Source organism: Capricornis sumatraensis, chromosome 14 (genome assembly GCF_032405125.1).
Source record: "Capricornis sumatraensis isolate serow.1 chromosome 14, serow.2, whole genome shotgun sequence".
Lineage (NCBI taxonomy): Eukaryota > Metazoa > Chordata > Mammalia > Artiodactyla > Bovidae > Capricornis > Capricornis sumatraensis.
The window spans coordinates 60,932,010-61,220,367 of NC_091082.1; the positions used below are offsets into that span (position 1 = coordinate 60,932,010).

Genomic DNA, 288,358 nt, shown 5'->3' on the forward strand with positions numbered 1-288,358 from the left:
AGCTGAGCCACAAGGGAAGCCCAAGGATACTGGAGTGGGTAGCCTATGAATGAAAGGACTCAAATAGGATCAGAAAGTATAGGGACTTCCCTGGTGGTCCAGTGGCTAAGACTTTGCACTCCCAATGTAGGGGGCCCGGGTTCCATCCCTGGTCAGGGAACTAGATCCCACATGCTGCAATAAAGATCAAAGATCCTATGTGCCACAGTTAAGAGCTGGCACAATCAAATAAATGTATAGTGTTAGTCGCTCAGTTGGGTCTGACTCTTTGTGACCCCATGGGCTTTAGCCCACCAGGCTCCTCTGTCCACGGGATTCTCCAGGCAAGAATACTGGAGTGGTTTGCCATTTCTTTCTCTAAAATAAATGTATAAATAAATAAGTAATAAAAAAGGGGGGGAAGGTATATACATCGCATCGTCCTTCCAAAATATTAGAACAGTCCTGAAGTAAAACACTTATCCATGAAATAGAGATTAAAACATGGACATGACTGAGCAGCCAACACACACACACACATCATGAGGATAATATGCGAATGCACTCAGTTAATACATTTAACAAACTGGGAAGCATTTCCGGTACCTACAAGTGAAGATAAACTAGTTAATAATCTATTCCTTCTTTTATGGATGAGTTGTTAAATATAAAACTTAAGCTGTACATCTTTGTAAGATGTTCCATGTAAATACATTTACCAACCAGAAAATTTAACTGTGAGAATTTGCATCCTGATTTTTGGTTCGGAAATAGCTCAGTCTAAGCTATTAAGTAACATTAACATGCCAGGAGCTAAACACACACACGGAGAAATCATTAACAGCGATTGTCCATGTTTTTGATTATCCTCGCCCTTGATCTTATCTCATTCATTTGGAAAATAGGGAAGTCAGGGTGCTGCCCTAGGGCGTGACTGCTCCCAGTTTAAGCTTCCCTAAGACTTCAATGCTAAGCCGTGATCCAGCACCTTTCAAGAAAGAGACAGGTGTCTGTGTGCACGCACACATGCACACGCATGCCTCTCTTGCTGAAAAACATTGGCAATTCCCAAAGAAGCAATTTGCTGCGGTCACACCCGGCCAGGTTTTCCTGCACCACAAAGCACAGCAATTAAAACGCGTCAGGGAAGCTGCACTGGTATTTGGAAGGAGAGTTACTAATTTATGTTTACAGTTTAAAAATCCATTCATGGCCATGCACTTGAACCATTAAAGTCGTGTAATAAAAATACGGTGACTGCTTTTACTTTGCAGAAACTATCATTTCCTTAAATTTTGCAACTCACTACATTAATTGGCAAAATTGAATTCTTCTGGCATGAACAGAGATGAATGGACCTTCATTACTCAATCAAGAGAAAACCAAACACCTTGTACACAGATATTCTGACCACAGGATTTTATTGGAAACTTGCAGAAATTGTTTCTTGTGTCACTGAAGTCCAGACAAAGAAGAGAGGTTTTGCAGGGGGAAAGGCACTAAAAGAGATCAAGCACAAGGCCCTGGAGCAGATCTGTGGGATTGGGGGGCTCAGGGAGGAGGTAGGGGGAGGTAGAGAGAGGGCCAGTCCAGGACGCTCAAAAGACAGACAGAATTTTCTCTTCCCAACATGTCACTGGGTGTCAGTTGTATATCAGATGTCAGAGACGCAGAGACTATTAAATAAAGCACTTCCTTTTTTCTAGAATAGCCGTTCTGGCAAACTCCTATGAATCCTGCAAAGCCCAGGCCAAATGTTACCACCTTGGTAAAACTTTCTCCAAACTCCTAGGCTGAGTCAATGACTCTCATGCTTTGCTTGCACTTCAAGTATAGTACTTTAAATCACCTGCCTATCAACAACTCCCCCACAAGACTGGGACCTATGAGGGCAGGGACTCACAGTGTCTGTTTTCCCCAACCCTAGCACAGCCCTTGTCACACAGTAGGTGTTTGGAAGAAGGAGCAAGAAAAAGCAAAGAAGAGAGAAAAAGATTTAACAGATCCATTGTATCAGTCAGCTATTGTTATGATAATGCCATGTAACAACCCTCAAAACCAGTAACTTCACAAGAAGCATTTATTTCTCACTTGTGAATTTGGACATAGGCCGTGTTCTGATGCTGTAGCTCAGCTTAGCTTCTGGCTGCAGGTGAACTTAGGTCACGTGCATGGAGAAACAGCTTCCCAGCACATGTTACTGTCATGGCAGATAGCAGAAAGGTGAGTATTCAAGCCAATCATACCAGCCCGTTGAAAGTCTCTGTTTGAATGCTTGAATCACATCCACTAATATTTCATTGACCAAACCAAGTCACATGGCCAAGTCCAAAGTCAAATAGTTGGGGGTGGGGGGAGGTGGCGCGGTGCAGGAGAGCATTCCATTTTCTCTATTGGGATGCATAGCAAAGTCACGTGGTAACGAGTGTGGCTATTTGACACAAAGGGAGGGAATAAAGGAGCAGGAACAGTAGAGGGAAAGAGTTAGACTTCAAAATCAGACAGGTGGAAGTCGCTCAGTCATGTCCAACTCTTAGTGACCCCAGGGACTAGATGGGGTCCATGGAATCCTCCAGGCCAGAATATTGGAATGGGTAGACTTTCCCTTCTCCAGGGGATCTTTCCAATCCAGGGATCGAACTGGTGTCTCCTGCACTGTAGGTAGATTCTTTACCAGCTGAGAAGGGAAGCATCAGACTGCCTGAGTTCAAATCCTGGCTCCACCGCACTGAGATTGTAACCTTGGGGAAATGATTCAAATACTCAGTGCTTCAGCTTCCCCATCAGTCCAAGTGACATAACAAGAATATGCAATTCTGAGGGCTGCCATGAGGATTTCATGCAACAACCCATGATCTAGCCAAGGGCCCAGTGTTAGCCATTAGCCTAATCCTCTCTCTTCTCTATGCTGGATCTTCTCCCAGAAAACACCAGATGCTCCCAGCCCCCAGCCCTTACCCACACCAAGTCTTCTATGGCCAGACTCCCCAGTTTCCCCTAATTGGCCCACATATTTTAACTCATGAATTCAATTCCTTTATTAACCATAAGGAGATCTTTAGGAGCTGCTCAAAGTACCCTTGGCTCTCAGGCTCACATCAGGCACCATTGCCCGGGGCTGACATTGATGCGGGCGTCACCAAAGTCATTCTGCCCATAAAGAAGGTGTCCTGATGATCGATGGCTGCAGGCTTCTGAGCTGCAGTGCGCCTCCAGGGCAATCCATCTCTTCCTTGGAAGCTAGAATGCAGTCATGAAGATAAAGAGCTCACGGTGGGAGTCAACTTCACTCCTAAAATGAATGCACGTGGTATGTCTGTAGCTTGAGTATGTAACTGCATTGAATCGAGACAAAGACATTCAAGATAAAATGTGGGCAGGTGCCTCGCAGGTGCCACTCTTGGGTCCCATTAATTAGAATTAAAAAGTGTTGAAGCTGAACCTACCTCAGTTATCACTGGCCCAGACCTAGCTGACAATCCAGAAAACTAATTACCAGGAGAAGTGTCTATAATCACACAGCTAGTCTGGGGGCAGAAAAAAGGATTTGAATATATCTCCTTAGTACCCTTTCCCAAAAACTAGATCTCAAGAGAAAAAAAAGAAAGATTTCCTAAAATGGAGCTTTTTCCCCCAAAAGCATCCTTTCATTCAAACATTAAATATCACAGTATTTTATTAGACAGTGATGCTTAGCTTTAAAGAAGCCTCCTAACTGGAGGGCCACCCCTCCCTATGCCCACCTATGCCCTCAACTGTCACCACTGCACAGAGCCTTGCTGTATGGATATTTTATTCAGGACAAGAATATTTTTAAATTATATTAGTCACACATAGGACCGACACTGGTATCCTGGCCATGGTGATTTACTAACCACTACTTCCGAACGCGTTCTCTCCTGCTTTGTAATTCAGAAAACTAAGAACAAGCATGGTCCTAAAGGGGAGCAGTACTGATGCTATGTGACCCTGGGCAAGTCACATACCCTCTCTAACCTCAGAGTCATCCGAATAGAGGGGGAGAAATCGTTCCCAACTAGTAGGGGTTCAAGATGGCACACAGAGTGTTGAGTATGTAACAGTCCTCAGTTTAGCTGTGACTATCACCATCATCGATGTCCCTATCAGGGTCTAACACCAGGAGCAACACAGCAGGCTCTCCACTGAGGCTGGCTAACAGATGGGAAAGCCCTTCCGGGAGCAGCACAGATACTGCAGGCCTTAGTGCCAGAGCAGCTATTTTGCAGAAGACTGATCTTCCCCAGTGGCCTGAGCCAAGCCACCTCTGACCCTTCCATGGGAAGGTGCCCTCGAGTTCTCCCCAGGGTGTCCAGTTCAGCTCTATGACTGAGAGTCCAAATCCTGAGCACTCCAGGCCGCTTCCCACCACAGCGACTTGGCATTCCCTCTGCCTCTGCCCTCCCCTGGATGTTCATAGAACTAGCTCCCTCTCACCGTTCATGCTTCAGACTAAATGCTTGCCTTTGCACTTCAGCCTCTGAGCAACCTGTACACAGCAGTCCTTTCCATCCACACACATCAGCCTTCTTTCAAGCACCCTGTTTTATTTGCTGCGTAACCTTCTCAACGGGGCTTCCCAGGTGGCTCAGTGGTAAAGAATCCGCCTCCCAAAGAAGGAGACACAGGTTCAATCCCTGGGTCGGGAAGATCCCCAGGAAGAAAATAGCAACTCACTCCAGTATTCCTGCCTGGAGAATTCCAAGAACAGAGGAGCTGGGCAGGCTACAGTCCATGGTATCACAAAGGGACATGACTGAGTGACTGAACACGCATGCACGCAACCTTCTCAATATCTGAATACAGGTTTCTTTTTGGCTTCCCTGACTCAGCTGGAAGCTCCCTGAGGCCAGAGACCTTCTCTGTCCTGTATCTACTGCATTCCTCACACCTAGAAAAGTGCCTGACTCGAAGCCAAGCCTCAACCAAGAGTCACTGAATGAAACAGTGAAGTTGGGACTCGACACGGGTCTGTCAGATGCAAAGGCCGAGCACTGAACCCACCCACTCCAGTTCTTTCCCCAGCTGTTCTTACCCAGCCTCCTGCTGTGGTGATGTGCAGAACAAATTACTCCTCTCTGCTGGAAACCTATCAGGTGTCTGCAAACAGCTCCCAGGCTCCATTTTTTTTGTTTTCTCTGCAATGCCTCACCCTGCTCAGCTGTATCTCATACAGAGAGGTTTCCAGACCTGCCTCCATGTCCCTGTGTGACCTTCCACTTCCTGAGGGTCCTTCTTCTCCAATGGCACAAGGACTGAATTGATCCTAGGGGAGGTGATCTGACAGTCCCATGGGTTTATCAGTAAGGCACCTTGACATTACAGTTCTATTAATGAAACTCAAGACTGCAGCATTACTCACACTTGTAAGTCTCCTGAAAGGCTTTTATGGAGCATAGAAATTGGGTCACATACAGAAGTTAGAATCCAGCTTACAGACACTGAAAATGCAGCATCACTTTATCAGCATCACTGTCTTCCTAAAACAAAACCCTGCCAGAGGGTTTTTGTGGAAAATAAAGGGTTAAGTGACACGGATTTCTGCTTTAAAACAGATGTGTATATAACACATATATTTTTGCAGGTTTTTTTTTCTTGAAATACAACGGTAATATTAACCTTTGAAAGGAAGCAGAAAACTTAAATAATAAATGTTTCTCATCTCCCTAGCTATTCCCTTTGAAGCCCTAACTTGACAAAAACAACAAAAGAAGAGGATACTATTTCCACTGTCACCTCAATATCAAATATAATCTGTCACTCTAGCCTGCCTTTTGTCACCTTAAAATACTGATTTGTGCTCAGGAAAATTTACAGCCATTTATTTCAGTAATGCACTGAAGTTCCCAAGTGATGTTTAACTCTTAAAGATAAATCTTCCTCTCTCATTTTCAGTATCTGGTTATTTTACTCATTAATAACAGAGAGCTGTCAATTTCACTTTAAGTAGTAACCACCTTTGCCCAAAGGAGAACTAAAAATAGAAAAGGTAAGGGAAATGTAGAAGAAAGTAATTGTGAGACCCAGAAACACAACAGGGGAATGTACAGTGCTTCATCCTTGTCCTAAATATTGGATGGGAGACTTCAGAGTAAGAAAGAGAAGTACCTTCACTTCTATAAGGAAGGAATGTTGTTTTCCAGTCACTAAGTTGTATCCAACTCTTAGCAATCCCATGGACTGTAGCACACCAGGCTTCCCTTCACCATTTCCTGGAGTTTACTCAAACTCATGTCTGTTGAGTCAGTGATGCCATCCAACCGTCTCATCCTCTGTTTCCCACTTCTCCTTTGGCATTCAATCTTTCCCAGCATTGGGGTCTTTTCCAAGGAGTCAGCTCTTCGCATCAGGTGGCCAAAGTATTGGAGCTTTAACTTCAGCATCAGTCCTTCCAATGAATATTCAGGGTTGATTTCCTTTATGATTGACAGGTTTGATCTCCTTGCAGTCCAAGGGACTCTCAAGAGTCTTCTCCAGCACCACAGTTCAAAAGCATCAATACTTTGGTGCTCAGCCTTCTTTATGGTCCAACTCTCACATCCATACATGACTACTGGAAAAACCATAACTTTGACTAGACGCACCTTTGTCAGCAAAGTGATATCTCTGCTTTTCAATATACTATCTAGGTTGGTCATAACTTTTCTTCCAAGGAAGGATGCCTACAAACTAATAGTGTGGATCTCCTATGCTCCCAGTGGAGATGTACAGTGTTCGTTTGGGGTCCTGGACAGCGAGGTCATCCCTGATCTCCCCATCTGTACATCAACAGCACTGTAAATTCAGGCCATAAGGGAAGAACAAGCAGGTACCCTAATCCAGTGTCAGGGGGAATTGGTGAAATCTTCCCAGGAGAAGAGACTTCTAAGAAGAGACCAAACCTAGCAACTGCAATAGTGCATAGACGCTGGGTCAGAACCATACCCTATGAAATTGAAGGTTAAAGCAAACATTATCAAAACCAAATCACTGATCCTTTCCCCTCACCCCACACCTGCCTCTCTCAAGTCTCTACCATGTCAGACAACAGCCACTCCATCCTGCTGACCTCTGAGAGAAGACCCATAAGGCCAGCATCACCGCTTCTCTTGGTCTCACACCCCGAGATCCCATCCATCAGCAAGTCCCATCACATCTCCCTGCTGGAACCCAAGCCATGGTCACACTCACTCTTTCCAAACTGGACTCCCCGCCTGTGTCCTCTGGTCCTTCTGGTCCATAGGCAACACTGTAGCCAGAGAGGCCCTTGGACCCAAATGTCAGGGAAGCTGCTGCTCTGTGCAAGGCGTTCTCATGGCTTCCTATTTCATCCAGAAGAAAAGTCACATGCCTTCAGCAGTCTACAAGGCCCCCAATGCCCACCCCCACCCCAGAAGCTCTCTTCCTGCTCCCTCGCTCCCTTACTCTCCACTGCTTCCCCCCTGTTCACTGCCACCCTGGCATTCCTTGAGCTGTCCAGATAGTTGTCTCTACTCTGTCTGGATCAGCCCCTGAGGATCCTGACCCCCTGCACCCCTCGTGCCTCTCCCTGCTTTATTCAGCTCCTGCAGGTAAGAAAATTCTTTCAATACAATTGCAGTAGATTATCTTGCCAGAAAATTTTACTGCAGAAAAATATAGAGAGCTATAACAGTCATAAAAAGACATCAAACACTGACATATGGAACAACATGTATGAACCCTGAAAATGTGATGCTAAGTGAAAAGAAGCCAAATGCAAAGGACCAAATATCATAGGATTCCATTCATATGAAACATCCAGAATATGTATGAATATGTGGAGACAGAAAGTGGATTAACAATTGACTCTGGACTGGCAGGAGAGAAGGGGTGTGGGGAGGAGGGGGAGGAGGGAGGAGGGGAGTGATCTCAACAGTGTACGGGGTTTTGTGGGGTGATAAAAATGCTCCCAAACTGACTTGGTGATGGCCGCACAAACCTGTGGCTATACTATGAACCACTGAATTGTACACTTTAAATGGGTAAATTGTACAGAATTAAATCTCCATATACTTGTTGTTTAAAAAAAAAAAAAGAATAGGGACTTCCCTGGTAGTCCAGTGGTTAAGATTTCACCTTCCAATGCAGGGACTATGGGTTCAGTTCCTGGTCAGGGAGTTAAGATTCCACATACCTCCTGGCCAAAAACCCAAAACATAAAACAGAAACAAGATTGTCACAAATTCAATAATGACTTTAAAAAGGGTCCACAAAAAGAAAAACTTAAATAAAAATATAATGTCAGCCAGAATGACTAAAAAATCACTTTGCTATATTTGCTATACAGTTATTCTTAAAAAAAAAAAAAAGAGAACATATTAGTGAAGTTGAAGTCTCCTGAATTCATACCCTCTACCCAACTTAAATTCTGTTAAAGAAACTAATTTCTAAAGTTTTTAATTGCAGTTTTAATACAAAAGTCCAAAACCTTCTCAATCTCACCACCACTGTTCACTTTGAAATTTTAGTCCCCGTTTCCGTGGACTTACTTTGAGGGGCCTTTTCCAGTTTCAGCCGGCTTTGGGCACAGAGTAACTGAGACTGTGTGCGCAGACCACACTGGGGAGTCCGGGAGGCACTGAAAGCAAGGGCGTTTAGCTACTGCCATTCTAGATGCTCTGTTCTCATTCCTCCAGGCTGTCCACCTGGCTTGCCCACCAACCACACTAGTATAAAGTCTCTGAGAAAGTACAATGTGCTAACCATGGCAGAGGAGCCTGGTAGGCAGCAGTCCACGGGGTCGAAGAGTCGGACAACACTGAGCAGCTTTCACTTTCAACATGCTAACCAGTGTTCAAAGCAGGAAACTAGAGAGAAATAAAATGGTACAGCTTCAAAAGCACAGCCAAAAGTGAGAGGAAAAAAATTCCAAGGAAGCCCAGTTTCTAACCTGAGCTGGCAAGTCCTGGAGCGTGGGGCTGTTGCTGACTCAGGATGGAGAGCCAGCCGGGGCTGCCAGGTGTCCTTGTGCCAGAGGCCCCGAACAGCCTCCATCAGCCTCTGGGGCTGTGATCTGCTGAGTCACGTCTTCCAGGGTGACCAGCGACTGTGTGCACAAGGCCGTAAATCACAGAGAGAAGGTCACTGGAGGCTGTGCTAAGCCTCCTCTTCCTCCGCACTCAGGGCCAGACGACAGCACACCTCAAATCACAGCGGGCCAGAGCAGCTCTCTCGTCTGGTGGTACCGGAAGAGTAGCCCCCAATAAACCTCCCCTTGGAAGCGGGATGCAGAGCACTGCCATTCTAAGAGAAATGTGATCAAAAGAGGTATTAACAGGGCATTTCCAATGAGAAATAGAAATAGCAGCTTCTTCTCCCTTGGTTAGTCTAGTCATTTATTCAAAAGCTTATAAAGTGCCACGTTAGGACTCAGGAGATCAATAAATGCAGGCTTGCTGTCTGGTAGCCCAAAATCTAACATATACATGTTCCTTTCTATATGCCCAAAGGAACAGAACTTTCCTTGAAGAATATAATACGATGGAAGCTGATAATCCTTAAAGAAAAGACAGAGCCAAGTTTGGAGGTTATGGATTTCTCCCCAAAACTGTAGAAAAGACAGAGAAACTTAGGGCCCAGGGCTTCAAGGGTGAGCATCTAAACCCCTCCTCTCCTATGTCCTCTTCAAACTCACACTTGGATCCAAGTTACTTATTATGCCATTATGTGTGCCAGACCTTTCACAGTGTACCATAGATACAAGAAATGGAAAAAAACCTAGTCCCTGGTCTCAGATGGCTTGACCTAATCAGAGACTCCAACAAAAATACAAACAATTATTGCACAAGGCAGAACAGAAATATGAGGAGGGGATTATAAGACATGGTAGAAGATAACAGAATATGGTTCCCAGACTTCCAGATTTCACAGAGCAAGAGGATAGGAAAGAACTTGGAGGACATGTTCATAGATTAGAACAGGAGTCAGCAAGCTGCTGCCTATGGCTAAGTCTGGCCCATTGCCTCTTTTTATAGATAAAGCTTTATGGCAATACGGCTATACTCATTCATTTGTATATGATATCTTTAGAAAATGTAGATATTGACATTATATATCTGTTATTGTAGAGATGTTATATATAAATTATATAATTGCTTTCATTCTACAACAGCCGAATTGAGTAATTGCAACAGACACTGCCCCACAAGCCTAAAGTATTTAGTAAATACTATCAGAATCTTAACAGAAAAAGTTCGCAAACATATGCATTAGAAGATTCAATATTGAAAGCTAATCTATTCTTCTCAAATTGATCATAAATCAATAAAATTCCAATTAAACAACAAGATTTCATTGTGAACACTGACAAAATGGTTATAAAATGTATTATGGAATGCAAAGGGCCAAGAACAACTGAGGCAACCAAACTTCAAGGGATATTTTCCAACATTATCCATAGAGGAAAACAATAGAAAGGAAAAGACTAGAGATCTCTTCACAAAAACTGGAAATGCCAAGGGAACATTTCATGCAAGGATGGGCACAATAAAAGACAGAAATGGCAAGGACCTAACAGAAGCAGAAGAGATTACAAAGAGGTGACAAGAATACACAAGAAAACTAAACGAAAAAGGTCTTAATGACCCAGATAACCACAAAGATGTGGTCACTCACTTAGAACCAGACATCCTGGAGAGTTAAGTCAAGTGGACCTGAGGAAGCATTACTACAAGCAAAGCTAATGGAGGTGATAGAATTCCAGCTATTTCAAATCCTAAAAGATGATGCTATTAAAGTGCTACACTCAATATGTCAGCAAATTTGGAAAACTCAGAGTGACCACAAGACTGGAAGATGTCAGTTTTCATTCCAATTCCAAAGAAGGGCAATGTCAAAGAATGTTCAAACTACTGGACAGTTGTGCTCATTTCACATGCTAGCAAGGTAATGTTCAAAATCCTTCAAACTAGGCTTCAACAATATGTGAACCAAGAACTTCTAGATGTACAAGCTGGTATTAGGAAAAGCAAAGGAACCAGGGATCAAACTGTCAACATCTGTTTGATCATAGAGAAAGCAAAGGAATTCCAGAAAAACATCTGCTTCATTGACTATGCTAAAGCCTTTGACTGTGTGAATCACAGCAAATTGTGGAACCTTGTTAAAGAGATGGGAATACCAGACCACCTTATCTGTCTCCTGAGAAACTTGTATGCAGGCCAAGAAGCAACAGTTAGAACCAGACATGGAACAACAGACCAGTTCCAAATTGAGAAAGGAGTAAGTCAAGGTTGTATACTTTCATTCAGCTTATTTAACTTCTATGCAGAGTACATCATGTGAAATGCCAGACTGGATGAATCACGAGATGGAATAAAGATTGCAGGGAGAAATATCAACAACCTCAGATATGTAGATGGCATCCGGTCCCATCACTTCATGGGAAATAGATGGGGAAACAGTGGAAACAGTGTCATACTTTATGGTTTGGGGCTCCAAAATCACTGCAGATGGTGACTGCAGCCATGAAATTAAAAGACGCTTACTCCTTGGAAGAAAAGTTATGACCAACCTAGATAGCATATTCTAAAGCGGAGACATTACTTTGCCCACTAAGGTCCGTCTAGTCAAGGCTGTGGTTTTTCCAGTGGTCATGTATGGATGTGAGAGTTGGACTGTGAAGAAGGCTGAGTGTCAAAGAATTGATGCTTTTGAACTGTGGTGTTGGAAAAGACTCTTGAGAGTCCCTTGGACTGCAAGGAGATCCAACCAGTCCATTCTGAAGGAGATCAACCCTGGGATTTCTTTGGAAGGAATGATGCTAAAGCTGAAACACCAGTACTTTGGCCACCTCATGCGAAGAGTTGGCTCATTGGAAAAGACTCTGATGCTGGGAGGGATTGGGGGCAGGAGGAGAAGGGGACAACAGAGGATGAGATGGCTGGATGGCATCATAGACTCGATGGATGTGAGTCTGAGTGAACTCCAGGAGTTGGTGATAGGGAGGCCTGGCATGCTGCAATTCATGGGGTCGCAAAGAGTCAGACACGACTGAGTGACTGAACTGAACTGAACTGAATGGCAGAAAGTAAAGAAGAACTAAAGAATCTCTTGATAAGGGTGAATGCAAAATGTGAAAAAGCTGGCTTAAAACTCAACATTCAAAAAACTAAAATCATGGCATCTTGTCCCATCACTTCATGACAAATAGATGGGGGGAAATAGAAATAGTGACAGATTTTATTTTCTTCAGCTCCAAAATCACTGTAGATGATGACTGCAGCCATGATATTAAAAGACGCTTGCTGCTTGTAAGAAAAGCTATGACAAACCTAGACGGCATATTAAAAAGCAGAGACATCACTTTGCCAACCAAAGGTCTGTGCAGTCAAAGCTATAGTTTTTCCAGCAGTCATGTATGGACATGAGAGTTGGACCATAAAGAAGGTTGAGTGCCAATGAACTGATGCTTTTGAATTGTGGTGATGGAGAAGACTCTTGAGAGTCTTGGACTGCAAGGAGATCAAACCTGTTAATCCTAAAGGAAATCAGCCCTGAATATTTATTGGAAGGACTAATACTGAAGTGGAAGCTCCAATACTTTGACCACCTGATGTGAAGAGCTGACTCATTGAAAAAGACCCTGATGCTAGGAAAGATTGAGGGCAGGAGGAGAATGGGGGCAACAGAGGATGAGATGGTTGGATGGTATCACTGACTCAATGGAGATGAGTTTGAGCAAACTCGAAGAGATAGTGAGGAGCAGAGAGGCCTGGCATGTTGCAACCCACTAGGTCACAAACAGTCAAACACAACTTAGTGACTGAACAACAGCAGCCACTCCTTGAAGGACAAAGACCTCAGAGAATAACAGAGATGGTTCTTGTAGAGGGCTGGGCATTGGGTCTGAATGCACTGAGCATGCAGGAGTGTTAGCTTTCTCCCTTCCGGATGTGCTGTTCACATTCCTCTGAGCTGTACTTCTTAACCTGTCCACCTGGCTAGCTCATCAAGTTCACTAGTCAGATTCCAAGCAAAGTTGAAGGACTCACTCTTAGATAGTAAGACATATGTCACAGTAACTAAGATAGTATGCTGTGACAAGAATAGACGAACAGGGACTTGCCTGGTGGTCCAGTGGTTAAGAATCTGCCTTGCAATGCAGGGGACTCAGGTTCAATCCCTGGTCAGAGAACTAAGATTCTACATGCCTCCAAGCAACTAGAGAGCCTGCATGCTGCAACTAGGACCCAATGCATACTAATAAATACTAAAAAATAAATTAAAATTTTTTAAAAAAGAATAAGCAAATGGATTAACAGAACAGAATAGAAAGTCCAAAGTAGATAACACATATATGGATATTTGATTCATGGCAAAGAGAGCACTGCAGAACATGGGGGGAAGGATGATCTTTCCAATAAGTTGTGCTGGATCAATAGGATATTCATAAAGGAAAAGAAGAATCTTGACTTCTAACTCATACTATATATAAAAATCAATTTCAGGTAGGTTTTAGATCCAAATGGAAAAGGTAAGGCCTCATAGTAGGCAAAGATTTCTTAAACAGGGCAGAAAAAGCACTATCCACTAAGGAAAAGATTAATATTGTAGATTATTTTCAAATTAGAAATTTCTGCTCATCAAAAGACTCTATTAAGAGGGTGAAAGGGCAAGCTGTTGATTAGGAAAACATACCTTTGACCCAAAGACTGGTATCCAGATTATTTATAAACTCCTACAATTCAACAAGAAAAAGACAGATACTCCAATAAAGAAAAGGACAAAAGCCTCAAGCAAACACATTAAAAGAAGATATCCAAATGGCTGATTAAAAAACTGTTCACCACCATTAGTCATTAGGGAAGTGCAAATGAAAACAGCAGTGATCTACTACTCCATACCACCAGCATGACAAAAATGAAAAAGACAATATCAAATGTTGACAGAATGATGCAGAGCAACTGGAACTCTCATATACTTTTGGTGAGAGAGAAAACCAGGACAATCACCCTGTAAGATCATCAGCATCTAAAGGTGAACATAGGCACATCCAGTTCTTCTACTCCTGAAGATGTGTGTGCTCTATACATCAGAGACTTATGAGAAAGCATGGAGGCACCATTCAAAACAGTCAACAACTGGATGTAACCCAAGGGACTATCAAAAGAATAAGGGACACATTACGTGTGTGTGACATATTCACACAGCAGAATATTACATGGCAATGAAAAAGAACCAGCTATTTCTACACAGAAAAAACATGGATAAATCCCATGGTAGGTTCAGAAAAAGAAACCAGGCAGAAGAGAAATACACTCAATGATTCCATTCATGGAAATTTCAAAAACAGGCAAAACTACACTACAATGGAGAGAGGCCACTACAACATACTAAGTGGGGAGGTGACTAAAAGACATGAAGCGTCTCAGGTATGTGTAACGTCACCCTCCCTGAGTGGAGCAGTGGTTACACAGCTGTGCTCTGTTTGTGTTGATTCACTGGGCTGCACAAAACTTGACAGTCATGCACATTTCTGTGTAAGTTCTACTTCCAGTTTCAAATTCCCACTGTCCCCTGTGTAAAGAAAGGTTTGTTATTTACTTTGCTAAGTAAGTACATTAGAAAAGTCCACCATCTAATCTCGATTTTATCCCAAAAAAGGAAGGGACATTTGAATATCGAAAAGCTCACAAAGGAAAATATCAGGATAGAAGAGTCCATTAAGTAGAGTAAATCTATCTTTATGAAAGTTTTGTTAAAGTGTTAGTTGCTCAGTCAGAGTCGTGTCTGACTCTTTGCAACCCCGTGGACTGTCAGGCTCCTCTGTCCATGGAATTATCCAGGCAAGAATACTAGAGTGCATAACCATTCCCTTCTCCAGGGGATCTTCCTGACCCAAGGATCAAACCTGGGTCTCCTGCACTGCAGCCAGATTCTTTACCATCTGAGCCATGAGGCTCTAAAACCCATCCCGACTTGCATGTCCAGCCTACTCCTGACTCCCAGCCTTGACTTGTGTTCCACCTACACTCCCACAACCTCCACTTGAATGTCTAACAGATACTGTAGCCCCAACACATTCAAAACCAACCCCCGACCTTTCGCCCCAGATTTGCTCTATGCACAGCTTTCACCTTCTTTTGACAGTAACTCCACCCTCAACCGTTCACCAAAAGCCTTGAGTGACATCTGACTCTTCCCACTCATCACCTACATCTAATATATTAGAAAATTCTGTTGAAACTACCTTCCAAATATATACAGAATCCAGCCATTCTTCCTCATTTCCACTGCTACCAATCTGGCTAAAGGGAAGAGTTGTAATATACATTAATGGTATGTTACACACGTGTGCAAGTGTATGTGTGTATATACATTCAGGCACACACACATCATCATTCTTCACCTGGATTGCTCACAACTGGTTATTAGTCCTGCTGCCACTACAGAAGCCAAAGTGTTTCTCATGTCTGACTCTGTGATCCCATGGACTGTAGCCTGCCAGGCTCCATGGGATTCTCCAGGCAAGAATACTGAAGTGGTAGCCATTTCCTTCTCCAGGGAATCTTCCTGATCCAGGGATCATTGCAGGCAGATTCTTTACCATCTGAGCCACCAGGGAAGCCCAAGTGCAAGTCAGAACATGCTATTCCTCTGCTCAGAAGTCGCAGTCCTCACAGTGGTCTATAAGCCCTTCTCTTCATCCTCATCTCCCACTTCCCTGCCCCTTACTGTCCCTCAAACACATCAGGAGCCCCTTTCCTTGCTACCTGCCATTCAAGGATCACTGTGAGCTCCTAGGGCTGCCCTCAGGTCCTTGCCAGGTGGCGCCCCATAACGTGGCTGTTTGCTCTCCCCAGATAGGCAGGAGAATTAAAACAGTGTCACATAACACAATGTGATCACAGGAATGACAGTTCATCACCCTTGCCAGGTAATAGAACGTAATCAAAGGAATGACATCATACTCTTAAGCACTACCCATTGGTGGGGTAGGAATCTTGGAGTCATCTCAGAATTCTGTCTACCACAGATTTCTAGTAAATATTAGTAGCTCTATCAGCTTGCTTTGTACCAGGCTCTGTTCTATGGAATTCATACAAGTTCATGCAAGTTTTAGCCCTGTTAAAGTAGATGATAATATTATGTTTTACACATGTTACAGTTGAGGAAACTGATACTCAGGAGGATCAGGTAGCTTCCCCAGGCTCACAAAGTCAGTATTCACTGTGCAGAGTGGCATACCCATGAATACAGGAGGACAGTGGTAAGACTTGTAAGCATGAATCATTCCCTTGTTATTTTTAGCTTCCTTGTAAAATCTTAACACCACCAGATTAGTACCTAATCAAAATTATGCCTGCCTACTCACACTGGTATTTGGTGCCCCATCCAGGAACAAGTGGCAAACAAGCAAAGCTTGAAATTCATTCAGCACACTCTTGGTTGTTGCAAACCCTAGTGTTTTGGTTCTTTCTCAATCCTTAGCCTACATCAGAATCTCCAGGATGACTATTGAAACTCAATTATTGGCCCTACCCCAGCCTCTCATTCACTAGGTCTGGGTTAGGGCCCAAGAGCCTGCATTTCTAATAAGACCCCCACTGATGCTTGTCCAGGATGACTTTGAATCCCACTGCACTAGGACAGTGGTCCTTAAATCGCCCGAAGTAGGAGCTCCTGGGAGTTTTTGTTGCACAGATTGAACAGAACAGCAATGAGACCCCAATAATCAGACCATCTGGGGTGGGGCTGTGAGTCTGCATTTTCAACAACCTCCCAGTGACCATGAAAGATTCAAGTCAAAAAACCACTCCAAAAAGGAGCATGACCTCCAAGCCCTCTTGCTTGGCTGAAGTTAGGCTTAAATTGGAAAAGTTTAAGAAGTCCTAGCCAAGAGGAGACCTGAGAGCACAGCTTTGAATAGCAGTGGCTGTCATCTCCCAGGAGATCAGAAGAAAACCAGCACAATGTACAAGTCCATAAGCGATGCCTCACTGGAAAAGAAGAAGCTCTTGGGGTGATTCATGTAGCCGCACAATCAATTCCTGACCTTGCATGGCCCAGAGCTCTCTGATGATCTAACCAAACCCTCCTCCATCCACAGGGCAGCTCTGTGGAGCATCCCACTGCTGCCTGCCTTGAGCTCCATCGTGGACTGTGGGCAGCTTGGAAGTCCTACATACAGAGACCAAGTCCACAGCACAAGTTGTCCAGAAATATCCATGTCAAGACCCACCTCTCACAAGTCTTCTCTGCCTGACTAGAGAGAGGCCACACAGAGCACTTCTTGAGTTTTTATGATTGATAGCTTCTCCCTCTCTCTTGTTAAAATCTTCCCACTATTTCCAATGTTTGTGCACCTGAGTCATCAAGAACAAGAGCTTGTGTCTCTTCTGGACGCCTTGTAACACCTTGTCCTGGGGGAAAACTTAGATGCTTTTTAAAAAAAAATTTACTGAAGTATAGTTGACTTACAATGTTCATTTCTGCCATACAGAAAAGTGATTCAGTTATACATACATTCTTTTTCATGTTCTTTTCCTTTATGGTTTATCGCAGGATAAACTCCTGTGATTTGGGGCTCCAAAATCACTGCAGATGGTGATTGCAGCCATGAAATTAAGACGCTTACACCTTGGAAGGAAAGTTATGGCCAACCTAGACAGCATATTAAAAAGCAGAGATATTACTTTGCCAACAAAGGTCTGTCTAGTCAAGGCTATGGTTTTTCCAGTAGTCATGTATGGATGTGAGAGTTGGACTATAAAGAAAGTTGAGCGCTGAAGAATTAATGCTTTTGAACTATGGTGTTGGAGAAGACTCTTGAGAGTCCCTTGGACTGCAAGGAGATACAACCAGTCCATCCTAAAAGAGATCAGTCCTGGGTGTTCATTGGAAGGTCTGATGTTGAAGCTGAAACTGCAATACTTTGGCCACCTGATGCGAAGAGCTGATTCATTTGAAAAGGCCCTGATGTTAGGTAAGATTGAGTGCAGGAGAAGGGGACGACACATGGCATCATCGACTCGATGGACATGAGTTTGGGTGGGCTCTGAGAGTTGGTGTTGGACAAGGAGCGTGCTGCAGCTCTTGGGGTCACAAAGAGTCAGACATGACTGAGCGACTGAACTGAACTTATCACAGGATATTGAATATATTTCCCTCTACTATACAGGACCTTGTTGTTTATCCATCCTACATATAACAGTTTGCAATTTGCTAACCCTCAATCCCTTCCTCCCTTGTTCTCCATCCCCCTTTGGCAACCACAAGTCTCTATCCTCTATCTATGAGTCTGTCTCTGTTTCATAGATAAGTTCATTTGTGTCATATTTTAGATTCCACATATCATTGATATCACATGGCATTTGTCTTTCTCTTTCTGACTTACTTCATTCCGTATGACAATCTTAGGTCCATCCGTGTAGCTGCAAATGGCATTATTTCATTCTTTCTTTTGCAGCTGAGTAACATTCCATTGTCATTCATGCATACACCTCATCTCCTTTACCCACTCATCTGTTGATGGATATTTAGGTTGCCTCCATATCTTGGCTACTGTGAACAGTTCTGCCATGAACATGGGAGGTTTCAGTACCCTCACCTCAGCACTCCCATGATGAGTGGGTAAGGGAGAGTTCCAAATCCATTTTAAGTCAATGCTTTTCAGTCCCTCTAAGAACACAACTCCTGGACCCAGCCAGGCCCTCCTTTTGTTTCTGTGTGAGGTCCAGTCGGTAGGTAAATCTTGAATGGAATGATAGAATTTGTCTTGGACAGGATTTCATTGCCACAGATGTGAAAAACACCCATCAGCCCTTCATCAATTTGATCATGTGATTATTTCTACAATGCACATTTTCACTTCCCCCTTTAGACAAGAGGCAATCCTGTGGACCTGGTTTTAGCCTCTTCCTTCAGATCTCGGAGGAGAAGGAATTCAGCCCTGAATCTGGTCCTAGTAGTTGAGGTGACAGAAGGACATTAAATGACACTTTTTATCCTCTCAAGTGACAGTTTCCAATGGTCTTTTTAAAGCGTGTGTTCCCATACAAACTGGACAAATCACCAACTCTGCAGCCACCAAAGGGACCCAGATAAATGAGTTTTGATGAGAAACTGCACTCAGGCCTGATAGGAAGAGTGAAATTCTCTTCTGACCTGAGAACTGAGGTACTAGGTGCTCACCAAAAATTAGACTCCACCTGTGTGCTGGGCAGTGGGAGCCACACAGGAAAAAGCCAGGTGCTCCAAGCCCTCCACTCTAAGGTTGCCTATGGTTGATGACAGTGGTCTTTGTGCTACTCCAAATTCATGGTTCTCTAACACTTTCTATCAGTTTTATATATTCCCTATTGTTCCTACCTTATAGAGAACATTTTACACAAATAGCTGTGGTTCAGAGAGATTTAAAACAGTAAGAATGGGGGAGGAATAACCTGTCTGAAGTCACACTGTTTATGAATAAATAGCTGAGCAAAGTTTGAATTCAGATCTGACACCAAATAATGTCCATGTTGTTGTTGTTCAGTTGCCCAGTCGTGTCCGACTCTTTGCAACCTCATGGACTACAGCCTGCCAGGCCTTTCTGTCCCTCACCACTTCCTGAGGTTTGCCCAAGTTCACGTCCATTGCATCGGGGATGCCATCCAGCCATCTCCTCTGATATCCTCTTTTCCTTCTGCCCTCAATCTTTCCCAGCATCAGAGACTTTATCAATGAGTCAGCTGTTCGCATTAGATGACCAAAATATTGGAGTTTCAGCTTCAGCATCAGTCCTTCCAATGAGTATTCAGGGTTGATTTCCCTTAAGATTGACTGGTTTGATCTCCTTGCTGTCCAAGGCACTCTCAGGAGTCTTCTCCTGCACCACAGTTCAAATGCATCAATTCTTTGATGCTCCATCTTTCTTTATGGTCCAGCTCTCACAATCGTACATGACCACTGGGAAGACTATAGCTTTGACTATATGGACCTTTATCAGCAGAGTAATGCCTCTGCTTTTCAACACACTGTCTGAGTTTGTCATAGCTTTCCTATCAAGAAGCAAATATCTTCTGAGTTCGTGGCTGCAGTCACCATCTGCAAGATGAGGAAATTTGTCACTACTTCCACCTCTTCTCCCTCTATTTGCCATGGAGTAAGGGGGATGGATGCCATGATCTTAGTTTTTTTAGTATTTACTTTTAAGCCAGCTCTTTCATTCTCCTCCTTCACTATACTCTTGTGGAATCACCTTCAAGGGACTCCTAGGGCCAGAACCCAATTCTAATTCATGACAATCATCTGCATGTGTAATTTCTTCCCCTTTTGCAGATCAGTATCATGTCTTACAAGTTTTTTGAGGACATAGCTTTCCACTCAAAATGCTTCTGCCTGGGCCTACAGAGTGATGGATGTCATGGGATGGATTCTAAAATGAGATTTTCAAAATGTCAAAATTACTACAGCTCTCAAGAGAAGCAATGTTCTCCTTTGGTTTCAGAATGTAAGAGAACTCCAACACTTCTGAGTCAGTCAGGAAGGATTACAATCTTCCTAAATTTTTATTGGAGGATAGCTGTTTTACAATGTTGTGTTAGTTTTTGCTGTATAGCAGAGTGACTCAGCTATATGTATACATACATCCCCTATATTTTGGCTTTCCTTCCCATTTAGGTCAATACAGAGCACTGAGTAGAGTTCCCTGAGCTCTATACAGTAGGTTCACGAGTTATCTATTTTACACATAGCAGTGGATATGCATCAATTCCAATCTCCCAATCCATCCCTCCCCTCTCCCTTTCCCCCCATCCTAGTGTCCAGACATTTGGTCCTCTACATCTAAGTCTCTATTTCTATTTTTTAACTCAGATCAAGGAAGGATTATAATCTTTTCTCATTATTGAAAAGCCCCCAGACACTGGGTGGGAATTAACACCCATTTAAAGTGGCTAGTTTCACTATGGAGAACAGTGTGGAGATTCCTTTAAAAATTGCAAATAGAACTGCCTTATGACCCAGCAATCCCACTGCTGAGCATACACACTGAGGAAACCAGAATTGAAAGAGATATGTGTACCCCAATGTTCATCGCAGCACTGTTTATAATAGCCAGGACATGGAAGCAATCTAGATGTCCATCAGCAGACAAATGGATAAGAAAGCTGTGGTACATATACACAATGGAATATTACTCAGCCATTAAAAAGAATACATTTGAATCAGTTCTAATGAGATGGATGAAACTGGAGCCGATTATACAGAGTGAAGTAAGCCAGAAAGAAAAACACCAATACAGTATACTAACATATATATGGAATTTAGAAAGATGGTAATGATGACCCTGTATGTGAGACAGCAAAAGAGACACAGATGTTTAGAACGGACTTTTGGACTCTGAGGGAGAGGGAGAGGGTGGGATGATTTGGGAGAATGGCATTGAAACATGTATACTATCATGTAAGAAATGAATCACCAGTCTAGGTTCAATACAGGATACAGGATGCTTGGGGCTGGTGCACTGGGATGACCCAGACAGACGATATGGGGAGGGAGGTGGGAAGGGGGTTCAGGATTGGGAACTCATGTACACCCATGGCTGATTCATGTCAATGTATGGGAAAACCAATACAATATTGTAAAGCAAAATAAAGTAAAATTAAATTTTTTTTAAAAAGGAAAAAAATAAAAATAAAAAATGAAGTGGCTAGTTTAATGTCTGGCTATCCCAACTCACAACCATCATCTGGGTTTAAGTGAGGGCTCCACATGCCTCAACATTTGAAATGACTTCCATAGAGCCAAACCAGAAACCAGGGCCCACAGCTGCTTCTGCTCTTCCTTCGACATTCCCACCCTCATGATTTCCATCCTCCCTTATTCTCACAGGGAGAATAAAACTAAATCTTTCCAAAAGACTGACAGAACTATTCTCCTCCTCTCATAAATGCTTAATTAGTTCCACTACATTTTCAAACCAGGCTTTAATCATAAGAAGCCAAGAAAGACATTTTATCCTGAATAAGCCCAAGCATTGAATATTGATTTGAGATTCTCTGAAGAAAGTGTGGGTGGAGGAACAGGTGGGCAATAATAAATCAGGGTGCAATAAGACCATTTAGGGGGAAAGAACCTGACTGAGCTAGAACAGACCCAGGAAGATTCTCCCTCATTCATAATCTTTCCGTCCTCCAAGGATAGATTCATCCCTCCCTCTCCTCACCTGCCAGGAGGGGAAAAACTTTATGCCCCTCCTATCCCCCTGCCCCAGAAAAGAGCACACAGCCTTTTTCAGATTTACAGATACTTTATCATCAGGCATCCCAGGAGGGAGAGACACCCAAACAAAGAGCCATTAGTTGAAAATACCTGCAAGCTCCCTGGATTGTATTTAGCCTTGCAGACACATATTTTGTTGTCATCAGGAAACCAGTACAACTAAATGATGTGTCAACCAACCTCACAACAACCTCAAGGCAGAATGCTAGGATTCTTGCTCGCCTAGCATTTGCATAAGTAACTTTTACACCCAAGTGCCCATCTTTTCATTCATGGAGAGATCTCATAGGTAAAGCACCTGCTATATATCTGTTGATTTCATCTGTCTACAGATCAGAAGAACCAGAAGTACTCGTTCAAGGAGGCAGCCCAAGCAGTGGCCTTGTCCCTTCTCTCTTTGGCCTTGAAAACTTTTAAGTTCTGCTCACCTAAGTCCTTAGCAACTCTTGTCAATTACACTGTTTGGGACGAGCACAAATCCTGCCAGGACAAATTTCTGCAAGCACAACAAATTCTATGGTTCAGCATCCTGGCTGGGGATGTTTCACCACTGGAGAAATTCACGACCCTTGAAACCGATGTGCAGGCCTCACAAGTGTTGAGTCAACTGAGAAACGAGGGAAGAGAGGATGTTCTGCTTGGGTTGTGCTGAGATCTTCTATCAATGACCAACTAAGAAATGCTGTGATTCTGCCCTGGCTGTCTTCTGGCCTCCATGTGGCTCCAAGGTCTATTCCCAAGTGCTAGCGGTCACAAAGGGACTTTTGTTCAAATTGGGGACAACCAGGGTGGTGCCACCTGACAAACTGGGATTTTTAATGAACACTTAGTACCCAGGGGAGTGAGTTGTTTCAGCTGGAGCTTTCTCAGCCAAAGGGCCACTTGGGCTTACAGCAATAGGCTCTGTGCAAGAAGGCGTGTCCTCCTTTGAAAACCTCCAACTTTCTCGTGACCTTTCACACTACCCTCAAAGGCTGGTCCTTCATGCTAGAGCAGGCAGGAGAGTCTTTCTAGGCCACAGGATAACATGACGATGGGGGCTCTATTTCCCTAGCAGGCCAGCTTTCTCAACTACTCACCTGACACCTCCCTGATGGACCTAAAAATAAACTATGTCTTCATATAAAAACAAAGTCCAGAAACTCTGTCTCAAGCAAAAAAAATCTACTAGCTGCTAAAATGTGCCTGGGGCTTTCTTTCATCTAAATTATTCAATTTCTGCAGGTCAGCTGAGAGCAGAGGCCGTTTGCCTGGTCTTCTATTCCTTCTTCTTTCGTTGCTGCAAATCTGTGTTATAAATTTGCTTATGGACGTTGCTTTCTTCAGATCCCAAAGAACCTTCTAGAGAATCAACTCTACTTGAGGGTGAGCACAACCTTTGTCACAATGAACTACACAATCTTATCATCTCACTCAGTTTGAGCACTCAAACTACCATCTAAATTAAAAAAAACTGTCACCATTGGAGAAGATATTTCCAACCCCACTCAGAAACTTCTCATCGGAAGATTAAGCTTCCCCCACAATCCAACCTGAAGGCCACCTGACCAAGTCAGCTTTGCTTCTGAGAAAACATTGTGAAACTGGATGTGTGTGCTTAGTCACTCAGTCATGTCCAACTCTTTGTGACACCATGGTCTGCAGCCCTCCAGGCTACTCTGTCCATGTGATTTCCCAGGCAAGAATACTAGACTGGGAATTTCCTCCTCCAGGGGATCTTCCTGACCCAGGGACTGAACCTGCATCTCCTACACTGCAGGCAGATTCTTCACTGCTGAACCACCAGCAAATCCCGGAAACTGGATGTTATTTTTCAGTCACTCAGTCATGTCTGACTCTTTGCAACCCCATGGACTGCAGCCCACCAGGCTTCCCTATCCTTCAACAGCTCCCAGAATTTGCTCAAACTCATGTCCATTGAGTCGGTGGTGCCAGACCCAGTTTTCCCCACAGCAAATCCCTCCCATCAGGAAGCTTGCACAAGCCTCTTATCCTCATCCATCAGAGGGCAGACAGAATGAAAATCACAATCACAGAAACCAGATGAGGCCACCAAAACTTTGGTTTGTGAAAGGGCCTCTGGATGAAGACACAATACCAGTGCCTCTGGGAATTGGTTATCTTTAGCATCTCCTCCCAGAGAGGAGGGCCTGGATCTGAGGGCAGCAGGGACACAGGTTGATGTCAGCCTATGTCATTCCAGAAACCCTTGACTCCCCAGCACACACACACAGAAGCACACCAACACACATCCTTCAGAAGGCTTGCCTCAATTCTGCCACTGCTTGTGTCAGGGCTGAGCCTGGAACCCCAAGTAGGGGTCTTCTCTGCCAGTGCCTGTTGGTGTAATACTGAACTTAAGCCCATGACCCTACCCTGCCAAACTCCAGGTGCAGCTCCCAAGAGTATTCCACAGGGTTCAGTCAATCTCAGTGTGGGGAGACATAGCCAGCTGACCACTAATACTGGTGGGAGAGATAAGAAATGCACCTCCGGCCCAGAGGGGGTGCCCTGTGGTCCATTTTGTGAAAGATATGACCTCTTGGTGGGGGGGGGATTCCACTCATGAAAAACATTCTTCTTCAATGTTTCAGCCACAAACTTAGGATAGGAACACAACTTCAAGAGAGGTAGGAACAAAAGCCACCCACGCAGGACATTTCTTCCCTCTGAGTTAATGGAGCCAGGAAGCCACACACACACACAATAACTACTCCAGTCATCACCTAAGCGGATGCAGGTTTTGCTTTGCAAAACAAGCTGGTAAGTCTTCCCGACAGTCACAAGCAGCATCACATACCCTTTTGGTCAGTTTGCCTGACGGTCCCTAGGAATGAGATCTGCATCAGGAGAGAATTTTCAGGAATGCATTCGGCTCTCTCCTGTGGGTGGGACACCGCTGGCTGCAGAGGAGACATCCTCTGCAATAATGCTCAGCTTTGGTCTTGCCTGGTGCTGGTTTTGGTGATGCCAGGCTGACACAGAGCGGAACTCACAGGGTGAGTTCCCAAGACACTGTAGGGCATACATCTGGTCCAGTCACTGAAGCAAAGGGGGTGATTAGGAACAGACTTAAGGTCTGTTACTGGCTGTTGGAATGGAAGATGTTAAGAGTCAGGAGGGAGCAGAAACCGGGATCAGGTGCAAAGACAAGAAAGCCAAGACACAAAGCCTAGAATAGGCCAAAGCACACTGAAGCCTGGGGAGAGGTGGGCCAGGGCAGCGGTCCCCAAGCTTATCAGCACCAGGAACTGGTTTCGTGGAAGACAGTTTTCTCATGGACCAGGGCAGGGGTGGGGCTGGGGGAGGTGGGTTTGAGATGATTCACCTGCATTACATTCACTGTGCACATTATTTCTAATCTAATGCCATTGCTGATCTGACAGGAGGTAACAGTCTGCAGCTCAGTCTGAGGACCCCTGGGTCAGGGGAATTGAGGTCAGTTCAACTATTACAGAGAACAGTGTCCTCTGAGTAAATGCTAAGCCCAGCCTTTTGTCCCACAAGGTTTTAGAAGTGCCACCCCTGGCACTTATACCTAAGGTGTTATATCTTAACACCTTCAACTTCTGGCCTCTGAGCAGCTGCCACCGCAGGGGGTTGTGCATTTCTCTCTCCAGCCTTGAACTGATTTGGTGTATTTCTTTTCCAGGAGATATGGTGGGCTAGAAAAAATGCTACAAAACATTTGGAAACATAATGAACATCCTTATAAATACAAAGTTCAGCTTTTGGAGTCAGGGAAAACTACTGGGGTAGGCTGCCAGGTGGCTCAGATAGTAAAGAACCTACCTGAAATGCAGGAGACCTGGGTTTGAGCCCTAGGTCGGGAAGATATCCTGGAAAAGGGAATGGCAACCCACTCCAGTATTCTTCCCTGGAGAATCCCATGGACAGAGGAGCCTGGTGGGCCACTGTCCATGGGGCCACAAAGAGTTGGACATGACTGAGCGACTAACACTTTCATTTTAGACTGACAATGGAACCCTAAAAGAGCTCTAGAATTTAGAAGTGTTATTCGGAAAGACGCTCTCTGCAGATGTGATGAAGTTAAGGAACTTAGGATAAGAGAATATTCTGAATTATCCAGGTGAGCCCTAAGTGCCACCACCAATGTCCTTATAAGTGAAAGAAAGAGAAATCTCACACACAGAGAAAAGAAGGAGCGATGTACCCATGGAAACAAACATGGTAGTGATATGGCCATGATCTCAAGGAAGGTTAGCAGCCACAGGACTCTGGAAGACACAAGGAACATCTTCTCCCCTAGAGCAGGGGTCCCCAGCTTCCAGGATTTAATGCCTGATGATCTGAGGTGGAACTGATGTAATAATAATAGAAATAAAATGCACAATAAATGTAATGTGCTGGAGTCATCCCCAAACCATCCCTTCCCTATCATCCATGGAAAAACTGGACTGCATGAAACCGGTTCCTGGCACCAGAAAAGATTGGGTACTGCTGCCCTAGAGTGTGGAGGGAGCACAGCCTGGTGACACCTTGATTTCAGTCCAGTGGCGCTGATTTCAGACTCCTGGCTTCCAGAATGGTGAGAGCATAAATTTGTGTTGTTGAAGCCACTGAGTGTGTCATAATTCGTCATAGCAGCCACAGGAAATGAATACATCCAACAAACCCTCAAAGAGATGCAAAACTGAAAGCAGAGTGATGGCATGCACTGACACCTGGGCCGCTCAGAGGCCTCTGCTGGTCTTGTAAAGTGGATGCTAGAGTTGCACTGGCACATGGGGGAGGTCACACGGCCTCAGGTTATACTGATTAGAGGAGTCAGAACTACAACACCCACACACACACACATTCTCTCACACTCACTCACTCACACTCACACACACACACACCCTCACAAACCAGTCTTAAAGGACTTCACCATCAGGAAGCCTTAGAGAAATGAGGGGACTTGGATAAGGGTCCTGCACACAAGCAAAGGGAGACAGGGTCTGAGTCCTGGACTGAGGTGGGAGAGAGGGCAATCTCTTAATTGCTCATTATCCTAAAATGGCCATCAAATGGGTTTGGGTTTAAATTTATACTACTTCGAAGAATTGAGGAAATTCCCAGCTCAAAAATTCATATTACCTACAATAACATGATATCTCGCTGATAAACCCCAAACATGAGCTCAGAATCCAAACATGCAAAGTACAAGAGGTCATAAGCTATTCTGGACATGAATCAAGAGAGAAGCAGAAGAACTGTACTCAAGAATGTCAGAAATGGATTTATCAAATTCCTTTAGCAGATAAGTGTGATTTTAAATGGTTAAATATATTAAAGATAAAATCAAGAGCAAATAAGACAAGAGATCACTTTGGTAAAATGAATACCAGGAAGATTTGAAAACTACCCAAATAGAACTTCAAGAAGTTTCAGAAAAGAGAGACAGTAAATGGGGAATTCCCTGTGGACATTGCTTCCACTGGAAAAGGGAAACCAGGTTCCACCCTTTGTCGGAGAACTAGGACCCCACAAGTCACGTGGCATAGCCAAAAAGAAAGACATTAAATGAAAAATTGATTGCCTCAATTAGGCTGAAGATTAGAAGAGCCAGAAAGAAAATTAATGAACCCAGAAGATAGTGTTTAATTCATTATCCAGAATGCAGTCAAAAGACAAAAATGGAAAAGATGAAAAAGAAGTCAGATGGAGAAGTTCAACTCAGGTCTCTCAATAGTTTCTAAGATAGGCTGGGAGGATAGAAAGAATGGGAGAGAATCAGTGTTCAGAGAAACAAGTGGCTTAATATTTTCTAGAATTGAGACATCAATTTTCAGACCTGAGAAGCACAAACCCCAAAACAGGATGAATAAAATTAGATCCATTGCCAGACATGCAGTAAAACTACATAGCTTCCAGGACAAATATTTTAAAAATGAATTCATAGAAAAGGAAGATACCCTAAAAGAGAAATAGCTCCAAAATTAATATAGGTCAACAGCAACAATAGAAGCCTGAAGAATGTCATACCCAAAATGCTGAGAGAAGAATAAGCCAACCTAGATATCTATACCCAATTGGTCTAATTTAGTAACACTAGATACAGTGATACTGAAAAATGTGGAGACCCTTCTATAGTCCTTCCTGGTCCCAACCACATATGATCATCTCACCTATCACTGGCCTGGTCTCCCGAATGCAACTCTTCAAACCCTGGCTTTCTCTAGTCAATATCCCACTGCTGAACTGGCAGTAGGTGTGCTGACCATTGGAGGCTGGAAGGAGGTATGAGGGTTCTCTTTCTAGGGGACTATTTCCTTTTCTACCTGTCTCTATGCTATAGATTTCCTCTGTGCTGGTGACGGTGTGTGTCCTGCAGCATCCCAAGACACATCCCAGCTCTGCCCCATCTCTCCAGCCTCCACTCCTCTGGCTAGACCAAATCCTAGTTCTTCCATGAAGGAGGCTTCATATGGAGCACTGAGCAGGTGGTAGGCCCTGCCCTGTCCCCAAACAGATCTTTCTGTGTTCCCTGGTAGACACCTGGGTCTCCCAGAGCCCCGAGGGATGGCCCACATGTCTCTTATAACCAAAGCTGGGGAGCTCTGACTACTCTCTGGAGTCCTGTCTCCCCTGGGGTTCCCAACTAGGGCTGCAGTCACTGCAGAAATTCAGAACCCACTGCATAAATTCCTTTTTAGACTCACTTCTAACCTAGGAAACAAGGCTAAGCCACCATCTCTCCCAAAATTGGCTCTCTTCCTGCATCACATCACCCCTCTAGCTCTCTGGACCAGCAGGGAGGAAAACAACCTCCCCTCTTCTCCCTGTACTCCTGCTCTCTAACCAGCCCTCTCTTCAAGTGTCCTAACTTGTCCTCACTATGGGTAACTGATAATGACTTCAGGAAGATTGAAGAGATTTCAAGTTTCAAGAAGTCCTGAGATGCAAGTGGAGCCCAGCCTGGGTACTTGGCTATCTCATGGCTTTGTCTTCTTCCTTAGATGGGAGACCACTGGATGATGGTCCCTCTGATGTTCAAGGCTGCGTCTCCCTCCTCTCATGGCGCTGACACTGGACTCTACAGATTAAAACAAAAAGTAAATAGGGCGCTAGGGAGGACAGTTAATATAAAGGACCAATGAAAGCACATTTACCTTTCTGGGAAAAAAACAAGACTGTGTCTGTTTCATCCAGCTCAGTCCTTACATCCTTAGAAAGACAGATGAGATTGGAATTGGTCAAAAGAGTCAATGTCCAAAAGAATGATAGGTTTAAGACTATAACAAAACTATAAATGGGTTATTTGTCAAGGTCCAAATGTCACCACTATAACAGATGGAGAAGGAATGGAAAGGTGGGAATCCTAGTACATCATTGTTATATTTATTTTACACATTCACGGTTTTTTTACAGCAGGACTTTTACAATCCCTAGTCCAAACATCACATTGTTGGTTTTAAGACTTCAAGCAATCCTATTGCCTTGAGGTTTCCTATTGACTTCCCTGATATCTCAGTGCAGAAGACCCCTGTTTAATTCCTGGGTCAGGTAGATCTGCTGGAGAAGGGATAGACTGCCCACCCCAGTGTTCTTGGGCTTCCGTTGTGGCTCAGCTGGTAAAGAACCTGCCTGCAATGCAGGAGACCTGGGTTCGATCCCTGGGTTGGGAGGATCCCCTGGAGAAGGGAAAGGCTGCCCATTCCAGTATACTGGCCTGGAGAATTCCATGGACTGTATAGTCCATGAGGTCGCAAAGAGTCAGACACAACTAAGTGACTTTCACTTTCCCTTTGACCTGTATAGAAACCTTCCTCACATTTTGCTGTCTGGCAATTCCCACTGTGGGCGGGGCTTTACTCACCCACCAGCCACATCAGAGGAGGATCCTCACAGAGGAATGTGATTTTCCTTCAGAGTTTTTATACCTACAGCCATTCCATTTCATTTGGAGAAGGGCAGAGGAAGCTTGGACAGTGGAGATCAAACCAGTCAATACTAAAAAAAATCAACCCTGAATATTCATTGAAAGGACTGGTGCTGACACTGAAGCTCCAATACTTTGGGCACCTTATGCAAAGAGTCGACTCACTGGAAAAGACCCTGATGCTGGGAAAGATTGAGGCCAGGAGAAGAAGGGGACAGCAGAGGATGAAATGGTTAGATAGCATCATTGACTCAATGGACATGAGTTTGAGCAAACTCTGGGAGTTGGCAAAGGACAGGGAAACCTGGCATGCTGCCATTCGTGGTGTGGCAAAGAGCTGACATGACTTAGTGACTGAACAACAAGAGGAAGCTTGTCTGGGTGAAAGCTCTGCCCTCAATGTAAAGTTTATCTGTTAGAGCAATTGGGCCTGAAGAGGGAAATTAACTCTAAGCTTTTCAGAAGCTGGAGTAAGTAACCACATAGGACCTAATGAGAACAGGTCCAAGAATGAGATCAAGTCTGAAAACTAAGTATGCCCTGGGCAAGAAAAGGCACCTTAACAGCCGCATTCTTGGTGGGCTCTTCCCACCTAAGCTACCTTCCAATGAGAAACCCACCAGTGATTTAACTCCAGAACTTTCTAAAGAGCAAACTTGAGGGCACAGCAGGGTTTCTAATGTATTTTTCTACAAAAGGCCATTTTCCCAGTTACTCAGCTATGCCCACAAACTCACCAAACCTAGATTTGGCCCCTCTTGTCCTTCTGCACCACCATCAAGAGCAGAGAGACTGACTCACTCCTGATGCCCCCAACCTGGGCTGCTTGGGGACAGTGCACTAATGGTTCCATGATAGCTCCCAAATGCCCACTCCAGACTGGCACAACCTCACATCAAAAACTGGAATGTCTTGGACCCTACAGACTATGTTGCTTCTATTTGTTTATATTCTCTATCTGCTACCAAGTCTTCTCCAGGTTCCTAAGACTAAGATGAGGGAGGAAACATCCATAGCTCAAGTTAAGTGTATTTATTGCAATGCGAAGGGTATCTCAGAAACAAGGGCTCTGAAGTCCTGAGGCCTGGGGCAGTCCTCGGCTCCAGGAAGCTATGCAAGAGAATATAGACCGAAGTTGGGGCCTCAGTCTACGCCTCTCAGTTTACTCACATTTACTCCAGGAAAGGCAGGGGAATGGGACAGCATATAGTAGGCCTACCACTCACACCGGAAGCAGATTCTGAACTGAAATCAGAGTCCTGTTGATGAGAAAGGAAGGCCTGAAGCAGAGACTGTCAACTGGTGGCCCATGGACAGGACACAGCTGTCAGAGTCTGACCCTCTGGAATCCACAGTCTTTCATCTAGTAATACACAGTCAAGAACTGGGAGGTTTCATGGAAACATCGGGACTCTGGCTTTCTCTTGGAGAATAAGAGCTGGGACATGGCTCCCCAGAAACTGAGAAGTGGCGCCCAGCTCACCTGACTTTTCTGGCCCCTATTTCCAAAGCAAACATTTGCTTCTTGCACTGACTGTCTCTTAACTTTAAAAGGCTTCCTCCAAGATCAGATACTCCTTATTTCAACTAATACTTGAATTTTATTTATTCAGCTGCCCCTTATTAAGGCTGATCCTATACTTTATTATGTGAATGAGGACATGCTGGAGAATGAACGCAGACACTGTTGATAATTATATCAGAAAGAGAGATAGGAACTGCTCCAGGTACATTGGGTCCAATGAGACCTTTTGTAAACAAACACACTTTTGTGTGGTGGGTGGAAGTTCTCACGGACTGTTGATTCTTGACCTTAGGAGTAAAAGAAAGAGTTGTTATTCTGTGTGGGTGTGTGTGTGTGTGTGTGTGTGTGTGTGTGTGTGTGTGTGTGTGTTTTAACTGTAATGATTAGCCAAGGGATGAGTAGGAACTTTTTACAAGTCTGAAAGACATGATCATAAGGAATGTTTTAATTTAATTATAAACTGTCTCAGTAACAGCAGATGTGCTAATAAGAAACAGCAATAATGACAGTGTTATGAACTGTGTCCTCTCCAAATTCACCTGATGATGATTGTGAGTCTTGGGGAGTGATGAGGTCCTGGGGGTGGAGCCACTGTAAATGGATTAGCACCCTTCACTTTTCACTTTCACGCCCTGGAGAAGGAAATGGCAACCCAGTCCAGTGTTCTTGCCTGGAGAATCCCAGGAATGGGGGAGCCTCATGGGCTGCGGCCTCTGGGGTAACACAGAGTTGGACACGACTGAAGCGACTTAGCAGCAGCAGCAGCAGCAGCAAGAAGAGATAGGAGAACCTGCTCTCTCACTGCTCTCAACCATGTGAGGACACAATGAGAAGACAGCTGTCTGCAAACCCAGAAGAGGACTCTCACCAGACATCAGACCTGCTGGCAGCCTCATCTTGGACTCTTCAGTCCCCAGAACTGTAAGAAGAAAATGATTTTTGCTTAAGTCACCCAGTCTAGGGCATTTTGTTACAACAACCTGAGCTAAGATAGACAGCAGATGTTTATACAAAATGCATTCAGTGCCAGGCACGGTGATAAGCACATCATACATATGAACTCATTGTCAGGCCCCACAACCCTATGACGTAAACTATTGTCTTCATTTTACAGATGAGGAGATCAGAGCACAGAGAGATTAAGGTACTTGCCTAAAGTCACACAGCTAGTGAATAGCAGAACGGGGAGTTTTGAACCCAAACAATTGAGATCTTACAACCATGTGTCCCTGCCTTTGATGAGTAAGTCTCTGAAGAAACAGACCAATTAGAAACCAAGCTCTGCTTCTGATAAAACAACGGTGGGAAGACCATGCTGCTCAGAGGCTGGGGCTCTTATACAGGCTGCTTATTCCAAGCATGTACAGACCAGCTCATCTCTGTTGCTTTCTTCTCAAACAAGCACCATTGGTGGGAACCCCTGAGGTCAAGGCATGACCCAGGGGTGTCACTGACAGTAGTACTTACACCCTAAAGAGATCACCAGGATACTGAGAAAACCCTATCTTTAAACTGAAGATGGAAGGTTAGGCACAGAGGACATGCTGGAGGAAGACAGTGAGTGGCAGGTACCACCTCTTTTGTGCACCATGCCCAGCAATAAACTGCTTTCCCTTGAAGAGCCTGGGGCTGAAAGTATTCAAGATTTTTTTTTTTCCCTCTCTCTCTCTGGCTATCCCACAGTTTTGGTTGCTATCTCATGTTAGCTCCCTCAGATTGGGTGGTGGATGCGAATGTCTAGGGTATTTCTCTGCTGGGAGTTGCCGTTAGGCACGTAATCTTGGGGCGGGGGAGTTATTTATGTATGTATGTATTTTTCCTCCCGGTTATGTTGCCCTCCGAGATTCCAAGACTCTCCACAGACCCGCCGGTGAGAGGGTTTCCTCGTGTTTGGAAACCTCTCCTCTTTTAAGACTCCGCTCCTGGGCCGGACCTGCATCCCTAACTCTTTTGTCCCTCTTTTTATCTTTTATATTTTGTCCTACCTCCTTTTGAAGACAATGGGCTGCTTTGCTGGGGGCCTGATGTTCTCTGGCAGCGTTCAGAAGGTGTTTTGTGGAATTTTCTCAGCGTTCAATGTTCTTTTGATGAATTTGTTGGGGAGAAAGTGGTCTCCCCGTCCTATTCCTCTGCCATCTTAGGACTGCCCCCTGAAACTATTCAACCTGGTGGCTTCCCTGTTGGCTCTGTGGTAAAGAATCTGACAACCAATGAAGAATCCATGTCTCCAATCTCTGATCTGGGAAGATTCCTCATGCCTCAGAACAACTAGGCCCGTGTGCCACAACTACTGAGCCTGTGTTCCAGAGCCTGGGAGCTGCAAACACCAACGCCCACAGGCCCTAGAGCCTGTTCTCCATGAGAAGAGAAGCCACCTTAAGAAGAAGCCCACAGTGCAATTATGGAGTGGCCCCCCTCACTCCAGCTAGACACGAGCAGCAGTGCAGACCCAGTACAGCCAAAAATAAACAAAATTATTTTTTTTAAAGTACTCAACTTGATCATCCCAAGAGACTATTGGGATAAACCACTTTCCCCACAGCCCTTGATTCCACAAGCTCACTTGAGGGCTATGAAGAATCAGTCTTGAGAAGAAGAGTGACCATAACCATGGTTTTGCTTTGCCAGATTCCACATGCACCATTTTATTGTGCTAACAGCTTCTCACGGGGATGACAGCCATCCTATAAAAGGATTTGACTCAGCACAGACCTGTCAACGTCTTCCTGTTGAAAACACCATCTGAGCTCTGGAGGACTCCAAGGCAACGAAGATGACCTTTCCTAACCTCAGGAAGCTGAGGGTCTAATAAAGAACGCACTGATGGAACAGGAATCACAACACAACGTGCTATGAACAGTATTGTGAAAACACGGAAGACACGGGCCACTCCCACATTAAGCTACAAACTCCTGGAAAATGGAGAGTATTTATCTTTGGTACCTCTGGTTACTGCAGACTCCACATTCATTCAGCAAACATTTTCTGGCATGAATGTTCAATAAGCATTTCTGGAGATAAATTACTAGGGGAGCTGGGAAATTTGACAGAGTCTAGATAGAAGAACAGGAAAGAGTAGATACTTGGGATCCAGATGCCTTGAATTCGAATCCTGGATCAAACACTAACTTTCCTTTCCTTTATGGGCCTTCAGTTCAGTTCAGTTCAGTTCAGTTGATCAGTCATGTCCCACTCTTTGCGACCCCATGAATCGCAGCACGCCAGGCCTCCCTGTCCATCACCAACTCCCAGAGCTCACTCAAACTCACGTCCATCGAGTCGGTGATGCCATCCAGCCATCTCATCCTCGGTCGTCCCCTTCTTCTCCTGCCCCCCATCCCTCCCAGCATCAGAGTCTTTTCCAATGAGTCTACTCTTCGCATGAGGTGGCCAAAGTACTGGCGTTTCAGCTTTAGCATCATTTCTTCCAAAGAACACCCAGGACTGATCTCCTTTAGAATGGACTGGTTGGATCTCCTTGCAGTCCAAGGGAATCTCAAGAGTGTTCTCCAACACCACAGTTCAAAAGCATCAATTCTTCGGCGCTCAGCTTTCTTCACAGTCCAACTCTCACATCCATACATGACCACAGGAAAAACCATAGCCTTGACTAGATGGACATTTGTTGGCAAAGTAATGTCTCTGCTTTTGAATATGCTATCTAGGTTGGTCATAACTTTCCTTCCAAGGAGTAAGCATCTTTTAATTTCACGCCTGCAGTCACCATCTGCAGTGATCTTGGAGCCCCAAAAAATTAAGTCTGACACTGTGTCCACTGTTTCCCCATCTGTTTCCCATGAAGTGATGGGACCAGAGGCCATGATCTTCGTTTTCTGAATGTTGAGCTTGAAGCCAACTTTTTCACTCTCCTCTTTCACTTTCATCAAGAGGCTTTTTAGTTCCTCTTCACTCTCTGCCATAAGGGTGGTGTCATCTGCATATCTGAGGTTATTGGTATTTCTCCCGGCAATCTTGATTCCAGCTTGTGCTTCTTCCAGCCCAGCGTTTCTCATGATGTACTCTGCATATAAGCTAAATAAGCAGGGTGACAATATACAGCCTTGACGTATTTCTTTTCCTTTTTGGAACCAGTCTATTGGTCCATGTCCAGTTCTAACTGTTGCTTCCTGGCCTGCATATAGGTTTCTCAAGAGGCAGGTCAGGTGGTCTGGTATTCCCATCTCTTTCAGAATTTTCCACAATTTATTATGATCCACACAGTCAAAGGCTTTGGCATACTCAATAAAGCAGAAATAGATGTTTTTCTGGAACTCTCTTGCTTTTTTGATGATCCAGTGGATGTTGGTAATTTGATCTGTGGTTCCTCTGCCTTTTCTAAAACCAGTTTGAACATCAGGAAGTTCACAGTTCACGTTTTGCTGAAGCCTGGCTTGGAGAATTTTGAGCATTACTTTACTAGCATGTGAGATGAGTACAAATGTGCGGTAGTTTCAGCATTCTTTGGCATTGCCTTTCTTTGGGATTGGAATGAAAACTGACGTTTTCCAGTCCTGTGGCCACTGCTGAGTTTTCCAAATTTGCTGGCATATTGAGTGCAGCACTTTCATAGCATCATCTTTCAGGATTTATGGGCCTTAGCTTTCTCATCTATAAAATGGGGATGATTTCATTTACCTTATGAGGATGTGACAAGGATGAAACTAGATATCATGTAAGCACTTAGCATAACAACAATCCCAAAATAAGCACCCAATAAGTATCTGCTATGGCTGGATCATCAAAAAAGCAAGAGAGTTCCAGGAAAACATCGATTTCTTCTTTGTTGAGTATGCCAAAGCCTTTGACTGTGTGGATCACAATAAATTGTGGAAAATTCTGAAAGAGATAGGAATACCAGACCACCTGACCTGCCTCTTGAGAAACCTATATGTAGGCCAGGAAGCAACAGTTAGAACTGGACATGGACCAACAGAATGGTTCCAAAAAGGAAAAGGAATACGTCAAGGTTGTATATTGTCACCCTGCTTATTTAGCTTGTATGCAGAGTACATCATGAGAAACGCTGGGTTGGAAGAAACACAAGCTGGAATCAAGATTGCCGGGAGAAATATCAATAATCTCAGATATGCAGATGACACCACCCTTATGGCAGAGAGTGAAGAGGAACTAAAAAGCCTCTTGATAAAAGTGAAAGAGGAGAGTGAAAAAGTTGGCTTAAAGCTCAACTTTCAGAAAACAAAGATCATGGCCTCTGGTCCCATCACTTCATGGGAAATAGATGGGGAAACAGTGGACACAGTGTCAGACTTAATTTTTGGGGGCTCCAAGATCACTGCAGATGGTGACTGCAGGCATGAAATTAAAAGATGCTTACTCCTTGGAAGAAAAGTTATGACCATCCTAGACAGCATATTCAAAAGCAGAGACATTACTTTGCCAACAAAGGTCCATCTAGTCAAGGCTATGGTTTTTCCTGTGGTCATGTATGGATGTGAGAGTTGTACTGTGAAGAAGGCTGAGCACCAAAGAATTGATGCTTTCGAACTGTGGTGTTGGAGAACACTCTTGAGATTCCCTTGGACTGCAAGCAGATCCAACCAGTCCATTCTAAAGGAGATCAGTCCTGGGTGTTCTTTGGAAGAAATGATGCTAAAGCTGAAACGCCAGTACTTTGGCCACCTCATGCGAAGAGTAGACTCATTGGAAAAGAGACTGATGCTGGGAGGGATGAGGGGCAGGAGGAGAAGGGGATGACGGAGGATGAGATGGCTGGATGGCATCACTGACTCGATAGATGTGAGTTTGAGTGAGCTCTGGGAGTTGGTGATGGACAGGGAGGCCTGGCGTGCTGCGATTCATGGGGTCACAAAGAGTCGGACACGACTGAGCTACTGAACTGAACTGATGGTTATACTCAGTCGCCAGTAGTCACTATGGTAATTCTTTGTCGCGAATGTCAAAGCATACTATTCACACTGGAGAAACAGCCAGGCAGGTCCTAGGTGACCACCCCTTGGGGATCTAAATGGAAACTTGAAAGCTGTGTTCCCATACCCATAGATGAAAAGATAGGAAACAAGACTCTCCTTTTGGCTCATGTTTATCTGTTTAATTTTTGCAAAACCACCAACATGCTCACCTCACAGCAGATGCCATAAATCTAGTTCTCTCCTCTCTTGGTTACAACTATGGCAAGTGGCTTCCAAGTACATATAGGTTGTATACCTAGATGGACTCCTATATTGTTCAAAGGCAGGAAAGGTGGCTCAGCTGACAGCCTTCAGAAGAAACAAGGCAGTAAAGTCAAAAGATGACCAGACCCTGGCTCCAGGTACCAACCTGACTTGTCAGACAGACAGGCAGACATGACTTGCATTTATTTTGAGTTTCTGCATGGTAAGGAGCTGGGGGCTGATCCAGAACTGATGGTGCAAATAGGAAACCTTGTGGGTGACTTCTGAGCTGCAATTCAGAGGTATGCAGAACAGTAGCATCCAGGTAATCAGGTCTTGTCACCTTCGTGCCCTCTCCTCCCATCCACCCTCCCCCTTGAGCTGGGCCTGGATTCCTGCAGTGTCAGCAGGATATACTGCTCAGAATGACTTTAATCCTTCTGGTCAAGCACAGTAACCCTGTGGAAATGCTTTCCACTCAAATGGGACAGGTAGGAAATCAACCAGGATGACACAGGGGCAGCTTAGCAAGTCCCAGCAAAATATAAAGACCCCAGAAGCCCTCACCTGCAAACAACAGAATGTTAGGCTGAGGGATGAGTCAAGAGCCCTCAGCAGAGACAGAACCAAACGCCAGGGTCAGAGTGGCAACTTGGTCAAACATTTTGGGGTCCAAGGATATGCATGCTTGTGCTTAGCCATGTCCAACATTTTGCAACCCCATGGACTGTAGGCCTGGAGAAGGGCATGGCAACCCACTTCAGTATTCTTGCCTGGAGAATCCCATGGACAGAGGAGCCTGGCAGGCCATAGTACATAGGGTCACAAAGAGTCAGATTCAACTGAAGTGACTTAGCACACACACATGGACCGTAGGCCACCAGGCTCCTCTGTCATTTTCCTGACAAGAATACTGGAGTGGGTTACCATTTCCTTCTCCAGGGATCTTCCCGACTCAGGGATCAAACCTGCATTTCTTGTGTCTCCTGCATCAGCAGGCAGATTCTTTACCACTTCATCACCTGGGAAGGGGTCCAAGGAGGAGATAAAAAGGAGTTATTCAGCTACAGAGACCAGCAGTGCGCCAGCTTGAGTCTATACAGTACATCCCCGCAGAGTGTCTCCCAACATCTTCAGTAAAATGAAAGAAATAGCTGGAAGCCAGAGTGATGCAGGATACTGTGAGGTCAGTTAGTGGGAATGTGGCCTCAGGCTCCCACCTGAAGAAGGCCAGGCAGGAAGACGAGAATGGTGGCCCCATCAGTCATTCTTGCCTGGCCAGATTAACATCTCACCTGCCATTTTAGGGCCAAAGGAAAGGGGAAGAAATTTGAGTTGGGGGTTACAAAGAGAGGAGAATGTCATAGTATGACCCATTCTGAAGTGGGGTGTGAGACCATGGAGATGGAAAAGGGTGAGCAACAGCATCAAAGCCCATGAAAGATTCGAAATGCTACTCTCTCCTCCAAATCCTTCAGAAATACAGACATAGATAAAAAAAAAAAAAAAAACTCTTTGCAGAAGCCATGGGATTGCCTTTTTGGGGTACGGGCTTTGGGGTGGGCTAAGGTTTAAATCCCACCTTTGCCAACATCTAAACTCCAGTACTTTGGCCACCTCATGCAAAGAGTTGACTCATTGGAAAAGAGACTGATGCTGGGAGGGATTGGGGGCAGGAGGAGAAGGGGACGACAGAGGATGAGATGGCTGGATGGCATCACTGACTCAATGGACGGGAATTGGTGATGGACAGGGAGGCCTGGTGTGGTGTGATTCATGGGGTCGCAAAGAGTCGGACACGACTGAGCAACTGAACTGAACTGAACTGAAACTTCACCCATTAAGTAGGAAATACGCATCTCCCTGCAAGGTGGCCACGAAGAGGAGGCAGGTGTGATCTTCCCTACTATGATCAGGTGCGATGGATCTGGACACACAGTGGGAACTCTGTTCTTCCTAGGACTTTCAGATCCACTCTAAATGCTTCCGGAAGCAACAAAGATGTGTGTATGGTGCAATGGCATAGGATATGAAAAAACCAAGACACCATGTAGCACCAAAAGTGCCAGGAAGAAAGCACATGTCTGAGCCAAATTCTCAGGCCTGAGCCCTTTCACATGACCTGGTTAAGATTTTTGAAAGCTAAGAGAGTTTATGTAAAATATATAGGAATGTTTGTTCAGACACAGAAACATTTAAAAGTCACAATCTACATAATTCTCTTTTCTTCAATATGCTTTTACACTTACCGCTAACTAGATCATCATCTACTCACATAAAGGCTGTAACTTACCTTTAGACTCGGTGGTTCCTGGCATTGTTCAGAGGAAGCACATAGTAGGTACTCAGTGAATATGTGTGTCTCTCACTTGAGAACGGATGTGATGAACAGAGCCCCTATGAGCCCCTGGAGTCATGGAATCATTTTCACATTCATTTAAGATCTCATTTGTGATACCTACGGGACTACAAATGCCTTGCTTGGAGACATCTCAGTGTTTGCTCTCAACCCCCTTCACCTAACTGAGTGAGGGCTTTTGACTTGGAGGTTAATTATTTCTCCTTGCCTGTCTTCAGGGAGAGAGCTCTCCCTTGAGACTGCTGGTCATTATTATTCCATGTTGCACTGCTTGCTTGACGTAAAGGATTTCTCTTAAGGAGACAGAGAATTCCATGACCTGATTTAGGCTTGGATGCCTCCAAAAGCTTAGAGGATAAAGCCACAGGGGACAGCGCTGAGGTCTTCTAGAAATCTATCATCTGCCTTCCCACAGTAACTCCAGAGAAGCAGAAAGGTGTGTAAAACTTCAGGAAAACCTCAAGTCCTCCTCCTTATGTATAACAGCAGTGAAGGCACTTAAGCTATTGCAGGTCAAATATTCCTTGAGTATACAGAGTGGGCGACAAACCAGAATTAAACTGCCATGGGGCGGGGGTGGTGAGCAGCACGTTGATCTATAACCATGGGCAGCTATGCTTTCAGCAAACAGATATGCCTTGACCAGGCCCTGGAAGGATGCCTGCCCAGAGCCCTCCTTGTTTCCTGTGTGTGCTAAGTCGCTTCAGTCGTGTCCGACTCTTTCCAGTCTTATGGACTGTAGCCACCAGGCTCCTCTGTCATGGGATTCTCCAGGCAAGAATACTGAAGTGGGTTGCCATGCCTTCTTCCAAGGGGTCGTCCTGACCCAGGGACTGAACCCAAGTCTCTTACACCTCCTGCATTGGCAGGCGGGTTCTTTACCACTAGCAAGTACCACCTGGGAAGCCCCCACACCTCCTAGAAACATTAAAAAACACTTGACACTAAGTGTGCTGGCTAGGCACCAGGTTCCGTCCTAAGGCTTTCCGTGTGTGCATTAACATGCTGAATCTCTGCAATGACTCTGTGAGGCAGTGCCTACTATCCCCACTTTATAGGCACAGAGAAGCTAAGTAACATGCCTGAGGTCACACAGCTTCTACCAGGTGAAGCTGGGACTCAAAGCCAGGCAGTCTACCCGAGAGCCCTCATTCACTTAGTCTATGAGCTTCCACCTTGTGCAAATATATCGTATCCTTGAACACTGTTCAAGTTCACTTTCTCCATTGCACTGGGCTCCTCTGAGTTCACAGAATCTAAGGCCTGGAGGGACCAGGCAGCTCAAAGTCCAGTTCTCTTGTTTTGCAGCCGGAGACAGATTCCCAAGGGAAGGGGTAGGGGTAGGGTCTGCCGTTTCCAAGGTTGTGCCACCACTGACACCGACTCAAGCCCCAGACTCCTAAATGCAGTGCTCTCCTCACCACCTTCCAGAGGTCCACAGCACAAGTGCACGATTAACGCTTTCATATCCAGGAAACCACTGAGGAAACACATGGCCCTTTGCCCAACAGTAGGAATGAACTCCGAGAAAGCAGGCAGCCTATGTCTTATGACGCCAACACAACTGAAATCATGGATCAAGCACCAGCCTGTGGGTTCCACCACAGTGACCATTTGCACCAAGCTATTCCCCTCATTCCAGTTTTTTTTGCAGCTGATTGCACGAACTAGCAAGATGGCTGGCACAGGGTAAGGCTGCAGCCCACACCAAGTTTTCCATTCTGCTAGAAAGGTGAGGTTTCTATGAAGAGCCAAGGCTAGAGAGGAATGCCTACAGTGGAGCCCAGGGCTGGGAGACACTGCTCGGGGCAGACCCTCTTAGGAATATCTGTTACTCCAGTGGCGCTCAGAATGCCATGGCTTAACTACCACTCTTAGCAGCAGAGGTTTAGCAGCAAAGAGACAAGAGGACAGAAAGGCAACTATATTGTCTAGGGCTGGCACCTGCCCCCAAATGTTACCACAGCCCTTGTGTCATCAGACCCCTCCTGACGCACCCTCCCACATCCTCCAGGTAGCCACAAAGAAAAGAGGTGGTGAGATCAAAGGGTGCCTCACTTGCCTGTCCAGGCAGCAATTCAGTCCCCTGGCACGTCCTAGAAACTTTAAAGTGGACGTGCCTGGCAAGCATGTCACTAGCTAGCTGAACCTCACGTTCCAAATTACAGCACAACACAGGTGAGAGACACATGGGCCTCCAGCCCTGGGGCCCCTGGAGAGCACCCACTGCCCCCAGGATACGCTTCCTACCTGCTTCCATAAGTTGGCACTGCTGACCAAAGACGTGGGAGAAGGTGACCGGGCAGGCTGCGGAACTGGATGTTGCCAGCGTGGATTCCATGGCTCTCCAAGGGTCTTTGGTGTTGGTCCGCTGGCTGCGTCCAGACCCTTCAGAAACGCTGATCCGAGGATGACGTCACTGGCCCAGAACTGCAGGTCGGAGGCGACTTGTCACTTCCAAGAAAATGTCCCCGCCCCCAAAGTTTACAAGGTTCTTCCTCTCGCAGCCACCGAGTCCCTGCAGAAATGACACCCTCTGGGGTTCCGCAGAGCTTGCACAGCGAAAGGAGTTAGATGCTAAAGCAGAATCTAAGTTTTCCCTCCGTAGAAGTTGCCTCCTCTGGGCCGGGGTCGGGGTGACTGAGTCACGTGGCAGAAGCCGGGTCCGGGGAGCCGCTCAGCCCGGGGGCCACCGGGAAGAGCTCGGCCCCGGCCGCGTCCCAGCGCCGGCTGCTGCAGGAAACGCTCGGCAGGCTCCGCGGCGGCTCCTGCCAGGAGGGAGGGAGCGAGCGAGGCTGCCCCAGGCTCCCTGGGGACCCGGCCTCGCAGGCCCGCGGCTCCTGTAGCTCCGGCCCCGGTCTCCGTCCTCCCAAAGCCCGAGCGCGGCTGTCCCGGGTCCGCGCGCCCCGGGGCGGGCGGCCAGACGCAGACGAGGAGCGCGCGAGAGGCGGGCGCAGCGTGGGCACTCTGCAGCTCTGGACCACCGACGACGTGCCCGCGGCTCATCCTTCACTCCAGACGGATGCTGTTCCCTTCCTCGTCCCCCTCCTCGCCGGGCTGTGGGGAGGGGAATGAGACGTGGTTAAGAAGCCTGGTCCCACCTACGGCAGCCGGCCTTCCCCCTGCCACCCCCTTTCCATGCCCGTTACTTGGAGAGATTTGTGGATGCAGAGGGAAGTGCTAACTCAGCCCAGAGGCTCTCGGCCGCTGTAACCTCTTCGTGCCCACAGCCCAGGAAGAACCAGAACAGAACAGGAGAAGACAATGCCAGCAATAAAATCCAAAGATCAAGAAGAGAAGAGAGGGAAAATGCCATCCATCCCCCATGTCACTCCAGCGACACAGAAATGGTCCGGATGCTTCATCTTTGCCAAACCAGGCCTATTCTGTGCAGAGAGCCACCAGTCCAGTCCCCTGCCCTGACCCCCAAGGGCAGTTTCTCTGGGGAAAGGCATGGAGAAATACTTCTCCCATGGTTACAACAGCTGTTTCTGAGGGTGTTGTGTCTTTATCCTGCTATCCCATCTGCTGATCACAAAGCTGCTAACTTGTGAGACGCAGCAACATCTCCAGCCAGCATTTTGGATACTTCCACTGGGGATCTGGCTGCAACCCTGGCAGGGTGCTCACAGCACCACTTCCACCAAGAAAGAGAGAGTAACAAAGCACCAACAACAGTCAAAGCACCCATGTTTTTCCCCAAGAGGACTTTGGTTCAAAAGTTGCTTACTTTCTGTATCTCAAGAACAGAATAGCAAAGTTCCAAAGTTCCAGAAAGGCTCTCACACAGAGGCCTTTCCCATCAGAACCCTTTGTCACCAAAGATGCACTGCTCCTTGATGTTGGAACATAACCTGGCATGGTTAAGGCAAGGCAGAAGACGCCTTGAAATAATGAGTGAAATAAAGCCTACTTCATGTTTATGGTTTACAGCAGCTTGAACCATTGAGGATCCCCTTTCTCATACAGAAGAGGTTCTTCTCCAGGTCATGAAAGTATAAGACATCAGAGAACATTCTCTCTGACCACTCAGGTGTAAGACAAGCAAGGACTAAGGTCAGGAGAAGACCGGATCACTTGATAACTGCAGAAACCACACACAGGATGTGAAATGGGTTGGCTTCCCAACTCTGGGTGGCTATGGAAGTTTCAATGCATCTGAGCAATGGGCTACTATGCCACCACCAGAAAAAAAAACTCCAAGCTGAATTGGGAGGGGAGGGTGAATGCAGGGAGCACAGAGGATTTTTAGGGCAGTAAAAATTCTCTCTATGATACCATAGTGATGCATACATGTCATTGTGCTGTTGGTGTTGTTCAGTTACTAGTGAAAGTCACTCAATGTCCAACTCTTTGTGACCCCATAGACTAAACAGACCATGGAATTCTCCAGGCCAGATTACTGGAGTGGGTAGCCTTTCCCTTTTCCAGGGGATCCTCCCAACCCAGGGATTGAACCCAGGTCTCCCACATTGCAGGCAAATTCTTTACCAGCTGAGCTACAAGGGAAGCCCAAGAATAATGGAGTGGGTAGCCTATCCCTTCCTAGGGGATCTTCCCGACCCAGGAGTTGAACCAGGGTCTCCTGCACTGCAGGTGGATTCTTTACCAACTGAGCAATGAGGGAAGCCAAGTGGTATTCAGTCGCTAAGTGGTGTTCAACTCTTTGTGACCCCATACTGGAGTGAGTTGCCATTTCCTTCTCCAAGGGATCTCCCTGGACCAGAGATGGAACTCATGTCTGCTGCACTGGCAGGCAGACTTTTTACCACTGAACCACCAGGGAAGCCCCGCATGTCTTTATATATTTATTCAAACCCACAGAAGGTACAACAAGAGTGAACCCTAATGTAAACTATAAACTTTTGGTCCTGATATTGTATCAGTGTGCATCAACTGTAACAAATGTACCACTATGGGGGGGGGGGGCGGTGTTGATTATGTGGGGAGGCTGTGCATATGTGAAGTGAGGGGATATATGGCCAATTTCTGTACCTTGTTCTTAATTTTGCTGTGAACCTAAAACTGTTTTTTAAAAATAATCTTTAAAAAAAAAAATCCAAGGTAATCCTTTACATACTAATTCAACCTGCCGAAGCCCTTTGTTTGGAAAACCATGCTTTCCCCTTCTCTTCTCTGTACATCCCTTCTCACTGCTACATGGTGTTTAATATACTAAATTCCACACATTTTCTTCTGTCTGCTCCCTTAGTACCAGGTACCTGAGTTGTCTCCTATGCCCTGTAACTGTGGCCAACACAGTAATGATGCCACCTAATGGTTAGTCATCAATACATCATCCAAATCAGAACACTTTGACAGTGCATGAATGAAACCGCTGTTAGTAATTACACCAGGATAAGGGGCATAAACTGGGAGGGAGGGATCTATGCAAGAACCTCCCTGGTTTCATACCCAGGAATGGACTTACTCAAGGATACATACAAATTTTATTTCAGTCAGTGCAGCCAAGTACCACTCCAGGATGGTTCTGCCGGTTCACATGCTCACTGGGACCACACATGGGTTCCTACTTCCCCACATCTTTGCCCATTACTGTCGCTGGCAAGTATTAGGAAGTTGGGTGATCTAATGAGTATAAAGTTACAGTTCATTGATTTGACTTGATTTCCTTAATTATTAGTAAACTGTGCACTTCATGGAAAGCTTATTAACCAGAGGCTTCCTCTTCAGGAAATTGCCTGTTCACAGCCTTTGCTCATTTTTCTAGTCGTTTTCTATATTTGACTTTGTTATTGATTTGCACAGTAGGTTCCTTCACTTTGCTAGATATCCGTTTAAACTTTGCCAATATCTTTGCCCAACTGTTAAGTTTGACCACAGTGTCTTTTCTTATTGAGAAATGCTTCATTTTAATATGGTCAGATCCATGGCTCTTCTGACTTATCTGTTTTGAAGGCCTTGCTTAAGATATCCTTCCCTTCTTCTGGGCTGTGAAATCAGCCTCCTTCATGGTTCTCCCTTTTACGTTTAGTCCTTGTCTATCTGGAGAGTGCTTTTATATCTGGTATAAGGTAAGATACAGTTTTGTTTTTGTCAAGATTGTGAACAGTTTCCCCCAAACATCTTTTCCCACTCCATCTTTTCCCTGCTGCAACATCACTATTATCCATCAAATTTCTCTTTACATGAGTCTATTCCTGGGCTCTCTCCTGTCCTGTTCATTCCCCCATACTATGTTGTCAATGCTAACATTTTAGAGCTGCTGGTCTACATTTTAAGACATCTAGATTTCAATTTTTTCAGAAGTCAGACTTAGGACTTCCCTCATGGTCCAGCAGTTAAGAATCTGCCTGCCGATTCAGGGGACATGGGTTCAATCCCTGGTCCAGGAAGGTTCCACATGCCTCAGGGCAACTAAGCCTGTGCACGACAACTACTGAGCCCATGAACTGTAACTACTGAGGCCTACACGCCTAGAGCCCATGCTTTGCAACAAGAGAAGCCACCACAGTAAGAAGCCACAGTGAGCACCGCAACGAAAGAGTAGCCCTTGATGGCTGCACCTAGAGGAAAGCCCACACAGCGACCGAGACCCAGCAGCCAAAATTAAAGAAATAATTAAAAAAAAAAAAAAAGAAGTCCGATTTGCTGCTGTTGAGTCTCTGTGTCTCATGCTGGGAATAAACTGGAACAGCAGGTCCCCTTTACATGAAATCCATGCACTCCTGCTACTCAGCCCTGGTCTGCAGTCATTAACAATATTATTCTTCACAGAGATGGTTTCAGGTACCAAAAACACCTCCAAAGATAAAAGTCAAAAGCAAGCAAGCTTAGAGAAGATGGTAACTGACTTAAGGACTTTTGTTACCCCTGTGCTGATAAAGATCATTTATTGAATATCTCTTTGACACCTGACACTATGCCAGCCACAGAAACATGGAATAAAGGAAAGTCGTGGGGGGTGGAGGGGGAGGCAGGAGGAGACAGTGTGAGAAACCACTCAGAATCTCCGTGCATGTGATAAACACAAAGAATAATTAACCAACCAAGTGGGAACATATCACATTGTGAATTACGGGTCAGGAAAGGTCTTGCCATCACATACAGATACCCTCAGGGAAATCCGCATGGGAGGGAGTACTGGAGAGGTATCTAAGAAGAGATGTGGAATTGCCAGCAGGAAAAGGAAGAGATTTGGGTTGGGGGAGGGGATTTTGGCACAAACAAGTCATTTGGGCAAAACTAGTTTAAATGCCATCTTATACTGGAAATGTTTCAAAGTCCACTGAGAGCTCTTAAGATTAGGAAGGATATAAATTTGCTCTGCTTCAAATCAATGGTCCTATCGATATTCTTAAGATTTCCCCTGGCACCTTTCCAATCTATAGACTTTAAATTGTCCTCCCTCAGAGGACTCCCTGATTTTGCTCAGACTCATAGTCCCAGGGGAGTTAGAAACCAATTCTCTGACAAATCAGGGTCAGTCCATCAGTTATTATTACCCACAGCCAACCATTATAAAAAGGAAGGGCAGAACTTTCCTTGTGGTTCAGTGCTTGAGAACCCGCCTACCAACGCAGGGGACATGGGTTCAGTCCCTGGTTCAAAAAAATTCCACATGTCTTGGGGAGACTAAGCCCATGTGCCACAACTACTGAACCTATGTTCCTAGAGCCTGTGCTCTGCAGCAAAAGAAGCCACTACAATGAGAAGCCCATGCACCGTAACTAGAGAGTGAGCACCACTTGCCCCAACGTGAAGAAAGCCCATGCCACAAAATAAATAAATAAATAATTTTTTAAGGGAAGGACAATTTAGGAAAATGTGACACTGAGCTCAGAGATACTTATTTTAGGATGCTTCATGTCTCGTAGCAAAATACCATTAAGTAGAACGTGCTACATGACATGAGCCATCATATTATTAATATGAGCTCCATAGACAGTCTGATAACAGATACCAGCATGTCCCCATCCCAGAGGAGGAAATTGGGTCTTATGAAAATTCAAGTACTTTGCCCAAGATTACACAGCCAGAAAATATAGACATTAATAGGTAATCTATAAGATAAACAGTTCTACTGGTTCTCTGCTTTGTAGTAACTACTCTCTATTTCATTGAAAAGTTGTGCTGTTGGTTCTCAAAGGTCTCCATTTAACACAAGCTCCTCAGTTCAGTTCAGTCGCTCAGTCGTGTCCGACTCTTTGCAACCCCATGAATCGCAGCATGCCAGGCCTCCCTGTTCATCACCATCTCCTGGAGTTCACTCAGACTCATGTCCATCGAGTCAGTGATGCCATCCAGCCATCTCATCCTCTGTTGTCCCCTTCTCCTCCTGCCCTCAATCCCTCCCAGCATCAGAGTCTTTTCCAATGAGTCAACTCTTCGCATGAGGTGGTCAAAGTACTGGAGTTTCAGCTTCAGCATCATTCCTTCCAAAGAAATCCCAGGGTTGATCTCCTTCAGAATGGACTGGTTGGATCTCCTTGCAGTCCAAGGGACTCTCAAGATTCTTCTCCAACACCACAGTTCAAAAGCATCAATTCTTCGGTGCTCAGCCTTCTTCACAGTCCAACTCTCACATCCATACATGACCACAGGAAAAACCATAGCCTTGACTAGACAGACCTTAGTCGGAAAAGTAATGTCCCTGCTTTTGAATATGCTATCTAGGTTGGTCATAACTTTTCTTCCAAGGAGTAAGATTCTTTTAATTTCATGGCTGCAGTCACCATCTGCAGTGATTTTGGAGCCCCAAAAAAATAAAGTCTGACACTGTTTCCACTGTTTCCCCATCTATTTCCCATGAAGTGATGGGACTGGATGCCATGATCTTTGTTTTCTGAATGTTGAGCTTTAAGCCAACTTTTTCACTCTCCTCTTTCACTTTTATCAAGAGGCTTTTTAGTTCCTCTTCACTTTCTGCCATAAGGGTGGTGTCATCTGCATATCTGAGGTTATTGATATTTCTCCCAGCAATCTTGCAAGTCACAATAAATGTTTTCCCTTTTATAAAATTTTTAAACTGTTTGACTGGGTTATAATTCATGTGCCATATAATTAACCCATTTAAAGTGTACAATTCACTGGTATCCATATGTGCACAAAGATGTACAACCATCGACACAGTCGAGGTTAGAATAATTTCATGATCTCAAAAAAACAGACATTTTAGCTATCACCCTCTGCACAACTGCCCCCCCATCATAAGTCACCACTAACCTTTCTATCTCTATAAATTCCCCTATTCTGGAGACTTGAACGGAATCATAGAATATGTAGACTTCTGCACCAAAAGTCTACATCCTTCACTTAATGTATTGCTTTTAGGTTCATTGAAGTTGTAACATGTATCAGTACTTCATTCCTTCTTAGGGCTGAATAATATTCCACTGTATGGATATACCACATTTTATTTACTCATTCATCTACTGAATTACATTTGAGTTATGTCTACATTTTGGCTATTATGAAACTGCTGCTATAAACACTGTGTACAACCTTTGGTATGGACACATGTTTTCATTCCTCATAGGTATATAACTAGAAGTAGAACTGCTGAGACACATGGTAACATGTTGGAAAAAAGCACAGACACCACATTGCCAACAAAGGTCCTATAGTCAAAGCTGTGTTTTTTCTCGTATTCATGTATGGATGTGAGAGATGGACCATAAGGAAGGCTAGCACCAAAGAACTGATGCTTTCAAAGATCCCTGAGAGTCTCTTGGACTGAAAGGAGAGCAAACTAATCAATTCTAAAGGAAATATATTCATTGGAAGGGATGATGCTGGAACTGAAGCTCCAATACTTTGGCCACTTGATGCAAAAAGCCGAATCATTTGGAAGAACCCTGATGCTGGGAAGATTGAAGGCAAAAGGAGAAGGGAGCAGCAGAGGATGAGACAGTTAGGTAGCATCATTGACTCAGTGGACATGAATTTGAGCAAACTCCAAGAGATAGTGGAGGACAGAGGAGCTTGGCATGCTGCAGTCCATGAGGTTGCAAAGAGCTGGACACAACTTAGTGACTGAACAACAATGTTGAATCATTTGAGGAAATGCCAGCCTGTTTTCCAAAGTGGACATACCATTTAACATTCCTACCAGGAATGTATGAAGATCCTGAGTTCTTACTAACACCCATTATACAATCATGCTTTGATGCAGTACTAAGTTATCCTAGTAATCTAAATGGTGGCAAAGAATAAAACAGTAATTGGCTCAAAGGGGACTTAAATTTCTGAACAGACTCATTTCAAAGGATGATCTTTTCTCTTTCTATGGAAGTCACTGATGACTAAATCTGGGCCAAAAAGAGATAAAAGAGTCCCTTAATTCTGTCGTGACAGAACCTATAGAAGTAAACAACGTTTTGCTGGAGCAATACCATCATTACCATCAACTCTAGGTCTTATTTCTATAATTTCATATGTACTTTCTAGTGCTAAATCAAAAATAACCAGGTATCTCTTTCCCCGTCCTTCCTTTCTGAATAATTCCATTCAATTCAAAAGACAGGACAAGACAGAAAGAAAGAAATCCATGCCAAAGTGTAGGGGGTGGAGCTCAATGCTGAGTCAGAGCCCAAGCAAGATGAGGGAGCGTTTGTGGGGTAAGGAGAGAGGGCAGGAGGGTCAGTGGCCGAGTGAGGTGAGGAAGGCATCCACACAGAGCCGCAGCAGCAACAAAAGCCTGGTTACATACGGGGCAGGGGGAGGAGAGAGATCAAACAAACAAGTAACCACATTGAAGACAATAGGAGTCTGATTTCCTACTGTTAAAGAAGAGAGGAAAGTTAGAATAAAGTTTATGCTGTCAGATAGAAATTGTCAGTATTAGTATTAATTCATGAGTAATGCTATTATACATGTATGTGTGTGCGTGTGCATGTGTGTGTGTGTAAAGGAAGAGGGGACTTCCCAGGTAGCACAGTGGTAAAGAATCTGCCTGCTAATGTAGGAGACGCAAGAGACGCAGGTTTGATCCCTGGGTTGGAAAGATTCCCTGGAGCAGGAAATGGCAACCCACTCCAGTATTCTTTCCTGGAAAATTTCATAGACAGAGGAGCCTGGCAGTCCATGGGATCACAATGAGCTGGACACAACTGAGCGATTGAGCACACACACAAAGGAGGAAAGGGTTTCCCCAGTGGCTCATTGGGTAAAGAATTGGCCTGCAATGTAGGAGATGCAGGTTTGATCCCTGAGTCAGGACGATCCCCTGGAGCAGGGCATGGCAACCCACTTCAGTATTCATGCCTGGAGAATCCTGTGGACAGAGGAGCCTGGCGGGCTACAGTCCATAGCGTCACAAAGAGTCAGACACGACTGAAGCGACTGAGTACACACACAAAGGAGAAGCGGGACACAGAGGATGCAATGGTTGGATGGCATCAACAATTCAATGGACATGAATCTGAGCAAACTCCAGGAGACAGTGGAGGACAGGGAAGTCTGGCATGCTACAGTCCATGGGGTTATAAACAGTCAGACATGACTTAGTGACTGAACAACAATAATACATATATATATGTATATGTATATACACACACATACACATATGTATATAAAAACAGATAAATCTAGATTTAGATGTGTGCATATATGTAGTATGTCAGTTTATATATATGCTATATTCCTTAATTCTGTTCACTAGAAAGGCCTGGGAGCAGTGACACTCCATAAAAACCAAGATGTAGGCTCTAAACATCATTCTTCCCTATAAAATATCAGGGCTGGGTGCTTCCAGGGCTGGGGCAAGGAAAACATAGAAAAGTTTGACATTGTGTTCATCTAGAAATTAAGGAAAAGCTCAAAGATGGAAGGAAAGATTCGAAAAAGAAACATAAGTCAGTTTAAAGGGGCTCTCACTGGCCAGCGAGATAATGGAGATAAGGACAATTTGAGCATTAAAAAAAAGATAATAATGAAGTTAACTCCACTGCACAGAAATCTAAGAGTCCATACAGGTAAACAGATGGATAAACAAATACACACTTACACAAATACATTTATAGAAAGATAGGTAAAAGAGAAAGCTCTTCTTTATGGCAGAATAGCAACCAATAAATGTATTCAAGATGATGTAATTGGAAAAGTGCCATTTGACCGACATTCATAGCTATAATTCAGGAAAGTAACATCAATGACTGCAAAAACTAGTGGATAAAAATTTGATGCAAAACAATAGACTTATAGTCCCAAACTATGTCCCCATAACACATTTATTACTTGCAAAGAGAAAAAAAAGGAGGGGCCTTACATTGGGGAAAATCTAATTATGAAATCATCTTAATCAAGTGACCAAAGTTCACCTTATTAGTAAGCCAAAATCACGTACCATTCAAGAGGATGCAATGGACAAACTCAGCATCACATCTGCAATAATACCAACAAAGATACATCACATGAATCTAAACATGAGGAAATCAGAGAAAATGAGAAACTGCCCTGTAATCTTCAAACCAGTCAATCCTAAAGGAAATCAACTGTGAATATTCACTGGAAAGACTGATGCTGAAGCTGAGGTTCCAACGCTAAGAGCTTAGGGATGTGAAGAGCTGACTCATTAGAAAAGACTCTGATGCTGGCAAAGACTGAAGGCAAAAGGAGAAGGAGAAGGCAGAGGGTGAGATGGCTAGTAGCATCACCAACTCAATGGACATGAAGCTGAGAAAACTCCAGGAGATAGTGAAGGACAGGGGACACTGGCATGCTGTAGTCCATGGGGTTGCAAAGAGTTGGGCACGACTTAGCAACTAAATAGCAATAACAATCTTCAAAAGCAGCAATGTCACAAAAGGAAAACCTGATGAATTATTCCAGATGGAAAGCAACTAAGGAGGTGAGGCCACCAAATGCAACCTGGATACTGAATTATTCTAATAAAACTTGAGTGCAGTCTATAGATTATATGGTAATGATGGATCAATGTTAATTTCATGTGCTTTATGGCTATACTATGGTTCAATGAGAATATCCTTGACAGGTAGGAAGTACACTCTAAAGTATTTGGGAGTGATGGAGCATGATGTCTGCTACATACTCCCAAATGGAGTGTGAGGGAAAAGTTCTCTGTACTATTCTTGCAGCTTTTTTGTAGGTTTGAGAAAAATAGCAGACATCATAAAGACATGTTCAAAAAGCAAGGAAAAGAGATCATAGAAAGAGAACCACAGGTAATCCAGATAAGTCCAGCATCAGATACAAACCATAACAAGTTTGCTCAATATGGAGAGAGAAATGGGATGATGTGAAGAATTTTGGCAGAGAAATGGAAACTACAAAAAGGTACTAAATGGAAAAAGGAAGTAACTGAATTGATATTGGAAACAGGTAGAAAGAATTAGTGAACTGGAAAAAACAGAAGAAAATCAGAATGATGGATAGAGGAAACAAAAGGATGAGAAAGATGGAGGAAAGAATGAGACACGGGGATTCAGTTACAAGGTCTAACATGGGCTCAACTGTTATGCAAGAGAGAGAGGAAAGGGAATAGAAGTGCTCAGAAGAGATCATTGACAATATTTGAAAAAGCTGACAAAACTGAAATTTGAAAAGCTCAATGATCCCTAAGCAGGATAAATAAAAAGAAAACCACATGTAGGCATGTCACAGGAATGCACTGAAAACCAGCAACAGAGAAAGTCTTAAAAGCAGCTGGAGCAGGTCAAGAAAGATCAAATAACGTCGAAAGATGTGGTACAGACCTGCATCTGCCTTTAACACAAACTAGGTACAGATGAACCTATTTGCAGGGCAGGAATAGAGATGCAGATATAGAGAACAGACATGCAAACACTGTGGGGGAAGGGGGAGGGTGGGATGCATTGCGAGCATAGCATTGACATATATGCATATATATATGTAACCACGCGTAAGACAGATAGCTAGTGGGAACCTGCTGTCCAGCACAGGGAGCTCAGCTCGGTGCTCTGGGATGGGGGAGGGAGAGAAGCTCAAGAGGAAGGGGACATATGTATACATATAGCTGATTTACTTTGTTGTACAGCAGAAACTAACACAACATTGTAAAGCAATTATACTCCAATTTCAAAAAAAAAAAAGAATCCAGGGAAGCCCGGAGCTAATGGCATGATGACTCCAAAGTGGCAAAAGAAGATACTTGTCACAGGGAGTTCTACACTCACTGAAAATATCCTTCAAGAATGAAAGGGAAATAAAGACATCTTCAGATCAAAGAAATTTAGGAATATTTAACATCAGAAGACCTGGTTTGAAAAAAAAAAATATTAAGAGAAGTTTCTTCAGGAAAAAGAAAAGGAATTCTCAGAGCTGTAGGAATGAATAAAAAGCAATGAAGAGATTAATTGTAGCTAAGTCTACAATTAAGTAAAGTATAAATTAACATTAACATCTAGTCTTTTCCATTCTACCGATTTCCTCTATTTCTTTGCATTGTTCACTTAAGAAGCCTTTTTTTAATCTCTCCTTGCTGTTCTCTGGAACTCTGCATTCAGTAAGGTATATCTTTCCATTTCTTCTTTGCCTTTTGCTTCTCTTCTTTTCTCAACTATTTGTAAGGCCTCCTCAGGCAACCACCTTGCCTTCTTGCATTTCTTTTTCTTGGGGAAAAGGCAGAAGAACCAGAGATCAAATTGTCAACATTCGTTGGATCATAGAAAAAGCAAAAGAATTCCAAAAAAAACCATCTTGTCCGCTTCATTGATATGCTAAAGCCTTTGACTGTGTGGATCACAACAAACTGTAGGATATTCTTAAAGAGATGGAAATACCAGACCACATTATCTGCCTCTTGAGAACCTATATGGAGGTCAAGAAGCAACAGTTAGAACCAGACATAGCACAATGGACTGGTTCCAAATGGGGAAAGGAGTACATCAAGGCTGTATATTGTCACCCTGCTTATTTAACTTCCATGCAGAGCATATCATACGAAATGTCAGGCTGGATGACTCACAAGCTGGAATCAAGATTGCCAGGATTCATCTTGATGTTTGACAGAAAACAATAATATTCGGTAAAGCAATTATCCTTCCGGAGAAGGCAATGGAAACCCACTCCAGTACTCTTGCCTGGAAAATCCCATGAATGGAAGAGCCTGGTAGGCTGTAGTCCATGGGGTTGCTAAGAGTCAGACACCACTGAGTGACTTCACTTTCACTTTTCACTTTCATGCATTGGAGAAGGAAATGGCAACCCACTCCAGTGTTCTTGCCTGGAGAATCCCAGGGACAGGGGAGCCTGATGGGCTGCTGTCTATGGGGTCGAATAGGGTCGGACACGACTGAAGCGACTTAGCAGCAGCAGCAGTAGGAATTATCCTTCAATTAAAAAATAAATTTAAAAGAAAGATTGCCAGGAGAAATATTAATAACCTCAGATATGCAGAGGATAAACACCTTAATGGCAGAAAGTTAAGAGGCACTAAAGAGCCTCTTGATGAAGGTGAAAGAGGAGAGTGAAAAAGATGGCTTAAAACTCAACATTCAAAATACAAAGATAATGGCATCCAATCCTATCAATTCATGGCAAATAGATAGGGTAAAAGTGGAAATGTATCTAATTTCATTTTCTTGGGCTCCAAGATCACTGCAGATGGTGACTTCAGCCACAGAATTAAAAGACACTTGCTTCTTGAAAACACAGCTATGACAAACCTAGACAGCATATTAAACAGCAGAGACATGACTTTGTCGACAAAAGTCCATGTAGTCAAAGCTATGGTTTTTCTAATAGTCATGGATGGATATAAGAGTTGGACCATAAAGAAGGCTGAGCACCAAAGAATTGATGATTTCAAACTGTGGTGTTGGAGAAGACTTGAGAGTCCCTTGGACAGCAAGCAGATCAAACCAGTCAATTGGAAAGGAAATCAACCATGAATATTCATTGGAAAGACTGATGCTGAAGCTGAAGCTCCAATAATTTGGCCACCTGATATGAAGAGCTAACTCATTGGAAAAGACCCTGATTCTGGGAATGATTGAGGGCAAGAGGAGAAGGAGGTGACAGAGGATGAGATGGTTGGATGGCATCACTGACTCAATGGACATGAGTTTGAGCAAACTCCAGGAGATAGTAAAGGACAGGAAAGCCTGGTATTCTGCAGTTCACGAGGCTGCAAAGAGTCGGACATGACTGAGTGACTGAACAACAACAATCTTAGCATGTAATATCATACAAATTTATAATGATTAATGATTAGGAATAATTTATTATATATTAATATATTAAAATGCACAATAGGGTTTTAAATATACAGTGACATAAAATACAGAGCAAAACAGCTTAGAAGCTGAGACAGTGTACAATGTCTGGATGGGAGGGGGGTTTGCAGAAGAATGGATACATGTTATGTATGGCTAAGTCACTCTGCTCTGCCTCTGAAACTATCACATCATCATTAATCAGCTATATTCCAATATAAAATAAAAGTTTTAATTTAAAAAAAAAGGGAGGAGAAGTTGAGATAGGGTAAACAGAAAGTTCTAAGATTCTTCCTTGCATTTTCCAAGAAAAAAAGTAGGATTATTAATTTCTATAGCCAAGAAAGTATGTTGTGACCCATAGTATAACTACTGAAAGTATGTAGAGTAAAAGAGCAGACAGGCAGACTAATAGAGGGGGGAAATGAGCATGAAAATAATCAACCCAGAAGATGTCAGGGAAAAAAAGAAACTGAAAAGAAGGCTGGTGTATCTCTATTGTTGTATTTGTTTAGTCGCTAAGTAGTGTCTGACTCTCTTGTGACCCCATGGACTGTAGCCTGCCAGCATTCTCTGTCCATGGGATTTTCCAGGCAAGAATACTGGAGTGGGTTACCATTTCCTTCTCCAGGGGATCTTCCTGACCCAGAAGTCAAACCTGAGTCTCCTGCATTGGCAAGCAGATTCTTTACCACTGAGCCACCTGGAAAGCCCGTATCTCTGTTACTATCAGTCAAAATAGACTCAAAGAACAAATAAGCAGATCTAGCAACCAAAAATGTCTTAACATAATAAGAAAATAAGCTATTCAAGAAGCCTCAAAACATAATGCAAAGAACTGACGATCTGTAAGGAAAATTTTAAAAACATACAATGAGTAAAAAATAGAAAAAGTAAACAAAAAGGAGAAAATACAGAAAAACTGAACATAATTAACACATTGACCAATGGATGTATACAGATCATGAAACCCAACAACTGCCAAATATACATCCTTTTTTTAAAAAAAATGTGGAACATCACAAAATTTTTCCCTACACCAGACTTTATTTCAATTCTCAAAAAAATGTCAAAGGAATAAAAAGAAAGCTCTTCCTTTATCTGAGAAAGAGCATTAAAAATCCCATGGAGAGGGATGAAGAGTCAGAACACAGAGGATTTTCAGGGCAATAAAAGTAGTCTTCAAGACACTGTAATAGCAAATATATATCATTAAAACATTGTCCAAATCTATAGAAGTTACAACACTAAGAGTGAGCCTTGATGTAAACTATGGACTCTGGATGATAACGACATGATGTCAGTGTAGGTTCATCAGTTGTAACAAATATACTGCTATGGTGCAGGATGTTGATAATAGAGACTATATGTGGCGGGGGGCGGCACATAGGGCACACGGAAAGTCTCTGTAACTTCCTGTCAGTTTTGCTGTGAACCTAAAACTGCTCTAAAATAAAAAGTTGATTACGTAAAAAAATCTAAGCAGTCTCCTCCCAGCCAGGATATGGACTGAAATAGCCAAATAAATAAATAAAAGGCCACAAATTCAACTCAGAAAAAAAGCCCATAGAAAACATTATTCAAAATGGCAAAATATTGATGATCAAGAATGAAAGAATGGCCACTATATCACTTTTACTCAACATTACACTCTAAGTAAAAAAAAGAGATTTTTTTTACAGAAATGACTCCAAAACGAACACATGGAATATACACAGGATTGAAAGTGAACTAATGCAAGGAGATGTGGAGGAGTCTCAAGGTTGAAAAAGGGAAAGCCAGATATAATTACATGGGTGATACCATTTAGTTTCATCTTGTGGGGCTCATAGTCATAAGGGGTCGGGATAGCAGTCATTTTTAGGGAAAAGGGAGAAGGGGTGATTGAGAGGAAACCCCAGTGGAAGGACTCAAGAGTATTTGCAGAGCTCTCTCAATACAGGAGCATCATCTTAGAATCTGTGTTTTTGCTATAATGTTGTTGTTGTTGTCACACCTCAATAAAAGTCACTTTTGAAAGTTTGGGTGGATACACACCAAACTTAACAACTCTTACCCTACAGCAGCAGGAATACAGAAGGGGCTATTGTTTTAACTTCAGAGTCTCTAGAACTAGGTTGTCCAGTTGTAATTTTAGATATAAACATTGAGTTGGGGCACTGCATTAGCTTTCACCAAGAGTTTCACTGTTACTATTAAAAGAAAAAGCTTCCCATTGGAGAAGTGAGATTTTAAATGAAAGTGAACACTGCTTTATCTCAAGGACGTCCTTGTTTCCTCTTGTTCTACTTAATCTTCTTCCCGAGTATAAAAAAAAAATTCCAGTGTCAGTTCCTAGGAAGTCTTTTGCCTGGTTTTCAGATCTTTTTTGACCCATCTCCTAGAGTAATGAAAATAAAAACAAAAATAAACAAATTGGACCTAATTAAACTTAAAAGTGTTTGCACAGCAAAGAAAACCGTACGACAAAAAGACAGTGCTCAGAATGAGAGAAAATATTTGCAAATGAAGCAACTGACAAGGCATTAATCTCCAAAATATACAAACATGAAGCTCAATATATTAAAACAAACAAACAAACAATCCAATCACAAAATGGATGGAAGACCTAAATAGACATTTTTCCAAAGAAGAAGCACTGGCAAGGACAGGCCCTCAAACATCCATGGACGAATGGACAGTCTGAGATTTGATGGGTTTGGGGGCTACTTCCCAGGTGGCTCAGTGGGAAAGAATCTGCCTGCAGTGCAAGAGACACGGGTTCCATCCCTGGTTCGAGAAGATCCACTAGAGGAAGAAATGGCAATCCACTCCAGTATTCCTGCCTGGAGAATGCTATGGACAGAGGAGCCTGGCAGGCTACAGTCCGTGGGGTCACAAAGAGTCAGACACAACTGAGCAACCCATACTTTCACTCACTTCACTTTGTTTTGCCAGGGATGGATTTTTCTAAGGAGCTGGTGGGGAGCCCAGCATCCTGTCTGGGTTTAGTTTCCTCAGTTCTATATCACTGTGGCGATCATGTTGTTTATAATCTGAATGGGGGCACTTGCAGGTGAAAGGGGGTGCTAGTAACAGCTATACTGGCAATCAGACATAAACCAGGACCATTCTGGGCAAATAGGAATGTAAGGTTACAAGCTAGCTTAGGACTGAGAATTCATTGGAGAAAGAACTCTCAAAACTTAAAGCAAGGCTCCTCTGGGATTAAAACTGTGCTGTCAGCCTTGTTATTAAAACATGGTAATTGTGTTCTCTTACTTTCGACACAATGGCTAATGCTATTAGTGCTGCAATAGAAACCTGTGCTAAATGCATCTTTTATGAGACAGCCAGCCTTTTGCGTTTTCCCTACCTTATTTGCTGGGTGCCAAAAACCATTTCTGGGAGGAAGACTGCCTGGGGCATGTCTCGCCAACCTCACACAGGCAGACCAAGACCTAACCTTGTTCCTCTCTGAGGCTCCCCAAAGTCAATATGTGGGTCAAAATTCTGGACTGTTAAAGGCCAGGAGCCCCCAGGGCTTGCTGTAGGAGCTTAAGAAACATTTAGGAGTTGCATGGCACAGAGGTCTTTCTGGTCCCTCCTATTTGCTATGTCCCCTCCAAACATTCTGCTTTTGCACCTGCTGTTCTCTCCACCTGAGATGCCCCTTCTTCTCTGAGTTTACTCCTTCTGTCCCCCGCTCTCAGCTCTGATGTCACAGATTCATAGGAGACACTGCTGATCACCCAAGCAGGTCTAGTTCTGTGTCTGTTACACAGAACCTGGTCCTTCTTTGAGGACACAGACAGATCTTACTTCCTCCAGGGCCAGTGTGAGGGTGAAGCATATGCAGCACTCACCTCAGGTGCAAAAGTTAAGATGGCACCAAAAAACTCAATAGTCAAGACAAAAATGAACTATTTTTTTTTAATTAAAGCAATGTAAAAAAAGAAAAAGAAAGAAAAAAGTCACCATGAATGCAATACCAAAATCTTAAACAAAGGCAAGATCACAAGGCAAAGCTTGTGAAAGTACAGATTTGTTGTTCAGTTAACAAGTTGTGTCCAACTCTTTGTAACCCCATGGACTATAGCACACCAGGCTCCTCTGTCCTCCACTATCTCCCAGAGTTTGCTCTAATTCATGTCCATTGAGTCGGTGATGCTATCTAACTATCTCATTCTCTGTCGCCCCCTTCTCCACCTGCATTCAATCTTTCCCAGCATCAGGGTCTTTTCCAATGAGTTGGCACTTCACATCAGGTGACCAAAGTATTGGAGCTTCAGCATCAGTTCTTCCAAAGAATATTCAGGGTTGATTTCCTTTAAGATTGTTTGGACTTCCCTGTAGCTCAAATGGTAAACAATTTGCCTGCAATACATGACACCAGGCTTAGACCCCTGGGTCAGGAAGATCCTCTAGAGAAGGCAACAGCAATTCACTACAGTATTCTTGCCTGGAGAAATCCCAAGGACAGAGATGCCTGGCGGGCTACAGTCCGTGGGATCGCAAAGAGTTGGATACGACTGAGCGACTAACACATACAAGATTAACTAGTTTGATCTCCTTGCTGTCCAAGGGACTCTCAAGAGTCTTCTCCAACACCACAGTGTGAAAGCATCAATTCTTTGGCACTCAGCGTTCTTCATGGTGCAACTCTCATATCCATGCATGACTACTGGAAAAATCATAGCTTTGACTAGACAGACTTAGTCAGCAAAGTGGTGTCTCTGCTTTTTAAATACACTGCTGGATCCCATTCCCTGAATTTCAGATTCAGGAGGTCTGAGGTAGGAGCTGAGAATTTGCATTTCTAACAGGTTACCAGTAGATGCTGAAGCTGCTGATCTGGGGAACACATGTTGAGGACCACCGATTGAGTCTATTCACCCTACTTCCTACCTCCACCCCACATCAAAATGAAGAAAAATCATTCCATGATGAAAGCAGAAATGGGCAGAAAAGCAGCCCCTGCCCTACAAAATAAATCAATGTGTGGCTATCTAACCCCCCTGTGGTTGGCTAAGTAATGCCCCCACAAGGACTCCATATCCTAATTCCCATAACCTGAGAGCATGTGACCTTATATGACATAAAGGATTTTGCAGATGTGATTAGGTTAAAGATCTTGACATGGCGGCGGCGGGGGGGGGGGGGGGGGGGGCACTGTGGTCCCCATATAACCACAAGCATCTTAATTTAAAAAGGCAATATGGGGACTTTTCTGGTGGTCCAGTGGCTAGGACTCCATGCTTTCACTGCACAGCACCCAGGTTTGATCCCTGGTCTGGGAACTAGGTCCCACATGCATGTCGCGACTAAGAGTCCCCATGCGACAGTGAAGATCCCGCGAGACACAACTAACACCCAGTGCAACATACAATGGACTGTTTACTTAGCCATAAAATGGAATGAATTTGAGTCTGTTGTAGTCAGCGAGATGAACCAAGAATGTGTCAAATGGAGTGAAGTAAGTCAGAAAGAGAAAAACAAATATAGTAGATTAAAGACACGACTTGGCAACTGAAAAACAACAACAAAACAGAAGGCAATATGATAACAGAAAGAGATTGGAGTGACGTACTTTGAAGACAGAGCAAACGGTCACAAACCATGGAACATGGTCAAGGCAATGGACTCTCCCCTAGAGCCTCCAGAAGCAATGAAGCCCAGCTGACACCCTGACTTTAGCCCCGTAAAACTATTTGTACTTCTGTCATCTATAACAGTAAGAGAATAAACGTGTGTTACTCTAAGCCACTAAGTGTATGGTAATTTGTTACAGCAGCCAGAGGGAACCAATACAATCCCATCATGTTTTACACAGAATACCTGGGGGCAAAGTGAAACAGACCACTGCAAACTGGGCCATGAGGGACAAGGAGAGACTCACAAAAGTCACAACGCAGCCCTAGGCAGACACCTCTGCTACTGAAGGAAATGGGTACAATGTGTTTGGGTGGGTAACTAGTTGAGTTTGCTACAACTCAACATGCAGAAGAGGGAACTTCCCTGGTGGTCCAGCAGTTAACAATCTATCTTCCAATGCAAGGGACTCAGGTCCCATCCCTGGCAAGGGAAGTAAGATCCCACATGTCACAGGGCAACTAAGATCCAACACAGCCAAGTAAATTAGTTAAATTTAAAAAAAACTTTTTTCTTTAGGTAGATATATTCCTAAGTATTTTATTCTTTTCGTTGCAATGCTGAATGGAATTGTTTCCTTAATTTCTTTTTCTACTTTCTCATTATTAGTGTATAGGAAGGCAAGGGATTTCTGTGTGTTGATTTTATATCCTGCAACTTTACTATATTCATTGATTAGCTCTAGTAATTTTCTGGTGGAGTCTTTAGGGTTTTCTATGTAGAGGATCATGTCATCTGCAAACAGTGAGAGTTTTACTTCTTCTTTTCCAATTTGGATTCCTTTTCTTTTTTTTTTTTTTCTGCTCTGATTGCTGTGACCAAAACTTCCAGAACTATGTTGAATAGTATTGGTGAAAGTGGGCACCCTTGTCTTGTTCCTGACTTTAGGGGAAATGCTTTCAATTTTTCACCATTGAGGATAATGTTTGCTGTGGGTTTGTCATATATAGCTTTTATTATGTTGAGGTATGTTCCTTCTATTCCTGCTTTCTGGAGAGTTTTTATCATAAATGGATGTTGAATTTTGTCAAAGGCCTTCTCTTCATCTATTGAGATAATCATATGGCTTTTATTTTTCAATTTGTTAATGTGGTGAGTTACATTGATTGATTTGCAGATATTGAAGAATCCTTGCATCCCTGGGATAAAGCCCACTTGGTCATGGTGTATGATCTTTTTAATGTGTTGTTGGATTCTGATTGCTAGAATTTTGTTTAGGATTTTTGCATCTATGTTCATCAGTGATATTGGCCTATAGTTTTCTTTTTTTGACTACAAAAAAAACCTTTGTCAGGTTTTGGTATTAGGGTGATGGTGGCCTCATAGAATGAGTTTGGAAGTTGACCTTCCTCTGCAATTTTCTGGAAGAGTTTGAGTAGGATAGGTGATAGCTCTTCTCAAAATTTTTGGTAGAATTCACTTGTGAAGCCGTCTGGACCTGGGCTTTTGTTAGCTGGAAGATTTCTGATTACAGTTTCAATTTCCGTGCTTGTGATGGGTCTGTTAAGATTTTCTATTTCTTCCTGGTTCAGTTTTGGAATATTGTACTTTTCTAAGAATTTGTCCATTTCTTCCACATTGTCCATTTTATTGGCATATAATTGCTGATAGTAGTTTCTTATGATCCTTTGTATTTCTGTGTTGTCTGTTGTGATCTCTCCATTTTCATTTCTAATTTTATTGATTTGATTTTTCTCTCTTTGCTTCTTGATGAGTCTGGCTAATGGTTTGTCAATTTTATTTATCCTTTCAAAGAACCAGCTTTTGGCTTTGTTGATTTTTGCTATGGTCTCTTTTGTTTCTTTGCATTTATTTCTGCCCTAATTTTTAAGATTTCTTTCCTTCTACTAACTCTGGGGTTCTCCAATTCTTCCTTTTCTAGTTGCTTTCGGTGTAGAGTTAGGTTATTTATTTGACTTTTTTCTTGTTTCTTGAGGTATGCCTGTATTGCTATGAACTTTCCTCTTAGCACTGCTTTTATAGTGTCCCACAGGTTTTGGGTTGTTGTGTTTTCATTTTCATTAGTTTCTATGCATATATATATATAGAAAACTATAAAACACTGGTGAAAGAAATCAAAGAGGACACTAATAGATGGAGAAATATACCATGTTCATGGATCGGAAGAATCAATATAGTGAAAATGAGTATACTACCCAAAGCAACTTACAAATTCAATGCAATCCCTATCAAGCTACCAGTGATATTTTTCACAGAACTAGAACAAATAATTTCAAGATTTGTATGGAAATACAAAAAACCTCGAATAGCTAAAGCAATCTTGAGAAAGAAGAATGGAACTGGAGGAATCAACCTGCCTGACTTCAGGCTCTACTACAAAGCCACAGTCATCAAGACAGTATGGTACTGGCACAAAGACAGACATGTAGATCAATGGAACAAAATAGAAAGCCCAGAGATAAATCCATGCACTTATGGACACCTTATCTCTGACAAAAGAGGCAAGAATATACAATGGAGTAAAGACAATCTCTTTAACAAGTGGTGCTTGGAAAACTGGTCAACCACTTGTAAAAGAATGAAACTAGATCACTTTCTAACACCGCACACAAAAATAAACTCAAAATGGATTAAAGATCTAAATGTAAGACCAGAAACTATAAAACTCCTAGAGGAGAACATAGGCAAAACACTCTCCGGCATACATCACAGCAGGATCCTCTATGATCCACCTCCCAGAATTCTGGAAATAAAAGCAAAAATAAACAAATGGGATCTAATTAAAATTAAAAGCTTCTGCACAACAAAGGAAACTATAAGCCAGGTGAAAAGACAGCCTTCTGAATGGGAGAAAATAATAGCAAATGAAACAACTGACAAACAACTAATCTCAAAAATATACAAGCAACTTATGCAACTCAATTCCAGAAAAATAAACGACCCAGTCAAAAAATGGGCCAAAGAACTAAATAGACATTTCTCCAAAGAAGACATACGGATGGCTAACAAACACATGAAAAGATGCTCAACATCACTCATTATTAGAGAAATGCAAATCAAAACCACAATGAGGTACCACTTCACACCAGTCAGAATGTCTGCGATCCAAAAGTCTGCAAGCAATAAATGCTGGAGAGGGGGTGGAGAAAAGGGAACCCTACTACACTGTTGGTGGGAATGCAAACTAGTACAGCCACTATGGAGAACAGTGGGGAGATTCCTTAAAAAATTGCAAATAGAACTACCTTATGACCCAGCAATCCCACTGCTGGGCATACACACCGAGGAAACCAGAATTGAAAGAGACACATGTACCCCAATGTTCATCACAGCACTGTTTATAATAGCCAGGACATGGAAACAACCTAGATGTCCATCAGCAGACAAATGGATAAGAAAGCTGTGGTACATATACACAATGGAGTATTACTCAGCCATTAAAAAGAATACATTTGAATCAGTTCTGATGAGATGGATGAAACTGGAGCCGATTATACAGAGTGAAGTAAGCCAGAAAGAAAAACACCAATACAGTATACTAACACATATATATGGAATTTAGAAAGATGGCAATGATGACCCTCTATGCAAGACAGCAAAAAAGACACAGATGTGTATAGCAGACTTTTGGACTCAGAGGGAGAGGGAGAGGGCGGGATGATTTGGGAGAATGGCATTGAAACATGTATACTATCATGTAAGAATCGAATCACCAGTCTATGTCTGATGCAGGATACAGCATGGCTTGGGGCTGGTGCTCGGGGATGACCCAGAGAGATGTTATGGGGAGGGAGGTGGGAGAGGGGGTTCATGTTTGGGAATGCATGTACACCTGTGGTGGATTTATGTCAATGTATGGCAAAACCAATACAGTATTGTAAAGTAAAATAAAGTAAAAATAAAAAAATTTTTTTAATAAAAGGAAAGAAAATAAATAAATAAACTTTTTTAACATGCAGAAGAGAGGTGACCACCAGTGACAGTAACTCATGCTGGCATGAATGTTTCAGGCAGGAATGGGGGTAAGAGGTGATATTAGCTAGAAAAAGAGAGTCCTCTCTTGTCACCCAATAATTGATCCCCCTGCAGAGAGGACAACCACTTCCCCACCTTGTTGATTTGCAGTTTCTCATTGCTATGGGCTTAAGTGTACACCCCAAATTCACATGCTGAAGCCCTAAACCCCCATGTGACCACATTCAATGGCATGATCTTTAAGGAGGCAATACAGTTAAATGAGGGCATAAGGGTGGGGCCCTGAGTCACAGGACTGGTGTCCTTAGAGAAGAGGAGGAGACACCAGAGGAGCGTGTACAGAAGACAGGCCATGAGAGGACACAGCGAGAAGCTGGCCACCTGCAAGCCAGGAGGAAAGGTTGCAGAATCAACCCCACTCTCGCCCTGATCTTGGACTTCTGGCCTCCAAATCAGAGAAAGGAATTTTGCCACTTAAGCCACCCACTCTGCAGTGCTTTGTTATGACAGCCTGGCCACTGACATGCTCATTTAATTCAACTCTCGCATCTAAAAAAAAAAAAAAAAAAAACTTTCTTTTTAAAAAAATTTTATTTATTTACAGCTGCATGCAGGCTTTCTCTACTTGCAGCAAGAGGGGCTACTCTCTCTCTAGTTGTGGTGCCCCATCTTCTCATTGCAGTGGCTTCTCTCATTGTGGAGCACAGGCTCTAAGACCTGTGGGCTTCAGTAGCTGTGGCGTTCAGTCTTAGTTGCCCTGCAGCATGTGGAATCTCCTGGGACCAAGGATTGAACCCATGTCGCCTCTATTGGCAGGTGGAATCCTTACCACTGGACCACCAGGGAAGTCCCAACCCTCTCATTTTATAGGGGCAACCATGTCTGAGAGCCAGGAATGGGCTCTAGGAGAGCTCAGCCTCAAATCCTAGCCATGCTGGGGTCTGTCTACCTCCCCTATGCAGCCGAGGGTCACAGTCACCGTAGGTCATGGATGCTAGTTAGCCAATCACCTGCAGGCATCACCTGGGCTTCTGCTGGAGTTGGTGCTATGCTGCTGCTTCTGCTGCTAAGTCGCTTCGGTCGTGTCCAACTCTGTGTGACCCCATAGACGGCAGCCCACCAGGTTCCCCCGTCCCTGGGATTCTCCAGGCAAGAACACTGGAGTGGGTTGCCATTTCCTTCTCCAGTGCGTGAAAGTGAAAAGTGAAAGGGCTATAGCAGGTCTTATTTTTTATCTCTGTGTTTGCTGTCTGAATTCAGACTACAGTGGACTGGCCAGTGTTCCCCTCGCCTCCCCACAGCTCCCACGGGCATTAGCATGGAAGAACCATCCTCATAATGATGAGAGGAGGAGAAAACAAACTCATCAGCTTAATCAGAGAAATACAGTATGCAGGCCAAGTGCTAATTCATCACAGCACCGCCAACAAGAGACATTTGCTCAGCTTTCATTAGCCCAATGATCACAATACAGGAGCAATTGAGCATAAGAGGCAAAGAATGATAATTCCTTCCAAGGAGCCCCTGGGTGACAGTGGCTTTTTCATATGAATAAAGAGGAGCTGATTAATCAAAGATGGTGAATAAAGGCTGCTCGCTATCTGCCCAGACACAGCAAGATGGAAATTCGATAATGTCCCTGCCCCTTTCTGACTTTCGGACCCCTCTCACTTCAGGATGAAATGCGACAAGAGTGAGGTTTTTTCATGAGGCAGCTGCTCAGCCATCTCAGCTTCATTTCTTTTCCTAAATAATCAATACGCACGGATCGCAGCTGCTATAAACGTCAAGCCACAATTTGTGGCAAACATCGGCTCAAATCAGTTCAGGCAGCTTCTGACCGAAGACCTCCCCCACTGCAGCCAGGGCAGAATAATAAAGAACTCTCCAGACTGTGACGGCATTTTTCTTTCTATCCAGTCTCAGTGCAAGAGGCTCAAGATTTTTTTTTTTTTAATCCTGCAGACTCCGTGGGAAGGAGGGAGTTATGGTCTGAGATTTTCTGAAATGTTCAGTTGACCTTGGGAAGCTGAAGGACTTAAAGGGGATGGGAAATCGTGGACCCTGATCTTTAAAAGCTGAACTCCTTGGGCAAAATGATCCATCACTCCCCGAGACCAACAGGCAAGAGCCATTATTTCGTGGAGGAGGTAATTCCCTGTGTCTGGGCCCCTACTGCTTCCCAGGTGGCTCAGTGGTAAAAAAAAGAAAAAAAAAATTTTTTTTTTAATCTGCCTGCCAATGCAGGAGATGCAGGTTCAATCCCTAGGTCAGGAAGATTTTCTGGAGGAGGAAATGGCAACCCACTCCAGTATTCTTACCTGGAGAATTCCACAGACAGAGGAGCCTCGCAGGCTGTAGTCCATGGGGTCCTGAAGAGTCGGACATGACTGACCATGCATGTTCACACTGGGCCTCTGCATCTGCAATTCCCTTACCTTGTGATGGTTTCCTTCCTGCCTGCCCTGTGCTTAACTTTACTAGTTACCCTGGTTTCAGCTTGTTTCTTCCTCCAGGAAGTCTTCCCTGACTTCCACGGCTGAGTTGAGCATTTTCCATTGTGTTCCTTTAGTTCACGGCACAATAGGGAATCTCATTTCCACTTGCCCAGTGACACTTAAACCTTATTCCAGTAGCAGAAACAATGTCCTCTAGAAGGTCTCCTCCATCACTACACACATCCTCCATGGGCTGTCCAGTCCAGAGACCTGTCCACTTTAGCCAATGGGGTGGACACAGGACCAAAGACAAGTCAAATTCTCATGCCAAGCCAACCTGATATTGATCAAGGTAAGGAAAACAGTGAGAATCAAAGGCATCAACCCTGGAAAAGACCGTCTGTGTTTCCTATTCCTTAGATCCCTCTAGCTGCTTCCCATTTCTGTCCTTCCCAAGACTGGCTGTTCAGTTTCTTGTTCAGACCTGTGAACCTTCCCATAGCCTCCCAGTGCACACTGTCTTTGGCTGAGGTTAGCCAGAGTTGGCTTCTGTTAACCAGAAGCCCTGAGGTTCTCTAACATCCCAACCCTCCCTCTGCAGCTACTGACAGAGATCAGTGGCTGTCACTCATCTTCATACCCTCTGCAACGAACACAGGATCTGGTGCCTGGCAACTGCTCACTGGTTTACTGAGTGGAAACTCCTTGTGCTGATCACTCAGTAATGCTGCTTTGATCTGCTGTGTCAAGAGCTGTCAATCTGACACACAACACACACTGATGAATCTGCTTAGGGATGTGAGTGCTGGGAGACAAATGTGATAGACCAGAAAGACATCAGGCCTCCAGCCACATGGACCTGAATTTAGAAGCCAACTCCAGAATTCGTTAGATATTACTCAAAAGCACAGAATTCACCTCTTTGTCTCTGCATCCACAGCATTGTACCTGGCACCTGGGCAGGTGCTCAGGATGTGAGAAATAACAACATCTAACAACACATCACATAAGCCAGTCTTACCTTCAGCATCCTTAGAGGAAGATCATGTAATTTCCCTCTCTGGACTCTTGAGATTTAAACATGTTTAAGTGTTTAAACAGGTTAAACATGTAACACGGTTAGTGGTCATTATGTATCAACTTCCCCTCTGGTCAGGGCGTGTCCAACCTTCCATGTTTTCCCTAAGGCATAACCATGCTGTGCAAGAAGAGACTTAGTTTAACTCTGCTGTCCCCACGTCCTCCATCCCAGTTATGTAAGTCTAGAGTCTGTAGGGAGGAAAGACTTCTTCCCTCTACCCTCCAAGGTTTCCCAATGGGGCTTGCAAATTAAGACCAAGAAGATGTTGATTAACAACAGAAAAATAAATAGAAGTTTCTTAACAGCACACCTGATCATGGGAGAAAGTCAATGACCAGGATCTCAAAGGGGTGGTTAGAACTTAGGGCTTCTATAGCATCTTAACATGGAGAAGGCAATGGCACCCCACTCCAGTACTCTTGCCTAGAGAATCCCATGGACAGAGGATCCTGGTAGGCTGCAGTCAATGGGGTCACGAAGAGTCGGACACAACTGAGTGACTTCACTTTCACTTTTCACTCTCATGCATTGGAGAAGGAAATGGCAACCCACTCCTGTGTTCTTGCCTGGAGAATCCCAGGGATAGCAGAGTCTGGTGGGCTGCCATCTATGGGGTCGCACAGAGTTGGACACAACTAAAGCAGCAGCAGCAGCAGCATCTTACATTTGTCAAGAAGTGACAAGACAAAGGAAATGGGTTTAGTGGTGGCAAACTGTGGAAAGGTAAATATATAGGGGAAAATAATGAAGGATAAGGGTTGATTTAGTAAGGTTTGCTAGGTAGATTCCTCTGGTGCCATCTCTGGACCAAAGAGAGTTAAGAGTTGTCCTGAGTGATTAAGAACAGTAGAAAGGAGAAGGCAGAGGATTTGTCTTATGTTAGCTTCCTCTCATTAAGTCAAAGTGGTACATTTTAAGGTTGTGCACTCTGAACCCTTTGTGTCATACACAGAAGCTATGGCCTAGGATGGGAAAAAAAAGTTAAAGCGTTGGTCACTCAGTCATGTCTGACTCTTTTTGACTCCATGGACATTAGCCTGCCAGGCTCCTTTGTCCATGGGATTCTCCAGGCAAGAATACTGGAGTGGGAAGTCCTCTTCTCCCGGGGATATTCTCGACCCAGAGTTCAAACCCAGGTCTCTTGCATTGCAGGTGGATTCTTCACTGTCTGAGCCACCAGGGAAGCCCGTGACCTAGGGTAGCAGTTATCTAATGACAGCTCTCCAGAACATGATCACCAGGACTCATGTGAAAGCAAATACAGTGTGATGTAAAGAACATTCCAGAAAAATGCAAATATGCACATATTTACTTCAAATGATCTGGATCTGTACTTAGCTGCCCTGTTAATCTGCTCTCTGAAAACTCTCCCATATCTCCTCCCACCTCCCAGAAGAGCTTAGGAAGTCATGTCTGTCTGGAAGAGCAAACACTCTTCTTTATCTATATCAAGTCTGCAAAGTTTGTTTGTTTGTTTGTTTGTTTTGCAAAGTCCCAGATAATAACTAACCTCCAACCTGGTAATACCAGACCACCTTACCTGCCTCCTGAGAAACCTGCATGCTGGTCAAGAAGCAAAAGTTAGAGCTAGACATGGAACAACAGACTGGTTCCAAATAGGGAAACGAGTATTTCAAGGCTGTATATTGTCACCCTGCTTATTTAACTTATATACAGAGTTCAGTTCAGTTGCTCAGCCATGTCCAACTCTTTGCAACCCCATGAATCACTGCACACCAGGCCTCCCTGTCCATCACCAACTCCCAGAGTTCACTCAAACTCACATCCATCAAGTTGGTGATGCCATCCAGCCATCTCATCCTCCATTGTCCCCTTCTCCTCCTGCCCCCAATCCCACCCAGCATCAGAGTCTTTTCCAATGAGTCAACTCTTCGCACGAGGTGGCCAAAGTATTGGAGTTTCAGCTTCAGCATCAGCCCTTCCAATGAATACCCAGGACTGATGTCCATTAGGATGGACTGGTTGGATCTCCTTGCAGTCCAAGGGACTCTCAAGAGTCTTCTCCAACACCACAATTCAAAAGCATCAATTCCTCAGCACTCAGCTTTCTTCACAGTCCAACTGTCACATCCATACATGACCACTGGAAAAGCCATAACCTTGACTAGGCAGACCTTAGTCAGCAAAGTAATGTCTCAGCTTTTGAATATGCTATCTAGGTTGGTCATAACTTTCCTGCCAAGGAGTAAGCGTCTTTTAATTTCATGGCTGCAGTCACCATCTGCAGTGATTTTGGAGCCCCAAAAAATTAAGTCTGACACTGTTTCCCCATCTGTTTCCCAGGAAGTGATGGGACCAGATGCCAGGATCTTCGTTTTCTGAAAGTTGAGCTTTAAGCCAGCTTTTTCACTCTCCTCTTTTACTTTCATCAAGAGGCTTTTTAGTTCCTCTTCACTTTCTGCCATAAGGGTGGTGTCATCTGCATATCTGAGGTTACTGATATTTCTCCCAGCAATCTTGATTCCAGCTTGTGCTTCATCCAGCCCAGCATTTCTCATGATGTACTCTGCATAGAATTTAAATAAGCAGGGTGACAATATACAGCCTTGACGTACTCCTTTTCCTATTTGGAACCAGTCTGTTGGTCCATGTCCAGTTCTAACTGTTGCTCCCTGACCTGCATATAGGTTTCTCAAGAGGCAGGTCAGGTGGTCTGGTATTCCCATCTCTTTCAGAATTTTCCACGGTTTATTGTGATCCACACAGTCAAAGGCTTTGGCATAGTCAATAAAGCAGAAATAGATGTTTTTCTGGAACTCTCTTGCTTTTTCGATGATCCAGCAGATACTGTCAGAGTACATCATGCAAAATGCCAGGCTGGATGAAGCACAAGCTGGTATCAAGATTGCCGGGAGAAATATCAATAACCTTAGATAAACAGATGACATACCCTTATGGCAGAAAGTGAAGAAGAACTAAAGAGCCTCTTGATGAAAGTAATAGAGGAGAGTGAAAAAGCTGGCTTAAAACTCAACATTCAAAAAACTAAGATCAAGGCCTCTGGTCCCCTCACTTCATGGCAAATAGGTGGGGAAACAATGGAAACAGTGAGAGACTTTATTTTTCTGGGCTCCAAAATCACTCTAGATGGTTACTGCAGCCAGCAAATTAAAAGATGTTTGCTCCTTGGTAGAAAAGCTATGACAAACCTAGACAGCATATTAAAAAGCAGAAACGTTACTTTGCCAACAAAGGCCCGTCTATGGTTTTTCCAGTAGTCATGTACAGATGTGAGAGTTGGACTATAAAGAAAACTGAGCACTGAAAAATTGATGCTTTTGAACTGTGGTGTTGGAGAAGACTCCTGATTGCCCCTTGGACTGCAAGGAGATCAAACCAGTCGATCCTAAGGGAGATCAACCCTGAATATTCATTGGAAGGACTGAAGCTGAAGTTGAAACTCCAATACTTTCACCACCTGAAGCAAAGAATTGACTCATTGGAAGAGACCCTGATGCTGGGAAAGATTGAAGGCAGGAGGAGAAGGGGGTGGCAGAGGATGACATGGTTAGATGGCATCACTGACTGGATGGACATGCGTTTGAGCAAGCTCTGGGAGATGGTGATGGATAGGGAAGCCTGGCATGCTGCAGTCTATGGGGCTGCAAAGAGTCAGACATGACTGAACAACTGAACTGAAGTGAACCTGGTGGCTCAGACAGTAAAGAATCTCCCTGTGATGCAGGAGACAAGGTTCTATCCCTGGGTCAGGAAGATCCCCTGGAGAAGAGCATGGCAACCCACTCCAGTATTCTTGCCTGGAGAATTCCATGAACAGAGGAGCCATGGGGTCATAAAGTGTTGGACATGATTGAGCAACTAACATTTGTACTAGATAGTAAATACTTTAGGCTCTGTAAGCCACACAGCCTCTGTCATTGCAAGCTACTCATCTCTGACCTGGTATAGTGAAAGCTACAATGGATGTGACTGTGTTCCAGTAAGACATTTTCATAGGCACTGGAATCTATATTTCATATAATTATCAGGTATCGCAAAGTATTCTCCCTCTGATTTTTTTTCATCCATTTAAAAATGCAAAAACTATTCTAGCTCAAGAGCTGTGGGTTGTATTTGCCCTGCAGGCCAACATCTGCCAGCCTCACCTAAATGAAGGCTTAGCTCATCCTTGACACAGGGTGGCCATCATTAGCTGCTCACTCCCCTTTCCAGCCACAGCACTCTCAGGAGCCTGCACCCCAGGAAAAAACCTGCAGGGAAACCAGAGAGGAAGTCTACAGGGAATAGAAGGAGCAGAGGCCATGGGGAAACCTGTGGAAGTAGACCCAGGACAGAAGTCAATTACTCCTGCTTGCTAATTTGTCTAGCCCTGGGCAATTCAGTTACACTGCCTAAGCTTTGGCTTTCTGTTACATGAAATGGATCTATTCCACCTCGTGAGACTGTGAGGATTGTGTGAAATAAGCTACTCAAAGCATTTCACACAGCCTGGCACCCAGCAAGAGCTTAATGGAGGCTGGTCCCCCATAGGGAATGAAGGAGACATTCCCATTTTTTCAAATGCCAATTAGCCTGAAGAATGTCCACACATTTACAGAATGTATGTATGTACATACATTCAGAACAAGCTTGCTGAGCCCTGATAAAGAATTGTGTTTGATCTCCTGGGTAAGAATGACCTCCTAAGCTATTCTGGAAGGTGGGAGATGAGCCCATTTTTCGAAGGCAGATCAACAGGGCAACAAGCATGTACTAGCTGGCAGGGGTGGGAGGGGAGTGGGGAGAGGCTCTACTGACTTTGTCCTTTGGCAGCAGGAACTCAGCCCAGCTTTCCCCTGATACCCTTTTTCTGTTCATCCTGCTCACTAGTAAGGCTTAGCTCTGCTGCTAAATTGCAAGCAATCCCCTTGCAATTTAGCTGCCCTTTTCAAAGGTCTGGATCTACAAACTGCAGCCCAGGTCTTTCTGCCACACAGAGCAAGAGAGCCTCTAACCTTCAGGAATAAGTGCAACTGGGGGCCTGGAACAATACAGCTGGTTCATCTAGATAATTCTCAAAATGACTATCAGTAATTCCAACCTTCAAGAACCTCAACAAATTCTGCTGCCCTTCGCAAGTAACCCATGGGGTCGGCAGAGACTGTGGGCCTGATTTCTCCCTCTGTCCAGTCCATCGTCCTCCCTCCAACAGAGGTGGACCCCAGAGTGCACCCTAATGAGCTCCCTGAACAAGAACTCTGGCTCCAAGTCTGCTTCCTGGAGAACCCAGACAGTGACAGGAGCACAGTCAGCTCCAGGGTCAAATTCCCTGGCCAGACCGTGGGCTGGACCACTTGTGTGAAACTCTTCCCAAGTCTCAACTTCTCACCTAGAAAATAATCTGTGCCTTTTAATGCGCGTCTGTGCTCAGTCGCTTCCGTTGTGTCCAACTCTGCATGACACCACGGACTGTAGCCCACCAGGCTCCTGTGTCCATGGGATCCTCCAGACAAGAGTACTAGAGTGGGTTGCCATGCCTTCCCCCAGGGGATCTTCCCCGCCCAGGGATCAAACCTGGGTCTCCTGCATTGCAGGCAGATTCTTTACCACTGAGCTACCAGGGAAGCCCATGCCTTTTAATGGGATACGGATAAAATAAACATGCAAGGCACATAGTATACCTCCTAGATTCATCCTTGGAGATGAGAAGTCTCATAGACATGCTAGAAGCCAAACAGGAAAGACTCTGAAAAAGCCAAAGGGATCAGAATACGCCACCCCAAATAAGTCGTATTTAATTGATCTCATGCAGGGCCCTGTAGGACTCCAGGGCTCAAGGCTTTTGTGTCTCTCATTTCTTTGATTATAGGAAACAGTCTTCATTCAGCCTCCTTGACTTTCCCTGAGTTCCAATGGGCTGATTCAAGCCATTGGTAATTAGGGAAGGGAGAGGATGCATGACCAGGGACAAAGAGCAGCCTTGGGGCAAGGTCCTGTTTCACCATCAAAGGATACGCACAACAGAATCTCTGAGCTGCTCTGCAGAAACTGAAACCCCCTCCAGATGGAAGAACTTAATGATTAACAGTGATATGCTGCTCACAAGCATGTGGACCCCAGACCAGTTGGACTAAATGCTGATGATGTCAACTTCTTACCTCACCACCAACACATTAGAAGAATGTCCACAAGCTGCTTATGCCCTCTTTGAACAATAAAAGTTCTTACTATTTCCCCAAAGTTGGGATACACAGTTTTGAGGGTATTAGCCTGCTGTGGCCCCCTTTTTGCCTGGCAAAGTAATAAAACTATCCATTTCTGTTGTTGTCCAGTCACTCAGCTGTGACTGATTCTTTGTGACCCCATGGATTGCAGCACGCCATGCTTCCCTGTCCTTCACTATTTCCTGGAGTTTGCTCAAACTCGTGTCCATTGAGTTGGTGATGCCATCTAACCATCTCATCCTCTGTTGTCCCCTTCTCCTTCTGTCCTCAGTCTTTCCCAGCATCATGGTCTTTTCTAATGAATCAGCTCTTCACATCAGGTGTCCAAAGTATTGGCACTTCAGCTTCAACATCAGTCCTTCCAATGAAAATTCAGGGTTGATTTCTTTTAGGATTGACTGGTTTAATCTTCTTGATGTCCAAGGGACTCCTTTTCTACTTCACCCAAAACTCTATCTCTGAGATTCCATTAGGCACCAGTGTTCAGAGAAGCTGAGCTTTCAGCATCAGCCTCCCCCTATCTGTTGAAGCAAACTCCCCCCTTTGCAAAGGAGTTCCTCTCCCACTTCTCATATTAGAAAGGGCAAAACTACTACTAATCATTTTTTTCTAAGGTAAGAAGTAGATTTAGAGAGATACACATTCCAGACATAGAATGTGGCCCATCTCAAAAGACACCTTTTGAACAATTGTGTTTGTTTTGGCCGTGCAGCATGCAGGGTCTTAGTTCCCCTATCAGGGATCAAACCCAGGCCTCCCTCAGAAGAAGCACAGAGTCTTAACTACTAAACCATCAGGGAAGTCCTTCAGTAGGCAGAATCTTCTGAACCAGAACCACTCCCAATCACCAGAGAGGACTCTAGACTCTTACCAGCCCAGAGATGGCACCAGAGGAATATGCATAACCATTGCTAAAATAACAATTACCTTCCATTGTTTTCCCACATCTATTTACCTTCCAACAATTGACTACCCATTTTCCTTTGCCTTGTCACTTCTCCATGAATGTATCACTTTTTGTTAAAATGATATATAAGCCTCCAGTTTGCAACATCTATTTGGGGTTTTCACTGAATTTCCATATGGGAAATAAATAAATAAATCTTTTTCTCCTGTTAATCTTTTGTCAGCTTAATTTGCAAGGCTCCAGTCACTGAACCTAAAAGGGTAGAGGACAAAGTTTTTTACTATCCAACAACAGCATGGAAAAATAGGGCACATGGACCATAAAACAGGCACATGTAGCTTGTTCATTCTTTTCTACGGTTTGAGGTCTGCTTCTGAGCAGCTATAGGTCAGTGTATATAAAAAGAAATAACCCAGTTATAACACACATTTATTTTCTCTAGTGCCTTGCACAAGCCCAGGCACATATATTTGAGTGTGGACGTTCAAATATCCAATGGATAGATAATTAACTGAGGAGATGGGACAGAGGGGAGGATATGGCTAAGATTAATTCATTCCAATACTTGAACCTTTACTCTTTGCCAGGCATTTTTCACAGTACTTGGAGATACAGCTGTTAACCAGATGACCTATGCCCTCACAGAGCTCAGTCTAATAGAGTCTATATGGATTAAACAGGCAGTCACAAAAGCATAATTGCCAAGAGCCAAGTGCCATACAGAAAAATCAAGGGTAGGATGAGATCAACAGGGGGACTCGATTTAGACAAAGGGATCAGAGAAATGTTTAAGTCATTACTTTTTTTTTAATTAATGTATTTTTTATTGAAGGATAATTGCTTTATAGAATTTTGCTGTTTCCTGTCAAACCTCAACATGAATCAGCCCTAGGTATACATATACCCCCTCCCTTTTGAAACTCCCTCCCCATCCCACCCCTCTAGGTTGATACAGAACCCCTGTTTGAGCTTCCTGAGCCATACAGCAAATTCCTGTTGGCTATCTATTTTACATATGGTAATGTAAGTTTCTATGTTATTCTTTCCATACATCTCACCCTCTCCTCCCCTCTTCCCATGTCCATAAGTCTATTCTCTGTTTCTCCACTGCTGCCCTGTAAATAAATTCTTCAATATCATTTTTCTAGATTCTGTATCATATATATGTGTTCAGTTCAGTCACTCAGTCATGTCCAACTCTTTGCGACCTCATGAATCGCAGCACGCCAGGCCTCTCTGTCCATCACCAACTCCCAGAGTTCACTCAGACTCACATCCATCGAGTCGGTGATGCCATCCAGCCATCTCATCCTCAGTCGTCCCCTTCTCCTCCCGCCCCCAATCCCTCCCAGCATCAGAGTCGTTTCCAATGAGTCAACTCTTCACATGAGGTGGCCAAAGTATTGGAGTTTCAGCTTCAGCATCATTCCTTCCAAAGAAATCCCAGGACTGATCTCCTTTAGAATGGACTGGTTGGATCTTCTTGCAGTCCAAGGGACTCTCAAGAGTCTTCTCCAACACCACAGTTCAAAAGCATCAGTTCTTCAGTGCTCAGCTTTCTTCACAGTCCAACTCTCACATCCATACATGACCACTGGAAAAGCCATAGTCTTGACTAGACGGACCTTGTTAGCAATGTAATGTCTCTGCTTTTGAATATGCTATCTAGGTTGGTCATAACTTTCCTGCCAAGGAGTAAGCGTCTTTTAATTTCATGGCTGCAGTCACCATCTGCAGTGATTTTGGAGCCCAGAAAAATAAAGTCTGACACTGTTTCCACTGCTTCCCCATCTGTTTCCCATGAAGTGATGGGACTGGATGCCAGGATCTTTGTTTTCTGAATGTTGAGCTTTAAGCCAACTTTTTCACTCTCCTCTTTCACTTTCTTCAAGAGGCTTTTTAATTCCTCTTCACTTTCTGCCATAAGGGTGGTGTCATCTGCATATCTGAGGTTACTGATATTTCTCCCAGCAATCTTGATTCCAGCTTGTGCTTCTTCCAGCCCAGCGTTTCTCATGATGTGCTTTGCATAGAAGTTAAATAAGCAGGGTGACAATATACAGCCTTGACGTACTCCTTTTCCTATTTGGAACCAGTCTGTTGGTCCATGTCCAGTTCTGACTGTTGCTTTCTGACCTGCATATAGGTTTCTCAAGTTGGGTGCATAGATATTTACAATTGTTATGTCTTCCTCTTGGATTGATCCCTTGATCATTATTTAGTGTCCTTCCTTATCTCTTGTAGTCTTTATTTTAAGGTCTATTTTGTCTGATATGAGGATTGCTATTCTAGCTTTCTTTTGCTTCCCATTTGCATGGAATATATTTTTTCCATCCTCTCACTTTCAGCCTGTCTGTGTCTGGAGGTCTGAAGTGGGTTTCTTGTAGACAGCATATATATGGGTGTTGTTTTTGTATCCATTCAGCCAGTTTGTGTCTTTTGGTTGCAGTATTTAATCTATTTACATTTAAAGTAATTATTGATATATATGTCCCTATTGCCATTTTCTAATTGTTTGGAGTTGGTTTTGTAGATCTGTTTTCTTCTGTTGTATTTCTTGACTATATAAGTCAGTTTAACATTTGTTGTAAAGGTGGTTTGGTGGTACTGAATTCTGTTAACTTTTGCTTGTCTGAAAAGCTTTTAATTTCTCCACCAATTTTGAATGAGATCCTTGCTGGGTACAGTAATCTTGGTCGTAGATTTTCCTCTTTGAGTACTTTAAATATATACTGCCATTTCCTTCTGGCTTGCAGAGTTTCTGCTGAAAGATCAGCTGTTAACCATTTAGGGTTTCCTTTGTATGTTACTTGTTGCTTCTCCCTTACTGCTTTTAATATTCTTTGTGTTTAGTCTTTGTTAGTTTGACTAGTATGTGTCTTGGCATGTTTCTCCTTGGGTTTATCCTGTATGGGACTCTTCATGCCTCTTGGACTTGACTATTTCCTCTCCATGTTGGAGAATTTTTCAACTATAATCTCTTCAAAAATTTTCTCATACCCTTTCTTTTTCTCTTCTTCTCCTGGGACCCCTTTAATTCAAATGTTGGTGCATTTGATATGGTCCCAGAGGTCTCAGACTGTCCTCAGCTCTCTTCATTTTTTTTTACTTTATTCTGCTCTTCAGAAGTTATATCCACCATTTTATCTTCCAGCTCACTGATTGTTCTTCTGCTTCAGATATTGTTATTGATTCTCTCTCGAGTATTTTTAACTTCAGTAATTGTGTTGTCTCTGTATGCTTATTCTTTAGTTCCTCTAGGTCTTTGTTGATTCTTACGTTTTCTCCATTTTTGTTATCAAGGTTTTTGATCATCTTTACTATGATTATTCTGAATTATTTTTCAGGTAATTTTCTATTTCCTCTTCATTTATTTGGACTTCTGTATTTCTAGTTTGTTCCTTCATTTGTGCGGTATTTCTCTGCTTTTTCTTTCTTTCCTTTTTAGTTACTATGTTTGAGGTCTCCTTTTCCCAGGCTTTAAGGAAAGTTTAATAATTTCCTTGAAGAAGGTTGAATTCTTTCTTCCTTTTGGTTTCTGCGCTCCTAAGATTGGTCCAGTGGTTTGTGCGAGCTTCATATAATGTGAGATTTGTGCTGAGTTTTTGTTTGTTTTTCCTCTGTTGGGCAAGGTTGAGTGAGGTGGTACTCCTGTCTGCTGATGATTTGGTTTGTATTTTTGTGTTGTTTGTTGTTTAGATAAGGCATCCTGCACAGGGTGCTACTGGTGGTTGGGTGATTCCAGGTCTTGTATTCAAGTGGTTTCCTTTGTGTGAGTTCTCAGTATTTGATACTCCCCAGGATTAGTTCTCTGGTGGTCTAGGGTCTTGGAGTCAGTGTTCCCACTCCAAAGACTCAGGGCTTGATCTCTGGTCAGGAACAAAGATTTCACAAGTGGTGTGTTATGGAATTAAGTGAGATTAAGACAACTATCCAAAAATGAGAAACAAAAGATGAACCCCAGACAAATGGCAGTTACAAAACTAGGCAAATAATAATTAAAATATTGGAATATACACATATATACCCATGAGCAAAGTGAAAACACCCCAACAAAAATAAAGTACAGTAGACTGATCTGGCAAACAAAGGAAATCAAAAATCATGTTTACCATTTAAGAACAAAAGTAACTTAAGCACAAACTGGAAAACAAAACTAAAGCAAGGTGCCGAGTAGGGAAGCAATGAAAACAAAACTTAACAAATATGTTGAGAGGAAAGAAAAGGAAGAAAGAATAGATACACAAAGTTAAATAGAGTTAGATGAAGAAGATTTATATACATTAAAGATTAACTGCAAGGGGGAAAGAATAGTAGGAAAGGCAAGCAAAAGAATAAATGCAGAAAAAAATATACCCAGCTTTAAAAAATTAAGAATTAAAATTATAAAAAAGAGAAAAAAAATAGAAGAAAGAAAAAGGAGGGGAAAAAGGAAAACTACACAGAACTTCAAAAGCCCAATGTAGAGGCAGAGGTTTATAACAACAATAGAAAGTGTGACTGAATATACACATATACAGCCACAAACAAAATCAAAACAGTCCAACAAAAAATAAAGTACAATAGATTGACCTGGTGAACAAAGGAACCCAAAAATTTTATCTACCAGAACAAAACTAATTAAAGCACAAAGTGGAAAACAAAACTAAAACAAGGTGCCAATTGGGGAATAAAGCAATGAAAATAAAGCTAACAAATATGTTGAGAGGAAATGAAAGAAAGAAAAGAAAGACTAGATATGCAAAGTTAAACAGAGGTAGATAAAGATTTATATATGTCAAAGGTTAACTGCAAGGGGGAAAGAACAGTAGGAAAAGCAAACAAAGGAATAAATGTAGAAAAAGTAATAATAGGTTTAAAAAATTAAAATTAAAAAAAAAGAAAAGAAAAAAATAGAGGAAAACTCCACAGAACTGCCAAACCCCAACATAGACGCAGAAGTTTATGACAACAATAAAAATTGTGACTGAGGTTGGGGGGCAGGGTGGAGCTCAAAAGCTTAATTGGATTTCTTAGTGCCAATAAAATCAACAACTACAACAGAGGGGGAAAAAAGAAAAAGAAAAAAATCCAAACGAATTTACAGAACAAGTCAAAAAGTAAGAATAATAAATGTTTTTCTTGAGTCACTGCTGTCAGAGTCCTTTGCCTCGCTGGGAGTCACAGTCCACCTCACTTCCCTAGGATGCCCTCCAGCACTGTGCTGATGCCTAGACCTGCTGTGGGGGCTGCTCAGATTCTAATCTGGTCCTACTACTGTGTGTTCTTGCCTCCAATGTCCACAGCTATCAGAGCTAGTGTGTTTTCATTTGTGGGAGCTCTCAATGCCTTTCATACATTCCATAGACAGAGTCTGCCTAGTTGATCATGTGGATTTAATCTCCAGCTTGTACGGCTGGTGGGATGGTTTTGGTTTTTCTTCTTTAGCCACACTGCCCCTGGGTTTCAATTGTGGTTTTATTTCCACCTCTGCACGTGGGTTGTCCACTGGGGTGTGCTCCTGAGGCTGCCCTGGAGGACTTGGGTTTGCCCCTGTGAGGGCCAGGTGTGGAGGTGGTGCAGCTGCTTAGGTAGCAGGGGTCTGGCAGCACCAGGTACTCAGGGGGACTGGCGGCTAGGGTAGTAGGAAATAGAGTGCTCTAGAAGGGTATAGGAACCAGTATTGGCCAATACGCTCCAGTATTCTTGCCTAGAGAACCCCCTCTGACAGAAAAGACTGGCAGGCCATAGTCTACAGGGTCCCAAAGTGTTGGACAGGACCAAAGTGACTCTGCATGCATAGACAGAAAACTTTTTCTTTTGCCTGTGGAAGCCCTGCCCCGGTGAGAGTTGAGCATGAACGTGGTGCAGCTGCTTGGCTTGCAGGGATCCTGATGGTGCCAAGTGTGCAGGGACACAGACTGCCTCTGCCGCAGGAGTTATGGCCCTATCAGAGTCTTTTCTCAAGACTCTTAAGTCATTTCTTAAATGTTTAGGGCTTCCCTTGTAGCTCAGCTGGTAAAGAATCCACCTGCAATGCGAGAGACCTGGGTTTGATCCCTGGATTGAGAAGATCCTCTGGAGAAGGGAAAGGCTACCCACTCCAGTATTCTGGCCTGGAGAATTCCATGGACTGTATAGTCCATGGGGTCTCAAAGAGTCAGACATGGCGGAGCAACATTCACTTTCACTTACAAGAGCGCAACATATAAGCAAACACCTAACTGATGGGTAAATTAACCAGTAACAGTGTAGGGATGGGTGCGGGGGGCAGTGAAGGGGAAGAATGGCAGGGCACGCTATAAGGAAAGAACACAGCAAGTGTGACCCAGGCACTGAAAAGCCATCACTGTGGCTGGGGCACAAGACGATGCTGGCACAGAGACAGAGGCCAGACCACATGGGTGCTCGTGGTCCACAGGCTTTGGAGTTTCCTCTTGTGCCCAGTGGGCAGGCGTGGGAAGGGTGCAGGCCAAGGAATGTCCTCATTTAAGTTTCAGAGAGACATTGTCTGCAGAAGAGAGGTTGGGCCACAGCAGGGCAGAAGATGGAGCAGGGAGGACCTTTTGGCTGTTTTAATCAGGGGACGGTAGCTTGGACCATGGTGATTTGCAGAGAGAGAGAAAGGCAGATGGAGGAAGATATGTTTCAGAAGCAGAATGAAAGGAGGTGAAGAAAGAATATTAGAACGGCTTTCAGGCTTACCCAGCAGGCAAGTGAGAGGATGTATGAGCTATTCAGTGAGGCGGGAACAGTTGGAGGAGGAGTTCGTACACTGGGTTGAACCATGTGCGCTCAGTCGTGTCCGACTCTTTATTGCCCCACAGACCATAGACCACCAGGCTCCTCTGTCTGCAATATTTCTCAGGCAAGAATACTGGAGTGGGTTGCCATTCCCTTCTCCAGGGTATCTTCCTGACCCAGGGATAGAACTCAGGTCTCCCACATTACAGGTGGTTTCTTTACCACTTGAGCCACCAGGGAAGCCCACATTGAACCATATCCCGCCTCAATCCATGTCCACCGGGATCCATGAATGTGACCTTATTTGGGAATAGGATTTTTGCAGATGTACTAAAGTTAAGATGAGATCATACTAGATTAGGGTGGGCCACATCTACATTGCAAACTGACACTAACTCAAGAGCAGGGCCCTCGGGCCACCCATGCCATGGTGATGGGCATGGACTCTCTACAGCTGGGGCGGGCAGCCATCAGAGAACAAACCAGAAATGAATGCGACACGGTCAGACTTGCATTTGGACGGCTACATGCAAAGAACATTTGAGTTCTTTTCATTTAATGCCTTCTCCGTTGACCTTCTTTTCTGATGTACTATGTGGGACCACAGGTGGGCCCCAGATTCCTTTTCTTCCTACTGCGGCTTTAAGTTTAGCACAACAGTCCCAACATTATTACTTAGCATTTGCCCCCAAATAACCCTTATCAGTCACCTAACACTTAATCACTTAACAGAGCATAAAATACCAGTTCCTGGGAGTCATGTTAAGTGTAGGAATTGGCTGAACCTTCACTGCACTGGTGGCTTCTCCCATGACTTTAAGCACCACAATTTATAGGGTGATAAATAAAAAGGCATCAGTTTTACCCACCATGGAATTAGACATGGTCCTCAGTCCAGGATTAGGGGCCAAACAACTCACTTAGAAACACCACAAATGTACTGTGGCTGGGTGTATCTAGAGTCAAAGTGTTTCATAAAAGCAAGCAATTGCATACAAACAAGCTCAATAACACCCAGATTCTCTGAAGATGAGCCTGCTGCCTAGCTTTAAAAAAAAAAAAAGGATATGTACTAAAAGATCCACTTTTAACAGCTTTTTTGGAGATATCATTCAACTGCCAAATTCACCCATTTACAGTATAGAATCCAATGGCTTTTCATAAATTTAGAGTTATGTGACCATCATCACTGTCTAAAAGGTCATTTTTAAGAAGCTCAGAATTCAGAAAACAAGGAAATCTTTGGGGGTATTTTGGACCACTGTGAGCTCCTGAAAAACACAGATCATTCCTCTAAAAAGTAAATGTATGTGCACAGAAGTATTTTACACACAGCTTCAGCAAATTCTTCTCCATCCCCACCACCTAGAGCTGGCTAAATCCTTAACCAAACCACAGCACAGCCATATCTCTGAGATTCTGCAGGTTTGGTTCCTGATCACTGCCATAGAGTGAATATCACAATAAATTGAGTCGCATGAATTTTCTGGTTTCCTAGTGTGTGTATATAAAAGACATGTTTATGTTAGACCATAGTCAATTAAGTATACAATAGCACGATATCTAAAAAAAAAAACAATGTATATACCTTAATTAAAAAATAATATTGCTTAAGAAAATGCTAACCATCATCCGATTCTTCAGCAAGTACCATCATCTGATCTTTCAGCAAGTTGTAATCTTAGAACCACCAAAATGTGACATAGAGACACAAAGTGAGCAAGTAGTGTTGGAAAAATGAAGCCCACAAAGCTCAATGCAGGGTTGCCACAAACCTTCCCTTTGTTAAAAAAAAAAATATATATATATATATATATCTGCAAAGCACAATAAAGGGAAGCTCAGTAAAGGTAGGTGTCCCTATAATAGGCAAAGTGACGTCATGTTCATTTTTACATGACATTGCCTCTCCACTCCCACAGTAAGGACCTCCTTGAAGAAGAGTACTCAGACTTGAATGGGCCACCTGAGAATGGACTGGCCACAAGGACTCCCTCCCCAGCCCCACATTTAAGCCCCAGTGCTTTGACTTCAGTGTCAACAGACTGCTCTCGGGTCAAGAACATACAAAATATTCTCCATGGCCATCCTCACTAAACTGCTATCAGCCAAAGACATGCAGGTTATTTACTCCCCTGACATTATAGTTAAGCCAAGGGTACAGGAGCAAGCTGGGAGTCTAGACTCCAAGATTCTCAAACTTTTAGGATGCAGTAAACAGAATTCACTTGGGAGCCAAGAGACACATTTCATCTATGGATCTTTAAGTGCCAGACACAGAGCCTGCCACACATTCTGGCTGGTAAACAAAGGGAATTTATTGGAAAGAACCTGAGAATTTGCAGAACTCATACTAAAGGTGGGGAGACCTGGAATGGAAATCAGCAGCATGGTGGGCTTGCCCCATGTTGGCTGTCTATAGACTCCAACTTCCTTTCTTATTCTGGGGAAATTCCCATCATCTGTAGTACTATTGTCTCAGAAGCCCAAAGGAGGCTCTTTCTTTTTCTCCCTCAGCCCCTGGCAATCAGAAGGTAGGCAAGTGATCCAAGGTTGGCAAACCCCACACTCCCAACAGAGACTGAATCTGGAGAGAGTAGTAGAGACAAAGAGACAATTAAGAATAATTCCTGAGAAGCTATAGGGGGAGGGAAACTGAAAGCTGAACTAGGCAGTGTGGGTTGGGGGAGAGAGGAGGCAGAGATATGAGCCTGGGGGAGGGTGCGGTCTAACACCCAGGAGACCTAGACTGTGGAGGGATGACTGGAGCCAGCTCAAAGGTGGCACAGCCTTTCCCACGAGGGTCCCATAGAGTGGCCATCCAGCACCAGGCCAAGTCTGGCCTCTCCGTCTCCCAGGCATGCGTCAGGATCTGAAGCACTTTCTTGACTTCCGGGCAGCCCGCAGGGCCCCTGGGTCCATGCTGCTGGACCCTGCACTCCTACTAACCCAGGAGCACCAGAATCTTCCAACCCTGGAAATGAACTGACGTCTAAATGTGAAGTTTGACCCAAAGACAATAAAACTAATTTGGGACTACAAGAAAAATGCTACCTATGGAGAATATGTGTTGATTCACAAGGAGAAGAGGCAAATTGAGAAAAAACTCAAAGACAAGGAATATCAGTGCACCTTTCCAGACTGTTCTCTCCACAGGTGAGTCACGCTCCCTGTTGAAGTAAATATCAACCAAAGACAGCTTTCAGAAATGCTGGTCTACACTAACGCAGTTGGAGAGGCACAGCTACCCAAAAGTTCTCCTGTCTTATCTACAATGTGGATTTCATGAAATGCACCTGGGTCAAAAGCCAGGCAGGCCCCGATGATGTCCAGTATTTCTTGTATACACGAGAGTCAAAGAAAAAATCGAAACAGAATGTCCTCATTACCTGAAAGACTCAGGGACTCACGTGGGATGTCACCTCCGAGAGCTCTCAGGATTAATTTTGTATAGTTACTTCCTGGTTAACGGTACCAGCCAAGAAACAAGAATCCAATTCTCTGATTCAGTTCTGTTGTTAAAGGAAATAGAGCAGTACAACCCACCTGACAATATCACTATCCATTGCAATGGATCACACTGCCTCAGCTGGTGGGGAAAGCCCAGGACTCGACAGACACAGTCCAATAGGGAATTCTGGCACCAGCTGGACATTCAGAGACAGCATGATACCAGCAGCAGTAGAAATTCACTGATTGTGACTTGGGGAATAGATACAACTCCCTGAAACCAGGGTTCAAAGCAAAACTTACTGAGAAGATAAGGGCAGCAGATGCCCAGAAAATCCACTGGGGTGCCTGGAGCCAGCCCACTGAGTTCGGCTCTGAAGAACCAGAATCCAGCTGGGTGCACATCTATGTACTGGTTGTCCTGGGGACTCTTGTCTGTGGCCTGAACCTCAGCTGCCTTTTCCAAAGGTTCCTAGGGATGAATAGGTTATTTCTGCTGGTTCCACAGATCAAAGACAAATTGAACAATAACCATCAAATCGACCATGAGGTCCTCTGGGAGACGTTTACACATGAAACAAAGAAGAGGTCTTAACTGTGGAAGAAGTCACAGAAGCCCCAGTGAAACTGTGAATTCTGGGCATCTCCATACCTAGAACTTTCTAGAAGCTGTTAGGTTTAAAAAAATTTTTTTTAGTGTTTCTTAAATGTTTTGTTTACTGCTTCAAATGTAGCTTTTGAAAAGTTTTGTGAGCATTTTAATAGCATTCTATTTTTTCTTACAGGGCTTCCCAGGAGGCTCCATGGTAAAGAACCTGCCTGCCAATGCAAGAAATGCAGATTTTATCCCTGGATCTGGAAGATCCCCTGGAGAAGGAAATGGCAACCCACTCCAGTATTCTTGCCTGGAGAATCCCATGGACAGAGGAACCTGGCGGGCTACAGTTCATGGGGTTGCAGAGTCGGACACCACTTAGCGATTAAACAACAAATAGGAGGAGGGGGGTGGGGAAGAGGGATGGGTAACCTGATAACACAGCGGCATATCTTACTCAGCAGCTGCCAACATGCTCGGTGGACTGTTTCTACTGAAACATTATTTTCATGCTTCTTCTTCCTTAACCCTACAAACAGCCTTGGTCCATGCCCATGTTCCAAGTCTGGTTCTCCAGCCTCCCACCAATGTAAGGTGCCTTATCCTTCCAAGAGCTATCTTGCAGCCAAAACTCTAATTGGTACAAAAACATATATGACATCTGCAGGGATCTGGAAGCAAAACCTGGGAGAGCCTTCTCAAGGCCCAAGTGTCTGCTCAAGGAACACCAGCTGAGATGTATGACTGCCAACCTTTTTTGTTTCCCCCTGGTGCTTTTTTCACTCTCTCAGAATTCAAAGTCTCAGACAAGGGCATCTGACGGGCAAAGCTTGGGTCCCCATCAGCGACTAAACAGTATGCAGACAACTGACTCAACCTGTCCTAACTAAACCTCTCAGGTGGGGAACATGTGCCCTCAGAGCATCAAGACATCATCAGAGGGGAAATGGATGCTGAGCTAGAAAAAAATGCTGGGTTCTACTCCACACCATGAAGATTCACTGTCTGAAAGACTGTGAAGCCATCATTTTCAAATCACTGTGGATGGTAACTGCAGCCATGAAAATCAAAAATGCTTGCTCCTTGGAAGGAAAGCTATGACAAACCTAGACAGAGTAATAAAAGGCAGAGACATCACTTTGCTGACTAAGGTCCATCTATTCAAAGCTATGGTTTTTCCAGTAGTCATGTACAGATGTGAGAATTGGACCATAAAGAAGGCTGAGCCCAAAGAACTGATGCTTTTGAATTGTGGTGCTGGGGAAGACTCTCGAGAGTCCCTTGGACTGCAAGGAGACCAATCTTAAAGGAAACAAACCCTGAATATTTATTGGAAGGACTGCTGCTGAAGCTGAAGCTCCAATACTTTGGTCACCTGATGTGAAGAACAGACTCACTGGAAAAGACCCTGATGTTAGGAAAAGGAAGACAGCCAAAGGAGAAGGGAACGACAGAGGGTGAGATGGTTAGACAGCATCATTGACTCAATAGACATGAATCAGAACAAACTCCAGAAGATAGTGGAGGACAGAGGAGCCGGGTGTGCTGCAGTCTATGGGGCTGAAAAGAGTCAGACATGATTTAGCAACTGAACAACAACAACATAGGCTCCAAGAATCGAGAGATGCTATTTCCTCCAGGTGTCTCTGGATTGAACGTATGTTTATATAACTACAGGATGTAAAAACTGATCTCACATGTGAAAAGGACTCCAGACATCCATTGCATCCTTTGCTAGAAACAGGTTCCCAGGGATCTGGTTGGAAAAAGCAAAACCTAGTAGAGGTAGAATTCCCTAATCCATCCCTGCCTCATCTTTTACTTCTCCCACATCAGAACTTTTCACTCTTCCTCCAACATAGAGTGGTGCCTTCTCCGTAGAGATGACATGTGACTTGCTACCAGACACTGTGCAAAGCTGTTTTCTAAATGCCTGTCATTTCTTCTTTTTCAAGCCATCTTCACTTATTTGCTTAGCTTGGAATTGTAAGGATGAGGTGTTTCCTTCTGGTTAAAGTAGTAGTTTAAATGTGAGAGACATGCATTTATGTCGGTTCCTTCCCAAAACTCCAATAGAATTATAAAGTAATTTATTTTTAATGTAGAAACCCACAGGGGCAGAGGAGGCATGCGATAGAAGACAAAAAAATATCACACTTCAGAAGCAGGAAGAATGATGTACAAAGATAATTATCTGTCTTAAGGCAGGGAAAGCTGAAAATGGGGTGCCTGCAGTGTAGATAGTGGGGAGGAGTGTAGCCTGCAGTGTAGGTTACAGTCCAGGCCATGGAAATCCAGAACCTCAGGTCCTGGAGGTACAAGGCTTCTCTGAAAGGAGGGCTGGGAAACAGGGAGTTGGGCTGGAAGTCTGTAAGAAACACTTTGATTGTCCCCATTCCTTTCTGTTATGCAGCAGAAAATGTCAAGTACACTCCCGGGAGCAGTTGAACCACAAAGTCCCTGGACTCAAGAATGTCAATCACGGCTAAGGGTGAGAACAAAGACTGTAATGAAAACAGGGAGGTTAAGAGAAAATCTGTACAAGGGGACTTTGCAGTGGTCCAGTGGCTCAGACTCCATGTTCCCAATGCATGGGGCCTGGGTTCCATCCCTGATTAGGGAACGAGATCCTACAGACAGTTCAGTTCAGTCATTTAGTGGTGTCCAACTCTGTGACCCCATGGACTGCAGGACGCCAGGCCTCCCTATCTGTCACCAACTCCCAGAGCTTACTCAAACTCATGGCCATCGAGTTGGTGATGCCATCCAACCATCTCATCCTCTGTCATCCCCTTGTCTTCCTGCCTTCAGTCTTTCCCAGCATCAGGGTCTTTTCCAATGAGTCAGTTCTTCACATCAAGTGGCCAAAGTATTGGATTTTCAGCTTCAGTATCAGTCCTTTCAATGAACATTCAGGACTGATTTCCTTTATGATTGACTGGTTTGATCTCCTTGCAGTCCAAGGGACTCTCAAAGAGTTTTCTCCAACACCACAGTTCAAAAGCATCAATTCTTGAGTGCTCAGCTTTCTTTACGGTCCAGCTCTCACATCCATACATGACTACTGGAAAAACCATAGCTTTGACTAGACAGACGTGCCACAGCTAAAAGATCCCACAGGCCACAGCTAAGACCCACCGTAGCCAAATAGACAAATATAAATAAATAAACACTTAAATAAATAAATCTGCATGTGGTATGTCTCCACTCAGCCCTCAGTGCTGGCAATTTGATCACCCTGACACATCCTCTTCCTGGGATTCTCCTCAGAAAATTAGTCATCACAAAGGAAAACCTATAGACAGAAGCACTCAAGAGTCCCTGCAGAACCCCTTCCAAAAACTGTGAAAGGCCAACAAGCAGACAGACGTGCCCCCATGCACATAGAGCTTCCAGCCAGCTGGAGAGCATCACCCGATTATGACAAGACTGCTCAGAACCTGCTGATCCTTGAGGCAGGACTCTAGTCCCCAACCACAGTGGGCTCTGGAGCCAAAGGCCTGAGTTCCAATCCCAGCCTGGCCCCTCGTCAGCTGTGAGACTTAGACAAATGACTTTTAGGTCGCTTCACAATACCTACCTCCCGGGTGGAGGATTCAGGAAGAGAACGCTTGTACAACTATTTGAAACAGTGCCCGGAATATGAAAGAACTACATAATGTCTAAATAAACTTGAGACAGCAGTTCTGTAGAAACTCAATGTGTTATGCATGGTTGCAAAAAAATGTTAATTAGAGATGATTTTGTACCCATGAAACTATGGGGTACTTAAGCAGAGGAATAGAAAAAGTGTATAGCTCTTAAGAATTTGAAGTGACTAAAGTTGAAAACAAACAGGTGAGCAGCAGTACCAATAAAGTAATGGAAAATATAGAAGAATCAAGATCAACATTTTTCATAAAAAGAAAACTAGACATTTAATCCAGGAGCTAAACGTTAAAACAACAGAAGTTCTGGAAAGAGGAAAAAAATGTTTTTATAATTTTAAAATAATTTTTTTAATAGGAAACTTTCAGGACTTCCCTGGTGGTCCAGTGGTTAAGATTTTGCCTTCCAATGCAGGGGTGTGGGTTCAACCCCTGGTCAGGGAGCTAAGATCTCACATGCCTCAAGGCCAGAAAATCAGAACATTAACAACAGAAGTGATATTGTAAGACATTCAATGAAGATTTTAATAAAAGGAGTCCATATCAAAAAAATTCTTTAAAAAAAATTGGAAAGTTTCGAGCTCCCAACAGAGTACCCACCAGGTAAACAAAGGAAAAGGGGAGCCAGGCCTAGAAGCACTGTGCCATTTCTGAATATTAGGGATAAAGATCAGATAAAATTCTGAAAACAAAAAAAGGTATTAAAAATCAGAATAGCATCAAGTAACTTGATACAGGATTAAGCATCAGGTACATGAAGAGGTGCTCAAACCACTACTCATCAGGAAGATGTAAATCAAGACCAAGAGGAGACATTACCTCATGCCTGTTAGAATCAGTTCAGTCACTCAGTGTGTCCAACTCCTTGTGACCCCGTGGACTGCAGCACACCAGGCTTCCCTGTCCACCACCAGCTCCTGGAACCTGCTCAAACTCGTGTCCATCGAGTCAGTGATGCCATCCAACCATCTCATCCTCTGTCATCCCCTTTTCCACCCGCCTTCAATCTTTCCCAGCATCAGGGTCTTTTCCAATGAGTCAGTTCTTCACATCAGGTGGCCAAAGTACTGGAGTTTCATCTTCAGCATCAGTCCTTTCAATGAATATTTAGGACTGATTTCATTTAAGATTGACTGGTTTGATCTCCGTGCAGTCCAAGGGACTCTCAAGAGTCTCCTCCAATACCACAGTTCAAAAGCATCAATTCTTGAGCACTCAGCTTTCTTTACGGTCAAACTCTCACATCCATACATGACTACTGGAAAAACCATAGCTTTGACTAGACGCACCTTTGTTGGCAAAGTGATGTCACCGCTTTTTAATATGCTGTCTAGGTTGGTCATAGCTTTTCTTCCAAAGAGCAAGCGTCATTTAATTTCCTGGCTGCAGTCACCATCTGCAGTGATTTTGGAGCCCCCCAAAATAACGTCTGTCACTGTTTCCATTGTTTCCCCATCTATTTGCCATGAAGTGATGGGACCAGAGGCCATGATCTTAGTTTTCTGAATGTTGAGTTTTAAACCAACTATATGATTGCAGTCACATGTAGAATCTGAAAAAGGTGAAATCACAGACACAGAGAACAGACTGATGGTGCCAGAGGTGAGAGATGGGCAAAATGGGTGAGAGTGAAAGTAAAAGTGAAGTCGCTCAGTCGTGTCCAAGTCTTTGCAACCCCATGGACTGTAGCCACCAGGCTCCTCCATCCATGGGATTCTCCAGGCAAGAGTACTGGAGGGGGGTGCCATTTCCTTCTCCAGGGGATCTTCCCAATCCAGGGATCCAACCTGGGTCTCCTGCATTGGAGGCAGATTCTTTACCATCTGAGCCACCAGGTGAAGGTGGTTAAAAGGTTAAAAAACTTCCGGTTATAAGATATATGTTTGCAGGATATAATGTATACCATGGTGACTACAGTTGAAAATACTGTTGATAATACTATATCATATTGAAAGCTGCTGAGAAAGCAAATCAAAGTTCTCGTCACAAGAAAAGTTTTTTTATCATTATGTGAGGTGATAACGTTAAATTGATTGTGGTAACCATTTTGCAATATATATATTTTCCAAATATATATGCATGCATGCTAAGTCACTTCAGTGGAGTCTGACTATGTGCAACCCTATGGAATGTAGCCCACCAGCCTCCATTGTCCATGGGATTCTCCAGGCAAGAATACTGGAGTGGGTCGCCATGCCCTCCTGCAGGGGATCTTCCTGACCCAGGGATCCAACCCCCATCTACTATGTCTCCTGCACTGGCAGACAAGTTCTTTACCACTTGTGCCACTTGGGAAGCCCCTCCAAATATATGTACATATTGCCAAATAACCCATGTCTCTTACCTCTCCTGCATTGGCAGGTAGATTCTTTACCACTAGGGCCACTTGGGAAGCCCAAATATTTGTGTGTGTGTGTGTGTGTGTGTATGAAAGTGAAAGTGTTAGTTGCTCAGTGGTGTCCAACTCTTTGTGACCCCATGAACTGTAGCCTGCCAGGTTCCTCTGTCCATGGGATTCTCCAGGCTAGAATACTGACATGGGTTGCCATTTCCTTCTCCAGGGGATCTTCCTGACCCAGGTATGGAACCCAGGTCTCTTGCATTGCAGATAGATTCTTTACCCTCTGAGCCACCAGGAAAGCCCCCATATAAATGTACATAAGGAATTCCCTGGTGCACTGCTACAGGCTGGGTTCAATCCCTGGTCAAGGAATTAAGATCCCACAAGCCACATAGTGCAACCATATAAAAATAAATATCATACAGGTATAATCATGGTGTATACCTAAAACTAATACAATGTTATATGTCAATAAAACTGAAAAAAATAAACCTCAACACATGTAAGAGAACTGAAATTATATGTCATGTATTCTCTGACCAAATGGAATCAAACCAGAAATCAGTGATAGGAGATAACAGAATTCCAAGGACTTGGAAATTATGCAACACATTTCTAAATAACTCATGGGTCAAGGAGTAAGTCTCAAGAGAAATCAAAAATATATTAAATTGAGTGAAAATGAAAATACAACCCATCAAAGTTTCTGGGACACAGCTATCACTGAGAGGGAAATTTATAGCACTAAAAACATACATTGGAAAAGAGGAAAAGTTTATAATCAGTGATCTAAGTTCTCAGCTCAAAAACCTAGAAAAAGATCAAACTAAGTCAAGAACAAAAGTGGAGGGAAGGAGACACTAAGGAGCAGAAATCAATGAAACTGAAGAGAAAAATATGGAAAACTGATGCAACAAACAGGTTGTTCTTAGAAAAGATGGATAGAATTGATAAACTTCCAGCAAGATAGACAAAGAAGAAAATAAAAACAGTATCAGGAATGAGATGGGGATCAAAAGGTTAATAAGGGACACCTGTATACACATAAATTTGACAACTTCAAGAAACTGATTCACTTCATTGAAAAACACAAATTATAACAACTCACCAAATATGAAAAAGGTAATTTGAATAATTCTGTAGCTATTAAGGAAATTGAATTCATAATGCAAAAACTCCTGAAGAAAGAGATTCCCAGGTCCAGATGGTTTTGCTTGAGAATTACACCAAATATTTAGAGAAGAATGAATTTCAATGTCATACAAAGAATAAAAAGCATTCAGATAAGAGGAAATAAAATGGTCTCTATCTGCAGATGATGATTGTCTATGTAGAAAATTCCAAGGAATCTGCCCAAAACTCTTAGACTAGTGAGTTTATCAGTCACAAGATACAAGATCTATACACACAAATCAATCATATTTCTTACACTTGTAAGGAACACAAAGTTAAAATATACAATACTATTTTACAATCATTCAAAACAAAATATTAGATAAAATCTAACAATTCATGTTCAGAGCTTTCATGCTGAAAACTACACAATAGTTAGTGCAGTTAACTAACAGATAAAAGCAATCAAAGGATATCTAAATAAATGGAGAGACATATGTTCATAATTGGAATATTCAGCACAGTAAAAATGTCAAGTCTCTCCAGATGGATATATAGGTTTAAAATAATTCATATAAAAGTTTCAGCAAAGTTTTTTTTGTAGGTATAAACAAGATTATTCTCAAATTCTAAAATTATATGGAAAGGCAAAGGAACTATAATAGATAAACAATTTGAGGGGCAAAGCATAAAGCTAGAGGAATTAGTCTCTACCTAATTTCAAAACTAATTGTAATTAGTTGCAATTAATCAAAATTGGATATTGGCACACAGTCAATTGCCCATATGAAGACAAGAAAAAGATAACACATAGATTGATGGAACAGAGAATCCAGAAATAGGCTTACTCTTACAAATATGCCCAATTGATTTTTGATAAAATGCAAAAGCCATTCAGTGGAGGAAATCACAGCATTTTTTAACAAACATGCTAAAGGAAGTGGATATTCAAAGGAGGGGGTGAACACCCTTGGCCTAACTCTCACATACTATATAAAAATTAATTCAAGGACTACCCTGGTGGTCCAGTGGTTAAGACCCCATGCTTCCAATGCATGGGGCACAGGTTTGATGCTCCTGGTTGGAAAAGTTCCACATGCCACACGGTGAGGCAAAAAAAAAAAAAAAAAAAAAAAAAATTAATTCAAAATGGATCACCAGCTTAAATGCAACATATGAAACTATGAAAAACTTAATAAAGAAAATATAATAATGTTTTAACATAGTCAGTAATAACATAGTATCTGTGTATGGTGACAGATGGTAACTAGACTTATTGTGATCATTTTGTACTGTTTAGAAGTACTGAATTACTATGTTGTGTACCAGAAATTAACATACAGTTGTAGGTCAACTATGCTTCAAAAACAAACAAAATCATAGAAGAAGAGATCAGATTTGTGGTTACCAGAGGCAGGGGTGAGGAGAGGAAGCATTGGGTGGAGGTGGTCAAAAGGTACAGACTTTATAAATCAGTAGTAGGGATGTGATGTACAACATGACTAACATAATAAACATTGTTGTATATTATGGGGTTCCCAGGTGGTGCTAGTGGTAAAGAACCCACCTGCCAATAAAGGAGACCTGAGACTTGGGTTCCATCCCTGGGCTGGGAAGATCCCTTGGAGGAGGAAATGGTAACCCACTCCAGTATTCGTGCCTGGAAAATCCCATGGTCAGAGGAGCCTGGCCAGCTACAGTCCAGAGGGTCACAAAGAGTTGGACATGACTGAAGCGACTTTGCACGCATGCACGTTATATATTATAGAAGAAAGTTAACAGAGTAAATTCCAAGAGTTCTCATCACACACACAAAAAAGTTTAAATTTTATATCTATATGAGATAATGGATGTTCACAAAACTTATTGTGGTCATCATATCATGATGTATGTAGGTCAAATCACTATGCTGTACACCTTAAATTTCTATAGTGCTATATTTCAATTTATCTCAATAAAATTGGGAGGAAAATAAAAATTAAGAAAGCAGGAGAAATTCTTAGAATCTAGGGCAAAGAGTTTTGACATCAAATTCATGATCCATGAAAGGATAAATTGGTGAGTCGAATTTCATCAAAATTAAAAACTTTCATTTTGTGAAAATCTCTGTTAAAAGGACAAAACGACAAGCTTCAGAGTAGAAGAAAATATTTGCAAGTACAAATTCAACAAAGGACTACAGTCTAGAGTTTATAAAGAACTCTCAAAACTCAATAGCAAAAACCAAACAATCCAGTTAGAACCTGGGCAAAGACATGAGCAGACATTTCAAAGAGGATATATAAATAGCAAATAAACACATGAAAAGATTTGCATCAATAGCCATCAGGGAAATGCAAATCAAAGCCACAATGGCAAAAATAGTGACAACACCACATACCATTCAAAGCAGATCACTCCTACACTAGGAAACATTCCACTTTGGAAGATTTGGAAGATTTGGCAATTTCTTAAAAACAAAAGTAGGCCAGGAACTCAACAGTTGCACTCCCAAGAATTTACCCCAAAGAAATGAAAACCACATTCACATAAATACCTGTACACAACAGTTTCTAGAAGCGTTATTCATCATAGTCCCAAACTGGACATAACCCAGATGCATTTCAGTGTGTGAGTGGTTCTACAAACAGTGATACATCCATACCATGAAACCCTATTCAGCAGTAAGAAGGAACAAACTACTGATTCACCCAACAACCTGGATTAATCTCCAGAGAATCAAGCTGGATGAAAAAAACTGATTCTCAACGGGTATATACTGTAAATAAATGAGTATATAAATGACTCCATTTATAGAACATTCTTGAAATGACAAAGATGGAAAACAAGGTCATTCTCTGGGCTGTGTAATTGTTGCAGGGAAGGGCCAATTCTGACTCCATGTTATATCTGTTTCTTTTACTTTAACTTTGCTTCCCAAAACAAAGTTCACTACAAGGATACTGTTTGTACTCAATGGTCTGCCTCAGGGAATGCTCCCCCATTGCCTGAATATTAAACCAAAGTGCCTTTGTTCAGGAGCCTGTTCACTTGTGGATGGCTACAAGAAGGAAGAAATTAACACATCCCCTTCCCAAGGTTTGCCATTCTAGGAGATATTTGCAAGGTTAATAGCCTTTTTACTTTATTTCCTCATCTCCCACAATCTCTGTTCTATAAAAGACCCTGGCATCCTGACCCTGATGAGACGGTTTCTTTTGAGACATTAGTCCGCCATCTTCTCAGTCTGCTGGCTTTCTGAATTAAGTTGTATTTCTTGCCTCAACATCGCATCTTGGATTTATTGGCCTTTCGTGCAGGCGAGCAGAGCAAGCCTGGACTCGATGATATAAATATTACACCATAGTTACCACTGAGGGAAATTGGGCAAAGGATACTTGGAGTCTTTGTATTATTTTCCTACAACTACACATGTCTCAGCAATTAATCTCAAAATAAAGTTTAACTAAAAATGAACTGAACCCCATGGGACTTCCTTTGTGCTTCCAATGCAGGGAGCCAAGGGGCCCCAGTTCAATCACTGGCCAGGGAACCAAGATCCCACAAGCTGTAAGGCATGGCCAAAACACTTAACAACAACAAATACAAGGAGGTCATCACTATGAAAGCCAGGACAATGGTTACGTTTGGAGGGAAAGAGGGCAGCTGGGATTGGGACTGGGTGGCTAGCAAAGTTCCATTCCTGTCCTGGATGGTAGTTAGGGGGGAATTTATATTATTCACCAAACTATACATTGTTCTGTGTGTTTTTTTTTTTTTTTGCATTTGTGTTTTGTTTTATAGTAAATTAAAAAAATAAAAGATAACAGCTTCTTTGTCTGGTTGCTGATCCAGAAGTTACTAAATGTGGGAGAGGTGGCCTAGCCAATCTGCTATCAACAGGCAATGGGAACAAATAATAAGCATGCATCATCAGCCATGAGTGGCTTCCCAAGTGGCTCAGTAGTAAAGAATTTGCCTGCCAATGCAGGAGACGCAAGAGATGTGTGTTTGATCCCTGGATAAGGAAGATCCCTTGGAGTAGGAAATGACAACCCAATACAGTATTTTTGCCTGGAAAATCCCACGGACTGAGAAGCCTGGTGGGCTATAGTCCATAGGGTCGCAAAGAGTCGGACATGACTAAGCAACAGGATACAGCAAGCATCAGCCACTAAGGGTTTGTTTGTTGTGCTTAGTCGCTCAGTCATGGCCGACTCTTCGTGACCCAATGGACTGCAGCCTGACCACGGGCATTCTCCAGGCAAGAGTACTAGAGTGAGTTGCCATCCCCTCCTCCAGGGGATCTTCCCAACCCAGGGATCGAACCCTCGTCTCCTGCTTTGCAGGCAGATTGTTCACCATCTGAGCCACCAAAGCCCAAGGGTTTGTTACCATGACATAAATAACCCTGAGTGATGTGCCCATAGTGGGAGCGTGCACAGGTAAAAGTTTCTGGACTTCAGGACTTAGGTATGGGTTACAAACAGTGAAGCTGGCAAGGAACAAGCCATGCACCCTTGGGGAGGGCTTGGCGAGATTAATACACCAAAGCCTCAGATTAATGTTCTCTGCACACCCTGAGGCCCACACTGACTCTACACTCAGCTCTCTCTTCTGTGGACTACAGTCATTTCCACTGTACAGAGGAGACAGGCACAGAGGGGTTCAATGACTTATCAAGGTCACAGAGCTCGTTGGTGGCACAGCTGGTTACCTAATGTGTTTACATAAAAACTTGAAGGATTAGGTACTAAAGAGCCCATCAGTGACAGGATTTCTTGGAATTTTCTCTAGTTTTTCTCAAGTTACTAGTATAATTTCCAGTTAAGAAATAAAAAATTTCTGGTGGCTCAGTGGTAAAGAACCCACCTACCAATGCAGGAGACACGGGTTGAATCCCTAATCTGGGAAGATCCCACATGCCATGCAGCAGCTAAGCCCACGCGCCGCAATTATTGAGCCTGTGTCCTACAGCCTGGGAGCCACCACTACGGAAACCTACAGGCCCCAGAGCCCACCCTCTGCAACAAGAGAAGCCACCGCAATGAGAAGACTGCACCACAACTAGAGATTAGCCCCTGCTGGCCGAAACCAGAGTGAAAAAGCCCGTGCAGCAACTAAGAGCCAGCACAGCCAAAAATAGAAATAAATAAAATTATCATTATCTAATTAAAAATTCAGGACTTCCCTGGCAGTCCAATGGCTAAGACTGTGCTTCTACTGCAGGGAGCAGGGTTTGATCTCTGGTTGGGGAACTGAGATCCTGCATGCTGCATGATGTGGCCAAAACAATAAATAAAAATAAAATTGCAAATTCTGTGTTTAAGGAATCACACAAGCATTGACACTGTGCCTTGGTGTAAGGTAGCACACACAGGTTAAGCATTCACTAGGAGCTGGGCACACCTCAGGCCTGAGACGTCCCAGAGGGATGGAGGGCCCACAGTACAGGCTGCCCTTTCCTGGACTTCCATGTGAGCATCTGTGAGCACCACACCCCTGCCTTCTATCTCTCTGCGCCTTAATCCTGCCAGGAGCACCTAACAACAGCACTTAAGTGAGATGGAGCAGACACAGACCACACAACAGCTGGTGTGGACGGGCTCACTTAGCTTTGCCCAGGGAGGGGCAGGGGGCCTACATCTGCAGAAGCCCTTCCCTGCCCATGAATGATGGCATTTGGTAACATGCTGCCAGCTGAAGCCCAAACTGCTCCACTTCCTTGCGCCTCTGTCAAGGAATATTTCCTATTAGAAGGTGAGTTGGTTTAAAAAAAATAAATATTTACACATAAAGCAAAGGTCAGAGCCACAACTCTAAGAAGTAGGCAGACGTCAAGAGCCACTTAAACACTCTTTAGAGTCCTCAAGGCCCCACTTGACATTTGGTGACCTTCGCATCCAAGGCTCAAGCTGTAATTAAGAGCGGGGGTAGCCCCTGCCCCGGCAGCTGGGCTGAGAGCCAGGGCTGGCTGACAAGCGCATGGTGACCAGCTGGAACCCCCGGCCAGATGACTCAGAAGGCAAGGGCATCATGGAGGGCCTCAGCCTGATGAACAGGCTTGCCCGGTTTAGCAAACAAGAACAGAGAACACTCAGTTCTACATTTTCATTTCAGATCAACAACATAAAAATTTTTTGTAGAAGTAGGCCTCCTGCAATATTTGGGTAGTTACACTTCAAAAAGTCACTCCTTATTTATCTGAAATTCAAACATAACTGGACAGGCTGGATCTTATCTGCCAACCCTACCTCTGAAGCAATGATATTTAAAAGAAAAATCTCCTTATTTTCCCCTCTTCCCACAGAAGCAGGCCATGGTATAGAATCAGGCAGAATGTTCCACCCACCTTAGAGGCTGCAAACCAGCCTTTTCACACACCTGGTTTCTATTCCCAGCTCATCAAGGGCTCCTCTAAGGACACTTTACCCCAGCAATACCTCTCAATGGATCCCCAGTGAATCCTAGGGGCTTACATAGGATAGGCTTACATCATAGTCAACAAGGAGATAGACAGGTAAGGTCCCACTGCCCTCATGGTGCTGACACTCTAGAGAAGCTGAGAAACTAGAGCATCTCAGGCAGTGGAAAAAAGACCAAATGACTGAGCAGTCAGGGAAGGAAGCTGCAGGGAAGATATTTAGGCTGACAGCCATATGGCTACTGGAGGGAAAATCAATGCTGACAGAAAGATTTGTATGTGCAAAGGTCCTGTGGCAGAGGAGAGCTTATAGAGTCCAGGAGCAAACTGAAAACTGCTATGGCTGGAAGAGACAGCAGGGAAAGGGAGAGCCTTGTGCAGGGGGAGGCTGGGGCCAGAGGGCTTTCTGAACTAGAAAGGAGTTGGGGTTTATTCTAAGTGTTCAAAAATCCTTGGCGGGGTGGGGGGGGGGGGCGGTGTTTTAGAGGGACATGATGGAATTCAGAGTGGTAAGCACAGCCCAGAGAACACACACAGTATCACAGGCTGCCAGAACAGGGCTAGGAGAAGTCAGGTAAGGCGTTTAGGGTGTAAAATCTAAGGAGACTTGTGCTCTCAGAGCCCACCAGCGCCCCTCCCCAAGACCCTGCATGGAAGTCCATAACCAGGGAGCACCTGACCGGGAGTGACGTCCCCAGCCTCACCCTACAGTAAACCTGCCGGTTATCTGACCAGCCACTGGAGTAGGAGGGCAGACCAGCAAGACAAGAGACAAACTTAATTTGCAACAGGTTGCAGGGTCCGTTTCCCACCTGGCTGGGCGCGTCCTGCCCCGTCCCCATGAGCAGGGGCGTAAATCGGGGCACACCGGGGCCAGGGCGCCTTCTAGGGCACCGTCTCCAGCATCTGGGGGTCAGCGTTATCAGCCCAACCGCGGGGAGGCAAGGCTGCGGGGCCTTCTGAAATTTCTAGACCCCGGGCCTCTTGGACTTCTGTTCCCAGGGCCCAGCAGATCAGGGGGAGCTGGGCGTCTCCCCAGACCACTGCTTCTCTGCCGTCGCCTCACACTGAGGAAGGGGTGCCAAACCTCTGTCTTCGGAGCAGGGAGCTTAGGAACTTCTCTTGAGCCCCTTGGCCAAGCAGCTCTGTGGCCTCGCAGGTCCTTTGACCTTAATCAGCGGTAACTGGAAGCACTTGGCTCCCCGGGCCCTGAGCCGCGACGCGAGGAGGGCCCCCTCTGCTGGCGGCCGTCAGCATCGCAGCCTCGGGGGCGCTCTCGGTCGCGGTTGCCGGCTCCCACCTCGCGATCGCGCAGACCCGGGCGACCCGCTTCCAGGCGCTTCCAGCCCTCGCCAGAGTCCACCACCATCCCGGAGCGTCTGAGTCTAACTCATCCTGGGAATTCCAGACAGTTCTCATCCCTCGTGCGGCAGCCGAAGGCGGCCGCGCGATTCCCTGTTTCCTGATTCTGTCCCCAGCCACGCTCTGCTGTTGTTTCTCACCGGACATGGGTGGACGGCCAGTTCCAACGCGATCTGCAAAGCTCCTAGAGGGAGTCCACTTCTGGAGCAGGTCTTCCTTCTCCCAGCAGCGTCAGGTACAGCCTGATGCTCCAGGAAATGATCAGAGATTGATGCTGGTTGATGTGAATTTGAGGCCCCGGTGGCGCCCGAGTCCCCGTTCTGGCTGAGGCTATGACCCTAGTCCTTGACCTCTGTGCCATTAAACTTGGTGGGACACACAGAACTTGCTGCCAGTGCAGGAGGCCCAGACCCATCTGGGCATTCTGATTCAGGGGATGTGGGGGATGGAGGCTGAGACCCTCTTGTTTATCAGCCAGGTGATCCTGGAGGTGAGTACATTAACTGACCTTAAAGAGACACAGTGTAGCTGATTTATACCTATTAGAACACAGGAAGGTGGGTACAGTGGTCAGTCCCTCGTACAGCAAACAAGGGACAAAACTGAAGTCAGTGACTAACCCAAGGCCACACGGCCAGTAAGGAGCAGAGCTGAGATTTAACCCAGCCTGGTGACCTCTGAGCCTATGCTTCTAAACCCTCACTTCCTATGACCACATGCCTGGGGTGGAGCAAAGTTCCACAGCTGATTGCTATGTTGTGGGGGTTGGGTGGGACCAACCTCCATAGCTCCGATTCCACCTGCAGGTGTCCTGGGGAAGGGTGGTGGGAGGAGCAGTAAGGAGAGAGTGAGGAACGGTGAACGTTGGGCCTGCAGGGCCTGCGTCCATTTCCTGATCTACACCTGCCAGCTGTGTGACCGTGGGCAAATAGCCTAACGTGAACCTCCGTGTCTTCATCTGTGAACTGGCTATTGAGGGACCACGCGGTTGGGTAAGTGACAGGAGAGGGGAAGAGCAGGGCAAGTCTGGCACGTGACAGTGAATAGTGCCTGTGGGTGACAGCCCTGCGCTGAGAGTCGGAGGCTGGCTTAGATCCCAGCTGACACTGAACAGGTATGAACTGAGTGAGTTGCTTGCTTTCAGGGTTACATTTGGTACGAGACCCTAGACCTGCCCCATCCATGTCAAGGTTTACTAGAATGAGAGGAACTATGTGTGTGAGGGTATGTGATGGAGCTGAAAAGTAGTCCATTAATGAATTCTGTTGTTATTCCTTATTGCGAGGCTACTTGCAATTACTAAGAAACCATGAATCTTTCTAAGGCCTAATGTGAAGATTAGGTAAGGAGAATAGTCAGGGTCTGCAAGAGTCCTCCTCCTCCTCCAGGAAGCCCTCCTTAATGCCCCAGGTTGCATGAGGAGTCCCACCTCTATGCGCCAAAGCACCCAAGGCTGAGCTCGGCACCAGCCCCTTTCCTGTTAAAACTGCGTCCTTTCTCTGCATCTAGTCCCCTGCCCCCTTCCCCACGACCGCTGTGAGTCCTCCCTTAGCCAGGCCTGTGGGAAATTTCTCTCTGGTGGTCCAGCCGAGGGGTCAGCCAAGGTGGAGAAGCCTGCGTGCATAGATTTCACCTCACTGGGAGGTTCCACTGTTTGCTTTCTAGATAAGTTTCTTTCAGAAAATGAAAAGTCATGTGTGAGGGTTACTTTGTGTCAACTTGAGCAAGCCGTGGGGTGCCTGGATGAAACATTGTTTCTGAGTATGTCTGTGAGGGTGTTTGTGGGTGAGATTAGCACTGGAATCCCTGGACTCTGTAAGGACTCAGTAAAGTAGGTCACCCTCCCTGGTGTAAGTGGGCTCATACAATCAATCCATTGAGGGTTTGAATGGGACAAAAGGCAGAGGAAGGAGAAATTCACCTTTTTGTCCTGACTCACTGCTTGAACTGGGGACATCTCATCTCCTGTGCTTGAACTGGGATTCACACCATCAGCTCTCCAGGTCCTCGGGCTTTGGGAGAGATGCTTGAACTGGGATACACACCATCAGCTCTCCAGGTCCTCGGGCTTTGGGAGAGATGCTTGAACTGGGATTCACACCATCAGCTCTCCATGTCCTCAGGCTTTGGGACTAAGAATAAATTACACCAGCAGCTGTCCTGGGTCTCCTGCTTGCAGGTGGTAGATCATAGGATTTCTCAGCCTCCCTAATCCTTTGGGCTCCTGATGCAAAGAACTGACTCATTGGAAAAGACCCTGATTCTGCGAAAGACTGAAGGCAGGAGAAGGGGATGACAGAGGATGAGGTGGTTGGATGGCATCACTGACTCGATGGACATGAATTTGAGCAAGCTCTGAGAGTTGGTGATGCTGCAGTCCATGGAGTCGCAAAGAGTTGGACACCACTGAGTGACTGAACTGATCTTGTGAGCCAATTCCCATAGTTAATGGTGTCACACACCCCACTGGTTCTGTTTCTCTAGAAAAGTCTAATTTCACATCTTTTTAGAGAAAGTGTTTAAGTGAAAAGGCAGAAATCGAGGCTCTTCCTCCTACTCCTCTGCAGTATTGGGGCATGGGCAAAGACCATATGGGGACTGACCTCCTACCATTTACCCACCCCAAACCCCAAATAAGCACCAAACCCAAGATGCTTCTCTCTCACCTTCTATCAAAATTCCCATCCTCTCAAGGCCCTGTTAAACTCTGCTAGGATGGTTAGCTCTTCGAAAGAATTCATTTGTATTCACACCCATGAAGATGGCAAAAGTTAAAAAGACAATGACAAAGCCTAGGGAGACTGTGGAGAAATTGGAATCCTGATACTGCTGGTGGGAATGTAAAATAATGCAGCCACTTTGCAGAAGTTTGGCAGTTCCTCAAAATGTTAAGTATAGATTTACCATATGACCCACCAATTCCTTCCCAGCAATATACTTAAAAAAAAAAAAAAATCCACACAAAAACCTTTTTTATAAACGTTCATAGCAGCATTCTTCTTAATATCCCCAAAGTGGAAATGACACAAAAATCTATCAACCGAAGAATGGATAAATAAAATATGGCATATCCATACAATGGCGTATTTGGCCACAGAAAGGAATGAAGTCTCAAGACATGCCACAACCTGGATGAACATCGAGAATAAGCAAAGTGAAAGAAGCTGGTCACAAAGACCACTTTTTGTATGATTCTATTTACATGAAATATTCAGAATAGGTAAATCTGCAGGGAGAGAAAGCAGATTTGTGGTTGCCTGGAGCTAAGGGCTTGGAAATAAGAAAGTGACTGCTATTGGGTGTGGGGTTTCTTTTGAGGGGGGTGATAGAAAATATTCTAAAACTGATGATGGTGATGGCTGCACAACTCTGTGGATATACTAAAAATGATGTATATACATAAACGGATAAATTGTATGGTATGTGAATCTGAGCTCAATGAGGCTGCTTAAAGAAAAGAATATATCTGCAATCACAGGAAGCCTTTTTAGTCTCAGCCATGTGGCTTATTAACTCACTGGCTGGCAGGTGGGAGAGGGCCAGGAATGTAGAGTGAGCTTGCTCACCAGCTGGGGGTATTTCCATGGAGAGCTTCCTGGAAATCTTAGGTTTATCTCATGGCTAGAATGGAACCTTCGAGGACCCCCCAGCCCACTCCCACCCCTCAGACACAGAGAACTCCAAGTACCAGAACCAAAATGATCACACCCACGCCTGTTCCTCACAATCTCGCCTCACATTTTTATTGTTAAATTTTCTTCACATGGCAGATAAATTAACTTTCATTGTTAATTTTCTTCACATGTCCTCTTCTGCAATCCAAACCCACGCTTCAAGACCATCACTGACCAGGAAACACCGCTTTTTAAAAAACAAAAAGACCAACCCACCCACCCCCATTTTCATGATTGGAACATTCGTGACAGTTCTCCTGATAGTCTGAGGGTCACAGGCTGACCAGCACGTTTGCACATGCAAAAAAAATGAGTGCCCCCCAGCCCTCCCACCACATTTTCCGGAATTTTCCACCGGCTGAAGGCGACTTTCCAAGCTTTGGGTTCATGGGCCTTCCTCGCTGCTGAAAGGAAAAACAAACCCTCAAGAACTGAGAGGCTGGGGTACAGTTCACGAGTGTCAACATGGAGGGGACAAAATCGTATCATCAGGATAAAGAACGGCCGCAGATTTTCATGCTCATGAGGGTTAATTTTAGGAGCGGGCCAAAGGATTCCAGTTTGTGAGAATTTAAAACAAATCACGGTCTGTAGCTGGGTGGGTGGGAAGAAGGATGGGCACAAGCCAACGATCAGCACTTTTCTGCCCACGTGAGGCTCTCACGAAACTTTCCTCCAGGACCGTTATCAGACCCCATGCTGCAGCCAGCCGACGGATTCATTAAATAACACAAGTTATAAAACTTTAAAAATGGGGCATTTACAGTCAGGGACATAAATACGTGCTTTTAAAAGTGTCTACATACATATTTACAGAGTTGCAAGATCAACCATAATAGCCCTGAAAAAAGTCCCTTTTTTTTTTTGCATGACCATTCCTGCATACTCTAAAGGGTCCCCTCTTTCCACTTTGGGTCTGGCGCATCACCATCAAAAATGGGGCTGAGAAGACAGCGCCAAAGTGGTCTCAGACATCCTTGTCTGGGGTCTGCCCCAAAGGCACAAAACCCAAGACCCTCACTGAACTGGGTCCAAACTCCTAGCTCAGCTCACCCGTTTCTCCGAGACATGGACTGCTCCATCAGAGATGAAGCCAGCTCCGTTGTTCCCTGGCAGGCGATGGACAGTCTCCGGAAATCTCTTCCCCCACCCCCACCCCCAAGCTTTTAAATCGTCCAACTTATTTTTCATTTCCCAGTTTCTGTTTGTTTCCCTTTTCAGCCTATTTGAGAAGCTCAGATACTACAGATGTTGATGGTCCCACCAAATGAGGCAAAGAAGTACACGAGGAGCTCACCCCCTGCCCTGACCAGATCCCTTCCCGTCCTCTGCCTCTCCCATGGGAAGAGTCTGATCTATAAATGGAGATCAAGACTTTCTCCTGGACGCACAGGGCTGACGGATGAGAATGGCAAATCTGGAAATGACTCAAGAGCCAGCGGCTCAGATTGCTCAGGCAGAGAGAAAAGTCTTCCAAGTGCAAGGGCCAAGGGGGATGATCAGCGAGGCTCCGAAGTGTCTACAGGCTACAGATTCCCAGAGACATTAGGGGTGGGGGAAAGCGGGGGTGGGGGAGGTGGTGGGGGGGACCGTGGAAGATGGGGCAGGAGCAGGGCTGGCCAGAAAGGGAACTTGGCCTCCTCCTGAAGGCCTTGCTTGGACAGGACTGGAGCTGACCCCTGGGGCCAGACCCAAGTCCCCGCCGTGGCAAAAGACAACCGGAGAAGCAAAAAGCAGGATCAAGGAGCTCTTGAAAAATTGCATAGTAGGAGGGGCCCTTCCCAACAGGAAGGCTGAGCTGCAGGTCACAGCCCGGGGACAGCACCTGAGTGTCATCCTCGGTGCCGAGTGACCTACCCTCCAGCCTCCCTGGGGTTCAGGACCCTCGTCTGAAGACCACAGGCACACGCATACGCACACACACATATACACATGCACTCCTCTCTCGCAGGCTCATGGATCTGGAATAGGTCGGTACTTCCTGCAGGGCAGAAGGCCAGTCCCTTTGGCTTCACTGACTCCAGGTCACTTCAGGTGCTGAGGAGAAAAAGAGAAGAGAAATAACAATGACGGCTACGTATTCAAGTGCCTACCTCTTTGAGCATGGTCCCTCTACTGAATTTTTCTAGTTAAATTAATTTCGGAAGTATACCACCTATACAGAAAGAGCGCGGCTTGATGAACTGTTAGTGAACACACCCGTGTGACCAGCACCCAGATGGAGAAACAGAACATGACCAAACTCCCACCAGCCCCACCCAGGCACCTCTTGAGGATACCCACCCACCCTCACCCCCTAGAATAACCACTCTCCTGACCTAATTACCATAGACGGCTTTCACCTGTCTTTATTTATTTACTTATTTTGGCTATTTATTTCTTCACTTATTTTTGAGTCTTCAGTGCTGCAAGCAGGCTTCCTCTAGTTGCAGGGAGCAGGGCCTACTCTCCAGCTGCCGTGTGCAGGCTCCTCATTGCGGTGGCTTCTCTTGTTGAGGAGCCTGGGCTTAGGCGACCCTCAGCACGTGGAATCTTCGGGGACCAGGGATCAAACCCATTTCCCCTGAATCGGCACTTGGATTCTTAACCACTGGGCCACCAGGGAAGCCGTAACCCATTTTTTTACTTAAATAAATGGAATCAATTGGGACATGTGCCTTTTGGGTCTGGCTCCCGCTAGTGTTTTGGAGATGCACCCCCCGGAGGATGCACACGCTCATCGAGCATGTGGCCCTGGTTCTTTCAGTCTATGCTATGGGTTCTAGTACAAGGTCAGGGCACTTGCATCTGCCTAGTCCACTGCCCATGCACAGAAGGGTGGTTTCTAGTCTGGGGCCGTCATGAGTAATGTCGCTAGAACATTCTTACATGTGTCTAGAAGACATGTATGGTGCACATGTGTACATATTTATACCAAGAGGAAGTGCTGGGCAGTAGGGTGTACATATATAACATATGAACATAGGGTACACATGTGTATACACTTTGCTGAGTGTACCCCTAGCAATATAACTGCTGGGCCCTGGGGAAGGCATAGCTACAGCATCCGCAGATACTGCCAGACAGTTTTCCAAAGTAATTACACTGTCACTTCATTCATGCTAATACACTAAACAACCCTGGTGGCAGGTGACACAGATCCCCATTTCAATGGAAGAGACAGGCTCAGAGAGAAGGAAACTTTACAAGGTCAGTCTGATGAACAGAGATAGGGTCAAGCCCCGTCCCGAGCCTGTGTGTGCCCTGTGTCCTGAGGGAGTGGCTTACGCCTCATCCTGCCTCCAAGAAGACCCGGGTTACGGTACTTGGCACAGAAAGCCAGGCCCATGAGTGACTGTTTAATGATGTTTGTTGCCCAGGGTTGACAATGAGCCTGGAGTTGGGCTAGGCCAAGTTCAGGGGCTCAGGTCTCTCATCCAGTGGAACTGGTCATCATTTACTATTACTACTACAGGTACTATCTACTATTGCTATTACTACTACTACTACTAACATAATCATTCAGTGAAAAGAATAATAATTACATCACTGATTTGTGGGAGACTTACTACATACCAGGCATACTAAGAGCTTTTCACGCGCTAACCTTTGTAGTCCTGACAATATAACCGTGAGAGGGGCATGCTCATCCCTTGCTATCCACAGGGGACTGGCTTCAGCACCCCCACTGATGTGTGGCGTGGTTAGTCGTGTCCAACTCTTTGAGACCCTATGGACTGTAGCCCACCAGTCTTCTCTGTCCATGGGATTCTCCAGGCAAGAATACTGGAATTGATTGCCATTCCCTCCTCCAGGGAATCTTCCCGACCCAGGGATTGAACCCATGTCTCCTGCATCTCCTGCATTGGCAGGTGGGTTCTTTTCACTGAGCCACCTGGGAAGCCCTCAGAACCCCCAAGGATACCAAAATCCACAGATGCTCAAGTCCCTTATATATAGTGGTGTAGTGTGGAATTTCATTAACCCAATTTACAGATGGGCAAATTGAAACAAGGAGAAGTGAAGTACCTGCCAGGATTATTGGAATGGTGATTCAACTCCATGAAGTGTGCTCCTATGTCAATTTCAACTCCCCGCAACCTCAGACCCTCTGACAGGGCTGTAAACAGAGCTGCTCCTGGTGGAGCTAGGTGCCTTAGAGAGAGGGAGCCTCCTTCCGGGTGGAGGCCGGCATGAGCCCTGCGCATCTGAGCAGGAGCAGCAGGAGGAAAGGAAGGCAGCCCAGCGTGCAGCAGCCTGCATTCCCCCCTGGCCAGGGGTGGCTCTTTTATGTGAGTTTCCTGTGGGTTGTCAGGTGGGATCCATACAAGAAGCCATCTTGCTAGCCCCCGACCTGAAAGGCAGCCCTCCAGGGAGGAGACCCCAGCAGCAGACTGGACCCTTGGGACTGGAGCTGAAGGACAGCTGGCTGAGGCTATGCCAGAGGGAAGTTCACCTCTCACAGAGAGCCTCCACCATCCATTCCCAGGACCGCATGGGAGGGCCAGCATCAGGACGCCTGCCCCAAGGCCAGCCAGTCTTAGCTAAAGGAGCGATGACAACCAAGAGGAGCATCATATGTTGACCAGACCAGTGAGAGGTGCCAGTCCCTGTCCCAGACAGCCGCTCCTAGTCCCTGCCCTGGACAGCCAGCCCCTCCTAGACCCTCGGGCACAAGTCTGGCTGGTGCCTAGGACTAGAAACAGACAGAGGTGAAATAGGGTGTACGATGGGAGTTTCACGCTGGACTAGGCAATGTGGCACTTTGTTACACGTAAGAGTGAAAGTGCAGGGCTTTGCCTGAGACATCAGGAGGGCACGAAGAGGAGGCAGTGGAAGGCAGGTGCTGGAGAAAAGCCAGGCTGCTCGGTGCTGGCCCCTCACTTGGGTCAGGCTGTCCAGTAGGCTGGTCACAGAGCCTCTACCCGGGTGAGGGCAGGAGGATGAACGGCAGTCCTGGGCTCTCTGAGGACATTATCATTTTCCTCAGGACAAAGTTCAGGGCATGTACACTGGGCACAGGCCACAAAGTCCATGGTCCATCTGGGCATCAGAAGACTGACCCCAGGGCTGCCACTTGCCCCTCTCTCTCAGCTTCCCCTCTCGATAAATAGAGGGTGCTGGCCTACACATCCCTTCCTGTACTAAAATCCTTTGCCATGGCATCTCAAAACATCATTCTGGAACTGTGTTAAATAGTGCTATGGACTGGATTGTGCCCCCACTCCAATATCCACCACCTGCCCACAATTGTACTCCTACACCCAATGTGATGGCATTTGGAGGTGGGGCCTCTGGGAGGTGACTAGGTTTAGATGAGGTCATGAGGGTGGGGCTTTCATGATGGGATTAGTGCCCTTGTAAGAAAAGATGCCAGGGCTTCTTCCCTCTGCCATGTGAGAACACAGCCAGAAAGTATCATCTGCAGGCCAGGAAGAGAGATCTCATTAGAGCCTGATGATTCTGGTACCCCTATCTTGGCCTTCCAGCCCCAGAAGTGTGAGAAGTAAATATCTATTAAGCCCCCTAGTCTGTGGTATTTTGCTGTGGTAGCCCAAGCAAACTAAGACAAATAGTTAAGTAAGATTTTTTTTAAGTCATTTTTTAAGTGCGCAAAGACCTAAACAGGCATTTCTCCAAAGACATACAGATGGCTAATAAACACATGAAAAGATGCTCAACACCTCTCATTATTAGAGAAATGCAAATCAAAACTACAATGAGATATCACCTCACACAGCTCAGAGTGGCCATCCTCAGAAAATCCACAAACAACAGTGCTGGAGAGAGTGTGGAGAAAAGGGAACCCTCTTGCACTGTTGGTGGGAATGTAAACTGATACAGCCACTATGGAAGACAGTATGGAGATTCCTTTAAAAAACTAGGAATAAAGCTATCATAACAACCCAGCAATCCCACTACTAGGTATATATATACCAGAGGAAACCAAAATTGAAAAAGATACTTGTGTCCCTTTGTTCACTCCAGCACTATTGACAATAGTTAGGCCATGGAAGCAACCTAGATGTCCATCAACAGATGAATGGATAAAGAAGCTGCGGTATATACATACAATGGAATATTACTCAGTCTTAAAAAGGAACACATTTGAGTCAGTTCTAATAAAGTGGATGAACCTAGAGCCTATTAAACAGCGTGAAGTAAGTCAGAAAGAGAAAAACAAATAATTTATATTAACGCATATATATGGAATCTAGAAAGATGGTCCTGATGAACCTATTTTCAGGGCAGCAATGGAGATGCAGACAGAGAGAACTGACTTATAGACACAGGAGGGAGAGAGGAAGGAGAGGGTGGTACAAATAGAAACAGTAGCATGGAAACATATACACTGCTGCTGCTGCTGCTGCTAAGTCACTTCAGTCATGTCCAACTCTGTGCAACCCGATAGATGGCAGCCCACCAGGCTCCTCCATCCCTGGGATTCTCCAAGCAAGAACACTGGAGTGGGTTGCCATTTCCTTCTCCAATGCATGAAAGTGAAGAATGAAGGTGAAGTCGCTCAGTCATGTCCAACTCTTCATGACCCCATGGACTGCAGCCTACCAGGCTCCTCCGTCCATGGGATTTTCCAAGCAAGAGCATTGGAGTGGGGTGCGGCTGCTTTCTCCAAACATATACACTACCATGTGTAAAATGGATAGCCAATGGGAATTTGTTGTATGATTCAGGGAACCCAAACCAGGACTCTTAACAACCTAAAGGGGTGGGAAGAGGTGGGAGGTGGAAGGGAGATTTAAGAAGGAGGGGACATAGGTGTGCCTAGGATTGATTCATGCTGAAATATGGCAGAAATCAAGGCAATATTGTAAAGCAATTATCCTTCAATTAAAAATAAAAATTTTAAAATAATAAGTTATACATACTTAATATTGTTACTTAGTTGCTAAGTCATGTCTGACTTTGCGACCCCATGCACTGTAGCCCACCAGGCTCCTCAGTCCATGGGATTTCCCAGGCAAGAATACTGGAGTGGGTTATCACTTCCTTCTCCAGGGAATCTTCCTGACATACTTATTTAAAAATTTAAAACAGAAGACGTCTAAAATTAGGGAAAAAAATAAGATTTTAAGGAGCAAGGTTCAGTCCCGTTGAAATTAAACTGTTGAGTTCTGAGCATTCACTGTTGGTGAGTAAACAGAAGGAGCTGTGAGCTGCAGAGGCAAATAAAATTGGGCTTCTAGGCATCCAAGCACCCGGCTTGGGAAGCTGCACTCATTTGAAACTAAGTGGAAAAGAACACACCTGTCTAGGGTCTCACACGGGCCCCAGGGGAGGGCCTGAACCTGCAAGGCCTGCTTAAGGTTGAGACTGCAGTAGCTGACAGAAACGCCCTAGTCTGTGCAGAAATCACTCCAGCCGCACCTGACCCTCCCTCTGGCTGCAAAGAACACCTTCTTTGAGCTGAAAGCCACTTTCAGCCAGCCCACCAGCATGAAAGTCCACACAGCTGCCACAGGGGTGATCCCAGGACACGCGTGGGACCAGAGTGGGAACTGCTCAGTCCGCACTGCCTGGCTGTTCTCCAGAGCACTCTAGCCAAACCTCTCCTCTCGGGGCCCCATTCTTCCCTCTGCAAAGCGGGTGTGAGGATGGTCTCCTGGGCCACCCAGTCCTGAGCAGCATCCATCGCACCGTTCCTCCACTGCACTCCTGACTCAACTCAACTCCCATCTCAGGAGCTGGGTCCCAAGAGGCAGGCTCAGTGTCAGCTCCACAGACAGGCTCTCAGGGGGAAGTGGGTTTTACATCCAGTCCCCTCCTGAATGAACTCCCAGAGAAATAAGGCCAGAAACTCCACCTGCTGAGGGAGGGAGAAGGGAGCGAGCCATGGGGAGGGGAGAGGCGGAGGGGGGAAGGCTCAGCACAGAAGACCCCAGAGCTTCAAAACTCAGCCCCTCTTGCCTTAAACAACTGCACTCTCATTCCAAACAACCCTGGTCACATTAGGCAGGCATCCCCGAACCTGAGTGGGTCCCAGAACTTCAGGGCCACCTGCTAATGCAGATTCCCAGGCCCTGCTCACCAGAGCGCTCATTTAATGAATTGGAGTGGTACCCTGGGGACTGTATTTTTAACCAGTGCCCCAATCATTTGGGCTTCCTGGGTGGCGCTAGGGGTAAAGAACCTGCTTGCCAATGCAGGAGACTTATGAGACATGGGTTCAATCCTCAGGTCAGCAAGATCCCCTGGAGGAGGGCATGGCAATGCACTCCAGTATTCTTGCCTGGAAAAATCCCATGGACAGAGGAGCCTGGCAGGGGTAAGGTCCATAGAGTTGCAAAGAGTCAGACATGACTGAAGCGACAGCATACTCGCCCCAGTCGTACTTGAAATGCTGGTCTTGGGACACAATGGAAGAAGATATGCCATGTCACCAGCAGAGAAACCCAAGCCAGCTCGAGGTCAGTAGCAAAGCCCAGTCCCTCAAGAGGAAAAGTCCAGCTTCCATGAATGAATTCAGGTTTCATCATCAGAAAATCTAGACGGAGGCTTCTGGTTCAACATAAATCTCAGTTTTATATTTTATGAATTAATATTACTTCCACTTTCAAAAACATGATGGAATAGCCTTTTCTGGGCTGAAAGCCACTGAAGGTTTCAAGTGTTGAATACGATCACTAATACTTAGACTTACCTGGTGTTTATTCTGTGCCAGGCAAGGTTCTAAGTGCTTTCATACATTTGACACTTGCAATTCTCACAATCCTATGAAATAGGTACTATTGTCATCCCCATTTTATAGATGTGGAAAATGAGGCTCAGAGAGAGAGAGAGAGAGAGTAGCGTGCTGAGGTCCCACAGCCCATAAGCGACAGAACTGGGATTGAACCAGGTGGTCCAGGGTCCACACTCTCACCCAGTCCCAGTAGGAAGGCCTCCTGCCCCACTGAGCACACAGCACAGTGCTCCAGGAGTCATCACGCCGATCCCCCTATCTCCTGCCCAGCCCACCCCCAAGCCCCGCCCCCAGCCCCTAGAGCCCCAGGAGGCAGCCCCACCCTCTGAGTACCTGTCAGGGAGCAGGCAAAGCACCTACTCTTTGAAGAGGGATCCCTGGAGCTGGGCTGCAGCTGTGGCCTTGACATTCCTATACTGTCTGGTGATGTATGGGGCGGCTGGCGGAGGACATCGGGATGCCAGGCGGAGACTGTAGCTGTGTGGGGAGAGGAATAACACACAGCGTCACCAGGGGCCCAGCCCAGTGGGTGTCCCAGGCAGCACCTGGAGGGCCTTGGTGCTGATGCCCTCTCCGGGCACCTTCAGGCCAATGGGAGGTGAGCTTTAACAACCACCAAGCTCCATCTACCTGCTTCCCTCCACTGGGAGGCATGGGCCGGGAGAAGCATCTAACTGCCAGGTTCTGAGATACTGCACAGGGCAGGCCCACCCTGAGGACCCCCGCTGGATGGGCAGGTGAGCCAGGAATGGACACTTGCTGTGCAGATGGCAGCTTGACCACTTCCCTACCTGTTTCATGGGCATTGCTCTCCCCGCAAAAAGCATCTGGGTATCCTTTGGTACCAAGCTACAACCATTGCCTGCAGAAAGGAGAGGAGGGAGGGCTGGGTCCCCTCCAGGCCATTAACTCTGCACCTGGCAGCCATCCCAGTCTCACTGTGTCAAGAACGTTTGTGTCAGGAGTCTCAGAGGGGGTGTAAACCAGGATCCCTTGACACCGTTTGGTCCTATTCGCTTACAGCCCTTCAAATAGGATTTCTTTTTCAGGAAAGCATTATCATTATTATTATTTTAAATAGCTAATGCAGAGACTTCCCTGGTAGCTCAGTAAGTAAGACTCTGTGCTTCCACTGCAGGAGGCACCAGTTCAATCCCTGGCTGGGAAACTAAGATCCTTCATGCTATGCAGCATGACCAAAAAACTAATAATAAAAATTAAAACCCAAATACTCTATTAAAAAAAAAAAGGTAACCAAGACCATTATTCCTCCCCTTCCTTCATCCACCTAACTCATACTCATCTTCCAAATCCTAGCTGGAACACCACCTCCCCCAGGAAGCCTTCCTTCCCTAATTCTTGGATGGGATGTCCCTCTCGTGGGTTCCCACCGCCCCTCCTATTTTTTCATCACAGCACTTGTTATACTGAGTCACAGTCACAGAATCATGTGTCAGATTCCCTCAGGAGCTACGCAGTCTCATGGTCGGGGCCCTTGTCTTGTTCATTGCTGCATCCTCAGTTTAGCATCACAAAAACAAATATTTGTTGAACAAGAGCTACACAAGGACTTCCCTGATGGTCCAGTGGTTAAGAATCCACTTGCCAATGCAGGGGACATGGGTTTGATCCCTGGTTCAGGAAGATCCCACAGACCACAAGGCAATTCAACCCGTGAGCCACAACTACTGAGCCCACGTGCCTAGAGCCTGTGCTCCACAAGGGAAGCCATTGCAGTGAGAAGCCTGCGCACCTCAACAAAGAGTAGCCCCTTATCCGCTGCAACTAGAGAAAGCCTGTGTGCAGCAATGAAGACTCGGTGCAGCCAAAAAAAGAACGACACATGCGGTGCCCAGAATTGTGCTGTTTTACGTGTATCAAGTGTCTTACTCTTCATACATGGGGGATACTCTATTGACTCTCATTTACAGATGGGTAAATGGAGGCACAGAGTGGTCAAGTAACTTGTTCTGGGTCCCAAGTCTGCCCCTCTGGGTAGAAGAATGGAAGTGAGGTGGGTGTGCTGTTCTCTTCCAGGCATTGGCCAAGGCCTGCTCTGCTGGACAGGGCCGAGCTAGGAATGAGGTCCATCTCAAAGGTGAAACATCAGGGTTTCGATTAGAGGTTCTCAGCCAGGGCACAGATTTGGCAATGTCTGGAGACATTTGGGGTCGTCACATCTGAGGGCAGGGATACTGCCACCCAGCATCTGGTAGGCGGGGCCAGGGATGCTAAACTAAACATCCTAAAATGCACAGGATGCCCCCACAACAATTGATCTGCTCAGATATTAAAAGCACCACGATCTGTCAAGAATGCGTACTCAGTCTCTCAGTCACGTCCAACTCTGTGTGACCCCATGGACTGTAGCCCACCAGGCTTATCTGTCCATGGGATTTTCCCAGGCAAGAATAGTGGAGTGGGTTGCCGTTTCCTCCTCCAGGGGTGCTTCCCGACCCAGAGATCAAACTGGAGTCTCCTGTGTCTCCTGCATTGGCAGGCAGGTTCTTTACCACTGAGCCACCTGTGAAGCTCTCCCAGAATAGAAGAACGTATAAACAGCCCAACAAAGAAGTTGTCTGAGGAAGACTTCTGTCCCTTCCACAAACCAGACCCCCTCTGAGGACCAAGCTTGCAGGTGTGGCTCAGGGCTGCCCCTGTTTCAACTCCTCCCCTGCACTGTGCCATCCAGCCTGAGCAAGATTTAAGGCAGAAAACAGAGACTCCATGCTCAGCAGCAAGCCTGTGCCCCAGATAGACCAAAAGGTCCATGAGGGGGCTTGTGGAGGGCACCCCAGGTTGACAAGACCCCTCGGCCAGCTGACCCAGCGCTGGGAAGGGACAGTCAGCTGCCAGGCTGCCTGGAAACACGGATGACCTGCAGAACCTTGTCCAGCCAAAGAATAAGGGACAGTCTTGGCACGTGGCAGGTACCCCACACTGTCCCTTCTCTGGGGCAATGTCTCCAGAGGAATAGAGCAGGACAAATGGCAGCTTTGGGGACAACAGGCTAGCATCCTCAATTTGCAGTTCCTTCCTCTCACTGTCACCATCATCACACATCTATCAAACACTCAGAAACCTAACCAGTCAGGGACTTCCCTGGTGGTCCACTGGTTAAGAATCTGCTCACCAGAGTCCCCTGAAGCCTGTCCCCGGGCCCGTGACATCAGATCTCTGAGGTGGCCTCAGGCAAGCAGCGTCTTTTAAGATCCACAGGGGTCTCAATGGGGGTGGGGGGCGGGCTGGGTACCAGGGCCCTGCAGACGGTCCGGGGCTGGCCCCCTGAGTTCTCAGCCCACACAACCCTCACCTCCAAGGGTGGCTCCATGTTATCTGGAGATAGTGGTGAGTGCGGGCCTAGGACTACAGAACCAGGCTGGGTCTGCTCATCACTGCAGCCTTAACACCTAGTTCTGAGTGTATGGACAGCAGACCCTCAAAACATACTGAATGAAGGAGTGAGTGACAGACTTAGAACATCTGGTCGCCAGGGGGAAGGGACAGTTAGGAAGTCTGGGATCGACATGTACACAATGCTACATTTAAAATGGACAGCTACAAGGATCTGCTGCACAGCACAGGAAACCCTCTCAATGTTATGTGGCAGCCTGGATGGAAGGGGAGTTTGGGGGACAATGGCTACATGTCTATGTATGGTTGAGTCCATCTACTGTGTACCACAGCATTGCTAATTGGCTATACCCTGATACAAAATTAAAAAGTTAAAAAAAACAAAGCAGTGAGTGATCCTAGACCCTAGACATCCCCCACACAGGCATTTCAGACACAGAAATCTGTGCACATTCAGTGCAGAAGCCAGAACCTTGGTTAGTGGGCCCCTCGAGCATCCCGCCTCAGAACCTTGTAAGATGGGTGACGCTCATCATCCAGAACCCAAGGCACCCAGAAAGGGCAGGATGACCACTTCTTTGCTGTCGGAACCACCCCTTCCCTGGGCTGAAGGCACCGGAAGGGCAGGGTTGCCCCGCTTGGCTCTTGACGGTGTCATTTCTGTTTCCAGTGGTCCATTCCTGCAGACCCTCCCAGAACGCTTCCTCCAGCAGTAACGGGGCTCTCTGTCTCTCCTCCAAGTTCTTGTTCAAGGGCCTCCTTCTCATTGCACCTCCTTCCCAAACACTCTATTTGAACTGCTCTGCCCTGACACTCCAAGCCTCCAGTCCATTTTTCTTTCTTTACTGTATTCACCACACCAACATGCTTCGTGTCTAACTGCCATTTGCTTTCTGGCTCCATTGCAGGCGTTTTGTTCCTGATGGACCCACATCTAAACCTGTGCCTAGCACACAGTAGGGGGCCTTTCATTTTTTGCTGGATGGATGGCATGTCTGCTACCTGCTAAGTGTTTTGCCAAGAAAGCTCTGGTAAATGGTGTACACTGAGGTCTTCACCTGGTCATGGTCTATGTGTGACTCAGTGATGCCTAAAGGGGAAAGCACTTGTTTCCAGAGGGAGACTGATGCCACGTGCGAGGTGGCTGAGACTTGTTCTCTCTCAACCCCCAGTGGCTTCTGGTGAAGGAGGCAGCAGATACCCTGAACCACACATGAGAAACAGAAAGAGCAGGAGGGAAGACCAGGGTCAGGAAGAAGATGAGGAAAGGTGATGTGGAAAAGGCCCCAGAGCAGGTCCCAAGCAGAGAGAGTGGTGCAAGGACATCGTGACGATCTAACAGGGTTGGTCTGTCCGCATGGGGTGTCTGCACGAGCTGATGATTCACAGGCGAAGCAGGGCAGCACCTTAGCTGGTCTTCCTAGAGCTTGAACTCGCTGGGCTCTGGGGACCTGGGGAGAAGGTGATGTCAAGGAGTAGGGCCCATACCTGATCTCTCATCTGGGGGCAGAGGGAAATGAAGGAGCAACAGCAGAAACCAAGGCGTGCCTAATGAAAATGAGCTAAAGCTGCCAATCACGGAACAGATCATTTAAGGACATGAAAAGGCAATTCACAGAGAAGTCCAGAGCTGATGAATATGCAAAGATGCCCGGATGCCCTGCAACTGTCCAGGAAGAGTAGTTAACACAAGAGGCCACCCTCCCAGGTCAGACTGGGGACAGGTGCCATATGGGTGGTGCCTGCTGGTGAGGGAAGGTGAGAAGGATGAGGGCTGCCCCCAGGTTCCCTGATACCTGGGGAGGCTGAGCCCACCTGCCCCCATCTCCCGAGAGCACCTCCTCACTCGGCCGGAAGGTCAGAGAGGGAAGAGGGGGCGGAGGGGAGGATCTTATAGGCCTGGGTAAGTTGGGAGCCAGACTATCCCTCTGGACAGCAAGTGACGTGACCCAATGTGGCCACTGTGTTGGACACAGAAGGATAAGGAAGAACAGAGCTGGGAGACCAGTTAGTCCAGCAAGATGGTGGCCAAGGACATTGAGAAGAGAGCAGTGGATCTGGGTTATATTTTGGAGCTGGATGTGGGGGATGGGGCACGTGGATGAGAGTTTAAACAAATTCCAGGGTGGGTAGTTTGTTTAACTGAAAAGGGGAAGACAAGAGAAAACTTCGTCGGGAGCAATGTTTTGAAAGGATCACCTTTGCAACGTTCACTAGACACCCAAAGAAGACCTCAAAGAGGGTGAGTTAAATGAAACTAATGAGCTTGGGGTGGGTCAGCATTTAGGTGGATTGGACAGGCTCAGGGGAGGGGAGAGCCATCCCCTCTCTAGACAAATTCCAGGGTAGGGATGCAGGGACTCAGGATGGGATGTGAAGGAGCAGGGGACGGCCGTCAGAGTGGTGTCCAAGTCAACATGTATTTCAAGGAGGAAGAAGAATTAAAGGTGTCCAACTCTACGGACGTGTCAAGGAAGATAGAGAACCGATCGCGGCATTTGTTGCCCAGAGGCTGCGGGTAACCTTAGTAACAGCAACTTCCAGGACATGGTGGAGACAAATACCTGAGAGAAGTGAGCTCAAGAGAGATGGGGAGGAGAGGAACTGAGGCAGGGGCCCAGAGTCCCACCAAGGAGTTTCCAGGTCAAGGGAGAGGCTGCCGGTTCCGGGACAGCCTCTCCGGATCTCTGGGATCCCCACCGTGCTCCCCACCAGGCTGCCTGGCCCTTCTGAGCAGAGATCCCTGCCTGCATCTCCCTGTTTGCCTCTTCCGCCTGCATGAGTCAGGTCAGGAGGGATCTCTCGGGACACAACCCCCAGAGCTGGCTGGCCACGCAGCCGCCGCGGAGTCTTACATAACCCTCCGTAAATTCTCAGAGAGTGATTCATCTCAAGTCAGCGTCTGACGTTCAGCACTTTTGCAGGCAGCGAGGGAGAGGCAAAGGGTGTGCGAGCCGATGCCCAGGTGAGATAAACTGAGATGACGTTGTCGACATTCCCTGGAGGTGGGGGAAGCCTCAATAGATGGGAGCCGAGGGAGCCACTTCCGGCTTCCTGGTACCCACCACTTCCGGGAATGGTTAGCATCCGAAGCAGGCTCCACCTTCCGCTCCAGGGAGGCCCCGCCCACTCGAATGGGACCGCCCCCAGCTTGAGAGTCAAGGGTGGGAGTAGAGGAACAGTCCTGGGATGCCGGAGCCTGAACTTCAGTCCTTGAACCACCACCCAAAACTTGCTATGTGACCTCTGGAAATGCCTCTACCTCTGTGAACCATGGCAGTCTTGCTTGTAAAATGAGGATGTCAAACAAGGGGAAAAGGTAACTGTGTATTTACTGAGTGCCTACTATGCCCTGGTCTTCTCCAGGAGCATAAAGTCTCTTGGACTGCACGGAGATCAAACCAGTCCATCCTAAAGAAAATCTATCCTGAATATTCACTGGAAGGACTGACTGATGCTGAAGCTGAAGCTCTAATACTTTGGCCACCTGACATGAAGAACTGACTCATTGGAAAAGACCCTGATGTTGGGAAAGATTGAAGGCAGGAGGAAATAACAGAGGACAAAGTGGCTGGATGGCATCACCGACTCAATGGACATGAGTTTAAACAAGCTCCAGGAGATGGTGAAGGACAGGGAAGCCTGGCCTGCTGCAGTCCATGGGGTAGCAGAGTCGGACATGACTGGGCGGCTGAACGACAACAACTATGCCCCAGGAGTTACTGTAGGGCCTTCATTCTCGGATGGGATGGTGATGACCTGCATCTCAGAGAGGAGGAGACAGAGGCTCGAGAGAGGTGAAGAGGCCCCACAAACATGCTCGCTCGGCCAAAAGGGGTACAGTCAAGCTCTGAAGCCAAGACCACCTGACACCAAAGCTTGGGCCCCTTTCCAGACACAGTCCTTGTAGTGACAGGGGTCAAAGAGCTCTTTTCAATATTCCAAAGGGCCTGAAGGAGTAACCCTCTGCACACTGAACAGCCACGTGGCCACCCACAAAGCCAGAAGGCAGCTCTGGGTGGAATCAAGTGAGCTCAGAGGAGCCCTGGCAGCGGGTCTCAGACTCCAATACTGGAGACAAGAAAACAGTCTTGGTGCCTGCCCCTCTCCTCAGTCTTACGGATTCTGATTTAGCTGGTCTGGAGTGCAGGCACAGAGGATTTTAAAAGCCAGTTGTTGAGAGCCTCAGTCTGAATCCATCTATTCAAAGTGTGGTCCTCAGACCAGCATCGGTAGTCTCTGGGAGCTTGTTAGAAAGACAGCTACTCAGCCCTCATCTGACCTTCGAGTCAGAATCTAGACTAAAAAAAAATTATTTATTTTGGCCACGCTGCTCAGCCTGTGGGATCTTAGTTCCCTGACCAGGGATGGAACCTGTGCCCTCTGCCGTGGAAATGCAGAGTCTTAACCACTGGACTGCTAGGGAAGTCCCAGAACCTACATTTTAAATAAGATCCCTGGAAAGGCACCTGTGTGCTGAAACTGGGGGAGCATGGGGCTGGGGGAAACCCCTGCAGGCGGCGTGCTCGGTGGTGGTCTAGTTCTGAAATCTGGGGCAGGACCCAGTGCTGAGGGCACAGTTGCAAAGGAGCAGCTCCTTGTAGCTCCTTGTAGGTCACAGAGAGGTGCAAATAGGATGGAAAGAGGGAAAGTCAGGAAGGCAGGCAGGATTCTCAGAGATCTGACCCCAGCACTGAAGTCTGCCTCTCCACAGGCAGCTCCCCTCCCTCTCATCAGCCCTGAGGGTGGCCATGGGCGGCCATGGGCTGGGGCTGGCTCCAAAAGACCACGCCTGGGTCTTGAGGCTTTTAAGCCAGGTTCTTGGGTCTTCAGGCTTCTCTGGTGAAGAACTGCCTGCAATTCAGGAGACCCAGGTTCGATTCCTGGATCAGGAAGATCCCCTGGAGAAGGAAATGGCAACCCACTCCAGTATTCCTCCCTGGGAAATCCCATGGACAGAGGAGCCTGGCAAGCTACGGTCCATGGGGTCACAAAGAGTTGGATACGACTGGGCAACTGACACTTGCACTTCATTTTCTTAGATCTGCAGAGGCCATATGTTCCCCAACCCTGATGGACTTTAACTCCAAACACCAAGCACATGACAGCTCATAACACAAGCCGGTCAATAGGAGGCTGGCCCAGCCAGCAATGGCCCCTGCCAAAGGAAGTTTCCTGGCTGGGAGATCCTGGCCGTGGCTGCCTCTGGTCCTGCCAGGATAGGCGAAGGGCAGGGGATCCCAGAGGCCAAGTCAGCAGCCCATCACTCTCAGATGAGGACAATGAACCAGAGCAAGATGGTAGCCTGTTCAAGGTCACCCAGCAAGCTCTTCTTGGGAAGGAGTGAGGGGGCATGCCTGGTCGCACTGCTTTGTAGGGGACAATGAGGAAGGGCAGCATGAGGCCCTGATGGACTTGGGCAAAAGCAACCGTGGGGGGCAGGCGGCCTCCTCGGCATGGCCCAGATGAGGGCACTCCCAGCTTTGTCGTTGCCTCCACCCACCTGCGGCCCCCTGGGGACTCAATCCCGGATAGTACAGAGAGTCTGTGCACTTCTCACCCACCTGCCCACCTGCCACCAGGAGGTGTTCAGAGACGGTTCCCTAAACAATAAAAGCAGACCAGGAGCTGGCTCCCCATGCAGTCCAACCCTAACTGGGCCTGGTTGTGTCACTCCAAGACCCAATCATCAAAGGCAGTGTCTTCCCAGAAGGTTGCTCTCACCACCCTACTCAAACCAGGGTCCCCAACACACCCTCTCCACACTTCACTCGGAGCAGTGGGTCATGTCTGAAGGATGTCACACTTGCAGGAGATGTCACGGTCTGTGAGGTGCGAGCTGTGGATGAGCAGCCCAGACAGGAGGGAGAGTGGAGCAGACCCCTTGGCGCTCAGCTCTGACCCCTGGCTGCATCTCTGCCGCTCACTGCCTTTTTTTTTTTTTCCTGGAACCACTCGGTTCAAGCCCAGATGCTGGCCCTTCTCTTCTCTAGATGAGCCAAAACAGTCTGCTTTCTTCAAAAGGAAACTTGTAAGAACGGGAGGGAAGCCAAAAAGAAAACAGGAACAAATGCAAGTGTGACGAGACTGACGGATGCATAGAAAACAGATTCCCAATTTGGGACAGAAACGGGCTCCCATGAGGTCCAGATGGGAACGCTCTTTGAAACTGTAAAATTCTATAAGGACACTAAAATTTAATTATTACAAACACTCCATCTTTTAAAGTTGTCTAAGACCAAAGAAGTTAAAAAGATTAAGTCAACTCCAGGGATAAACCCTTGCATGATCTGGAGTTGTTGGAACTGAGAGTCCTGATCACAGGATTTCTAGAACTTGATGCCTGCTGCCTGTCCGAGGATATCAATGAGAAGAGGGGGCTGCCTTGATGGAAAGCCTTGTGGGATCTCAGGGGCTATTTGCTACCCAAGGCATCTTGACCAGCCTGCCCTGGGAGGCATGGGCGTGCCTGGCTGGCAGGGCATCCCAGACACAGGGCTGGCACAACCAGGGGAAAGACACGCTTGCTATGTGCCTGAACCAGATGTGAGTCAGTGGGTGATGATGCTGCCCAAAGGGCAGGGGTGCTGTGGGCCTGCAGGCATCCTCCTCAAGGGTGAAGGGGACTGGACGGAGGCTGCCCCTACGCCTTCTCCCCATCTCTGCCCTGAGATCCCCAAGGCCTACATCCTGAATCCCAGCTGACCTCAAAGAGGGGGTCCAGTGGCCAGGGTTGGGACAGTTCACCCTTTTTTATTTTTTACAGAGCAGGAAATGGAGGTGATGATGATAAATGACTTGGACACAGGCCGTTGACTCCTCTCTGAGCTGCTTGGGCCTTACTAGGATCTTGCACTCCATTTGGTTTGGGAACTGCTCACTTGTGGAGGGCTCCCTCCCTACAGGGGACAGGCATAAGGCATCACCCAGACACTCCTGAGGAGCCCACAGTCTCATGCTTGCAGACGGGGAATGAAATACCTCCTGATTTTCCTTTCTCCTGATCAGCATCTCCCAAACTGAGGTTCAGTGGAACAGGTTTGCCCAGATGCTTCCCAGGTTCTCATTACCCATGCTCATTACAGCAGCCAGCATGTCCATGCTGACTGCATGCTGCACGCAGTGCCCGTGGCCTGACATGGAATAACAAATGCAGTCTCCACGAGAGGCCTGTGAGGTGAGTACTGCCTCAGTGTATGAGTGAGGAACAAAGGCACTGAGGCGTTCGGCACCTTGCCCAGCAACACACAACTGGCTGGCGAGAAGCAGACGTGGGATTGAAGTCAGCCATTTACTCCAGAGCACGGGGTCACGGAGTCAAACAGACATGTCTATGCAGGATTTCTGAGTTTTTCACATGCCCACAGGCAGTGTAGGTTCCCAAGAGGAGGATGCAGGCTGTCGTTCACCCCAAAAGTATGTTCTTCATTTATCTGATAACTATGTATTGACTGACTGCTCTGTGCAGGCCTGGCGTTGGGGGCACAGTGGAGTGCCAGGCAGACATGAATTCTGAAGGCACAATGACTGCAAGGGGATGGTTTGGGTTATGGTGAACCTCAGAGGGTACCCTGTAAGCACTCCAAAGTTTGGGGTGTGTGTGTGTGTGTGTGTGTGTGTGTGTTTAATTGAGCCTTTTTAGACAGAAAATTTCTAAGATTGGCCACATGAAGCAACGCGTCCTGAATCTGAGTTCTTATTCTCTTTGGGAGCCAGATTTTCAACTCTGCACATGTACACACGGCATCATGTGCCATCATGGAGAGGTGTCCTCTGGGCCTATGAAGGGGAGGGAGCCTTGTCCACACACGAAACAAGACCGAGCATCCTCATGATTATCAGCACTGATCCATCAAGCATCTATTATATACCAGACCCCATGCCGGGCAGGGTTAGAGCAGTAAAGTGAACAGACCTGGTGTCTAGAACACTGGGGTGTGTGACCTGGAAGAAGGTCGTTACTTGCATAATACAAAAGCAAATATAAAATTACAAAGTGCGATTAGCAGGAAGGAGCAAAAAGAGAGGATACGAGAGCTCAGACAAGGGACCCGACTGCAGAAACACTGTGTGTTGGGTGGCGGTGCTCTGCATGTCCCCCCAATAGTTTCTGTTGACTGAGCCTTGGGTTCCGTGGAATGTACAGGGCACATTCCAGGACTGGCTTCACTTTACCATGCTGTCCTTTGCTTTGCTTCATTTGGAGGTGGGAGGGGAGGGAAGGGAAAATAAAGCAAAAAACGTGTAACTTACTTTACCCCAGCAAGAAGAGAGACAGGGTTTCTAGAAGGGATCATTTCTGTCTCTGAAGGCCACTCCTGGGGACAGAGAGGGGATTGTTACTTTGTTACTACCTACCCTCCTATCCTCAGTTTCCTGCCTGAGTCTCAAAGCAAGTTTTACACCAGGGGATTTGGGCAGTTTGCAGATGGGAAAAGGACTGGGGTAAGAGCTCATGAAGTCTGTTCATCAGGCCTTTTCTGAACCGTGAACTACAGATCTGGGATCTCTTGCTTGTTACAGGAAGCTGGTTTGAGAGTTCTGTGAGCAGCCCTGCATTTTCCTGGGGTCCCCGTGGCTTGCTGCAGATGGTTTCTCAGGTGGAAACAGTCCACCTCCCTGGAGCAGTGGCAGCAAAGTTGGGGTGACTGTGGCTGGTGTGTCTACCTGGACGAGGCTAGGGGCCATGCCCACCACCACCACGGGCCCCAAAATGTTCTACGATGGTGAAGAGGAGAACCACTTAGGAGTGCAAAGCAGAGAGCACCTACTCAAGTCCAGGAGAGGAGCCTGTGGCCCATGAAGGTCCCCTGCATCAGACGGCACAGCAGGCCCAACTCCCCCAGCCTCAGTTCTGGGCTCCTTTTTAACTGTTCTCACTCCCTGGGGATGCCAGCTTCATGGTTTTCAGTTTCATGGGTACTCTTGAGGACTCTCAAATTTATTAATACAGTTCCAGCTGGGTCCCTTCCTCTAAAACACAAACCTGTGTATTCAACTCCCCTCACCTTGAGTGTCTAATGGCATCTCAAACTTAACATGCCCCTAAACTGAATTCCCAGCACACATGTACCCCACAAACAGGCTCTGTCACCTAATCACTGAATGGCAACTCTATCCCTCTGGATGCAGAGGCAGAAACACCTGTCATCATCCTTGACTTCTCTTTCGTCCAGTCCTCAGCAAATCTTGAGGCTCTGCCCTCAGAAGATATCCAGAATTCCACTGCACTCCCCACCTCCACTGCTACATTCCAGTCCAACCACCACTGTTTCTTACCTGTGTTATTGTGCGCACCTGCTAGTATTTCTATTATTGGCCCCTTTCAGCCTATTCTTAACACATCAGCCAGAGTGATTCTTTCAAAAAGCAAGTCATATCATCTGACTCTTCCCTTCAAAACCTTTCAATGACTCCCACTCACTCAGAATAAAAGCAAAATCTTCCCAAGAACTGCATGAGCCAATATGAATTGGCCCCTGGTTACCTCCCTGTACTCCTCTCCTGGTCCTCCCTGTGACCTGGTCCCCTGAGCACAAATGCTGCTACCTCAGGACCCTTGCACTTGCTGTCCCCTCTGCCAAGGGCTTTCCTGCCCTATGTCCACAGGCGTCGTTTCCCTTCTCCCTCCCTACCCCCTCTTCTCTGCATTTACATGGTAGCCCTCATTTCACTTAATACTCTGCTCCCCTTTCCATTTCACTTTTCCCCACAGCACTCATCAGCTGTCACTCTATACAGGTACTTGCTTGTTCACCGTCTGTCTCTCCCAGTGGGACGGGAGTTCCATGAGGGTGGGGAATTTTGTCAGTTCTGCTCACTAGGACATCCTCCTGGAACAGTGCCCAACGCGTGGCAGCAGGCATTGGCCCTGCATTCTTGAGTGAGTGTATGAATCAATGAATGAATGAAGGGCCAAGGTCTACCATCTTTCTTAACTAAACCACACCGATAATGCATCACACAGTTATTGTTCTCCACTTGCTGCTTCAAGTGGAGCAAGAACTTAAGAAATTTTTAAGAGCAACTTGAGTGCAAAATGTTTCTGTCTTTATGTGAATTTTTCAACGTTTCTCACCCACATCTAATTGGATGGTAGGTTTTTAAGCAAAACCACGAGCCTTTCTCAGCATCCGAATTTGCTTTTCATAAAAAAAAAACAAAACTCTATGTTCATATTTCATAGGCTTGGATACTATTTAATTCAATCATATACATCCAATAATACTGGCATATTTATTACTATGTTTATTATAACCACAATTGTTGTTGTTGAGTGGTTTTAGTCACTCAAGTCATGTCTGACTCTTTGCGGCCCCATGGACTGTAGCCTGCCAGGCTCTTCTGTCCATGGGACTTCCCAGGCAATACTGGAGTGGGTTGCCATTTCCTCCTCCACGGGATCGTTCTGACCCAGGGACTGAACCCGCCACTCCTGCTGCATCTCCTGCTTCGCAGGCAGATTCCTTAACGCTGAGCCACCGGGGAAGCCATACACATGATTATGTTTGTATTATTATAAAACATTGTTAAAATAGTGGCATAAACAGGTTTGGAGACAAATAAAGCTGACTCCTGGCTCCATTTAAAGCTGGGCATCCAAGGGCATGGTGCTCCCTGTGTCACCAGGGGAGTGAGGAGCATCCATTCACATGCCGGGTTGGTTAAAAGAAAACCAACTGAGCCTCGGCTCTTATCTCATTTTATCCACAGCTGGGATCCTAACAGCAGTTCAGAAAGATGTCTGGCACCATCCCACCCTCTGGCTCCTGTCTCTGCAAAGTGCACCCACTCCAATGATTCCTTAGGTCACGGTGAACATGTGACTTGATGACCTGCAAATGAGAGACCTCTGTGCTGCCCTCCTCAAGGGCTTGTGTGCAGCCCTCTGACTCCATTGGCTGGATCCCATTACACAGAAGCTCTGGCTCACGGGTGAGATGGAGAAACAGCCCAGGTGAGAGGTGCTCTGAGTCCAGTCTGGGCAATAGCTTTGTTTGGCACAGCCCTGTCAAGTGAGTGTGGCATCGTGAAACCAAACAGCGTTTAGGCTCTCGGAGGGAGGAGGCGTTCCTCATTTTGAGCAATAATAACAAAACATGCAAGAGAAGCCATCCACGGCCATGTACTGTAGAGGCTCTACTTGAGAGGGACTCCTTGGTAGATATCCAAAGTAAAACCGGAGACAGGGAGGAGGACCTTGTTTTGGGGCTTCCCTGGTGGCTCAGCGGTAAAGAACTCGCCTGCCAATGCAGGAAACACAGGTTCATTCCCTTGGTCAGGAAGATCCATGGGAGAAGGAAATGGCAACCCGCTCCTGTATTCTTGCCTGGGAAATCCCATGGACCGAGGAGCCTGGTGGACTACAGTCCCTGGGGTCACAAAAGAACCAGACATGACTTAGCGACTGAATAACAACAACACTAAGTACCTACTGTGTGCTGGGTGTTGCAGTAGGTGCAGGGTGGAGTGAACACCGCACCAGCAGGGCTCTGTGTGATACCTAATGACCTAAGGTCATATATTCCCCTCAAAAAGATACACGAAAAGCAACAATGAGCAAGGCATGGGATCCTCAAGAGTCACCTCGGCTCTGACCCTCAGAAGTGACCCTAATTCTCAGGTGGCCCTGGCTCATCTGTCACAGGGTGTTTTATTATATAAGCATTCAGAGATGAAAAATGTCATGAATATATCAAAAAGACTGCAAAAGCAAAGGAAAATAATTAAAAATGAAAACCAGAAGCAAACAAAATGATGAGATGTGGTGATATCATGTCATTCTTTTCCCCGCTTTACAAGACCCAGAGGGGAACTCTGAAGTCTGGGTAAGACTCACTGGAGAAGTTGATAAAAATGAAGACTTCAAAGACCCACCACCCCACCCCCACCAAAGATGGTGGTTTAGTATGTCTGGAATTCTTAATAAGCCTCCTAGGTGGTTTTCTGATGCAGGTGGTCCCCTAAGTGAACATCCCGGTGAAATAATCCAAACTAGGTGCCCTTCACACAGCTGGAAACACAGGAAATTTACCACCTCAGGCTGAAATTAACCAGACAATACCTACCAGACCAGCAAACTACTCTCCCCTCTAAGCACCTGCCCAGCCAGATTCAGAACTTCACCTAATGGAACACCTGCCACTGGCCAGCACCAATGGGCTAAACAACTAAAATTTCTTCATTTTTAAGGCTATAAATAATTAACACTAGTGTTAATTATTGTGATGAAGTAACTTCACAGAACCAACAAATCAACTACAGTATCTGATGCCAGTCTATTGAGGTACATCAAAGGAACTGGCCCCTCCGTGAAGGCCAAGTTAACCCAGGCTTCCTCTCACCAAACTCACTGGTTAAAATTCATTCAAAGGAGTCTAAACGTGAATGAAGGAGGTAGGAGGAGACAACACCTATAAGCCCATGCATTGATTATAAGAGAAACTCTGAAAAACTTCTGGAGGAATATCATGAATTAAAGAGGAAAAGCCAGTCCACGGGCAGGGCCAGCAGCCTGGGCGGCAAGTTCTGGGACGGAACGAATATCCAGGCGTTTCCTTACAGATTCAATCACCTGTGAGCACTTGGCACCAAATAGAACATTTATCCCAAACAGAGATCACAGGACAGAGGCACTGGGTAAGGATCACGGTGCAGGGACTGCCCTGGTGGTCCAGTTTGGTTAAAACTCTGCTTCCAGTGTAGGGAGCCTGAGTTCAATCCCTCGGCAGGGAACTAAGAATTCACATACCACAGGAATGGCCAAAAAAAAGATGTACCTTTAATGCAGAATTAAGGTGCTTCTCCTGTGACAAACTTTTGCTGAGGAACTAATTGTGTGCCCTGTCACCAGAACATTCCTTTGATTCTCTCCACGTGTAGAACATGTGCTTTCGTGAGCTTAAAAGCAAGCAAGCAGTCTACTGTTCAAGTTCAGTGTGTTTTACACTCAACGCTCCCCTCTCTGCAGTGCACTTTGCTTACTAGGGAGGTCCCTGGGTGTTCTCAGGTCCTAAGCGCCTCTTTAGAGGATTCCCAGGTGATGCTAGTGGTAAAGAACCCGCCTGCCAATGCAAGAGATGCAAGAGACGCAGATTCTATCCCTAGGTCAGAAAGATCCTTCTGGAGTAGGAAGTGGCAACCCACTCCAGTGTTCTTGCCTGGGAAATCCTGTGGACAGGAGTGTTCATGGCTACAGTCCATGAGGTCGCCAAGAGTCAGACAAGACTGAGCACACACAACCTCCTTATTTACATACCACATCAGCAGGGCCCCTGTCCGACTTCCCAGCCCACGATGATCAGACACTATTTAAAGGCTGCCAGGGAGTACAGACGATATTCACAAACAGGTGAAAAAGTAGATGGTGAGAGGTACAACCTTCTCCAAAAATACTTGAGCCACATACATCTCAAGCTTCTGGGTCCTGCACACCCGAACTCTGAGGGTGTCACTTCATCACCACAAAATACAAGGTGCTAGTCACCTTGAGCCTTCCAGGAAAGGTGAAATGATGTTCCGGGCAACTTTTAAAAGTGAGGAAAGTAGTAGCTTCATTAGACCTGACAGCAAAACGCCTGTGCATAGAGTCATCCACCTTCCTGTGTCCAAGACGGACACCGGGCACTCGGCCCGGCCCGGATCCCTGAGCGTGACCCTGCCTGGAATCCTGCTCATGGCACCCCTGGCAGCTGCTCCCCTTGCACAGATGGAAACCCCAAACCCACTTGCCAACCATGGCTTGGAAAGACTCCTATGAAAACAGGAAAAAAAAAAAAAACCAACTAAAAAGTTGATGCCAGGGAGCAAGGTTTAATCCTCTGGTGCCTCGATCTGCTCATCCTCTAACAAAGCTGGCAGACGAGGTGGCTCCTCACACCCAAGCTGGCTGAGACTGCTCAGCGTGGTCTCCAGAGAACATACAAATCGGACTTGACCAGGAAGGACCAACCACCTGCCAGTGCAGGAGACACTGGAGATTCAGGTTTGGTCCCTGGGTTGGGAAGATCCCCTGGCAGAGGGCACGGCGATCCACTCCAGTGTTCTTGCCTGGAGAATCCCATGGACAGAGGAGCCTGGCGGGCTACAGTCCATAGGGTCTCAGAGTCTGACATGACTGAGCACACACACAGAAAAGACCAAGACTTTCGTTCACCTCAAGCACAAGTTTTAATTCCTTCAAATTAGCTGGTGCTTCTTGTCCACACCTGGGCAGCTGGGTACTAACAAGCCACATAACCTCTGTGCTGGAGGTTCCCATCTGTAAAATGGGAAATATAAATGTATTTCATAGTGTTGGTACAATGATTAAATGGGGCAGTATGTGTAAAGCCCTGAAAACAGTGGACATCAAGTGCTTTGAAACATCAGTGACCATCCCTCTCATTTCAGTGAACTGGGGTCCCTTCGTTAAATTTTCATGGTTTCACAGAGCTAATGAAGTGTTTTCTTCCAAACTCAGCTTTTAAAAATTTACACTTTAACTTTGAAATTCAAAACCGACAGAAAATAAGTTACACAGGGTGATGACAATTTTTTTCTCTCACTATGATCTGAAACATGATTTCATTTTATGGCTCATTATCTGATGGGAGAAAGGGAAGCAGCTACAGTCAGGAGAAGGGGGTGACAGAGGACAAGATGGTTGGATGACATCATCAACTCAATGGACACGAGTCTGAGCAAGCTCTGGGAGTTGGTAATGGACAGGGATGCCTGGCGTGTTGCAGTCCATGGGGCCGCAAAGTGTCCGACACGACTGAGCGACTGAACAACAGTCAGTTCGTGAAGTACAGGCCTGCTTAAGGCACAGCAAAGGGCCCCAGGGTGACGGGCAGCAGAAGCCAGGGTGACAGCCACTTGAGCTCCTTGTCTGGTGGAGGCAAGATATGATGAAGGAAGGTTCTGGCCACCACGACCCGTGCGGCCATGGAACCTCATCGTTGGCCAAAGTCCAGCCCTTTGCACCTGAGCACCAGCCTCAACCGTGAGTCAGATTCAAATTGAGATTCCAGAGGTAAGAGCAACCCACACAAGGGCAGGCACACCTGTGATCTTCACAACCATCCTTCCTGGTCAGATGGACTGTTATTGCTATTTACAGAAAGGAAAGCTGGGGCTCAGAGGTTAAGGAACTCGCCTAAGGCTAACAGAGCTAATAAGGGGACGAAGCCAGGATCAAACATTTTATTCATTTGACAAACATTTATTGAGCAGCTGCTACCTGGCAGGCAGTGTGGGAGATGCTGGAGATGCATCAGTGAACACACTGAAGCACCTGCTCAGGGAGAACTTTCATTCTAGGAGGGGGCACATTTAGTAAACCAAGCTAACAAATCAAGAAAAGAATGTATGAATGAGCGAAGGGCCTCTGAGAACAGAAGAGCAGAGGGAGGAGACGGAGGGACGAGGGCAGTACTTCAGGTCGGGATGGACAGGTGATAAACATCTCCGGGTCTGGGCCCAGTCAGTGTCCTTAGCTACATCCCAGTGCCTGAAATGAAGTCACAGCAAAACCCTGAGGGGCCCTGGGAGGCCAGGCATCCAGAGCTCCCTGGGTACCTCTGCATCCTCAGGTGCTCCAGGCTCATTCGCTGTGCCTGGGGGCCCAGATGGAGAGCTAGGACCATCTGAGGATCTTTGGGAGTGTTTCTCTGAAACAACTATATGATAAGCTGAGGTTCGTCAGTTTCCATAAAGAAATCTCTTTTTCTTCCCAGGCCTTGGAAAGCATGAGCAGTTTCTTCAGCAACTTGTTCCGAGTTCCTCAGCAGTCATCACCTGCCACGTTCCGGCTCTTTCCACCAAGGACGGTCACTACATCCCATCCGTTTCCTCAGTGGGGCCTCCCCAGCTCTATCATTGTGAGGACTCAAGTCATCATTGAGCGACAGTGGTCACCACCACCACCAGAGCCGTGAGCCTCATAGGAAGACATGCCACCTCCTCGGGCCCAGCCACTCACAGACCAGGCCCCGGGCTCAGCCAGCGGCCTGTCCTACCCGTGACACGTGGAACCCAGGGAATTAGCAGCCAGATAGCTAGGCATTCAAGGCCAATGTTTATTTCCGGCATGCTCCCCAACTTCTCCCCAGCAGAACCCCTGTGGATGATGGCATCAGCGCCAGTCACTTGGGGAATGCAGTGGTTACAAAGGACGTGTGTGCTCAGCCATGTCCGACTCTTTGCAACCCCATGGCCTGTAGCCCACCAGGCTCCTCTGTCCATGGGATTCTCCAGGCAACAGCACTGAAGCAGGTTGCCATTTCCTCCTCCAGGGGAACTTCCTGACGCAGGGATCGAACTCATGTCGCCTGAGTCTCCTGCACTTGGAGGCAGATTCTTTACCACTGCACCACCTGGGAAGCCCATTTACGTAAAACCCCAGTGAATTTGATGGTTTCACACAGCAGCAAAGAGCTGGAACCAGCGGGGTTCGGAATCGTTTACTGCAGTGGGGCAGAATGCAGGTGATGTGGTCCTTGTCAGACTTGATCGATTTCTCTGTAAATGAGGGCAACTGTTCTTCCTCAGGTGGTGGGAGAGCTTCCTGGGAGTCAGTGCCCGGAGGGAAGGAACAGCCAGGAATACCCTCAGCTCCTCCATGGTGTCCAGTTACACCCTAAGGGTCCTCTGAAAACTGCTGTATATGGGACAAAGTTTGTCAGATCTACTGACCAACACCTTCCTGATCAGACTGACCGTGAAAGCTGTTTTCTGAATGGCTGGCTGACTGAATCACTACAGGAAAATGTGCCTGAATTCACAAGCCCAATAATAGCTTTGGAAATAGAAGCCATCTGAAAATGTCCCTAAACTTGAGCTGGGCTGGCAAGAATTGGATGTGATTATAAAAAGCAAGTGAGAAGAGAATGTTACTGCAAGGAAAATTGAATCCACATGAGTTTTAAATAACTTCATTCCAATAGAGAATGTTAAAATGTTATATTTTTGGCAAGTATTAAGTTCTGACACAAATGCAATTTTCAATTTAAATTCTACTTTAACTTAAAAAAAAAAAAAAAGGCCAGAATTGTATCCTAAAGCCTAACCTCCCTTCTATTATTAACTTATGTGTGAAACTAACTCTAGGTCATTTAAAAATGTTTCCCGCTTAAAATTTACACTTAGATTTAATGCTAAGACTCAAGAGGTCATCTAAACATAACACTGTCATACAGTAGGCTCTTGTCTAAACACTGACATGGAAATATGCTTAAATATGTTCTGATTCAGGACATAAAGCAATACTTTCAACTCTATCTGTAGCTTTCTGTCAATATTGAAATGACACCCTACTGAGTAACCCGGGTAGCATCTATCAAGGAATTTTCAAAAACGTCGGCTCTTTGTTTGGCATCCTGCTGTGGGTTATAAGCTGGACCTGTGAAGGCATATTCAGGCATGAACTTATTCCATTCAAAGCTTCTATGTTCTCTGGACCATCCGCCTAAACTTCAGGTTGCTTTCTGTAAGAGACAGTTGAAACAGAATTCAGCTGGCCCAAATAAGGCAGAAAACAGAAGCTCATACAAATCCTATCACCCCAGTGGTTCAGCAAGTTTAATAAAAGTGTTCCCAAGTCCTTTAATGGTTCACAACCGAATGTCATTATTGCAACAGCTGATAATTTACTGTAGCGTCACAACGTTTTCTTTTTTCCCCAATTCTTTTTAATCCAGAAAGTAAATAAACCCTACACACCCTTCAAGCTCCAATATTTTAAAAATAACTTTTGACAAAAACTTAACCTTTCGTTTTGCACTCAATAGAGGCTTCCCTGGTGGCTCAGAGGTTAAAGCATCTGCCTCTAATGCAGGAGACCCGGGTTCAATCCCTGGGTTGGGAAGATCCCCTGGAGAAGGAAATGGCACCCCACTCCAGTAATCTTGCCTGGAGAATCCCATGGACGGAGGAGCCTGGTGGGCTACAGTCCGTGGGGTCACAAAGAGTCGGACACGACTGAGCGACTTCACTTTCTTTCTTTGCACTCAATGGACAATGTGCTGACATGGCAAGGGAAGCCCCAAGCAACTCTGATTCTGGCCAAACGGGTCAAGGTTCTCACATGACATCTGAGAATACTCATGGTGAACCCGGGGACCCTGGTTTAGAACCACTTCCAAAATCAAAGAACATTATTATTATTAAACAGTTTTGTCGACTAATCAGACTGATTTAAAAAGCCAACTGGGGTCCTCTGGTGGCTCATCGGTAAATAATCCATCTACAATTCAGATGTGACTTTGATCCCTGGGTCAGGAAGACTCTGTTGAAGGAAATGGCAACCCACTCCAGTATTCTAGCCTGGGAAATCCCATGGACAGAGGAGCCTGGCGGGCTACATACAGTTCATGGGGTTGCAAAGAGTCAGACACGACTTAGCAACTAAACCACCACCATGAAGCCAAGTGGACCTGAAAGCTCTACGATGGAGGAAGAAGCATGGCCCATGGTTAAAAAAGTGAAACCACATGTGTTCCCATGAGCGGTTCCATACTATCAAGTCTTGCTGCACCAGGAAGAAGCCTTACCCAGAAGGGATGGTTCTACCTGCTCACTGATGCTTGAAAAGCCCTCACTAGAGACACTAGCAAGTCCTGTATTCTACATTCAGAGAAAATGAAGCTTAAAAAAAAAAACAACTATAAATCAACAGGAAGGTGTTAAGCTTGGAGGCAGTTCAAATCCTAGCTTTCCACCTGTGAGCTGTGTGACCTCTGAACAAAAATCACTCTCCGTTCCTGGTGTCTGTTCCCCCATCTGTAAATGATACCCACCTCATGGGGTTCTTGTGAAGTTTGGGAAATGCTCTGCACAGCAGTTCGCACAAAGCAAGCACCTGGAAACTGTCAGCTTCACCGCAGGGCTTATCAGACCACCTCCATCACCTTCTGGAGAGGAAGAGGCACGAGGGAGGGAAGTGGGAGAACAGAGGGGCACTGGTGTGGCTGGAGGCAGGGAATGGATGGCAGCGGGTGGCATGGAGCCATGCTGGGTGGCCCTCAAACAGGACTCTGGGTGGGCATTTGCCTGAAGGGATGAGCAGCTTCACATTGTCCTTATCACACACTCCCTCAAACCTCAGGTTCTGTTCCATTCAACGTTTGTTTTTTGAATACTAGACATTTTCGTCTATAAAGAATTTCAACGGTGATACAGATGTCATTATTTTCATCAATATGTATTTCTTTTTTAAATCCCACAGCACTGCCGTATTTAAGGCCTTACATCCTGCAGGCAAACTCCCAGGAAACGGTCAAGGCACCAAGAAGGTGGGGCCCCAAGAGGGGCCTCTGAGCAACACGCTCAGCAAGAAACTGCACAACAGCCTGACCATTCCTTTTCCCCTGGGGACCTATCACCTCTGTCTCCTGCAGGCATATAGCCCAGGCTCAAGACCAGACCCCCAGCTTTCAGAAAACGTCAACAATGCTGTTAGCACCTATTCTGCCAATGTTGAGAACACACGAGTACTTCAGCAATTAAGAGCTGCTGCTGCTGCCAAGTCGCTTCAGTCCTGTCCTACTCTGTGCGACCCCATAAACGGCAGCCCACCAGGCTCCTTCCCTGGGATTCTCCAGGCATGAACACTGGAGTGGGTTGCCATTTCCCTCTCCAATGCATAAAAGTGAAAAGTGAAAGTGAAGTCGCTCAGTCGTTTCCGACTCTTCACGACCCCATGGTCTGCAACCTAGCAGGCTCCTCCGTCCATGGGATTCTCCCAAGGCAAGACTACTGGAGTGGGGTGCCAGAGCTACACAGTCATTATTTTTCCCATATAAACTCTGAAATTCTTCAGTGTGCACTGAAGTCACCTGGGATGATGACCTGACACACTACCCAGGACCCACCCCAAGGAGGTCTCACTTTACTTAAAAGGCTGGTTTTAGGTCCTTGGAGCTGGGAGCTTGAGTGCCACCTCTGTGTTAAGTTTGAGAAGTGCTGAGCTGGGGCCTGATAACCATCTGGAGGCTCCTGAACACACTCCCCTAAGTAGTGCTGTATCAGGACGTTCACAGAGACTGGACCCCAAAAGGGCAGCAGCAGCAGGGTTCATGCAGCCAGGGAGAGAGGAGGCCATGGCAATGTCTCTAAAAATGAATGACAGAAATGGCAGACCATTTTCCTCAATTCTCAGCCTCATCTCTGGACTACTTTAACTGTGGCTTTTATATCCAAGTCAACCTTTCCTTGGGGCTTCCCTGGTGGTTCAGACGGTAAAGAATCTGTCTGCCATGCAGGAGACCTGGGTTTGATCCCTGGGTTGGGAAGATCCCTTGAAGAAGGGAATGGCAACCCACTCCAGTATTCTTGCCTGGAGAATCCAATGGACAGAGGAGCCTGGCAGGCTACAGTCCATGGGGTCGCAGAGTTGGACAGACTGAGCTACCAACACTTTCTTCACTTTACAGCCTTTCCTCACCCATTTGTACTCTAACCCACTTTCAAGGCAAAGCGTCCTTTATAAGTGTTTCTAATGGTAAGTCCATCAATTCAAAGTGAGGCCAGATAGCAAGCCAAAATACACAGAAATAAAATAACGAATGTATTTGCTGTTGTTCAATCACTAAGTCATGTCTGACTCTTTGCGACCCAATGGACTGCAGCACACCAGGCTCCTCTGTCTTCCAGTATTTCCCCAAATTCATGTCCATTGAGTCGGTGATGCTATCTAACCATCTCATCGAATGCACTGAGATTAATTTTAGAAGAGTTGCTTTAACGTATTAAAAGTTTCCAGTTATCTAAATATCCACACTCAAATATTAAGGCAGAAGCATCTTCTTGGCCTCCGAGCCTTGGGAGAACTATGACGAAGTGAGAGAGGTTCTGAAGTAGTAAAAACTGGAGAAAGGCATCACATGAAAGCTGCACAAAAGTGGGGATTTTTGTCCACTGATGTAAACTGGACAAAATGTGTATCTAGAACACAGCCTGGTACTCAATAATTTACTGTGATTTTTGTAAAAAACTGTGCTAGAAAGTACTGCTGCTGCTGCTAAGTCACTTCAGTCATGTCCGATTCTGTGTGACCCCATAGACAGCAGCCCACCAGGCTCCCCCGTCCTTGGGATTCTCTAGGTAAGAACACTGGAGTGGGTTGCCATTTCCTTCTCCAATGCATGAAAATGAAAAGTGAAAGTGAAGTCGCTCAGTCGTGTCTGACTCTTAGCAACCCCATGGACTGCAGCCTACCAGGCACCTCCATCCACGGGATTTTCCAGGCAAGAGTACTGGAGTGGGGTGCCATTGCCTTCTCCGAGAAAGTACTGGTAACATCCAAATTAAAAGAGCCAGCCTAGACACTGCCAGATGCTCCCAAACAGCTGCAGGGACATAAGGTTTTAGTTAATAGCTTAAAAAAATTTTCAACTCCACAAAGAGTTAAACCCTAAGCCATTCTTGTGGAGGGACCTGAGTGCCTTCTTGGGGACCCTCACTTGATTAAGTATCTGAGTATTCCCACATCCAGGGGGACGTGACAGCCCTCACCCGGCTCTTTCAGAGCCGATGGGAAATATGTAAGCATACACAGCCTGGAAGGAGTTCCTGCTAGAAGGAAAACTCGGGAGACCATCTTGCCCACTCCCCACTCTGGGCAAGGCAAAATACTTGCCCAAGGCTAAGCCACCAAGGAGGGGGATGGAGGTGGTTTTTGCCAGGGGCCTAGAGGGACACCCACTCCCAGCTCCCAGAGCAGCACCCCTTCCAGCTCACAGCACCTGGGGCTCCTCCTTGGGTTCTGGGCTCAGCTTCTAGAGCATTTACAGGGGTAATGCTGAAAGCCGCTTCGCACCTCCGCCTCTTCCTTCCACACACCTGCCTCCTAAGCCTTTTGGGGTTTTCTAAGCTGGGAATCCTTAAGCCACAAGTGTGAACATCTCACTGAGGGAGGCTGATCACACCTTCAGCTTTACCACCCTTTCCTGAACAGCAAGGACACAAGCAGATAAAAAGTATCAGGACAAGTACTCCCATGGAGGACTTTATGAAACTGCCTGTTTCGGTCATTTTTAATCTTAAAAAAAAAAAAAAAAACCAGCAATTTCATAGCAACCTAATACAAATGTTACAACTTCTTTGTTTCATTCTTTGCGGATCCATAAAAATAAGTCTCCAGACTAGAGTGAACTGTCCACAAGTATACAAAGGAAGCTGACACTCCATGTGGGCGATTATTTCACTCTTACCAAAGTTAAGTTCTGTCTATGCACTTAGCACCAGCGGCTGGCTGCATGTCTACCCTTGAGGTGGTATAAAAGCGACATGAATTCACAAATATTCAGTCAATGCCAAGCAGAGACAAGTGGGAGGAGGTCGGCTGGGGGGCTCAGCACTGCGCTTCAGCGATGCAGCCTGTGAGCGCCCCTCCTACTTGCACCTTCATTTTCCCCCTTAACTGACCCCAATGATGTACAAAATGCAGTCCTTTCACAGCTTTCAGAAAGTTTTTTATTGGTTACAATGATATAAAAAGCATCATCTGAATTCCCCTCATCATGAAGTGCTTGCTAGCAACAGCATAAAAAAACCTTTCCATACATTTGACAAGCTCAAATGATTTATTTCATGCTGGAAGGGGAAAACATAGCAAACACCACTCTTGTCTATAATTATTAACCTCTCTCTCTCTCTCAAGGCTACATTGGTTAAAATCAAAGGACAACCCCTTTTGTATGTCATTTTGTAAATTTTAATGTTTTCTTTAGAATAGTCTTTTATATCACTCTCCAACAAGAATAAAATTACTAACAGCAAACTTCAATACAAGAACACTCTCCAGATTAACAACTCAAACAAAAATGTAAAATGTAAATCACATATAATACAATTGAAGCGTCCAAAACAATTTAAATAATTTTAAATATTTTATTTTTAAACTGCTACAAATGCTTTATACAATATTTCAACATAAAGTCCCCATAACAGAAATGTAACAAAATGGGAATGATAGTGAAAGGGTTAAAGTGGCACAAATTCACCAAACAAGTATTAAACTACAAATTTTAAGAGGTAGATTACTTTTAAAGTTGAGAACAACAAAAGAAAACATGAATAAAACCTAGCCATTTTCCACCAACTCAATCATTCATCGGGGGAAGGCAGATAATTCATGGAGAAACGATACCTATACACTCAGAAACAGGCCAATTTGTTGGGCTTTTTAAATCTCTATTAGAGACTGAAGTGTAAAACCTGATATGTAAATTCATTTACACTTACGTGTAGACAGACATCTGCACAAGCCTGCGATGTATCCTGCACACTGACATACAGCTACCATTTCCAACAATATAACAGTTATAAATTAGTGCCAGATAATAATCTGAGACGATCATGTCCATTGGGACATATAAACATGACACTGGAAGAGGCAGAGAAAAGAGTCCATATTCAATCTGGTTTCCTCTCCATTATGCTGGCAATCGGCTTGTGATTAAAAAACGACAAACAAACAAGGAGACAGGCTAAGAAAGAAGCTCAATGCCTCTGTCTACAATTCACTTAAAGGAAAGGCATCAAGAGCTGGTGTGTGTGACCAGAACATTATAAGACGAGTGCATCCAATCTGCCACCCCTGAAATCTACACTCGACTACTGATCAAACAGAGAACTTGCTTTGCAAGGTCAGGTTCAAATCGTTCCTTTCTTTGCTATGTGACAAAAACCAGGGCCACACTCAGGTCTGAGTTACCAGTCCCGGGGACCAGGAGCTGGGTCAGCCAGCCTGTCTCACAGTGCCCTCCGCTGTGCATCTCAAGCATCTGTGAGCCCAGCCTGTGGGTTGGGTTCCAGCAAAGAAGTGCATGCCTGATTCTACCCACGGTAACAAGAAGCCCACTGGCAATCAGCTGTGTGTTAGGATTTTTGAGTCAGCTTCAACTGGTCTCAGAAGCTTGGTAGATTTCGTATCCTTTGCCGTAGTGCTTATCCTAAGTTGAGCATGCAAGGTATTTAGTCAATTATTAAGGTTTGTTCTGTTTGGGGGGACTTTTCTACAGGAAGTTCCTAGAAAATAAGAAAACTGAAGATAAATGACACGACACAACCTTCTATGAACTGACCAAGATTAAGAAAAGGCAGGGAGACCGTGGGACAAATGTGAAGACAGCAATAGGACGACTAGGGAGGTCTGCAGGGACGTGCTGGGATGTGAGAAATCAGCACCGTTTTCCTCTTTTAATCACTTTCATGGTAAATGGAAAAACTTGGTCTGGAATTTTATTTTACTTCTCCATCACTTATTTACATGTCCTTAACTGGCTGCAATGGGAACATAGTATTAAAAAAAAAAAAAAGTTGCTCTAAAAGCAGTACTGAGAATGTAAAAATGCCTTGGGACTCACAAAGACTCAAGATGGGTAAGAAGGGAGCAGAAAATATACCTCTTTCCTTGTCTTTTTTTGTCTTACAGCCTGGGGAAATGAGCTCTCAGCAACAGCTCTAAACGCAGTTCCACTGACAAGCCACCAGTGGGTTGTCCCGACCAGCGAAGGTGAGCCCAGTAAAGGGTTTGCTGGATTAAGAGCTGTAACAGGAGAATCTAGACAGCAGTATGCCTCTGCAGCTTTGTCCTAAGAAAAGGATTTGGAGCACATGCCTCTTTCACACCCTGAATGGCACAATGGCTTGTGCTCCAGGAAATGACCGAACGGCAAATTCTGCTGAGCCCTCAGTGTGGGATGGAAAACTGACGTCGTTCTCACGGCTGACTGCAAGTGTATACTTGAAAATCTGTGGAATTCTAAACTGGTATTTGAATGTAAAAAGCCTGTGCATTGAGGACCAGCCCTTAATCACAGTTATGAAGAAACACACACAGGAAAAGGGTGTGCTGCCAGTTCCGGGGTAAGTCCTTGAATGTGCAATGGGGAGAGCACAGCAAAAACACTGAAAACAGAATGAAAGCGGGTATTTCCAAACTTGCAACACAAAATCCCCCCTGAATAAAATTTCAAAGTAGAAATACACTGAAAAGGAAAGACGTCTAGTAAACTCCCTGCCAGTGTAGGGCAACAAGCATGAACGGAGGAGAGGCTCTGCTAGGAGCCCGGGGCTGGCACAGAGGGACCATTACATCTTTCAGGCCTGCGCCGAGTGCCCCGGCGTTACACCAACTTCACCACAAGGCACCGAGACGACCACAGCTCTCGAAAGAAACACCCCCTCTTCTGCCCAGACAATCAAAATATGGTGTCCCACTGAATGGTCATTTTGTAGTTCCCCAAACACTTTACGATCGCTCGTAAGTGGCCCCTGTGGAAGACACGTGTCCTTCAGGGGTGTCCGCAGCGCAGCTCCTGTGTCTCACACAAGCTGCGGCCACTTTCACGGGAGCCCGCAGCCACCATACACAGCCAGAACAACTTACCCACTCTTATCTGATTCTTGTTTCCTTTTAGGTCAGATTTCATGCCAGTCATGTTAACTCACAAACAAAGCAAAATAATTAAAACTAACTGGAGCAAAGAACAGAGACACAATTTTATTAGGCACTTCGGTCCTCTGCAGTCTTTAAGGGTCCTTCAAAACCACTGGATGAACCTCACTCAGGTTTCCTTGACACAATATTAATTTTTCCATATCAATTTTACCTTTGAACTGTATAAATGGGATCCAATACAAAATAAGTGACTCTTTCAGATACTATTGGAGACAAAGAGGAATACAGAGTACATTCTAAAGCATCAACCACTTGGGAAACGTTTTTTAGTACAGTCTGAGAAAATGACAGCATGTTTGGGGTTCTTTAACCTTGGAAAGCACAGCTCAAGAACGTCCTGTTGTTGTTGAACTTCCAGAACACAGACTGAGTACAAGGAGGTACACAGTGAAGCTGCTACCGGCAGGCAGTGTGGACAGCTCATCAACAGGTGTTTACTTTCGCTGGGACTAACTAAGCTCCAAGATGCTGTATACGCACATGCCAGAGTCAGACACCAGATGCTGAGTGAGAGCTACAGGAACTATTATGAAGAAGCTTAACAAAAAAAAAATCTGATCCTTTATTCCTACAGTCCCTCATTCCAGTCTGCCCTCCGCTAACGATCCTTCTCTCCATCTTCAGCCATCACTTACGGCACCAGCACCAAGAACTCTGCCTCATCGACTGTGTGGTGGTTAACAGCATCTCTGAACCCCTTGTGACCTCTCCAGACAGCAGTCATCCTTCGACCCCCACCCCCCTGCAGTTAACTCTGCTTCTGTTCGCTTAAAATACCAAAGGATTCTGAGACACAAAGTTACAGCCAACAGCCTAGAGTCATGCAGCTCACTCTGAAAGGACAGGATTTCTCAACACTTCACAGAAATTCTAGCTGATGATGAAGAATTTCACCGGAGACGGACCTGCAGGCTTTATGCAGGAAGCAGCAGGAATACCAAAAGTACACTCCACTCACAGGTGAAGTAACTTAGAAAGTTTAAGAAGTCAATGTAACAAACTTAACTCCTGCCCTAGAACACAGAATAAACAGAGAAATCACCTTAGATCTAATGAGGTCTGACGTCACACTGGGGAAACAAAGGCACTGACAAGTGGGGTGACTTGCCCTGGGTCCCCACCCACACCTGGAAGAACCACAGGGTCTGGCCTCAGCATGCACTCTCTACTCATACCCCCTGGCTGTGGGAAACTGGCTGTTTACCACCCTATGCTTGGAGACATGAGCCAGTGGGGGTTGGGGGGGACAGGAGAAGACACGGGCATGCAGCATTTTAAAAGGAATAGGGGTACCGTGTTTTGATTTATTTTGACTAAGAGGCAAGTTTTTAAAATTGAAACACAATAAAAGAAAGCATGAGTAATAAAAAGCAGTCTCAGTTGCTACAACCACTCTTTAAGTCACAGAAATATTAGATCAAATTGTAATATGGTTTTAATGAACTCTGCCAATACATCAGAATATAAGACATCTATGATGGGAAAGTTAATACAAGTGACATTGGGATACTACCCAAGATATAAAGGAAGTTTGAGAGAATTTCACCATTTCATAGTAGGGTACTTTGGGGAGCTTTTCATGGCTTCAAATCCAGTTCATAACTGGCCTTATTAAGAAATGGTACCACTTCCGTGAGTCCTACATGTGAAATAAAAGCTATGTGTCCATCTTTGCAGCAGCCAAAGCACTGACCCTCCTCCATGTCTGCCTACACCTTAAGCAACAGCTATTTCCTTTAAATGCTTATGTCAAACTCGTGCAGGAAAAAGGAAAAGGAGCCATTGGGCAAGTGTTTTCTTCCAACCGTCTTTCCCCCCTTGCTCTTGAGCTCTGAACTCCTCTGACCCTGGAGCTCTGCTTACCTGAGGTCCTTCAGCTCCTGCTTGCCACTCCCGTCCTCCTTCCTGTTCTCACTGGGGTCGGCAGAAGCCGCCAGCTGCAGGCTTCGGGTGATCGGCCCCCCACTCCGTTCTCTGGATTTTACACTGAACCTGTCTGTCCGTTTCTTACTGGCCAAGGCCGACTTGCTCTGTAAGACGGCTCTGCTTTTCTGCGCCCGCACGTGCAGGCTCCTCGACGTCTTGCCTGAGAGGGGAGCTGCATGGTTCCTGGCTGCAGCTTTGGGCTTCTTGCTCTCGCTGTGAGTCATTTTGGCCATTCGTATGGGGCTCGAGTTCCTTAAAGAGGAGCTTGGTTTTTTGGACTTGACCGAAGCGGCGAATTTAACGTTCTGCTTGGACCTGAAGGACGAGGCGGGTGGTGGGACCTGTGAGGGGCCCGAGCTGCGAGCTCTGGTCTTGCCCAGAGGTGCCTGCATGCTCTGCATTTTGATCTCGGCGTCTGCTGTCCGTCTGCGGTGGCTGCTGCTGTTGTTTCTGTCACTCCCGGCAGGTGACGGGTGCCCCCCTTTCTTGGAAGAGTGGGAAAGTTTTTTTTTGGAAGGAGAAAGAGGTTTTTTGGGACAGCTGAAAGCAGCATGCTTGTTCAGGCTCCCGATGTACGTGAACTCTCTGTGGCAGTATGGGCAGACGTGCGAGGACGACTCGGGAGTGGTTTTTAGGTCAGCCTTTTGCTTTGCGGACTTGTTTTTCTGTAGGATTGCTTTCTGGACGAGCTGGTTCTTTTTCTTCAACGCGTTTAACTTGAGCTTATTCGAGGACATTTTGCTGAGCTCCACACTAAAGTTCAGTCTTTTGGGCTGGCCCATTCGTCTGAAGGCGTTTTTCCCAGAGTTGTCCAGAACCACCACGCCATTTTTGGGTTGCACAGTCTGCTTCAGTGGGACCGGGTTTTTCTTGGGGGTATACCTCTTCTTGTCACTCGCAGAGGCACATGCCAGGATGTGTTTGTGCAGTTCAGGCATGTTGTCCACGCCTTTCCCGCACTTGGTGCAGCGGATGGCGGTGGTAAATGTCTGTGGGATGTTGTGCGTAGTGAAGTTTGTGGCCGTCACACCAATGCCCAGGGGGCTGCGGTGATGGTACTGAAATGGGGGTGGTTTAAAGCTTGGATAATGTTGGTTGAGACCCAATCGAACATCTGGATCCTTTGTTTTTATTCCGGAAGCCATTATTTTGATGGTCGTGTAAAGCTCTTCGGAAGAATCGTTCAACTCCTCTTCTTCTTTAGACGCTTCTAGAGGGTCTTCTGGCAAACTCTGCATGTGCTCAACATGGGCCTTGCTGGGATCCGTAAAGTTCTGGGGCCTCAGGGTGCCGCTTTCAAACTCATGGTGCGTGCACACCTTATCCGGGTGGAGATCTCGCTGGTGCTGCTGCAGATTGCACAAGAATGCAAACTCCTTTTTACAAACTGAACACACAAAGATATTCCCAACGCCGTGAAGCATAAAGCGATGTTCTGACAAATCAGTTTTCACCTTGAAGAGCTGCACACAAAATTCACATTTGAAGGGCCATTCCTCAGCGTGAATGGATAAATGTTTGGTTAGATCCTTAATGGAAAGAAAAGGTGATTCACAGACGTTGCAGACAAAGTTTCTGTTGAATGTCTCCTGGACGATCTCCTGCTCAGCGGCGGATGGGGCTTCCTCCCTGGCTTTCAGGTCTTCACTCTCTAGTTCCTCCTGCTTAAAAGATATCATGGGGAGAGAGGTTTCCAGATTATCCCCAGAGGAAACCACGGATGACACTGCTGAGAGAGGAGGCGGTGAAGGGGAAGAGGAGGAGGAGGAAGATGAGAAGGAAGAGGAGGAAGAGGAGGAGGAAGATGAGGAGAGTGTTGGAGGCCCCGGTGAAGCACCGGACATCACAGGCTCCACGGAGGGAATGGGGGACGGTGAGGGGGACACCGTCGGGGAGAGAATTGGAAGTGGGGACTGTGCGGTGGCATTCGAGAGTGGGGAGGGACACGGGTGGGGGGACGTCCCAGCAGAGGGGGCTGGAAGAACGACAGTAGGAAGCAGCGGAGGGGGCGGAGTGGCAACCGTTAACACAGGGGGACAGGGCGGAGGAGAGGAGGGGGTGGTGGGGGTCAAGAGAGGCGGCAGCCGCCCGCAAGAGAGGGAAGGTGGTTGCAGGGCAGGTGACAGTGAGGCAACGTCAGGAGGAGACTCGACAACAGTGGCAGACGAGCTGGAGTTGAGACCAAGGTCAGGGTCTGGCTGAGGATCTAGTTTACAAGGACTGGCGCTTCCGGATGCCTCTGGAGCGTTTTCCACAGGGAGGTCGACACCGTTGTATTCGTTGAGAAGGACCTTCTGCAGCATGCAGGTGGTGGGTTTCCTTTTCTTCACAGCACTGCAGGATGGCTGCAGCACATGGTTTTCTTTGAATTCCTTGCCTTCAGAGTCACCACAGGGCTTTTTATGCACACTGAGATCTAACACAGCTTCCCACTGGACCGGAGCCTTGCCTGGCCCCTCAGCCTTCTGTTTCACACCACTGGACAAATCCAGTGGCTGCTGGTTGCACACACTGCTAAAAGTAGAGCTAGCTGCCCATTCGTTAGACACCTTATATTCATCAAAGCCTGGCGGGCTCCCAGTTTCTCTCTCATCTCTCCCAGACAAACTCCATGCTGGTGAGTTGCTGTGACTCTCTAATTTGGGTTTTTTGGAGCTTAGAACTGCCTCAGTCCACACGGCTTTCCCATCTCCTGGTTTTCCAAAGTCTCGCAGGGCAGGGCTGTGCTGGGGAGAGCTGGGGGGAGAGCTGGTTCGCCTCTTAAACCTGCTTGAAGTCACAGGTAGCATCGACGCAGGAGCAGACACGCAGACAGGGCCTAATTTGGGTATCTCAGCGGCTGAAATCCCTGCAGGAGGAGTTAATTTATCCTGGGTCTGAAGAAGCTGTTTGAGCTTTGATGACAAATACACGCTTTTCTCTTTGTGGAAAGACACCGCCTCTGTGGTTGATATGCTGAGAGGCAGACTCAAGGAACACGAAGGTGTGGCAGGATCAGACTCAGTCTCGGCTTTAATTTTGGGTAACGCAGGTGGACTAGCAGTCCTCCGTTTCTTGGACTCGCTGTTTGTGCTGCTGGAAGGCTCTTTAGGGAGATCATCGGTTATAGGGACCTGCGTGGTCTTTATGTTCTGAGTTATTTCCACTGTGACTGGAGTGAGCAGACAGTTTATTCCGTACAAGTCTGCCGAATTGGATTCCATCTCAATAACGTCACAGTTACTGGTGCTGCTGCTGGTCTGAATTTTACCATCAATGTAGTAATTTAGGTTCTCAGAGATATTGCTGGAAATATCCATGATGTACACATCATCCGCCTCCCCTTCCTCCTCTGGGTCTGTGCTGGGGACATAGACACTCGGGGCGGGAGGGGCCTGCTCTGCTGGGGGCTGTGGCTCTTCCAGGAGGCCCCCTTTCCGCCGCACCCCCTTGGGAATCAGGTGCCTCTCGTGAACTCTGCGCTGATGCCGTCTCATATTCGTGTGAGTGCCAAAAACCTTCTTACAGTACTTGCACGGGTGAAGCTCTTTAGCTTCGCCATTCTCTTCTACGATGGAAGGAGTCACTGAGTCCTGGGACACCTTCTCTGAACTCAAGGTCAGGCCATCCTGCCCAAGACCGGGGGACTGTGTGTCATCCTGGGGAGGAGCATCGTCGCTGGGCGCCTTGCTGCCGGCCGGGTCTTCGAGCTTTCGCTTCAGCCCGGCCTCGTGGCGCCGCTCGTGGCGCCGCCGGTTGATCTGTGTGCCGAAGGCCTTCCCGCAGTACTTGCACTTGAAGGCGTGGCTGGCCGTGGACATGTGGATGTGCGTGTGCCGCTCCAGCCCCTGCTTGGTCGTGAACTTCCTCTCGCAGTGCTGACATGGGAACAGAAACGTTTCAAACACGTCCCCGTTGGCCTCTTCTCTGGCTCTGGGAGTTTTCACAACAGGGGCTGCCTCCGCAGAGCCTCCAAGAGTTTCCTTTGAAACAGTTTTTGGTTCTTCTAACAAATCCTCAGGCTTCTCATCACACCGGATCTCCGGCTCTCTCAGGGAACTTTCATTTGGCACATCAGCTGCTTCGTCCCCATCTTCTTCCAGCTCCTCCTCTTCCTCCTCCTCCTCCTCCTCCACCACCTCATTCGCCTCACAGAGCGCTGCTTCCTGCTCTGCGTCTGGTCCTGTCTGGGGCTCGTGGGCAGGGGGAGGGAGGGCGAACTCCGGAGGCACATCCTGGCTCACGATCTCCTGAGGGACGGCTGGTTGCTCGGTGGCGGAAGCGGAAGGCTTCTCGTCTTCGTCTTTGGGGCCTGGAAAGCACAGGGAGACAGAAGTAAGGTTAAACACTAGCCACTGGTGACCAGCTTTCATTATCCATGTTACTTTCTTTATCATCTAAAATGCGTGAGAGAGATCGTAGCAATAGACCACTCTACATTCTCATTTAAGAAGTTATACTGGATATAAATCCATTTCATTCATTCAACAAACAACTGCAGTGCACCAGGAAGCTCAGTGGGCAGTGAGGGAGGCTTCAATCTGAGCAATAAATGCCCAAAGGAACTCACGCTCTTCTGTGTTTCCTCACACAGATATAAACATGCTTTTGTTTACAGAGACTGTACTGCTTAAAACTGTGTTGGGAACAGCTGATACTGATATCTGACTAGTCATGAGTTCTAATTTTTCATGATTCCAAACTGAAACAAGAAAACGGCTGAACATACTACCAGGTAATATTCTTAGTGGTCTGCCTTGAATGTAACTGATTTGTTCCCTTCTTCTTTACCAAAACTATATGTCGAGAGCTACAACATTTTCCAAAATTATGTGATCTACATTCTTCATGTAAAAGGAACTTTGGAGACCATCTCTTCTGAGCCTTATTAAATTAGCATGGACCAGAGATCTCTTCAAGAAAACTGGAAATAGCAAGGGAATATTTCATGCAAGGATAGGCATGATAAACTGTAAGGACCTAAGAGAAGGAGAAGACATTAAGAAGAGGTGGCAAGAATACTAATGACCCAGAATAATCGGGATGGTATGGTCACTAACCTTGAACCGGACATCCTAGAGTGTGAACTTCAGGTGGGCCTTAGGAACCATTACTATGAATGAAGTGAGTAGAAGTGATGAAATTCCAGATGAGCTATTTGAAATCCTAAAAGATGATGCTGTGAAAAGTGCTGCACTCAATATGCCAGCAAATTTGGAAAACTCAGCAGTGGCCACAGGACTGAAAAAGGTCAGTTTTTATTTCAATCCCAAAGAAGAGCAATGCCAAAGAATGTTCAAACTACCGTACAAATGCACTCGTTTCACATGCTAGCAGAGTAATGCTCGAAATTCTTCAAGCTAGGCTTTAGCAGCACGTGAACAGAGGACTTCAGATGTACAAGCTGGGTTTAGAAAAGGCAGAGGAAACAGAGATCAAATTGTCAACATCTGCAATATCATAGAGAAAGCAAGGGAATTCTAGAAAAACATGTACTTCTGCTTCATTGACTACTTGAAAGCCTTCTGACTGTGTGGATCACAACAAATCACGGAAAATACTTGAAGAGATAGGAATACCAAACCACCTTACCTGTCTCCTAAGAAACCTGTATGCAGGTCAACATGCAACAGTTAAAACTGGACATGGAACATGGACTGGTTCAAAACTGAGAAAGGAGTATGTTAAGGCTGTATAGGGCTTCCCTTGTGACTCAGCTGGTCAAGAATCCACCTGTAATGTGGGAGACCTGGGGTCGATCCCTGGGTTGGGAAGATCCCCTGGAGAAGAGAAAGGCTACCCACTCCAGTATTCTGGCCTGGAGAATTTCAAGGTCTGTATAGTCCACGGGGTCACAAAGAGTCAGACACGACTAAGCGACTTTCACTTCACTTCATTCAAGGCTGTATATTGTTACCCTGCTCATTTAACTTCTATGCAGAGTACATCATGCGAAATACTGGGCCAAACTGACTTACAAGCTGGAATCAAGACTGCTGGGAGAAATATCAATAAGTTCAGATACGCAGATGATATCCTAATGGCAGAAAGGAAAGAGAAACTACAGAGCCTCTTGAAAAGGGTGAAAGAGGAGAGTGAAAAAGCTGGCTTAAAACTCAAACATTCAAAAAACAAAGATCAGGGCATCCAGTCCCATCACTTCATGGCAAATAGATGGGGAAACAGTGACAGACTATTTTCTTGGGCTCCAAAATCACTGTGGATGGTGACACAGACACAAAAGATGCTTGCTCCTTTGAAGAAAAGCTATGACAAACCGAGACAGCACATTAAAAAGCAGAGACATCACTTTGCTGACAAAGGTCTGTAGAGTCAAAGCTATGGTTTTTCCAGCAGTCATATATGGACGTGAGAGTTGGGTTTTAAGAAGACTGAGGACTGAAGAATTGATGCTTTCCAAGTGTGGTGCTGGAGAAGACTCTTGAGAGTCCCTTGGACCGCAGGGAGATAAACCAGTTGATGCTAAAGGATATCAAGCCTGAATATTCATTGGAAGGACTATTACTGAAGCTCCAATATTCTGGCCACCTGATACGAGGAGCCTACTCACTGGAAAAGACCCTGATGCTAGGGAAAGATTGAGGGCAGGAGAAGGGGATGACAGAGGATGAGAAGGTTAGATGGCATCGCCAACTCAACAGACATGAGTTTGAGCAAACTCTGGAAGATAGTGAAGGACAGGGAAGCCTGGCGTGCTGCAGTCCATGGGGTTGCAAAGGGTCAGACAGGACTTAGCAACTGAACAATAACAATAGGTGTGCCTCCGAGAATAAAAAAGAAATCTGAAGTCACTTCCGAGTCCCAATGCCCAAGAGGAGCCCAGTCTAGCCCAACCTGAGATTAATGGTACAAGGTGGTCAGGGAAGGACTCACCAGCAAGATAGGCGAGTAGAGATCTAACGAAAATCAGTCACACAGATACTTGGTGGAAGGAAGTCCTCTGGATAGAGGAAATGGCAAATGTGCAAGCTGTGAGTCAATAACATGTTAGATGTGTTCAAGAACTGGCCAGGAAGTTGGAGGGGGGTGGGCACAGGGAGAGAAGGAGGAGAGCAGGAGAGAATATCAGCTCATGCAGAGACTTATAGGCTGCTGACCTTTATTCTAAGGGGAAACAAGAAGCCAACAGAGAAACAGAAGAGCAACTGAAATAGAGGAGGGTCACTCTCGGTGCTACATAAAGACAGAAAACTGTAGGCGGACAGGGAGATGAGAGGGGCTGAGCACACCCTCCAGGAGAGGGGCCGGGGGAGACCGGAGCGGCCTGAAGATAGTGGGGAGAGGCCAGAGCCTGGATGCTCCCTGGAGAGGAAGCTAACAAGCTGAGTGTGTTGGCTGACTATGGTATGGGACAGGGGCAGGGCAGGGTAGGGGCCGGTGGTAGTAGGAGAAGGGTCAAAGAGATTCCACAGCAACTGCTGTTAGCCTATTCACTAGACTGAGGGAAAAGCAAGTTTGGTCTGTGTGCGTTTGTTTGTATTGGGGGGAAATGAGAGTTTACTTTGGATGTGTTGAAGTCTGAGGAGCCTGATAAGACATCCAAGTAAAGATCTTAAGTAGCTAGATATGACTCTCCTCAAACTAGAAAACTGCAGTTGGAGCAGGGACCTGGAAGAGGTCACCTGCAAAGCAAATGAAGACAGGGGAATGGCTGTGTCCTCCAGTTGATTCCAGTACCCAGGGGTCAGAGGAATGGCCAGGGAGGATCTGGAGAGCCAAGAGAGGGGCAGCCCTTAAACTGAGGAGGGTGTAATCAGTTGTATCCAGAACTGCTAAAAGGCTGAGGAAGATAGGGCTGAAAACTGAACATGCAATCTGGCCAGGTAGGGGTGTGATGACGGTAACAACAGTTTTGGTGGAGCAATGGACAAATGCCTACTGAAGGTCAGGAGACACAGGAAGAAGAGACAGGGAGACTGGAAGCAACTCTTTCAAGTTCAGCTGTAGAGGAAAGCAGAGGAATGAGGGAGTGGCTGGAAGGGAATCCAGGGACAGCACAGGCCTCTGAGACAGGAGCTATCACAGAGCATTTAATGCTGGTGGGGACAGCCCACGGCACTGCTCTCTCTGCAGGACCACCTAAGTCTCTGCTGAATTACATCTGTTTTTACTGTAGGTGCTTAAGAGTTATGAAAGGTTCTGTAGAAGAAACAGAGCTTGCTCTGACTTCTCCTGTTTCTATTAACTGGCTCTTCCTTCATTCACTGGACAAAACGTCAGTACCAGGTGAGTAAGGCCTCCAAGATCCTCATCCTTCCAGAGCTCTACTTTACCAGGAGTTAAGCAGGCAGGCAACACCACTCCAATGAATTAATGGTTAAGCCCATGGAAGTACATGGTTAACAATGATTAAGGACAGAAACACAAGGGAGGAAGTTTCTGGTGGCTTTGTTAATCAATCACGGGGAGGCTGCAAGGACAGAAGAGGAAAACAAAGCAGGAGCCATCAAACACGCAGCGCAGTGTAAATCAGTGTGGACTGAGCTGGAGGCGGTGGGGAGCCAGTAAGATATTTTAAGGCAGAAGAGTGCCATTTGGGAGACGTGGCTGCAGTATGTATTAAGGGACTGGGAAGAGGTAGAAACCAACACCAATGCAGTGGCATTAGGAGGGAAATGCTGGCTGCCTACACTGAGAGATGGCAATGGAAAAATGCAGAAGAGGCAGGAAAAAAAGTGGCCAGAGCAAGATAAGACACCAGAGTCCGGTTAACAGACTTTGTGATTGCCTGGATACACGGGACAAGGGAGGCTTTTAAAAGGCCAACCTTTCCAAACTTGGAGCATATGAGGTATTAACACAAGCAACGATTCTGTCCTGGCCCTCCCCCTGCTTCCTAAGAAGGTCTATCACTTTTTCCTACCTACCACCTCATCCACTAGCAATGAGGTTTCTGCCTCTACATACACTCCAGCCTTTTCTCCTCCAGATGCATTTCTTACATTGCATGAGTCTTCCACAAATTGGGAACCCAGTCATCTGATGGTGGTTCCCAGGAGCTAACTCCCTTTTCAAATACATTTTCAACAGAGACCAAGTACATCACTTAAAAAAAAAAAAAAAAAAAAACAACCTAAATGAGAAAACAGAAATGAAAATAACATCTCTAAGGCTCAAAAATGTCTTTACAGAATTTATCTTCAGCCAAAATCCATAGCTTCTTTGAATGGAAATATTCTACGATTGGTAAATACTCCAGATTGAAAGCTGTCCAAAGCAGTATGAGCCGAAATGTGCACAGCTCTATGAACCCAACTGTGTCCACACACTCACTGATATCTGCCGAGTTTAAGCCTAAAGGATGGCCTGGGAAACAAGAGAAGAGTCTGGCCACTTGCTCCACACACCAACCACTTTTTGAGGGCCAAGCAGAACACGCGCAAGATGCTGACAAACACCAATCAAATACTGACCAGCTGTTCCGCAAACAGGTAGACACTAAGTATCTTTTTTTCCACAGGACCTGAACTTGAATCAGGAAAAAAAATTAACTGTTCTGAACTGCTGAAGGGGAGAGGGTTCTGTTGGATTGTACTTTAATTCTGCCACTACCAGTAGTAAGGTTCTTTGGTCTTTTTGTTGTTGTTCCAACAAATGTCGTAGCAAACCTGCTATCAGCTGGCAGATCTGTTTTATAGGACTCTAGGAAGTGAATTTGTTCTTGCTTCCTAAAATGCTGCAGAAAATTATAATCCTTTAAGAATGTCATCCCCACAAACAGTGCTAATAAAAAGATTATAAAAGGCATCTACAGTATTTTTTTTTCTCTACAAATGTTTTTTGAAAGAGTCATAGTCTGTATTTTGAAATCAGCCTATTTGGGTCACTATGAACTCTTGAGCAAGCTCAGTCTCTGTATGATTTTGCCACGTAACAATGTAAGACCACATCGTTCCCCACCCCCGCTTCTACTGGCCAGAGTGTCAGTGTGGTATCTCAACTGCATCAGGCAGAGGGCAACCCACCTTCCTGAGCAACTTCAGTCCCTGTCTCTGGGAATTCTTACATCATGCAGGGCGTAGAGTATTAATTTTTAGGAAGAGCTCTAAAGAAGAAAATTTTGTAGGGAGAAATACAAAGAGATAAGGCAGAAATTTAAATTCTAAGCAAAAAGAGAAACACTTCATTCTCTATCCTTTTCATTCTAACACATACAACCCAAGGTGTTTGATATTTTCAAGTAAGTTTTTAACTGAAATACCAACTATTAAGAAGAATATTGCAAGATAAGATGTTCACAAAATAAATACACCGCTGTGCTCACCCCAACACTGTGATCGACCGGCACCCCAGAAGGCTCCTCCTGTCCCTGCCAGTCTGACCTCTGTCATCACAGATTTGTTCTAGTGGTTCTGAACTTTATGAATTATTTATAAATACAGTCACATAGTACGTTTCATTTCACTTCGTTTCATTTTATTTTAACCAGGGAATAACTTCATCTTGAACAAGGAAGGCTCAGCTTGCCATATTAAATGTAGGCGGCTTTCTTGCTGTTTAACCCTTTACAGTTCTTGGATGATTCTGAGAAGGGCACTGCAGGGAGATATAAAGTCAAAGCAGCTGGTGGGCAAACACGCCCGCATCCTACAGGTCCAACTCCAAGCTTACCTTCCGCAGAATCTCTCATATTTGCAGGGCTGGGATCTGGCTCACTTGTCTTCAGCTGTACGTCTTCAGTTTTGTTTGCTTTGTTTTTACTTTCTTGGGATTTTTTCTTCCCTGAAACACAATATTTATTTATTTGTTTGCTTGTCTGTTTGTTCATTTGGTCACTCACTATTATCCTGAATTTTTGGAGGCAACTACTAATTCAAACTATTTCTAGGTAATTATCACCTCAGATTCCTGAAGAAAGAAACAGATGATGACTATGAATACCTCTGTTATGTCAAAGAAAACAGAAACCCACAAATTCTGTATTTTTGAGAATCTTGGGTAATGGTTCCCTTTATAACAGCTATCAAACTAATATGTAATATATTCCAGAAGAGTTAACAACACTGAATGTCCAAGGAAAATTAGAGAAGAGTACTAAATTTCAACACCACACAAACAACAGGAACTGGCCAAAGTCTAGTTATTTGTAAGAAGCACATGAGAGAAAAGACTATCCAGACTTGTCAAAGTAAAGCAACTGAAGCAGAGATGTTGCTGAACAGCAAGGGATACCATACCCATACACCACGGCTCAAATATCAAATGCAGAGTAATTCTGAATAGTTCACTGTCCGCCAGCACGGCCTTCTCAGAGTCTGGAGGGACTCAACTCTAGGTTCAGCACAATTCAGTATTTCATTAACAACTCAAAGAATGGAAGTCAGGAAATGCTAGCTGCATTCCAAGTAGCAAGAGAGTTCAAAAGATAACATCAAAATGCAACAAATTTCTGATGAGTTGGAACAATAAACTAAAGTCACCAAGATGTTCAACATGGACAAACATTTCCCTATAGAACTACTATGAAAAAAAAGTGAAAGTAAAGTCGCTTGTCCGACTCTTTGCGACCCTGGACTATAGCCTGCAAGGCTCCTCCGCCCAAGGGATTTTCCAAGCAAGAATACTGGAGTGGGTTGCCATTTTCTCTACAGAAGTACTAATGCTGAAGGTTTGGAAGCTCCGCCTCTCTGGGATTTAATCAGAATTTGTGGCCCTGTTCCATTTTTTAAATTCTACATTTCTTGCTCCTGGGAGCTTTTGTTTTTCAGTTTTCAGATTCAGAATAAGTTCCACCCACCTTCCTCTAAACTTTCTTTCTCTTTCTGCAACGCTTCCCCCAACCAGGCCTCAACAGCTCCTGGAACTGTCTTTTCTCTTCAGAACAAGGCTCTTGACACCTTCATCTCTGATTTAGTAAATGACTAGAAACTAGAAACCATTCATAGCTTCTGGAAAATGGTATTCCCCTTAACACTAGTGTAGAGAATCACTACAGAGGAGAGTGACTAATTAAAACATAGAGCACAAATGAAATGAGGTCAGAGACACAAAATATCACCACTACAAAGATCATGATTAAAAACAGAAACATCAACTACAATACAAATACTAACCATCAAAAACACCTCCGTATTTTGACAGATATTTAAGAGATGCAACAAGAAAAAAAGTATAAGATACTTAACAATCAGCCATTTGATTTGTTAGTCTTAAAAAACAAAATACCATTTTAAATCCCTAACTCTTCAGCTTGTAAAAAAAACTGAAGATGTCTCCTGCAATTATATAAAACCTTCACTCAAATTCCTAGTAACACATCACTCCATTCATTTCTAAAGGCAGCTGAAGTTGAACCCGCGACATTAGCGTGTACTTCACTGGAACCACACTCCGGTGGAAAGAAGAGCTGAGAAGTCTGTGTGTAGCTGGCTAATTCATGTCTCCAGGTGGAAGTGTGATGAATCAATCCCTTCTGCAAGGGGCAAGGATATGAACACACCTTTTCATCTGGTTAGAAGTAACCTCTTCTTTCGAGTCTTTCACCCTTTGCCAACTTAACAGCACTTAGTCTAAGTCTGGTGATGACAAAGGCTCTTGAGAACCCAGGTGTGTTTAAAGGAATATGGATCCAACCAGTTTTTTTATCCTCACTACGGTATACGCCGTGCTGTTTGTGTGTTGTGCCTGGCCCGCATCAGACTACTGGCAGCAAACAAGGCAAACACAAATGATTACTTGGCTATGAATGTAACTGGTCTAGTAACTGCAGTACCAGTCTGAAGGGGTTCAGGGAAAGGGTTCCCAGTGCCTGCAGACGCCTGATTCAAAAGTTATATTCAGAATGCGTTTTCCCTGAATCAAAATCCTCAAATAATTATAAGACATCAGTACTACCTCATGTTCTTCAAACATGCTAAACAATAAAACCCTTTTCTACCAACCTTACTTTCTACTTTAGACAAGTATGAATAAATAAAAAAGGAGGTCTAAACTCCACCTCTTATGAATAAACCTTTAAGTCACACTATAAAATTTAATGGAACAGGTGTCAACTTGTACTACAATTTCTTAAAAAACAATGCAGAAAATTTTCTGAAACCTATCAAGTGCTATATGAAACCAGTTTAAAAAAAAAAAAAAAAAAGGCAAACTGACCTATATGTACAGACTACTAAAATAGTAAAACTTCTAGATTTATATAAAGGAAACCACAGCTTTAATAATACCATTCATTAGTATGTACCCAGAATGAAAGTACATAGCTAAGTACATAGTTTCCTGCCTAAAAGAATATTAGAACACTTAGCTCATACTGAACTTCAAATATCTTAGTTTTAGACTCTCCTAATCAGTGAGCAGCTATGCCATCACCAAACTACCCCACTCCTCTCTCCATTGCCCCCACCCCTTGCTGCCCCTGTTATCCTATTTAAAAACCATGACCAGGAAACCCTGTTCTGCCTGGTGAAGAGAAGCCACATGCGGTAGGGATAGTCTATTTGGAGAGCAAACGAGAGCACCCACCAGGCTTGCAGCAAGCCCCTCAACCGCAGCACAACTGACACATGGGGTCAGACTGCTCTCTGTTGTGGGGCTGTCTGAAATATCACAGGACATTTAGAAGCATCACTGACCTCCACCCATTCGATGCCAACAGTGTGCCCCTACATCTGTCTGTGACAAGCCAAAGTCTCCAGATACCGCGGAAGCCTCACCCAAAAGAGAATGTCTCTCTAGGTTAAGAGCCACTGGGCTAAACCAATATGGGGTTCCACAGTCTGTGTATTTCTTAAAATTTTTGAAGTATTTGATAATACTAACAAACCAACTCTAAAAACTAAGCAATGGAACAATTAAACTTACCTCTTAAGTGCCTCTGGTGAACACTGGTAGACTTAATTTATGATAGACACCAGTCTACCATGAATCTAATCATCACTAATTAATGGAACTGAGATAATCTCATACATAAAATGATTTTCTCAGTCTTTATCAGAATCCTCTAATGCTCAAGGTACTTCCCATTAGGACCAAGACTAGAGATGAAGGGGCTATTGAAATCCCCCGTCCTACCTGCTATTTCTGTGCTAGAACTGAAGACCACAGTCCCCTGGGAACTACCCAGTCTATGATAGTAGAGCAGTCTGACCCTGGGAATCCTGACTCACTCTTAGGTACGCCCAGTGTCACTCACAAATACCCTAACAGCACCTGGTGGAACCTACTCCATTTCCTCAAATCAATACATTTCTCCCCCATACCTGGTTTTTGTTCTACATGTAATCAAATTAAAAGTAAACAAAAACAACTTCTAACTGGAAACAACCTGTAAGGACTTCTGCGAAGGGAGGGGCATGTGTTAGTTCTTGTCTGTAAGGCAGGAAGCGCCTGGGAAATGGTCCGGCAGAGCTGCTGGGAGCCTGGTAAGTACACGTGTGCACTTACCCTCAGGTTCCTGAAGGGTCCTACATAGAGGCTCTGCCAGCTGCGTGCTCCACTTGGTCTAAACAAGAAAGATACAGGAATGAAAACACAAGGAAAGTGGAATGGAGACAGTGACACAGAACATGACGAAGGACAGGACAAAACATTATGTATGTAAGGAAAAGAAATACACAAAGATGAAGAAAACTGAATGAAACAGAAGGAAAACAGCAGTCACCCCCTACATCGAGGCTTCCCTCCAACCCCCCCACAAATAATAGTCTTTGTGTTCTCAGTGGGGGATAGGATGTGGTATACTTACTTCCAGCCTATCCCATGCTCATGACTGATGTCCCTACTACTTAAGTACTGTTCTGCCAGAAGACTCAAAGTCCTAACCTATGTTTCTCATTTTAGAGAGACACCCAAGGACCACCGTCATGAAGTCAACTGCCTGAGATGACAGAACTAAATCGCCTCTCGAGTCAGAACTAAAACCCAAGGCTGACGGTACCAAAAGTGCTCTACTAACTAAACTATTAATACACTTATTTCTTACAACCCATAATGGCATAATACAAATATCTTATTCTTTACACACCACTTTACATCCATTATTTCACCCACTTTCAAGTGCAGATGAAAGCAAACAAATATAAAGACTTCCACTACATTTATAGAAAAGGAACCATCAAATTGGAATGCAGATATTTTCCATTTCCATTTTATGTTATGCCAGAAACAAGTATCAGTCAACAGCACAGAACCCCAATCTAAGCAAATACATTAAATATCAATAAAGCTGGATTTTCTAGAGAAACAGCTGCCATGGAGAGAAATTCTACATTTGCATCAACTACATGTTAAAGACAACATGTAGCATTAAGCTGCTGGTGCCTGCAATGTAAGGTGCAAAACCAAAACTGCCTAAAGCACCACGTGAATAATTTAAGTTCTTGTCTATAGTCTACTCTTCTGATGAACTAGACAACAAGGGTATTCTAAAGAATAATGTCTCAGTTAAAAATGTTCAGGCATCAGAGAGATGCAAAATTCTATAAGGCTTGCTCAAGTTACATTAAAAATTCATCACAATAGTGAAGGCTCATGCATTTGGTGATTTAAATGAATTAAATTTAGAACCATATGTAACTCTACGTGCACTGCCTGCCTCCTCACTGGGGAGCTACCCAACTCTGATGCATAAAATCAGACAGAATTCAGTATCAGTGTGCTGAAGCAGGGCCAGCACATCCTTGTTTGGAGAGCTCACCCTCTTATTCAGACACAGAGACGATTCCAAACCAGGCAAGACTCGATCTGTGAGGTGAGACCCACAATCGCACCATGAAAGATCAGCTAGCCCAAAGGGGCTGGGCTGGCCTGAACAGGGAGCAACCGTGACCACCACCACCTTACCACCATAGGGTGGGCATGACTGCCACCTCCAGTTCCTCACTCACACAGCCCTTCACCCCTGCTGCCGCAACTCCACCTGGATGGCTACCTCTAATCCTGAAATCACAAAACCCCAAAGTTCTTCACTTGCCTCCCAATCTCTTCTCATCATCTAACAGTTTGATGGCCTTTACAGCTTAAAATTCCTCTCCTGGGCCTTATGCCATTACCAGACTGTCCTCCTCCACTAACCATTCTCTGGCAAAAACCTTCCTCTTCCTCCTGCCCACAGGACACCTGATGATGATGCTTTCACACACGGCTGGATCAAGGCTTTGATAAAGTATCCAGCTAAGCAGAGGATGCAGATCTTAGAGAACAGATGGGGAATAATGGAATTAATGGGCTACCTTAAAAGGTAAGTGAGAGAAGAACCCTAAGACTTGGAGAAGGAGCCGTGAAGAAGGTTTAACCAAACTTCGCAAATACACTTCTCTGAGCTTTACTTCATTACAAGAATTGCCCAAAATCTCACTGCAAGTTTGTAGTAGATTTGGGACTTTTATTCTCATCCAATTCACTATTCTATCCACTGTGTTCTAACAGCCTTCTTAGTGACACTCTGTGGGTTCCAATTTCACCCTTAAAAAGAATTAAGAGTACCATCTGTGTTTCAGGCAAGTTTGAGAAATTCATCATGAACAAAGTCATTACACATCTTTTCCAATTTTTGAAAGGCAAAGGAGGGGTTTTCACAACAGCAGGTCCAAAATAAGGTGAAAAGCCTAACTGGGGAAAAGGCATAAAGTTCATGTTAAATGACATGGGATTTAAAACAAAAAAACCCACAAACAAACAAAATCTCTAACAGATCAGGTAGTAACCAAGGGGAACCAATGGATAACAGCAAAACTGTTAGCTTAAAGTATGGCCAAAACAGTACTCTGTGTGAACTGCTAAAGGGTGGGCAGTCTTAGGCCTCAGCACATCTGGCAGTGGTTTAACATTCTGCAGTGGGTGTGATGAGTAGGGAGAAGAGAAGCTAGAAATGGTTACATAAAGCTAGGTTTTCCACAAGGAATAAACAGGTCATTTCAATATCCTTCATGTATTCTTAAAATAAACAAAAAATACTGAATTTGCTACCCTGGAAGTCATCAGAAGGAAACCTGAGGATTGATGCGAGAAACTGCAACCAGAAAGGCTTCCCTGTGTAAGGTCAACAGCATCCCTATACGTAACACAAGAAAGTGTTTATCAGATGACCGCAAGTGGCCATTACAACTGGCCAAGGTAAGATCGGTGGGCAAAAAAGCCACTTGTGGCCTTAGCTCCATCAGGCCATGGTGTTTCAAAGAGCAGTAAGATGCAACAACAGTTGGTTTTTACAGAAGTGATGTATAATGTTACACATTTTCTAAAGATTTCTTTTGCACAAAAAATAACTTTGAAATACACCTGGTAGTAAAAATTCTGTTATGCTGCTTGGGCAAAATTTCAAATCTTTTTCTGTAAACTTCTCACTAAGAGCTGTCTGTAACTCTGGAGGCAAATTATAAAAATAAAACCTCTCCAGTTTTAAGTTGCTCATGGCATTAAAATAGGACTCCAGGCTTTGCTTCAACAGAAACAATGGAACAAAGTTCTGGATTTTTCAGCACTGCAGATCACAGTATAAATTCCTGGAATGCTTGCAGCCCGAGAGAGGGATGGGGGGGCAGGGCGGGGTGCACAGTCTTTGCTGTTGTGGAGCTCTGGCTCCCCATCTCTTCCAAATGTTAGGCTGATGGAAGAACAGCAAAGATCACATCTGAAGGGAGCTTCTAATTTCTCTTTTTAAGAAAAGGCTTTTAGTGGCTTTGGCTGGCCAATTTCAAATATTAGAAATGGATTCCCAAATAAACATTAGTAAATTCAAATTAAGAAAGCTTTAAATTTCCTTACACTCCTGGGAACCTCAAAAAAGTCTTGTGGCATAAACAAAATGATCTCAGAGACTAACTAAATACCTCTGAAACTTAAACAAGCTGCTAGCCTGTTCTGTTTTATAATCATTTTAATTTCTCAAGTTCTTTTCAGGGATTTTCATTAGCCTTTGTCTTACAGAAGGAAAAAAGGTATCTAAAGCCTGAAAATGAAAGTCGCTCAGTAGTGACCAACTCTTTGCGACCCCACAGACTGCAGTCCATCAGCCTCCTCCGTCCATGGGATTTTCCAGGCAAGGAGGCTGGAGTGGGTTGCCATTTCCTTCTCCAGAGGATCTTTCCAACTCAGGGATGGAACCCCGGTCTTCTGCACTGCAGGCAAATTCTTTACCAACTGAGCTACTGGGGAAGCCCACCAAAAAAGTGAACTGCCAACTTAGAGCAAGGAACTGACTTTACGTTCAGGTATAAGTCCCCCGTGGCAAAACAAATCAGGCCTGGGAGCTGTGCAAGGAGGTGGTGTGCTACAAGTGCCTGGCAACCCTAAAACAGAAGGGACAGCCACGCCCTTGAGAACTGATTAGTCTTAATGAAAAGGAAAGTCTATTTTTCCCTCTCAACGCCCAATGTAAGTTTTACAATGCTATATCCTGATGAATTAATTACAAAACTTGGTTTAAAAATATTTTCAGCAAGTAAAATCTAGATCTAAATCTGAATCAACACAATTGCAGTATTTGAAATTCATTCTTTACATTTGTCTACAAAAATGCTCAGAGGAACAATGGTCAAGCCACATCACTAATTAATAAAATCAGGCTACAATTCACCCACAGATATAAACCAAAAGGATCTGCATTAAGATGTTGATAGGTGGCTCCCAGTGATGAGATTATTGATGAAGGTATGGTACCCATTTCTCCATCTGTTTGTATTTTCTAATTTTTCTAGATAAACATTTCAATACATGATGCAAAAATAAAGATTTTTTTTTTTAATGAAATACCGACAAAAGCAAAAGTAATGAGACAACTGAAAAATGTTTCTTTTGGTTGAGATTAACACAGGCGGTTCTACATCAGTACAATCTGGCACTGTGCTGCACAGCAAAAGCCCGCAGTGTCTCTCTTCCCCGTTTCCCACCTCACACACCAGCATAATGTCCAGAAAAATGTGCTCTTCCCGGAAAAACCAAATTCACAACAGAGACATAGTAACAAAGATTTAAAGGATGTTTAAAATACATCTGACCCTTTAACAATGCTGTGTGTATGTGTGTGTTCAGGGCGTTGACCCTTTATGAAATAGAAAATTTGTGTGTAGCTTAAAGCTGGCCCTCCACATGTGTGATTCCTCCATAGCTGCTTTTTTGCATCCTGGGATTCAGCCAACCCTAGGTCACTGAGTACTGTACTATTCATTACTGACAAAAATTCACCTGTAAGTGGAACCCACAGTGGTCTTCAAGGGTCAACTGAATGCCCAAGCATTCACATTATCACTGTGAGCCTTTTGGTATATATCCTTCAACTCTCTTTCCCATGCATCACGTAACTTCAAACAAAAAATTGATTTGTCTCCTCTTTTTGACAGCCATACTATTTGTTTCGGTGCACTTGGGTATCACACCCATAACTATCTGAATCAAAAATCTAAACAACCATGCTGAGCGCCTCCCAGGTATAAGCTAAGGACCAATGTTTTAGCGGTCGACTAGGATAATCATGAGAGTCGTCTTTGCTACCTTTTATTTTGCTTCTCTGAAAATGTAAAATTTAGGCAATGGCATTTGAATATGACATGTTTTGGTAAAGGTTTTAGGAAATTTGTTTATAAACACAAAAGAATGTACAGATACTACTCTGCTGAATCACCGAGCTCCACCATGAAATGAGACACTTTCACACCAGTGCAATGTTTAAGACCTTTTGTCACTACTGCTAGATGAGCCCATTCCCTTCTATTCAACACTCGGTCGTCCTCCAGCCCCTCTCATGCCTGCAGATGCACCTTTCTCAGAGTTCCCGGCTGACACCTCTCTGCTCCCACTGAAAAAAAGCTAGGAGTTCTCAGGGGCTCAGCTATATATGTGGTCCAGCAAAAGTTCACCCCTCTGGCAAACTCAAAACTGCCCGGGTTGTCTTTCAGATTTAAGAAGCATGGAAGGAACTCAATGTATTCTCTTCACAAAGCAATTATTTTTTTAAATCACAAGTTACATATAAATTCAACTCCACACTTTTCTTTTACTGACCTCTACCTAAAAGCAAAATCCTACTAGCCTACTCAGGGCTTCCCAGGTGGCACTGGTGTAAAGAACCCACCTGCCAATGCAGGAGCCTCAAAGACAAGGTTCAATCCCTGGGTTGGGAAGATCCCCTGGAGAGGGCATGCAACCCACTCCAGTCTTCTTGCCTGGAGAATCCCACAGACAGAGGAGCCTGGTGGGCTACAGTTCATAGGGTCACAAAGAGTCAGACATAACTGACGCAACTTAGCACGCACTACCCTATTTAACAACTTACCTCATTCTCAAATGTATTAGCCTATTATCAGACTACTAAATCTTTCCCCTACATAACTGTAAAGTTTCTAGAATGATCAAATGAAAGTTTGATCATTTTTCTTGGGTGCCTATTATCCACAAGACACTTTGTTAAGAGGGAATACGTATTTTTGTTGTTTGGTAGCTCAGTTGTGTCTGACTTTTTTTGCAGCCCCATGGACTACAGCCTGCCAGGCTCCTCTGTGCATGGGATTTCCCAGGCAAGAATACTGGAGTGGGTTGCCATTTCCTTCTCCAGGGGATCTTCCCAATCCAGAGATTGAACCTACATCTGATTAGCAGGCAGATTTTTTACTGATAGGCAGGCAGATTCTTTACCACTGTGCTACCTGGGAAGTCCACAGGGAATACATATACGTCTGCCCCAAAGATATTTAAAATGGAAGTTATATGTCTAACTTTGTGAAAAGCAAGTCCCCTTGCAGAAAGGCCCAACTAATGTCAATAAATAGATACTTTCTAGTGGAAAAAAATGTTTCAGAAAAATATGGATTTCCTTAAAAATAAGAAGGGAATGAAGGAAAAACGAAGCAGGAAGGAAGGATGGGGTTGGTGGAGGGGTGTTATTTGGAGGTGGGAGGAGGGTGATATAAATAGCCATCTGGCCAGGTAAAGTGAGGAGGCTCAAGGAATTGCTAATAACCCAGCTGCAAGCTCAGGTCCTCCCTTACAACCTGGGTGGGAACACAGGCTCCAGGACTGAGATGACATCAGAAACACTAAATCGTACTCGGTGCCAGCCTCCAAGGACTTTCCCACAGGGTTCCATGTTGATGCTGCTCTCTTTTGCCAATGCAGGGGGTAAAACAATGCCCCCTGACAACAAAGAAGTCTGGGAGGAAGAGCTCACAAAAGACAAGGATTTGAAACACAGCTGCCTCCTAGGCCAGTGTCCATGCTGGGAAAAGGGGTCTCACTTTCAATCCAGTCACTCATTCCATCTGCCCCCCTAAAAGGTTCCTGTGTCCCCAAGGTCACACATCTTCCCTGCAGAGATGACCTCAAATAAGTGAGATCAGACTGGGCTCTCCCCGTCTCCTTCCCTGGTGTTGGGGTGGTATTCTGAATAAAACAGGACAAGAACCACACAAAAACGGGAATTCATAAAACTGCAACTATACTGTGCAGCCATGGGCCATGATTTGACTAATGATTTGATGTAATCGTGTTCAAGGCAGAGGAGAACTAACTGTGATACATACTGATGGCTACCTGATGCCATCTTAGGGGAGGGAACGTGAGATAATGTGCATCAAGAACTTTGCACGGTGCTTGACAAAGACTCAGTAAATGGAATCAATTGTAAGGATTATCCACAGTAGATTCTCCTAAACAAATTACAGAAACCCCGTGCCTACAAGTCTAAATTGCCAGCATATGTTCCTTCTTATGAAGACAATAACATTCTGCTTCCCTAACAAATCCAAATTCATCCATTTGTTTTGCTCATTTGTTCTACATTGATTCACAGGATCCCACCCAGATATCATTACGGAAATGTACAAGTCCAATGAGGACAGACGTTTAATTCAGAGGAGACAGAATTAACCAAACACTAACATCCCTATCAATACACATAAATCTCTAACAGCAGAAGTTGTGGAAGTCTATAACCCACTGATTTTACTGCTTCTAAAAAACACTCTGTGCTTAATTTTTTAACTAAGCATACTAGTGCACTTAACATTTCTAATCTCTTCGAAAAGAAACCTCAGACCTCTCTGATAATCAGATAGCACCTAAGGCTCCCCCATAGTCATGAACAGTCATAAACACAACTGGGGCTCAGGGACACCTGTGTTACTACATATTTAAATTGTGAGTCTGTAAATTTGTCTATTGACAGACTAAAAAGAACCCAGACTGCTGAGACAATACTAATAAATACTGCAAGATAATCAGGACATTTAGTAACTATAACACATAATAGATAAAACTGACATTCTCAACTTAAATAGTAACTTCTAAGAAAATGTCTCTTTCACTTTTGTTTTTGCTTGAATTCATATCCAGCAACATGTAAAATGACAAGATTTCCTATGCTGTCATATATAGCACTGAAATAGCTCCAACACACTCACCTTCAAAACTATCTGGCAATTTACTCTAAGGAAATGTATCCAAAATTCATCTAAAATCTCATCTGCAGAAAATAAGATTTTAACAGTAGAGTTACCAGTGATCTGGATCACAAGAAGGTAAGATAGACAAACAGGAAGACAGTGAGCCCCTCATCTGCGCAGCAAGCAAACAGTGAGATATTTACTTCTGCCTGTGTAATAAATCAAATTCCCAGAGTTCTCTAATTCACACTATTTGGGGTAACTAGTAAACAAGACAGCATGCAAAACAGAAGCAGTCTCTACCACCTGAGGAATTCTCTAGTGTCCCTTTGTGTATCTACTTGCAGATCCAAAGAAGCTCCTTACTCTCACTTAATTTGTAATCTACTTCATTCTGTGTCGCCAAAGAAAAATATATGGATTTAATTTTAAAGAGCATGTTAGAAGATGTTGAAACTGTCCATTTTTTAAAATCCAGAAGTACCACCATAGGCCAAGGAATAAGCAGCACTTCCACAGAGCTGATTCTGCCACTGCCCATGCCCACCAATTACAATGGCATCGACCAAAATCAGTGCACCACCCATGTTCCTGGGAGGCTCTCACTTACTGCTCACAGTAACTCTACACGGTAGGTGTGACCTCATTTTACAGACAGGTAAACTGAAGATTAAAATGTGTAGAGTAATCTGTCCAAGGTCACACTGCTGTTAACTGGTGGATCTAAGGTCTGGATCTGGCCTTGTAACCCCAAGGCTATGTTGTAGAAAGCCACAATGAAATCCACACATTGTACATCTCCCAGAACTCAGAGGTTTAGCCGCATCGGCAAATTTTCCCTTCTTGTCTCCACTCAACACATAGAAGTCAGGTTCCTTTTAAACACGTTATCCATTGGCAAAGTACTTATCCAGTTGTATTTGATATGGAAGCAACAGTGAAGGCTGAGCAACACACCTAATGTGCTTTAACACAGAAAGAAGTTGGGGGGAATGTTAAACAATCTATTGTGAAAACAGTTTAACAATTTCACCAACATTTTTTCAATGTTAGCAAATCTGGCCCCACTCCAGTACTCCTGCCTGGAAAATCCCATGGACGGTGGAGCCTGGTAGGCTGCAGTCCATGGGGTTGCTAGGAGTCGGACACAACTGAAGCGACTTAGCAGCAGCAGCAGCAGCAGCAGCAAATTTGGAAAACTCAACATTGGCCACAGGACTGGAGGTCAGTTGGATGGATGACCCAAAAGCTGCAATCAAGATTGCTGGGAGAAATATCAATAATCTCAGATACGTAGATGATACCACCCTATTGGCAGAAGTGAAGAGAATCTAAACAGTATCTTGATGAGGGTGAAACGGGAGAGTGAAGAAGCTGAATTAAAACTCAACATTCAAAAAACTAAGATCACTGCATCCAGCCCTCTCATTTCATGGCAAACAGATGGGGGAAAAATGGCAACAGTGGCAGATTTTATTTTCTTGGGCTCCAAAATCACTGCAGACAGTGACTACAGCCATGTAATCAGAAGAATTTTGCTCCTTGGAAGAAAAGCTACGACAAACCTAGACAGCATATCAAAAAGCAGAGACATCACTTTGCCGACAAAGGTCCGTATGGTCAAAGCTATGGTTTTTCCAATAGTTATGTATGGATGTGAGAGCTGGACCATAAAGAAGGTTGAGCCCCAAACAACTGATGCTTTCGAGGTGTGGTTCTAGAGAAGACTCTTGAGAGTCCCTTGGACTGCAAGATCAAACCAGTCAATCCTAAAGGAAATCAACCCTGAATATTCACTGGAAGGACTGATGATGAAGCTCTAATATTCTGGCCACCTGATGCGAAGAGACAACTCACTGGTAAAGACCCTGATGCTGGGAAAGACTGAAGGCAGGAGACGAGGACAACAGAGGATGAGATGGCTGGATGGCATCACTGACTCAATGGACATCAGTTTCAGCAAGCTCTGGGAAACGCTGAGGGACTGGGAAGCCTGGTGTGCTGCAGTCCATGAGGTTGCAGAGTCAGACACCACTTGGCAACTGAATTTTTTGACAACTGCCCAGGAGATTTAGAAGACCTCACTTTTCTAAAACTGAAGAGGGTCATAAATAGTGTTAGTTAAGGATCACTCTTTCTTGATTCAATATTTTCCACACTCTAATTCAACCATGAATTTAATTTGCTTTGGCATACAGACAGTAATTTACATTATTTTCCAGTCTGAATCACTAAATTTATAATTTTGATGGAGTCAAAACTGAAAATAGACGTTATTAAATAAGCTTCATAAATAATTAAGCTTAATAAATAATAAATAAATAAAATAAAGTGAAAGTGGAGAGTGAAAAAGTTGGCTTAAAGCTCAACATTCAGAAAACGAAGATCATGGCATCCAGTCCCATCACTTCATGGCAAATAGATGGGGAAACAGGGAAAACAGATGGGGAAACAGTGGATACAGTGTCAGACTTTATTTTGGGGGGCTCCAAAATCACTGCAGATGGTGACTGCAGCCATGAAATTAAAAGACGCTTACTCCTTGGAAGAAAAGTTATGACCAACCTAGATAGCATATTCAAAGGCAGAGACATTACTTTGTCGACTAAGGTCCGTCTAGTCAAGGGTATGGTTTTTCCAGTAGTCATGTATGGATGTGAGAGTTGGACTGTGAAGAAGGCTGAGCGCCGAAGAATTGATGCTTTTGAATTGTGGTGTTGGACAAGACTCTTGAGAGTCCCTTGGACTGCAAGGAGATCCAACCAGTCCATTCTGAAGGAGATCAACCCTGGGATTTCTTTGGAAGGAATGATGCTGAAGCTGAAACTCCAGTACTCTGGCCACCTCATGTGAAGAGTTGACTCACTGGAAAAGACTCTGATGCTGGGAGGGACTGTGGGCAGGAGGAGAAGGGGACAACAGAGGATGAGATGGCTGGATGGCATCACCGACTCGATGGACGTGAGTCTGAGTGAACGCTGGGAGTTGGTGATGACAGGGAGGCCTGGCGTGCTGCGATTCATGGGGTCGTCAAGAGTCGGACACGACTGAGTGACTGAACTGAACTGAAATAAGCTTGACACTCAGATTTGATCTTGTTATCAAATACTTCCAGGTAAAGAAAAGATACATCCTGAATAATGTATTTTAGCAACTAATATAACTCCTAAAGGGCAGTCCAAGTGGCCCTAGTGGTAAAGAACCCACCTGCCAGTGCAGGAAACATAAAGAGACGTGGGTTCAATCCCTGGGTCAGGAAGATCCCCTGGAGGAGAGCATGGCAACCCACTCCAGTATTCCTGCCTGGAGAACCCTATAACAGAGGAGTCTGGTGGGCTAAAATCTATAAGGTCACAAAGAGTCAGACACAACTGAAGCAACTTAGCGTGCAGCACAGCTCCTAAAAACAAGCAAATCTGTAATCTTAAACCCCTTGTTCAGAAATCCAACCAAGATTGAGACTGCTTTTTATTATTTGTCTGGATGACAGTGAGAAGGGAAGCTGCAATTTCACTTCCAGTGTTAATCCTACAAAAATTACAATCCATATGTGTAAACAGACAAAAATCAGAACTGCCAACTAATGAGCACTGTGCTGGCGGCAGCACAAATCTGGTGGAGAACACGGGTTTCCACTGATGCCACCACGAACATCTTCACCAAGCAGGGACCAAGGCAGAAGGTGGAGCGCAGTGACTTCCCATTCCTCATTGGAACCTGAGACTTTCTGCTTTACTGCACAGAAAAACGGGCTGTGAAAACCTCATAGGTTAAAAACAAAAATACAGCCAAACAGAAAGGCATATTCTATACCTCAAACCGGCAAGAGAATGAAAATTGAAACTAAGAAGCCAAATGGTAGAAAAATAACAAAAGGCACAGTTACAGTTAAGTCGCTCAGTCGTTCCGACTCTTTGCAACCCCATGGACTGTAGCCTACCAGGATCCTCCGTCCATGGGATTCTCCAGGCAAGAATACTGGAGTGGGCTGCCATTTCCTTCTCCAGGGGATCTTCCCGACCCAGGGATCAAACCCAGGTCTCCCGCATTAGAGGCAGACACTTTAACCTCTTAGCCACCAGGGAAGAGCAACAAAAGGCACAGAAATTTCAATTCCAAACTGTCCTGGAACTTCAAACAGTACGCATAATTTGGTTTTGGGGTTCTAAACAAGGGTGAACAAACCAGTTTGCCTTCATTTTTGTGGCATGTGGTAGCTCAGGAAACATACAAAAGACTGCACCAAGAGGTAGGATTATAAGCACAACAGGAAAAGATTGTTTATCACTGTAGCTTTAATAGAAATAAGGGGGAGGAGGAATTTTAGCCTAAGGAGTATATACTGCTTTTCTTTTTTTTTTTTTACTTTATTTTATTTTACAATACTGTATTGGTTTTGCCATACATTGACATGAATCCACCACGGGTGTACATGCGTTCCCAAACATGAACCCCCCTCCCACCTCCCTCCCCATAACATCTCTCTGGGTCATCACCGTGCACCAGCCCCAAGCATGCTGTATCCTGCGTCGGACATAGACTGGCGATTCGATTCTTACTTTTCTTTTTAACCAAAGCAAAGACAATCCTCTACAACTCTACTTAAGGGGTAACACACAGCTATCACATTAAGGGTGAAATCAGATTCTGGTCATTCAGATAATGATTAAACTAATAAGGACATATAAAAATTCCTTAAAGTATCAAAATAGCAAGGATTTGGGATATCATAATCTTACTTTGGAAGGTGACATTTTTATATATCACACACAATGCTGTTATTTTATTAGAATAAACTTTTACCTCTGAAACTATTCAAATATTCTTTGTGATATTAAAATATATTAAATTTAATAACAATTAAAATAACTACACCATCCTACAATGAAAAACTTCTATCAAAAAATATTTTTAAATTTCAGGGTCATGACCACAAAAATGGGAAGAGGAAATAAGTAGCTACAATAAGAGCTTCAGAATACTGAGCATGGTCTAGCCTCTTACCCATAATCCCTCAGGACTTTTCTTAATATATGTGTCAATTTTAAACCTTTTAAACAATGTTACCTCCCCTTAATTTTTAGAGAAAATTAAACAAGAAAGAAAAATGCTTAAGAAATATGAAAAAATGAAAGCTCAGATTAGTAAGCAGCAGCTCACATACAGTGCGTATGAGGGTGTTATGGACTTACTAAATCTCTACAGAACAACTAAATATAAATTACAAATCCAAGAAGCATTAAGTTGTAAACATGCACACACATTCTAAAGACTCTACTGTGGGATACACATGATGACGCATCACTCCTGCCCCACGTGAGGAGGATTCGGGAGTGCACACAGACAGGTTGGGGCAACTCCTCTCTCCTTCTTGTCTCCTTTCTTGCCTTTCCTCTGAAATGAGTCAAGTCCTTAGAACAGGAACAGCTTTATCAGCAAACAAAACCTCGTAAGAAGCTACTGCTTCAAACAGTTCAGATGAATTCTTCTTAAAGGAAAAGGTAAAAAATAAAAAATCTACCCCCATCAGAAGGAAATGGCAACCCACACCCAGTTATTTTTGCCTGGAAAATCCCATGGACAGAGGAGGCCGGCAGGCTATCGTCCAGGGGTGGCAAAGAGTCGGACACAGCTGTGTGAACATGAGAGCGCGCACACACGCACACACACATTCTGATAAAACAAACAAAGACCCTCTTTACTGGTGTCACAGCATAAGAGTGAAAGAAACTAACAAGCATATTTTAACTCAATTATCCAGTAAACAAATCAGAATTACACTGAAAATCAGTTTTTAGACTTTTAAAACTAGTATACTAATTAAAACATGTTCATGATCTATAACATTCAGCTTAAGGGAACTTCTAAAGTTGTTTTCTATTCAGTGGAAATCAGTCATTCTCAGCAAGAGAACACTTAGCAGAGCAGGACGCTAAACATCACTGGCTTCTTAAAAACGACCAACAAAACAAGATGGAAGAACTCCACAATCCTAGACACAATGCCTCTGCCATCCGCACTGCAGAGGGAGTCAAGCCAAGACAATGTCTCACTCGGTTCCTGTGGTTTCAAAACTGATTTCAAAAATAAAACACAACTTAAGAGAAATGAAATAGTCATAAGAAGTTCAAACCAGCAAATTTGTCATTAAAAGAACACTTAACAGACAAGAACTAGAAAGGGATTAAAATTTGATCTGTTAGTTTTTTCAAAAACTGTTTGAGATGCTCAAAGGAATACAATAAATCTATTTAATCCATAAACCCCAAAGCAAAAAATAACTGAAGGCATTAGTTTTCACCATAACTTAGCTTTCTAACACAAAAGATTTCACTTAATCACACTGCCTTATTATTTAAGATTAAGGTGTGCAATTTTGAAGAGAGCAGTGAAAATTCGTCTTGGCTAATTAGCAAATTCTTATAAAACACTGCTACTTATTCCGTGTAGGCATCCTGCTTAGAAACATTAAGGAACAAAAACTAGGTTTAAGCAAAGTGGAGCCAATGAATTCAGTAGCTGGGTGAACTTGGGGAAATCACAGATGTCCTCATTCACGAAGGAGAAGAATGACTCCCCACGCTGCAGGGCTACGAGCAGGATGAGCAACGACGTGTATGAAGCACCGAGCGCAGTGCTGGGCAGACGAGAACCATGCTGTCACTCCCACCATCAGGAGAAAGCAGCAGCTCGTCACGTGATGACATGGTGTGCACAGTGTCAAATCCTGAGATACATCTCTATCAAAACGCAGTGTAATGAATGAATTCAGCCAGGAACTCCCGTAACATCTGACACTGGTTTAATCTAAGTGGTAAATGGCAACCCACTCCAGCGTTCTTGCCTGGATAATCCCAGGGACGGGGAGCCTGGTGGGTGGCCGACTATGGGGTCAACTATGCCGTCTATAGTCACGACTGAAGCGACTTAGAAGCAGCAGCAGCAATAAAGAAAAGCGGTTGCTTTCAGTATTTATCTTCTTCACTTTGAGAAACAACAGTAATGTTTTCAAATAACTCCTGTTTCTCCAAGTCTCTCCAAGTCATTCAACTTCCTAAACTATGCCAACCAAATTATTAACATTAATAAAAGCAAATTTGAGAACTGTCCTCAGCAGCATGTAGCAGATACTGTGAATGCCAGCAAGAGCACCATGCGAGCCCATCTGAAGCTGCAACTCCCAGTCTACCACCCAGCCTTTAACTGTAAGAAATGTCTATTAATTTTTAACCAGCTGGAGGGCATTCCTGGGAGTATTTATTCCATTCCTCAGTTCTTTAGAAGCAACTTCAAATATAAAACTATATATACTCTCTCAGTAATTCTATGAACATGAAGTTCATGTAGTGTTAACAGCCCATCTGTAAACAGGAATGTAAAACTGCCTAAGGAAATACTCGGTTAAGTTTTAAAAAACAGTAATGAATCCGTAATGTAAAAAGAACCCAGTATTCTTGCCTAGGCAAAGCACAGCAAATTGTTCTTTACTTTTGATACTTTCAAGTTACAATTGAATTTTTAAAAATCAACTACTGGAACTTTCTACATTCAAGTCTTTTCACCTTTTAGAAAACTTAATCATAATTAATTCTTTTTCTTCCCCTGTATGAGGCAAGTCTCACCTTCTGTTTCCATATGGACAGAAGAACCAGAATAACAACCTTACACAGAGCATAGCAATGTTTCCTAACACATTCAATTACGCTATATATTAGGATTTTTCCAATGCAGTTGAAACTCTGCAAAATGCTTTTAAAAATTTTAGTTAATCCTCAAATTTCCTATGAACAAAGTTATACACAGTAAGAATCAAGGGCACAAAAATACCAACCAACTTATCTCCCTAAATTTAGAGCAATTCAATAGCAGCAGAAGTAGAATTAGAAATAGAAAAAATTCCCTGAATCTTAACTGTTGAAAAAAATACAGAAACTGCACTGAGCTTTTAAAAACAGACCCCCGCAAAAATAGCAAGATCAACTCACCAGGCAACCATCAAAGGCAGGTCACCCAGTGCTGAGCAAAGGCATCATTCAGCTGGAGGCAGTGAGTTCCCCTGGGGACCAACCAGGACGCTGCTCACTTGAGTTCGAGGGGACAAGCTCACAAGCCATGGAACGTCTAATGCTAGGGCCCTATCTCCACAGAATCATAGCCACTTTCAAGTGGCCCACGCCCTGCTCCAACACTTACAACAAGACCAAGGGATGAGTGCACTGTAAGTGGGCACAGAACCTGCCCACCAGACCCCAGAAAGCTCAGGGCCCATCTGTCATCGTCCTCAGGCACCATGGCCACGCCTCTGTCATTCAGCCACCACCTTTCAGCTTTGGCCAAGGAGCCTCAAACAGAGTTGTTTGGCTGCTAGGGCAGGGCAGGTCAAGACATCAAATGTCACTGAAGCCCACCTGTTCTCTGCTCACTAAATGTATTCTCTAATTTTAACTTTAAACAGAACCAATGCGATCACTTCTACTGCTGCTGTCCCCAACATGTTGTTGCTGTTTAGTCACTCAGTTGCTCCCGCCTCTTTACAACCCCACAGACTGTAGCCCACTAGGATCCTCTGTCCCTGGGATTCTCCAGGCAAGAATACTGGAGTGGGTTGCTGTTCCCTTCTCCACCTCCACGTGTAGAACTGGACAAAAAGCAGAGTATTGCGCAGAACCATGTGGAAACCAGGTTTTATGGAAAACTTGGCTTCAAGTTCTGCCTCTGACATTCATTGGCAGAGAGGGCTTGGACAAGTTATCCACTCTCACTGGGTGTCCATTTCCTCACCTGGAGCCTTACCACGCAGAAGCAGAGGCTATGAGCTCTAGAGCCCTGGAACCACAGCTGCCGAGTCCACGCCCTCTAGAGGCTATGCTCCACAAGAGACGCCACCACCACGAGAAGCCCGCACACACCACAACTAGAGAGCAGCCCGCTCACCGCAACTAGAGAAAGTCCGCTCAGCAACAAAGACCCAGCATAGCCAATCAAGCAATCATTCAATCAAATTATTTTAAAAAGAAGCAGAGGCTAAATGGGATCACCCACAAGAGTGCTCAGTACCCCTCAGCCCTTCTCGGAGCTCATTCCTCCTTCCAGCTTCAGCACCATACAGCCCATGTGGCTCCAACTCTCCATCAGAGCTTCCTGATCCACCTCTGTTTCTACCTGCTGTTCAGCCCAGCTGTGTGACCTCTCATGTCCCTGTGAATTTCCTTCCCCAACTCATTCCCTCTTCCCCTCCTCAGTGTTCTTCACAGGAGCCCTCCCCACAGGGCTCAGCTATTCGACCAGAAGGCAACATCACCTCCTCTCCCAAAGGACTCTTGGCAATCCCCACCCTATCCTGGAGCCTGAACACACATCAGCCAGAACACCTGGTTCTGGTGTTCTGACCTGCACTGAACTCCCACAGGACAGGCAACACACTCCTCCTTAGACTTTCACACTCATCCCTCTAATCTCCCCTAACAATCCAGCACTATGTGCAGTGCTGGTAGGAAAGGGGCCAGTATGTCCCCCTGCAAAACTGAGTTTCACACAAAGACCCACGTGGCTTTCTAGATGGCTCTCCCTATACCACACATCTCCCCAGCAATAAAGCGCCCACAGAGCTAAAAGAACACCCAGCTTGGTCCCTCTTCCTGCAGCTCTCAGTCCCGAGACGTGACAGGGCCCGTCTCTATGTCAATCAAGTCACAGCCTCTGACAGGCTACCCCTGGCCAACCACCCCCAGTGACATACCTAACAACCCTGACACACATACTTTATTAACTTTACAAGACTTTTCTTGTTCATCTGTTGGCTGGTTGTCCCTGCACTCCCCAGAGTGTAAATTCCCTGAAAGCAGGAATGTGGGTTGTTTTTAGTTCTCTGCTACAGTTCTGGCACCTAGAAGTGTCTGACACAGAAAATATCAATACTTGTTAAATAACAAGGTGTGTGTGTGCGCCAGGCGGGGGCGGGGGGAATACCTCCAGGACTTTTATGTGAACAATTTAAATTATGGAAAGAGATGAAACATTTTCTTAAGTTGGTTATAATTGAACTGTCCTGTGGTGACTATAAGTCTTTTAAATAAATACTAAAAATAAGCTGATCTCAGGATCTCGGGGACTATTTAAAGTTTTTAGAAAAGATTATGTGACCCTGTTAAGTTATCTGATGGAACTGTGCTCTTTATAGTCATTAATGTTTTTGTTATAAACTTTGTCTTAACTGTCTAGCTATCAGCAATAAAACTACTTGATGCTATAAATAACTCTTCTAATTTCCTCCTCCTAATTTGCTATGAACTGGAAAGTCAACAGGTTAGAATAAGGCCTAAAATTAGAGTGAAGCGGCCTACAGTGCAGCCCTGCCATGGGAGGGGAGACGGAAGACCCCCAGCTTCCTTTGAGCTTTCACAGGTGCTCCATAAACACTGACAGATTAAATGACTCACAATTCTGTAGCTCCTCAAGAACCACATAAGTAACTGTCAGCCACATTTTGTCAGTGGCACTTGCTGGTACCATGGACCCACAGGCTGCACAGAGCTGTTCTTTTCTATTATCTCTCTGGCTCCTGACAGCAATCCAGTGAGGTTATGTAGCACAAGGGCCATTCCACATTATGACAACTATTTTTAAATCTATGGAAACTGTACCCCCAGACATGGTTTGCCCAGTCAAACACCTGGTAAAAACCCGAGTTCTGTGTTCTTCATTCCTTCCACTAAGCCCAGGGGCATTAAGACACTGCTGTTTCTTTAGAGTAAAAAGAACTACGGGTAAGGCTCTGATGCAGCAGAGACATTCTGCTGTTACATTTTGTATTTTAAAAAGAACATTTGCCAACACCATTTACTGCTAGCAAGCACATTCAACCCCTCATTTTTCACCGTAGCTAACAAGGAACAGAAATCAACACGTTAAAGACTTCTAAATTTGGCCTGTGTTACCTCACAGATCAGTCTTGCCGTGGAGCAAATAATAACAACCTGAAACATCCAACACTGGAAACCCTCCCTTCCTCTCCACTTGAAAAGTTTCAACCTATTCAAGGAACTTCTCATGTTCAATCCCATTACAGGGGCTACTCAGACATGTAAGTTAGGCTTATTTACAAAGGATAGAATTCATAATTCCAGTTCAAAGTGCCTAACATATGTACGTCTCTGGCCACTAGCAAAACGGCATGCTCCCTGGTCAGAGACAATATGAACTGTGTTCTCATAGCACTATGTTCCCTTCCTTCATTACAGGTTTGTGTGAGTCTTTGTTTGCCCATCAACAAATATTTATTGAGGGCCTGTTCCATGCCAACCATCTAGGCACTGATCAGCAACTTACTGATTGAACGTTTGTCTGCTCCCCTGTCTCCACAGGTGCCAGGAAAAAGGCTACTGCTGCTGTTTTGCTCACAGATTGCCCTGTGTGACCTCGCAGAGTGACTGGCACATGGCGGGGGCTTAGCAGACATTAGTTCAATGAGTGACTGAGACACAGAGAGGGAGAGAAGAGAAGGGGCCGCTTTGTATGTAAAGGAATCGGGGCTTTTTACTGCCCAGAACACGCTTCATGATCCACCAGCGATCTGATGAACTCTGAAAGGCACCACATGCAATGCACAGCTGTAGGCATAGCAGCTGTCATGCAAAGGAGCAGAGGCTCAGAACTGCGAAGAATTCAGCCCTTTGTTTCTCTCTGCCTGCCTCCTGACCTAAATGAAGTTAGGTCCATGGTCCATCTACCTGTCAGCTGCCTGTCTTCAACATCTGGCTTTCAGAAATACTAAGTTAATATATCTACTTAATGAAATTTATGTTGATTTATTCTCTGACATCACTGCCTGAAAAGGTATTTAAATGTCTGAGGTCATTTAAATTAGACCTAAAAAGAACTAAGTTAATATAAAAAGCTTCTCCATTTCAGGTCTTTGTAAGCCATAAATTAGCTTTACAGAGAGTAACAAAAACGTTTTGACTATTTAATAAATCATAAAGAGCAAACAGGACTCCTTACCGGTAAGCTGTTCAAAACAGTTAAGTTTTGAGAGTGAGGTTCATGTACTTATTTTAACTAAAACTTAAGATTCAGTGGGTTATACACAGCTTAGAGTAGTTATAAATAATAGGGTAATGAGAAATATGAACTACTGAACTCAATACAAAAACCCATCAATATGGACAGGTATAAAAATGAAGATGTGTAACTTCACATACCACTAACAAAAGTTTACTTTCAGTTTTTTCCTCCACATTCAAATTTTAAAAATTAAGAAAAAAGAAAAGAAAAAGGTAATAAAATGTTCTAAACCTGCACACCAAAGTACACTGAACAGAGAAAAGCCTTAGAATGAAGTTGTTATTAACCTATGACTATATTTAAATATGAGTTAATTAGGCTTAGTAACAGAGTTAAGATCTCCTGCCCGCCAAACTCCAGCCCCTGCAAATCACAACTTACCTGGAAAGGCTGGTGACATTAATTATACACAAAATAAACATTAAATAAAGGAACAATCTGAATTACCTGAAGAGTTTGCAAACAATTACACACTAGGCCTAGTATCAACAAAAATCTCAGCACTCACATAAAACAGTAGACAACAGTAAAAACACCTGGCAAATTTTCTAGACCATGATCATCTGATTCATGATCAAAGCACTTAATGATCAAAAACTATTAAGAGACAAGGTTAAACAGAGAACATGTAGTCAGGAGAAGGCCCAACAAACTGCCCTGGACGGATTATTGACTATACTGTGAAATACAAAGAATATGTAATAGAACAATCAGAATGGATTTCTTGCCTACATTTTTAAATATTATTTTTACATTCTTCCAAAATCAAGTTTACACTATGAGTTCATTTACAGTATGACTTCCACCATTCACTCTTCAGTGTTCTAAGTAAAGGACCGGACTCAAGTTCAGATGGCTACACAAATTTACTTGAGATGTAAAGCGACCCCCCAAAAAAAACGCCAAAAAGAAAAAATTTTTCCTATTACTGACAAACTACCATACTGTGCCTTGGCATACATTCAAACTGGGCTCTATGAAAGACTCACGAATTAATATTAAAATTCTCCATTAAAAGGAGAAAAGAAAGTGTAGAATGCCAGCTGGAAATATGATATATCCAACCAAAATACTTCCCTCCCAGAAATTATCCCCCGCCTTCTATTTAAGTGTGACTACGCTTTACCTTTTGTTTGAAAACCAAATAAAACTATTGGAGTTGAGTCAAAAGTAACACCGTTCAACTTCCATTTTGTTAAAGGCCTAATTTCAACAAGATCTGTGCTAAAATCTTTAGAGTGCTGCAGTCGTGCGCAGCGCGGTCTTGCGCGGCGTGGAGTGGCCTAGGGCCCGGCCCGGGGAGGACTAGGGGTCGGAGTGGCAGTGCCTTGTTCCGGCCGGGTTGGAGTGGGGTGGCCGGGACGGCAATGCGCGGCCCGTGGAGGAGTGGGGGCCGGGGTGGTGAGAGCGTCCTCTCCCTGCCCCGGGAGGCCAGCGCATCGGCCGCAGCGCGTCTGGCCCTCCTGAACAGTCCGGGAGGATGGGCACGAGGCCGCCGAATCTGCAGACCTGGAAATGTCACTCTCAGAACACATTCTGTGACGCGTCGCTGGCGAATAGCACAAAAAGCTAAGAATATATCGGGCATGCATGGCTTGGAGGGACCGGTCGCCGCTCCCACCCCCAAGTCCCGCGACCCGGGCTGTGGGAGAGGGAAATGACAACCGGCCCCGGCTCCCTCTCCGCGCGCGTCCGCTCACTTTTCCGCGCCGGCTCCTCGGCCCCAAGTTAGCTAAGAGTCCGAGCGCGGCGTCCGGCGCCGTGATTCAGCAGCGCCGGGGGGGCCGACACCAGGTCCGGAAAAGGTCATGGAGAGCCGCGGGCGCCTCCCGCGCCCAGATTCGGAACGCGCGGGAGCCAGGACAGCGGCGGGCTCCTACCTTTCCTGCTTTTCGGGGAGCTCCGCTTGCTCCGGGCGCTGGCTCGCTCTTCCTCAATCGCAGCTGCTATCTCGGGGTTGTCTTCCCCATTGTACCAGACCAGGAGCTCCTCGCCCGGCGCGATTGGCTGCGGGAAGAGAAGAGACAGGCGACGGCCCAATCAGAGCGGCGTTTGTTGGCGGGGCGGGGCGGGGCGGGGCAGGCGGGCGGCGCTCTTGACCGGGCGGCGCGCCGGAGGCCAACCCGGCAGGAAGGGCTCCTCCGCTTCGGCGGCAGCGAGCCGGGCGGCAAGGGAAGGGACCCTCTGCTGGAGGGAGGACCTCACTTCCTGGCCGCCTCCTCCCCCGAAGTCCGTCCGGTGGAGGTCGGGATCTGATAGGACCGGTTTAAACTTAAAACTGCTTTATGCTTCGGAATCTTACTGTTATAAGCCTCAAGACTACTCACGCAGAAAGAAAAAAAAACACCACGGAACCATATTGCCCATGAAATCGAAGCTGATGAGAAAATGTAAAGTGTAGTTTAAAAGAACCGGGCAGTCTGGAAAGAGAAGTGCTGAAAACTAATTATCAGCGCAGGTTTCAAGAGTCCAAGATTAAGTTAAGCATAAGAACCACACGCCGCTGCATACTTATAAACGCAAAGCTAATTATATCACAGAGATGCTAAAAGAGGCGGTGCGGAGGACGTGAGCGCCCTGGCAGCGCGTTATCTCTGCGCTGCTGCCAACCTGCTCCGGTCCTTGGAGGATTCGCTGCCTTACCCTCTGAGTCTACAAGACAACTTCGAAATTTAGAAGGAAATACCTGTAAATACTTCACGTGTCAGCTCCTAAAACATTCTTAAAGCCATGTATACACCATCATGCGGATTTTACCTAGAGAATAAGATCTTGAAGAAAAGATAATACTGAGTGGAAAGATTACACTCCTAAATAAAACTGAAGCAAATGGCTTATTGGTTTCTCTCACAATGACTCATCTGTCAAAAAGTTCTAAGTGTATCAAAACAAGTAATATTCCACCTATAACCCCGTGAATAAAATAAAAATCCATGAGTCCAAACTGATATGAACGAACAGTCAAGTAAATAAGGAAAGCTCTTCCTTCAGTAGATCCCAACTAATCAATGAAAAAGAAGTAATGGAATTAGAAAATCACAACTAGACATTCATGACAGTAATAACTGATTCAAGCAAGAATCATCAATAGATGCTAAAACTAGTAGATGAAAGTTTGAGCAATAATATAGTATTTGCATGATCTCAAAATATCTTCCCATAAAACATTAATTACCAAGTGAAAAACAGTATAATAAGTCAACATCACATGCCTCCTGATACGATGCACAGGAAAGAACACAGCATCATCTCTGGAGATTTATTTCTGCCCCAAATACATAAATGTGAATTAATCATAATGAAGCTTAACAGAAGGCCAAACTGTGGGGACAGTCTACAAAATTACTGATCAGTTCTCTCAAAACTGAAAGGTTATAAAAAACAAAGACTAGGTGCTGTCCAAACTAAGGAGACTAATGAAACATTACAACTGAATGCCATGGAGTTTTCTTCGCCTAAAAAGACATGATTGGAACAATTAACAAAATTTGAATAAAGTGTGAAAGTGTGTTATTTTCTCAGTCATATCCAACTTTTTGGGACACCATCCACTGTAGCCCTCCAGGCACCTCTCTCCATGGAATTCTCCAGGCACGGATACTGAAAGTGGATAGCCATTCCCTTCTCCAGGGGATCTTCCCCATCCAGGAATCAAACCTGGATCTCCCACATTGCAGGCAGATTCATACTGGAGTGTACAGATTAGCTAATAAAATACTGTGCTAGTGTAAGCATCCTGATTTTGATCACTGCACTATACTTACAAAAGAGGACTGGATACGCTCGTTTTAGGGGCAGGAGAAATTCCATCTAAGATGTCAGCTTAGAAACAACATAGTTCTTCAACATACCTTCTATTCTAGATAAAGCCTTTGAAAGTAAATATTTTGTTTCATTCTTTGCAGAACTCAGTGCTTATGTTATCCAAATTTTAAAATATTCTAAATTCTTTAAGATAAAAGAACAAGCCACTGTTTCCTTTATTTCCCCAAGGATGGCTAAAACCTGCTGTTTTTGTCTTTAAACCAATGTGTTTTCCTTTCTTGAATCAGTTATACCTAAACCAAAAAACTAACACATGTATAATATTATATAAAACATATAAAATTTTAATGCATTAAAATATCCATTACAGATGCCTTTTGGAACCCTTATGAAATAACCTGTTTCTGTTGAAGGAATGAGCTTCTATAAATCAACTAATTCTAGTTCCAAGTGTATAGTATGCTTCTCTATGTTTTTATTACAAGTCACATATTTATGAAATGGTGAAGTTATATATATATATATAATCACTTGAAGTGATTAGAGTTTGCAGAAATATGTAGTGTTAAATAAAACCAAAGTAAAAAAGAACATGAAAAGGAGTGAGGAAAAATCTATCACCCATTTATTCCTAAACAAAACAATATAACCAGAACACTGGCTAGAAGAACCCACCAGACATCTTCAAGATTCCTCCTCGACTCAGCCCAAGTGTTCACATTTATTCCACTTCAACCTTCTGCAGAGTACCAACTGTACTAGCAACGGGAAGTTGATAAAGAGCACAAACTCTCTACTTAGGAGGGTACTCTTTTGTAGATGCTAAAAACACAAAATATCTCAATATCTGTCTTTACCACTAATACAAAATTTCTAAATGGTTAATGAGCTGGTGAGCAGCTAGATTAGGAGCAACCCAATTTGTTACCTATTGAACACCCTTCAAAATTGTAGTCACTGAGACAGCCATTACTTTACTGAGCTATATGCTTCCCAACTTAGTAAGACAGCTACACAAACAAGCGTTTATGAAGGGGAAAATAATACACCTTTTAAAATCAACAATTACTTGCGTCTCCATCGTACTGTTTATTTCTTCTGCACTGCTAAGCACATTTAAAGTTTTGTAAGAAAATTTACGTCCCTAGACACGGGAAATATAAACCCACATTTTAAAACATAAAGTCATGTTGATGTATGGCAAAACCAATACAATATTGTAAAGTAAAAAAAAATAATATAATAAATAAAATGAAATAAAAAAACATAAAGTCAAAAGTCCAAACAAACTTTTAAAAAAATTATTTTGATATTTAACCAAAAAACAACAACAAAAAGATTTAAACTTGTCCTTTGGGTTCTAACAGGTTCTATAAGAGTGCTTATAGAACTAAGCACTCTCTCTTCTCTAAATATTAGTAAATATAAACTCAAAATGTTACCAGGGCAATTAGCTACAGGCAATAATTTCCAATATTCCTGACAGTAGGGCAAATTAAGAGAAATACTCCAGAATCATGAGAACACACAAATGCTTACCCACCTACAATCTTATCCTGAAGCATGATCTTTTAAAAAGTCAACAGTCAGACAGACTCAACTCTCAAATGGGTGAACAGAACTGAAGACTAAAACTAGTTTCCATACAAGCCAGAAGCCCCACCCCTGATCTGATCCTGCCCTATCTCACTAGCCTCATCCACCATTCCTCTCCTCTCTCCATCTCCTCTCCTCTTTCCTTTCTTTATAAAAAAGAAGGAAAGAAAGAAAAACCAAACAACCGCTGGGCCCCCATCTAGCTTACTCCCACTTCAATACCTCTGCTTCTACCAGAGCCCCTCTTCTTGAAATGCTCTTCCTGTAGAAATTTTCTCATGGCTGGCTCCATCTCATGGCAGCATGGGGAGGGAGGAAGTGTGTCCACATTTGCTCTTTCCTGACCTACCAGAGCTAAAGCACCTCCCTGACCATCTGGTCACTCCATCATATTATATTATCTTCAATGCATGTATTGTTCTTGGAAGTTACCTTGTTTATTTGTTCACTTGTTTATTATCTGCCACCTCCTCCATGAACTGGAAGCTCCATGAGACCAGAGACCTTGTCTCTTCAGTTCATTACTACAGAAGAATACCTACTATGTAGCAGACACTCAGCATTTGCAGAATTAATGCAGACATAGAGGCAAACAATAGAATAGGAAAGACTACAGATCTTTCCAAGAAAATTGGAGATACCAAGGGAACTTTCATGCAAGGAGGGCACAATAAAGGACAGACATGGCAAGGACCTAACAGAAGCAGAAGAGAGTAAGAGGAGGTGGCAAGAATACACAGAACTGTACAGAAAAGGTCTTCATGACCTGGATAACTGTGATGATGCGGTCACTGCCTGGAGTGTGAAGTCAAGTGGGCCTTATGAAGCATTACTATGAACAAAGCTAGTGGAGGTAATGCAATTCCAGCTGAGATTTTTCAAATCCTGAAAGATGATGCTGTTGAGGAGATGCACTCAATATGGCAGCAAATTTTGAAAATTCAGCAACAGCCACAAAGAAGGGCAATACCAAACAATGTTCCAGCTACTGTTCAACTGCACTCATTTCACAGGCTAGCAAGGTAATGCTCAAAATCCTTCAAGCTAGGCTTCAGCAGTATGTGAACCAAGAACTTCCAGATGTATAAGCTGGGTTTCAAAGAAGCAGAAGAAACAGAGATCAAATTCCAACATTTGATGGAGCATGGAAAAAGCAAGGGGATTCCAGAAAACCATGTACTGCTTCAGTATGTTAAAGCCTTTGACTGTGTGGATCACAACAAACTGTAGAAAACTCTAAAAGAAATGGGAGTACCAGACCACCTTACCTGTTTCCTGAGAAACCTGTATGCGGGTCAAGAAGCACCAGTTAGAACCACATATGGAACAATCAACCGGTTCCAAATTGGGAAAGGAATACAACAAGGCTATATATTGTCATCCTGTTTATTTAATTTCGATGCAGAGTACATCATGCAAAATGCTGGGCTGGATGACACACAAGCTGTAATCAAGACTGCTGAGAGAAATATCAACAATCTCAGATAAGCAGATGATACAACCCTAATGGCAGAAAGTGAAGATGGAACTAAAGCCTCTTGATGAGGGTGAAAGAGTAGAGTGAAAAAGTTGGCCTGGAACTACATTCAAAAAACAAAGATCATGGCACTGGATTTCATCATGTCATGGCAAATAGAAGGGGGAAAAGTGGAAGCAGTGACAGATTTTATTTTCCTGGACCCCAAGGTCACTGCAGACAATGACTGCAGCCATGAAATTAAAACTCTTGCTCCTTAGAAGAAGAGCTATGACAAACCTAGACTGCATATTAAGAAGCAGAGACATCACTTTTTCAACAAAGGTCCACATAGCCAAGGCTATGGTTTTTCCAGCAGTCATGTACAGATGTGAGAGTTGGACCATAAAGAAGGCTGAGCAACAAAGAACTGATGCTTTCAAACTGTGCTGCTAGAGAAGACTCTTGAGAGTCCCTTGGACAGCAAGGAGATCAAACCAGTCAATCCTAAAGGAAATGAACTCTGAATATGCATCAGAAGGACTGATGCTAAAGCTGAAGTTTCAATACTTTGGCCACGTGATAAGAAGAGCTGACTCATTGGAAAAGACCCTGATGCTGGAAAAGACTGAGGGCAGGAAGAGAAGGAGGCAACAGGAAGAGATCGTTGGATGGCATCACTGATTCAATGGACATTAGTTTGAGCAAACTCTGGGAGATAGTAAAGGACAGGGAAGCCTGGCATGCCGAAGGCCATGGGAATGCAGAGTTGGGACACAACTTAAGAGACTGAACAACAACAATGAAAAACTGATGAATAGGTGAATGAATGAAGAGCAGGCTGACAATCCACAGGAATTTAAAACAGTTTTTAATCAGATTACAAACAAAACCAGTGTTGAGATTTCTCAACTATCCAGTTGATAGCTGAGAAGGTGATACAGAGCCCAGAAGAATATCATCACATGTAAGTTATTTACAAAACCTAACCCAAGCTGGTTTTAGAAAAGGCAGAGGAACCAGAGATCTAATTGCCAACATCCGCTGGATCTCGAAAAAGCAAGCGAGTTCCAGAAAAACATCTATTTCTGCTTTATTGACTATGTCAAAGCCTTTGACTGTGTGGATCACAATAACTGTGGAAAATTCTGAAAGAGATGCGAATACCAGACTACCTGACCTGCCTCTTGAGAAACCTATATGCAGGTCAGGAAGCAACAGTTAGAACTGGACATGAAACAACAGACTGGTTCCAAATAGGAAAAGGGGTACGTCAAGGCTGTATACTGTCACCCTGCTTATTTAACTTCTATGCATACTACATCATGAGAAACGCTGGGCTGAAGAAACACAAGCTGGAATCAAGATTGCCAGGAGAAATATCAATAACCTCAGATATGCAGATGACACCACCCTTATGACAGAAAGTGAAGAGGAACTAAAAAGCCTCTTGATGAAAGTGAAAGAGGAGAGTGAAAAAGTTGGCTTAAAGCTCAACATTCAGAAAACGAAGATCCTGGCATCTGGTCCCATCACTTCATGGGAAACAGATGGGGAAACAGTGGAAACAGTGTCAGACTTTATTTTGGGGGGCTCCAAAATCACTGCAGATGGTGATTGCAGCCATGAAATTAAAAGACGCTTACTCCTTGGAAGGAAAGTTATGACCAACCTAGATGGCATATTCAAAAGCACAGATATTACTTTGCCAACAAAGGTCCATCTAGTCAAGGCTATGATTTTTCCAGTGGTCATGTATAGATGTGAGAGCTGGACTGTGAAGAAAGCTGAGGGCTGAAGAATTTGATACTTTTGAACTGTGCTGTTGGAGAAGACTCTTGAGAGTCCCTTGGACTGCAAGGAGATACAACCAGTCCATTCTAAAGGAGATCAGTCCTGGGTGTTCTTTGGAAGGACTGATGCTGAAGCTGAAACTCCAGTACTTTGGCTACCTCATGCGAAGAGTTCACTCATTGGAAAAGACTGTAATGCTGGGAGGGATTGGGGGAAGGAGTAGAAGGGGACGACAGAGAATGAGATGGCTGGGTGGCATCACTGACTCGATGGACGTGAGTTTGAGTGAACTCTGGGAGTTGGTAATGGACAGGGAGGCCTGGCGTGCTGTAATTCATGGGGTCGCAAAGAGTTGGACACGACTGAGCGACTGAACTGAACTGAACCCATACAAAGCTTAACCTCACAGAATATAATCACTAGTAAAAGAATCTAAAACGCCTGATGCATACTTGAGCAAAATCAAAGGTCAAGATTGGAGGAGGTCTACAAAGATTAAAGCTCCGTTACTTCCAACAAAGAAAAGTAAAAATGATAGTACAGGTAGTCAGTAACACTTTGAGTACTTAGGTTAGACAAGGAACTCTTCACAGAATCTTGCACATGTTGGTTTGTTTAATTTTCATGACTGTATTATTAATGTTCAGCTTCCCCGGTAGCTCAGATGGTAAAGAATCCGCCTGCAATGCAGGAGACCTGGGTTCGATCCCTGGATCAGGAAGATCCCCAAGAGAAGGAAATAGAAACCCACTCCAGTATTCTTGCCTGGAAAATCTCATAGGCAGACGAAGCCTGGTGAGCTACAGTCCATAGGGTCAAAAAAGAGTCAGACATGACTTAGTAACTAAACAACAATAACAACACTATTAATTTTACTATTACCTCCATTTTTACAGATGAGAAAATTAAGACAGAAGGTATAACTTCTCATGCTTCCCTGTCTTCTTCCCTGTGTTTCTCTTGAAGGCAAAATCTGCTCACAAGTCAGTCTGCTCCAGAGTCCCTATTCCTATTCATGACACTACTGTGCCTTGCCAAAAATAACAGCTACTATTTATTTAGTACTTATCACATGCTAGAACTCTACCCACAATCACCTATGCAATCCTCTTGATAACCCTCTGAGGTCAATATATAATTATCTGTATCGTACAAAGAAGGAAACTGAGGCACAGAAAGTGACTTGCCTAAGGTTGCACATCTGGTAAAATCACAGTGACTTGCCTTGGGTCACAGAGCAAGTGAGGATTTAATCCAGGAGTCTGGCTCCAGAGTTCACTCCCAAACACTATTCTCCCTTGCTTCTCAGCGGTTCTTGGCTTTGCCATCAGAGATGAACACACCTCAACTTCAAGTCTGATGAAAGCATTGCCAAGTGTCCCAGCATCTCCCTGGGCTCTCTCTGCCCTGGAACCTCATTTCCACTCCCTTGACTGTCTCATATGCACACCTCATTGGTATCTTCTCTCCACCAGGATTCTCCTCACTGATGTAATCAGATGTAACTTCCACTTTAAATAAATTTGAGAAACAGAATGAATTCTTGGATCAAAGTGTGAACCCAATCTCAGACTCCAGTGTAACAAAACTGTACAGTAATGCCTACTAGGAAATCACGCCAGAAAAATCATCCAGCAGAAAGAAAATGGGAAAGAAGGTTACAGAAGTTTTAAATAAGAAAGTACTACAAAGAAATATTTCCTGCAGGAACTAGAAGCAAGAACGTGCGTTTGGATGAGAAAAAGGACAAACCAACTGGCTAAATCCGACAGGGAAAAATACAAAGGAAAGCAAAGGAAAACTAAACAGCTCTAAGATAATTTGCCAAGTTCTACTGCGAGATACAGTCAAAACTCAGCATGCTGCAAAGATGACCATCATCTTAAATGCTTACTCATCAAAGAGTTTTCAGCTCCATGGAGATTAAGTTTTTTCAAGGACCGGCCCGCAATCTATGTCATTTTTAATGAAAGTAAGTGAATAAAGGAAAACCTGCCTTGTAGCAATTTTAGCAACCATATCTAACCCAGAAAGCAAAGAGCAACAATCCTCTCTCTTTAGAGCTTCAAGACTTGGCCTTTGGGAACATTTCCCTGTATGGTGAGTGCAGATTTGCCTTCCAGGAGAACATGGAAATGAGGGAGACAGATGAGGGCTTGCTTGTTGCAGAGATAACAACCCTTCCAAATTCTAACTTCCCTGAATGTACTCAGTGACCCCTGACCGCACCATAAACTCCAAAAAATGATTTTCCTCTTTTTTTCCTTTAGCAGAAGTAAGAAACATGTTCTGTGTAATTTTCATTCTGAATAAAATTCATGGAAAAGATGGGGCTTCCCTGGTGGCTCAGTGGTAAAGAATCTGCTTGCCAAGGCAGGAGACACAGGTTCAGTCCCTGATCTGGGAAGATCCCACATGCCATGGAGCAACTAAGCCCACGTGCCACAACCATTAAGCCTGTGCTCCAGAACCCAGGAGCCGCAACTACTGAGCCCACATGCTGCAACTACAGAAGTCTGCGTGTGCTACAGCCCATCCTCTGCAGCAAGAGAAGCCACACAGTGAAAAGCCTACAGTGCAACTAGAGAGCAGCCCCACTCATGTGACGAAAGAAAAGCTTGAGCAGCGACAAAGACCCAGCACAGCCAAAAATAATAAATAAATACACTCATATTAAAAACATTTAGGCAAAAGAAAAGCTAATCCAAAGCTACATTAGACTGAAGACTAAGAATGTGTTTTCTGTTAACACAGAACCACCAGAGCTGTTGAGTTTTGTACAGTTAGATAAAGTGGACCGTCAAGACAGTTCCCAGTGCATTTGTGTCTTAAGAGGAGAGAAGTATCTGCCACATACATGCTTAACTCATCAGTATCAATAAAGATGCCGTATGTAATTACTTAGCACAATCTTCATGCTTTAGTGCCCTTCCTCACATAAGCAGTGGCAACTGTATAATTAAAACACAGACCTTTCAGGGTGGTGAATCCCTTTCAAATATAACCCTTTCAAAGTCTGCAAAGTCGTCACTGATAGCCGTGACTAAGGACAGCATTTGAAGAAATGCATGTAGAGTATCTAACAGCAGACTAATTCTAACACTCTTACCTTTAAAGTTTTATAGTAAATGGCCCTGTTGATTTCCAGTGGAAATAAATTTTGCTCTTCTCCTGAGCAAGCCCAATTCACATAGCGCAGCCAGTTCCCCTTCTCTGGATCGGTGGCATCAATGCACATCCATCCCAAATTTGGGTAATAGACCTTGGATGGGGGAAAAGGACAGCTGTTAAAATAGGGGTATCTTTTAAATGTTTCCATTTTCAATTTTTAAGACAATTCCTGCTCATTATATGGAAGTACTCCATAAAGCATTTCACATCAACAGAATAAGCAGCATAAAAAAGGAAATAAAAATGAAAGCTGAGGTCCAAAATGATATAATCCTCATTAGTTATTTTTCTATTTGGGTGTAATTTTTTTCTGTTAAACTTTATGTGCTATATAATAAATGTGCTTGATGGTCTCCAAATCCTTCGCAAACACGAACACGAGGCCTAATGATAGCTCTCCTCCCCATAGAACAGAGAAGTGCAAGACTGCAGCAGTGCTCCTCAGCACCCAAACGCCCTGAGCCTCCTGGGCTGTTCAGCAATTCCAGAGTGGGGGTCCAGTCCTGCTGGGGTCCACAGCTCAGCAGGTGCCTTTGCTGCAGTGCTGACAGAAACTTCAGTAAGGAAGCATGCAGTGTGAACCTCCCTCCATGTGGGTGATAGGGCATGATGCTTTTTCTGCAGACTCTGTTGACCTTAAACACTTCTCTACACAGAGAATCTGTATTCTGGGAAATATCAGTTTCCTTCTGAAACAAGACCAAAATCCTGACCTGTCTCTGAGGAGTCAGATCAACTCCACACTTGCAAGACAGAAGCCCTCCCTGATTATCCACTCTCCATCAACTCCTCCTCCTAGAGGCCTCTGGCTCTCATGCCTTCATTTAAAGAGAGTATACTGAGCAGCTGTTTCTTACTTTGTAGATACATACATACATACATACATCTATGTTCTACTTTCCCAAATTTAGACTGTAAAACACTTGATTAGGCACTGAAATAGAATCAACTGGTGACAGTCTATCAAAAACAAAGCAAAAGAAATGAGTCTTCCACTTTCTCCTTTGGAAGAAAGGAGAGAATCTTGATGCTTCCATTTCTTTCCTACAGTCAAGACCCTCACTGCTCACGTCTTCTTTTCACATTAAACATTGTTTGTTTACTGCAGGTTTCTTTCCTTCAGGAACAAAGCCTCCACTCTTGGCTCTTCTGGGCATGCCTGTGTCTCCCAGCCCAGGACTGCCAGGGCGGTGCCCACCTTACTGGCCCATGAACACCACTTTCTTCCTGCTAGGGGTTACACATCTGGCATAATGCTGCATGCTTTCCATATTATCTCATTTAACCTTATGCATCAGGTTATTACCCCTTTTTGCCACATGTGGCAATTAAGGATCAAAGATTATATAACTTTCCCAAAGTCACTCACTTAGTTGAGTACTAAAGATGATCTTAATCCCAGTGCTGCTTGACCTCTTTTTATCAGTCCCTTCCTTGACCATCCCAGCTAAAACTATGAAGCCTTGTCTTCCCATCAGCACCCCCAGTTATCTAGTCATCTCCTGATTTATTTGTCTTCATGGTACTTATGCTCTTATTTTCCTACTTAGTAACTGTTTCCCCACACCAGAGTATCAGCTCCATGAGAAAACATCTGAGTCTTTGCATTCACTGTAGTACCTGTAAGACTTTGCCCAGTGCCTGGCAGAGAGTAGGCTCTCAACAAATAACTATGAAATTAATGAAATGATATTATCATACACAAATGTATAACTGTCATCATTTAATGAGCACCTACCATGTGACAGGGATCATGCTACAAAGTGCTTTGCAGTTAACTTTATTTACTCCCCACTAAGTATCAAGGACAGTATTTTCACTATCCTGTAAGAACCCACAGTCAGTTTATTTAGCAGCTGGTTGTTTACTATAACATCTCTCTGCACCACCTGAAAAGAGGCTATACAGGTCCCATCGGACTCCTTTTCAAACTCACTGTCACACTCACTCTTGGCTCACTCACACATGAGCAGGCACACACACACTCTTCACCCTTGAAAACAAAGAGGAAGTGCAGCCCCACGTGGTATGTGTGGAAGAGACAGAATCACAACACAAAATTTAAACTTCACACACCAAAATAATTTAAGGTGCTTTACTTTAAAATGCTTATGAGATACTTTTGCCAAGTTTGCCAGTATGATAAAATAACAAAAATGGGAATATTTAGTTGGTCTTTTAAGAGTGTCAGTCCATACTGTTTACTTTTTAGTAACTTAGGGAGGAAAAGGCTTGTTTTGATTTATCATAGGAGACAGCAGAGTTCCCACACACTCCCACGCACATACTGACACAGCTACAAACACTGCAGAGATGGTGCTGGAAAATCCCACACAGTTAAAGGCAGCTGGAGAGAAGTAACAAGAGTCTACCTACCACCTGGAGGATAACAGTAAGACTGTCCCGGAATTTCCTGGCTCGCAGATCAATAATGACCCTTGCAAAGAGCAAGGTGTTCCACTTGAGTAAAATTTTTATGTAGAGCTCATTTTGTTACAAAAGAGACTAAGGAATCTACTAAGTCACACTTAAACTAAAATGCTCAATTTTATGGCCAAAATCTCAAGGAAAAAAAGTAAATTTACCTAATAATCAAAAATAAGTAATTTTTTAAATTCGCAAAATGGTTAAAAATTGTTTTTTAAGGAGGAAAAAAAAACACACAGAATTAGAAAGCAGACGTTCTCCCAAAATGCTAATCATAGAATAAACTGGAATCTTTTTTTGGATCAAACTAAGCAATACTGACTAAAGAACTTTAAAATGCACATGCTTTAATCAGCATATACACTTGTAGGAATTTATTCTCATGAGATATTGGGCAATCACACCAAGAGGTATGTACAAAGATGTCCACAGGAGTGCGGTTTACCATAGACTCACTGTCAAACGGAGAACACCACAGATTTGTTCAGTACGGTAATATCAGAATATAGTGGAATAACAGACAGACCTTAGAAAATACTGTTGTATGAATGACTAACTGACTGATATGGAAACTTTTACTTCCTGTAATCTTTGTATTTCTTAAGAATTTTCTCAGTAGTAAACATACATTAGCTCTATAATTAGGAGAAAAAGATGACCAGAAGATGTAGAAATATAATCAGTAGAAAAGACAGTCATAATACACTGATGATTGAATAAAGCCATTTATAAAAAGTATGGCTTAAACATATGAATATATGAAGAGAAAAATGATCTGAAATCTAAATGCATGAACATGTTAATAATGGTTTCCTCGGAAAATGGGATTCTTCATACTTTTCATTTTCCCTCTTCTGCTTATCTGAATTTTCTACCTTCTCTCCACTAATTTAGTATAATCTCTAAGTAAAAAGGGAAGAGGGTGGGGAGAGCAGGCTAGGAAGGCAGCCAAGCTCTGCTGAATGCTAGGCTCACACTCCCATCCTCTTCCCATCACTGTCACCATCATCATCACACACACATCTTTAAAAAAATATGTAGCCTTCTCATTTTCACTGAGTTTCACCTGTAATTGGAACTGGGATGAAAATGTGTTTTCACGCAATTTCTACCATAGCTGGAATTCCAACTGGTTTCCAACCAGAGTTAACTTCAGTGACTGATACACAGAACCATATCTCTAAAATGTGACAGAATTACGCTCAATATACGTGCAAGTTACGAGACTGCACATGTACCACCACACTATGAAGTCAGGGTGGGGAAAGACAGGGAGAATGAGACTCCTGTCCTTTCAGGCAGAGACAGTGCCAAGACAGGTCCAATTCACACCCCAGCTCTAACTCAACAATGTTACATAACAAATCTATTTCCACATCCTTATTAGGACCGAGAAATACTCAGCTGACTTGATCCTAAGGAGAGATACTTCCATATAATCAATAGCTTTTCCGCTGTAAACAGTCTCTGTTTACAAAGCAAAGAAAGTGAAAGTTGAAAGTGAAGTCGCACAGTCATGTCCGACTCTTTGCAACCCTATGGACTGTAGCCTACCAGGCTTCTCTGTCCATGGGATTTTCCAGGCAAGAGTACTGGAGTGAGTTGCCATTTCCTTCTCCAGGGGATATTCCCAACCCAGGGATCGAACCCATGTGTCCTGCATTGCAGGCAGATTCTTTACCACTGAGCCATTTAAAAATTTCATATAACCCTAGAAATCGTACTCAAAATGTTCTGTGTTTATGTACATTTGTATATTTGCTGGGGAGATTTTCAAAGGGGTCCACAACATGCCGAAGACTAAGACTCTCCAGGTAGACTCTGCTAGTGGCAAGATCACTGAACAGGCAGCATGAAACCTGGGCATCCTGACTGACAGCTTCAGAACCCCAGGCAGGCCAACTGCTGTCGGATCCGTCATCTGTGGAAAGATTTAGGGTGTTTCTAGTATTCTTTATTTCACAAAAAAAAATCCCCACAGGGTACTGTCATTCGTCTATATAATACCACAAGTATTATATGCCAAGCTCAGTGCTCCAGAACTGAGGACAGTGCCTGTCACATGGTAAGCTTAACAGAGGGGTTAAATAAGTAAATAAACTCTCAATTTTCTCCTTGTACCATTAACACGCTGTCAATCGAGTAACAAGTTCACTTATTCAGAAAGATGGCTTAATTCTCTGTACTTCAATGTCCCCACCCTCCTGAAGGTACTAAGAGAAGAAGAAGACTGGTGCAGCAGTTTCTGTGACAAACAACTCTATGGCTAGCCCACTTTTAAGTAACAGCTTCAAAATCTTTGCACTTCTATTAACCACACTGCTTCACAGCAAACCTAAGATCCCAGACATCACCACAGACACTCCCTCTCTCTTACACACACAGACAAGGGCTCAGCAGACTTTCTACAAAGGGCCAGGAAATATTTTCAGCTTTACAAACCATACGGTCTCAGTCACAACTGCTCAACTTGGCCACTACAGGGCAAAAGCAGCCACAATCAATATGTAAACAAATGAACATTACTGTGTTTCAACAAAACTTTATTGATGAACTGAAGTTTGAATTTCCTATACTTTTCATGTGTCACAAAACACTTGATCTTTGTTTAAAGCACTTGAAAATGTAAAAACCATTCTCAGCTCTTGGACTGCAAAAACAGATGGCAGGTTGGACTTCCCCCATGAGCTACGTCTTTTCTTAGGACATTCTGCATGGTGTAGAAGTTGGAAAGGAACAGTAAGAGCTGAGCAGTACTTTCTGACAAAAGGGTCTACAGAATCAGCTGGTTGACTTCTCTACTCTTTTATGGTTGTGTCCATTTTTAAATCAGAAATACTTTGAAATTAGAAGAACTGAGATAGCAAAAATTATGAAATGTGCTTGTTAGTAGCTGATCATAACAGTGCTGAATGATAAAAAGTTTGTTTTCACTTCTGAAAAAAAAACTATTCAATATTAAAGTCTCATTATACAGAAATAAATTCTCTATCAATTTTAATTGAAATGCAATTCTACTTCTTCTCTCTACCCTCTGGACTCAAAATTTGTTGCCTGAATAGTAACATACAAATGGAAGCAGTGGACTATCAGTTTTAATCGATAAGAAAGAGGGGGAAAATCTATCAAAAAACATCAACAATATTGGTTTTAAAAAGCTAGGAAGGAATATTCACCCCTGGTGGCTATATGAATTAGTGCAATCCCTTTGGAGGTCTGTTAGGAAATTTTACCAAAACTTAAAATGTACATAACTTTTGACTCAACAATTATACTTCTAGGAATTTATCTTAAGAAGATAACCAGACAAGTGAGCAAATACGTATATACAGTTAATTTGATATTTGGAAGAATTTGGGTTTCTTTTTTAATATTATGGAAGTAGAGATGACTTACAGTGCTGTGTTCATTTCTGCTGGTACAGCAAAGTGATTCAATTATATACATAAGTATATTCTTTTTCATTATACTGAATATAGTGCCCTCTCCCATACAGTAAGTGTACCTTGTTCTCTGATCCTATACTAGCATCTGCGAATCCCAAACTCCCAATCCTTCTCTTCCAAAGAATTATTAATATCATGCAAAGACTAAAACTACTTAAATGTCCACTGGTTTAACAGTGGAAGGATACAATGGAATTCTAGGTAGCTATAAGAAATAATGACGTGGATAAGCATTTGAAGTGGGATATACATTTGACATGTACACATCTACAACATATTAAGATAAAAAAGCATGTTACAAAACTGCATACATATACTGTTTGATCTCAACTGTGTATGAAATGTCTAGATATAGTGTTTGTATAGGTAGCTGTGTGAGAGAGACAGAAGAGAAACAAGAGGCAAAGAAACAGTTAAAAGAATGCATGTCATGGTGCTGACTGGTGATTTTTACTTTCTCATTTATAATTTTCTGTTTATATTATTTTGCAATGACCATGTATTACTTTCATAATTTAAAAAAGACTTATTAGAAGGTACAACACCATGAGTGGCCCCTAATGTAAACCGTGGACTCTGGGCAATAATGGTGTGTCCGCTGTAACAAATACCCCATTCTGGTGGAAATGAAGCCAGTGAGGGAAGCTGTGTATGCATGTCTCATGGAGGTTGGGGCAGGGGGCAGAAGGAGATATAGAAACTCAACTTTCTGCTCAATTTTCCTGTTAACCTAAAGTGCTCTAAAAACTAAGTGAAAGTGAAGTCGCTCAGTCGTGTCCGACTCTTTGCAACCCGTGGACTGTAGCCCACCAAGCTCCTCCGTCCATGGGTTTCTCCAGGCAAGAATACTGGAGTGGGTTGCCATTTCCTTCTCCAGAGGATCTTCCCAACCCAGGGATTGAACCCAGGTCTCCCACATTGCAGGCAGACACTTTAACAAGACTATTCTTAAAAATACATATTAAAACATGCAAACAATTCAAAAGTTCTGTTCATTAGAAACAATCTGAGCCCCACAGAAGTGAATGTGAAAGGCTTCAGAATACTGCACGTTGCTCAGTGTGTGTGTGTGTGTGTGTGTGCACGCGCGTGCGTGCATGCATGTGTGTGTGTGTGTGTGTGTGTGTGTGTGTGTGTGTGTGTGGCGGGGGGGGGGGGGGGGTGGTACATGAAGTCCAGTGTTTGGCCTGCCAGCAATTCCCCACCAGGAACTGACTACAGAGTACTCTCCTCTTTCCAGAACCTGACTGTTCCATGCATTCACCCTGAGGATACTCTCCTGTTTCTCTCCTGTTATTTCTGATATAATGGCATGCTTTCAGTGGAAACTTAGAGGACTGAAGGCTGCATAAGATAGTCAAGGGCTCAAGAAAAGCAATTTAACACTTTCTCATAGATTAGCTTTAAAATGGAGTTCTAGTGGAGGCGAAAGACCAGGTTGCTAAAAGATAAACTGGTCTTAAGGGGCTGTAATGGACGAACAAATGCCAAGTGAGATTTTAATGATAAGCAGTATCTGTGACATTAAGAGGAGGCATTCTGATGCAAGTCAGAGGATAACACCAAAGTTAGAATAAGTTAACGGGGAAACACTCAATTTTACCTGGATTTTTATTTTCTTTATAAGAAATATGTACATTATAATTTTTGCTTCCTACACTTTGCCAAATACATACTTCCACATGTGTATGTCAAATATATCTACTTCTATTTTAACAGAGCAAAAAGGTTTAGAGGTTTCTATATGGAATATAGACCTCAGAGTTGAAACCACTTGAATGACATCCAGATTTTTTTTTTAATTGCAGGGAAGAAAATCCAGCCTTGACAAGAACTAAATCTTTAAACCTGACTAACAAGAACTGGCCGTGTTATAAGGATTCCCACTATGGCAGAACATAAGGAGAAGTATCTTAAATTAACAATGGGTTGTTAATAGGAAAAACTGAATCTCTAATATCTAATACATCATGGCTCCAAATTATACTTTTTAAACAAGCTACTACGAATTCATACTTAAAGAATTTCAAGGCAAATGAAACCTAATTAACAAAAGGTACTATCAGTAACTTATATAAAATGCCCAACAATATCAAATTGTTATGTTGAGTAAAGCAGGTACCACAAACTTAGGTTTAATATTAATGACATTTGTTCAACCTTAGATACACACAGAACTAGAGTACATGTTTTCTGGTTCCTCACCAGGATTAATGCTAACCTGATAAAGCATGTCTGTTGGTTTCCCTTGTGAAACTTCTAAAATTAAAAATACAGTTTATTTTGGAACATAATTTTGTGGTTCAGACATTTTTAAGCATTTAGCCATTATCTTGAATAATTAAATTTTTTTTTTGGTTGGGCATTTTTTCCACAAATACAGCACCCTTTTAACTTGAAAGTTGTGAAATAACAAAGTTAATTACTCCCATGGTAAATCATCATTTCCTAAGTCCCCTTAGGAAATATCACTATATTTATTATAAGGGATTCAGAGAAACTCTCAAAATTACTGAGAGAAACTGTTAGAATTCTCAAGGCAAGAGACACTGTTCACAGCACTGAGAAAAAGAGCAACATACCACAGACGGACAAACACCACAGAACTTCTTGACTGAAACTCCCCAGACATTTCCCAGGCGAATTTTATTTTTAGGCTTTTATATGTTTACATGTTAAACAGATGTGATTTCCACCTAAGACAATCTGACAGGAATGCTTTTCCTCACCACCAAAAAAACTTCTCTGGCTGGGAGTCATGCCACTGAGTTCCACAAGAACCTGAGGAGTTTCATGGAGGCTGCTGACCTGAATTAGATTTAATAGAAATGCTTAATTCACAGGCAACTCTTTAAGAAACAATAATAAGATATTTTATCTTCACAGCTTTCTTTATGAGATTATTTTTTATTCTCCCCATTTTTAAATGGAGGGTTTTAGGGCCCAAAGCTTAAGGGCCCTACCCAGGTCACAAAGGCAGGATTTGAACCCTGGCTCAGTCTGTCAAAGAATCCAGCTGTAATGCAGGAGACGGACTGCAACACAGCCAACCTAGGTTCGATCCAACCGAGTTCGACCCCTGAATGGGGAAGATACCCTGGAGAAGGAAACGGCAACCCATTCCAGTATTCTTGCCTGGGAAATTTCACGGACAGAGGAGCCTGGCAGGTCCATGAGGTCGCAAGAGTCGGACACAATTTCGTGACTACACCAGCGCCACCAAACCAATGAAGCATTTCTAACTGCCTACTGTCAGGCAGCAGGACACACGGACACGTGGTTCTGCTCTGACAACACCCTCCACACGTGTGCCCACAAAGGGAGCCACTCCCTCTGGTCTACACAGCTTCCCTGCATAAGGAGTGTGTGACCGCTCCCCATCTTCCAGGATCATTGAGAGAATGTGAAACAAACAGAATGAAAGCCTTTCTAAAAAGTCAGAGCACTATACAAACACGGCTTCTCAGGTGGCTCAGTAGTAAAGAATCGCCTGCCAATGCGGAGACACAGGTTCGATTCCTGGGTCAGGGAAACTCCCTGAAGAAGGAAATGTCAACCCACTCCAGTATTCTCACCTGGGAAATCCCATGGACAGAGAAGCCTGGTGGGCTACAGTCCATGAGGAAGCAAAAGAGCTGGACGCTACTTAGGGACTAAACAACAACAACTATATAAATACACAGTGTCCTAAGTATGTCCAACTCTGAATGTTTCAGCAACACAGAGATTCCTTTCTAAATGACAGAAAAGATCCTAACTGTACTTTATTGATATTAGCGGCCACCTTGGTGTGTCTTTTACTGGCGTTCGTCTGCAAGCCTATAAGTGGCAGACCAAACTCTCAGCTGCAAAGCAAAGCAAAGCAACCTGAACGAGGCAAATAAAACGCCAATTTGACATTTATTGTTGAAGACAGCAAAGCACTTTCAAACTACAAATGTGAACAGCAATCTGTATCCAAGGAAACACATTTTCTATTAAAAATATTCTTTATTTTAAAGAACATGTTAAGCTGACTGATTAATTTCAGAAGGTCAAATCCTGAGAAGATAAATCCTTTAAAATAAATTGTTTCAAATCCTTTAAAAATGTACTGAACTCTGATAAGCAAAGGACAAGGAGCATTTCTTACCTCCCACATGTATACATTATTCTTAACCTGAGATCTTTTTTTCTTGTCACCAATAAATGGCCCAAACTTTTTGCCTTTTAAAATTGGTTTAGTGGCCCAAACACCTAGAAAATAAAACCAACAGTTTCACAATGCATTGTGGTTAAAGACTAAAGCACTAAAAGCAATTCAGTTTCACAAAATACTGAAAAGACTAGTCACCCTAAAAGCAAGACAATGTTAACTGAGATCACAGAAAATCAAATTAAATCAAGTATTCAAAGGGGATTTTTATTTTTCTTCTTAACAGTCTTCTGTATTCTCCTAATAGCCTGTAAAGAATCTATATTGTTTTATAAGTAGGAAAGATTATCTTACGGTTTTTTTTTAATCTTTACATGTAAAATTACCCAGATAGCATAATCACAAACACTTGGAGAAGAGATAATCACAACAATTAAGAGAAAAAAATATCGAATGCAGTAAAAATGCAAAGTTCCTCTTTCTCCTTTTCTACAGATTTCAAATTCTCAAAAAAAAAAGAAAGAAAGAAAGAAAAAACACCCTTAAATGGTTAGAAACATAGTGTCCTATAGTAAACGTTTTTGAAGTTTCTTTGCTCTCTGCTCTGTTTCCTGAAAGCTTAAACAACTCACTCTTCAGAGTTTAAACCAACCAAGACGTATGCTGCTTTGTGGTATTCTCAGGGCTATTTCTATCGTCTTCACAGTGACCGTAAGGCAAACAAGATGCAGAAGCAGTGGGTAAAACAGCAGGAGACACCCGTCGATGGACCCAGTGCCACCGCAGCTCTTACTGACAGCACTGCTCTGAACATGCTCCCTTGCCTTTTGGGCTCAGTTTCCTCATGTACAGATGAAAGCTGTGGTCTCAGCCAGTGGCTCAGCCATGATGAACTAATTCCACCACCTGTCAATCTGCTATGAATCCCATTTGATATCCCAGCTAATAACTAATTAGTGGAGAGATAAAATCAACCACTTTCATGAACAAATTACTCACTGAATAATTCTCAGCGAGAATTAGGAAAAGCATTTATTAAAAATTTATTCACACATATATATCAGAATATCAGAAGAACACCTTTAAAAAAAGAAAACAGGACATAAACATGATTTCTTCTAAGACTGTACTCTAACTTTTGTAACTTATTTCCTTAGCCTTCTATCTAAAGATTAGAACACAAAAACAAGACTCAATACAAAAAAGCTTGGCTATATTCAACAAGAAATTCTAGGAAGAAGCGCTGGGACATGCTCATCATTCAAATACCCATTGAGGCCCATGAAGAGCATCAGTTACTGGAGGCATAAAGATAAATAAGAAATGAAGGCACTCACGATCAATACAAGTGATGGATATGAAAACAAATACAAAATAATGAAATAAATATAATACCATCATCACACAAATCACAGTGAAATCAGAGGCGGAAGCAATACATTCTGTGGGAAGAAGAGCCCTGGGGAGACTCAGAGGAAGGGGCTGCTCAGGCTGAGTCACGAAGGAGGGTGGGTGTGTGCGAAGGTGTTCCTGTCCACCCTGGATTCTTAACTGGAAAACAAACTCTTCAAAACAAGCCAAGAGTATATATGTGTTGCTTTTGGAGTGAGCTCCCCACCTGAGAAGCCCCCAGAGGAAGCCTGGCCACAGCCCGCTCTCCCTGCCCTCTCCTCCCCTGACCCTAGCACTCACCAATCCGAGTTTTGTCAACAGCAGATGGGAAAAGCCTCACTTCCTCCGGAAGTCCTCGAAGCACATGTTCAGGTACCTCGGCCAGGGTCTCCGTGGTTGCCACAGGCTCAGCTGCGTGCTGCAAGTTAAGAAACAGAAGGATAATACCAAAAAGAAGAAAACCCAGTTCTGTTTTGACTTTTTTTTCTGGTCCAATAAACAAATATGCAAAAATGTAAGTGAAAGCTAAAGCTGGCAAGCCAGACTAAAACGATGATGTCAAGCATTTCAGAAGGTGCTTTTTTGCTTGTTTGTGAGTCTCCAAAGGAAACCACTGTAACCTTCAAGCACGTCTGTGTTCATTTCGTTTGCTCCAGCCACCTGTGACCATTTTAAAAATATGTAAACCTTCGGCACCATACTGTTTTAATCTCCCACAGAATCTGGTAGCAAATTACAATTAAATCAAAGACTACCATCAGCATCTTAGGATGTTAAAAAAAAAATTAACACTCCCTATTTAAGTGAACACTTTTGGCACATGCTGTAAAGGCCATGCCAGCCAACTGGACCCCCATCCCATCCACGCTTTCATTCCTCCACCAACAAAAGCTTGACAATTTCCAGCAAGAACACTACAATTTATTTTGGGCCCTCCACGGAAGTGTGACCTTTCCAGGAAACAGTACTATATCACCGTATACCAAGTAACTAAACAGCAACACCTCCTCAAAATTACAGTCTCAGAGAAATAGAGAATTTAGAAATTACTAAGTATATGCGAAAATTCATTGTAAACATTATATAAAATTTCTATTAGATTTGTATCTGAAGGAATGGAAAAAATATAGAAATCTAAGGGAATAGAAAGGGGAGCACCAAGTCAACTCATGGATCATGACTGTTATTCTAAAACTAACTTTCAAATCAAAGGAAAATCAGGTGGCTATTAACTGGCACCACATAGACCCTAAAGAATTGACGTACAGATCACGACCCTGCTAAGAATGATAGGTTTTGTAGTCTGAATGTTCTTTATTTTACTTCGCAAAGGGAAATATTTCTGAAGGACTTTCAAAGGGACCAACATAGGCAAACAGCAAAGTGGAAGTTTAAGTCACTCAGTCATGTACGACTCCTTGCAACTCCAGGGACTATTGCCTGCCAGGCTCCTCTGTCCATGGGATTCTCCAGGCAAGAATACTGCAGTGGGTTGCCATTCCCTTGTCCAGAGGATCTTCCCAATCCAGGGACCAAACCCGGATCTCCTGTATCACAGGCAGGTTCTTTCCTGTCTCTCTGTGCCAGCAGGGAAGCAGCAAACTCCAAGATAAAATGATTAATTTTCCCACAATGACGATCTTGTAGTTTTAAGAATGTTTTGTGCCAAGAAGAGAGTATCATTCAAATTTCTATACTCCTAGCATTTCAACTTAAAAAAAATATCAACAGGCTGCTTGGAAAGAAGTAGATCCCACAACAACAAGCAAGTCATTGTGAAAGTCTGCTGCTGCTGCTGCTAAGTCGCTTCAATCGTGTCCGACTCTGTGCGACCCCATAGACGGCAGCCCATCAGGCTCCCCCGTCCCTGGGATTCTCCAGGCAAGAACACTGGAGTGGGTTGCCATTTCCTTCTCCAATGCATGAAAGTGAAAAGTGAAAGTGAAGTCGCTCAGTCCTGTCCGACTCTTAGTGACTCCATGGACTGTAGCCCACCAGGCTCCTCCATCCATGGGATTTCCCAGGCAAGAGTACTGGAGTGGGGTGCCATTGCCTTCTCCAGTGAAAGTCTACTCTGCTATTTTGAGTTGGAATGTACAAAAGTGGGCACATAAGGCCTGGGGATTGTTCCCTGGACAGGGCAGATGTGACGGTGTGTGTACTCCAGAAGCACACACACTTCCATCCTGCTTGATTAGGCCTTGGTCCTGACAGTATCACCAAGCACAAGTTCAACACCTTCTTAAACATGCGAATATCAAAACTGCCCCAGAAAATGATCTTATGGTATTTTTTAGTAGCTAAAGTGTGAATAAATTTAGCACACACATTTCTCACTTCTAAATACAGTACTCTCATTTTTTAAAAATTTTAATCTATAAACCAGAATTCTGGAAATGTGACTAAATTTTTCAAAAGACGGAAAAGGTATTACATTGGTAACTGATATCCAAGCTACATAATAATTATTTTTAACTTGGATAAATTAAACAGTATTAATAGGCCATAGCCACAGTCATTAGCACATAGCCAGTTAGTATGGTAAGTGGGAATTTCCTTCCTCTTTTTCAGAGTGAACCCTAGAAAAGATTCTAAAGGATGTGACACCATCTGACCTTCCCAGGAACTTTGAAAAGACAGTGTGTCAGCTAACTCCAACTGATACTTCCAGGCACTATTACGATAGCTACTCAAAGACTTAATGTGTACTGGAACTTCCTTGGGCCTCAGTGCAAGGCACTGTGCTAACCATCTTGTGTGTAAGACAGTTTACTCCAGACAGCCCAACAGGAAGGCCCTGTTAGTGCCTCCTCCCAGCTCCCTGCCCCACTACCACACACACACAGAAGAGGAAATTGAGGCTTAGGGAAGTGGCCCAAGCTGCCCAAGGATAGGAACTGAGTCTCTGTCTATCCCCAGAGCCCAAGCCCATAACCACTGTGGTGTTTACAGTTAAAATTCTGCTAGATCGGCTTTGAGGTCCTAATGTAAAACATGGTGACTCTGGTTGATAGCACTGTATTACAGAACTGAAAATGCTAAGAGAGTAGAACTTAAATGCTCCCTCCTCCTCCCTAAAAGAAAGAAAAAGAGAAATATGCAAGCTGATGGGTGTGTTAATTAACTGGACAGTAGGAATCCTTTCACAATGTGTAGGTATATCAAACCACCACAATGTACACACAGTTTAAGTATCTTACAGTTTTGTCAATTATACCTCAGCAAAGCAAAGAGTTCAAAAGGAAAAGATTCTGTTGAAATACAATCTAACAGTTCAAAAGGAAAAGATTCTGTTGAAATACAATCTAACAACTTCTGCCCTAAAATCTCCAAATTTCCACAGAAATGTCAACAGGAGATGGTAACGTAAGGCAGGAATGGTCATCCCCACAGGAAATTTGTAACTTGAGTCTAAGTTGGAGACCATCTATATTAAAATTTCTGAGACACCTGGGAATATAAAGGATGTCAGCAGAAGTACCATAGGAAAAAGAAACAAGAAAAATTCCCATATACATACTTACTTGCCTTTAGCAAATCCATGATTTTTAATTTGGGCTCCTTTAGTTAGAAGAGGAATGCTTTTTTCCTGTTTTAGTATCCTTCACACTACAACAGGGCTCAACTAAAACCCGAGGACCTCCTTCCAGACAATGGCCAGCTCCAGGGCCTTCCTCTCACCTCTCCAGCTGTCAGAACCTCCACTGTGATGCCTACTGCTGGAAACTGCAGGGAACATTTTTTAGGAAGTCAGAAGTAGAGGTAGGACGGCTTGCCTAAACAGAACCATCCTCTCTCCTTCCTTATTTTTCCTTCATAGCTCTTATCACAATTTTAAATAATTGCTTGTATAATTATGTTTACTGTACCTCCCCCATCAGACTGCAAGGAAGACAGATGGCATCCACCTTACTCCATGCTCCATTTTCAATACTCAGCAGCAGACCTGAAACATTTGTCACTTATATACTTGAATGAATAAGTGATTCTTGCAAGTAAACTTAAACTTTTTAGAAAAAAGAAGGCTGGGAAAGCACAGCTGAGTCATCTATCTGAAAGTATTTTCTCTATGCATCCCTGAATTTGAGATAGGTATTTCTGGGTCAATGTAAGGATTCTTTTTCAGAAAATGTGGCATGCTCTCAATTTCAAGCAATCATTTGACAGGTAAACCTTTGGAACAAAAGCATATTTAAAAGAAAATTTTACTTCTCAACATATCCATAATTGGGAAACTGGGGTTTTATATATATATATTACATGTAATACTATAATCCAAACAGGGTAACCTTGGTTCGTACACTAAAGAATCACAGGCCTGGGACTACGTCTCAGGTTGATTTTCTCTAAAAGAAACTGAAGCGTCTCGATTTATTACAAGATTTCTGAGTCCGTTCTGTGGGCCAGGTAATGTTTTAAGCATCACACATACCTCAATACTGTGTCACTCTAGCGAAGAAGATGGACAAAATTAAACAAAGATATACAGTGCTTGGTAGCTATTGATGCTCTGAAGAGAAATCAAGAATGAGAACAGGACACAGTGAAGGGAGAAAGGAAAAGGTGTATTTCAGACAAAGTGCTCACGGGAGACCTCTCGAGAAGCAAGAAGGAAATTGGGTGACAACATGCAGGAAAAACAGGCCAGAAGAGGACCTTGCTGAGACAGGAATAAGTGTGGTGAATTCAGGGATCAGACAGGCAAAGAGACCGACATGTCCAGAGCTGTGGCGGGGGAGGGACGCAGGGTAATGCCACTAGAGAGACATGAACCACACAGAATGAGAGGGGCAGAGGCCAGGCTGCACACTCCTCCCTCCAGACGGGCCAGCAGCCTCCCAGAGGCCCATCTCTGCTGTCCCAGAATCAAATTCAATTCAGTTCAGTCGCTCAGTCGTGTCCAACTCCTTGCCACCCCATGGACTGCAACATACCAGGCCTCACTGTCTATCACCTACTCTCAGAGCTTACTCAAACTCATATCCATTGAGTCAGTGATGCCATCCAACCATCTTATCCTCTGTCATCCCCTTCTCCTCCCAATCTTTCCCAGCATCAGGGTCTTTTCAAATGAGTCAGTTTTTTGCATCAGGTGGCCAAAGTATTGGAGTTTCAGATTCAGCATCAGTCCTTTCAATGAATATTCAGTACTGATTTCCTTTAGGATGGACTAGTTGGATCTCCTTGCAGTCCAAGGGACTCTCAAGAGTCTTCTCCAACAGCACAGTTCAAAAGCATCAATTCTTCAGTGCTCAGCTTTCTTTACAGTCCACCTCACATTCATACATGACCACTGGAAAAACCATAGCTGTGAGTAGACAGATCCTTGTTGGCAAAGTAATGTCTCTGCTTTTTAATATGCTGTCTAGGTTGGTCATAGTTTTTCTTCCAAGGAACAAGCATCTTTTAATTTCATGGCTGCAGTCACCATCTGCAGTGATTCTGGAGCCCAGAAAAATAAAGTCAGCCACTGTTTCCCCATCTATTTGCCATGAAGTGCGCAAAGAGTTGGACACGACTGAGCGACTGAACTGAACTGAACTGATGGGACCAGATGCCAAGATCTTACTTTTCTAAAGGTTGAGTTTTAAGCCAACTTTTTCACTCTCCTCTTTCACTTTCATCAAGAGGCTCTTTCAGTTCAGTTCAGTTCAGTTCAGTTGCTCAGTCTTGTCTGACTCTTTGTGACCCCATGAATTGCAGCATGTCAGGCCTCCCTGTCCATCACCATCTCCAGGAGTTCACTCAGACTCACGTCCATTGAGTCGGTGATGCCATCCAGCCATCTCATCCTCTGTCGTCCCCTTCTCCTCCTGCCCCCAATCCCTCCCAGCATCAGAGTCTTTTCCAATGAGTCAACTCTTCTCATGAGGTGGCCAAAGTACTGGAGTTTCAGCTTTGGCATCATTCCTTCCGAAGAAATCCCAGGGCTGATCTCCTTCAGAATGGACTGGTTGGATCTCCTTGCAGTCCAAGGGACTCTCAAGAGTCTTCTCCAACACCACAGTTCAAAAGCATCAATTCTTCGGCGCTCAGCCTTCTTCACAGTCCAACTCTCACATCCATACATGACCACTGGAAAAACCATAGCCTTGACTAGACGGACCTTAGTCGGCAAAGTAATATCTCTGCTAGTTCTTCACTTTCTGTCATAAGGGTGCTGTCATCTGCATATCTGAGGTTACTGATATTTCTCCCAGCAATGCTGATTCCAGTTTGTGCTTTATCCAGTCCAGCATTTCTCATGATGTGCTCTGCATAGAAGTTAAATGAGCAGGACGACAATATACAGCCTTGCTGTACTCCTTTCCTGATTTGGAACCAGTCTGTTGTTTTATGACCAGTTCTAACTGTTGCTTCTTCACCTGCATACAGATTTCTCAGGAGGCAGGTTAAGATGGTCTGGTATTCCCATCTCTCAAAGAATTTTCCAGTTTGCTGTGATCCACACAGTCAAAGGCTTTGGTATAGTCAATAAAGCAGAAATAGATGTTTTTCTGGAACTCTCTTGCTTTTTTGATGATCCAACAGATATTGGCAATTTGATCTCTGGTTCCTCTGCCTTTTCTAAATCCAGCTTGAACATCTGGAAGTTCACAGTTCACGTACTGTTGAAGCCTTGCTTGGAAAATCTTGAGCATCACTTTGCTAGTATGTGAAATGAGTGCAATTGTGTGGTAGTTTGAGCATTCTTTGGCACTGTCTTTCTTTGGGATTGGAATGAAAACTGACCTTTTCCAGTCCTGTGGCCACTGCTGAGTTTTCCAATGTTCTGGTATACTGAGTGCAGCACTTTCACAGCAACATCTTGTAGGATTTGAAATAGCCCAGAATCAAGGCCCAGGCCCATTTCAAAGATTTCTGAAACTGATCACTGTGACAAGTACAGTAGAAACTATGAGGAGTCTCTATTTACCTGTTATGTAACAAAAAGTGTAAGAACTCTTGAATTCCCTACTTAGCGAAACAAGTTATCAGTGAACTGATCTGGAATGGTAGTATCAGATTTAACATAGTAAGATTAAGTTAGTAAGCTATGTAGTTATTAACTATTAACTGATCTCCTTAATTCTATGTCACAAATTCCTATCTCAAAGTGAAAGAAAGTCAGTATCCCCTCTCTGCCCCAATCAATGGCCACAAGCATCCTGCCCATCACTCGGTCACTAACAAACACCCCCCGAGTGCTGGCACATCCTGGCAGGTAAGACACAACGGTTAACACAGCTGACCCAGCCCTCCTCCTCAAGACCACCAGCAGAGGGACTGCTCCTGCTCTGCTTCCTAACACAAAAAACCTTACAGGTATTTGGAGTCTCCAGTTTTGACTTTGCTGCAGAGCCTCTCAAAGGTCCTCTATGCTTTCCTGTGATACTCATCCTCTGAACAAGGGTGACCTTCCAAGCTGAATGGCGGAAGCTCAGGGAACAGGACTCTCGCGCCTTCCTCTGGGCCAAGCTCTGTGCTACCAAGCACTTTCCACACATGGCCTCAGAGAGTCCTCACCATATTCACAGCAAACACTGACAGTACTTAAGGTACTAACCAGGCACAATTCCAAGCTCTTTCTGCAGCACCTCATGTAATCTTTACACTACCACCCAGCGGTGGGTCCTGTTATAACCACATTTTACAGATGAAACTGAAACCTGCCTGTGCTCACAGCCAGTAAGTGGCAAAGCTAGGATTCAAACCCGAACAGTCGGCTTCAGGGGCAAGACTCTCAAACACCATGCCTCAGAGGAGCCCGGTCGAGTAATTTTCCCATATCAGAGAGTCATGGAGCCAAAGTAAACCCATACAGGAGTCCACATTTTCACTACTAAACCATCACTGCAACCCAGAGATGCCTGGAAAGTCCCTTTCGGGCATTCATACGGTCAGGGCCATTTTTATAATCATACTAAGATGCCACCTGCCTTTTTGACTCTCAGGTGTGTACAGGGGAGTTTTCTGGAGCCTTTGACATATGATGATGTCATCATTCCACTGGCTAATGGAATGTGTGATTGTTTAACCTTGTGTTTTCAATATTCTGAGTCATGAATAAGGCCTATAGTCTGACTAATATCATCGGACCATGTTGATTTCCTGGTGTTGATACTGCACTGGAGTAAAAACGTTACCATCAGGGGAAGCTGAGTGCAAAGGATCACACAAGGCTCTACTATTAATACTTTTACAATTTCCTGTGAATCTATTTCTCCCTAAAACCTGTTTCAATTTCACGGGAAATATCTAAATACATAATTGACGTAAACAAAAATCTTGAGGATGGCTGGACTAAGGAAGACCACCCCTGACCTTCTGGCACATCCTAGCTCAGGACCAAGAGGCAGAGAACAGGAGTGTGTGGTGACAAGAGGATCAAGGGAGGAGGCCGGAGCCACACAGTCAGGCCCCCTCACCCCCACAGCTTCCTAAGTACGATGGGAGGGGCTGTTCCCCTACAGGCACAAGGGTTCGGCTTTTTTTAAGGGTTTCATGGCTAATCACTAAAGAACAACAAGTAAAAGAGACTAGAACAAACTGAGATATATTAAAGGCAACAGCTTTTTGTCCCATTTGGGCTCCTGTAAGAATGGACAAGGAAAACAGAGTTCTTACCTTCTGCTTTTAAGCCCCAGATGGTGGGACTGCTACCATCTCAGCAATGCTTGGGGATTCCCAAACAAGTGTGTGTGTGTCTGTGTCTGTGTCTGTGTGTATGTGTGTGTGTGTGGGTCTGTGTGATGGTGGGGCTGCTGCGATCTCAGCAAAGGCCTGGGGATTCCCAAGGGAGTGTGTGTGTGTGTGTACACTGTATGCCCCTCCCCATCCAGAGGAAGCCTGTCCCCACAGTCCTACCCAGCAGGGTCCCTATCAGGCCTGCTTCCCACTCTTGCCTTTCACTGCACACTACACTCTGACACACTTACAGTCTGGCCTGGTTGATGGTCTCTCTAGCAAACAGGTCCCAGACACACTGGGCAGGTCTGTTTCACTTGCCTCACACCCAGAGCCCAGCACAGATGCCTAGCTCAGAGCAGTGGTCACTGAGAGCGATCAAACAAACAAGCGTCTGACAGTCAAGTGCCAGGAGGTACCGGAGCCATGATGGCTTTAAGAGGAGATGGATTCAGCTGGTAACGGAGTCCAAGGAAGTGGATGAGACCAGGAAGCAGAGAGCAAGAGAATGGTGAGGACCAGCCCTCAGGACACCACTGTTTCAGGGTCAAAGGAGCAGAGGAGACCTAGACGAAGACATCCCAGAGGCAGGAGGGGCACCAGGAGCATGGTGTCAGAAAGGCCAGGAAAAGGTTCAGGGAACGGAGGGAGGTCAACAGTCAAACACTGCTGGTGAGCCTTTAAAATCTGCTGATCCCTCCCTCCAATGCCCGCTGCCCACCCGTTAAACCTGAAATAGCACAGCAATTCCCATTTTTCCAACAGATGTCCAATTGGTGCCCCTCGTGCCAGCACCAGCTACCCTAGGAACCGAAGAAAGCAACAAGGAGGAGGCGGGGTCCTGCCTATTTGCTAATGCAGGAGACTGATGGGGAGTTCCCACTGGGACCAGTGAAAGAAGACTGTGATTATCAGAGATAAGGAGGGAACTCTGTTTTAGTTAGGGTAGCTGGGGGTGAGGCAGGCACATCTCAGAGAAGATGATAGAGACTTGGTCTTGAAAGATGAGAGTGAGCCATGTGGGAGGACTAAGCGTTCCAGAGAAACATCCTGAGGAGACAAAAGCTTTGGCAAGTTTACGAACCAAAAGAGGTCAGGTCAGAGTGAGCCAGGAGAAAGCAGAGGCGGCCGCCACCAGGTGCTGCAGCACCTTCACCACCAAGCCTCAGAGACCAGCCTTTGGAGGGCGTGGGGCACTGCAGGGTTTGGAGCAGGGGCGTGACAAGATGTGATAAAGCCTCAGTGCTTCACATTTATTACTTGCTTACTCTTGCCCACAATCACATGGGATGGGAACCACTGCTATCCCTATTTAGCAGGTGAGAACAAACACCGAGAAGGCAGCGACTTGCCCAGGTTCACACAGCTGGAGAGGCAAAGCCAGGACTGAAGGAGAAATATGAGTCACAAGACAGCAAAGGTGACGCAGAGCTCAGCTGCCCTGTAACCTTCTCTAACGAAGCAGTAACATCTGAACAAGAAGAAAGGTAAGCCTCCTGCCATAGTGCCCTCCACAGTTATGTAAGGAAATGCTGTTCGAGTTGCTAATTTCTTTTTCAAATTTCAGAAATAACCTAACATTTGCTAACCAAAAGACAATGTCCTGGATTTTATAAAAATTGCTATTTACCTAGTAGAATACATGATTCAAAATGAGATTTAAGAGCTGTCATTATTCAATACGTTAGTTTCCTAAACTACACGTTCTCTAATTGAGGTTCAAGTTATAACAGATTGGAATCACTTTACTTGGAAAGCTTTTTTAAGTCTTTAACATCAAATTGGTATTTAGAGTTACCTACAGAAAATAAAATTCTATATTAATGATATGCTACAACAGCAAAAGTGGTTTTGATGTTTTATACCATACATTTTTAGGATTACAAAAAAAGCAGGAGAGACACTGAAAATGAAAGATAGCAGCCATCCCATAGTTTCACCAAATCTTTAGAAATATTACAAACAGATTTCTCTAGATGGTTAGATGGTCTCCCATAAAAGATTTCCTGTAAAAGGAATAAATAAACCATTAATATGCAGAACCAATGGATCAATCTCAAAAACATATGCTGGCCAAAGGGAGATAAACACAAAGGAACACATACTATATGATTTCATTTACCTGAAAGTCTTGAACAGAAAAGACCAAGCCACAGGGACAGAAAGCAAGCTAGTGGTCACCTGGGGTGGAGGCTGAGGGGTGCAGAGCAGCAAGAAGGAACTTTTGAGGATGATGGAAATGCCCTATATATTGAGAGTGGTGGGTAGTGCCATGAGTGTGAACATTTGTCAACACTCTTTTGAATGAGTCTATTTTACTATATGTAAATTATACCTCAAAGTTGATTTTAAAGTAAAATAACTAAGTGAATCCTACACTCTCTCTTTAAATCATGCTAAAATGAAACTTGCTCCTTGGAAGGAAAGCTATGACAAACTTAGACAGCCTATGAAAAAGCAAAGACATCACCTTGCCCATAAAGGTCCATATAGTCAAAATTTTGGTTTTTTCAGTAGTCATGAACGGATGTAATAGTTAGACCATAAAGAAGACTGAGCGCCGAAGAACTGATGCTTTCGAACTGTGGTGCTGGAGAAGACTCTTTTGAGAGTCTCTTGGACTGCAAGGAGATCAAACCAGTCAATCCTAAAGGAAATCAACCCTAAATATTCATTGGAAGGACTACTGCTGAAGCTGAAGCTTCAATACTTTGGACACCTGATGAGAAGAGCCAACTCACTGGAAAAGACCCTGATGCTGGGAAAGATTGAAGGCAAAAGGAGACAGAAGCGGCAGAGGATGAGATGGTTTGATAGCACCACCAACTTAATGCACATGAATTGAGCAAATTCCAGGAGACAGAGGAGTCTGGTGTGCTGCAGTCCATGGGATCACAGAGTCAGATGTGACTTAGTGACTAAACAACAACAAAAATGAAAGTTTAATGCTCCAAGAAAATAAAGAACAAAAATGTCAATGCCATTGAAAAAATTCTTCAAGGTTTTTCTTTAACCCAAGTCAAACATTATTTTGCTCAAAAACCTCCACAAATGTCCCATCTCCCTAAGCAAAGCCCACTCTGGTCCTCACAGTGACCACAGGTCTGATCCAATACCACATGTGGCCTGGAACCAGTCTGCTCCACCTGCTCTCCACAGTCTCAGATACAGACAGTGGGTTTAGCACATAGCAGAGCAGTGGCACTGGCTGCTATTACATAAGACTGCATGTGACATCTCATACTAACGTCTTCATTTTTAAGAGTATAAGAAGAAATTTAATTTCACTTAAATTTCTATCAGTAACTCCTTTTATACCCTTCACCCAGAGACTGATTGCAAGTCACTGTATCAGTTTGAACCTATTTAATTAAAGCACCTCGTTTCTTAAATATTGATTTGACCAAAACCAGCACTGGGGTGGAGGTGGGGGGTGGGGGGGGCAACAGCAGTAGGTGACAGGAGAGTTCAGATTCAATATCCCTTAAGTACACAACATAGTATATTCACAATACAATACATATTCCTGCACAGCAGACTAATACTAATCACCACAGCAATTGTTGTCACCAGCAAAAACATCTGAATCAGAGAGTATTAAAACACTCAAATTCCATGAAAATTCTTCTTTGTTTAGACTTGCAAACAATATTCTTGGTTACTGTTCTAGATGCTGGGGAAAAAAAAAAATAAAACAAGCTTCAGTCTCCTGAAATAGCATTAAATTGTACTTGGTTAAGGAATGAGTGAAACTGCAGAAAGGATAAGCAGATAAGACAAAGAACAAGAAAATCACATACACCATCTTTGCAAGAGAACAGCAGTCAAACAGTTCCAAAAACACATTAAAAAGTGCCCTCTTTCAGAAGGCTGGCAGGTCCATTAGGCTGTCCAGCTGAAGAAACTGTCCTCAAGTATGGTGTTAATAGTGAACAAACATATTAGCACACTCTTGCCCACTAACAATCTCATCTCCCTAAGGCAGGAAAAGTGACATTCTACAAAACCGGAAATCAGAGTATGTCTCTGTCCAGTGGCTTCCCATGGCATTTATTTTTTTAATGCATTTATTTTTGGTTGCACTGGGTCTTTGTTGCTGCGTGCAGGCTTCTCGCTGTCGTTAACTTCTCTTATTGCGGAGCAGGGGCTCTAGCTGTATGGGCTCAGCAGCTATGGTTCCTGGACTCCAAAGCACAGGTTCAGTGGTTGTGGCACGTGGGCTTAGTTGCTCTGATGCATGTGGCTTCCTGAACCAGAGAGCGAACCCATGTCTCCTGCACTGGGAGGCACATTCCCATCTATTGTGCCACCAGGGAAGGCTCCTCCATTGCATTCAGAATAAAAGATAACTTCTCATGGCCCTTAAAAGTGAAGTGAAAGCGTTAGTCGCTCAGTCATCTTTGACTCTTTGCGACCCCATGGCCTGGAGCCCACCAGACTTCTCTGTCCATGGAATTCTCCAGGCAAGAATACTGGAGTGGGTTACCATGCCCTTCTCCAGGGGATCTTCCTGTCCCAGGGATTGAACCCAGGTCTCTTGCATTGCAGGCACATTCTTTACCATTTGAGAATACCCAGGAAGACCTACAAAACTGGCCCTCACCTCTCACATCAACTTCATCCTATCCAGAGTCCCTAAGGCTCACCAAGCACCAGCCCCGGCTGCTCTCTGTTCCTTGAACCAGCAAGCTCATTCTCACCTCACAGTCTATGCACTCACTATTTCTTCACACTGCCAATAATTTTCTTTCCCCAGAGCTACACACATCTGGTTCCTGGTTATTACTTGAGTCTCTGTTCTATTTTTAATCAGTTCTTCAGAACAGCCTTCCCTGACCATGTAATCCAGAGAACCTTCCCCCATCTTCACCCATCATTCTTTATCACATTACCTTATTTCACCGTCTTCACAGCAATTTTCACTATCTGAAATTATCTTGTTTGTCATCCTGCGTTTTAACTGTCTCCCTCTAAGAGAAGGTAAGTTACAAAGCACAGCCCTTGCCTGTCTAGTTCCCTGCAGACAGAATTCACAACACATGGGATCCAGTCTATGCAGGACAAAAGAGGGGACGAGAGAACATTCAAAACAGCTAAAGTAATGCACTCTGGATCTTTCCATTATTCTGACAGCTTATTACAATTCTAAGAGTTGGATCTGCAGCATCAGTGATTAAAAGCTTATTTCAGTATGAAAATTTTAGAACAAGTTTGGAAGGCTAAATTGCTTTGCTACTCATTACTGACAATACCATGGATGATTGATCAATATATTAAGTTGCTGCCAGTGGCTCAGCAGTACAGAATCCACCTGAAATGCAGGAGATGCGGCAGAAGCCACAGGTTAGGTCCCTGGGTCAGGAAGATCCCTTGGAGAAGGAAATGGTAACCCAGTCCAGTATTCTTGCCTCGAAAATCCCATGGACAGAGTAGACTGGCATCATGGGATCGCAAAGAGTTGGACATGACAGCAACTAAAACAATGGCAAATCATAAATCTATTATACTGACAAAGTTTCATATATTCATAGCAATGAGTTATATAATGGTTCTTAAAAAAAACCTGTGTGACTCAATAAGTTAGTCATCAAGACACCTGTATTAAACCATTAGGGCTTAAAACTACACAACGTTATACATCAAAATATCTTGATAAAGCAGGGGAAAATCATTGGGCTCTACCTAAATAGTACAGTTCTCTTCTCCTAAACACCTGATGGGTTTGCACTGCTTTCCCCTCTTGAGTTTTAAATTAGATGTAGCCATAGGAGTAACTTTGGCCAATTATGTAAAAGACATGTGTACTGACACAAAGCCTCCGTCATCCTTGGTTCTTAAGCAACTATTAATACAATGGTAGATCCACACTGGATGTTAGCAAGAACAAGAAATCAGTTGCTGTATAAGATGCTGAGATTTTGGAGCTGCCTGTCTGTAAGTACTGCATAACACAGCTCATCCTGACCAGTACAGCAGTATAGCGTGGGAATCAAGAAACTGGGCTGTGGAATCTGACCAGCCTGGGTGTGACACAGAGCTCTGTCACTTACTATTTGAGAGATCATGGGCCTCTGGCCTTAATGTCTTCATCCATAAAATACTTATCATACCTACTCTTCACAGAGAGTTAGACACGAGTTGGACACAACTTGGTGACCAAACCACCACACTCTTCATACAGTGGCTGCAAAGACTTGAGTTAAGAGAATATATATGTAACACACACTACAGTGCCTGGCATGTTGATTCAGTACTCACTAGACAGCAAGTGGCATTAAACTTTAGCACATCTACTTTAAGCCACTATGAACATATTTACATTATGGGACTTGGTGGCCCTGATGTTCTATAAAGTAAAGCATTCTAAACTCTGGGACAGCCAATTATAAAGTTCTGGTTTCTCCTAGAAAAATCTAGGAAAAGATAAGAATTGTGGAACATCTCAGTTAACAGGGATGGGTGTGGAATGATAGTGAAGCAAGCAAAAGATATCTATGATTTGAAAGTAGAAAGAAAAGAAAATGGAGAGTGAGGGGAGATGGTACAGTGTCTGGAAAGGCTGGGTTCTAAATTAGGAAGATAAGGGACACTAAGAAAAGGTTAAGTGCTGAGAACAGACAGAAAGAGAAAATAAGCAAAGAGCATGTGGGCCTAGAGCTTTGTGGATCCCAGGGCTGAAGGGGGAGATACAGCCTGGCCTGCTACACCCGCAACGCCTTGGAACAGTGATTGATAAGACAGCAGTTCAAATCGCTGCTTCAACAGTCAGTGCTTAAAATGCCAGAAGGCTTTGGACTCTGCGGTTTCTTCTAAAGGACTTATTTGTAAACAGTATGGTATGCTGACTCCCAGGATCCTTCAGTCCCTAAAACTCAGCTGTCAGGCATGTATAAATGACAGACTACATGATATTGTCTTAGAAACTTAGATACCAACCATAAGATTCACCAAAGCAATGCTGACCAGGCCTTAGAGAGAAATATCTAACCCTAAAGTCATCATCAAGATTTTCATTAAAAATTAACCCTGTTCAAGTTAAAACTTGCTTAATATCTAAATTTTTGTGTAGTTGTTTTGAGGCTTTTCAGGCACTTACTGCTCAATTTCACTGGCTGAAAATAAAAATAAACACAAGAGGGAAAAACAGCAAATGTCCTCAAACAATTCATAATTTTTAAAAATCAAGGAGATGGGACAGTTGTTGAAAAATACTCACAGATTGTATGTCATGATATAATAATCAGGTCTCAGTATCATAAGACTAATACTCTTCAAAGAATAAAAATATAACTAAAGATGCTGAAAATTTTACTATAAAAAGTGGACATTTTTATAATCCAAATAAAAGTTTCATCACTACCAGACCACTAAAGTTACACCCAAATCAGAAATGTGCTAGCCGTTAGAAACATAAGAGGACCCTTTCCCACTGAAATTTGGCATCAAAGGGAGTCCTCTGCAAGAAACCGTAAAAGAGCCAAAAAAAGAACTGGTTATTGCTCCAACTCTTTGAATGTCATGTGGACTTTCCTTAAATACAAGTTCTTCTGATATAACTGCAATATTAAAGCAAAAGTGTGAGGTGTCAAACAGGTCTAAATATACTTGAAATAAAATATTACTAGCTTAGTACAGTTAGCCACCTGAAATAAATGACAATGAAGAGTGATGCAACCTAAGCGATGTCAATATTTAGATTCCACTTTGGAACCTTTCACCATCATTCCAGTCCAGAATCAAGACTCCTCTAACAATAGCTCTGAGACAGTAGAAAAGCAAGTTCCATGAGGAGACAAGATCAGCATTAAGACTCAATCTTAAAAGAGGAAAATAAATGAACTTTATGACATGTATATGCACATAACTTTGATGGACAGTGACTATGAAAAAATCCATTCTATTCTCTTTTTCCCTCCCCCATCTCACCATTTCAAAAATAATTTGCCTTCAAAAGCATGTCAGTAAATCTGCAAGCTTTAAGAATAATAGAAACCATGTGCCCCATGTGTTCGCCAGATTCATTTTTTATGATGTATGGTCCTCTGCATTAAAATCAACAAATTTTTGATAAAGTAATGAAAATAAATCAAAAGAATCCATTCCAAAAACTTCACATCTCTCAATCTCAACAGAGGACTGAATGTATTAAACCTGGTCACCTAATGAAATTGGACTTGTGATCTCCAGCAAGAGGCACCTGTAAAGAATAAAAAAGGTGTCTGAAGTTTCAGTTGATAAAGATATTTGTCAGTTGAAAAATGTTTTCAAGCCTGAGAGTTTTAAGCTAAGTACCAAAAATTACAGACTTCTCATATTTAAGTTCTTTCCTTCGTATTAAAAAAAAAAAGTTTTATAAAGATGTCAAGAGAGAACGCTTCTAATATCCATACATTCCTGTGACTGCAAGTGAAAAGATATTAAGACTAGAAAACAAGAATCCTACCTTAGAATATATAAAATCTACATAATTGGTTCTACTTATCAGAACACCCTTAAGGCTACAGAATTATTTAATCTCCAGGTAATCCCACACCCTCCTGTAAGGAGAAACATATCTTATGTTTCAATATCCATCCTCTTGTTTTTATTCTAAATTGGTTTTTAACGGACAGAAGGCTTAAAGTTGCCCATTCAGTTTTGGTCTCTAAAAATAACTTTCAATTTTCTCCTTGCAACCAACGAGTTATTACAAAATAAAAAGCACTAAAAATGGAAGCTTAATAAGCTTCAAAACAGAAACAAAATAACACCAGAGAAAGCAAAAAAAAAAAGTAAGCCTGAACTGAGGTCCCTAAGAATGCCACAGAAACGCCAACTCACGCCAAGACAATGCACACTCCATTCCATGAACAAACACACACTATGAAAATGACGAACTAATGAATGGTATTAAGCAACAGAAAGGAAAATCTAGGAGGAATGAAGGTGTGTGTTACTATCTTTTAAAAATTAAGAACTGGTCTAACATCTAGATAATGTATTCGTATAAATTCTTATTTTTAAACTCACCTGATTCATTTTCAATTCCTGTTGTGTTCTGAAAAGATACACACAACAAAGAAACTTCTTTGATTACATGAGCCCTAAAAAGAAAAACAGACAATTGTGATATGTACCTGCCTACAAATTTACAGTGATTTAAAACCACATACAGAACTGTAGAGTCTGCTCAAAGGACTATTCATAAAGCAACTCCGTGCTAGATCAACTTCAATCTACGCTAAGAACTTACTTTGCAGATTTATTATCTACAATAAAATAGATGTCTTACTATCCTTTACTGGGGCTTCATTGTACTCTACAATTGAAAGCAGACTCATTAGAACGACATCAGATTTTTGCTTTGGAACTGAAGCATACCTCAGAAGAAATAAATTAGCTTTGTTAGCAGAAACACAAAGCAGTGCTGAGTAATTTATTAAGCAATGTAAAGGTTCTTCTTTGACTTACATCAATACTGTGTTGAATACAAACACAATTAGACCCCTATACATTATTTTGTTTTTCAAGTTCCTGAAGCAGAAAGGGTGAGTTTACTAACATTTCCATGGAGATTTCTCTTTGAGAAGAAGAATGGAAACCTTGTAGTAAAATGCAAATATTTTAGTAAAAGCTGTTTGGAAAGAACTACAATTACTCCTTTAAAATTTTTCTTCAATTTATTCATAGTATAGGAATGGGAAGACAGAATTATTTCTTGCAAATGCAAATGACATCCTTGTTTCTAAAGAACAATCTCTGAAGATGGTCCTTTCTGCAACCTTCTCTCTTAGGAGTCATTCATAATCTATGGAAATCATGAAAGTAGCACTGCCACTGTAATATTCTTGTTTTCATCATGCATATATACACATCATTAAATAGAATTCTATTTCTTCACGGATTTACCTACATTCATGTTTCTTTCCTAGACGCACAAGACTCATGTTGCACTTCATGTTCTAACTGCTAATACCCCAGGAAATTATAACTTAGGGACATTCTTCATCCTAAAACATACTGCCTGGCCCCTATCACCAAGAACAGTGCTTTGACATTTCTCCCGGTTTCACTAATAAGGATTATTTCAGATTTTTCTCCTTGAGGTCTTTAACCACACTCACCTGAATACCTTTAACAGTCAAAGGCACTCTATTTAAGTTAAGGCCTAGTCACCTGAACTAGTTTTTATTCATAACTGGCACAGGTAATGTATTTGACAACTTGCAATTTGTTAGAAAGCTCAGTGCTAGCCAAATCAATACACACTCTGCAGAAGTAAATACGCAGTGAATATGATTTCAGAAAACTGGTAATTAACCCATGAAGTTCATTCCTTTAACTTTATAATATTCAGCATCTTTCTCACATACATTTAACATGTCCTTCCTTAGCATACATATTCTTCACTGAAATTAAGCCTTTTCTATTATGGCTATACAGTTCCACCAGGAGGGCCCTGGTGACACCTGAGGCACCCAGGAGTGAAAGAAATGGCAGGGATTTCATCTACCCTCTCACTACACTTTTATAAATGGATTTACCAACACTGGCCATGAAGACTAGCTTTCCGGGGGAAGGAAAATACCCCTGTAGTAAAATGCAAATGTTTTAATAAGAAAGATCTTTGGAAAGATGTTTTACCATTTCCTTTGCTCTGTCTTTTCCTTCTTCCAAGAATCATTGATTATCATTAGGAAGCTTCCTCTAAGACAACCAGGCTCTGGGCTACCGTCACAAACCAGCTCAGTTAATTTTCACAAGGTTAGTTTCTCAACTAATGACAAAGAATCAAGGAAGCTAAAATTACTCGGTAACTTTTGTTTCCGCTATGGCTTCTGAACCATATTTCACCAGCTTTTTTATTCCTGCCTCACCTTGCACCTACTATATCCCAAGCTCTACTTTTGAGCAGTGAGCAGATCCCTGCCCTCTAACAAATAAGCAAGCAAAATGTGTAGTATGTCAGATAATCAAAGTACTTTTGAGAAAAACAGGCACCTGGAGAGGGAGACAGGAATTATCATCTCTATCGCAACACCGGCCAGTTAATCCATCACATGGTCAGAGAAGGCCTCACTGAGAAAGCAGAAAGTGAGGAGCTGAGAGTCAACAAGGGATGGAGGAGAAGCATCATAAGAAGTAAGACTGTACACAGCAGACAAGAGGCCAAGTGCAGGACACAATGGTACAGAGTGGGGTGGAGAACAGGAGAGACAGATTTAAGCATAAACTTTGCAAGGTAAGCACTGTTCACCAGAATGGCTACAGCTTTTTCATCCAGAGATGGAAAGCCACTGGGAGGCTTACGGTGGCAGAAGCGACCTAGCGTGACTTAGATTTAAAAGGAGACTGTAAGGGAGTAGGGTGGAAGCAAGCAGACCTCTTAGGAGGCTAATGTCCCCATTTAGGCAAGAGATGATGGGGCCTTGGCCCACATAGGAGAGATGGGACAAGTCAGCAAATCCTGATCTATTTTTAAAATAGAGTCCCCAGGATTTGCTGCCAGATTTGATGCTATGTATGGGAAGAAAAAAAAAAGAGGAAGTCAAAGATGACACCAGGGTTTTCACCCTAAGGACATGGAAGGATAGAGCAGCCATTTTCTGAGATGCTATCTCCTTCTTTCCATCTGCTTTTCACTTATTTTCCCTCTTTATTTAATAAATTTTCCCTCCCTTTTCCTCCCCTTCCATAGTTGCCAGCTCACAGGCACAAACCAAACAACTCAGATACTGTGACATCTAAAAATGAAGAGCTAAAATATTAAAGTACTTAAAACATCTTACTCTTTCATTTATTTCCATGAATCTCAATTTTTTAATGAAAAACTTGTAATTCAGATTGTTACATGAGTTAATAATAATCTGACTTTCTACACTGTCTGTTTCCTCTCTGTCCAAATTAGACGGCATTCATCCTTTCTTCCAGAGAAGGCAATGGCAACCCACTCCAGTACTCTTGCCTGGAAAATCCCATGGATGGAGGAGACTGATGGGCTGCAGTCCATGGGGTCACTAAGAGTCAGACACAACTGAGGGGCTTCACTTTCACTTTTCACTTTCATGCACTGGAGAAGGAAATGGCAACCCACTCCAGTGTTCTTGCCTGGAGAATCCCAGGGACGGAGGAGCCTGGTGGGCTGCCGTCTATGGGGTCACACAGAGTCGGACACGACTAAAGCAACTTAGCAGCAGCAGCAGTATCCTTTCTTCAGGCTTCCCTGGTGGCTCAATGGTAAAGAACCAGCCTACCAATGCAGGAGACGCGGGTTTGATCCCTGGGTCGGGAAGATCCCCTGGAGAAGGAAATGGCAACCCACTCCAGTATTCTTACCTGGGAAATCCCATGAACAGAGGAGCCTGGTGGGCTACAGTTCATGGGGTCGCAAAGAGTCAGACACAACTTAGCAACTAAACAGCAGCAACAACATCATTTCTTTCCAAAAACTAGAAGGACCTTAACATCTTTAAAGGCTCACTATTTATTCTTGATGCTGTATGCTTGGACCCTCCTCTCTATCACTTCTAATCCTAATTGCTAAAAACAAGACCCTCTTTTTTTTTCCTTTCTCTCTCTTGACTCACAATATTATCAGATTATATATCTAAAATATTTTACAATAATCAAAAACATCACAAATCTAACATAGACTTCTCAAATTATATTTTAAATTAGGATATTAAACTATACTAAAAACAAGAGATGTTACAAGAAAAGAATTAAGATTTTGGCAGTGTCTCTCAACACAGGACCATTGCATTTTGAGCTGAGTACTCACTCCAGTGCGGGACTGTCCCTTTCATTAAGGCCACTTAGCTCTGCACTGTGAAATCAATGCCAGCAGCTCCCTCTGAGCATCTTGTCAACCAAAACTACCCACACACATATCCCCAGATCCCCTTCTGGTGGAGAACCTCTGAACTGTAGTAATCACGTACTAGCTGCACTATGATAATACATTTTAAAACAACTATAGATTCTAAACTTTGTTATTGGAATAACTTCCTTAAGATTCCTCCAGGATTGCAAAACCCCTATGGAAGTGCATGGCAGTTCTACGTAACTTTTACATTCAGTGTTGACTTTAACAGCACTGATTTATATACCCACCTTTCTAACACAGTTATCTCAGGGTCTGTGTTTTATCAAACATGGTAACTTGAAGTATCAATCATACCAGTGTAACGGCCGAGAGGAATCTTTTCACACCTACCACTGAAACTGAGGAAGTCTATCAAACTTTAAATAAAATGCTTAATAATTAAGTTCCTCCAATTTTCCAGTGGCAAATAATGAAAAACTTAAAATCCTGGACTTTTCTGACCATAGATTCTTAGTTTCTTGTTTGGATTTCTATGCCTGACCAAACCTTCTTTAAAATGTCTACATTTCCTTCCATTCTACCTGCTGATGTCTTTCAGATAAACTACATTAGACAGATTCACAAATTTAGAGCATGTGCATTTCTATCACCAAATATACCTCACTAACAGCACATACTCTTAGAAAACTAAAAGTTTGATCTTGATTTTACTGATCCAAGGTTTTAATAACATACATGTACTTAACTTTTCAAGATACTGCTTCCAAATTCTAGGACAAATCATCTGTACAAATATTTAATTTAGTAATATCATAAAGATGATTTAACTATATCAGTATGATCAATATGAATACAGCAACAATAAAATAATTAGGAGGGTCTTTATTCAAATACTGGTCCCTTAGAAGGTCAAGACAATCTGAACAACTATTAAGCTGATGTCATCTGACACGGCAGCCAGAGACCAGAAAATCTAGAAATATGCAGAAAACCCCATACAAACAGGCAGTTTCAGGGTCAGACCATCCCTGCAGGCCCAGCCATACTTCTATCACATCATCTGAGATAAGGCAGATCAAACAAAAGACAGACACAGACTAACATTAATGCAATACATATAACACATCAAACTGTCGTATCTGTCCTTTGTAGACTTGTGAAGCCTACAAAACAATATGAAAAGCCTTTAAAGAAAAAGCAATAGCAGATTCTTTAAGACTAGTCTAAGTCTGAGAGGAAGGGCAAAGAATTAGGAAAATAAATATTTGATTTGCACATTCACTATGTGCACGCTAAGTCACTTCAGTTGTGTCCGACTCTTTGCGATCCCACTTTATAGCCTGCCAGGCTCCTCTGCCAATGGGATTCTCCAGGCAAGAACACCGAAGTGGGTTGTCATGCCCTCCTCCAGGGGACGTTCCCTACCCAGGGACTGAAACGGTGTCTCTTATGTCTCCTACATTGCAGGAGGGCTCTTTACCACTAGCACCACCTGGAAAGTTACTGATATTCAGTTCAGTTCAGTCACTCAGTCCTGTCCAACTCTTTGCAACTCCATGAACTGCAACACACCTGGCAACTCCTGGAGCTTGCTCAAACTCATGTCCATCAAGTTAGCGATGCCATCCAACCATCTCATTCTCTGTCATCCCCTTCTCCTCCTGCCTTCAATTTTTCCCAGCATAAGGGTCTTTTCTTTTGACTCAATTTAGGTTTTGGGGCGGTGCTATTTGGAAAATAAACTATTCGCTTAGAGGCCACTAATGTTATAATTATTTTCTTAGATTACAAATTCCACATTGTAACATAAAGATTGGAAAAGATCAGTCTTTATTCCAATCTCAAAGAAAGAAAATGCCAAAAAATGTTCAAACTACCATACAATTGTGCTCATTTCACATGACAGCAACTAACCAGTTATGACCAACCTAGACAGCATATTAAAAAGTCTGTCTAGTCAAAGCTATGGTTCTTCCAGTAGTCATGTATGGATGTGAGAGTTGGACCATAAATAAAGCTGACGCTGAAGAATTGATGCTTTTGAGCTGTGGTGTTGGAGAAGACTCTTGAGAGTCCCTTGGACTGCAAGGAGATCCAACCAGTCCATCCTAAAGGAGATCAGTCCTGGGTGTTCATTGGAAGGACTGAAGCTGAATCTCCAGTATTTTGGCCACTTGATGGGAAGAGCTGACTCATAAAGATCCTGATGCTGGGAAAGATTGAGGCAGGAAGAGAAGGGGGCGAGAGAGGATGAGATGATTGGATGGTATCATTGACTCAATGGACATGAATATGAGCAAACTCCAGGAGATAGTGAAGGACAGGGAAGCCTGGCATGCTACAGTCCAAGACGGTCAGACACAACCTAGTGACTGAACAACAACAAGATCAAGACTGAGAAGAAACTAACTAACTGGACAAATAGTAAAACAGAAATAAGATAACTGGCATGACTGCAGCAAAATTTTAAAAATCAAAAATACATTGAAAACATGGACCAAAACAAAAAGTTTTAAAAATATCACTGTGTAAAAGAAGTCTTGGAATGTTTATGACCTACATAAGAAAAGAAAAATAATTCTAAAACTAATCACTACATAAAGTAGATCTCTCATGGTAAATGAATATCACTGTGGCAAACACCGAGATGATCAACCTTTTAGCAGAGTAGATTTGCAGATTTACACTGTAAATCTTAACTTTCTCTGACCAAAGATTCTTGCAGTCCCCAGAAACTTTTAGAAAAATAATTAAAATATCCAAAGCATGCCAACTTTGCCTGCCAACAGCAGGCAGTTTTCATTAACAAACACAGCTAATGCACTATCAAAAACTACCATTCACAATTCCTACCAGAAGAATGGAATCACCAAGTTACAATCTATAAACTCCAGCTATCAAAATGAAAACATCTAGCATCCAATCTTGGGGATTAAGAAGAATCACATAATTCATAAATGCTGAATCTGCCTAGGAATTTGCTAAATGAAGTCATTCAGTTTCCTTTTCTAAAATTATACATAAAATATCACTGAAATAATCATCCAGAACATTTAGTTTCACACTGAAAAATATACCCCCAACTTTCCTTTAAAACTACAGGCTATGTCACCAAACTAAATAAGCTAAAGTGAAAAATCAAAACTGGTATGTCTATCACTTTCATTAGGGGGTGTGTGTGTGTGAAGAGAAAAAAACAGATTTGAGAATACAGCAAAGATTTGGCAACCCTTTGGTGAGTGAAGTTAAAGTCACTCAGTCGTGTCCAACTCTTTGTGACCTCATGGACTATACAATCCATGGAATTCTCCAGGCCAGAATACTACAGTGGGTAGTCTTTCCCTTCTCCAGGGGATGTTCCCAACCCAGGAATCAAACTCAGGTTTCCCGCAGTGCAGGCGGATTCTTTACCAGCTGAGCCACCAGGGAAGCCCAAGAATACTGCAATGGGTAGCCTTTCCCTTCTCCAGAGGATCTTCCAGATCCAGGAATCGAACCAGGGTCTCCTGCATTTCAGGTGGATTATTTACCAACTGAGCTATCAGGTAATAACCCTTTGGTAAATCGGACAATATGAACTCTTACAGCTTAAAACTCCTCATGCCTCTCGCCCTCCAGAATGACTTCTAGCCAAGGCAAAAGCAACAGTATAACAGCACATCAAGAGAGGAATTTCCCAAACTCAAGTATGTATTAAGAGATATAAAGAACTTAATGCTCACAAATAAATCAGTAATTTATCCTATTTCAATAAATTGGTTTCCTCAGTGATACCCTGAAAACCACAGACAAATATCCCAGGGCCTGATTCCCCAAATTCATAGAGCAGAGTGTCTTGACACCAACCTAAATAAGGAGGCAGAGTTTAGAGAATTTACTCCAGGTAGAACTTGACGGGCTCCCTGGTAGCTCAGATGGTGAAGAATCTGCCGACAATGCAAGAGACCTGGGTTCAATTCCTGGTTTGGGAAGATCCCCTGGAGAAGGCAATGGCAACCCACTCCAGTATTCTCGCCTGGGAAAGTACAGGAACACTGGAGCCTGGTGGGCTACAGTCCACAGAGAGCAAAGAGTCAGACACGACTGAGCAACTAACACAACACAGGAGAACTTGACATTGACAACGCAGTTCCCCTAAAAGTGAGAGGAAGACGAGGTCTGCTGTTTCGAATGGCTTCAGAGCCACAGAGCTCTGATGGGATGAGGTTGATCACTTTTGTCTGAAATATCTCTAAGTTAAACAACACCATAGCAGAATGTTTAATAAGAGACCAGCAGATAACTAGGAGAGTAATATGAATGCAAATTTAGATTATGGCAGTCTAGGGGCCTTTTCTTCCCCTAGAATATCTCTCCATTACTTGAAAAAAAAAATTTTTTAATATAAGGGAAAATTTTCAAGAAACACCTCTCCAAGCATTCACTAATAAAGAGCTAACAATAAATGTACAGCAAGTGCTGATTATTTATCATTTACCTGGTGATGTTAGGGACGGCTATCACACACACTCTCTTACTCTAAAGTGAAAGTGAAAGGGCTTCCCTGGTGGCTCAGCTGGTAAAGAATCCACCTGCAATGTGGGAGACCTGGGTTCGATCCCTGGGTTGGGAAGATCCCCTGGAGAAGGGAAAGGCTACCCACTCCAGTATCCTGGCCTGGAGAATTCCACGGATTGTACAGTGCATGCAGTAGCGAAGAGTCGGACATGACTGAGCAACTTTCACTTTCTTATAATTCTGATTAAATGTATACACCTACGTCATTTTATTATGCTGAACATATAATTTACTACATCAAAACTTTTAGGTTTTGTTTTGGGTTTCTACAAAAATTCTACAAGTGCTTTCTAGCCAGTCCCTGCTGTCTGATGAGAACTATGCACAGATTCAAGATCATTATTATAATTCCCATCTCTCTGCTGAAAATTATAACTAACCAACTGTTGACTATGTATTCTCCATATATTCTGCAAAACAGCATTAAACTCCAAGAATTTCCTATAAAATGATGCTTTTGTAACATCTTCCCATGTTAGTTGCATTAAAAACTTTAAATTATTATACAAGGAAAATTAAGCTGATTCTTTTCTCACATCCAAGCTTCCAACTCAAACACAGACTTTCTACAAGGAGTTGCCCCATGACAGCTCACTTCACAATTCCCCAAATAAAATGTACTCTCAATTAACCCCTTTGAGTTACTATTCTTCCACTGGAGTTCCCAAAGCAGATGTAACTGATGTGATTAAACATTAAAAATTAAGGGACTTTCAGGAACCCTGCAAAATACTTGTGAATTTTCTGTAAAGGGGACGAAAGCTTCAGTACTGTGAGGAAATGGTCTTACCACTCAATATGCATCTTTTCAAACCTGAGCGTCAATATAGCCATCTTACAAGCGGCTGCTCAGAGGCTTTCTGGTTTCTCCTATACAATAAAGTATATAGGAAAACTCACCCTCCACAAACTACACATAAATGACAAGGAGACTTCTGAAACTCGTAAGTGAACAACCTATAGCAAAATTACAAGTTACACCAGATAAGAGTAACAACTATATTTTGCTAATATGCCAGGGTCAACAGTCAGTGCATTTCTTGAGATTTTCTCCCAGGAGTTTATTATTATTTTGGTAGGGAGCAACTCTTCTACTTTAAATGAGACCTGAAGTTTGGAGTCTATCCTCTAAATATGTAACTATTTCTAGTCTCAACAGCATTTTAAAGTAACAGCAACACCTACAGTTTGCAGGGGCTTCCCCGGTGGCTCAGTGGTAAAGAATCCTCCTGCCAATGCAGGAGACCTGGGTTTGATTCCTGGGTTGGGAAGATCCCCTGAAGAAGGAAATGGCAACCCACTCCAGTATTTTTGCCTGAGAAATCCCACAGAGGAGCCTGGCAGGCTACAGTTCACGGGGTCCCAAAAGAGTTGGACACAACTTAGCAACTAAACAACAAAAACTGTTTGCAAAGTAATGTTTGTATAGAACAGCCTTTTGGACTCTGTGGGAGAGGGTGAGGGTGGGATGATTTGGGAGAATGGCATTGAAACATGCATATTATCATATGTGAAACAGATCGCCAGTCCAGGTTCGATAGACAGGATGCTCAGGGCTGGTGCACTGGGATGACCCAGAGGGACAGTATGGGGAGGGAGGTGGGAGGGGGGTTCAAGATGGGGAACACGTGTACACCCATGGTGGATTCATGTCGATGTATGGCAAAACCAATACATTATCGTAAAGTAATTAGCCTCCAATTAAAATAAATAAATTAAAAAAAAAAAGAAGTCCTTATACATATATGAATTTTTATTGTTTAAAGGAAAGTATGTTTCCTCAACTTCTCCACGACTCAGTAACTGAACAACACATTTTCTCAAAATAAATAATTAGTGGTTCTGATTTCAAGGTAAAGAGGAATGACTCAACATATGACACAGAGGATGAAGGACCACCTCTTGGTGCCATCAGCTGGAGTAAGCCAGGCAGTGCCCCTCAAGTCGGGGTGTGTGCCGAGCCCACAGCTTTGTCCCACTGCAGACGCAACAGTTCTTGGGGCATCTGTTGTTGTTGTTCAGTCGCTCAGTCCTGTCTGACTCTTTGTGACCCCATGGACGCCAGCACGCCAGGCTTCCCTGTCCTACACCATCTCCCGGAGTTTGCTCAAATCATGTCCACTGAGTCAGTAATGCCATCCAACCATCTCGTCCTCTGCGTCCCCTTCTCCTCCTGCCTTCAATCTTTCCCAGCATAAAAGGTGGTGTCTGAGTTCCAGGTTAATAGTAAACCTGATATGTAGGAAATGTTCCTCAAAGATAGTGAAGAAGTCAGTATCCACCCAGTCCCCTCCTGACACAAATCCGGAGGGTCTTTAGAGAAAGATGGAAACAAGGATTTTCTTAAAAACAGAGCCAGTGAACACGTGTGGGCAGGAGGAGCCCAGGGAAACAGCCTGCTTCCAGGGCTGCCCATCAGGAGGGCAGCTTTGCCCTGGGATGGGTAACACGCCCCAGAAAAGTTTGAGAACTGCCACAAACCAAGTGAGGCCTAACAATATAGGAAGGTTAAACTGACAGGTTAAGAGTGAAGAGGAAGGAGAGGAAAGGGCAGCCAGAAAGACTGGGGCCAGGCAAGCCGGCTAAGAATCTGGATGATAAGCAATAAACCTTTGAAACCCTCATGATAGCAGAAAAGAAATGAAAAATGTGAGTAACACTGCAGAGGAAGAATGAACAGAATGTGTTTTCAAACCTAACAGGAGGTAAAAAGAGATGGTGAAGATGAGCTCAACAAAATCTGGAATGTGACTGACACGAAGAATGAGTGTATTTTAAAGACAGATAAGCCAGGACTACAGGTAGCGTTTAAGTGGAAGGTGGTAAGTTCCATTTTAGAGACTCTGAGAAGAGGGGCCAGACAGCCATGGAAAACCGCATCCATTAAATGGGGAAAAAAGTCCCAGCACAGACTGTCTTCAAGGAGGGGGACTGAGATTTAGAAGTCTTCAGCCACAAGGGGGTGCCTAGGGACAGAGGAAAGTGTGTTAGTCTAGTCGCTGAGTCGTGCTGCCCTCCAGGCTCCTCTGTCCATAGAATTCTCCAGGCAGGAATACTGCAGTGGGTAGCTATTCCCTTCTCCAGGGGATCTTCCTGACCCAGGGATTGAACCTGGGTCTCCTGCATTGCAGGCAGATTCTTTACCTTCTGAGCCACCAGGGGAAGACCCAGAGACAGAGGAAATCCCAAGGGAAAAAATACCCAGCAAGAGTATAGAAGACAAAGGACTGGGCTTTGTGAAAGGCATGGAGGAAAGTAGGAAAAAAGTTTCCCCTTTCACCATGTTCAGTAGAGGGAGGATGGGATAAGCAAAAAAACTTTAGGACTCAGAAATAACCTGGAAGGATTTCTCTTCCAAGAAATCCTTGTGCCACATTAGCCTTTAATGGGCTTCCCTGGTGGTTCAGTGGTAAAGAATCCGCCTGCCAATGCAGGAGATGTGGGCTGGATTCCTGGGTGGGGAACACTCCCTGGACAAGGAAATGGCAACCCACTCCAGGGTTCTCGCCTGGGAAATGCCATGGACAGAGGGGCCTGGCGGGCTACAGTCCACACGTTGCAAAAGAGTCAGAAGTGACTTAGAGACTAAAGAACAACATCCCTCAATACCTATTTTAAAAAAAAAATTAAGCAAAATGCTAGTATTGTTTTTGAAAAACCTAAAGAATCTCAAATTGCTTGCTCACATGTTCATCTGTTCATCTTAAAATATCCGGATAAAAGATGGAGGTAATCACTGTACTCACTTTTCAAATACAAAGAGGAGAGAGAGGGTAACTGTCCTACCCCTCCCACTGCCAGAAATAATGCCGCCCCTGAACATAGCTGGGATATAGTTCGTTCTGTATATCGAGGCAGCACTCTATTATCAGAGAACTGCACTGACACAAAATTCATCTCCCAAATCAAGGCGACTGAGCTGCTCAACAACCTCAGGTAGCAGAGCTTCACACATCTGTCCTAAGACTCCTTCCTTTTTAAAATTCCTTCTTTTAGGTACTTTAATATTAGGCCTTTCAGGATGATGGCAAAGTCCCGAGAATAAAGCTCATGGACTGGGAAATATTTAGGATCTAGTTTTCATAATGATCCTCCAATGTATGCTTAATTTACGTGGTCTTAAAAAGACCTTATGAAATGGGCAGCATTCATACTTGTATATAATAAGAGCTGGTGAATCTCACAACTCTTTTCAAATATTGATGGCATCATTTAAATTACTTGAAAATGCCACAGAATTTTCCCACCAGAATTTAACATAGTCTTAGTGGAACTACATACAAGCACATGTAAAATCTGTAGGTGTTACCAATTTCCAGACAGGCTGCCCATTGTAATCAAACTAACAGTTGCATTTTGCTTTCCATATTTCAGGCAAGCTATGCCAAGAAATAATTTAGCTCTTTCAAAGCAAAGCCTATCATATGATTTATTGCAAGAGGTACAAAATATCCTTTTCACTGAAATGGCTGGCAAATATATAAGTATTCAGTTGCATGTTCCAAAGGACTAATAAATGAAAACAGAGTAGATGACATGAACCAAGACTCTAAGAAAAAACATTATACTGTACTGAGAAAAATATTATAAGCATATTTCACTCCAAATGAACCAGATTTATTACATACAATAACTCTAATTCATGCTTCAGGGAAGTGGAGGTAGGGAAAGAAAGGCATTCTCTTTAAGAAAGAATAGTTAAATGACATAAGCATTCATTCCAGTGAATGAATGTGATTCTGTACATTCAGACATTCTGTCATTCAGAAAACAACTCCATTACCAAATGTGGTTCAAGAGCGCCTCTCTTTTTTTCAGTGAGTTCTAACACTATTATTATTATTACTATTATTACAACTTATTAAAGGTTACTTATGCCACGATAAAAATTCAATCTATACTATCTATTCTTTTAAAGAATTCAAATAAAGATCTGACAACTTACGTTTTTCCCCCCAGGGGAAGGTGCAGGTTTGTCACAAATATCAATAACCTATCTTTAAGTTATAAAGTAATAAACTTAGCTAAACACTGCAAAAATCAATTTTATTTCTTCAGGACAAATTTTTCACTTTCAGTTCATAACCCTGAATTGTTTTTTTGTTTTGTTCTTTTTAAAAAAAGGAAATTTTAGAAAAAATTAGTTAGGCTTTTTCCTGCAATATTCAAGGGGCTGCTTCACAAAGTTCCATTTTCTAGAAGAAAAGACCACTGTTTTTGTGCTATTCAGTATAACAGAGCACAAGCTTAAATTATTCACCATGTTTCAAGTCTATGAAAATTTAAAGTTCATAATCATTTAAGCTACATACTGGGAATGCTGATCCTATATCAGGAAAACTTCATAGTTTCTGTGTTACCTCAAGTTCCTTTATCTCTTGCCATGAAAGGGGCACCAAAGCAAAACTGCCGAAAGTGACCATTCAACAAAGTCATAAAATTGGGAGTGCCCTAGTGGTACAATGGTTAAGACTGTGCATTGCCAATGTAGGAGGCACGGGTTTGATCCCTCACGGAGGAATAAGGATCCTACATGCCATGCAGCACGGCCAAAAGATTTTTTAAAAAAAATTAAATGGACAAAGTCATAAAGCCAATCTCAGGAAAAGAATTTCCACCAGTAACAAGCCTGTTCCCTGGCTTCAAGGGGAACTTCACATAAACCAGTGGCATATATTCTTACAGTTCTTTGACTAAAGAGATTCCATAAACCGCTTCTATGATTCAACCATCCAGTGAGATGGGCCTTCCTTTAAAGCAGTGGCTAAAAACTGGGGTAGCTCTAAAGGGACATCTTGCAATGTCTGGAGGGTTTATGGATTATCACAACTTGGGCGGCGGGGGTGCCACTGGCATCTGGTGGGCAAAGGTCAGGGACGCTGCCAGATATCCTACAGGGTACAGGACAGTTCCCACGACAAAGAATGATCCCGCCCCACAACCATGTTGAGGTTAAGAAACCTTGTTTCAATGAGATCTAAGTACTACTTTCAGTCACCCTATGAAGATGATATTATTGGCTATAAGTATAAGCATCTAATTTCAAAAGGAGAGGGCCAGAACAGTATCCCAGACCTCTAAGCAAACGCTCGGAGGAGCGAAGGCATAGCTGATGAGCTCTAGGCAAACTGCACAGCCCTGGACAGATGTCAGCAGGATCAGCAGTCACCCACGGGTAACGTCCCCATCACCTGGAAACTCCCTGGATCTACATGTTGCCACACAAGCTTGACAATTTCCCCCCCACTGTCCACCTACTCCCTCTTTGCTCCCCACTACGGAGTTTTCTAAGGCAGCCCACGGGCTTTTTTTTTTCTACTGCTCGAGGATTAAAAATAGCATGAAAAGCAAGTCAGAAGACATGAAAATAGTAAATAACCTAAGGTGCTTTCCATCCCGGAAAGTCTATGATTTAAAAGGTTTGTAAATCAGATCTGGAACTTGAAAAGAGATGGGCAGCTTAAACAGTTCCATGAATAAACAAACATCTAAGGTAAAATAATCATCAAAAGAATATTCGTGCAGATATATGTCTCTAACTGCACAGACCCAGATGAAGGAGAATAAAACGGAGCTGAAATGGAGCGCTATTTCTTCAAACTGCACTGGCAGGAAAAATGAGTCTTTAGAGGCTAAAAAACAGAATTTATATTTTTCACGTATCTTAAAAGATGACAGGGCTTGAAAATCCACAATAGAAAAAACTTTTAAACAAATCTTAAAGAAAGAAAATCTCAAGCTGTTGAAACCTTATTGATCAATACGGAATTGATAAATAAATTATAGACCACCCTATACAATGTGGCCATTAAAAATCACATTGAAGATTTAGTGGCATGGATATATGCTCACAATATCATAAAAGAAGAGATTATAAACAATATATAGCATATGATATCTATCCCGTACAAAGTGCAAACATATAGAAGCGAATAAATATAAACAAGGAAAGAAAATATACACACGCACACCGAGAGACAGTAAGGAGGAGGTCTGCCAAAATGTTCACAGTGGTTATCTGACTGGGAAGGGAATGGTCTATTTCTATTCCTTCTTTGTGTTTTTCTCCATTTTCAAACTCTCCTAGAGTGAGAATCTTTTGTTCCGTTTTGTACTTACAAAACTAACACGTTATTACAGATTTACGCCCAATTGTTTCAGGAACTGTCCACAAAATGAGAAAAAACAAATGTGAACCTGCCGACTTTTCAATGAAAAAAAAACCATCTTCAGAATCAACAAAAACGAACCTCTACTGAGCGCTTTGATTATGCACGTGGTGATTTTCTAAGCACTTCAAATATATTAACTTATTTAAACCAAACCGAATTAGATGTGTAAAAAGAGCCCTGGAATACTAGAAGCTGTGGACAAACGTCAGTCCCACTATGAATTTCAGTCTCAGTTTCCAATGCTTGAAATGAGGGAGCTGGACTATCTTTAAAGATTCTCTCAAGGCTATACTGAGATTCTATGTGTAAACAATGTGGGCAAATGAGTGTTTGTAAGGAACCCTACAGGAGAATGAAAGGGCAGCTGCATGCCACCTCAAAAACAAGACCCTACTAAAAAGGCATATACAATATGTCTCTCAGTTCCTCCTCCTTAATATCTGTACAGCACATTTCATAACATGTTTTTAAAAAAAATGTTTAAAGGCCTACATTTCCCCAACATACTTCCATGCAACTGATCAAATCGAGATGAAGTCTGGTATCTTAAGAGAACCACTGAAAGGGTCTGTTTGTTGTTAAAAGACTGTGACTGCTTTTAACAATAATCCTGTAGTAAACAAAAACTTTAATATTTTAATCGCCTTCTGGGTAGGGCCATTTTAGTGTCTGATCAGAGGGATTTAAAAGACTTAACTGGGATTCACCAAAACGCGTTCTGAAATAAAACCAAAACCCCAACACAACGCTCAATGGAAGATGAGGGGCCAGCATGCGTGTCCTTTCTCTGGGGAAATTACAGCTGCGTAGTGGAGGTACTGTGGACTCTCCGGGTCGACGTGGGATTGTTTCCGAAGCTCGTGTCTGGACACATGGTGGCCAGGGGTTTACGCGTGGGTCGGGAGCCACCACGGAGGTGAGGGTAAAGACGCTGACCTGCTTGGTCTACTTCGTGTCTCTCCTGCCACCATCAAAAATAGGTTCGTGGGCATCTTTGGTAACAAAATGCGTAAGAGAGAAATGCGCTGTCTGTTAAACACAAAAACACCGGTGGGTCTGTGATGGGATTATCGCGGGAGAACGTTTCCGAGCTTAAACTACACTTTGTGGATTTAGGAAACACAAAGACGCGAAACACTGAACAAATTCAGAATGCAAGTGTGAGAGACACGTTCGGCTGGAACACACAAAAAGAAGAACAAGATCACTTGAAATTGGAACGGCCCTGGGACCGGTGGGCACCCTCGCGGGCCCAGGACCGGGATCCCGCTGGAGTCGCAGCCGCCCGCCCGGCGCCGCCGCCCGGCAGCCCACCCGCGTACTCCCCGCGGGGCGCGCGGCTAGCCAACGGCGACAAAGCGGACCCCACAACTTCCCCGCGCCGGGGCCCAAGGCCGGGCCCGGGTGCTCGGCGCGGGAGGGACGGACTCCGGCCGCCCGCGGGCCGCGCCTCATAGCGGGGGGCCCCGCGAGCGCGGGACGCTGAGACCTCGAAGGGGGCGCGCCCGCCGGCCCGCCTGGCCCTGCGCGCCCGAGTCCCCGGCGGGTCGCTCCCGCCGCCGCCGCCGCCTCGCTCCTCGCGGACAGAGACTGGAGTCCCGGCGCGGAGCCCGCCGCCGTCCCGGAAACCACCCGCCCTGGCTGCTTCTTACCTGGCTGCGCCCGCCGCGCCCCGCGTCTCAGAGCGCCGAGAGCCGCCGCCCGAACCGCCGCCACCGCTCCGCCCGCCCCGGCGCCCGCGGCCGCGCCACCGCCATCTTGGCTCCGGTCGGAAGTGACGTCGGGCGGCGCCGGCCGCGCGACCTCCGGGACCCGCGCCGTCGCCAAGGGCCGCGACCCCCGACTGCGCAGACCCCCGACGCGCCTCCAGCGGAGGACCCCGACCCCGGCCTCACACGCCCGGAGGGCCCCGACCCGGGCCGCCCTGGCTCCGAGGTGTGTTCGCCCGGGATCCCCGACTTCGGTTCTTGCTGGCACGACGACCGGGACTGCTCACGTCCCGACACGCGGCCGTCCTCACAGGGACCCCGAGGACCCCGGCGGCCAGGCCTGGGCTTGCCACCACCAGTCTGCCTGCACCAAAGGGTTGGGATTCTGCGCAATCGAAAGTTACTACGAGAACCTGGAGGGAAAAAGAAAATGGCTTCATCACTAAGTCCCTGTCAAATGAGGAAACATAGACCCCTTTCTTCACTCCTGTCTAAAGGACCAGTCTAGCCTACCCCCAAAAGATCCAGCTCCAAGGGGAGGATGCAGCTGGGTTTATTTATCCCTTCGTTACAAAAGAGTATTTCTTGCCTGCTGGCCATGTGGCTAGCAGTGTGCTACGTGCTGGGAGTAATGCACAGACATGACATTGGCCTTGTCCTGCGGAACTTAACTATTTACAAATGAGGAAGTAGACAGCCAGGATGATAATGAATGAATGCTCTCATGGAGATGAGCCTAGTTGAGTCGGAGGTGTCTATTATAGATATCCGAGGAGGGACATCTAGCAGGAAGTCGTCGGCAAGGAGTCCGAAGTGAGGGAGAAAGCTGCAGGCTGAAGATGAGATAGAAAGGTGGGTTATATCCCATATGGATAGTATTTAAGGCCATGACGACTTGAAGATAAAGCCCTGAGAACGGAATCAGGAAGAATCTAAATGAAATGGGCGGCATAAGGCGCCTGTGGAAAGGACCCACCCAAAGGAGGAGACACACTAAATTATATGCAGTTGGTCTCTCTTTGGAAACTTCTGAAGGAGCCTACAAATCTGTTTATGTAACTAGGGTTTAATTTTAAGAAAACATGATGAGTCAACGTGCATTATCATCCTATTGTGAAGGGATGATGCTAACGACTTAGTCTAGTATAGTGAACAAATCAAGATAATAACCTCATCAGATAAATAAGTGAGGGAGACTCCACCACCCATATTCTTCCCATAATCAAAACACCAGTATCCAAATAAACCTAAAAAATAAAATAAAATAAAAGCTATGTGCCATCTGGCATTCAAAAGAGTGCAAAAGAAAATAAAGGAACATATAAGTTAAAAGTGACACAGTGAGCCAGAAGGTGTATTAGGAAGCAACATGCCAAGAGATGGTGGAAAATGGAAAAGAGTGGTTGTCCTCCTTGCCATTCATTTAAATGGGTGTTTTAGTTTCCTGTTGCTCTTGCAGCAAATTATTGCAAACTGGGTGGCTTAAAACACCAGAAATACATTCTCTCACAGTTCTAGAGGCCAAAAGTCTAAAATCAGTATCACTGAGCCAAAATCAAGACATCAACAAGACTACTCTCCCTCTAGAGGCCCTAGGGGAGAATCTTGCCTCTTGCAGCTTCTAGCAACTGCCAGCATTCCTAGACTTGTGGCTACATCAGTCTTCAAGATCAGCATCTTTAACACTGTGCTCCATCCTCTCTTCACCTCCTCTGTGTGCAGTTGAATTTCCCTCTGCCCTCCTAAGGATACATGTAATTGCATTTGGGACCCACCCAAGTAACCCAATATAATCTCATCTCAAAATCTCTCACTTAATCACAAAATCCTCTTTCCATGGTGGACTAGGACATGAAAATATCTTTGTTGTTGTTTTTGAGTCAGTAAGCCCACCAGGCTCTTCTGTCCATGGGATTTCCCAGGCATTCCCAAGAATACTGGAGTGGATTCCCATTTCCTTCTCTAGGGGATCTTCTCCACCCAGGGATCAAACCCAAGTCTCCTGCACAGGCAGGTGTATTCTTAACACTGAGCCACCTGGGAAGCTCAAATTCGTATTCTGGGGACATTATTTAGCCTGCTAAATTGAGTCTATCTTTAGCACTTCTTAATTCCACCTCTTCTTCAGCCATTGTGTATTTTTTATCTGCACATGTCTCTTGAACATTTTATATTTTTCAATTTGTGCTACGTCTCAGGAAAAATAATAAATATTTTCTCAATTTAATCCAAAAAATATATGAACTGTTGATAATACAGTGTGATTTCATGAGTGTTCATTATCTGTCTGATATCACTCTTTTGCCTCTTTGAAAAGGTTTTAAAAGGCAAAAATATTGCTAAAGGAAGAAGGAAGGATTTTAAGACATTTCATCACATCTCATGGGCCATTTCTGTATCAAGGGATGGAAATGTAAAATGCAGACTTTGGATCTACAACACGAATGAAACTCCATTCTACACAGATACATCTAGCACAGGTCCTGGCTAGTTTTGTACCATGGCATGCACAACCATTATAGAGGACAGTCGTCATTTGTCATCCCAGTACCCAGAACTGTGTCTAGCACATAACAAATGCTGCTGCTGCTGCTAAGTCGCTTCAGGCGTGTCCGACTCAGTGCAACCCCATAGACGGCAGCCCACCAGGCTCCCCCGTCCCTGGGATTCTCCAGGCAAGAGTACTGGAGTGGGTTGCCATTTCTTTCTCCAGTGCATGAAAGTGAAAAGTGAAAGTGAAGTCACTCAGTCGTGTCCGACTCTTAGCAACCCCATGGACTACAGCCCACCAGGCTCCTCTGTCCATGGGATTCTCCAGGCAAGAGTACTGGAGTGGAGTGCCATTGCCTTCTCCGAGAAGAAATGCTATACAGAGCCTTTTAATGGGGAAAAAAAAGTCTTCTCCCTGCTTCTTCGGATGTGGCTGGATTTCAGCAAATATGTGTGGACCAAAGACACTGTGCTTTGGAAAGACAGCACATGGTTACAATAGGAGCCACAGAGCTCCTGCTAAGCATCCAGCCCGGAGACCTACAGCAGTGCTCCTAAAAAGATGAAAGACCTTACTGCCAAGGTTAAAGAACTTATAGCACATTGCCAATGGGAAAGTCAGTGGACTTCAGATTACCTGGATGATAACAATGGTAACTCTCCACTGGCTTCCATTCTGGGTATTTTACATGGACTCTCTCATTCATCCTCATAGCAACCGTATGTGATAAGCACTGTCCTCACTTTACAGATGAGGAAATGGAGGCCAGGAAAGCTTAGAAACAACTAGGTTTGGGGGGAGAGGGGTGATTGGTGTGTTTGCTTTTAAATATTATTTTTGGCTGCATTGGGTCTTAATTGCAACACGTGGGATCTTCTTGCAGCCTGTGTAGTTGTGGCATGTGACCTAGTTGCCCCAAGGTATGTGGGATCTTAGATCCCTGACTAAGGATAGAACCCACATCCCCAGCATTGGGAGCATTCTTCACCACTGGACCACCAGGGAAGTCCTCAGAACCAGGTTTTGAACCTAGACAGCTTAGCTCCCTACTAAGCTATCTAACAAATTAACTTACTCCCCTCAACTAAAAGAAACTTGAGAACTGCTCTAGGCAACTCTGTCACTACATGCTCTCAACTGTTTATTCCCAAGATAGTTGGGGTAGTAGTTGGGAAGTATTTTTTTAAATACCTGTATAAAGTGAAAAGTGAAAGTTGCTCAACTGTGTCCAACTCTTTGCGACCCCATGGACTATATAGTCCATGAAATTCTCCAGGCCAGAATATTGGAGTGGGTAGCCTTTCCCTTCTCCAGGGTATCTTCCCAACTCAGGGATCGAACCCCGGTCTCCCACATTACAAGCAGGTTCTTTACCAGCTGAGCCACCTGCATAAAGAGACCATTCTAAATACTCTCCCTGGACTATCAGAGAAGAACATGAGCAGATAAAGGATGAAGTGTCTAATGGCAATGACATCAAATGAACTCATGTTTTGTTCAAATAATACATCACTTACTTTTTTTTTCTTTTAGAAATACTGAGCCCCCTTTCCTCCTGACTGCAAGTTGTGTTGAATGAGATCCAGAGTCTCTTCTCCCAGTTTCTTCACCTCACCCTCTCTACTCATCATCTCTCTGCCAAGTCACTTACCCAAACAAGGAATGACGTCTGAACAAGCACACCAGCAGCCAGAAGATTTGAAGCTTGGATTCTGGGTTCAGATTAAAGATAAATGAATGAAGTTCAAAGATGGAAACTCTAGGGACTAAAGAGACAAGTTATTGCATGATGGACACTTTTGGCTGCACATTTTCAATGAAAAGACTTGTGCAGCCTCCAGATATACAGAGGAATCTTAACAGTGGTGAGATGTAATGGGAAGAAGGGGAAAGGCGGGGACCTTTATGAGGGTTAATTGGTGCGTGAACTTGATACTATGTTTTTGTAATCCTCACGACAGCAGCAACAGTGGCTGCTGCTTTTCAAGTGAAGACAATAAAGCACAGGCTGTAAGGGGCACAGTGGTGGAGAGGCAGAATTCAAGGACTTGTCCAGGGTCAAAGTCCACAATTGCTCTACTGGCCAGACCGCTTCCCAGGCATCAAGGTGCTCTTAGCAATACACTTTCTAGGCACTAGGAAGAGCACAGAGGTACACCAACCTGCACACCAAGAACTTAGGATCTAGTGGAGCAGACTGGACTTGCTTACAAAAGTGCAGCAGGGCACAGTGTAAGTCTAGAACAGACCAGATTGGGCACATTCAAGGTGGTATGGCCATAGACTAAGACGAGAACAGCATCCTGTTGCTCTGTATGTGTTCCATGAGGGTTTGCTCCCCACTGCTTTTTTAAATATTTCAATATTACTTTAAGGCAACCTACTGAATGTGAGAAAATATATCTGATAAAGGGTTAATATCCAAAATACATAAAGAACTCATACAACTCAATAGCAAAAAAAAAAAAAAAACCATCTGATTTAAAAAATGGGCAGAGGATCTGAATAGACACTTTTCGAAAGACGTATCAATGGACAACAGGCACATGAAAAGGTGCTCAACATCATTAATCATAAGGAAAATGAAAATCAAAACCACAACGAGACATCACCTCATACCTATGGTGGCTACTATCAAAAAGACAAGAAATAGCAAATGTCGGCAAGGATGTAAAGAAAAGGAAACTCGTGCACTATTGGTGTTAATGTAAATTGATACAACCGCTGTGGGAAAGGCACATGGAGTTTTCTCAAAAAATTAAAAACAGAACTACCATATGATCCAGCAATTCCACTTCTGTCTTTTTATCTGAGAAAATGAAAACACTAACTCAAGAAGATATATGTACCCCCATATTCATTGCAGCATTGTTTATTGTTTATAATAGCCAAGATACAAAAGCAACCCAAGTGCCCATAAATAGATGAATGGATAAAGAAATGCAATAGACACACACAAACAAAATGGAATACTACTCAGCCATAAAAAATGAAATCTTATCATTTATGACAGTATGGATGGGCCTCAAGGACATTAAGTGAAGTAAGAGAAAGATAAATATCATACTATCTCATTTATATGTGGAATCTAAAAAATAAAACAGCAACAACATCAGAAAAGCTAAGAGATTATAGATACAGAGAACAGAGGTGGGAGTGAGGGGTGGGCAAAATGGATGAAGGTAGTTCAAAGGTATAAGATTCCAGTCATCAAATAAGTCACAGGCATGAAATGTACAGCATGGCAACTATAGTTAATAATACAATATTGCAGATTTGAAAATTGCTAAGAAAAAATCTTGTAAGTTCTCATCCCAAGAAAAAAAATTTATGTATGTGTGATGACAGATGTTAACTAGACTCATTATAGTGGTTTTGTAATATAACTAATATTAAATGCTTTTTATTTTTTATTTTATTTATTTACTTTCTGGCTGCACCTTGCAGCTTGTGAGATCTTAGTTCCCCAACCAGGTATTGATCCTGCAACCCCTGCATTGGAAACGGAATCTTAACCAGTGGACCCCTAGGGAAGTCCCTCAAGTCACTTTTTTTTTAAAGGGTGGAATGTTGGGGAGGGGCTGCACAAAAGTGAATGAATTATTATTTTGTACAGTTGTGGTTTGTCTAGTAGCCTTTTCTGGATTGGAACAGCAGCAAAGAATTATATAGAAAGAAGAGAAAGAAAATCAACTACAACATGCTAATATTTCTAAAAATTCATGACCCCTAAAATAAATGTAATCCATCCTCTAAAAAGATTCAGAATACTGTATCTAGATTTTTCATCACATCTCTTATACCACATTTTTAGAACCAAACACATTAATAAATCTGTTAAAAAGTACTGAATTTCCCACACAGAAGTCCCTAAGTAGCAGCATTCACTCCTATTTCAGAACCACTTGTGTAACAAGCTCAAAGCCAGTGTAGTTTTGTTCTAGAGAATACAAAGGGAAGTTTATTAAAGACTTCATCTTCCTTGAAGGCAGAATTAATTCACTGATACACCACCATGAGAGCATGAATAAAACATATAGGTTGGCAACAAAGACATAAAGTGAAAATCTTTTTCAGCAGGAAATAGCAAGCAGTATGAGAAGGAATAGAAAATAAATCAGGTAGAGAAATATGCAGATAGCCCTGAGGAGGTAAAGCCTTGACTTGCATTTGTTTCTGCAGATTGGAAACTCTTGTGTCCCTTTCCAGGGTGTCCACAGACAGGACAGCCTGTCCTACCTACCCAGACAGAGCTCATTCATCATCAACCTGAGCAATGTGTCGCACTAATTTCCCACTTCTCACCATCCACACCTACATCCTGGAAACTCTTTGCTCTCTGTTTTCCTTCACCTTGATTTTCATCTAGAATTCACTCTTCACCTCTTCTCTCTTCAGCATTTTGATGAAATCCCCACTTAGGAGTTACGTTTGATTCCTAGAGCTGCCTTAACAGAGTATCACAAAACAGGATGGCTTAAGACAATAGAAACGTATCCTCATATTTCTGGAGGCTACTGCTGTTGTTCAGTCACTAAATCATGTCTGACCCTTTGAGACCCCATGGACTGCAGTGTGCCAGGCTTCCCTGTCCTTCTCTATCCATGCCTTGCCTAGATTCTGGTGGTTTCCTTGTCGTTCCCTGGCAGGGAGGATACATCTTTCCGAATCTCTCATCTTCACATGGTCACGTTCCCTCTGTCTCTCTGTGTGTTCATATGGCCTTCTAGTGAGAATTCTAGTCATTGGCTTTCGACACACCCTAGTCCAATAACATCACTGACTCAACGGACATGAGTCTGAGCAAACTCTGGGAGATGGTGAAGGACAGGGAAGCCTGGTGTGATACTGGCAGAGAGTCAGACACAGCTTAGTAACTGAACAACAAGAAATCTAATATGACTTCATCTTAACAAATTACATCTGTAAACCCAGTATTTACAAATAAGATCACATGGATCTGGGTGTAAATGAATTTTGGGGAGGGGGGACACTATTAAACCCAGTATAGGAGTAGAGCCCATATTGATGGTTTCATCTTTATATGAATCCACACAATCACTGTCAGCAATTAATCAAATGCTAGTGGTACGAATGCATGAGTATATTTTAAGTCCCGAACATATTCTACACCCCATAGAGTGAAAACAAGGTTGCACATACCTACATTATCTGCACAGTGGTAGACACTTGTTCCTTCAATAAATAATATAGATTGATAAAAACCTATGCACTGTCTTGTAATTTAAACGTGAACTGTGAAATAGAAGCACATTAGCCATTGTCAGTTCAGTCTCTCAGTCGTGTCCAACTCTGCAACCCCATGGACTGCAGCACTCCAGACTTCCCTGTCCATCACCAACTCCCGGAGTTTACTCAAACTCATGTTCATTGAGTTGGTGATGCCATCCAACCATCTCATCCTCTGTCATCCCCTTTTCCTCCTGCCTTCAATCTTTCCCAGCATCAGGGTCTTTTCAAATGAGTCAGTTCTTAACATCAAGTGAAGAACTGATTGGAGTCAGTATTGGAGTTTCAGCTTCAGCATCAGTCCCACCAATGAACACCCAGGACTGATCTCCTTTAGGATAGACTGGTTGGATCTCCTTGTAGTCCAAGGGACTCTCAAGAGTCTTCTCCAACACCACAATTCAAAAGCTCAGTGCTCAGCTTTCTTTATAGTCCAGTTCTCACATCCATACATGACTACTGGAAAACCATAGCCTTGACTAGATGGACCTTTGTTGGCAAAGTAATGTCTCTGCTTTTTAATATGCGGTCTAGATTGGTCATAACTTTTTTTCCAAGGAGCAAGCATCTTTTAATTTCATGACTTCAGTCACCATCTGCAGTAATTTTGGAGCCCAAGAAAATAAAGTCTGACACTGTTTCCATTGTTTCCCTATCTATTTGCCATGAAGTGATGGGACCAGATGCCATGATCTTAGTTTTCTGAAAAGTGAAAGTGAAGTCACTCAGTCATGTTTGACTGTTTGTGACCCCATGGACTGTAGCCTACCAGGCTCCTCTGTCCATGGGATTTTCCAGGCAAGAATACTGGAGTGGGTTGCCATTGAAGGTTGAGTTGTAAGCCAGCTTTTTTACTCTCCTCCTTCACTTTCATCAAGAGGCTCTTTAGTTCTTCACTTTCTGCCATAAGCGGGGTGTCATCTGCATATCTGAGTTTATTGATATTTCTCCTGGCAATCTTGATTCCAGTTTGTGCTTCATCCATCCTGGCATTTTGCATGATGTACTCTGCATATAAGTTAAATAAGCAAGGTGACAATATACAGCCTTGACGTACTGCTTTCTCGATTTGGAACCAGTCTTTTCCATTTCCAGTTTTAATTGTTGCTTCTTCACCTGCATATAGATTTCTCAAGAAGCAGGTAAGGTGGTCTGGTATTCCCAAATCTTTCAGAATTTTCCATAGTTTGTTGTGATCCACACAGTCAAAGGCTTTGGCATAATCAATAAAACAGAAGTAGATGTTTTACTGGAACTTCCTTGCTTTTTCGATGATCCAAGGGACGTTGGCAACTTGATCTCTGGTTCCTCTGCCTTTTCTAAATCTAGCTTGAACATCTGGAAGTTTACGGTTCACCTACTGTTGAAGCCTGGCTTGGAGAATTTTGAGTATTACTTTGCTAGTATGTGAGATGAATGCAATTGTACAGTAGTTTGAACGTTCTTTGGCATCATCTTTCTTAGGGATTGGAATGAAAACTGACCTTTTCCAGTCCTGTAGCCACTGTTGAATTTTCCAAATGTGCTGGCATATTGAGTGCAGCACTTTAACAGCATCATCTTTTCAGATTTGAAATAGCTCAACTGGAATTCCATCACCTCCACTAGCCATGTTAGCGAGACCATCTTAGCAAGAACTCTAGGCCTGTGCTGTAAATTCATTTTTCTTCCAGTTTAATTTGACTGTTTGCCTCCTCCACCCCTCCCAAACATTTAAACTTTGTTGTCATCCCCAGATTCTTTGGCTAACAATAGAAGTAATGATACCTTCCCAAAGCTTCCCAAACAGGTTCAGGAGGCATGGCATTCCTTTGTCACAGAGATCATCATTTAATATAAAGCATTCATACACAGGTCACAGCTGAAAACAACACCTGTTGATACCCGCCAGGGCTGAGACACCTGAGCCTGAGCCCCTATTCAGAACCTACCCTTTGTCCAAGTTATGATTAACTTTCATTAATTGTGGAGTAGTGGTTTTGCCCTAAGTGGATGTCTGGAGATAAATGGGGTTGTTATATCTGAACTGGAGGTGCTAGTGGACTCTAGTGGCAGAGGACAGTGTGTGTCTGTGTGTGTCTGTGCGTCTGTATGTGTCTGTGTCTCTGTGTGTCTGTGTGTTCGTGGCTCAGTCGTGTCAAACTGTTTGCAACCCTGTAGACTGTAGCCCTCCAGGCTCCTCTTCCAGGGGATTTCCCAGGCAAGAATACTGGAGTGGGTGGCCATTTCCTTCTCCAGGGATTTCTTTCCCAACCCAGGAAGGCTGCTCAACATTCTACCATATACAGAACAGCCCCCTCCATGACAAAGAACTGTTTTGGCCCCAAATGTCCAAATGCTGACAAACCCTACTGTAGATTATTTTGCTTTTTTCCAGTCTCACCATTAGACACGTGCCTGTCCAATTGAAGTGAGTGAGTGAGTGAAAGTCACTCAGTAGTGTCCGACTCGTTGCGACTATACAGTCCATGGAATTCTCCAGGCCAGAATACTGGAGTGGGTAGCCTTTCCCTTCTCCAGGGGAACTCCCCAACCCAGGGATCGAACCCAGGTCTCTGGCATTGCAGGCGGATTGTTTACCAGCTGAGCCACAAGGGAAGCCCCTTTGAAGTACAAAGCAGTAACTCATTAAGGAAAAAAAGTATTTTTCAACTTGTTTTTCCTTACCTTCCCCATCTTAATTTTTAGATATTTTCCCCCCGATGTCCTTCCCCTGCCATGAAATTTTAATATCATAGCTATACCTTATATCTGGGGGCTTCCCAGGTGGCGCTTGCGGTAAAGAACTCACCTGCCAATGCAAGAGACAAAAGAGGCTTGAGTTCGATCCTGGGTCGGGAAGATCTGTACAACTGAGATTTTTACACTCTGGTGAAATACCATGGCTGTAGTCACTTACAAGCAAACTAATATTGTAACAGGGAATAAATCAATATTTTATGAAGGTTTTAAACAGTTTTTTTAATTGTGGTAAAATACACATAATATAAAAGCTACCATCTTAGCCATTTTTAAGTGTACAGTTCAGTAGTGTTAAGGTTTCTTTTTGTAACTCACTTATTTCACTTAGCATAATAGTCAAAAGACTGTATTTTTGCCATTGAATGATCTTGGCACCCTTGTTGAAAATAATTTGACTTTATATGCACCCATTTACTTCTGGGCTTATAAATGGCTTTTAAATATAAATTTAGCTCCTATATTTCTTCTTAAATATATTTGTTTCAGACTTTGAAAAGTTCTTGGTGTTTTGTTTTTAGAATGTACGGCCAAGAATTTTTAAATGTTTTATGGCTTAGATTTTTGTATCTCCCAAGAAACCAATTTTTGCCCCTACTTAGAATGTATGAACCCAAATCAATTTCATTCTGAATAAGGGAGAAAAAAATTGATTGGCACAAAGGTTGAATACACTGATCAAAATAGGGATGTTGTATCCATAACATATCATTCCCCCTATAATTTTTAATAATGAACGCTGTTCATGCCAAGTGTATTTCCATTATAAGATCAGGACTATGCTTAACAGAGCCAAAGAGGAATCTTGCCCAAAACCAGCTGGAACCCTCTAACAATGGGAAAAAACTGAGCTCATACTGTTGCTACTTGAACTAAAGATATCAGCAAACTCAGATTCCACTTGGACTAAAGAGGGACCTTGCCTATTTCCATATGTATTTCATGATGCAGTATATAAAGATGGCAATATGGAAAGTTTAATATTAACAATATTTGAGAACAAATGTCAAAAAAAATTAACTAGTAAGACTGAAACCTCTTAACATCTTTTTATGCCAGTCAGGGTTATATCTACTTTCAGAGACAGCAAGCACCCAATGCCTGAGAAAGCCACACACCCTGGGCAATGTTTATGGAATGTTTTCTACTCCTGATAGGATTAAAAGTAACAGTCATTCCTATGAATTGCTTCTTATTTACTCAGGTGACGTTGCAAATTGCAATACCCCAACCATGTTTTATAATTCATTGTGGTGAAATATGGCAATTATAGTTACAGCCAAGCAAGGAAATATTTTACTCCTTACACGCTCCTGGAGATGGTGAAGCACAGGGAAGCTTGGCATGCTGCAGTCCATGGGGTCGGAGAGTCGGACATGACTGAGCAACTGAACAACAACAAAACTAATCTTTTATGTAGGATTATGAAAGGCTCTTCAATGTAAAGCTGGTTCCGGTGTTTCTTTTTAAAATACTTGATTCAGTATTAGAAAACTATTTTAGTGTTCTGTTTTTGTTTTTAAGAATTCACGGTTAAGAATCTTTGAGTGTGTATGACTTCTTAAAAGTCATACACATTCTTAAAGTTTGGTGCATAATATCTTTGGGTCTTATTTTTATACCTGTGATATTAAGGAGCTAGACCAAACCCCTAGGAGTCCTTCTAGTTCTAACATCTGTTATTCCGATTGTTTATATAAATAACTGCAGAAAAGCTTCATAATTGAAAGCTTCATAATTGACAAGAGGGATATTTTGGGTTAAAAATAGAGTAGTTGGGATATCTCTTACTTTGTAAAAAACACTCCAAAAATACACATAAAAAAAAAACTAGTTAAGTAAAAATCATATGCAATTCACTTTTTATTATGGGCGACATACAGAGGGTGAACAAACATATGCAAAACAAAGAAAGCCATTCAGAAAGCCACCTGGGAAGCCCCCATAAAAAATCCACCAACAATAAATGCTGGAGAGGGTGTGGAGAAAAGGGGACCCTCCTACACTGTTAGTGGGAACGTAAATTGGTACAGCCACTATGGAGAACATTATTGCTACTGCTGCTAAGTCGCTTCAGTCATTGTGTCCCACTCTTTGCAACCCTGTGGACTGTAGCCTTCCAGGCTTCTCTATCCATGGGATTCTTCAGGTACAAATATTGGAGTGGGTTGCCATGTCCTCTTCCACGGGATCTTCCCGAACTTGAGATAGGGATCAAATCCACATCTTTTATACCTCCTGCACTGGCAGACAGGTTCTTTACCTGTGGAAGCCCAGACCACCAGGGAAGTCCCTTAATGCTAATCTCATCCAAAACACCCTCCAACTTGATACATACAATTAATCATCACAAAGATATAGTAATACTGTGAAATGGCATCTGATCATGCTTAATATAATGGAAATGTAGCATTGGTACTAAGCATATTACAATAATATTAGGTAACAGTACAGCTAGAATGTGAAGAGCCTCTTGATAAAAGTGAAAGAGGAGAGTGAAAAAGTTGGCTTAAAGCTCAACATTCAGAAAACTAAGATCATGGCATCTGGTCCCATCACTTCATGGCAAATACATTGGGGAAACAGTGGAAACAGTGGCTGACTTTATTTTGGGGGTGCTCCAAAATCACTGCAGATGGTGATTGCAGCCATGAAATTAAAAGACACTTACTCCTTGGAAGGAAAGTTATGACCAACCTAGACAGCATATTAGAAAGCAGAGACATTACTTTGTCAACAAACGTCCATCTAGTCAAGGCTATGGTTTTTCCAGTAGTCATGTATGGATGTAAGAGTTGGATTATAAAGAAAGCTGAGCCCCGAAGAATTGATGCTTTTAAGCTGTGGTGTTGGAGAAGACTCTTGAGAGTCCCTTGGACTGCAAGGAGATCCAACCAGTCCATCCTAAAGGAGATCAGTCCTGGGTGTTCATTGGTGGGACTGATGTTGAAGCTGAAACTCCAATACTTTGGCCACCTGATGCAAAGAGCTGACTCATTTGAACAGACCCTGATGCTGGGAAAGATTGAAAGCAGGAGGAGAAGGGGATGACAGAGGATGAGACGGTTGGATGGTATCACCAACTCAATGGACATGAGTTTGGGTGAACTCCGGGAGTTGGTGATGGACAGGGAGGCCTGGTATGCTGCAGTTCATGGGGTCACAAAGAGTCGGACACGACTGAGCGACTGAACTAAACTGAACAGCTAAAATTTTTTCTTTTTCCTTTCAGTGATTTTTATATTGGAGGCCATGCTTTCAGATAAACTTGGTTTTTCACAGACCTGCAATATTTCTCCTTAAAGTGTAGCATGAAATGCTTGCTGTTGAATCTTCTGCACTTGGTTTCACTTTGTTCTTTATCCGTGCATGTGAACTTCTAAGTGAGGATTATTTTATGAAAAGGAAAAAAATGTGTTAAATCAAAGAAAAGGCAAGCTTCATCATGTTTATACCTCTTTTAGCATTTTCACGTGTTTAGCTACAGATTAACGTGTGCGACTCAGACAAGTCTTGATGTGAAGTTTGCGAAAATTTGTTATTGCTTTGGAATATTTTAAACACACATTAATTTATTTTTTATTATAAACATCCTTAAAGACTATTTTCAACAAGTAGGAAGAAATGTATTTCTACCAAAGCACTTACAAATTCCTAGAGGAAAGTTCTTTTTTTTGCAGCAGGCGTGTGCACACACACAGCATTTATTAGGAAAAATATTATATGAGATTGTATCTAAAAGCAAAAACAAGAATACAAATAAATACAGCAGCAATTGTAAAATTATTTACTCTTAAGTAACTTTTTTCTCTCGAAACTCCACAGGTACAGAACCTGATGTACCTTACCCTGTTTTTCCTTTCACTTTGCCTTATTTGTCTGAGTTTATCCCCCTGTTCACATTTAGATTAACAGAGCCAGAATCAAGACAAAGTTGCTAACTATATCACTAAACTGACCAGATGTCGAAGTGAGGTTTAGTTAGTGCAGATTCATCCATTCACTCAGCGTCAATTTCATGAGAGCAAGACAGACCCTGGTCCTGGCTCTATGGGATAGGAATTCACAGTCAGTGGATTAAGGCACAGTCTGCTCTCCCTGAAAGTGAGGATCACTAACTAACCTTGCAGCCTTGTCTTTATTCCCTCTGACTTATCCCTACCCCCACCCCAATACTGCTTTCCTTCCCAGCTCTTCTTCTCCCAAGAAAGCCCTCTCCTGTGGGTCCACGTGTTCACATCCTATTCTGTCTTCACCTGCCTCTTTGTCAGCCATTCCCTGGTCCTTCCTCATCCCATGGTCGAGAGAAATCCCGCCCCTCCCACCTCCATCTCTAAACTCCCTGGACTTCCTAGGGCTCATGGTCTGCTTTTATCGCATTTACACCTTCCTACCTCGTAATCCTAATTATCAGTATACATGTCATTCTGTCTCGCTAGACTATTAATTATCTCAGGACAGGGTCCAGGGCTAAGTTTAGTTCTGTCACAACACCTGTCTCACAGTACCCTGCATACAATAGATGCTACTGATGGGATTAGTAAATTACCCTCATTTAGTCAGATCTGAAAGTGAATTTGGGTGTAAACACCAACTTTCCAGTTCTGTAAAGGTTTTCAAGGACAACTTTCATCCTGTCTTAAATCTTAGATATTTAAGGATCTAATTAAATATCTAAGATTGATTAACCATATCTCAATCACATGTGAAAGCCTGGATCCAGAACCTTGAGCTGAAAGGGTGAGGAGCAAGCTTTTTGGGTCCCTACCTTCTCCAGACCCATCCAACCTTCACAGAGACAATAATGAAATGGCTATTAGCCTGGATGGTTATCTTCCTTGTGTGCAGAAATCCACCCCTCCCAACCCTCTCCTTCACATCTCAAAATGTCCCTTCCTCTGCTCTGCTCTCGCGGGCATCTGCTCCCATCTCCCCATCCAGCCTTAGCTCCCTGCAGATGCAGACATAGTGAGCACCCTTGTGTTAGCATGCGTCCTCCAGTTACTTGGTATATATGTCAGTCTGTCCCCAGGAAGCTATTAGAAGCAGGAGGGTAAGGACTGTGAGTTACTTACATCTGTAATATGGAGAGCCGGCTCTAGTTCTCAGGGCTGTTTTGGACTCTGCACTTAGCTAGTCCTGGGTTTGCATCCTACCTCCACCACTAATTGGCTGGATGATCTTGTACAAACCACTCAACTTTTCTAGGCCTAGGTAAATAACAAGAATAATACCAAAGGTATACTCGTAATAATGATAAACTTGCCCCACAGGGGGTAGTGAAGACAGAGATAACGTATATGAAGCATTTGTCACCACGCCTGTCATATACTAGCAAGGTGCTCACCTAACAGAGATACCCTTTCTATCTCCTCTGTATCTGTCACTGTGCCTTACCTATAGTAGGTACTCAAGCATGTTTGTAGAATGAATAAATGAAAGATGACATGATGAGTTCAGTGTAGTGTGAAAATGAACCTGAAGAGTGTCCCTCACTCTGATGCAGAGAAAAACTAGATGAGGCTGAAGTTGACATTACACCTTTCCAAGGTAATAAAAATAAGGGAAACAATTTATTCTTATTCTCTCAGAATTTCAGAGAGAAAAGTATTTGAAGATAAAATTCATTTAAAAAAAATCTTAACAATCAAACTCAAATGGCTCATTTGAAATTGAACGTGAAAGTGAAAATCTCTCAGTTGTTGTATCTAACTCTTTGTGACCCCATGGACTATACAGTCCATGGAATCCTCCAGGCCAGAGTACTGGAGTGGGTAGCCTTTCCCTTCTCCTCTTTACCAGCTGAGCCACAAGGGAAGCCCAAAGTGTCATTTAATGTCCCTAATATGACCTATTCCTCGTCTTTTAAAAATAGAAGACTCATTTCTTTGGCTGCAGTGGGTCTTTGTTGCTGCATGAGGGCTTTTTCCAGCAGTGGTGAGTGGGGGCTATTCTTTGCTGTGGTGTGTAGCTTCTCACTGCAGTGGCTTCTCTTGTTGCAGAGCACGAGCTCTAGCCACGTGGGCTTAGAAGTTGCGGCTCTAGGGCTCTAGAGTGTGGGCTCAGTTGTTGTGGCCAGACATAGATCAATAAAATGGAACTGAGAGTCCAGAAATAAGCCCATATATTTATGGTTAATTGATTTTTGATGCAGGTGCCAAGCAATACAATAGGGACAGAATAGTCTTTTCAACAAATGGTGCTGGAACAGCGAATGTGTGCTTAGTCGCTCAGTCATGTCTGACTCTTAGTGGTCCCTTGGACTATAGCCCACTAGGCTCCTCTGCCCATGGAATTTTCCAGGCAAGAATACTGGGGTGTCATTTCCTACTCCAGGGGATTTTCCTGACCCAGGAATCAAATCCACATATCTTGCATCTCCTGCATTGGCAGGCGGGTTCTTTATCACTAGGGCCACTTGGGAAGCCCAGTACAACTGAAAAGCCACAGGCTAAAGACAGAAGTTGAACCCCTATCTCTCTCACCAAACACAAAAATCAGCTCAAAATGGATCAAATGATCAAATATCTAAATGTAAGAGCTAAAATTGTAAAGGTTTTAGAAGAAAATGTAAGAATAAATTTTCATGAAATGAAACTTGAGTAGATGGTTTTTTAGACATGACAGCAAAAGAAACTAAAGGAAAAAAAAAAGATAACTTGGACTACATCAAAATTTAAAACTTGTGTCCATCAAAAGCACACTGTCAGGAAAGTGCAAAGGCAACTCAGACAATGGGAGAAAATATCTGCAAATCATATATCTGGTAAGGGTCTAGAATCCAGAAATGTATACTCAACAATAAAGAGAAAAATAGCCCAATTTCTCAAAAAGGCAAAAGACTTCAAGAAACTTTTCTCCAAACAAGACTTCTAAATGGTCAATAAGCCATGAAAAGCTGTTCTACCTAATTAGTCATAGGGAAATGCAAATCAAAACCCCAGTGAGATACTACTTTATACTCACTAGAATGGCTATCATCAAAAAGAGAGACAATAACAAGTGTTGGCAGGGAGCAATTAGATCAATGGAAACCTTCATACACTGTTGGTGGGACTTGAAAATGGTGCTGCAGCTTTGGAAAACTGTTTGTCAATTCCTCAAAAGTTAAACACAGAGTTACGATAGGACCCATCAATTCCACTCTTAGATATATATCCAAGAGAATTGAAAACATATGTCCACACAACAATTTGTACACAAATAATCAATACAGCATTGTGTGTAATATCCAAAAGTGCAAACCACCCATCAAGTAATGAACGAGTAAACAAAATGTGTTGTAATTCATACAATGGAATATTGTTTAGTCATAAAACAGAATGAAGCCATTGATGAAACTTGAAAATATTAGATGAAAGAAGTCAGACACCAAAGGCCACATTTGTGTGCTTTCATTTATAATATATATTCAGAATAGGTAAATCAAATTCATAACACAGAAATCTGATTAATGTTTGTTAGGGGGAGAGAGAAATGGGGAGTGATTGCAAATAAAAATGGGATTTCTTTTGGGGGTGATGAAAAATTTCTGGAATTTGATAATGATGATGATTGTACAACTTTGTAAATATGCTAAAAATCACTGAATTCTGAACTTTAAAGAAGTACAGTATGTGAATTATATCTCAAGTTTTCAGTTGTAAAGACAGTCAGATGTCTGTCGTTGACTTACATACTTTGAGCATAGTGTGCAATAAAATGAACAGGAAGTACTCTGGAATACACCAAGAGCAAACGTTTCCCAGACAACTCTGAAAAGAATGCTAAATGAATACATTTCTTTGATCTGCAGAGTGTCAAAATGGCAAGATAATAAAGGCTGCTCTTTCTTTCCTCCCAAAACCAACCTTGGAGAAACCATTGAAAAATGAACAAGCCACAGAGATGTGGCTTCCATAAAGTAAGAACAGAAAATAGTAACAAAAGGTTGGAAACTCTGGCTAAAACCTGTCTTGATGTGATTGTGGGTATATGTGATTCTGGGTGGTGGAAGCTGCAGTGTCACTAAGGGGTCAGGTGGGAGGAAAGATTTCAAAGTTCTGTTCTCAATTCTTCCCCAAAATGCTCTTAAACAATGATTATCTCCCTTTCCCTGTGGAAATTCTGGGTCACTGGTGTTTGAGAGTACCACAAGTCCCTGCTGGGCTGAGGCATTGATGTATATGATATGTATGCATATATATGTAATACATACAGATATTTATACATCTTGAATTTATTAATTGCACTTTTTGAATTTTCAGATCTTTGCTTAGCATAATATATAGTGAAAGAGAAGGGACCAAAGAAAAAAAAAGAACACACCATCTTTTTCTTGCATATTTTCCAGTACATATGGAAAAAATACCCAAAAAAGTAGACCATGAATTAGGCCATAAAAGAACCCTCAATAAATTCCAGAGGAACCAAGATCACATACACCATATTGACCAAGTTCTTCAGCCATAATGCAATTAGAATTTCAGAATGCAGTATGACTACAAAAATACCATATGTCTGGAAAACTGTATCTTAAAACACTCTATGGGATAGGATGCAGAAGAAATGAAAAAGGGAAATGAAGAAATTCTTAGAACTGGATGATAACGAAAACAGTTCTCCATAAACTTGATAATCCAATAAAGACCATTTCTATCATGATTGGTGCTGTGCTTAAGTAGAATATTCCACAAGCTGGAACCTCTTACCTGAAGATGAAATGACATGGTCTTTAACATTAAGTTCATAAGGGATTTGGATTTATAAGGAGACCAAACTGTGGGCCATTTCTATTTCTTTGGTCACCACTTCCTATACAATATTACAAACCTCTGTCCATAGTTTTTCAGGCACTCTGTCTTCCAGATCTAATCCCTTGAATCTATTCATCGCCTCCAACATATAATCATAAGGAATTTGACTTAGGCCACACCTGAATGACCTAGTGATTTTCCCTACTGTCTTCAATTTAAGCATGAATTTTGTAACAAGGAGCTCCAGTTCTTGTTTTTGCTGACTGTATAGTTTCTCCATCTTTGACTGCAAAAAACGGTAATCAATCTGATTTCGATATTGACCATCAAAGAAGGAAACCCAGGTTTGATCCCTGGGTCTAGAAGATCCACTGGAGAAGGGAATGGCTGCCTCTCCAGTATTCTTGCCTGGAGAATTCCATGGACAGAGGAGCCTAGCATGCTACAGTCCATGGGGTTGCTAAGAATCGGACATGACGGAGCAACTGAAAAACAACAAAAATCTGGTGCACGTGGTTCAAAAGTTAAGTATTTGCTTTTTTCCCCTGAAAAAAACAATACTTTTCTATACTCACTAAAGAAATAACTCATTGATGTGTTGTTGAAAATAATCTTAATATCACACCCAAATGCTTCAGGCAACAGGAAGAAATGGTTGCTATGCCAACAGCAACTGAAAAGGGGACAGGAATTCACACTCGGCTCCTTCCCAAGCGGAAATGGAAATCTTCCAGAATGAATGTGACATTCTGGTTGTGGCAGCCTGGGAATGAGCCCTGGAAAGTAGCTTTCCTGGGAGACCTGCTGGTGATTTCTGGTCCTTGTTCTAGTTTGTTCATTACACTCCGAGTGAGTCACCCACTGCCATTCTCAATAATGCAAACTATTCGTGGGAAACTTCTCATTTAGTGTATGAACTGGACAAGTGTTATTTTTCTCTGCCAGACATTAGGCCCCACTTTTGATATTAATTTGCTGTTGTTGTTCAGTTGCTCAGTTGTGTCCAATTCTTTGCAACCACATGGACTGCAGCACACCAGGTCTCCCTATCCTTCACCATCTCTTGGAGCTTGCTCAAACTCATATCCTAAATTTTGTGTGGAAAATTTCCCTTCCTTGTTCCCAGACCACGTCATTCATGTGGCTGCCGTACTAAGTTTGAAGGATGGTGAGGAATCTAGGCATGCCCAGTGGGTTCCTGCATTTCCTGGGACAGACATTGTTTTAGATCTAGGAGGATGAGTCTGTCATGGATCTGCCCTTCAGGAGACTTTTCTAAGGTTTATTTCTTTAAAAAAAAAAAATTGGTTTTTGGCCTACAATGCAGCATGTGGAATCTTAATTCACTGACCAGGGAGCGAACCTGTGGTCCCTGAAGTGTAAGTGCAGGGTCTTAACCACTGGAGAAGTTCCCTTTTTTGGGGCAAAATTTTTGTTGAAGGAGATATTTTCTGTCCTTTTGGAAACATAGACAATAAGGTATGTCTGTTAATATATTATGCATATATCATGTGATACCTTACATAATAAGGTATGTATGTCTAGAGTAGCTTGGGGTCATATTTATTGCCACATGGACAGAGGGCCTAGAATTAAGGTAACACAGGAAAAATAAAACCAAAAAGAAAAATGGAGTCAACAGGTGAAGAGGGACTCATTCTTGACTACTTCATTAAGGCACCTAGATCCAGTCATTCCTAAAACTGGAATATCTCTGAACTTTCTGATAATGCAAGCCAATAAATTGTTTTTAGATTAAGCTAATTTGGGATTTATCACTGGCAAGAGAAAGTTGTTGTTCAGTCACTCAGTCGTATCTGACTCTTAGCAGCCCATGAACTGTAGCACACCAGGCCTCCCGGTCCTTCACTATCTCCTGGAGCTTGCTTGAACTCATATTCATTGTCTTGGCTTTACCACTGGCCAATAAAGCAACTAATGAAAAATAGAAAAACAGAAACCTGTTGAATTTGGAGCCAGACTTTTGGCTCAACCTACCCATCATTAACACACTATGGATACCTTCTTAAAAGAAGGGACAGCACTATTCTATTCACTGATATAAACAATTCTTCTTCTCTTTTCTTTTTTTGGTTGTGCTGAGTCTTTGTTGCTGCACACTGACTTTCTCTAGTTTCAGAGATTGGGGACTGCTACTACAGGCTTCTCATTGCAGTGGCTTCTCTTGTGGAGCACCGGCTCTAGGGCATGAGAGCTTGGTAGTTGCAGTGCATGGATTTAGCTGCTCTGCGGCATGTTGAATCTTCCCGGACCAGGGATCGAAGCCACGTCCCCTGCAGGCAAATTCTTAACCACTGTGGCACCAAAGAAGTGCAAAAACAAGTATTATTCTTAATTTTAGAAATGTGCTTTATTTTGTTTACAACATAAATAACTATAATAAAATTTAAAATAGGCTGAATTTAAAAATAAATTTGGAGAGCTGTCTGTACACCAAAAAGCCATTAAACATCCTACAGGTGCTGCTAGTTTGAGAAACCCAGGCTGACGTTTTCCCCTTGTGTCCCATCCCCTTCCACAGTGGATTTATAACATTCCAGTTCTAATTGGAAGTATGTCTTTTGGACACCTTTTCAGGACACCTGTTGAAAAAAATTTTAACAGGATGAGACTTTTGTGTAAACACGTTGGTCCTTTTGCTGGTTTATGGGCAAATATTTTGGTTGCTCTTCTGTACTTCCATCTTGAAATTGGTCATAGGTCACACTCTGCTCCTCTGAGGAGGGTGTTATAAAGAAAAGACTACAGGACTTAGGAAAGGAACTGAGAACACGTGTATTAAAAACTGAGCAACTTTGTATGCACAGGTGACTTCTGGAAGGGAGAGACCAGATTACATATCAATATTTACATGGAAAGAGTAAAAGTACCATCACACTTAATGAGAATTTTAAACCTCTTCTTGCTATCACTCTCATTTGCACTTGAAAAGAGCTGTCAGTCAGAATTTTTTTTTCCCCTTTGGTTACCGGAGAGATGATTCTCTTGGAAGGATATATATTTCTTTTTTAGGCTGCAACATGCTTTGCAACTTAAAAGTGCTCATCTTCTTGAAATCATGTGGGCTTCAATTTTCAAGCCTTGAATTAGAGGGATATTGCCCTGGATAAAAATATATCCACGGGAAAGGATTATTTGCAATTCAGAAATGTTAGCCTTGTTCGTTTGGTGGAAGCCAAGTAAGTTGGGACTGATATGGTAATCTAGTTTATAGTTTTTTTAAAACCATATTTGTCTTGGTTAAAGTAATGCAAAGATGAGCCCTTTCCCTGACAGCTCAGCAGGTCTCCCAAGCTGTGACTGCCAAAATGGTAGAGACTGACAAAAAAGGAGAAAATCAATTCTATTGCACAGTGAAACCTATTGCTGAGGTTTCTCATTAAAAAAGAAAGGAAAGAACAAGTGAACCCCAGGACTCCTGAACACATCTGTAAGGTGTGAAAAGCAGCAAGGAATCTAAAATCAAACTGAATTTAGATTTCTAAGAGAAGCCCACACCCCACCTCCCCACCAACCCAGGGTTAAGATATTTAACTTGCCTATTAGCAGAATTGCCATGCTCTTTCTTGTCTTTGCTTTAACATCGACCATCAGATATATATATATATATTTTTCCCCCCAGGGGTATGCTTGGTATTTCAGTTCTGAATTTAGTTTGCCTTGGCTTTGCCAGCTCCTTTTGGCAGGCGGCAGTCACAGGTGGCTGGGTGCCTGAAGCACCAAGCCTTCCCACCTGGCCCTCCTCCCTAGGTTTCCATTATGGACTCCTTGGTTAGCTCTCAGGCTGAACAGCCCCAGATTCTGTGCCTAAGTCACATTTGCTTTGCTCTCTGAGTTCCCAAACATGGTGCAGCACTGATAATAACCTCTGCTCTCAGCTGTCCTGAAAAAGGAAAGGGACAAACATTGGGGATCCCTGCCTCCCCATCACTCTGGGGCCGGGGTGCTCCTATTTCCTACCCAACCTCTTGTTGGTGTGCACACTGGGAAATGATGCCCAACACCCCTCCACTCGGCTCCACATGGTGGGCATGGACAAAGATTTCCTTCAGGCACCATCTGCATCACAGCCCCCTCCCTGTCTAGTCAAGGGAACGGTTTTGCTTTTGTTTTTTTAATGCATTTATTTTTATTTTATTTTTGGCTATGCTGGGTCTTCATTGCTGCACAGGCTTTTCTCTAGTTGTGGCAAGTGGGGATGCCTCTTCCTCGCAGTGCAAAGGGTTCTCATTTAGGTGGCTTCTCTTGTGAAGCGTGGGCTTTAGCACACGCAGACTTCCGTAGTTGCAGTGTGCGGGCTCAGTAGTTGCAGCTCCCCAGGTTCTAGAGCACAGCCAGGCTCAATAGTTGTGGCACTTGGATTTAGTTGCTCTGTGGCACGTGGGATCTTTCCAGACCGGGGATTGAACCAGTGTCTCCCGCAATGACAGGCAGATTCTTTACCACTGAGCAACCTGGGAAGTCCCAAGGGGTCAGTTTTGAGTGCTCTAATTTCACGGCTCTTTGAACTAAAAGGGTGATGTGATATAGTGGAAAGATGGTGGTTTTTGTGAGGTTTCACCCAATTTTGTGACTTTAAGCTACTTAACCACAGTTCCCAGTTGGCAAGATCTTTGTGAGGACCGAGAATAATGTATTCAAGGCTTCAGGGACCTGGTGGTACTCAGACTAGAGGGTCAATTTCTTTCTTTTTTAAATTATTTTTTCATTGAAGGATAATTGCTTTACAGAATTTTGTTGTTTTCTGTCAAACCTCAACATGAAACAGCCATAGGTATACATATATGCCCTCCCTTTTGAAACTTCTTCCCATCTCCCTCCACATCCCACGCCTTTAGGTTGATACAGAACCCCTGTTTGAGTTTCCTGAGCCATACAGAAAATTCCCATTGGCTATCTATTTTATATATGGCAATGTAAATTTCCATGTTACTCTTTCCATACATTTCACCCTCTCCTCCCCTCTCCCCATGATAAGTTTATTCTCTGTATCTGTTTCTCTATTGCTGCCCTGTAAATAAATTCTTCAGTACCATTTTTCTAGATTCTGTATATATGCTTTAGAATACAATATTTATCTTCCTCTTTCTGACTTACTTCACTCCGTGTAATAGGTTCTAGGTTCATCCACCTCATCAGAACTGACTCAAATGCATTCCTTTTCATGGCTGAGTAATATTCCATTGTGTACATGTACCACAACTTCTTTATCCATTCATCTGTCAGTGGACATCTAGGTATTTTTGATTCATATTCTAGCTATTGTAAACAGTGCTGCAATGAATAATGGGATACATGTGTCTTTTCCAATTTTGCTTTCCTCAGGGTAAATGCCTAGGAGTGGGATTGCTGGGTCATATGGTGGTTTTATTCCTAGTTTTTTAAGGAATCTCTGTACCATGTTCCATAGTGGCTGTACCAGTTTACATTCCCACCAGCAGTGCAAGAACATTTCCTTTACACCCTCCCCAGTGTTTATTGTTTGTAGACTTTTTGATGAGGGCCATTCTAACTGGTGTGCAGTGATATCTGATTGTAGTTTTGATTTGCATTTCTCTAATAATGAGTGATGTTGAGCATCTTTTCATGTGTTAGTTAGCCATATGTATGTCTTCTTTGGAGAAACGTCTGTTTAGGTTTTTTCCCCACTTTTTGATTGGGTTGTTTGTTTTTCTGGTATTGAGTTGTATAAGCTGCTTGTGTATTTTGGAAATTAATCCTTTGTCAGCTGTTTCATTTGCTATTGTTTTCTCCCATTCTGAGGGTTGTCTTTTCACCTTGCTTATAGTTTCCTTTGGTGTGCAAAAGCTTTTAAGTTTAATCAGGTCCCACTTGTTTACTTTTGCTTTTATTTCCATTACTCTAGGAGGTGGGTCATAGAGAATCTTAATTTATGTCATTGAGTGTTCTGCCTATGTTTTCCTCTAAGAGTTTTATCTTTTCTGGTCTTACATTTAGCTCTTTGATCCATTTTGAGTTTATCTTTGTGTATGAAGTTAGGAAGTGTTCTAATTTCATTCTTTTATGTGTATCTGTCCAGTTTTCCCAGCATCATTTATTAAAGAGGCTGTTTTGCCCCATTGTATATTCTTGCCTCCTTTGCCAAAAATAAGGTACCTATAGGTGCATGGATTTATTTCTGGGCTTTCTATCTTGTTCCATTGGTCTATATTTCTGTTTTTGTGCCAGTACCATACTGTCTTGATGACTGTAGCTTTGAAGCATAATCTGAAGTAAGGAAGGTTGATTCCTCCAGCTCCATTCTTCTTTCTCAAGACTGCCTTGGCTATTTGAGGTCATTTGTGTTTTCATATGAATTGAGGGATTTTTTGTTCCAGTTCTGTGAAAAATGTCATTGGTAATTTGATAGGGATCACACTGAATCTGTAGATTGTGTTTGGTAGTACAGTCATTTTCACAGTATTGATTCTTCCTACCCAGGAACATGGAATATCCCTCCATCTGTTTATGTTGTCTTTGATTTATTTTATTAGTGTCTTATAATATTCTGTGTACAGTTCTTTTGTCTCCTTAGGTAAGCTTATTCCTAGATATTTAATTATTTTTGTTACAATGGTGAAAGGGATTAATTCCTTAATTTCTCTTTCTGATTTTTCTTTGTTAGTATATAGAGATGCAAGTGATTTCTGTATATTGATTTTGTATCCTGCAACTCTGTTAAATTAACTGATTACCTTTAGCAATTTTCTGATACTATCTTTAGGGTTTTCTCTGTACACTATCATGTCATCTACAAACAGTGAGAGCTGTACTTCCGTATCTGGATCCTTTTATTTCTTTTACTTCTCTGATTTCTGTACCTAGGACTTCCAGAACTATGTTGAATAATAGTGGTGAAAGTAGACACCCTAGTGTTGTGTCTGATCTTATGGGGAATGCTTGAAGTTTTTCACCACTGAGAATAATGTTTGCTGTAGGCCCCTCATATATAGCCTTTACTATGTTGAGGTAGGTTCCTTCTATGCCCATTTTTTGAAGGGTTTTAATCATAAATATGTGCTGAATTTTGTCAAAGGCTTTTTCTGCATCTATTGAGATTATCATATGGTTTTTATATTTCAATTTGTTAATATGATATATTACGTTATTGATTTGTGCATATTAAAGAATCCTTGCATCCCTGGAATAAACACAACTTGATCATGGTACATGAGCTTTTTGATGTGTTGCTGAATTCTGTTTGCTAAAATTTTGTTGAGGATTTTTGCATCTATGTTCATCAGTGATATTGGCTTGTAGTTTTCTTTTTTTGTGTTGTCTTTGTCTGGTTTTGGTATCAGGGTGATGGTGGCCTCATAGAGTTTGAAAGTGTTCCTTCCTCTGCAATTTTTTGCAGGAGTTTTAGAAGGATAGGCATTAGCTCTTCTCTAAATGTTTAATAGAATTCTTCTGTGAAGCCATCTGGACCTGGGCTTTTGTTTTTTGGGAGATTTTTGATCACAGCTTCAATCTCAGTGCTTGTAACTGGGTTGTTCATAACATATTTCTTCCTGGTTCAGTCTTGGAAGATTGAACTTTTCTAAGTATCTGTCCATTTCTTCCAGATTATCCATTTTATTGCCATACAGTTGTTCATAACAGTCTCTTATAATCCTTTGTATTCCTTCATTGTCTGTTGTAACCTCTCCTTTTTCATTTCTAATGTTGTTGATTTGATTCTTTTCTCTTTTTTTCTTGATGAACTCGCTAAAGTTTAGTCAAGTTTGTTTATCTTCTCAAAGAACCAGCTTTTAGTTTTATTAATCTTTACTATTGTTTCTTTCATTTCCTTTTCATTTATTTCTGTATGGCTCTTTATGATTTCTTTCCTTCTACTAATTTTGGTTTTTGTTTTTTTTTTGTTCTGCTTTTTCCAGTTGTTTTAGGTATAAATTTAGGTTGCCTATTGGCTGTTTTTCTTGTTTTTTGAGGTAGGATTGTATTGCTATAAACTTCCGTCTTAGGACTGCTTTTGCTGCATCCCATAGGTTTTTGAGTTGTTGTGTTTTCATTGTCATTTGTTTCTAGAAATATTTTGATTTCCCTTTTGATTTCTTCAGTAACCTCTTGGTTATTTAGAAACATGTTGTTTAATCTTCATGTGTTTGTGTTTCTTGCAGTTTTTTCTTGTAATTGCTATCAAGTCTCACAGCGTTGTGATTAGAGAAGATGCTTGAAATGATTTAAATTTTCTTAAATTTACTGAGTTTTGATTTGTGACCCTAGATGTGGTATATCCTAGAGAATGTGCCATGTGCTCTTGAGAAGAGGGTGTATTCTTGGGCATTTGGGTGGAATGTCCTGAAGATATCAATGAGATCCATCTCACCTAATGTATCCTTCAAGACTTGTGTTTCCTTATTAATTTTCTGTTTTGATGATCTGTCCATTGGTGTGAGTGGGGTGTTACAGTCTCCTACTATTATTGTGCTACCGTCAGTTTCTCCTTTTATGCCTGTTAGTGTTTGTCTTCTGTATTAAAGTGCTTCTATGTTGGGTGCATAGATATTTACAATTGTTATGTCTTCCTCTTGGATTGATCCCTTGATCATTATGTAGTGTCCTTCCTTATCTCTTGCAATCTTCTTTATTTTAAGGTCTATTTTGTCTGATATGAGGATTGCTACTCTAGCTTTCTTTTGCTTCCCCTTTGCATGGAATATATTTTTCCATCCTCTCACTCTCAGTCTATCTGTGTCTTTAGGTCTGAAGCAGGTTTCCTGTAGACGGCATATGTATGTGTCTTCTTTTTGTATCCATTCAGCCAGTCTGTGTCTTTTGGTTGGAGCATTTAATCTATTAACATTTAAAGTAATTATTGAGATATATGTTCCTATTTCCATTTTCTTAATTGTTTGGGATTGATTTTGTAGATCTTTTTTCTTCTCTTGTATTTCTTGGCTATATAAGCCCATTTAACAGTTGTTATAAAGCTGGTTTGGTGGTACTGAATTCTGTTAACTTTTGCTTGTCTGAAAAGCTTTTCATTTCTCCATCAAGTTTGAATGAGATCCTTGCAGGGCACAGTAATCTTGGTTGTATATTTTTCCCTTTCAGTACTTTAAATATATCCTTCCATTTTCTTCTGGCCTGCAGAATTTCTGCTGAAAGATCAGCTGTTAAGTGTATGGGGTTTGCCTTGTATGTTACTTCTTGCTTCTCCCTTGCTGCTTTTAATATTCTTTCTTTGTGTTTAGTCTTTGTTAGTTTGATTAGTATGTGTCTTGGCATGTTTCTCCTTGGGTTTATCCTGTATGGGACTCTTTGTGCCTCTTGGACTTGATAGACTATTTCCTGCTCCATGTTGGGGAGATTTTCAACTATAATCTCTTCAAAAATTTTCTCATGCCCCTTCGTTTTCTCATCTTCTTCTGGGACCCCTATAATTCGAATGTTGGTGTTTTTATATTGTCCCAGAGGTCTCTGAGACTGTCCTCTGTTCTTTTCATTCTTTTTACTTTATTCCGCTCTTATTTTATCTTCCAGCTCACTGATTTGTTCTTCTGCTTCAGATATTCTGTTAGTGATTCCTTCTAGATTATTTTTAATTTCAGTAATTGTGTTGTTTGTCTCTGTGCATGTATTCTTTAATTCTTCTAGATCTTTGTTAATTGATTTACATTTTCTACATTTTGTTTTCAAGTTTTTTGATCATCTTTACTATCATTATTCTGAATTCTTTTTCAGGTAGTTTGCCAATTTCCTCTCCATTTATTTGGACTTCTGTGTTTCTAGTTTGTTCTTTCGTTTGTGTAGTATTTTCTGCCTTTTCATTATTTTTTTTAACTTATTGTGTTTGAGGTCTCCTTTTACCAGGCTTCAGGGTTGGATTCTTTCTTCCTTTTTGTTTCTGCCCTCCTGAGGTTGGTCCAGTGGTTTGTGTAAGCTTCCTATAGGGTGAGATTTGTGCTGAGCTTTTGTTGGTTGTTTTTCCTCTGATGGGCAAGGTTGAGTGAGGTGGTATTCTTGTCTGCTGATGATTGAGTTTTTATTTTTGCTGAATTTTCTTCAGATGAGGTGTCCTGCACAAGGTGTTCCTGGTGGTTGGGTGATGCTGGGTCTTATATTCAAGTAGTTTTCTTTGTGTGAGTTCTCATTATTTAATACTCCCTAGGATTAGTTCTCTGGTAGTCTAGGGTCTTGAAGTCAGTGCTCCCACTTCAAAGGCTCATGGCTTTATCTCTGGTCAGGAACGAAGATTCTGCACATGGTGTGTTATGGCATTAAGTGAGATTAAGACAAATATCCAAAAGGGAGAAACCAAAGATGAACCCCAGACAAATGGCAGTTACAAAATCAAGCACATAATAATTAAAATAATGGAATATACACATAGACATCCCTGATCACAGTCAAAACAGTCCAACAAAAATAAAGTACAGTAGATTGACCTGGCAAACAAAGGAAATCAAAAATTATATTTACCAGTTAAGAAAAAAACTAAAGCACAAACTGGGAAACAAAACTAAAGCAAGGTGGCAAGTGGTGAGTAAAGCAATGAAAACAAAACTAACAAACATGTTGAGAGGAAAGGAAAGAAAGAAAAGAAATAGATATGTAAATCTTAAACAGAGTTAGATGAAGAAGATTTATATACATTAAAGATTAACTGTAAGGGGAAAAGAATAGTAGGAAAGGCAAACAAAGGATAAATGTGGAAAAAATATAACAGGTTCAAGAAAATTAAAAATTAAAATTATTAAAAAGGGAAAAGAAGAAGAAGGGAAAAAGGGGGGGAAATAGAAAGCTCCACAGAACTGCAAAAGCCCACTGTAAAGGCAGAGGTCCATAACAACAATAAAAAGTGTGACTGAATATACATGTATACACCCATAAGCAAAATCAAAACAGTCCAACAAAAATACAGTACAATATATTGACCCAGTCAACAAGGAAACCAAAAAGTATATCTACCAGAACAAAACTAACTAAAACACAAACTGGAAAACAAAACTATAGCAAGGTGCCAATCAGGGAGTAAAGCAAAGAAAATAAAACTAACAAATATATTGAGAGGAAAGGAAAGAAAGGATAGATATGCAAAGTTAAATAGAAGTAGATAAAGAAGATTTATATACATTAGAGATTAACTGCAAGAGGAAAAGAACAATAGGAAAAGCGAGCAAAGGAATAAATGTAGAAAAATAACAATAGGTTTAAAAAATTAAAATTAAAAAAAGAGAGAGAAAAAAAAAAGGAAAACTCCGCAGAATTGCAAAAGCCCAACGAAGAGGCAGAGATTTATAACAACAACAAATGTGACTGAGAAAAAACCAAAAATCTCAAAAGCTTAATTAGATTTCATAGTGCCAATAAAATCGACAACTACAACAGAGCGGGGGATAAAAAGGAGGAAAAGAATCCAAAAAAATTTATAGAGCAAGTCAAAACTCAAGAATAATAAATGTCTTTCTTGAGTCACTGCTGTCAGAGTCCTTTCCTTCGCTGGGAGTTACAGTCCACCTCACCTCCCTAGGATGCCCTCCAACACCGTGCTGATCTCTGGACCTGCTGTGGGGGCAGCTCGGGTTCTAATCTGGCCCTACTCCTGTGTGTTCTTGCCCCCACTGTCCACAGCTGTCAGAACTAGTGCGTTTTCCTCTGTGGGAGCTCTCAATGCCTTTTATATATTCCATAGACAGAGTCTGCCTAGTTGATCATGTGGGTTTACTCTGCAGCTTGTACAGCTGGTGGGAAGGTTTTGGATCTTCTTCATTAGCCACTCTATCCCTGGGTTTCATTTGTGGTTTTATTTCCACTTCTGCATGTGGGTTGTCCACTGGGGTTTGCTCCTGAGGCTGCCCTGGAGGAACTGGGTTTCCCCTGTGAGGGCCAGGTGTGGAGGTGGTGCAGCTACTTAAGTCGCAGGGTTTTGGGTACCTAGGGGAGTTGGCGGCTAGGGCAGCAGGAAATATAGTGTTCTAGGAGGGTATGGCAACCAGTATTGGCCAATACGCTCCGGTATTCTTGCCTGGAAAACCTCCCTCCCTGACAGAGAAGCCTGGCAGGCCACAGTCTACAGGGTCACAAAGAGTGGAACACGACCGAAGCGACTCTGTGTGCATAGACGCAAGACGTTTTTTGCCTGTGCCAGTTCTGACCCAGTGAGAGTTGAGCATGAAGGTGGCACAGCTGCTTGGCTTGTGGGGCCCCTGGTGGCGCCAAGTGTGCAGGAACACAGACTGCCTCTGCCGCAGGAGTTACGGCCCTATCAGAATCTTGTTTGAGCCTCTTGTAGCTGGTGATCAGAAGGCCTCTTTGGCCAGTCTTTCTCCGTAGTTCCACCCGTTCACGCACTTAGAGGGCTCCCTTGCCTGGGGTCCTTCTCTGTTTTTCTGCACATCAGACACTTAAAGGGGCCCCCTGGGTGGGGTCCTACTCTGTAGTTCAGTGCCAGGAGTCTGATGGGCTAGCCTCTCTATTGTTCAGCCGCTGATGCTGGTGTGTGGGGAGAGAAACGCTATGGTGACGGCTCCACCCGCTTCGTGTGACTCAGCAGTATTGCTTTGCTTCCCTGGCTGCCCAGCCTTCCTCCACAGGCATTTCCCACCACAATCTCCTCCCTCACATCCCCTCGAACCATCTCTCCGAAGTCAACAGCAGCCCGCGCCCTGGGATTGCTCCACAATCCCCAAACTCCAGGTCCCGGCTGCTGTGCCTTCCAGGGGACCTGCATCCCGGTCTGAGGCGTGTATAGCTGCGACAAAGACTGCCTGATTCTCATTCCATTTAGGCTGCCAGAGATCAGCTGTTGCATTCTCAGCTTTGAATGGTTCTCCCCTGATTCAATTGCCCTCATATGGGGATCAGACCCTTGCTTCAGTTCCCTCACCTACCAAGGGCAGGTCCAGTCTCACTAACACTCCTGTTTGTCCCCCTAGTTCCTTGTCCTACCTAGTTTTTCATGGTTCTATATATTCTTTTCTGCTGGTCAGGTACTCCTGTCGGCTCTCAGCTGGTGTTCTGCGTGCACTTCTGTGTCTAAAGGAGTATTCCTGATGTATCCCTGGAGAGAGATGTACTCCATGTCCACCTACTCCTCCTTCCTCTTGTTCTCGCCATGTTTTTTTCTTTTTAAAAAATTATTTATTTGGCTACAATGGGTCTTAGTTGCGACACACGGAATCTTCATTATGTCATGTGGATCTTTCCTTGTGTCGTTCGGACTCTCTAGCTGTGGTGTCCCAGCTCAGTAGTTGTGACACATGTGGCTTAGTTGTTCTACAGCGTGTGGGATCTTAGTTCCTTGACCAGGGATGGAACCCACGTCCCCTACATTGCAAGCCCAGTTCTTAACCACAGGACCACCGAGGAAGTCCCCTGGAGCATCAGTTTCATGAGCACTGGTTTTTGTTTTGTTATTTTAAGAGGCAGAAATGATACTGACTTGACGTTTTAAAAATTTCTACCCCTAGGGCACTCACTGATGGAGCCGTTTTAACTTAATCCTCCTAACCTGGAACAGTCCTTCCTTTACGTGCAGCACTGTTTACGCGGAATGATACGCCCCCTCGTGGCCAGCCGGAGAGTTGCAGCTAATTTCCCTTTTCTCTCATTCAGGTATTTAAAAGATGCATATTCATTGGAAGGACAGATGCTGAAGCTGAAGATCCAATACTTGGGCCACCTGATGCGAAGAGCAAACTCACTGGAAAAGATCCTGATGCTAGGAATGATTGAGGACAGGAGGAGAAGGGGGCGACAGAAGATAAGATGGTTGGATGGCATCATCGACTCAACGGACCTGAGTTTGAGCAAACTCCAGGAGATTGTGAGGGACAGGGAAGCCTGGTGACCTGTAGTCCATGGGGTCGCAAAGAGCCAGACACTACTGAGCGACTGAACAACAACAAAAACAACAAAACATGCAATATCACTTCCTGACCTAATGGTGGGAGGTGCGTAATGAGAGGGTTAAGGTCACTGGAGATGAGATACAGAGGTTGCCTTCAAAGAATTAAGGTAACCGGTCAACCCAGTTTGCCTGGAACTGAAGGATTTCTTGGGACCCAGACTTTCTGTTCCAAAGTCCAGCAAGTCCTGGACAAACCAGGACACATTTGTCCTCCATGGTTTATCCCATTCACTGTTGCTGCATGGAGACAGGCCTCTACCTGGGTTAAAATACAGGGCTGGCAGTTTACCTGGGAACAAAGATTAAGAAAAGTCTGGAGAATGGTGCAGTTTCCTGAAAGGGCAAGGCATCTGATCAGAGGCAAGCTGGGTGAAGATGTTACCTAAGGATAGTAGGTCCTTCAAATGCGTATGAACAGCTAGTGCTGGACATTGATTGGCTTGGTCTCAGTCCCTTTAGGATGGGTCTTTACCTAGGGAAGCCCCGTGTAGATTTATGAACAATTGGTTAACTCTTCTCGTTTAGCAAGATTATTTAAAGGTGATTTTTCTTTCTACCATTGCATCCCACAGAGACAAACTGGGAAACTCAAGTTGCCCTTTTCATCCTCCTTTGCTGATTTAAACAGTACAAACAAATTGCAGATTAATATCCTCTAACTAATTGCTGGAAGCTAAGAGAATGATTATGATTTAGTCATGCAGGGTAGAACAGAAGTAAAGAAAGGCACTGTGCACAACGGAAATTGGAAGGGAAACTGAGAAGGTAGAGACTGTAGTCACCTGGGCTGGCAGTGGGCCGGGACCACACAGCGAGCTCCCACCCACCAGGTGCAGCTGTCTTAACATGTGAACCAGAGTGACCTTCCGGCCTTTTTAGTCACTTTTCAAATTACCCAAGCACCACCCCTGTTGGTCCTGGGAGGTAGCCTTTGTCCAGACTTGTCCAGTTTAGTCCCACCCAGGGAATCAAAACAGATCAGCTGACATGGTAGATGGCTATTTACTTCAAGACTTTGGCGTCTCCTTTCTGCAGCAATGCTGCACAAAGAAAGCTCTCAGGTTGTCGTTATTAACAGTGGTTTTCAGCTGGGGGGTGATTTAGTCAAACAGGCATGTTTGACACTGTGGGGAGACATTTTGGTTGTCACAACTTGGTGGGTGATACAGGCATCCAGTGGGGCTTTCCAGGGGACTGGGTGGTAAGGAATCCACCTGCCAATGCAGCAGACATAAGAGATGCAGGTTCAATCCCTGGGTCGGGAAGATCCCCTGGAGGAGGAAATGGCAACCCACTCCAGTATTCTTGCCTGGAGAATTCCACGGACAGAGGAGCCTGGTGGGATACAGTCCATGGGATTGCCAAGAATAAAATTCAACTGAGCACACACACACATCCATATCCAACAGACATCTAGTGTGTAGGGCCAAGGATGATGCAAAACATTCCATGATGACAAGACGGCCCCTATGATTGGGAAGCACGCAGCCCCAAACACCCGCAGTGCTGAGGCTGAGGAACTCTGCAGATGTCATAGAGGGACATGTTCTTCTGGTCTCATTTTTCTCCAAAACAACTAATTTAAACTTTCACGTTGCTGCAATGGAATGAATGCTGTTTGCACTTTTCCAGAAATGTTCAACAGAAGCAAAATGTAGAATATGGTGAGGGTGATATTATAAGACTGATAGTTTCATCAATTTGGGGGACCAATGGAAAGAAATAAACTAACTCCATTATTGTAAACTTGTGTGTGTACTTAGTCGGAAGTATTTGAATTATAAACCAAAGTATAAAATAGCTATTTACGATTCCAGGCTAATATATGTCAATGAGGAATAATACATAAATCTATTTTGGGTTAAAGGATGAGAAAAGTTTTTAAATTTTTTTTTTTTAATTCCTGTTAGAGGGAATTTCCTGGCAGTCCAGTGGTTAGGACTCAGAACTCTTATTGCTGAGGGCCCAGGTTCAGTCCCTGGTTGGGGAACTAAGATGCTTGCATGCCGCTGGTCCAAAAAAATTAAAAAGTTGCCTGTTAGAGATGCATTAGAACAGACTCTGGAGTCTGATGACATCCTATCTTATCTCTACCACTTCAATTTTACCACCTGTGGCAAATCAGTCATCCTTCTGGAGCCTCTTTTTGTTCTGCACGTGTAAAATGAAGGTGGTATTGGTATTCACGCCATTTTTGTGCAAGAATTAAATGAAGTCATCCATGTAAATCTCTTATTCTTGTGCTAGCATGATTTAGAAATTAAAGAACATTTCCCTTCCCTGTGTATTGTTTGTCAGTTGATGTGTCTTTCTTGCTGCTAAACTGTGAAGCCAGTAAGGACAGGTTCTGAGGGTTTTATCTCTGAAAGGTCAGCATTCACCATATAGTGATTTCATTTATTTATTATTTTTTAATTGGAGTATAGTTGCTTTACAATGTGTTATTTTCAGCTGTACAATGAACTGAATCACCTATATATATATAAAATAATATAATTATATATAACAGTATTTATATAATATATAACATATATTATATACACTATGTATTATATGTATTATATATAATATATAATATTTATAATATATAATATTATATAATATAATTATTAATATATTATTTTTATTGGAGTATAGTTGCTTTACAATGTGTTTTTTTTTGGCTGTACAATGAACTGAATCAGCTTTATATATGCTGCTGTTGCTGCTAAGTCGCTTCAGTCGTGTCTGACTCTGTGCGACCCCATAGACGGCAGCCCACCAGGCTCCCCTGTCCCTGGGATTCTCCAGGCAAGAACACTGGAGTGGGTTGACATTTCCTTCTCCAATGCATGAAAGTGAAAAGTGAAAGGGAAGTCGCTCAGTCGTGAACCACTCTTCACGACCCCATGGACTACAGCCCACCAGGCTCCTCCATCCATGGGATTTTCCAGGCAAGGGTACTGGAGTGGGGTGCCATCACCTTCTCTGAGCTTTATATATAAAATAATATAATTATATATAATATATAACATATATTATATACATTGTGTATTATATATTATATAATATATAATATATACAATATAATATAATATATTATTATATTATTATTTTTAATTGGACTATAGTTGCTTTACAATGTTGTGTTCTTTTCAGCTGTACAATGAACTGAATCAGCTATATATATATAATAATATAATTATATATAATATATATTATTTATATAATATATAACATATATACATTATGTACTATATGTATTATATGTAATATATATAATATTTATAATATATACAATATTATATAATATAATTATTATTAATATATTATTATTATTGGAGTATAGTTGCTTTACAAAGTGTTTTTTTTGGCTGTACAATGAACTGAATCAGCTATATATATATATATACACACATGTGTAGTCTCGCTCTTGGACTCTCTCCCACTTCCCTATCCCCCAATTCCACCCACCCAGGTCATCACAGAGCGCCGAGCTGAGTTCCCTGTGTGATACAGCAGCTTCGCACTAGCTATCTATTTTACACACTGCAGGTAGTGTATGTCGATCTAATCTTCCTGTTCATCCCACCCTCCTTCCCCTCTGTAGCCCCATGTCCTTTCCCTATGTTTGCATCTCTATTCCTGCCCTGGAAATAGGTTCAGCTGTGGCATTTTTCTAGATTCCACTCATACGCCTTAATATATGATACAGATGAATAGATAAAGGTGTGGTACATATCCGTCTTAAGTCATTTCAGCTGTGTCTGATTCTTGTCATACCATGGACTGTAGTTTGCCAGGCTTGTCTGTCCATGGGATTTTCCAGGCATGAATACTGGAGTGAGTTTCTATTTGCTTTTCCAGGGTATCTTTCCGACCTCGGGGACTGAACCCATGTCTCTTATGTCTCCTGCACTAGCAAGCAGGTTCTTTACCACTAGCGCCACCTGGGAAGACCAGGTGGTACATATATATACAGATGAATGGATTAAAAAGATGTCATACATATATACCATGGAATATTACTCGGCCATAAAAAAGGGATGAACTATTGGTAATTTGTAGAGATGTGGATGGGCCTAGAGTCTGTCATACAGAGTGAAGGAAGTCAAAAAGAGAAAAACAAATGCTGTATATTAGCACATAGTGATTTTAAATAAGCATATGCTGAAAAAACAAATGAACCAGTGAGTGAAGGGAGGTATGAATGTGATGGGAACTGTGGTCCTACTGACTGTAGACTCAGTGAACGGGGAGTCCTAGGCACTGGGGCTGAGGTAGGTGTGGAGGCAGCAACAGTGTAGGACTCTAACTGGAGGTAGAGCTGGGCTTGGCTGTGACTGTGTTTAGTGATTCTCCTATTTTGGTCTTGAGAGAGGTATGCAGGCTGCTGAGATGCAACCTGCCTGATTCTTGGAGATGCAGAATCTATGAGCTTCTTTTCCACTTTTGCTTGGCAGTTGAGCTCCAGAAGAGCTTACCATCACAATGGAACTCAACAAGAAGGGAGTCTTTAACATCTGAAAGTCCAATAAGCCACAGGCATTAAAGGACATTGTCTAAAACACATACACCCCGGGAAAAGCATAATTCAAAAAGATGCACACACCTCAATGTTCATTGCGGCACAGTTTACAATAATCAGGAGGTGGAAGCAAACTAGATGTCCATCAACAGAGGAATGGATAAAGATGTGGTACGTATCTACTATGGAATATGACTCAGTCATAAAAAGGAAAGGAATTGGGTCATTTGTACTGAAATGGATGAACATACAGTCTGTCACACAGAGTGAAGTACGTCAGAAAGTGGAAAACAAATTTTCATATATTAACACATAAGTATGGAATCTAGAAAGATGGTTCAGACACAGATGCAGAGAATGAACCTGTGCACACAGGAAGGGAGGGGAGGGTGAGAAGAATTAGGAGAGTAGGACTGATACATAAACACAACCGTATTTAAAATAGAGAGCTAGCAGGAAAGGTCCGTCTAGTCAAGGCTGTGGTTTTTCCTATGGTCATGTACGGATGTGAGAGTTGGACTGTGAAGAAAGCTGAGCGCCAAAGAATTGTTGCTTCTGAACTGTGGTGTTGGAGAAGACTCTTGAGAGTCCCTTGGACTGCAAGGAGATCCAACCAGTCCATTCTGAAGGAGATCAGCCCTGGGATTTCTTTGGAAGGAATGATGCTAAAGCTGAAACTCCAGTACTTTGGCCACCTCATGTGAAGAGTTGACTCATTGGAAAAGACTCTGATGCTGGGAGGGATTGGGGGCAGGAGGAGAAGGGGACGACCCAGGATGAGATGGCTGGATGGCATCACTGACTCGATGGACGTGAGTCTGAGTGAACTCCGGGAGTTGGTGATGGACAGGGAGGCCTGGCGTGCTGCGATTCATGGGGTGGCAAAGAGTTGGACACGACTGAGCGACTGAGCTGAACTGAACTGAACTGAGAGAGGTGGGAGGGAGGCTCAAGAGGGAGGGGATATATGTACACATATAGCTGATTCACATGGCTGTATAGCAGAAACTAACAACATTGTATAGCAATTATACAGCAATAAAAAAATATTGAGAAGGTAACGGACAGGAAGGCCAGGGGTTTCCAAATGGAGGAAATAGGCTACAAGTGTCAGACATTTTTTATCTCTCCCTTAAGTGGCGGGAGGAAACACACCACAAGTGTCAGAATTTTTTCCTTCTTTATACAAAATTAAAAGGAGGTTTCTCTTAAAATTCTGTGTTGCCACGATGACACCTTGTTCCACCTGAGCTTAACTTTTCGCAAACCTTGAGCCAACCAATGCGTTTTTCTCATGGAAATGTTTTTCTTATGTTAATGAAACTATGTATTTGCTTTGGAATTTGCCTTTCTTCAAAATGGTTTCATGTAAGACTAACTTTTTTTCTTTTCTCAAACCTCGGGCTGATAATAACTCAACAAACCAGTATTCATATCAATTGTTTTGTGGCTGGGGGAGGACACACCTCATGCCATCCTATCACAAAAATGCGTGTTGTGGGAGAGGGGCCGGGTGAAACTCCCTCAGCCTTGAGGTATCTCTCTTATCTGATTAATAGCTTTCTAACAGACGTAAATCATCCAGCTAAAGACTAGCAGGAGGGCACTCTTTCTGCCCCTTCTGATGTCTATGTCAGAAGCTTTATCTATCTCTTTTATATTTTGATAAAACTTTATTATACAAAAGCTCTGAGTGATCAAGCCTCATCACTAGCCCTGGATTGAATTCTTCTCCTTTAGAGGCCATGGACGGAGGAACCTGGTGGGCTGCAGTCCATGGGGTTGCTAAGAGTTGGACACGATTGAACGACTTCACTTTGACTTTTCACTTTCATGCATTGGAGAAGGAAATGGCAACCCACTCCAGTGTTCTTGCCTGGAGAATCCCAGGGACGGTGGAGCCTGGTGGGCTGCCATCTATAGGGTCGCACAGAGTCAGACACGACTGAAGCGACTTAGCAGCAGCAGCAGCAGAGGCCAAGAATCCTGGCATCTTTCCCAGCTCAGCAACAACCTTTCAATATTGTTATATACTTCGAGCCAATTATCTTTCAGAAGGCAAAAGCACACCCATAGGAACTCCATTGTGTGTTTGGATTTTATAAATATATTCACACATATATATATACACGGGGCTTCCCTGGTGGCTCAGATGGTAAACAATCTGCCTGCAATGTGGGAGACCCAGGCAGAATCCCTGGGTGGGGAAAATCCCCTGGTGAAGGGAGTGGCTACCTACTCCAGTACTGGTGACTGGAGAATTTCCTGGACAGAGGAGCTTGGTGGGCTATAGTCCATGTGTGTATGTGTGTGTGTCCTTAGTCGTTCAGTCATATCTGACTCTTTGTGACTCCTCTGTCCATGGGGATTCTCCAGGCAAGAATTCTATGGAAGCAAAGAATCAGATGCGACCGAGTGACTAATACACACACACGCACACACACACACACACACGTATAATTTCGCGGTATAAACAAATTACACACGAGGCTTGTGTATCTTTTTTGAAATATGTGTTAGACCACATTACATTACAGAACAATCACAGACCATTACAGAACAAAAGGCTTTAGTAGTAAATTTTATTCTTCAGTAAGAATCTTTTGAACTGTGTTTTAACTTTTATTTCTGGGATTTCAGTCTGACAGGACCCTCCCTTGGATAACAAAAGTGTGTTTTCCGGGTCCTTTCCTTCACAGTCGCAGAGGATGCGCATTAGTGAAAGTGTTAGTTGCTCAGTTGTGTCCGACTGTAAGAGCACTCATCCAGTTTAATCCTTCCTCATGGCCGTCATGAACTAATACTGCATGCATTTGGACTCCACAGATTTTCTGGGTGTGTAAGTGGGCTTCTCATGTGGGCCTAGTGGTAAAGAACCTGCCTGCCGATGCAGAAGACATAGGAGATGCAGGTTCGATCCCCGCGTCCGGAAGATGCCCTGGATCAGGGAATGGCAACCTGCTCCGGTATTCGTGCTTGCAAAATTCCATGGACAGAGAAGCCTAGCGGGCTATAGTCTGTGGGATCACAATTGGACACGACTGAGTCACAGAAGTAAGCATCATGACGGTGGCCAAGCAGAGTAGTTACCAATGTTAACTTTGCCACTGAAGTCCTTAATTCTCTGTCTATTTAGACCCTGCAAGACAGTGTCAGAGCTGGCTCAGAATGTGATTGGTGAGTTTATGTGAAATTCTAGATTTTCCATCACAGGGTGTTGGATGTGATACATGGGCTGGGTTCCAATGGTTAATAATTGCTCTCAAGGACAGCTAGAATATCCTTCAGGGTGAGATACCAAGACACTGGTATGTACTTACATGCTCCCTGCAGCTGTACGTGTTCAAGGGTAGTTTTTTTTTCCAAATACAAAGGTTTTTCATTGCCTTCCTTAGCCACTCCTATCCTGACTTTGCTCCAGGAATTCTGACAACCCTGCTGTGTAAGTTGCTTATCCACTTTTAGCTAAATAGCACTCTTCAGCATTTAAAATAAAGATGTTTGTGTTATTTAGTTGAGAGGATAAAAATCATGTACTATGTTTTACTATGTTCATTCGCTAGGTTGTGTCTGACTCTTTGCGATTCCATGGACTGCAGCATGCTAGGCTTCCCTGTCCTTCAATATGTCTTGGAGTTTGCTCAGACTCATGTCCATTGATGCTATCCAACCATCTCATCCTCTGTCACCCCTTTCTCTTCCTGTCCTTAATCATTCTCAGCATTAGGATATTTTCCAATGAGTCGGCTCTTTGCAGCCAGTGGCCAAAGTATTAGAGCTTCAGCATCAGTCCTACCAATGAATCTCAAGGGTTGATTTCCTTTAGGATTGACTAGTTTGATCTTCCTGTTGTCCAAGGGACTCTCAAGAGTCTTCTCCAGCACCACACTTCCAAAGCATCAATTCTTTATGGTCCAACTCTCACTTCTGTACATAACTACTGGAAAAACCAAAGCTTTGACTATATGGACCTTTATCAGCAAGAGATGTCTCTGCTTTTTAATGTGCTGTCTAGACTTGTCATAGCTTTCCTTCCAAGGAGCAAGCATCTTTGAATTTCATGGCTGCAGTCACCATCTGCAGTTATTCTGGAGCCCAAGAAGATAAAATCTGTCACTGTTTCCACTTTTTCCCTTTCTATGTACTATGAAAGGCATCTAAAAATGGTTGAGAAACTGTTAGATTTCCTTTTGACAACTGTCTTTCTATTTCCCCTGGCAACTAATGTCTTCATTAATTCTTGCCACTAGCTGGTGCTAGGATACCATTTAGTAAACATGCAATTACGTTGAATCAGCCTAGATCAGTCACCCTAAGTGGGTCATTCCTCTTTGTTTGACATCATGCCCTTATGTTATTTCCAGTGTGAAGGAAGCAGGTCTTCCAAGCCTGCCACCCCCAGCTGCACTTACAAACAGAAAAGATTTCCTTCTCAATGAGACAAACTTTAAAGTCTCTTTCAACACTAGAAGTTTCTGATTTCATTATCACTTTTAACACAGAAACTTATTTTTATTACCCTTGAATTTTACACATAGTGATTTGTTTTGGCTAGAGACGGTGAAGGACAGGGAAGCCTGACGTGCTGCAGTCCACAGGGTTGCAAAGAGTTGGATGCAGCTGAGCAACTGAACAACAAAAAGATCTTAAAGACAAAGGCAATCTAAAAAAATATTAATCCCCAAGTGTGCTTTTAAAATGCAAAACTATGAAAAGACAGTAAAATGATCAGTGATTGACAGTGTTTAGGACGTACTGATGACTAGGGAGAGCTCAGAGGAATTTTAGGCAGCGAAACTACTCTGTATGATATTATGATGATGGATACGTGTCATTTGGAGAAGGAAATGATAACCCACTCCAGTATTCTTGCCTCAGAGATCCCACAGACAGGGAAGCCTGGTGGGCTACAGTCTATGGGTTTACAAAGAGTCGGACACGACTGAGCAACTAAACAACAGCAAATACATACCATTATACATTTTCCCAAGCCCACAGAAGGTACAATACCAAGAAGGAGCCATAAGATAACTATGGACTTATGATGTGTTTGGGTAGGTTCATCAGTTTTAACAACTGTGTCCCTCTGGTAAGGGACGTTGATAAAGAGGAAAGGCTATGCTTGTGTGAGGACAGGTGCTGTATGAGAAATCCCTATACTTTTGCTCAGTTTTGCTGTGATGTGAAACTGTTCTAAAAACAAAATCTTTCAAAACCTGAAAAAAAAATTAACCCCCAAATCTGTGTGGTTAAAGTCCTCCTTGAAGGAAACCATAAGGCTAGATAACCAGAACTCTTTTTATTTTACTATTTGACATTAATATAAATGTATGTGTGTGTACTCAGTCGCTAAGTCATGACTCTTTGCGACCCCATGAACTGTAGCCCACCAGGCTCCTCAGTCCATGGGATTTCCCAAGCAAGAATATTGGAGTAGGTTGCCATTTCCTTCTCCAGTAAAACTTCCCGACTCAAGGATTAAACCCACATCTCCTGCATTAGCAGGCAGATTCTTTACCACTGAACCACCAGGGAAGCCTGATATAAATATATAAATTTATATATATATCAAACTGCCAACATCTGTTGGATCATAGGAAAAGCAAGAGAATTCCAGAAAAACATCTACTTTTGCTTCACTGACTACACTAAAACTTTTGACTGTGTGGATCACAAGAAACTGGAAAATTCTTAAAGAGATGGAAATAACAGACCACCTTACTTACCTCCTGAAAAACCTGTATGCAGGTCAAGAAGCAACAGTTATAACTGGACATGGAATGACAGACTGGTTCGAAATTGGGAAAGGAGTATGACAAGGCAGTATATTATCATTCTGCTTATCTAATTTATATGCAGAGTACATCATGCGAAATGTTGGGCCAGATGAAGCACAAGCTGGAATCAAGATTGCTGGGAGAACTATCAATAACCTCAGATATGCAGATGACACCACCCTTATGGCAGAAAGTGAAGAGGAACTAAAGAGTCTCTCGATGAAAGTGAAAGAGGAGAGTGAAAAAGCTGGCTTAAAGCTCAACATTCAGAAAACTAAGACCATGGCAACTGATTCCATCACTTCATGGCAAATAGATGGGGAAACAATGGCAATAAGGACAGACTTTATTTTCTTGGGCTCCAAAATATCTGCAGATGGTGACTGCAGCCATGAAATTAAAAGACGCTTGCTCCTTGAAAGAAAAGCTATGACCAACCTGGACAGCATATTCAAAAGCAGAGACATTACTTTGCCAGCAAAGATGCATCTAGTCAAAGCTATGTTTTTTTCAGTAGTCATGTATGGATGTGAGAGTTGGACCATAAAGAAGGCTGAGTGCCAAAGAATTGATGCTTTGAAAGTGTGGTGCTGGAGAAGACTCTTGAGAGTCCTTGGATCAAACCAGACAATCCTAAAGGAAATCAGTCCTGAATATTCATTGGAAGGACTGAAACAGAAGCTGAAACCCCAGTATTTTGGCCAATTCATGCGAAGAGCCAACTCATTAGAAAAGACCTGGATGCTGGGAAAGATTGAGGGCAGAAGGAGATGGGGACAACAGAGGACGAAATGGTTGGATGGCATCACCAACTCAACGGACATGATTTTGAGCAAGCTCTGGGGGATGGTGATGGACAAGGAAGCCTGGTGTGCTGCAGTCCATGAGGTTGCAAAGAGTTGGACATGACTGAGACTGAACAACAACAAAAATAAATATTGATATACAAACACATATGATACAATTAGCATTTATGTTATTTTCATATGAATTCACCATTAGACTCTCAATCCAATACCACAGAGTTCTTCCTCTGTTTCCTATTTATATTTTCCTAATTCACTGTATTTTTCTTTGTATTGCCTTACTGTGTATTTCTGGACTCCTTTACAATGTTGAGTAGTAATGATTAGAGCAGGGATCTTTGTCTTGTCCCTGATAGCAAACGAAGACTTTTCACCATTTTACTATTAATGCATTTTCTGTAGGTTTTTAGTTTGCTGAATTTTGTCATTAATATGTATTCAGTTTTATCAAATGCTTTTTTGCATTTATAGAACCAATATTTGATGTTTCTCCTTTACTTTCCGATGTTGTGAATGCATTCATTAATTTTTTAAAGGATGAACCAAACTGACATTCCTGGTATAAAAAGATAAACTCAACTTGGTTTTTTTATCCATTTTAAATAGAATGCTTGATTTGGTTTGCTAATTATTTTTAATAGAAGTTTTGTCTCCAGGTTCAGGAATAGATTGACTGGCTTATTTTCTTTCTTTTTTGTCTGTCTTCTTTGGGTTTAGTATTGAAGTTATGCTAGCCTCACAGAATAGGGTTGGCAAATTCTCTTTTCTTTGAAAGAATGTGTGTGAGATTAGAATAATGTCTTGTATGAGAGTTTGGTGAGAGTCATCGGGAAAGCATCTGAGTCAGGAATTTTTTTTTTTTCCTTTTCAAAACTATTTTAATTAGAGGATAATTACTTTACAATATTGGGATGGCTTCTGCAATTCATCAACATGAATCGGCCATGGGTATACATATGTGCCCCACCTTGAAGCTCCCTCTCACCTCTTCCCTCATCGCACGCCTCTGGGTTGTCACAGAGCACCAGCTTTGGGTTCCCTGCATCATGGATCAAGCTCCTTACTGGGTATCTATTTTACATATGGTAAGGTGTATGTTTCAGTGCTATTCTCTCAAGTTGTCCCACTCTCTTCTTTCCTCACTGTGTCCAAAAGTCTGTTCTCTATGTCTGCGCCTCCTTTGCGGCCCTGCAAGTAGGGTCATGGTTACTATCTTTCTAGATTCCGTATATATGTGTTAATATATGATATTTGTCTTTCTCTTTCTGACTTTCTTCACTCTGCATAATAGGCTCTAGGTTCATCCACTTCATTAGAACTATGAGTCGAATTTTTAATGAAAAAAAATTTTACCCCCAATTCAATTTCTTAAATGGTTATAGAAACTTTCAGGTGCTGTATTTCCTCTTCTTAAAAAAAAATCTATTGAAGTATAGTTGACTTACGATATTATGTTTCAGGTGTGCAGCATACTAATTTGTATTTTTATAGATTATACCCTCTATAGCAAATACAATGTTGACTGTATCCCCTGTGGGCTTCCTAGGAGGCTCAGTAAAAGATCCTTCTGCCACTGCAGGAGATGCAGGGGACGTGGGTTTAATCCCTGGGTCAGGAAGCTCCCTTGGAGGAGGAAAAGCAACCCACTCCAGTATTCTTGCCTGGAAAATTCCATGGAAAGAGTATAGTCCAGGCGTTCATAAAGAGGCTGATACGACTGAAAGACTGAGCACGCATATCTCCTGTGCTCTACATTACATTCCTGTGACTTATTTATTTTATGTGCTTAGTCACTCAATTGTGTCTGACTCTTTATGACCCCATGGACTGTAGCCCACTAGGATCCTCTGTCCATGGGGATCTCCAGGCAAAAATACTGGAATGGGTTGCCATGCCCTCATCCATGGGATCTTCCCAACCCAGGGATGGAACCCAGGTCTCCTGCATTGCAGGTAGATTCTTAATCATCTAAGTCACCGGGGAAGACCTATTTATTTTATAATTGGGCGTTTGGTCCCTTTAAGTCAATTTTGCTATTCTTTTATTAAGAATTTGTCCATTTTGTGTAAATATTCAAATTTATTGCCATACTTTTGTTTATCATATCTTATTTTCTGTTTAATGTCTATGACACTGATAGTGTACCCTTTTGGGGTCAGTGTGGCCTGCAGCTTGTGGGATCACAGACCAGGAATTAAGCCCAGGCCCTCGGCAGAAAGGAACATGGAGTCCTAACTGCTGGACTGCCAGGAAATTCCCAGTGTATCTTTTCCTTTTGATTCCAGATATTGGTTAGTTGTGTATTCTCTCTCTATCTCTTTTTTTTTTTTTCCAAATCACAGAAGTTTGTCAATGTTACACATTTTTTAAAGAACTAATTTTTGGTCTTATTGATTCTCTCTAAATATTTGTTTCCAATTATTTCTGTTGTTTATTATTGCTTTCTTTATGATATTTTTTGTGGGGTGATCTTTCTACCCACTCACTAATGTCATTTTTAGTTAGCAATCACTTTTGTTGTTTTTCAGTTACCCAGTCATGTCTGACTTTTTGCTACCCCATGGACTGTAGCACCCTGTCTGCCTGGAGGGGTGGATCTTCCCGATCCAGGGATGGAACCCAGGTCTCCCGAATTGCAGGCAGACACTTTACCTTCTGAGCCACTGGGGAAGACCATAGCCTTTGAGTATACAGACCTTTGTTGGCAGAGTAGCGTCTCTGCTTTTCAACACACTGTCTAGGTTTATCGTAGCTTTCCTGCCAAGAAGCAAACTTCTGATTTCATGACTGCAGTCACCATCTACAGTGATTTTAGAGCCCAAGAAGAGGAAATCTGCCACTATTTCCACCTTCTCCCCTTCTGTTTGTCATGAAGTAATGGGGCCAGATGCCATGATCTTCATTTTTTGGATGCTGAGTTTTAAGCTGGCTCTTTCACTCTGCTCCTTCACCATCTATCACTTTACTGGTAATAAATGCATTACTTAACTTTAATTCCATTGCTGGTTTGGTTGAAGCCTCAGGCACGACTTCACTTTCACTTTCACACATTGGAGAAGGAAATGGCAACCCACTCCAGTATTCTTGCCTGGAGAATCCCAGGGATGGGGAGAGTCTGGTGGGCTTCCGTCTATGGGGTCACACAGAGTCGGACACGACTGAAGCGACTTAGCAGCAGCAGCATGGCATACAGGAGATCCCTGACTAGGGATCAAATCTGCACCTCTGCAGTGGAAGGGCAGAGTCTTAACTATTGGACCATCAGGGAAGTCCCTAAGGCTGACATTTTGAATTTTTCTTAGACAGATGAACTTCCTTGAAGTCTATTGCTGTGGTTCAGCCACCTTACTGAAGCCACTGAAAGCGTTTGGCAAATGTGGGGTCTTTCACCATTACTGAAAAAACCACACAGAAGTTCACGCTCTGCAATCTGTTGATAACTTCAGTTATCTTCAAGAGGTGAAGAATCACAGATTTTATGACAAGAAAGTGCAGAAGAAAAGTTTCATCTGTTGATAAAAATTTGCTGACAATTCCATTTCTGTTTGAGTTAAATGCATATATCACCTTTCAAAATGCTTAGGACATTTTCACAAATTGAGTTTCATTTTATTATGCTATCATCATTATAAATTCTTTAAAAATCTTTGAACCAAGTTCAGAAATATCCATTGCATGATTATTCTGAATTAATGTATCTAAAGTGTCAACTTCAGCATTAGTAAAAGTAACTTAGAGCAATTCTTCCGATGGGGTTACAAGACAGAAAATGTTCTCGGGGCAATTATTACTATGATTTTTGGCCATGCTGTGTGTCATGAGGAATCTTATTTTCCTGAGCAGAGATTGAACCTGTGCCCCCCTGCATTTGAAACACAGAATGTTAAACCCTGGACCACCAAGGAAGTCCTTTAGGGGCAATGTTTTGTGACATATGTGAGCCACTGTGTTTGTCAATAGCAAATATTAGATTCTTCTATCCCCAGCTGTATCTGGTATATGATACTGCATCCAAAATCGAGGGGAAGCAGATGGTCTCAGCAGCTTGGCTGAGAAGAATAGTTTTCTCTTCCTGGCTTCCTGTATAACATTATTCATTGCACTGGTATTGAGACAGAAATATAACTAGTACAGTTAAAAAGCTCTAAAATGACAGGATAGAAAGAAGCTAACAACTCTTCCCCATAATGTTGACTTGTAACTTTTAGAATATTCTTGAATTTTAACCTATCAATGACAAGGTGCTGAAAATTTGGAAAAAGATGAATATCCAGTGAATCAGAACATCTATCATTTCAACTGAGTTGAAAACATAATCAATCACAGACACTAGGAAAATATTCTGTCACTCATGTAGTATGTCAAGATAATTTCAGGGTGAACCAAAGATCTAAATTATAAATTAAATTATGTAAATGCAAGAAAAGAAGTAGGTGAACTCCTTTGTAATGTAGAAGGGGAGAAAAACCTTATTAATTATGGCTTGGAATCCAGAAGAATAGAAAAAAAAAAAAGACTGTGAATTCAACTACCAAAATCAAGCAAAAACTTTTTAAAAGATGAAAATAGTATAAGCAAATCCAAAAAACAAATAACAAACAGGGAAAAATAGTTGCAACCTATTTCACAGATAAAAAAAATTTATAGAGAGCAATTCCAAAAGTTGAGAAGAAAAGGAGTGATTTTTATTTTATTTTTTTATGTTTATTTTGACCATGCCACGCAGGTTGTGGGAGCTCCGTTCGCCATCCAGGGATTGAACCCAGGCCATGGCATCAAAGGGCTAAATCCTAACCACTGAACTGCCAGGGAACTTCCAGTGATTTTTACTTTAATGGATGAAAGCTTCAAACAGTTCATAGAAAATGAAAAGTGAGTGGTCTTTAAAAGATGTGAAAAGATGCTCAGCCTTACTCATAAAATGAGAAAACCACACTGTGATAACATTTCTCACCTATCGAACTGACAAAAGGTGAAAACTTTGACAGCACACACCATAAGCAAATATGTGGGGAAAATTGGAATTCTCTTATGTTCTCGGTAGATGGAGAACCATTTGACAGTATCTAGCAAAATTCCATATGTGTTTACCCCCTGATGCAGCAATTCTATTTCCAGGAATATATTTATTTCTAGAAATATATATTTATAAATATTTTATTATATAAATATATAATTTAATATAAATATAAAATAAATATAAATAAATTATAAATTTATTTATAAAGTATATTTATTGCATATGTATATTTATATATTCCTAGAAAAATATATTCCAGGAATTCTGGTGATATATTTGCAAACAAACAAAATGACATGTTTATGTTATTCATTGCAATATTCTTTATAATGTAAAAGACTGGAAACAAGCCAATATCCATCAATAAGGAAATGTTTGACTAAATTATGAAAAACCTAGACAATGCAGCACAACATATCATGAAAATGATGAGGCAACATCTCAATATACATATATATATATATGTGGAAGGCTATCCAGGATACATTGGCAAAAGAAATGAAAATATCACCTGAAAAACAGTGTATCTAGTATAGCACATTAAACAATATCTATTTATTTATTTGGCTGTGTTGGGGCTTAGCTGTGGGATGCAGGATCTTCCTTGCCTCATGCAGTATCTTCTGTTGTGGCACGTGGGCTCAGTAGTTACGATGCTCAGATTCAGCAGGTGGAATCTTAGTTCCCTGACCAGGAGAGGAACCCTCATCTTCTGCATTGCAAGATGGATTCTTAAGCACTGGACCACCAAGGAAGTCCTAGTATATCACCTTTTGAGTGAAGGTGGGGAGGAAATACACACGCACACAAATGCTTTCTCGTATTTTCTTGCTTTTTCAAAGCCAGAAGGACGAATAATGGGAGAAATATTGGGAAGAAGGGGGAATGAGAGGCAGAAACAGGAAAGGAAATGAGGCTTCTCTGAATATATCTTGCTAGAAAGCTTTGAGGTTGGAATCAGGAATTATTTTACAAATTCAAAAAAGAAAATTAAATCAAAAGGAGAGAGGGGCAGAGGGAAGGAGCATTCCCTAAAAATTGAAAACAAATAAAAACTAGTACTAAATTTCATGTCAACTTGATGTCATATCACAAAAATATTAGAGCTGCTTCAAGTCGCTTTTGAATGTAACATTTGAATTGTACATCATTATTGGGATATATTTTAATGTCAAAAAATCAAACTGCAAAGAAAATGTAAACTTCATTCAGTAGTCTTGTTAATAGCAATATTGGCATTGCAATTCTTAAATTATTATATGTGTATCATATTTTAATGAGTCATTGCAGCAATAAAAATTGTTCTTAGGAATGAAGATTTATAGTATAACAGCAAAGACACACGAATATAAAATCAAAAAAGTTAAGAAAAACCCCAATGATATTAAATTTGAAGCAGAAAAATCACTGTGAATATTTTAGGCTTTTTCTCTTTGAAAAATATGTATTTCCTAAATAAATTAACAGAAGCATAACAGCTCGATACAATGAACACACCGTTTCCTGCTAAAACAAACAGGGCTTTGTAGAGAA

At 43.4% G+C, this 288,358-nt stretch overlaps 2 protein-coding genes across 2 annotated transcripts; both read right to left on the reverse strand.

Moving 5' to 3' along the window:
- Positions 1-107,757: 107,757 nt before the first annotated feature.
- On the reverse strand, positions 107,758-236,789 carry LOC138090261 (PR domain zinc finger protein 2-like). The gene is made up of 7 exons (XM_068985764.1): positions 236,735-236,789; positions 203,015-203,200; positions 201,320-201,423; positions 191,253-191,405; positions 181,413-181,539; positions 114,760-114,903; positions 107,758-107,783 (listed from the first exon to the last, which is right to left on the reverse strand). The coding sequence occupies exons 1-7, from the start codon at positions 236,787-236,789 to the stop codon at positions 107,758-107,760; spliced, it is 795 nt and encodes a 264-aa protein (XP_068841865.1).
- PRDM2 (PR/SET domain 2) lies at positions 140,292-155,796 on the reverse strand. Its single transcript, XM_068986625.1, has 2 exons — positions 155,765-155,796; positions 140,292-149,444 (listed from the first exon to the last, which is right to left on the reverse strand). The coding sequence occupies exons 1-2, from the start codon at positions 155,781-155,783 to the stop codon at positions 145,087-145,089; spliced, it is 4,377 nt and encodes a 1,458-aa protein (XP_068842726.1). The 5' UTR covers positions 155,784-155,796; the 3' UTR covers positions 140,292-145,086.
- Positions 236,790-288,358: the final 51,569 nt, after the last annotated feature.

Excerpts from the sequence above, each read along its gene's own strand:
- LOC138090261 (XM_068985764.1), bottom strand. The coding sequence starts at position 236,789 with ATGTGTCCAGACACGAGCTTCGGAAACAATCCCACGTCGACCCGGAGA. Across the intron at positions 201,424-203,014 it reads TGTTGACAAAACTCGGATTG|GTGTTTGGGCCACTAAACCA; the intron begins GTGAGTGCTAGG and ends TTTATTTTCTAG. Across the intron at positions 191,406-201,319 it reads ATAATGTATACATGTGGGAG|GTCTATTACCCAAATTTGGG; the intron begins GTAAGAAATGCT and ends CCCCCATCCAAG.